Source organism: Tachyglossus aculeatus, chromosome 25 (genome assembly GCF_015852505.1).
Source record: "Tachyglossus aculeatus isolate mTacAcu1 chromosome 25, mTacAcu1.pri, whole genome shotgun sequence".
NCBI lineage: Eukaryota > Metazoa > Chordata > Mammalia > Monotremata > Tachyglossidae > Tachyglossus > Tachyglossus aculeatus.
The window spans coordinates 689,070-977,427 of NC_052090.1; the positions used below are offsets into that span (position 1 = coordinate 689,070).

Below are 288,358 nucleotides of genomic sequence, written 5' to 3' on the forward strand. Positions count from 1 at the left end.
CTGTCTGGGTGTGCAGTTAAGAAGTTTAGGGGACTTATTTCTGCGTATTAATTTTCCTGTTCTGTGCTAACTCCACTACCTTGCACGTTGTTAGATGCTGCTGGGCAAGTATAGCAGCTCAATTACCTAATTAAGTTATTTTCAATTCCAAAAGAATTGGTCTGCAGAAAGTTTTTTTTAGAGGGGCTGAAAATGCATAAATTGTATGTGAATGGCATTCAATAGGGCAGCAATGAGAGCGAAGCCAAACAATTAACTGCACTGTCTATCTTCTTCCATTTTGCCATGAAGCCAAATTTTGTGACTCGAATTTACAAACACAGTGACAGCGCTCAGGGCTGGTTTAAATAAACTCCAGGTCCTAAGGGGAATAAGGAAAAGAGCTAGATTATAGAATCTGATGTTAAGGGGTAAGCTTCCTCAGGTTAATGTAATAAATTAGCTCCTATAAATCAATCAACCTCATTTATTGTTTATTGTGTGCCAGAGCACTGTACTAAGTGCCTGGGAGAGTACAATATAACAGAGCTGGTAGACATGATCCCTGTCCACAAGGAACTAACAATCTAGAGAGCTCCTACAGGAATCTCAGAAGAGCAATCTATACCAGAAAACTCTTTAAGGTATTCATAGGATCCCCAAATAAAAACTGCAAACCACGCACCCAAACATAGCTTTGAGATTGAACACCTCAAAGTCCAGACTCCATCAGCAGCCCAGTGTGAAATTCATTCTTAAAAGAAACACATCAGTTCCAAGATTTCTCAAAGACTTTCTTCCCCATTCCTCTAGGAAGCCAAGTCTCAGTAAAGTACTGAGTGCCAAGAACCCAAATCTGGCAACAGTTGAGCAGAGTCTATTCGGCCAGCTTGCCTTTCTGTAGACTTGAAGCTCCGGCCTGCTTCCTAACCCCTTGTCACTTTGACTCTAAACCGCATCTGTCTTCATCTCATTTTCTTCCTCCTTCCCTCCTAGTCCTGTGAAGAGTTGCTCAGCCCCTGGGAGACTCTGGGGAGAAGGCAGGTGACATCCCCTCCGAGAAGGGGTGGTGAAACCCTTCCTTGGGCAGAATGGGGCAAAAATTCCCTGGTCCGAACAGCACAGGATGGGTGGTCTGAGCAGCGCCCTTGAGTTGGCCCTACTGGATTCCCAAGTCCCCTGCCCTCGGTGGGGGGGACTGGATCCTTGGCCTCCTTGGGACAAGACCCCTCCTGCCCCATCCAGAGAAGCATCTCCACCCGGGCTGCCTGGCACTGATGCCCACAACCTTCTGTGGCTTTCAGGTGGGCAGCTAGGGTACTCTTCCCAGTAATGGTCCCGGCCATAATGCCCCATAAATACCACTGATTGATTGAGAGAGCCCCCGACTGGGCCCATGGCTCCTGCCCCCTAGAACTAGAGAAAGATAGCACTAAGAAACAAGTCAACATCACTGCAGAAAACAAAGGAAAAATCAAACCTAGAATAGGATTTAAGATTGTTTTTACTTACTGGTCACTTTCATTTCCTCACCCCTCTCTCCCACTAATTCTGTTCTTCAAACAAATCAAATGAAAAAAAAGAACTGCAGCATAAAATCAGAAAGATCCTTCTATTTTTTTTTTCAAAATCCAATGCATTTCTTACTGTTCATTAGTGTGCTAGAAAATACATTTTGTTTAACAGGGAGCATGAGTCAGATTTTCTACACTAATTAGTCTCAAAGAGGCTACTCTAACCAGGACTTCTGAAAATTTTGGGCATGAATTTTGAAGTTAACATCTCGAGTTTCAAAATAACTAATTGAAATGGGGAAGCAGCCTGGTCTAGTGGAAAGATCACGGGCCTGGGAGAGGACCTGGGTTCTAATCCAGCTCTGCTACTTGTTGCTGTGTGACCGTGGGCAAGTCACTTAACTGCCTCACTCTCCTCAGCTGCAAAAATGGGGATTGCAATACCTGTTTCTCCTTCTTATACTGGGAGCCCCATGTATCCGCCTGATACATGGGGTTCGAATCTATCCCACCTCTTAGAACAGTGCTTGACATGTAGTAAGAAGCTATTCAAAAGACTATTAAAATCTTTGTAATTGCCATATTTATTTACAGGCAGCTGCAGGCAAAAAAAAAATATGTTGGAATTATTTTCCATGAAAAATGGTTCAAGTCATTATAAGGAGATGTGGTAAGACCTAAAAAGCAATAGTTTCAAATAAAAAAAAACTGTATGTAAACTTATTTTTGGTTGGCATTTGCTTTCTCACTTTGGGAACTAATTGCTTATTTCCCCAGCTGTGGCTAAGTTGATAACTGTATTTAGCAGAGGGCTTTTAGGCTCAGCGGGAAGACTGAAAGCATCACCTTCATTCCCGATAAGTAGGAACCCCTGCCTGAACTCCAATTCTAACAGTGGAGGAGTAGTCTAGGTTAGTGCAATCCAGAGCTGGGTGATTCGGTCCCAACATAAGCTTGGAAATTACCTTTGTCAGAGGCTGCAATTTAAACAGATGCACTTATGGTAACAGGGACACAACTTCTGAGAGATCTGTTCAGACTAGTATTACATAATCTATTTTCCCCCCACTTTAAGGATAAAATGCATTCTAAAGGCATAATTTTCTCCCAAGGCTGGTGGATACTTTCACTTCTCTTGAAAGTGAACAAGGTAGGGGGTGAGGGGCAGACAGAGAGCCCTTTAAGACAAGTTTTCCTTTCCCTTACTATCCTGGTTCTCTTATTATCCAAGGTGAGTTTGGACCTAGCATTGACAGAAGCCCAAATTATACATTTCTGATTTCTCCCTCCACCTCCATTAAAGGTTACATTTCAGAAATACAGGAAGAAGCCAAATTGTTAAAAGGCAGCTTTATTTAGAAAAGCCTCACCCAACTCTGGCAATACGAGTCAAGAGAAGAATACGTCACGTCTGATTATAAAAGTGTCTCAGTACAAATAAAAAAAGAGAGAGATGAGTTTTAACTCAAGTAGGAGCAAACATTCATTTCTAAGAGAAATGTAGCGGTGTCAGATTGACGTCCAGTGTAGGGAACTTCATACCCCTCTCGCCGGGGTATCTGCGGCTTGGATCCTTCGCCAACGGTTTTGCAGACCTCTACTTGGATCGCTGGCACATCTTCTCTTTCTTTCTTGCGCTTCAGCCTACAACACCATGGTAGTTAGAGCACAAAGCAACTCAGACTGGAGCCCATCAAGCTCTGCTGTATGGACCTCGTGCACACCCCGATACAGCTCCTATCATATACCTACAAACCCATAAATCACTACCGCCAAGTTTAGAATTTGTACAAGTTAAAGGGCCTTGTAAACTAACGTCCTGTGAATGGTAATAATGATGGTATTTGTCAAGCACTCTTCTAAGGTAATCAGTTGGACGCAGTTCCTGTCCCACATAGGGCTCACAGTCTTAATCTCCATTTTACAGATGGGGTAATGGAGGCCCAGAGAAATTAAGTGACTTGCCCATGGTAACAGAGCAGACAAAGTGGCAGAACTGAGATTAGAACCCGAGTCCTTCTGAATCCCAGGCCCGTGCTCTATCCACTAGGCCATGCTGCTTCCCATTCCCATTGTTGGGAATTTCTTGTAATACCAAGAAATGCCTGACCCTCATTAAGTGGTGCTCTCCAGCCCAAACCATCTATTCCTCCTGTCCTTGAAGATGGTCGAAAGCATCTAGAGAGCTCACCCCAGGGAAAAAGACACACACTAAGCAGGACCACCCACTAGATCTCCCCCAGATGGACACTTAAGAGGTGCGACGGGGAACCAGACCAGACTCTCAGACACAACTGGGCTCCAGCACCTATAAAACAAAACTACTTTAACCCCCCTGTCAAAGGAAATTTGGGTCTCTTCTCAGCACTTAAGAGCTTTGCACAGGTCCTCCCATAGCCTCTGGCTGACAGGCTTGGGGCTGAGCTAACTCCAACACCAATTATTTCTTCATTTTGTCAGCACCATAGAGCAACCTTATCAGAAGCCATCATCCCTTGGCATTTTCCTTTAGGAGTTATTGTAACGTATTTTTAGAAATGGTTCTACCATTCCCAGGCAGAGCCAGCATTTCCCAGGAAAGGCAAACGTATATTTGAGCTCTCCTGGCCTAAATAACAGCAGGAGGGAGAAGGCCCGGGCCATTCCAGCACCAACCTGACCTGACTCTCAAACTGGGATGGGTGAGGTTAAGTCCTGCCGTGTCTCAGTTATACCAGTCCTTGGACCAAAACCTACTGGTAGGTGACTACTGGAAATACTTTCAGAACTGGGAGCCTGAAGCTACCAGGAGCCAAGGGCAGCTGCCATCTGCCAAAATCAGCAATATTTATTAAGGGTCTAATGTTGTGTGCAGAGGGCTAGGCTAAGTACTTGAGAGAGTAACAGAATTGGCAGGCACAATTCCTGTATTCAGGGAGATTACAATCTAATGAGGAAGGTAAACAAAAAGTGTTCTCCAAAGAGTTAAAGCCAGCAGAAAAATAGGTATAAAGAACAGATGAAACAGCTGAGTAACTGAATGTACAAACAGTGAACTTACAAATATACACATGCACTGATAGGGTTAGAGCCCACAGGTGCCTAGGGTGGGTATTATGAACTAATCAGGGATAGCTTGCTGGAGGAGGTGGGCTGTTAGGAGGGTTTTAGAGATGGGGAAAACTGTGACCTGCTGGATTTGGGAGGTTGGTGGATAAGGAGTCTCAGGCTGGGGAAACAACATGACCTAAGGGGTAAGAGGCAGGACAGCCCAGAGTTGGGTGAGCAGCTGGTGAAGATGCAGCTCTGATATATAGGCTAAAGAGAAGCAGCATGGCTTTGTAGAAAGAGCACTGGCTTGGGAGTTAGAGGACACGGGTTCTAATCTTGACTCTGCCACCTGTCTGCTGTGTGACCTTGGGCAAGCCACTTAACTTCTCTGTGCCTCAGTTACCTCATCTGTAAAATGGGGATTAAAACTGTGAGCCCCACATAGGACAACCTGATTAGCTTGTATCTACCCCATCACTTAGAACAGTGCTTGGCACATAGTAAGTGCTTAACAAATACCATCATTATTATTATTATTATTAAAGAGCTGGCAGAGAACTCTGAGGCTAATGGTTAGTAGAGACATGAGGTCCCGTTGCAGGGTTCTGCGGAGTGGAAGGATGTGTGCTGAACAGCTCTGCAAGATGATCCAAGCATTAGCATGCAGTATTGACTGAAGTGGGGAGAGCCTAGCGGGGCAGTGGATGCAGTCGTCTAATTGTGATATGAACAGGGTTTGGTCTGAGTTGGTAGCTATTTGAGGAGATGGGGGAGGATCTGGGAGATGTTATTGTGTTATTTGTTAAGCATTTACCATGTGCCCAGCACTGTAATGAACACTAGGGTAGACACAGGACAGTCTCGTCAGATACACGAGGTTCATTCTAATTAGGAGGAAGAACAGGTGCTGAATCTTCATCAGAGCAAACAGGCATGGAGAATTGAGCAAGGTCATACAGCTTGAAGCAGTATGGTGTAGTGGCTACAGCACAGGCTTGAGAGCCAGTAAGTCATGGGTTCTAATCCTGACTGTCACTTGGGCAAGTCACTTCACTTCTATGGGCCTCAGTTACTTCACCTGTAAAATGGGGATTGAGACTTTGAGCCCTGTGTGGGAAAGGGACCGTGCCCAACACAATTTGCTTGTATTCACCCCAGCTCCTAGTAGAGTGTTCTGGCACACAGTAAGTGTTTAAATATGATGATAATAATAATAATAATAATTATTATTATATAGCAGGAAAGTGAAACAGAGGAGTAGCATAGCCTAATGGAAAGAGCACAGGCCTGTCAGAGGACCTGGACTCTAATCTTGGTTACACCACTTGTCTGCTGTGTGACCTTGGGCAAGTCATTTCACTTTCCTGTGCTTTAGTTTCCTCACCTGCAAAATGGGGATTCAACAATCTGTGCTCCCTTCAACTTGGGACCTTTCCCACGTGGGAAAACCATGTGGGACCTGATTACCTTGTTTACCTGATTACCCCAGCACTTGACACACAGTAAGCACTTAAATACCACAATTATTATTAAATGGCAGAACATGTTCCCTGACTCCTAGATCCGTGCTCTTTCCACTTTGAAACAGTATTTCTAGGGAGGAAGAATGAGCAAGATTCAGCAGTTAACTGGATGTGAGGGCTCAAAGACAGCCTTCAGGGACAGGGAGGATGACTGGCCTTAGTCAATTGTATTTATTCAGTGCTTAGAACACTGTACTAAGCATTTGGAAGAGTACAATAAAACACATACATTCCCTGCCCACAACAAGCTTACAGTTTAGAGGGGGAGACAGACATTAATATAAATACATAAGTTACAGATACGTACATAGGACCTGAGGGGCTGGGATGGGGGTTAAACAAAGGAAGCACGTCAGGGCGATGCAGAAGCGAGTGGGAAAAGAGAAAAGGAGGACTTAGTCAGAGAAGGCCTCTGAGAGGAGATGTGCCTTCAATAAGGCTTTGAAGGTGGGGAGAGTAATTGTCTGTCAGATGAGGAGGGAAGGTGTTCCAGGCTAGAGGCAGGATGTGGGTGAGAGATTAGCGCAAGATAGGTGAGATTGAGGTATAGTGAGAAAGTTAGCATTATAATATTTATGGTATTTGTTAAGTACTTACTATGTGCCAAGCACTGTTCTAAGCACTGGGGTAGATATGGGGTAATCAGGTTGTCCCCATGTGGGGCTCACACTTTTTAATCCCCATTTTACAGATGAGGTAACTGAGGCCCAGATAAGTTAAGTGACTTGCCCAAGGTCACACAGCAGACAAGTGGTGGAGCTGGGATTGGAACCCATGTCCATTACAGGAGTGAAGTGTGCAGGCCTGGTTGTAGTAGGAGAGTAGCAAGGTGAGGTAGGAGGGGGCAAGGTGACCTTGTGCTATAAAGCCAATTCATTCAACCGTATTTATTGAGCGCTATGTGCGGAGCATTGTACTAAGCGCTTGGGAAGTACAAGTTGGCAATATATAGAGACGGTCCCTACCCAACAACGGGCTCTCAGTCTAGAAAGAGGAGTTTCTGTTTGATGCAGAGGTGGATGGGCAACCACTGGAGGTTCTTGAGGAGAGGGAAAACATGGATTGATGTTTTCACAGAAAAGTGATCTGGGCAACAGACTGACATATGGACTGGAGTGGGGAAAGTGACAGGAGGCTAGAAAGTCAGAAAGAGGGCCGATGCAATAATCAAGATGGGATAGGGTAAGTGATTGTATTAACTTGGTAGCAGTTTGGATGGATAGAACGGGGTGGATTTTAGCGATGTTGGAACCTACAGGAACCTACAGGATTTACTGATGGATTGAATATGTGGGTTGAATGAGTGAGGAGTCAAGGATGACGCCAGAGAAGCAGCGTGGCTCAGTGCAAAGAGCACGGGCTTCGGAGTCAGAGGTCATGGGTTCTAATCCCGGCTCTGCCCACTTGTCAGCTGTGTGACTTTGGGCAAGCCACTTCATTTCTCTGTGCCTGTTACCTTATCTATAAAATGGGGATTAAGACTGTAAGCCCCATGTGGGACAACCTGATTACCTTGTATCTACCCCAGCACTTAGAACAGTGCTTGGCACATAGTAAGTGCTTAACAAATGCCATCATTATTATTATAATTATAATTATTATTAAGGTTACAGGCTTGTAAGACAGGAAGGATGGTGGTGTCATCTACAGTGATGGGAAAGTGAGGGGGAGGACAGGGTTTCGGTGGGAATTTAAGGAGTTCTGTTTTAGTCATATTACGTCTGAGGTGACGGGAAGACATCCAAGTAAAGATTTTTTGAAGGCAGGAGGAAATGGGACACTGTAGAGAGGGAGAGATCAGAGCTGCAAATGTAGATTTGGGTATCATCTGCATAGAGGTGGTAGCTGAGGTCATGTGACTGAATGAGTTTTCTAAGGGAGAGGGTGTAGAAAGAGAATTAGAAGAGACCCAGAAGCGAAGCTTGAGGATCCCCCAGAGTTAGGGGCTGGGAGGCAGAGGAGGAGCCCACCAAAGAGGCAGAATGAGTGGCTTGAGAAATAAGAGAACCAGGAGAGGCCAGTGTCAGTGAAGCCGAGGTTGGATAGCGTTTCCAGGAGAAGGGGATGGTCGACATTTTACCTCATTTGTTAAATGGGGATTGAGACTGGGAGTCCCGTGTGGGACAGGGACTGCGTCCAACCCTATTTGCTTGTAGTACAGTGCCTGGTACATACAATGCTTAACAAATACCACAATTATTATTATTGTGGGAAAAGAAACTGAGAAACTCAGCTCTGGATATGCTGAGAAAGGTGTTGGGTGGGACATCATTATTTGGATAAGCCTTGGAGGCAGAAGATGTGGGATTACAGAGTAGGTGAGTGGTTGGGGCTGAAGAGTTGGACACTAAAGAAAGAGCTACCAATAATGGAACAGAATCCTTGAAGGCAGTGATCATGTTTCACTTCTCTGTAAACCCAGCTCTGCCACTTGCCATCTGCATGACCTTAGGCAAGTCAACTTCTCTGTGACTGTTTGCTCACCTATAAAATAGGGATTAGATCCTAATTCCTCAACCTGTGAGCCCCAGGTGGACAGCAACTGTGTCTGATGAGATTTTTTTAAAATGGTATCTATTAAGCGCTCACTATTCATTGATTCAATCATATTAATTGAGCGCTTACTGTGTGCAGAGCACTATGCTAAGTGATTGGGAGAGTACATAACAACAACATATTCCCTGCCCACAATGAGCTCACAATCTAGAGGGGGGAAAACAAGACATTAAGATAAATAAATGATGAACCAGACACTGTACTAAGTACTGGGGTAGATACAAGTGCTTAGTACAGTGCTAACTGCTTAGTACAGTGCTCTGCACACAGTAAGCGCTCAATAAATACGATTGATGATGATAGGTTGGGGCTCAGTCAACTCCCATTTTATGGATGAGGTAACTCGTGGGCATGAGCATATCTGTTATATTGTACTCTCTCAGGCACTTAGTACAGTCCTTTGCACAAGTGCTCAGTACAACTGAACGGTCACACAGCAGACAACCGTTGGACCTGGGATTAGCACCCATGTCCTTTGACTCCCAAGCCCAGGCTCTAATCACTAGTGCATGCTCTTTCTCTACTCCAGCACACACAGTGACACACAGCACTTACATCCATATCTATAAATTTTATGTTTTTTATATTAATGCCTGTCTCCCCCTCTACACTGTAAGCTCATTGTGGGCAGGGAATGTGTCTACCAACTCTGTTGTACTCTCCCAAGCGCTTAGTACAGTGCTCTGCACACAGTAAGTGCTCAATAAACACCACTGTTGATAACCCTTAACACCATTATTTCTATTATTGTACTCCCCTAATGCTAACTATAGCAAACATTTGATTTATACCTCTGAAGTCAGGCTCTTCACAGGGTGCTTTGTACAGTGATCTGCAAATAGTAAGCCCTACAGAAACCACCGATTGATTGATTCCCAGAAAAGGAATTTAACCCACATTAAAAAGATCTACTGACTAGGGGCCCGATCAGCTGTGAGGAACAAATATCACTCCCTGGGCTAGCCCAGCAGGACCCCAGAAGTGACGCCCTCTTCCCCACCGGCATCCCACGGGGAGCGAATGGGGGGGAAGGGAGCAGGTCCCCCCAAGGTTGTGAGGTGGGTCTTCCAAATCTGCAGCTGTTGGGTGGGTGGCCGTGGCTGGCGACACGTGGACCAAGACCCCCCTTCTGGTGCAGCTTAGTTTCCAAAGTGTTGTTTTCTCCCTCTAGACTGTGCGCTCGTGGTGGGCAGGGAACGTGTCTACCAACCCTGCAGTACTGTCCTCTCCCAAGCGCTTAGCACAGTGTGTGGCACAAAGGAAGCGCTCTGTAAATACAATTGAGAGATTGTGCTCTTTTTGGGTGAGTCTGGATTGGATTGGCTGGGACGAGCGGGCGGGTGCGTGAGCCCCCTGATGATGATGATGATGATAATAATGGTATTTGTTGAGGACTTATCATGCGTGAGCCTCTGTACTACGTGCTGGAGTGGATAAAAGCAAATCAAGTTGAACACAGTCCCCTGTCCCATGTGGGGCTCACAGTCGAGCCCCATTTTACAGATGAGGTAACCGAGGTCCAGAGAAGTGACGTGACTTGCCCAAGGTCATCCTTGGCGATAAGTGGCGGTGCCGTATTTAGAACTCATGACCTTATGACTCCCAGGCCAGTGTTCTATCCACGACGCTATCCGCTCTGTCTACTAGAGAAGCGATGTGGCCTAGTGGTTAGAGGACGGGGCTGGGAGTCAGAAGATTTTAATTCCGGTTTTGTCACTTGTCTGCTGAGTGACCCTGGGCAAGGCACTTCACTTCTCTGTGCCTCAGTTATCTCATCCGTAAAAATGGGGATGAGGACAGTGAGCCCCATGTGGGACAAGGACTGTGTCCACCCCGATTAGCTTATATCCACCCCAGCGCTTAGAAGAGTGCCTGGCACATGGTAAGTGCTTAACAAATACCGTAATTCATTCATCCAATCGTATTTACTGAGTGCTCACTGTGTGCAGAGCACTGTACTAAGTGCTTGGAAAGTACAATTGGGCAACAGATAGAGACAATTACATCATGTCAGCATGGCTTAGTGGAAAGAGCATGGGCTTGGGAGTCAGAGGTCATGGGTTCTAATCCCAACTCTGCCACTTGTCAGCTGTGTGACCTTGGGCAAGTCACTTAGCTTCCCTGTGCCTCAGTTACCTCATCTGTAAAATGGGGATGAAGACTTTGAGCCCCCCGTGGGACAACCTGATTATCCTGTATATACTCCAGCCGCTTCGAAGAGTGTTGGCACATAGTGCTTAACAGATACCTGATCACCTTGTAATCTCCCCAGCGCTTAGAACAGTGCTTCACACATAGTAAGCACTTAATGAATGCCATTATTATTATTATACCATTATTAGAGAAGCAGCATGGTTTAGCAAAAAGAGCCCGGGCTTGGGAGTCAGAGGTCGTGGGTTCTAATTCCGGCTCTGTCGCATGTCTACTGTGTGACCTTGGGCAAGCCAATTAACTTCTCTGTGCCTCAGTGACCTCATCTGTAAAATGGGGATGAAGACTGTGAGCACCACGTGGGACAACCTGATTCCCTTGTACTTATCCCAGCGCTTCGAGCAGGGCTTGGCACATAGTAAGGGCTTAACAAATACCATTATTATGATGATGATGATTACTATGCCACCCCCGCCGCAGCCCGCTGCTCTCAGCTCCTTACCTGCGCATGCGCTTCTTCCGCCACAGGGCGGGGGAGGGGGAGAAAGACGAGTGAGCCGCGCCCGCGTGACCCACGCCCGGCACGAGGCCGGCGCCCCGTGCCCGACCCTCGCCGCTCCAACCCACCAATCGGGAGCCCCCGAGGGCGGGATCAGTCGCCACCGCCCTATCGGAAGGAAGCACGACCGCCACGAGACACGCCTGTCAGGTGGCCCGGCCGTTGGTGATTCAGCGCATGCGCATCCCGAGGCTGAGAGGCCCAGCCCGAGCCGGAGAAGGGACGCGATTGCGCCTGCGTACTGAGTCCCGCGCCGCCCAGCCTGGGGCCTAGCGCTAACTGCGCAGTGCTTTACCCGACGCTGAGGCGGTCTCTGTTCACGTTCGTTAATACTAATAAAATAATAATAATAATAGCACTTGTTAAGCCCCTACTATGTGCCGCTCTCTGTTCTTTGTCGCTGGGGTAATCAGGTGTCCCAAGTCTTGCTCCCCATTTTTCAGATGAGGGAACTGGGGCACAGAAAAGTCAAGTGACAATAATAAATAATGATGGCATTTGTTAAGTGCTTACTATGAGCCGAGCACTGTTCTAAACGCTGGGGTAGATACAAGATAATCAGGTTGTCCCAAGTGGGGCTCACAGTCTTCATCCCCATTTTTCAGATGAGGGAACTGAGGCACAGAAAAGTCAAGTGATTTAATAATGATGGCATTTGTTAAGCGCTTACTATGTGCTGAGCACTGTTCTAAGAGCTGGGGTAAATACAAGGTAATCAGGTTGTCCCACGTGGGGCTCTCAGTCTTCATCCCCATTTTTCAGATGAGGTAACTGAGGCACAGAGAAGTCAAGTGACTTGCCCAAAGTCACACAACTTATCAGTGGCTGAGCTGGGATTAGACCCACATCCTCCGACTCCCAAGCCCGTGCTCTTCCCACTATGCCACACTGCTTCTCTAGTTCATTGGTGTAAGCAGCTGGCCAGGTTCCCGCAGGGGTTCAATTTGGGAAACGGAGGAGGAAGCCAAGAGCCCTGAGGAGAGGAGCCGCCCAGCGGGCCAGGTGTCCTATTAATAATGATAGTATTTGTTAAGCGCTTACTATGTGCCAAGCACTGTTCTAAGCGCTGACACCAATGTGGCCAGGGCAGTCGACTGCTTGTCGCGCCCTGAGTGGAGATGCCCCACATTCGGTTTGGAGAGTTCCCACCCACGGAACTACTCACAAATAACAGGCTGATGGGGCACAGTTCGGCGGCTTTACTGGGGAAATACAGAATTTTATCAGACCCCAAGAAAATCCCCCATCTACTAAACTGCCTTGGAAAAAGCTGCCACATCATCACTAAATGAGCTACTTATTTCCTTCTCAATTGTACGACATGACTCGATTTATTTTTAGGTAACCCAAAGTTCTAGAAAACAATTCACTCAGCTCACTTTTCCATATCTGATTTATGTACCCTTCAATCTGAGGGGAAGGATGCACGTTTGGGGATGTGTGAAATTAAAATGCATGAACTGTCCCAATTATTGTCTCAATAAAATGGAAAATTTCCAAATGATTAACAGTAAAAGCTGTTGTCAACAGTTAGGTAAAACAGTAACAGGCAGAATTTAGACGACAAGTAATTTCTACCTTATTGTACCACGACTCAATCGGACGTTAACTGTGACGTGATTCTGAGCAAAAGGGTGAAAACACTAAATCGACCAACACATCAGTAATGTATACTGCCAGCAGGCTTGGCTGACCGTGAGGGAATTTTTCTTAGTGCCATCTAATTACCTGCCTCAACACAGATGCTCCAGACATTTTGAGAACAATTTATATTAGATTATGTACAAGAAACAGAAAACAAGAGTTCATCTAATTTACAAAAATGCTTTCAATGGGAAAGCACCATGTTAGACACTGCCAGTGTGTCTTCCTACAGCTGGATTAGTCTTCCTGGTTGGCCCCTTGAACTCTACATTTCTCCTTTGACCCTGTTAAACATGTCTCCAGGTTTCAACTCCAGTGAGGAAAAAAAGACTTCTCTGTCCAGCTTTTCTTTCAAATCTCCAGACAATCCACTTGTATAAAAAAACTAAAGTGCAAACAAATGTGTATTGTACATATCAGACGTCTATAGCCCTTGCGGCTACTGTCCTGGGAGGCCAGTGCATTCAGAGGTGGATGAGCAGGGGACAGGCAGCTTCTTCCCCTCTTGACTTCACTGTTTTCAAACCATCCGAATTATGGGCATCTGCTCAGCAGTTTAAGCCAAGGCCTGTCCAGTGATCCGGGACCATCAGGAAATACTTGTCCATTGCTTCACAAAATCTAGTCCTGTACAGTTCTGGAGAGACTACAGTTGGCATTTTTCCTGAGGTTTTTGAAAATAAATGGGAAAAAAAATACGGTTAGGGCCCTCCACAAACAATTCTCTGAAATGCCATAGATCCCAATGGCACATTCTGAAAAGCCACCACAAAGGCACCATCCATTAGAAAGGCCTTGGTTCAGGTCCATCCACTGATTCTCTCCTGAAGTTATAAACCTCATAACTTTCTGGTCTGAGGTACTGGTTGCTCCCAGAGAGAATCAAAGAAGAAAGACCTTGCACAGAGAGAACATGACACAGAGATGATATTTTGAGGGGAACAGAAACAGAAACAAACTCCCTACCATTGGCTTTAAAGTACTCAATCAGCTCACCCCACCCACCTCACCTCAATAACAGCCCAGCCTCCACACCCCGCTCCTCTAACGCCAGTTTACTCACTGTGGCCCAATCTGGTCTCTCTCGCTGCCGACCCCATTCCCACATCCTCCCCATAGCCTGGAACTCCCTCCCACTGCATATAGGCCAGATCGCTACTCTCTCCACCTTCAGAGCGTTATTGTTAACATCTCCTCCATGAGGTCTTCCCCGATTAAGCCCTCTTTTCCCTGGCTCACTCTCCCTCCTGCTACATCTATGCACTTCACTCTGTGCCCTTTGGATACTTGATATTCACTTATACAATTATGTATAAGTCTTTAAAATATACATTATAAATTACTTATTAATTCATACTAATCATATTATTCTTTCCTTCTAGACTGTAAGCTCGTTATGGGTGGGGATCATGCCCACTAATTCTGCTGAACTGTACTCTCTGAAGTGCTCAGTACAGTGCTCTGCACATAGTAAGCGCTCAATAAATATGATTGATTGACTCACGGAAAGTACAAATACCTGCAGAGAAACAGTGAAAAGGCAAAGAGGAAGCGTACTTCTTGCTTCTGCTCCTGCCCTGAATCTGTCCTGGGGCTGGGCTCCTCACAAGCAGTGATGGCACTTGTGGACAAGGAACAGCTAGCAGCTGTTAAGTGGGTTACAATGTCCTATGAAACTTAAAATTTATCCACTCTTGCAGATTCTTGGGAGCATCCAACACCTAAAAATAACCCAGGTTTGTAATCTGCTTTGTGGCCAGAGATTGAGCAAAAAAATGGATTAAAAAAGAATAAACCTATACCCAAATACTGGAACTCTGAGAACAGCTTCCATACTAGTGCCTTCTAATTATAAGGGCTTTATCAGTGCTGGTAATAATAATAGTAGCAATAATAATTCAAGAAAATCTAAATGTGTAAACAACTCTTGGGCTAAACATTAAAAGGTCATAGTATCGATGACTCTAGTCTCAGGGACTCTAAAATTTAAAACTTGAGAGATGGGTCCATGGGCGAGCCTTGGAACTCAAGGACCAAAAATAAACACATCAACAAAAAAGCCCAGAAGAACTCCCCTGAACTTACTGGTTCAGGAAGCTTAGAAATAGGAGAATTTAGGGAAAGCCATTTATAAAAAAATTAAAAGGAAAGAAAAAGTAGAAACAGACAAGATGCATAATGTATCAAAAGAAAAAACTGATTCACCTTGTCCACCTAAAATTCCTGTTGATTTCACCACCATTTCAAGCTTTTTGTCCCATGTAAATGTTCGAATATAATCTGGTAGAAACAAAAATTGAAAGTAAAGTTATAGCTTTTTTGGATGAAAAGAGGGGAGAAGGAAAAAACAGGAACCAAGAAGCAAAATTACCAGTTTACCTGCCTCATAACTGCATATCCCTTGGGGATAAATTCAGAGAGACATTGCTAGAAAGGATTTTGCCTGATTTAGACAACAACCCTATAGTGTATGTTCTAAGAATAAACATGAGATGTCTTCTTTCCTTCTCTAGGTCAGATAGCACTCCACCTCCATTTGTTCTGATGGCCTCTGTTATATTTGCCACACTACCAATACTTGAAATTTCTGCTAAAATCCTTTTTATTTATGTTCTCAATTTTGGGGTGAAAAGTGCAATAATAATAATAATAATAATAATGGTATTTGTTAAGGGCTTACTCTCCAAAACCGCTACCTTGTTGGTATAATCTCTCTTCATATTCCGACTGGATTACTGCATCAGCATCCTTTCTGATCTCCCATCCTCCTGTCTCTTCCCACTTCAATCTATACTTCACTCTGCTGCCCGGATTATCTTTCTACAGAAACACTCGAGGCATGTCACCCCCCTCCTCAACAATCTCCAGTGGTTGCCTATCAACCTTCACATGAAGCAAAAACTCCTCACTATTGGATTCAAAGCTCTCCATCACCTTGCCCTCTCCCACCTCACCTCTCTTCTCTCCTTCTACAGCCCAGCCCACACACTCCGCTCCTCTGCCGCTAACCTCCTCACTGGGCCTCGTCCTCGCCTGTCCCACATCCTACCTCTGGCCTGGAACGCCCTCGCTCCTCACATCCACCCAACTAGCTCTCTTCCCCGCTTCAAAACCTTAGTGAGAGCTCACCTCCTCCAGGAGGCCTTCCCAGACTGAGCCCCTCTTTTCCTCTGCTCCTTCTCCCCTCCCCATCGCCCCTACTCCCTCCCTCTGCTCTATCCTCTTCCCTGCTCCACAGCCCTTGTGTGTATTTGTACATATTTTATTAAAGATGGTATATATCTATAATTCTATTTATCTATTTTGACGCTATTGATCCCTGTCTACTTGTTTTGTTTTGTTGTCTGTCTCCCCCTTCTAGACTGTGAGCCCGTTGTTGGGTAGGGATTGTCTTTATCTGTTGCCAAATTGTCCTTTGCAAGCGCTTAGTACAGTGCTCTGCACACAGTAAGTGCTCAATAAATACGACTGAATGAATGAATGCACGTGCCAGGCGCAGTTCTAAGCACTGGGGTGGATACAAGCAAATCAGTCTCAATCCTCATTTTACAAATGAGGTAATTGAGGCACAGAGAAGAGAAGTGACTTGCCCAATGTCACACAGCAGACAAATGGCAGTAGGAATTAGACCCCATGACCTGCTGACTCCCAAGCCCATGCATGCTCTATCTACTACGTATGCGGCTTCTCACAGGACTTCATAGGAAACAAATTCCTTCTTGAGCATAACTACCTATGTGAAGACCACTTCTGTAGTAGTTCAAAGTCAAGAAAATGACTACATTTTACCAGTAATGTTCACAAACCAGAGATGCAGCTGACAATAGAAGTGAAGGGGAGCCATTTCTGAAGCTCTATTTTTAGTGTAAAATGAGGGGTGTTGCTTTGTTATGCCCCTACTAGCCTGAGGGAAAGTATTCTCGTTACACAGACTACTGAAACAGTATAAGAAGCAGCTTGGGCTACTGGAAAAAGCACAGGACAGAGTAGAGAGACCTTATTTATGGTACTTGTTAAGCACTTACCATGTGCCAGGTACTAAGTGCTGGGATAGATACAAGCTAATCAGATTGAACACAGTCTTAATCCCCATTTTACAGGCAAGGTAACTGAAGCACAGGGGAGTTGAGACTTTTAGACTGTGAGCCCACTGTTGGGTAGGGACTGTCTCTATGTGATGCCAATTTGTACTTCCCAAGCGCTTAGTACAGTGCTATGCACATAGTAAGCGCTCAATAAATACGATTGATTGATTGATTGATTGATTGAGTGACTTGCCTAATGCCACACAGCAGACAAGTGGCAAAACTGAAATCAGAACTCAGGTCTTCTTATTCCCAGGCCCGTGCTCTTTCCGCTCGGCCACTCTGCTTCCCAGAAACCTGGTTTCTATGTCTAGCTCTGCCACTTGACTGCTGGGTGACCTTGGAAAAATTACTTAGCTTTTTGGTGAATCAGTTTCCTCACCATCTTCAACTGCTGGCTCTCCAATGGCTTCTTCCTCACTGCTTTCAAACATGCCCATGTCTCCCCTATCCTAAAAAAATCCTCCCTAGACCCCATGGCTCCCTCCAGTTATCGCCCCATCTCCCTCCTACCCTTCCTTTCCAAACTCCTTGAGAGAGTTGTCTACACCCGCTGCCTCAAGTTCCTCTCCTCCAATTCTCTCCTTGATCCCCTCCGCTCTGGCTTCCGTCCCCTTCACTTCACAGAAACCACCCTCTCAAAGGTAACCGAGGATCTCCTTCTTGTCAAATCCAACAGCCTCTACTCCATCTTAATCCTCCTCTCAGCGGCCTTTGACACTACGGACCACCCCCTTCTCCTGGAAACGTTGTCCAACCTTGGTTTTACTGACTCTGTCCTCTTCTGCTTCTCCTCTTATCTCTCTGGCCATTCATTCTCAGTCTCCTTTGCAGGTTCCTCCTCTGCCTCCCACCCCCTAACTGTGGGGTCCCTCAAGGTTCAGGTCTGGGTCCCCTTCTATTCTCCATCTACACCCACTCCCTTGGAAAACTCATTCGCTCCCATGGCTTTAACTACCACCTCTATGCAGATGATACACACATCTACATCTCCAGCCTTGATTTCTCTCCCTCTCTTCAGCCTCACATCTTCTCCTGCCTTCAGGACATCTCTACTTCAGTGTCCTCCCATCGTCTCAATCTTTACATGTCCAAAACAGAGCTCCTTATCTTCCCACCCAAATCCTGTGCTTCCCGTGACTTTCCCATCACTGTAGATGGCACCACCATCCTTCCTGTCTCACAAGGCCGTAACCTTGTTGTTATCCTGGACTCCTCTCTCTCATTCAACCTACGTAGTCAATTCTTCACTAAGTCCTGTCAGGCCCACCTTCACAATGTCGCTAAAATCCGTCCTTTCCTCTCCATCCAGATTGCTACCACATTAATACAATCACTCATCCTATCCTACCTGGATTACTGCACCAGCCTCCTTGCTGACCGCCCAGCTTTCTGTCTCTCCCGACTCCAGTCCCTACTTCACTCTGCTGCCAGGATCATTTTTCAATAAAAATATTCAGAACATCACCCCGCTCCTCAAAATTCTCCAGTGGTTGCCCATCCATCTCCATATCAAACAAAAACTCCTCACCATTGGCTTTAAAGCACTCCATCACCTTTCCTCCTCCTATATCCCTTCACTCCTCTCCTACAACCCAGCTCACAGACTTCACTCTTCTGGTGCTAACCTTCTCACTGTGCCTCGATCTCACCTGTCTTGCTGCTGACCCCTAGCCCACATCCTGCCTCTGGCCTGGAACGCCCTCCCTCCTCAAATCTGATAGACAATTACTCTGTTCCACTTCAAAGCCTTACAGAAGGCACATCTCCTCCAAGAAGCTTTCCCAGACTAAGCCCCACTTTTTCTCATCGCCCACTCCCTTCTGCATCACCCTGACTTGCTCCCTTTGCTCTCCCCACCCAACCCCACAACATTTATGTACGTATCTGTAATTTTATTTATTGGAATTGATGTCTGTCTCCCCCACCTCTACACTGTAAGCTCTTTGTGGGCAGGGAATGTCAGTACTTATTGTTGCACTGTACTTTCCCAAGTGCTTAGTACAGTGCTTTGCACACTGTAAGTGCTCAGTAAATACAGTTGAATGACATATGGGTTGTTTTTCTCCCTTAAGACTTGTGAGCCCTATGGAGAACAAGGACTGAGTCTGATGCGACTATCCAGGATTCACCTCAGTGCTGGGCACAGTTAAGCGCTGAGCAAAACTATAATTGTTCTTTTCTTTACTGAATAGATGAGGCTGCAAAATCATGTAGTTACTGGCTAAAGACAAACGTGAATTTAAACATCGAACAGATATTACTTACCAATAATTCCAACCACCAGCTCGTTGTTGGTGTCGTCTCGGCCTACCAACAGAGAGTAATCTATAATAAGGTGGCTAGAGAGGAAGTGGGAGTCACTGTGGATGGAGGCTTTCAGCACAGCCTTACAGTGCGATCGGATGTACAGAGGGTTATCCCGCACCATCTTCAACAGGTTTTCGTCTAGCAGGACCACATCGCAGCTTTCTTTCCCAGTGTCAGTTTTCACATTTCGATTCCTCAGAGAACCCTTCAGGTCAAAAACCTGTCAGAGAGAAAAGTTCTGAGTCACTGGGAGACTCAAAGGTCTGTCTGAGAGATCCTGCAAAATTTGGTGTCAAAAGTAATTAATTGGGTAATTGAAGTTTCTCTGAGGGACTGAACAACACTCACTGCAGTCTGTGAAAAAATTATTTTTCATCCCTTATAAGTCTGTTACCTTTATTATTAAAACTGGGGCTGGCACAAATATAGTCATATTTCAAAATCATGTGCAAATAATAATAATAATGGCACCTGTTAAGCGCTTAGTATGTGCAAAGCACTGTTCTAAGCGCTGGGGGGATACAAGGAGATCAGGTTGTGCCACGTGGGGTTTACAGTCTTAATCCCCATTTTACAGATGAGGTAACTGAGGCTCAGAGAAGTGAAGTGATTTGTCCAAGGTCACACAGCAGACATGTGGGGGAGCTGGGATTCGAACCCCAGACCTCTGACTCCAAAGCCCGTGCTCTTTCCACTGAGCCGCAAATGCTAAACAACAAGGAAATTTCCATGTTACAAAAGAAACACTAGCAAGAAGTAAACAAGAAGACTTGATAAACTAAGCCACTGAGACACTTCTGCCTAATCAGCCTTACCTAGATACCCAAACCTAATAGCAGAACCACATAACCAGCGAAAAGGTTTTAGTGGGAACGTCAGGAACTCTTTCTTTCCTTTCACTTTCCTCTAATAGCCACCACTTTCCCGAGGGTATGGCCAAGCAGGGCACTGCCCCTGGCTCCATGCCCTAGAGGCCCTGAGTTCCCTTAAGCTGCGGGGCCACTTGGTGGGGAAAAGGAGAGCCTTGGATTGGTACGAGGGGAGAGCAGGCGATGATGGAGATACTACACTGTCTGGGAATTCCACCACTTATTTCTTCCTCCCTCTCTCCCTCCCTCCTGTAGCTTGTCCCCGTGGAGGATGGGTGCGTGAAAGGATAGGAGTGCATTTGGAGAAGCAGAATGCCCTTCGATAGAGTCTGTGAATGTCACAAGGCTTTTCCTCAACACAATGTGCTCAGTCCAGTTACTACCACCACCTGGGAAACTGAGAGTGTTCAAAGCCTTGATGGGGAATAATAATTATTGTCAATAATATTAATAACAATAATAATAATTGTGAAATCATCATCATCATCAATCGTATTTATTGAGCGCTTACTGTGTGCAGAGCACTGTACTAAGTGCTTGGGAAGTACAAATTGGCAACATATAGAGACAGTCCCTACCCAACAGTGAAATCTGTTTAGTACTTACTATATGCCAAGCACTGCATTAAGCGCCGGTACAGAAACAAGCAAATCCGGTGGGACACAATCCCTGTCCCAAATGGGGCTCATGGTCTTAATCCCCATTTTACAGATGAGGTAACTGAGACAAAGAGAAGTGAAGTGATTTGCTCAAAGCCACACAGCAGATAAGTGGCGGAACTGGTGAGCCCACTGTTGGGTAGGGACTGTCTCTATATGTTGCCAATTTGTACTTCCCAAGCGCTTAGTACAGTGCTCTGCACATAGTAAGCGCTCAATAAATACGATTGATGATGATGATGATGAGAACCCAGGTCCTTCTAACTCTCAGGCCCGTGCTCTATCCATTAAGCTCATCCTCTAGACTAAACTCGCGGTGAGCAAGGAATGTGTCTGTTTTTTGTTACACTGTACTCTCCCAAGCACTTAGTATGGTGCTCTGCACACAGTAAGCGCTCAATAAATATGACTGAATGAATGAAGGAACTAGGCCACGCTGGAGTGAGAAGGAGGATTCCGAGGGTGTGGAGCACCATTCCCTGGAGACGGAGAGGACCTCCCATTGGGACCAGCCTTGAGGAGAAAGGCTGGGTGCTGTGTGCCCTGGGTGAAGACAGTCAAGGGAAGCCAAATGCAAAGTGTCAATGAGGTGCTCAGAGACTCTTCAGCCGGCAGAAACCTCTCTGGATCAAAGAGGGCTCTGTTTGGGAACTGAACCTGTGTAGGGCAGATCGGGAATAAACTCCTGGGGGTGGGGGGCCCTGCACTGACTCTCAGTCCTCTTGGCTCCCTACTGCTCTGTTTGGTGGGCCCTTCTCATGGCACATTTGCTTCTTTCCAAAACACGAGACTCTCTAGCTGGCAAATAAACCCTACTGCAACCCAGCCGTGACAACCACCTACCGGGTCCGAGTGCTGGGGATCGAATGGCGCTGGCCGAGAGTCCTATCACCCTGACTGCAGGCCCCTGGATGGGACTGTCGTCCCGGGGCCTACCCAGCTGGTCTATCCTATTCTATCCAAGCCTTAAAGGTCACAGGAAGCTTAACATTTCAGTCTGCCATTCCCTGATCTAGAACTCTTAAGCTTCAGGGCGTCTTGGTTTTATTTATTGCCGCCAACTTTTTGTTCACATGCCCTGCACCTGCCCTGAACTCCCTGCTCCTTCAGAGCCGAGCTCTCCAAATCTTCAAAGCCCTTCTGAAATCATAGCTCCTCCCGGAGGCCTTAATTAATCTCTAACACTCCCTCCTTTATAATCCCAGTTGCCATTTCTGCACCATCTAAACACCACAATAACTCCCCGGGGGCACGTTTGCACATATCTTCCGTATAAGATCACTTCCTCCTACCTGCTATTTACTTTAGTGGGTGTCTTCCCTACTAGACTGTAAACTCCTTGAGAGCAACTCTCCTAACTCTATTGTACCATCCCATATGTTCAAAACTTGCTCTGCACACAGTATGTGCTCAATAAGTACTGTTCATTGATTGCTATTGGTGCCTGAATTGCATTCAACTCTACTGTATAGAGTTTGAATGCCGATTGCATTACCAAATTGAAAATATGCTACCTGGGTCATTTTCCTGCCATAAAACAGATTTTCCATGACCAGAAGATCCAGCTTCTTCTCTGTATTGTTCTGAGAGTTCTTATAACCAATTCGGTACACACCAAGAATTTTGGCCAATGCCGTAGGCCTCTGCTCAAGAAAAAAAAACACACACACAAAACAGATCAAGAATGAAAACATTTACAGGGCAGCAAAATCTCATTTTCAACAGATGGGTTCACTGATTGATTTATGGGTTTCTAGGGAAACTGAAATCCAAAATGTGCCTGGCCCACTCCTGACCACCTTATTTTAATTTTTACATTTTAATTACTTGAACTTAACAGTTTCTTCTCACTCCTGGGAACAAGACCAGAGATCAAACTGTTACAAATTTTACCTCCACAAGATCTAGCGAAGTTTTAAATTTTTGTTGACAACCCAAATTGTAATTCCCTTCTAGAAACAAAACACTTTTTCTACCAATTCTTAATGCGTTGAATCTAGTTAATGAGGGAAATGAAGGACATTAAAGAAAAGCAACTTGTAGGAATTCATACAACGCGTCTGTGGCAAAATAGGGAAGAGTGCCCAGTTGCGGTCTTCATGATAGCCAGTTGATGGACTGAGCCACCCTTTTCTCAGTATTCACATGTACTAGTTGGGGCAATTGGCCTCTATCGAAAACTTGGGATGTGAAAATTGAAGTACACAAACTTTGTGTACATACGCAAGTGTGTGTTGGGGTGTGTGCTGCCCCCAAACATGTGTGTGTGCTTTGGAGAAAAGTCTTCAGCCCTTACCTTCTGCTGCACAGCATTTGTTATGTAAGTGAAGTAGTGAGGTGCAAAATCAAGGAACGACTGGACTTCCAGGCGAGGCATTTGCTTCAAAATGAACCGGTCATCTGAAAAGGTGAATTGTCACATGATATAATAGAATGCTTGGCACACAGTAAGCGCTTAAAAAATACCACAGTGATTATTACTGGCAGATGCTCTCACTACACTGATACTGAAGCACTGTAAATCTACAACTCACTTTAAATCAAGAAGGATCTGATCGGTACTTACAGTTAATGATTATCCCCTGAAGACCCAAGAAAAAACTTGTATTGAGCTACTGGGTAGGAATGGAGTGGCTCCAGCCCAGGCCCCGTGGTCCAAACTGCAGGAGTGGGGGTGGGGAAGTGCTGGAGGTAGGGGGTGGGGATGAAGTGAGGAGGCCCTGCTGAAATACCATCCTGAGCAGAGCAGCCCTTTAGGAGGAGGCAGCAATGCCGCATAGTCCGGAAGCCGCGGGAGAAGCATCAGCTCCTGTGCAGCAGTCAAAGGCCAGCATTCCACAGCCCCTTTCCCTAGGAAACCCAACATTCCTACAGAATCCCAAACCAATCTGCCGTGGGTTTATTTCACCGACCTGCCAAACCCACTCAGGAACACGTTCCCGAGACTCAAGGCCCTCACTGGCAAGATGTTCTTCCTTGCCTCCTGCTGTAGTTTAAGTCTTTGCCTTTTGTTTGGGCCCCAGAGGCATTTAAGAGCTGAGCCACCCGGGGTCTGGATACAAACCCTTCCTAGGCTCAGTGGGAGCCTTCAAGTTTTCTCTCCTCCAAAATGAATCATCTCATTTTCTCAGACTTTTCTCACGGGTCTTATTGGTCTTCATGCCGACTGCCTATTTTGAACCTAGATGGATCTCATATGTTAAGTCCAGGAATGGACTTAACATTTTGATACTCACCTTGCCCCCACAGCACTTATGTACCTTTCCTTAAACGGGGTTGTTTCCCCAACTGAAATTTATTTTAACTTCCGTCTCCCTCACTAAACTGTAAGATCCTTGAAGGTAGAAGGCATGTCTACCTGCCATATTGTACTCTTCTAAGGGCTTAGTACAGTGGTCTGCACAGCGTAAGTGTTCCATAAATATCACGGATTGACAGACTCAATACTCTGGTCAGCACCTGACCAGTAGTCCTGCATATCACTGCCCCGTCAGTACATTCAGTTCAGCCTGGGCAAGTGCAGGCTTCAGTGCCTTCTTCAAATGTAGAAAGCTAAACCCATTATAACACACTATATTTTCCAGCGACCTACCCCTCAGCAGCAATCAGTCAGTATTTACTGAGTGTGCTCTGTGTGCAGAGCACCCTGTTAAAACTCATTGCACAGAGAATAATTGAAGACACAGTCTCTACCCTCAAGGAGGTTACAAACCAAAGGAGGAGATAAGCAGACAAAGAATGATTTACATTTAGTGGGAACAGAAGCATAACAAAGATTCAACTGCTAAAACTGAGAGTATGTAAAGAAGAATATATGAATAAATAAGTGAATACACAGACCATGTATGTGCGTGCGTACACGTGTGCATGCACCTGGGGGGCTGGTGGATGGATATGACCTGGGAAGGTGGTTCGGGGAACAAGTTCTGGGTTTTCGGGAGGGCTCTGAAGTAGAGGAGAGCTGTGGTTGGGTTCCTGATTTGAAGGGGGGCAGCTCCAGGTTAGGTGTGAGCAAGATATTGAAGGAGGGCAGGAAAAGCAGCCTGCCTTTCATCAATCGATCAGTGGTATTTATTCAGGACTTACTGTGAGCAGAGCACACAGTAAGTAAGAGCTTGAGAGAATTCAATACAACAGAGATGATAGATACGTTCCCCGTTCACAACAATTCATTGGAGAGACAGAAGCCCAGGGAAAACAGACTGACCTTCCGTCACATAGAAGGCCGCTCCTGACTTGCCTCCACGTGCCTGCCACGGGGAAGAGTGAGCCAGGGACCGGGTAAAATCCTCCTCGCTGCTCCCTAACACCACTTCCCGCATCCTGTGGAACTCCCCAGCGTAGTACAGGCGGCAGTAGAACTTGGCATTAGCATCTGAAAATTCTGGAAGGTAAGGGAAAGACGCATTTTCCTTCAGGAAAAGTGGAGCCACTATTGTTTTTCATTAGGTCTTACTTGGAAGGCAACATTTAAACAGAAATCAGGCCACATTCCCATTCAGTCGGTTTTCCGAGAACTGAAGAACACTGCGTTACAGAAAAGTTGGGCCGAAGTGCCCATGCCTCAACTGACACTGTGTGTTTGAGTAAAACCTCTTCAAGATATCGCTTTGTCCTTCCTTCAGAAAGACTCTCTTTGTTCCAAAAATGCTTCCAATTCTCCTGTAGAGCTCTATTCAAAATACATAATGAAAATACAGGTTCTAGAACTGCCTGGATCTTCCAGGTGATGCGCAAGAAGGAGTAGCTGAAAATCAATCTTGCACACAAACCTCTTCGTTTCAGGGATTTTTACCATCAGCACGAAATTAATCTGAAAATCTCTTCACCTTTGTCTAATATACACCAGTACCATGAGTACGACATTATCTGGCTTCTGCCAGGCTCCTCCCAGAACCAAACAATAAATTGAGCTTGTTTCGAATCTGATCCCAAACCTCTGGTCTAAATCCTACTCCAAAACCCAGAAACTGTGAAGCCACCATGTTTACAAAAACGAATGAACACATCACAAACACTTCTATATTTCACCAAAATATTTGGTGTGAAGCCAGAAACTGTGAATGGGAAGACAGCTTGCAATCTCTCCCATCCAATGAGATTCTAAATGGTTTCATACTTACGGAGCTCTACGTGAGGATTGCCTAGCTGCTTCTTTTGGGTGTCTCCTCCATCTGCCTCCTCTGAAAAATGTACAACATGAGCTTAGGGATGAACAAAAGGAAGACCAGGGAAACTGGTAAAGCCTATGGGCAGTCCTGGGACTTCCCACACGACTGGTTTCTGAGAAATGCACTGTACACTGAAATACCGTCAGCCAAAAATGAACTTTCCTAGATGAACACTGTTTTACGTGGGGGATTGGTTCCTGAGCCAAGATGGGGCACCCTGACCTTACCCTTTGTCTACTCCATTTACTTACCCATGAGTGACAATGTATTTAGACGGAGTCAGAGGGGTTCTGCGCTAGGGTCGCCCACTCTTCCTTAATCAGAAGTAAAATGGACTTGCTAACTGGCTCTGGTGACTGTCTTGACTCTACCTGGAGATCTTCCCAACTCCAACCATGCGCCTTGGCCACCCTCCCTGCCAACAACCCCGTCCCCAAACCTAGAGTCCTCTACACTGTAAGCTTGCTGTGGGCAGGGAACGTGTCTGCCAACTCTATTGTACACTCAAGTACTTAGAACAGTGCTCTGCACATAGCAAGTGCTCAATAAATACCATCGATGATGATGACCTACTTTCACCTTTCCCTCCTCCCCACTCCAATCCGTACCATCGGGCCCCGGGGCTCTAGGTTCCCCAAAGAGGCTGGAATTGGAAAATCAACACCAATGTGTCGAAGACGTAGAACTGGGTACGAATTTAGAAACACTATAGGGGCCGTGCACTCTAACTTGGAACGGTCTTGAACTGAGAACAGTCTGCAGAAAGGTTGCTCTCATGCTCTGAAGCAGTGATTTCTTCCTAACCTCAAAGATCATTTTGTTTAAAAAAATATATATATCCAACTGAAATGATCTGCAAAAGGTTGCAAGTGGATGAGGTGAAAGCAGGAAAGTGCCACTGGGCTGTCAAACCAAATGACCTGCCACAGGGAAGCTCCCAGCTGCTTTATTTACAGTCTAGGATAATGGGAATAAAACCTGATGTGGAGTGGCAGGCTCAGGCATCTCCCTGATTCTTATTTGCTTTCAGTCATGAGCACACAAGCAGCGTGCTTGGGCCACGAGATTTTCTGATGCTCACATTTATCAATTTTCTCTAGCTAAGGCTTGGCCCCTTTGTAGCAGAAGGCTCTGTTGTTTAAGATTATTCCGAAGAGGAGCCTCGAATATCTGGAACTAGAAACTGAATTTTGCCCTGGCCTACTCACCCTGGGGCTCTGTTCCTTGGTGCTCTGGGCCCTCTTTGCCCATTTGTCCCACCTGGTAATAAGCACTATCGGCCCCGCGTAAGGTTTCCTTCTTCTGGGAAGAGAGATCAGGACTCTTCCCTCCCGTGCCGCGGAAGAAGGACAACACTCCTGATGCTTTTTTGGCTACAAATAAATAGCAAATGATTAAGTTCAAGAACGGATTGCTGGATTTTTACCTGGAAAAGTCTCTTAAACCAAGTACATGAGGCTAGATTGCAAGCTGCTTGAGGGCACGGATCGTTCGACCAACTCTATTGTACTGAACTTCCCAATGATAATAGTAATAACTGTGGTATTTTTTAAGTGTTTACTAGGTGCCAAGCACTGTACTAAGCTCTGGGAAAGATACGAGATAATCAAGTCAGGCACAGTTCCTAATCCACATGTGGATCCTACTTTAATAATGATGATGATAATAACAATAATAACATAATAAGCACTATTAATAACATTTGTTATGAGATTATTATGAACCAAGCACTGTACTAAGTCCAGGGATAGATACAAGCTAATTAGGTCAGACACACTCCCTGTCTCAAACAGGACTCACAATCGTGGGGGGAGGGAGAACAGGTATTAAATCTCCATTTTATAGATGAGGAAACTGAAACCGAGAAAAGTTAAGTGACTTGCCTAAGGCCCCACAGCAGACAAGTGGCAGAGTCGGGATTGGAACCTAGGTTCTCTCCCTCCCATGCTCTTTCCATCAGGCCATGCTGCTTCTTGTTAGCATGGTCCTCTGCACACGGCAACCATTCAATAAATACGATTGATAATACTGATGGTATTTGTTAAGCGCTTACTATGTGCCAAGCACTGCTCTAAGCGCTGACTGACTGATGATTTCATATGCTTTACATAGGTAACTCTATGAAATGTTCCATAAGCAAGGTCCAAAAGATTAAGTGTGAATTTGAGTGGGCCTGAGATTCCATCTGTATCCCTTCACAGCTTTCATGCTCTCATGGTACTGCCATTAGAACAACAAAGTGCCCTGTCTATTAGGGACATGGAAACATCACAGCTCCTGGAAGTCTGCAGAGCACAACTATGCAGGGGCAATCAGTGAGTTTGGAGGAGGGATGGAACATGGGGGCAACAGGGTGTTGGGAAATTAAGAGGGAAACCACCCCACAACCGCAATTTCCCAATGGCAACTCCAGCCTGCCTAGCCATTCTGTACCTGGCAGGTTAGATGGGAAGGATGCTAGGTGTTGTGCTTGCAATGCCACTGAATACAAGAAGCAGAACTGCAGTTTCATGGCCTCATCTTTGTATTACTCCCCCCCTTCATATTTGACAGTCCACCCCTCTCCCTGCCTTCAAAACCATCCTAAAATCACATCTCCTCCAAGAGGCCTTCCCAACCTAACCCCTTTATTTCCTCAATCCACGCTCCCCCAGCAATGACTACGCATTTGGCTGCGCACCCTGTAAGCACTGATACTCACCCCAGCCCCAAAGCACTTAAGTACATAGCCTTACACTCTACTACTTCCCAAGTTCCAAATCTCTTTTAATGTCTATCCCCTCCTGGAGACTGCAAACTCCTTATGGGAGGGAACATGTCTATCAACCCTGTTTGTACTGCATGTTCTCAAACACTTAATATAGTGTTCTGAACATGGTAAGTGCTCAATAAATACCACTGACTGATTAACTGATTGACCAATAAAACAATTTTCTCTTTAAAGGATATTAACAACCCAGGTTTCCTGACAATACTATTATTTCCCAGCCAGGAACTGAGACAGGGACATATATGACTTAACCTTACTTGTGTTCTGGGTTTTTCTTTGGTAGGGTCATCATGCTCCATTAATAATTCATGGCCCTATCACCCTTTCCTTTTTTGTTTTTGCCACATCAGTACAAAATAACTTTCACTGAAGAGCTTGCAGTTATGTTTGAAACAAACCATACAATTTTTAGAAAAAAAGAAAAAACTGAGAAATGGAAGCAGTTTAAAATGGTACCACTTTAACAACACCTGTGGGTTCAGACCCTGGGTAAACAAAATCAGTCAATCAGTGGTATTTATCGCATGTTCGCTGTGTACTAGACTCAAGAAATCATTGGGTCCGAAGGTAGGAGTTTCTTCTGTTAGTCCAATGGATGAAGCTGCAGGACAAGGGAGACTCTAGGATGACAGTGACTCAGGAAAGGCTCACGATGCCCTTCTTGCCCTTGCCCTCTCTCCCTCCCTCCCTCCTCCTTCCGCCCCCATCAGAAGCAGGCTGGAAGAAGAGAGTAATCATTTAGCGAAGGAGCAAATTGCCTAAAAATAACGGGGAGGGGGAGGTTATATGTTCCATTCCCCTTATAGCCCACCAGTGGGGCTAAGGGAAACTTGCCTTTCACAAAAAATTCAATGTACCCTCTTTGCAACTGGTACTCAGAGCCTTACTCTATCCATCAAAACTATGTATTAAGCATCTACTATGTGCAGAGCATTGCATAAGTCCTTGAGAAAGCACACTAGACGAAAGGGTCTAATCTCTGTTCTCAGGGAACTTCAAATTCTAAGGAGTGACAGGAGATGGAACTTAGAGGTAACGGCAAGACCTTCAAAAGTAAATAGCTGACTGAATAAAGTATCCCATGTGGATTGAAATATATGTACGTGCTGAGGATGACCTCTGGACTGCCATAACCTGAAATGGGGGAAATTTCTTGGGGAAAGTTTCCTGGAGGGAAACCTAAAGGCCTTTATGAGGGTTTTAAAGTAGGGAAGAGCTCTTGTTTGACTGATTTAAATAGAAGAGCATCCAAGGCAGGAGGAGGGGCGTGAGTGAGGAACTCTTTGTTTCTAGACTATAAGCTTTTTGTGGACAGGGAATGTGTTGGTTATTGTTATAAGGTACTCTCCCAAGTGCTTAGTATAGTGCACACAGTAAGCACTCAAAAATACGATTGAATGAATGAGGAGTTTCGACAGGAATGGAAACAGAGAGATGGACAGTAGCTACAAGGTGTGGCAGCTACAGCCAGGGAAAGCTGTTTCAGTGGAGAAGAAACTTAACAAGCAAGTTGAAACAAAGGGAAAGAAGCTAACAGAGAGTGAGAGATTGAAAATGGTGCAGTAAGGAAATTGGAAAAGTGGGAAGAAGAATTTGTAGAGGTGAGAAGGAATGGGCCCAGGGCAAAGGAGGAAGGGCTGCATATTGACAGCAGGCAGGAGAGGCAGTGAGGAAGAAGAAAGATGATGTGGGAACATGACGGGTTGGGGAGGCAAGACCAGCATTTTGTGGATTTGACATCTGTTACAGTATTTTTATTTTGCCAATAAAGTAGTTGATGAAGCCATGAGGGATTAGAGAGAGGAGAGAAGGGGGATACTGAAGGCTTCAAGAGGGAGTTGATAGGGAGCTGTGGGCGTGGGAGTCAAAGAGGGAGGAAAATCAACGTTGCTGAGCAGAAACTACATTCTAGTGGAACAGAGGGAATTTAAAGTGGTAGAAGTAAGACTTTCTAGATTTCAGATGACAGAGTTCAGCTACATAAGGGCAGGTACATGGGAAACGGCCTATGGGGGTGATCCAAGACTGGGAACTGGTGCTGTAAGGTCAGTGGAAGAAGAGGGAATTGAATTTGGTAGAACGAACGGTACCAAGTGGGTGGATTTTACTGTCACGGTTGTGGATGGATGGTAAGAAGTCCAGGTGGGGCATGGCTGCTTGGGATAGGCAGACAGGGTCGACAGTTTGGGAGTCTCTCGGGGGACGGAGGAGAGATAGGGGGTTGAAGGGTTATGGAATGTATAGCAGGTATGGGGACTACGGTTGGCAAGTGGCAATTCAGGGTTGGAGAGGTGAGGAACAGTGCAGTTTCTGGCAATAAAGGGCATGTCCAAATCCAAATTGGCATGCGGCTGTCTGGGGGCTGGGAGGCAAGGTTAAGAGGTAGGTGGAATTGAGTAGTGGGTAGCAGTGGGCAGATGTGTGTGACAAAGATGTGGATGGGTGAAATCCCTGATGATCACCACTGTAGCTAATGAAAGTGTCTAGGAATAAGGACAGGGGACCCAAAATAGAACCTAGTGAGATCTCATGCATAGAAAGAGACCAAGTTGGAGAGACCAAAGAGGCAGGAGGAGAAGCAAGCTAGTAATATATCTGTTTCTTCACCATTGATCCTATAAGCAGAGGCAGCAAAAAAAAAAAGCATACCACCAGAGATGCTGGACTCAGCAAACAGAAGGCAGAGCTTCTGCTAGTTTAAAAAAAAATCACTGTCCACCCACATGTGATCATTGGTGTGGGTCTGATCAGTTTCTCAAGAAGGAAAACAGAGACTGGAGGAGGTCTAGAGAAGGGAAAACCAAGATGATCAGGTAAATGGAGAAGCTTCGTACCAGGAGAGCCAAGGAGGATACAGACCCTTCATTGTGGAAGGATGCCAGCTGGGAGGAGACATGATGGAAATTTACAAAAGCATGAAAGGTGTGGACAGAGCAAACACAGAACTGTTCTGAAACCTCTTCCCACCCCGACAACTAGGAGGATGTTTCTGCTTTATAGTATTTTATTTCCTAAACTGTTCACATGCAGATCCTTTTTTGGTTTTTGATTACTTTTAATGTTAAACAGTAAATCATTCAACTGTGAAACGGGTGATTAATCCGTTGGGGGAAGGACAGCTGTACACTGTAACTACTTAAAATCTGGTGCTAACATAGGACAGTTTCTTCTTTAACGCTGAAACAGACCCCTGTCCACAAAGGAGGATGACAGCCATTTTAAAGCGATACTCAGGATGATACTCATAAACAAAAATAAAAAACCACGCAGACAGAGAAAGCCTATTCTGCGTTTTTGAGAGTGGTTCAATCCCCACCCGCAACTAAGCCTATCTGATCACCAAACAATTTGCTTATGTTCCTTTTCGGTGAGAAGAATAAAGATTTTTCATTCTTACGTGGCTGTGGTTCACTTTCCCCTGCTCGGCCAGTTTGTCCCCCGTTGGCCTCGGGTAATCTGACTGGACTGCTACTCTTCGGCCTGTTGTCCACAAAACTGAAACAGGGGGAAAAATCTGTTAGGCTTGGCTCAGACAGATATTGCGTGGAGGATCAGTCCCTCTCCGTACCAGCAGTCTGATCCTTGGCCCAGGAACAAGGAAAATGACGGGGGTCAGGGAAAAGTTAATGGTTCACAACTCCTTTCATCTGGAAGCTCTTGAAGGGGACATTGGTCATTTATCTAATATACCTAGGGCTTGTGGTTTCTGGCTAATAGACTAATACCGTTAAGCAGAGAAGCAGCATGTCCTAGTGGAAAGAGCATGGGCCCGGGAGTCAGAGGTTATGGGTTCTAATCCTGGGTCTGCCACCTGTCTGTTGTGTGTCCTTGGGCAAGTCACTTCACTTCTCTGTGCCTCAGTTACTTCATCTGTAACATGGGGATTAAATCCTAGTCCCTCCTACTTAGACTGTCAGCTTCATGTAGGACAATCTGACATATATATTCCAGTGCTTAAAAGAGGGCTTGGCACATAGTAAGCACTCAGCAAGTACCATAATAATAATAATAATAATTATTATTATTATTAGGTTTGTAGGTAAAAACTGATCATCTTAAGGTGAATCCAAATGGTCATTAAAACAATTTCAAAATACATTTTAAAGTGCTGACACGGAGAGTTAAATTACTATTTTACCTCTAGATCTGTTTAGGAAACTGACTTTGGCAAACTAAGGACTCCCGCCTTTATACCCGGGAAATCGGTAAACTCTACAACCAAGTTCTGGATCACTAAACTCTTAGAAAAACACAAGGGTTTGGGGGAAAAGCACCATGGTTTCAGAAAAGTAACGTGGTAAGGGAGCAGTCGTGACCCTTTAAACTGCTGGAGTTTCTTGAAGAGAAAGGGAGTATTTATTTAGATTTTCAAAAGTCCCATGTCAAGGTCCCAACCCAAAGCCTGTTTTTAAAACGAAGTAATCACAGGCATTGCAGGGAGTGTCCTGTCTGCTAGCTAAAAGACGGGAAACAAAGGTGACAAAAGATGACGAGAAATGCCACTACTGAGTTAGAACACTGCTCTACCAAGCCCAGTACCCCGTGTCAACGAGTGGTAACAGAACGCCTGGAGGAATTACGTGATGATTACCCTCCCTGACATCCACCTTAATATTTAGTGATAGGCCAATCACATTCCTAATTTATTCTTTCCACGCCCCTAACCTATTTTAGAACACCTGTCCATGAATTTAACCATACCCCTTTGAACTTACTGATGTTTTCTGTCTGCACAACTTCCTTTCACAACAACAAATTCCGGTATTTACTTCCACTAAGTCAAAAAGTGTTTTCTCTTGTTCATTTTGAACCTGCCATTCTCAAACTTCCGTGGGGCCCCCTCATCCTGAGATCTGGTAAATAACAATTCTGTTTTGGCCGGGTTCTTACCCTTCATGATTTTATAGACTTCAGTTTTGTTCTCCTGAGGCCTGTAATCCCTCCGCAGGACAGAGAAGTGTAACAAGTGGGGCTCCCCAGGGATCTGTGTTGGTGCTGGCTAGAGGAGCATGTAGGGAAATATCCAAGTTTGCTGATGACCCTAAGTTCTTCCGGGTGGGGAAATGTGCAGACGAGGATAAACTCCAGGAGAACCTTAGAAAGCTGAGTGTGTGAGCAAAAGGGAAAGTGAACTTCTGTGTCAGCAAAAGCAAGGTAAGGCACCCAGGGAAAAATCCAAATAACAACTACAATAATAATAATAATGATGGCATTTGTTAAGTGCTTACTATGTGCAAAGCACTGTTCTAAGCGCTGGGGAGGATATAAGGTGATCAGGTTGTCCCATGTGGGGCCCACAGTCTTAATCCCCATTTTCCAGGTGAGGTAACTGAGGCACAGAGAAGTTAAGTGACTTGCCCAAAGTCACACAGCTGACAAGTGGCGGAGCCGGGATTTGAACCCACGACTCCCAAGCCCGGGCTCTTTCCACTGAGCCACAAGACGGAAGACTTGCAGCTATTAATCATGATTTGGAAAAGAGATCTCGGAACCCCTGTTCCCCTGGATGCAGCAGCGGCAGCCTACAAGGCCAATGGAATGCTACTCATCTTCAGGAAGGGCACTGAAGACAAAACAAAACACATGGTTTTGAAATTATATAAACCAAAAAACACATACACTAGGAAATAATGGGTGCAATTCTGTCACTGCACTTCAGAAAGGACCAAAAAAAGAGCTGGAGAACATACAGAGAAGGACAATCATGATGATTGCGGGAGGAAGAGGACCCTGTTCTTGGAGGTTTTTGGAGGACACTCGCGACAGTTCTGCTGTGCATTTAGAAAATCAGACAGAGGGTAGCATTCCAATTTCACAATTCAGTTGACAAAATTTATCCAACAGGTTACAGATTTGCAAATTCATTTAACTCTTCCCAATTCTCCCAATGGCTTTTGGAAAAATGGGAAAATTGTTGATAGAACTCCAGGGTATTATGTTCTCTAAATAGTCACCTGTTTGTTGGAAGCCCTTCTTCAGTGCTGTTCTTCAGAGATGCTTTGGACAACTCATCTAAGGCGTTTCTGTACTCCTTGCAACTTAAAGTGGAGAGAAGTTGAAAAATATTTTACTAATCACAAGTCAATCTAATGAATTCATACACTTTAAAGGCAAACAATATGGACAAAAGGTCCCTTAGAGAGATGGGTACTGTGGATTGATGTGCATTCAAGTTTTCTGTGAGGCAAGTTTTTCAAGGGCACAGACTGAGTTTTCTTCACTAAGTTTTATGAGACCCTCTCTTCCCCCAGCTCAACCTAGTGAGCCCTTAGCCACAAGAGAACCCAGGCAGGATCAAGTTTGAGCATCCTCTACCTGTCCCACTTCCCAATTGTCTCCCTGCTGACTCATCCACCTGTTGTGGCAGGAATTAGAACAAGAGGAAGGGCTTGTGTGCTAATCTATGTTCCTGAGATTTTAGAGTCCCAGAAACACTCTTTCATTTGGCCACACTGGTAGCAGGAAGGTGCGGAGAGTATGACGTAATAATAGCAGAAGCAATAACTGAACCCCCATTCGGTGCCGTGCACTGAACCGGATGATTGGGAAATATCGAACAACAAAGGGAAGCATTCCCTGCCCACAAAGAGCTTACGCTTCCAGAGTGCTGCCGAAGTGGTGGAAGCAGTTCTGATCCCCCTCCTCCTTCAGCCCTCTGGGTTGCCACCACTTTGACCCCTCTGAAGCTTGGACTGGTGCCTAGCGTCCCATGGACCTTACAGGACACAAACTGATGAGGTTACTACCTAAAACGATGTAATTTGTGAGCATAATTTGGTTGAGAATATTTAGTTTTCATCAATATTAATACCATGTGGAGCATGAAGGAGGGGCAAATCAATTTTCCTAAGAAGAAAAGAGCCAAGTGACCAATGAGGGAAGAAGACAACTTGGTATTCCAAAGCTAGACACTTCTGTAAATTAGCATTCTGCAGAACATCCAGAATTACTCTGTTCATAAATTGGGCATTAAAAAAAAAATCCCTAAAATCAATTTCAGCATCAGCATCCACAAACACCCACCTCTCCCATAAAACAGGCAGAGCTTGAAAGAAAAGTGAAAGAGGTCAGGGACAGAGGCAGTTGGCACTGGCTCACTAGGGGCCCATATTCAGTACAACAGGCATGCCGCAGGCAAATACAGCCCAGGATGGTCAGGGAAGAGGAAAAGGCCTGCTGGGGTGGGGGCAAGGAGGTTTCTCTGACAGCTGGTGGCTGAGGAATGGCAGGCTCCAGAACACTGTTGTTCCCAGGCAGCAGCAGCTGCAGTGGCGGCGGGCTGAAAGACCCTGATCTTGCAACAGGTTGGGGGGCTAAAAGTGGGCTGAGGGCAGGCAGACAAGAAGTAAAGGCTTTCAGGTTTCTTGTCTCCTCCTTCCCCTCTCTGGCCCAAATCCCTATAGCTGACTTGCCACTGAGAGGAAGAAAAATGTCGATAGACAGTCCATGCATCCTCGACTTCTGGCAGCGGTCATGCATTCTGCTAATGAACTTATAGACCGTAAGCCCGGTGTGGGCAGGGATTGTCTCTCTTTATTGCTGAATTGTACTTTCCAAGTGCTTAGTACAGTGCTCTGCACATAGTAAGCACTGAATGAATGAACTGCCCGAGGACGGGGGTTTGGACAGGCAGCTGAAGGATAACAAAGGAAAGGGGATTCAGGGTGCAACAGTGTGCATGTCCAAGGCATAGAAATTGGGTCCCTAAGTCATTTTGAATTTGAAAATTGGGCCAATCACCCCAACTTAAAGTCTGACTCTGAAGCTTAGCTTGAGTTCTGTGGATGGTGGGGGCTGGGGAATGGGGGAGGTTAGGCCCCACGAGCCCTTATTCCCATCGGGGGTGGGAGAGGGACCCAGGGGTGGAGCTGAAATGAGGATTTTTATGGGAGTGTAGGAAGAAAGGCACTAGAACTAGGCATTCTTCTCAGCAGTTCACTACTGTGCGTGCAATGGCTCACAATGAATGCTCTTTTCACACCTGAATAGGACACCGATATATAGAAAATAACGAATCAAGTACCTGAGAGCAAAAGCTATGATTGAGCTGGGTTCCTTCTCACAGACTGCAATGGGCACACGTTCATGTTCATACATTAAATAGTGTTTGTCAGGGTCACTGTGGAAAAGAGGAATAGAACATATGTACCAGATGCTTCCTCGACCGCCCACAGGAAGAATCAAGGCCACCCGGTGCTGGGTCCAGCAACTCAACTAGCCATGAATGTTTGTGCTCTGAGAGCTCCCTACTGGGTGACTCTACAAGGGAAACACATTCAGTGCTTCCCGGGGGAGAGTAGGGTCAGGAACCCGATCACACCAGAAACCCGGGAAAAGGCCAACCAACCCTGGGGCTCCCGATACTTACAATGGGAAAGGAATTGGGTTATAGCTGTTCCCTGGCAGCAGATTTGCAAAGATAGCCTTCATGGTTGATTTCTCCTTCACCTGGCTGTCTGTGGATCCCAGCAAGTACCCATCAAAGACATCTAGAATGGAGCAGAGGAGTCCATGGGCATGCAAACAAATGAGCAATACATTTGTACCAAATGTAATTCACCCTCTGGGATTTCCTCTTGGACTAATGAAATAGCCCCTGGAGGAGCAGTCAGCTTCAAAACTGATACAACAGGCCATTTCCCCCGCAGTGAGCTTGCTAAAATTCCTAGGATGGAATATCTCATTCAGAAAATTTAAGGCCCAGTAAAGACTCAACTTTCTTTGTGGAAATAGTAATTTGAGGGTGAGGAAACTGTCTCTGGAAGCAGCATGGCCTAGGAGTCATGAAACCTGGGTTCTAATCCCGGCTCCACCACCTGCCTGCTGGATAACCTTGGGTAAGTCACTTCACTTCTCTGTGGCTCAGTTTCATATCCTGTAAAATAGAGAGTCAATACCTGCTCTCTCTTCCCCATAAGATTTTGGACTCCACATGGGACAAGGACTATGTCCAACCAAGGACTCTCACCAACTCTGAAATCCCTCTCTCTGATCATAACCTTCTCACCTGCCTCCTCACTCACACCCCTCCCCCGTGTAAATCTATATTACTAACTCACAGAGACCTCCGCTCTCTCGACCCCATCCATCTTTCTCAGTGCATCACACCCCACCTTGCCTCCCTTTCCTCTCTACCCAATCTTGATGACCAGATTACTGCTCTCAACTCTACCGTCTCTATTCAACGCAACTCACTCGCTCCCCTTTCCCTTTGCCGCTCTTGTGCCACTAACCCACAGCCTTGGATGAATGCCACCGTCTGCCTCCTTCGCTCTTATGTTCGAGCTGCTGAACGCTGCTGACAAAAGTCAAAACACCAAGCCAATCTTGTTCACTTCAAGTTTATCCTTTTCTGCCTTAACTGTGCCCTCTGCTCTACCAGGCAAAACTACTTCACCTCCCTTATTGACACCCATGCCCATCATCCCCGTCAGCTCTTCCATACATTTAACTCCCTTCTCAGGCCCCCTGTTCCTCCCCGCCCTCCATCCCTCACACCCAACGATCTGGCCTCCTACTTCATTAGTAAAATTAACTCCATCAGGTCTGAGTCCTCAAAGTCACTCCCTCCACCTTCTCCAACCCCACTGCTTTCAACCCCCTCCACTACTCTCCCATCCTTCCCAGGAGCATCTTCAGATGAGATCCCGTCCCTCCTCTCGAGTGCTACTCCATCCACCTGTGCTTCCGACCCCATTCCCTCTCATCTTATGAAATCTCTCGCCCCTTCCCTCCTCCCCTCCTTAACTTCCATCTTCAACCGCTCACTCTCCACTGGTTCCTTCCCCTCTGCCTTCAAACATGCCCACGTCTTCCCCATCCTAAAAAAACCCTCTCTTGACCCCACCTCCCCTTCTAGTTATCACCCTATCTCCCTCCTACCATTCCTTTCCAAACTCCTAGAACGAGTCGTCTACACCCGCTGCCTCAAATTCCTCAACGCCAACTCTCTCTTTGACCCCCTCCAATCTGGCTTCCATCCCCTACAATCTACCAAAACTGCCCTCTCAAAGGTCAACAATGACCTCCTTCATGCCAAATCCAACAGCTTCTACTTTATCCTAATCCTCCTCGACCTCTCAGCTGCCTTCGACGCTGTGAACCACCCCCTTCTCCTCAACATGCTATCCAACCTTGGCTTCACAGACTCCATCCTCTCCTGGTTCTCCTCATCTCTCTGGCCGTTCATTCTCAGTTTCCTTTGCGGGCTCCCCCCACCCCCCATCTCCTTACTGTAGGGGTTCCTCAGGGGTCAGTTCTTGGTCCCTTTCTGTTCTCTATCTACACTCACTCCCTTGGTGAACTCATTCGCTCCCACAACTTCAACTATCATCTCTACGCTGATGACACCCAAATTTACATCTCTGCCCCTGCTCTCTCTCCCTCCCTTCAGGCTCGTGTCTCCTCCTGCCTCCAGGACATCTCCATCTGGATGTCTGCCTGCCATCTAAAACTCAATCTGTCCAAGACTGAACTCCTTATCTTCCCTCCCAAACCCTGCCCTCTCCCCGACTCTGCCGTCACTGTAGACAAGCATTACCATCGTTCCCGTCTCACAAGCCCGTAACCTTGGTGTCATCCTGCTCTTGCGTTCACCCCTCACATCTAATCTGTCACCAAAACCTACCGGTCTCACCACCACAACATCTCCAAGATCCACCCTTTCCTCACCATCCAAACCGCTACCTTGCTGGTTCAATCTCATCTTATCCCGACTGGATTACTACATCAGCCTCCTCTCTGATCTCCCATCCTGCTGTCTCTTCCCACTTCAGTCTACACTTCACGCTGCTGCCGGATCATCTTTGTGCAGAAACGCTCTGGGCTTGTTACTCCCCTCCTCAAAAATCTCCAGTGGCTGCCTGTCAACCTATGCATCAAGCAAAAACTCCTCACTCTCGGCTTCAAGGCTCTCCATCACCTTGCCCCCTCCTACCTCACCTCCCTTCTCTCCTTCTACAGCCCAGCCCACACCCTCCGCTCCTCTGCCGCTAACCTCCTCACTGTACCTCGTTCTCGCCTGTCCCGCCGCCGACCTCCGGCCCACGTCCTCCCCCTGGCCTGGAATGCCCTCCCTCCACACATCTGCCTAGCTAGCTCTCTTCCTCCCTTCAAAGCCCTAATGAGAGCTCACCTCCTCCAAGAGGCCTTTCCAGATTGAGCCCCCTTTTTCCTCTCCTTCTCCCCATCCCACCGCCCTACCTCCTTCCCCTTCCCACAGCACCTGTATATGTGTTTGTACAGATTTATTACTCTATTTTACTTGTACATATTTACTATTCTATTAATTTGTTAATGATGTGCACTTAGCTTTAATTCTATTTGTTCTGACAACTTGACACCTGTCCACAGGTTTTGTTTTGTTGTCTGTCTCCCCCTTTTAGACTGTGAGCCCATTGTTGGGTAAGGACCGTCTCTATATGTTGCCAACTTGTACTTCCCAAGCGCTGAGTACAGGGCTCTACACACAGTAAGTGCTCAATAAATATGACTGACTGAATGAATGAACCTAATAATTTTGCATCTGCCCCAGTGCTTACTGCAGTTCTTGGCACATTACAAATATCATGACAAATATTAATAAATATCACAATTATTATAATTATCATGGCAATGTTGGATTCAGAGTCCCATCAGATACCACAGATTCCATGACCCAGCTCAATGCTACGGATCCCTGAACCGGGGAAGCTCGAGGGAGCGAGAAGAAAAACATGGAGTTCCTTACGGATGCTCTCCAATTTTACCTTCAGAACTGCTGATGTTGTCGGGCTCAGAAGGGCCTCCCACGAGCTGGTCAGATACAACTTCAGGAGGAGTAGGCAGCTGCAGATGCATGGAGCTAGTGGAGCTTTGGCTTGACAAAGTTGATAAGAAGCGATCCTCTGAATGGAAAGAAGAAGTACGTGGGACAAACTGTTGCAAACATCTCTTTCATTTTTATTTAGCCTGTGTCAAAGAAAAGGCCCTAGTATTTCCATCTTCTAAAACAGAACATAGCTTGAAGTAGAGGAACAATACCTAAAATGAGTACCCATTCCGGGAAGAGAATGTCCTGCTTTTGCAAAAATTCCTCATTTAATTGAGGTACAGGACTTTATTACAAAGAGTCAAACAGAGGTAATTTTCTTTCAGCAGAAGATATGGAAGCAAAACAAGGAACTTTTCCTTCTCAATTTTGTTGGGAAGAAGACCACGTTTTCCTTCACAGTCGTTAGGGAGATTATAAATAATTCATTTGTGTTCATTTTGGGCACAGCTGCTCCTCTGCAGGACTGGGCTGGGACAAGACCTTCAGGGGCAAGCTAAGCACCCCCCTCAGGAAAATCATACCCTGAGCGAAGTGATTGACAGAGCTCAAGTCTGAGCTATCGCTAGCTCTGCTTCACCCTCCTTTTCCCTCCTGCCCCTCTTTCAGTTGTCTGTCTCATCCTGTCACTTTTGTTTTTATTTTGTGTATTGCATGTTGGTCCTCATCCCTTATGCTGTTTCCAAGTTTTTCTGTTTCATTGCTGCCTATGTGTCTGTAGCCAGTCTTCCCCATCTCCACACACTCTGCTACCCAACTGTTCTCTGAAATACTTCCTCTTCCAGTGCATATCAACTCAACTTGGAGAGAAATCTCAGCACACCCAAGATTATACATTTTTTGCAAACCCCATCTGAATTACAACTATTCAGTTCTACTAATCATCCTTGAAAATCAAGGTTTTTGAAAATCAGATATAAAAAGTAATATGGGCTCCCAGACAAACCTTTTTCTCCATTTTGAAGTCCTGGGGAAGCATTGCGGGGTGATGCATCCATTGTACTAATCTACAGAAAAAGAGAACACTTGTTTTTGAGGGAGAAACACTGCAACTGATGAATGGGTTTCTACTGTCCACTAAATGTTAGTCTAAAACTTACCCTCTCCGCATAATTTATTGGCAATAATAAGTTTGCTAGTAATAACAATTCCTGGTTTGTTATTTGTTAGTGGGGAGGGTTTCTTCCCCTCCCTCTGCCTAGACCCACCCCGTGGCCAGCCCCTTCAGCCAATCATTGAGAGTGACCACCAAGTCAATCAGAGCACTTGGAGGTGGTGATCCCAGGGGAGAACCTTCTGCTTTATACATATAGGTTAAAGCTCGTTCACAAACACTAACAATACCCATCAAGATCACTGCTCCTGTCCCTGCCTCCTTCACTGTCAGACTCTCTTCCCAGGAATGGGCTCCACCACTTCTCTCTCCAAAGCAGCCTTTGGCCTTGCTTGCCTTGCTTGCTGCAGGCTCCAGCCCCCGATGCCTCCCAGGCTCTTTCTTCCTCCTTCCTCACCTCCGGCTTTTCCAGCCTTCTCTTCTTTTCCCACCACCTCCTCTTCCACCACAGTTGAGTGAAATATGCGCTTTGTGCAGCCTCAGCCTCCCTTCTCCTGAGGCTGAGGAACTCTTTTCCTGTCCTGAGCAAGCTCTGTGCACTTTGGGTTGCATATAAAAGCCACTGCTCTGCCTCTCAGCACCCTCTTCACCTCCAGCCGAGCATAACAACCCTCTCCCATCCCTCCATGGTGGCTGAGGAATGCTCTGCCTGCCCCCGGCATGCACTATATAGGCTGGAACTAATAGAAAAGATGCTACTCTGCTTTCTCAGCGCCTCTTTACCTTTGGAGATGAACAAAACATCTGGCATTTGCAGCTTTATCTCTCAAGGTGTTCTCATCACGGGAACTGGCTTCTCTTCCTGCCAAACAAGGTCCCTCCATACCACCGAGGAGACCCCCATCCCACCCTGCTTTCCACTGCCCTTGCAGGAAAGAGAACTGCAGCATGAGGCCTCTCAGAACCTTGGGCAAACGAGTGGTTAAGTAGCCACTGCTTTGGACTCACAAGGAGAAATTCTGCTCCTATAACCACAGCTCTCCACTGACTTTTATTTTGATTTTGTGCATTGCCTATCTGTCCTAGTCCCACATGCTGTTTTAATGTTTTACTGTTTCATAGTTCCCAGTGTGTCCATTTCCAGTCTGCCCACCAACACTACCACCTATATTCATAAATTGTGAGCTCCTCCAGGACAGAGGCCATAACTAATTCCCACTGGTATATGCCTTTCCAGATCTTACTGCAGTGCTGTGCATCCAGTGAGCACTTTATCACATTGCCTGACGCAAGTCATTTACAAGCAGATGGACTTATGAGAAGCAGCGCGGCTCAGTGGAAAGAGTCCGGGCTTTGGAGTCAGAGGTCATGGGTTCAAATACCAGCTCTGCCAATTGTCAGCTGTGTGATTTTGGGCAAGTCACTTCACTTCTCTGGGCCTCAGTTCCCTCATCTGTAAAATGGGGATTAATACTGTGAGCCCCACGAGGGACAACCTGACCACCTTGTAACCCCCCTCAGCGCTTAGAACAGTGCTTTCTTCTATACTGTGAGCCCGCTGTTGGGTAGGGACTGTCTCTATATGTTGCCAACTAATCAGAGAAGCAGCGTGGCTCAGTGAAAAGAGCACGGGCTTGGGAGTCAGAAGTCATGGGTTCTAATCCTGGCTCCACCACTTGTCTGCTCTGTGACCTTAGGCAAGCCACTTAACTTCTCTGTGCCTCAGTTACCTGATCTGTAAAATGGAGATTAAAGACTGTGACCACCATGTGGGACAACCTGATTACCGAGTATCTCCCCCAGAGCTTAGAACAGTGCTTGGCACATAGTAAGTGCTTAACAAATACCATCATCATTATTATTATCATCATCATCATCATTATCATCAATAATCGTATTTATTGAGCGCTTACTGTGTGCAGAGCACTGTACTAAGCGCTTGGGAAGTACACAAATTGGCAACATATAGAGACAGTCCCTACCCAACAGTGGGCTCACAGTCTGAAAGGGGGAGACAGAGAACAAAACCAAACATAATAACAAAATAAAATAAATAGAATAGATATGTACAAGTAAAATAAATAAATAATACAGTAATAAATATGTACAAACATATATACATATATACAGGTGCTGTGGGGAAGGGAAGGAGGTAAGATGGGGGGATGGAGAGGGGGACGAGGGGGAGAGGAAGGAAGGGGCTCAGTCTGGGAAGGCCTCCTGGAGGAGGTGAGCTCTCAGTAGGGCCTTGAAGGGAGGAAGAGAGCTAGCTTGGCGGGTGGGCAGAGGGAGGGCATTCCAGGCCCGGGGGATGACGTGGGCCGGGGGTCGATGGCGGGACAGGCGAGAACGAGGTACGGTGAGGAGATTGGCGGCAGAGGAGCGGAGGGTGCGGGGTGGGCTGTAGAAGGAGAGAAGGGAGGTGAGGTAGGAGGGGGCGAGGTGATGGAGAGCCTTGAAGCCCAGGGTGAGGAGTTTCAGCCTGATGCGCAGATTGATTGGTAGCCACTGGAGATTTTTGAGGAGGGGAGTAGTATGCCCAGAGCGTTTCTGGACAAAGATAATCCGGGCAGCAGCATGAAGTATGGATTGAAGTGGGGAGAGACACGAGGATGGGAGATCAGAGAGAAGGCTGATGCAGTAGTCCAGATGGGATAGGATGAGAGCTTGAATGAGCAGGGTAGCGGTATGGATGGAGAGGAAAGGGCGGATCTTGGCAATGTTGTGGAGCTGAGACCGGCAGGTTTTGGTAACGGCTTGGATGTGAGGGGTGAATGAGAGAGCGGAGTCGAGGATGACACCAAGGTTACGGGCTTGTGACATGGGAAGGATGGTAGTGCCGTCAACAGAGATGGGAAAGTCAGGGAGAGGGCAGGGTTTGGGAGGGAAGACAAGGAGTTCAGTCTTCGACATGTTGAGCTTTAGGTGGCGGGCAGACATCCAGATGGAGATGTCCTGAAGGCAGGAGGAGATGTGATTAATCACAGAGAGTGACCTCCAAGACCTCCAAGGAGGTGGTGATCCCAGGGGAGAACCTTCTGCTTTATACATATAGCTTAAAGCTCAGTCACAAATACTGCTGGGGACACCTAAACTTTAAGCTCCTTGTGGGTAGGGACAGTGCCTATCCAAACAACTGTACTGTACTCTCCCAGAGTACTATGCAGTCTTCACAGAAAAAGAGCTAAAAAAATACCACTGATTGATTGACTGATTGAAACATCTGTTCTTCACATAAACCTTCACTTTTCCTTCATGTCTCATTCCCTGACCTTTTCCCATGCCTCCCTTTGGGCTTTTCTTGTAAAGTTTTATCTCCTTTTCATTTTCCCAGTGCTATTTTTTATTTCTTGGGAAGGACACCTTCCGGCTGTCAGTGGCTTGATTTTCCCAAACTTAGCCCAAGATGTGTTATCTGGCTCTCGCCCTAGTGATAGCACTTTTGATTCACTCAATAAAAGAGGAACCCCAGTTGATTGACCCAGGAGAAGTTTACATAGAACAAGTGCTATCTGAGCTCTCCTGGTGATCCAGAGAACTGGTGTGGCCTGATGGATCAGGCAGTCAGAGGACCTAGATTCAAATCCTGTATCTGCCACTTGCCTGTTGTGACAACTTGGGCAAGTGACTTAATTTCTTGGAGCCTCAGTTTCCTCATCTGTAAAATGGAGATTCCATACTTGCTTTCCCTCCTACTTCGACTTTGAGCCCCATGTGGGACAAGGACTTTGACTTAGGCTTAGTAGAGTGCTTGGCAAAGCCTAAGTGCTTAACAAATACTATTACTGTTGTTACTGTTATTAAGGAGCTCTCCTGGGGAGTTCTGGCAGACTGGCTTGGTCAGTCACATTTCCATGAAAAGCATCTGTAAATCTGATCAGCAAAAAATAAATCTCTCCAGGCCAGAGCTGTGACTTTGCAAAGCTTCAAGGACGAGACCTGGTTCTTAGTTACCTGAGATTTTGGATGAACCTGCCTTTCTGCTCCCCCAACAGACCAGGCACCAGAGTGTTTTATTGCACTTTAGCTCTTCCATCACTTATTCTGTCAGAGGCCCCAAAGAGGTAAGGCTGAATTCTGTTCTTTCCTTCCTCTGACTTTCTTTTATCAGTTCTCTTTCCATTTGTCTGTTTCTTTGCTGCTTTTGTTTTCCTTTCAGAAGGTCAAATCAAGGGAGAAGGTAAGTCTACCAGCTTCATTGCTCCGTGAGTGTGCCCAGAAGATTTCACCCTTCTCTTCTGAGCATCCCCTGGACCACACTTCACCTCTTCCCAGCACTGTAGCTGGAAGGAGGTGGGAGGAGAGAGAAATGGGGCAGAGAGGGGAAGGAAGGAGGATTAGAGGGAAGGAAAGGGAAAGGTGCCTGCCTGTGTGGATTAGGTTCTCCATGGGCTCCCCACAAATGCTCTGGGCAGTCTTCCTATTCCTAGGGGTCACCCAGCACTAGCAGAAAGAGGATGGCTGGGGTGAGGCTGGCAAGGTCTCCCCCTCCTGTTCTGTCCCTCCCCCCACCCCAATCTTAAAGGCAGTGGGGCTTTTGGTAGAGTGGAAGTAAAGGACTGAAGGTAATGGAACAGAATAGCTAGGCATAGAGGTGCATCCACGTCAGCCCACATGCTTTGCAGGACTGCAGTCAGAGGCAACTCTGCCCTACCCCCTTCCCCTCCTCACAGCACTTGTATATCCTTGTACATATTTATTACTCTATTTTATTTGTACATATTTACTACTCCATATTAATGACGTGTATATAGCTATAATTCTATTTATTCTGACAGTATTAACACCTGTCTACTTGTTTTGTTTTGTTGTCTGTCTTCCCCTTCTAGACTGTGAGCCCGCTGTTGGGTAGGGACCGTCTCTATATGTTGCCGACTTGTACTTCCCAAGAGCTTAGTACAGTGCTCTAATGAATGAATTAATTTCATACGGTTTATCTGTCCGTTCACAGCTGACTAAAAGTAGGCCTCATGGCTTGCAGGCAACCAGAGAATCAGAGAACGTCCCTGACCCCACAAGACCACAAATGGAAAAAATTCAATCCCATCCACTGTAGCCCACTAGAATGTCAGTGAGGGGACCCAAACTGCACCAGCTCCCCAATAGTCCCAAAAGGCAGGGGGCAGGCCATCTGCCTTTGAGAATTAGAAGCTGAAGAGGAATCCACATTCACCCAGGTCCTCCTGGGGCTTCTTGGATCACAGGTTCGTGTTTACTCCAGGAATTAATCTCTGCAAAAAATTATCCCTGACTGTAAGCCCCATGTGGGGGCAGGGACTCTGTCCGATCTGATTACCTTGTATTGACCCAAGGGCTCAGTACAGTGTCTGGTACACAGTAATAGATTAACAAGTACCAAAATAAAAAACCAACAACCCCGATGAATCACCACCCTTCCTGTCTCACAAGCCTGTAACCTTGGCATTATCCTTGACTCCTCTTTCTCATTCAACCTACATGTTCAGTGCATCACTAAATTCTGTCAGTTCAACCTTCACAACTTCGCTAAAATCAGCCCTTTCCTTTCCATCCAAATTGCTACCACGTTAATCTGAGCACTTATCCTATCCCGCCTTGACTACTGTATCAGCCTCCTTGCTGACCTCCCTGTCTTTCCCCACTCCAGTCCGTATTTCACTTTGTTGCCTGGATCATTTTCCTATAAAAATGCTCACTCCGTGTTTCCCAACTCCTCAAGAACCTCCAGTTGTTCCTGACCCCAAGGAGCTAACAATCTAGAATGAATAAGGAGGACAACCACAGAGGAAACGGTCAAAAATCATATATTTTTTGCATAAAACCCGATTTGCTGTAAGCTCCTCAGAGGCAGGGAAAATTACCAACTGTGTGGTACTGTACTCCCCCAAATGCTTAGTACAGTACTCTGCACATTAGTAAACACTCAATAAGTACTACTCATTGATAATCTTAGGAAATTAGGACTCAAATTCTAAAAACATTTTTGCCACCAAGACATAAATGACACAAATAACATGAACATTTCCAAACTTCAGAGAAAAGCTACTTGCACAAACAGCAGACATGCTTACCTTATTCTCCTCCCCTTGTCTTAGTCTTCCAGGGCTGGGAGGTACGGAAGGGCGCTTTCTACCTTTCTCCTGCTGGAAAAGATCCTGCAGCCTAGGTCCAAAGAATTGGAAACAGAATGTTGCTCTCAGCTCATTGACAACAATGTACTGAACCTCTCTATATTGGTCTCTGCTTTCAATGTGTTCCAGCTTTTTCAATTTTTCCTAGTTAAGACTGAGAATTGTCCCCTCTTCCCTTTTCTTCCCCAAGCCCCCTGCTACGCCACCTGATCTTACCGTCAAGGAGAAATGCAGGCAGCGGGAACCTTAAGAAAAAGACACTTTAATTCTTGAGCAATCCAGAAGTAATGAAAACAAGCCCCAAAGAAGAATACCCCTTCAATAAAGAAACAAAAGTTTTAATAAAATTTCTGTCTCTTTCAATTAACTAAGCCAAACCATTAAAAATGCTTCTGAAGTAACGTTAAAGTGGCATTTTTACCTCTGTTTGCTTTGGCTAGCTCCCTGCCAATGGTGATTTAGAATTTAACGGGGAGCGGGAAAGAGGGGGACGGAGGAACATCTTCCAATGGGAATCTGGACAAACCATTTCACTGTGAACACACTCAGGGGCTTTAGCACAAAATCAGAACTGGGCAGGACAAGAGACAGAGAACAGAATTCCTGAGGTTAATTCCTGTTACCTGGAATTCCAGACTTGCAGCATTTCACAGAGACTTTGCTTCTTGGCAATCAGAGACTCAAACACTGACTGTAACTGCTGAGGTGTGTCTAGACAGGAGGTCACCAACCGGGCTTGGATCTTCTCAATCCAGGTCTTGAACTCCCCTTCTTCCATCTGTGAGGAGAATTAACGTCCTCAGCATTTCAGGAAATGATCCAAACTGTAGGTGCTCTGACCAGAGTAAAGAAAACCTACCTCTTTCTGGGCAAATATATCTTCCATCTTCTCCTCTCTCATCTTGCTAAACGTATCAGTTTTCAAAGATGCAAGCCGTTCATCAACAGCAAGGTACACCTGAGAAACTCTGGAGAGTGAAAGAAAACGGAACTAAAGACCACTTAATGTCCATCAGCATATGCCCACAAGGAACGAAATGGCTCTTGGCATATATTAACCCCCAAAGTTTCAGCTAATGAAGGCCCGATTTTGGAACAGTGTTTAGTAAGAGAAAACGCCATGCTGCTGGCTCTTCTAGAGTCTAGTACAACAGCTAAAATGATTGAATGTTTTATATGTACGTGAAACATGTCCATAAAACTTGTCTACATATATAGACATGGCCAAGTCCATGACTGACACCAATAATGAAAGGCAGTAAAGTAGCCACTACATACTGCCCTGGAGGACAGGAAAGCAGACCTGCAGCATTATTTTCCTAGAAAAGACTGATATTATGAAGAGATTGGTTGAAGCCAGGAAGAGGAACTTGAGAAAAGAGGAAGAGTGAACAGTGGAATGAACTTTCTGGTAGAGAGTGATTTGCAATGAGCTATGGCATGCAGTCAACCTGCCCTGCAGGTTCATATAGAAAGCGGGTCACCCGGCATTCCTTCTTGCCCAACTGATGAGAGATTAACTCTTTAAATACACTGCTTCCCACTGCATCTATCAATTTCCTATAACATTCAAGGAAGGTACTATAAGCAGGAGGACAAAAATAAAACACCTTGTAGGTCTGCAGATTAAGCCTCATTTGCGAATGCAAATTTCACAGTAAATTCTGAGAATACAAACAATGCCCCAGCACTGCTCAGGCAGACCTGAAGCACTCTCCATTACTAATTCTCCATTATGAAATGTCCTAAAGGAAAAACATTTTGCTACCAACTACTCATCTGTCTAGTCTATGCTTCAGTAGCTGCAGATGTAGAGGGAAATGGAATTGCGCACATTAGATTAATCAGAATATCTGGAAAAAACAAAATGGTAGTTTCCCCGACCTTCCTTCCTTCCCTCTTCCCCACCCTGTTCTCTTCCCCCACTTCCAGGGAGCTCAAATGCAAGGCATTTTCTGAGTCTGCAATCATAAAGAAGAGCGCCCAGCTCCAGTGATGTTCTCCAAAGCTCTCAGGAAATAGAACCTGGATGAGTTCTCCATTCCAGGGGCTGAAGGAGACCAAAAGGATAAGGAGGGAGATAAGCAACTTACTTCTGGAAGAAGTCTTTAAGGTCTTGAAGAATGGAAACTTTTGATGGAAACTGTCGTCTGATGTATATTTTGGGAAGCGGAACACAAACTTCAAGAAGTCGAATGGGAGAGTAACTGAAAAAGAAAAACATCGTTTGGACAGAGGTTACAATAGCCATCAGTCAGTCAGTCAATGGCATTTATTGAGCGCTTACTGTGGGTACAGCTCTGTACTAAGCACTTGGTAGAGTACAATATAACAGACACTTCCCCTGCCTGCAACGAGCTTACAGTCTAGAGGGGGAGACAAACATTAATATAAATGAATAAAATTAAAGATATGTACATAAGTTCTGTGAGGCTGGGAGGGGGATGAATGAAGTGAGCAAGTCAGGTGACGCAGAAGGGAGTGGAAGAAAAGGAAAAGAGGGCTTAGTCAGAGAAGGTCTCGGAGGAGATGTGCCTTCAATAGGGCTTTGAAGGGGGAGAGTAATTGACGGATGTGAAGCGGGGGGAGTCCCAGGCCCAGGGGCAGGATGTGAAAGAGAGGACAGTGGCAAGACAGATGAGTACAGTAAGTAGGCTGGCATAGAGGCGAAGTGTGTGAGCTGGGTTGTAGAAGGAGAGTAGCAAGGTAAGGTAAGAGGGGCTAGGTGATTGAGTGCTCTAAAGCTGATGGTAAGGAGTTTCTGTTTGAAGTGGAGGTGGATGGGCAACCACTGGACGCTCCAGAGAAGTGTGGAAACAAGGCCTGCCATTTTTGTAGAAAAATGATCCGGGCAGCAGAGTGAAGTATGGACTGGAGTGGGGAGAGACAGGAGGCAGGGAGGTCAGAAAGAGGTTTATACAGTAATCAGGGAAGGATAAGTGCTTGGATTACCACGGTAGCAGTTTGAATGGGGAGAAAAGGGTGTATTTTGGCAATATTACAAAAGTCAAACCAATAAGATTAAGTGATGGATTGAATATGTGGGTTGAATGAAAGAGGGGAGCCAAGGGTAACACCAAGGTTATGGGATTGTGAGACAGGAAGGATGGTGGTGCCATCTATAGTGATGGGAAAGTCAGAGGAAGGATAGAATTTGGATGGGAAGATATGGAGTACTGTTTTGGACATGTTAAGTTTGAGGTGATGAGAGGACATCCAAGATGAGATGTCTTGAAGGCAGGAGGACATGTGAGACTTCAGAGAGGGAGAGAGATCAGGGCTGGAGATGTAGATTTGGGAATCATTCACATAGAGGTGGTAGTTGAAGCCATGGGAACAAATGAGTTTCCCAAGGGAGTGGGTGTAGCTGGGAAATAGAAGGGGACCCACAACTGAACCTTAAGGGACACCCACAGCTAAGGGGTGGGAGGCAGAGGAGGAGCCTGTGAAAGAGACTGAGAACAAGCAACCAGAAAGATAGGAGAACCAGGAGAAGACAATGTCAGTGAAGCCGAGGTTGGATGTTTCCAGGGGAAGGGGACGGTTGAAAGTGTCAAAAAGAGCAGACAGATTGAGGAGGATTAAGACTGAGTAAAGGTGACTGGATTTGGCAAAAAGGATATCATCTGTGACCTCTGAGAGGGCAGTGTCTGTGCAGTGAAGGGGACAGAAGTCAGATTAGAGGGGTCAAGGAGAGAATTGGAGGAGAGGAAGTAGAGATAGTAGGTGTAGAGAACTTGCTTAAGGAGTTTGGAGAGGGATGGCAGGAGGGAGATGGGGCGATAAATGGAGGGAACTGTGGGGTCAAGGGAGGGCTTTTTTTAGGATGGGGAGACATGGGTATGTTTGAAAGCAGTGGGGAGGAAACCACTGGAGAACGAAAAGTTGAAGATGGTGGTTAGGAGGGCAAAAGTGAGGGGGCAAATGTTTTGATAAGGTGTGAAGGAGTTTGGTCGTAAGCGGAGGTGGAGGGAATGGATTTTGAGAGAAGGTAGGAGATCCCTTGAGATGCTGCTGGGAAACATGGAAGAGCTGAAGAAGGGGCAGAATCGGGGAAGGACTGGGGAGGGGCAGGGGAGATTTTAGGGAGAACACACCTTACAGTTTCAATTTTCTCCATAAAAAAAGGTGGTCAGATCACTAGAGGGAATGGATGGGGGGCTCGGGGGGGGGGACAGAGGGCTTGAAATGGGCGTTAAACGTCTGGAACATCTGGTGAGGGCAATGGGCATGGGTTTCAATAATGATGGAGTATGATTTTGCTGGGCAGAGTTACAGCACACAAGGATAAACATGAAGTAGACAAGGTCGGCCTGATATTTAGATTTCTGCCAGCAGCGTTCCGCAGCTCGTGCAAAAGAGTGAAGGAAGCTGCCTAGAGGTGATCCAGGGCTGGGAATTAGTGGTACGAAGTGGACGAAGGGATAGGGGGGCGAGTGAGACCGTATTGAGACCGTCAATTTGTTCATCAAGGGAAGGCAGTTTGGGTATGGAGGCTAAATGGTACTGGATGCCTTGAGAAAATTGGATGGGGTCAAAAGATCTGAGGTCTCTGTGGGGGAACAGCACAGACTTGCGGGATGGAGGTGTGTGAGAGAGAAGGCAGGTGAGGAGGTTGAAGTCAGATAGAAGGCCTATTCATTCTTTTTGAAATAAGATGTCTGCTTTCTTCAGTATGGTCATCCCCACTGAAATGCTATGCTTTTAGTGCTCTTTGGTGATAACACTATTTAATTTGAATGCTGTTATTTTTTAGAGAACTCTCTTCCCTTCAGCATAACGCTGTGAAGCTTCCTTTGGTTTTAAAACCTCTCTTCCTCTCCTCCTCAATCTCTGAAGTATTGACTGACTTAAGAGTGATTACATTCCACTTCAATTTACCATTTGACAATGATAGGCTTGTATAGCCCAGGGGCTGGGACATCTCTATAGCCTACATAATGGCAGATTTCTCATATGCTAGCACAAAGTGCCTTTTGTGGCTGAATATACTGTACTCTTCCAAGCGCTTAGTACAGTGCTTTGCACACAGTAAGTGCTCAATAAATACGACTGAATGAATGAATGAATGAAGTGGAAGACAGAGCTTTGAGAAGGCTTTCTTAGGTACAAGTAAAAAATCAAATTCACAAACTCCTGATTAATGTAGAGGAACATTTATACTGTTACTTGATCATGTACCTATACTGTGCTTTTTAATTACTTTTTAAACATTTATATTGTTTTGGTCAATTTTTAAGACTTTGGGAACCCAATGGTACACTTTACATTACTTCCCATAAGTAGCCGTGAGGCCTAATGGAAGGAGCCAGGTCTAGGAATCAGAGGACCTTAGCTCTAATCCTGGATCTGCCATTTGCTTGCTGTGTGACTTTAGGCAAGTCACAAGTTCTCTGTGCCTCAGTTTCCTCATCTGTAAAATGGGGAGTAAATAGCTGTTACCCCTTCCACTTAGACTGTGAATCCCATCTGGGTCACGGTCTATGTCCGACCTGATGCTCTTCTTTTGACCCCGGCCCTGGGTACAATACTTGACACAAAATAAGCACTTGACAAAGATCACGGTTATTTATTTAGCCCCCTTTCCGCCAATACTCTTCTCACGGAACCAACTAAGAGCACTAACTAGGAATATCTATCTTTTTCATGAATACTACACTTGGTTCAGCTGGTGTCTAGCTAAATTCCATATGACATGATAGAAAACAATGGGTTCATCTCTAGTGAGGATCTAATTTTTAGTTGGAATGTTTCTGTAGAAAAAATTACACGCTACCTGTGAGACAGGTATATCCTTGGTATGATCCTCGACTCATCTCTCTCATACAACTCACATATTCAATCTGTCACCAAATCCTGTTGATTCAACCTTCATTAAATCCACCCTTTCCTCTCTATCCATACTGCTACAACGTTAATTCAAACAATTATCCTATCCTGCCTTGATTTCTGCATCAGTCTCCTTGCTGACTTTCCTGCCTCCTGTCTCTTCCCACTCTAGTCAATAATTTACTCTGCTGCCTGGATCATTTTTCTACAGAAACATTCAGACCATGTTTCCCACGTTTCCACCGCTTAAGAACATCCAGTGGCTACTCATCCACCTCCACATCGAACAGAAACACCTTACCATCGGTGTTAAAGCACTCAATCACCTTGCCCCTTCTACCTCACCTCGCTACTCTCCTACTACAACCGAATCCAGACACTTCGCTCCTCCTATGCCAACCTACTCACTGTACCTCGATCTATCTCGCGGCCGACCTCTTGACCACGTCCTGACTCTGGCCTGGAACTCTCTCCCTCTTCATATCCAACAGATGTTCACTGTCCCCATCTTCAAAGTCCTATTATAGGTCACATCTCCCCCCCCAACTAAGCCCACATTTCCTCCTCTCATTAATTCATTCCTTTCCTACTCCCTTCTGCATCACCCTTGAACTAGGATTTGCACCCTTTATTCAACTCTCCCTAAGCCCCATAGCACTTTTAAACATTTCTACAATTTAATTTATATAAGTGTCTGTCTCCCCTTTAGACAATAAGTAGGCAGGCAAGGTGACTACCAACTCTGTTAAACTGTATTTTCCCAAGTGCTTAGTACAGTGCTCTGCAGGTAGTAAGCGCTAAATGACAATGATGATGGCATCTGCTAAGCACTTACTATGTGCAAAGCACTGTTCTAAGCGCTGGGGAGGATACAAGGTGATCAGGTTCTCCCACGTGGGGCTCACAGTCTTAATCCCCATTTTACAGATGAGGTAACTGAGGCACAGAGAAGTTAAGTGACTTGACCAGGTCACACAGCTGACAATTGGCGGAGATGGGATTTGAACCCATGCCCTCTTACTCCCAAGCCTGTGCTCTTTCCACTGAGCCACACTGCTTCAATAAATATGAATAAATAAATATGACCGATTGATTGATGCTTGCCAAGCCCTGTAGATAACTGGGTCGGACCCAATCAGCCCCACTTGGGGCTCACAGGCTAAGCAGGAGGGAGAACAAGTACTGAATCCCCAGTTTACAAATGAGGAAACTGAAGCACAGAGAAGTTACGTTACTTACCCAACAACACCCAGCAGGCAAGGAGCTGAGCCAGGATTAGAATCCAGGCCCTCTGATTTCCAGGTCTATGCTCTTTCTGCTAGACTATGCTGCTTACCTTGAAGCATGGCCATGAGAAGGAGCATGTCTTGGTGGAAAGAGCAGAGCCTGGGTGTCAGAGGTCCTGAGTTTTAATCCTAGCTCTACCAATTTTTTCAATGGTATTTGTTATGTGCTTACCACGTGTCACGCTGTACTAAGTGCTGGGATAGATACGAGCTAATCAGGTTGTACATTGTCCATGTCCCACATGGGACTCACAATCTGATCCCCGTTTTACATCTTGAGGTATCTGAGACCCACAGGAAGTGAAATGACTTGTCCAAAGTCACACAGCAGCCAACTGCTTGCTGTGTGACTTTGGCCAAGTCGCTTAAGTTCTTGGCCCCTTGATTGCCTCAACTTTCATCATCATCATTATTTAGCAGGGAGAAAATACCTGTTCTCCCTCCTACTTAGATGGTGAGCCCCATGTGGGACAGGGACTGTGTCCGACATGATTGGCTGGTATCTTCCCCAGCGCTTGGAACAGTACTTGAGTCAGAGGTCATGGGTTCAAATCCCATCTCTGCCAATTGTCAGCTGTGTGACCTTGGTCAAGTCACTTAACTTCTCTGTGCCTCAGTTACCTCATCTGTATATTGGGGATTAAAACTGTGAGCCCCACATGGGACAACCCAATCACCGTGTATCCTCCCCAGCGCTTAGAACAGTGCTTTGCACATAGTAAGTGCTTAATAAATGCCATCATCATCATCATTTAGGGGGGAGAAAATACCTGTTCTCCCTCCTACTTAGATGGTGAGCCCCATGTGGGACAGGGACTGTGTCCAACACGATTGGCTGGTATCTACCCCAGCGCTTGGAACAGTGCTTGACACAGAGGAAGCACTTAACGTGTATCATAATTATAACCACAGTGATGAGGCAGCACTTCCAGTTTTACAAAGACAAGTCCAGGGGTACCCAGGCGCGGCTACCAGAATGGTCATTTGGTGGATTCCTGGCCCCCTTTTGGACAGTCTCTGAAAAATGTAAAATTATGGCAGTTTTTCAGAGGGATTTCACAAATCCCAAGGTTCCCGGCCCTCAGGAGAGATGGTTTTGTAGATCACTAAGTTATACAGGTCTTCCTCTTTGCGTACTGACAGAGAGAGGGGAAAAGCAGGGGCTTTACATGTCTTACCTAAAAGAAGCCACCATCTGGTTGTAGGAGAAATACTGGTGGTAGTCATGATGGATGGAGTGACCACATGGCTCAGCATTCGCTCTGCGAGTGTACTGGTGCCCATAGAACCTAAGTTCTAAGTATTTGGCAAATGACATCGTCCAGGAATCACTGGAAAGGGCAACAACCGGGGTCACCTGAAAGTCAACAGAGTGAAATGACCGGATGAGGCAATCTCAGGGGAAGAAGCCATTTGCGGGGGTTTTTAATGAAGCACATACATAAGACATACAGAGTAAAGAACTGGCCGAATTGCCCACTCCTTAAACCACTCGCACTGGTCAATGTTCTACTTTATCACATAAGCCAACACATAGGGATTACAAGGTTTTGCTGGCTATCTGAAAGACACTGAAAAGTCCTAGTGAACTTCTGATCCCCAGATATTATATCTTCTACTGCTTAAATGGAGGAAATACCTTAATTTTAAACCAAAGTCATCGGTACACTTCAGTTACCTAAAATCACTGCTAAGGCAGTGTATCATCCATTGAGTAAAGCAGCATTCAATGATGGTTTAAACACTAGTATTTACGCCTAAAGGATGGTTTATTTTCTAATTGTACTATCCCTGGAATGTCCGCAAGAGAACATCAGTCCGGCCTCCTGACTCCAGACATCCAGCACAGATGGGGAGGGTCAAACATTCTTCTTCTACAGATCTACAGCCTGATTCAGTGTTGTAAGTGTCGGGAGGCTCTGATCAGTCAGCTTCATCCTGCCCGTCCCCTTGAAGAGAGAAGCAGCATGGCTCAGTGGAAAGAGCCCAGGCTTTGGAGTCACAGGTCATGGGTTCAAATCCTGACTCCGCCAATTGTCAGCTGTGTGACTTTGGGCAAGTCACTTAACTTCTCTGTGCCCCAGTTACCTCATCTGTAAAATGGGGACTGAGACTGTGAGCCCCCCCGTGGGACAACCTGATCACCTTGTATCCTCCCCAGTGCTTAGAACAGTGCTTTGCACATAGTAAGCGCTTAATAAATGCCATTAAAAAAAATAAATAAAAGAGAGAGGTGACCCGAGGCAACTTCGGGAAGAGATTGGCCAAGTTGGACTGCTCAGGGCTAAGCCTTTCTTCAGTCCCCCTGCCTCCTCCTGGTCTGAGTGCCCCTGGGGTGGGGTGCCTTGTTCTGGCTGCCTCTCGTGGAGTTGATGCACAGTGTGCTTTTATGGGTTCTATACACCAAAATACCAACAAAGCAAACAGTCTCTGCAAATCACTTACACAATTCAAATACTGCCTGTCTCCTGGGGAGTTCTTGGGTCCCCCAGATGCACTGAATTGGTTTTCCAAGGCTACACAGGCAGACTCAGTTTAGGGCAGCAACCTAAAGCACAAGTGTCCGATGCCCACGGCCTCGACACCATAATTCTTGGCCATTTTTTCAGTTTTCTTTTGCACTGTTTTGACTTACAAAATCAGTCCCTTGTGAATCCCCCTCCATACTTATTTGGAGGGTCAGAAAATAAGCTGCTCAGGTGCGAATCTGTGGTGTAGATAGCAGGGTTTGAAGAGGAAAGCACAGGCCTGCGAGTCAGGGATCTGGGTTCCAGTCCTGGCTTAACCAACAGCTTGCTGTGTGACCTTGGACAAGTCACTTCACATCTCTGTGCCTCAGTTTTCCTTTTCTCCCTATTATTTAGACTGTGAGCCCCATGTGGGACTGGGACTGTATCAGACCTAATTTACTAATCCAACACCAGAACTTAAGACAGTGTTTGACCCATAGTAAGTGCTTAACAAATACCATTTAAAAAAAAAGCACCCAAGGCCCAATCCCCAGTCACCATTCAATAGATCCAAGACCCTGACAACCATCTTGGGGGTGAGCCTCCAGGCAGATACGCACTCATTAACGGTTCTGTCAAAGATAACCCATGAAGCATGGAATCAAAAGCCTCTCTGGTCTACAGAGACTATTTCTATTGTTCCTTCCTCTGCCTATATGCCTGCTAGTTTTACATTAGATTACTTATATTGGTCTGCCTTGATTGGTTCACCCCAAACCATGTCTGTTGCTTTCTAGTATCTTGGCTGCTTGATAAATTTGTTCTTTCATTTCCCAAGGTTAAACCACCTAGTTTAATGGGCAGGTGAGTAATAAAGTCATTCATTTTTCCTTTTGAAAGGATGGGCAGAGCACTTGGTCTTTCCCCACTCCCGGGTACTCTCTTTCATCTTTGATTTTTTAAGAACAGCTAACAGGTCTGAGATAACAGCTACCAATTCCTTTTCATGGGACCAAGGTGATGGTGGCCAATCCACCTGGTCTGGATTGCTGTGATAGTCTTCTTCAATGTCATTCACCTGCAGTTTACTAATAACAAATGATTCCTACTAAAGAATTGGGACTTGAAGCCAAAATGATTCCTACCAAGAATTGGGACTTGAAGCCAAAATACCAGGCAACGATGTATCATCTGTTTTTCCCAGTCAACTTCTCAAAATATGGAAATTCTAAGTTTCAGACTAGTAGTACACAGTACTGAGTAATCGTACATCTGGCAGGATTGGTACTGAAATAGAATTCAGCTAAATGATCAAAATGTAACAAGGTTAGCAAAGCTACATGCCACAGAAATCTGATTCCTCAACATCCTTCTCTTTTTACAATCAGCACCTGTATCCCAGAGCAGTCTCCTGGAGGATTTGGAGAACAGTGAACCTATTAGACTCCGAAGACTCACTGTGGTGCCTACCTCTGTCTCTGGAATCCTGTTTATCTATCATCAGTAAACAAATCCTAATGTCTCCAACTGAATGGTGCTTCTTAACTGTCTGGCTACCCCCTGGGACTAGGCAGGTTTAAAGACCACCAATGGGAAGGTTATTTACAAATGAAAACTTTCCGGGCCATTGACCAGCCTGAAAAGGAAATGAATGAGGAGGCGGGGAAAGAGAGGAGAAAGGAAAGGACACCTGATCCAAAGCCAAAGAGCCAAAGAACTGACTCTGAGACCGAGGGTGGGTGAGGACATAAATGAGGGAGATACAGGGAGTGAGGGGCTTTTGGTCATAAGTTACTGCCCTATCTCCATGGCTCAGTGGAAAGAGCACAGGCTTTGGAGTCAGAGGCTGTGGGTTCAAATCCTGGCTCCGCCACTTGTCAGCTGTGTGACTTTGGGCAAGTCACTTCACTTCTCTGGGACTCAGTTCCCTCATCTGTAAAATGGGGATGAAGACTGTGAGCCCCTTGTGGGACAACCTGATTACCTTGTATCTACCCCAGAGCTTAGAACAGTGCTTTGCACATAGTAAGCGCTTAACAAATACCAACATTATTATTATTCCCAAATCTACATCTCCAGCACTGATCTTTCCCCTTCTCTCAAATCTTGCATTTCCTCCTACCTTCAGGAAATCTCTACTTGGAAGTCCTGCTGACACCTCAAAATTAACGTGTTTACATCTCACCTCTATCCTCCTCGTGACTTTCCCATTATTGTAGACAGCACCACCATTCTCCCTGTCTCACAAGCCAGTGTCCTTGGCGGTATCCTCGATTCATCTCTTTCATTCAATCCACATATTTAATCTGTCACCAACTCCCGTCAGTTCAATCTTCACATCACTAAAATCCACCCTTTGTCTCCATCCATACTGCTACCACGTTAATTTAAGCACTTATCCTAACCCACCTTAATGATTGCATCAGCCTCCTTTCTGACCTCCCTGCCTCCTGTCTCACTTCACTCTAATCCACACTTCACTCTGCTGCCAGATCATTTTTCTTCAAAAATCTTCAGTCCATGTTTCCCCACTATTCAGGAACCTCCAGTGGCTGCCCATCCACCTCTGCATCAAACAGAAACTCCTTACTATCAGCTCTAAAGCACTCAATCACTTTTCCCCCTCCTACCTTTCCTCCCTGATTTCTACTACAATCCAGCCCACAACCTCCGCTCCTCTAAAGTCAACCTACTCACTCTACCTCAACCTTGTCTATCTCACAGAAAACCTCTCTCCCACATCCTGCCTCTGGCCTGGAACTCCCTCCCTCTTCATATCTGACAAATAATCACTCTCCCCACCTCCAAAACCTTAAAAAGTACATCTCCTCCAAAAGGCCTTCCCTGATTAAACCTTCATTTCCTCTTCTCCCACTCCCTTGTGTGTCACCCTTGCACTTGGATGTGCACCCCCTTAATTCGACCCTCCCTCAGTCCTACAGCACTTACATACATATCTATAATTTATTTGCTTATATTAATGCCTGTCTCCCCTTCTAGATTATAAGCTCAATGTGGGAGGGAACGTGCCTACCAACTGTTATATTATACTCTCTTAAGCGCTAAGTATAGTGCTCTGTACACAGTAAATGCTCAATAAATATGCTCGACTGACGGATTAGGAAGAACTGCCATCCATACCCACTTTGGAAGAGGTATGAGGAAGCCGTGTGGAGAGGGAAACACATGGAGAAAAACAGAAAGACCTAGCTGAGACCCAGGGATGGATATATCATCTTGACATGTGTAGGAACCTGGATTCTAGCTCAAGGAGACCTACAGAACCTGGCAGAGTTTTGTGTTTGGGACTGGATTAGACTGTTCTGATCTAGTACAACCTCATTATCTGCTGTGATCTTGCTCAGTACTGGAGAGGTGTTTCCAATTCCACTTACTTTTGGAACTATCATTTTCTTGAGTAATCTTCTGTTTATCTCTTTTCTTATATAGAGGGGAAAGGGTTTGTATCTAGGAAATCCTTCCCAGCACAACTATAGGTGAAAGCTTAGGGCAGGGCCAGACAGCATATCCCTAGCTGATTCCCGGGCCAGGCTTTGACAGAGGGAATGGAGTGGGGATAGAACTTCAAATCACTGAATGGTGGTGGTGATTTACTGGAGACAACTTGGAGTGGTCTAGCTGGAAAACATTCCCACCCTTGTGGGCAGGGAACATCATCTGCCAACTCTGTCGTACCGCATTTTCCGAAGCACTATGTACGGTGCTCTGAGCACAATATTGCGCTCCAAAGGTACCACTGATTGATTGATGGGTAGGTCTGTGGAAGGCTGACATTTCGATACATATGGTTCGAGTAGGGAAAAACTCCTCTCTTCTACTACCTTGGCCCAAGGCAAGGCAGGGCTCTGGGCACTGGGTCTCGGGGGAGGAAATGCCAAGCGTTTGGCCCAGTCCACCACATTTTTCTGATCAGCACAGGCCTGTAGGGGAGCTGAGCCAGCACTCACCCCTGACCGATTGGGCCGGGCAGCAGGGACTATTGCTATGCCAGGGTTCCTCAAGCCTAGCGAGACAGTACAAAATAATACACCAAACCACACGACACATATAAAAGATGTGCTCCAGGGTAAACTGGGGCCCAAAGGTTTCACTGACTTTGTACAAAGCTGGGATTGACCTCGAGTTAATAAAACAGCGCGACAACAGGAGAGCCGCTAAAACGGGACTAGGATAGTTTCGGCTTCAGTACCTGTTTACAGAGCCTGCACCACGAGTAGGTCAGGATCGTGTGTTGATAGCCGGGGACTGGAGACTCCAGCTCCTTGAGGATGATCTGCACACAGCCCTGCCCATGGACAAAGCGGCGGATATGGTGCACCATCGGTGTGTCACAGAACATGCTGGGGCACTGGTAGGACGGCCTGGGAACAACAGGTGAGGCAAGTCTTCAGGTTAGTGATGGGTCGGACCCTTTCATCACTAGCCACACGCTAGCTACGTGGGGCCAATATGGGGCAGTCTGTCCGGGCCCTTCCCTGATAGTCTTAAGCTAATTAGGCCCTTCACAAATTCAATGACTTTAGGATACATTCAGGTATCAGCTTAAAGAAAAAAGGTACACTTACTCAGAGAGATTTCTAGGGGCAAGGACGCCTAAGGGTGGGGGAAAACTATCTTGTACCAGGCTTTCATCAGCAGCCCGCCCCTATAAGAGCCCAGGTCTGGGGTGGAGGAGCGGGCGGTCAGAGGGCCTAGCTTCTAACCCCGGCTCTGCCACCTGCCTGCTGAGTGGCCTTGGGGAACTCACTTGATTTCTCCATGCCTCAGTTTTCTCATCTGTAAACTGGGCATGCAATAGGTACTCTCCCTCCTTAGACTAGGAACCCCGTGCGGGACAGGGACTGTGTCCAACCTGATGATTTTGTATCTAACCCAATGCTTAGTACAGTGCTTGGCACACTTTAAGTGCTTAATAAATACCACAGTTGTTTTTATCATCATCATGGTAGGTCTATAACTTTCTTCTTAGGAGACGTCCAAAGTACACATGAATTAAGCCCACGATAGAAAGTAGGTCCCATCTTTAAATTCTTCTGTCTTTGGACCACAGGTAATAGACATAATCAGAGGCCAAAATATGATCCTCCCAAATGGCACTGATAAAGTTATTCAACCAAATCTCAGGGTTGGGGAGGGTCATGAACAGGTGTTACAGGGTTCAGGATTGACCTTAATATTTCAAACCCAGACTGGTCAAACTTGGGTGCAAAATGTCTTTGTTGCTTAGTGACTTGGATTACCACGCAGGACCTCCCTCTCAGAAAAGACCACCCCCACCGGTCCGAAATCCACGGCTCAAATTGCTGGGATTCAGGACTCCAAATCACAGCATATGTGCAAAAGGAAGGGGGAAAAAGCATCCTCACCTGAAGCAGTACCGTTCCAGAAATATTCCTAGAGTGAGATCATTCTTTCCATAAAATTCCATCGTCACAATCCTAGGTACGAAAAGACCTTGTGTTACCCACATAAAAGAGAAACCACGTACACCACGATCTGACAGCCCCAGCAGTATTCAGAGAGAAGGGACAGGCAGCTCTCCGCAGATCACAACAGGAACCAAGGCGGCCAGTGGAAGCTGAAGGTATCTGTTTCCACCAAGGAGACCTCGTGATCCGGTGTCATGTGTGACCTGCCTCCCAAGGTGCAGTAGCTCACCTGCACTCTGGATTGGATAGTGCAGCACTTCCTGGTCTTGTAATACGGTATTAACATCACTGACCACAGAGCTCTTCACAATCATAACAAAAATGGAAATCTTCCAAATTAACACCTTGATCTCAACCACCTGATTGCTCAAAGTGCAAAATTCCAATTTTTCTCCTGTCCCCTCCCCGACTTTGGAAGTAAACAATCCCAAATGACAATCTTGCTTGCACTCTCCTGTAACTAAAGGAATGCACTTCCTTCCAAGTCACAGAATCCAATTAAAAACGAAATAACTTTGGCGGGGTGGAGGGGGTATGTGGGGTTTGCAGAGGGAGGAGATCCAATATGGTTAGAGACAATCCTTCAGTGAAAGAAAATCTGCAGGTTACCTCCAAATCCTATGACTGACTAGGGGAATCCCACATTCAAGAAGAAAAAAGAACCCAGTAAAATCCAGATTTTGACCAAAATAATGATAAAAAAAGTTGATGTCTTACCAAGGACTGACACAGGCGCTGGGAGCATTGCTGGACTGGGACGAGGAGCTACTGAAAAGCACGCACAGCCTCTGGTGGCTTCTGGGACTCAGACAGTCTACCTGTAAGTAAAGTTGTGAAAGTCTTCAGAAAACATAATAGTAATAATGATGGCATTTATTAAGCACTTACTATGTGCAAAGCACTGTTCTAAGCGCTGGGGTGGTTACAAAACTATCAGATTGTCCCACAGGGGGCTCACAGTCTTAATCCCCATTTTACAGATGGGGTAACTGAGGCAAAGAGAAGTTAAGTGACTTGCCCAGTCACACAGCTGACAACTGGCAGAGCTGGGATTTGAACCCATGACCTTTGACTCTAAAGCCCATGCTCTTTCCACTGAGTCACGCTGCTTCTCACCACTGTACTCCCCCAAGTGCTTAGTACCATTGATCGATTATTCGATTAGCAACCACTTCCCTTTTAAAACTGGTTTCAAACCATTTAAAAATGATTTCAATCACTCATTCCATCAATGACATTGCACTAAGCGCTTGGTAGAGCACAATACAGTTGGTAGACATGATTCCTGCAAACAAGGAGATTAAAATCTAGTGGGGGAGACTGGCAATAAAAAAAAGTTACAGATAGGGGAAGCAAGAAAATAGAGGGACATGTACCTCTGTGCTCTGGGGTAGGGGTGGGCCGAGTAAGGATTGGGCATGAAAGCAAGCACATAAGGGATGTAGAAGGGAGGGAGAATGATAATAAGTATGGTACTTGTTAAGTACTTACTATATGCCAGGCATTGTACTAAGCACTGGGGTGGATATAACCCCTGTCCCACATGGGGCTCACAGTCTTGATTCCCATTTTACAGATGAGGTAACTGAGGCCCAGAGAAGCAAAGTGACTTGCCCAAGGTCACACAACAGACAAGTAGTGGAGTTCGGATTAGAACCCAGGACCTTCTGACTCCAAGACCCATGCTCTAGCCACTAAGTCACGCTTAGTGAAAGAAAGGTCAGACAGTGTTTCCAGGAGAAGAGGGTCGTTCAGTGTCGAAGGCTGATGAAAGGTCTCGGGGGATTCGGATGGAGCAGAAGCCTTTAGTTTTGGCAAGAAAGAGGTCACTGGTGATTTTGGAGAGGGCTGTGTAAATGGAGTGGAGTGGGAAAAAAACAGATTCTCACGGTTCAAGGAGAGAATTAGAGAAGAAAAGGAGGCAGTGGATGAAAACAACTGTTAGGAGGGAGATTCATTCATTCATTGAATCGTATTTATTGAGTGCTTAATGTGTGCAGAGCGCTTGGGAAGTACAAGTTGGCAACATATAGAGATGGTCCCTACCCAACAGTGGGCTCACAGTCTAGAAAGGGGAGACAGAGAACAAAACAAAACATATTAACAAAATAAAATAAATAGAATAAATATGCACAAATAAAATAGAGTACTAAATTCATACAAACATATACATATATACAGTTGCTGTGGGGAGGGGAAGGAGATAAGCTGGGGGGATGGGGAGGGGGAGAGGAAGGAGGGGGATCAGTCTGGGAAGACCTCCTGGAGGAGGTCAGCTCTCAGTAGAGCCTTGAAGGGAGGAAGAGAGCTAGCTTGGCGGATGTGCGGAGGGAGGGCATTCCAGGCCAGGGGGATGACGTGGGTCGGGGGTCGATGGAGGGACAGGCGAGAACGAGGCACGGTGAGGAGATTAGCGGCAGAGGAGCGGAGGGTGCAGGGTGGGCTGTAGAAGGAGAAAAGGGAGGTGAGGTAGGAGGGGGCGAGGTGATGGAGAGCCTTGAAGCCGAGGGTGAGGAGTTTCTGCCTGATGAGCAGATTGATTGGTAGCCACTGGAGATTTTTGAGGAGGGGAGTAACATGCCCAGAGCGTTTCTGGACGAAGACAATCTGGGCAGCGGCGTGAAGTATGGATTGAAGTGGGGAGAGACAGGAGGATGGGAGATCGGAGAGGAGGCTGATACAGTAATCCAGACGGGATAAGATGAGAGCTCAAACAAGGAAGGTAGCAGTTTGGATGGAGAGGAAAGGGCGGACCTTGGCAATGTTGCGGAGGTGAGACCGGCAGGTTTTGGTGATGGCTTGGATGTGAGGGGTGAACGAGAGGGCGGAGTCGAGGATGACACCAAAGTTGTGGGCTTGTGAGATGGGAAGGATGGTAGTGCCGTCAACAGTGATGGCAAAGTCAGGGAGAGGGCAGGGTTTGGGAGATGACTGGAGGGTGCAGTCAGGTCAAGGGAGGGCTGTTTTAAGATAGAAGATACGTGGGGGTATTTCAAAGCAGAGGAGCGGGAGCCAGAGCAGTTGAAGATGCTATGTCAAAAATTATCTTTTGAATCAAGACATAACTACCTACTTCTTTAAGGATAGAAGATGTTGATTAAAGCAGTTAATAAAGTCAACAAGATGAAAGCCCTTTAATGTGGGGAGTGTCTTAGATTAACTTCAGTAACTTTTTCCGAGACAGTCCCTAGCTTACAAAGGTTATCCAAATGATAACTGATGGGGTCGTGTTTGCAGAATCTATAAATGTGAGCCTCAGTGCCCATGGAAAATCATGGGAAAGTATTTTGCTTCTGCTATGAAAAGAAAAAAATATGAAAACTGTTCTGGTGTCACAACAATCTCATCAGTGTAGAAGCACAAATTATTACACCCGTTCCCTGAGTTCTTAGAATTTCTGCCATTTCGGCCATTTTTGCTGGAAAGAAAGGCAGAGTTTCTCCAGTGGTGGACATGTGATCTCATAGCCTATTTCTATCTCCCCCAGGAGAAGCCCATTGGGCCACCCACACCAGCTAAGCATCAGCAGCCTGAGGGACAGTAATAAGTTCCCCTGCATCCATCTGGCTGGGCTACGGTCCATTTATTGGGAAATAGGTAAACTAGCAGGGTGTCCTAAATAATTTTCTTCCCTCCAGGTGTGTGGGGGGGGTCCTAAGTCAACTCAAGGAGAAAGCCCAAAATAACAAGTACTTCAAACTCTGGACAGTGATTATGGATGCCTCAGGAGCCCATACCCCTAAAAGCCATTCTACTAGTAGCAGCAGCTAGCAGTAGGCAGAATGAGGGATAAAGCTTTCCACCTAAACAGCAAAGGCAGAGGAAATTTAAGGGTCAAACCATTTCCCTCAAAGCCAGATCTGGATTCTTGTCCTACTTCTGGTCCTAAGCAATCCACCAATCCATCATGTGATCTCTAGCAAATCCTATTAACCTGCCTCAGTTTCCACACCTGCAAAGTTGGGATTTTGCTTCTGGGTTCCCACGGCTATAAGTAGTACCATACCCATCAAACCTTTCTAAATTACATCTTAGAGACACCAGCAACTCTCCCCGGTTACCTTTAAAAGAGAAATTCTCCAGTGTTGAATCGGCCCTAACACAACCAAAGGGGCACTGCATTGTTGTTTTGTTTTTTTTAACAGTGTACTCTGAGCTCCTTAACTTGGTCTCCCTCAACAGTGACCAGAAATCAATGTAGCATGTGAACAGATGTGTGCCAAGTCAAAGAAGATTAGCTCAGGAGGAAAAATGACCTCAGATTCTCCCACCAAACCAAAGAACGTTCTTTGAGTTACGAGGTCACCAGTCTTCCCCGCTCCGTTGCAAATGTCACTTGCCACTCACCTTGGCTGCCCAGGGTCCCTCATACTGAATCAGCCCTCTCTCCTCATCACCCTCACTTCTGCTCCCAGGCTTTCCTCCAGAGGTTCCCGGTAGGTCCTTTGCCTGAGCAAAAGGGTCGGCATTTCTTTGCTGAATCCTGCCGCCCCTGGCCCGATAATCTGCCAAAAGCCTGCCCAAACTCTGGCAGCCGCTGACATGTCCCGCCAGGCTCGTGCTGACGAGCTCGTGGGAGGGGAGGACTTGGATGGTCCTGGCCTGAATGCTCCCATTGATGCTCTGAAGCCCAGGAAGTTCTCTCAACAACTGCTTCTTCCTTCGGCTCTCCAGATCCTTCAGCTCCTTATTCAGGAGTGGCGACCAGTAGACTTGCTCTGGAAAGTAATCGCGGGTAGGGCAGTGCATGCCCTGCTCGGTTAAGAGGAAGGGCTCTCGAAATGTGATCACCGGAGAGATGCAGAGGATCACATCTTTCAGTTCCTGTCTGAAGGCCAAAGAATAGGTCTTGAGCCTATCTTCTGAAGAGGTGACTTCCTCAGCAACATATATGCCAGTGTCATCCTGCAGGGGATCTCTGAATACTCTCTGGTTGTTCTTGGCGTCCTGAACCTCATCTGGTGGTGGCAAGCTCTCTGACTGCTCCCCGCCCAAATCGTCATCCTCGTCTTCCCCGGGCAACAGCAGCAGTGACTCTGGCACATTTGGAAGGAGTGGAGTGGGTAGTGGGAGCACACCAGCGGCAGTTGTGAGCAACTCTCGGGGTTTCAGAGATAAAGCCTCCTGTGGGCAGCCTTCGGCATTCTCGTTAGTTTGCTCCATCGGGACTCTCGGTTCCGGGAGGCCGCTGTCGTCGGAGGAAGCAGATTCAGATATCACCGGCAGTCTGTCAGAGAGGGGACTGCCGCTGAAGAGAGCTGGCCCAGGCCCGGCTTCTCCGGGCCCTTCGATCAGAGAGTGGAAGGAGCTGTTTTGGGGCGAGGTAGGAGGCATGGCGAACTCATCCATAAGGAAAGAGATTTCCAGTTGAGAGTGGTAAGCCACGCAGATCATGAATATCAGGATTTCTTTCACTCGGGCTAGCTCATAATCCGAGCCTCCTCTTAGCTTTATCGTACAGCCGAGGTGCTGTGGACAGCCTTCGAAAAACATCAGGGTTTTTGTTTGATCTAAGAGTCAGAAGAAAACAAGAAATCAGGCGCATAGGGACCCAAAGGGTGATTCTACCAGCCGAACTCAACCTCTAGGTGGAGAAAGCTGCCTCTCATTACTCGTTTTCAAGAGTTTGGTCAATCAAGACAACAAACACCTCATCGGATAGCTCTGGTGATGAAATCGGAGGAGTTACGTGATGTAATCAGCCGGTGGGAAGCAGGCTCCAGGTCACTCACCATTGGGTAGCTGGAACATCTGCATGGAAAATTTGTGGCAGGTTCCCAGGTGCGGTTTTGTGAGCAACTGATCCATTGACATCACAAGGTCACCTTGGGTCATCCGGCTCACTCGATCTAAAACTTGCTGTACAAAAAATAAAATGGCTACATTACAGAGGGAAGTAGGTCGAAAGCTCACACATGTGGAACCTGTCAAGCAACCCGAAGTTGAATCTTAGGGGGTCCTCCCCTCCATCCAACACAGCTTTTTCATGGGAAAATAAGAGGATCAGAGAGCTATTCCTATCTGGAATATCTAACTGGTGAGTTTTCTCTTACTCATCAGGCTGTGAGCAGAAATCACTTGACCTGTTTTAATTTACTTCAAGTACTGGTCTAGTCAATCTGTCACCTGCCTATATAGTAAGATGAGCGGGATTCATTTGTATGCCCTTCCTGTTTTTGAAATGCATTCGGGCTTCATCCTCTTTGGCTCATGAGCTCCTTCAATTTCCCTCGTGAGCCCCAGAAGAGCCCGACCCAGAATATAAATCAATCGTATTTATATCAATCAATGGCGGTTACTGTGTGCAGAGCCTGTACTAAGTGCCTGAAAGAGTATGATAGAAAAGCACTGGTAGAAACATTCCGGTAACAGCCCAATGCTACTCCCAGGAACCTGTTCTGCAGTTGAGTGCACTCTGGGACAGGGACCGTTACTTGGGAAAAGGTGCGGTTATCATTTCTTGTCCTGCTACCTCCTGGCTCTCTGCTCCCTTTCCTAATGCATCTGTCCAGGTAAGAAACTACCAGAACATCCGTGTCCTCACTCTCTGAGCTACTGAAATAAATATCCAACCTAATTTAAAAAGTAATGCTCACACCTCTGAGCTACTGCCACTTACCGGTTTCACATTAATGACCAGAGTAATTCCATGTTCCAGTAACATGTCCTGAGCAATCCGGGATACTGTCTTCTCAACAAGGACCAAAGTTGGTCGAACATCAACTATCCGCTGCACGTAGTTCTTCAGAAACTCTCTTTCCTAAGCCAAAATCACAATGCTACTGTGATATTCAAAACTTCATAGGTTTCTATACAGTTATGAATTCTTTTTTTTAAAAGAAAACTTTAGGAATAGGGGATTAAAATTCAATTAAAGACATTTTGCCACTGAATCACTTTACTTCAGCAACAGCACTGTACTACTGTACTGTCTATTATGAGAAGCAGCTTGGCTCAGTGGGAAGAGCATGGACTTTGGAGTCAGAGGTCACGGGTTCAAATCCCTGCTCTGCCACTTGTCAGCTGTGTGACTTTGGGCAAGTCACTTAACTTCTCTGTGCCTCAGTTACCTCATCTGTAAATTAGGGATTAAGACTGTGAGCCCCCCATGGGACAACCTGATCACCTTGTAACCCCCCCAGCACTTAGAACAGTGCTTTGCACATTGTAAGTGCTTAATAAATGCCATCATTATTATTATTATTAATAACCAAAGTGCTGTACTAGGCACCTAAAGTATGCAGAATGCCATAATGGGTGGGCTACAGCATACAGAGGGTTATACTGCAGGGCCTACAGTGGAGGATGCCTGCTGTGAGGACAGCAATGTTCTGGGCACTTCTACACATGTACTACACATGTACACATCTACTAGGAACAAAGGAATATACAATAGAAGAACACAAGAACCCTGAAATCCCTAGTACTTATGTATTTACACCCATTCTCAACATTTTGGGGTACTCAATTGTACATTCAATTCTGTATTCTGCTTACTTCTGGGATTTCAAACTACTCCCTATCTGATCCTTGTTCTTTCTACGGCTCCCACTCTTTGCCCACTCTTCCCCAGTGGATTTTAAGCTCCTTTTGGCTAGGGAATGGATCTTTTATTTGTTCTGTACTTTCCCAAGCACATAGTTCAGCCTAAAAAGGGAGACAGGCAAAAAGACAGACAGACACGCGCGCGCACACGCACACACACACACACACACACACACACACACACACACAGGAGAAATGAGAGAAAACGTAGAAACAACCAGTAACAACAAAAGTAATCAGAAATAATTAAGGGGGAAAAAAAGATGTACGAGTAAGCGCTCAGGGTGGCTGATGGAAATACATGACAGGGATGTGGGGGCTAAACAGGGAAGGCTTCCTGGAGAGGTGACTTTTTAGTAAATTTTGAAGGTGAGGAGGGAGGTGTTTGGTGGATTTGAGAGGGGTGGAGCTCCGTGGTGAAGTGCAACATGAGAATGAGGCGCACACTCCCCAAGGACAGCTAGCTACCAATTCAGGTACAGTTTGTGCTGTTAAAGGAAAGGCAGAAGATTTGAGTTCTGTAAAATGCCATTATATTGTGCCAGAGCTGAAACTTGTAGAACTGCCTGTAGCCTACCGCCACTTCTAAAATGGAGGTATACAGGAAAGGGCTGCTTGGCTTGTGACTGGCTAGGAAATGGACACGAGGTGCTGATTAATGGGTATATGAGTCAGGAGCGGGATGAATCAGGCCCTGCCCCTCCCACCAAGACTGAAACATTGGCCACTTCCCACCAGATTCCCTCCGGGCTGGTGGACCAACAGCCGTGGTGGCGGCAGGCTCGGCACTGGCAGATCGAGGAGCTACAAGCATTTAGCAGCTGCCACTGCCTGGTGGTTCCTGCCGTGGGGCATCCCCTCCACAGTCCCACTAGCTGGTCCACACCTGCTATTTACCTAATTCCTCTTTTGGTTTTGTTTGGGACAGCTTTTCTCTGATGAGTTTTCTTATGGTATGATTTTGGCTTTTTTAACTGAATGTTCGACTGAATTAACTCCCAGCAAAGAGATCCTGAACACTGATTACAACCCCTGGACAGTCTCACTCAATAATGATTTAGAAACGGGTGAGGGCATGGCTGGAAGAGAATATTCTGAATGTTGTACCCACTCTCCCTGCCAGCCACTTGCCTGCTATGGGACCTTGGGCAAGCACTTCTCAGTGCTTCCATTTTCTCATCTGTAAAATGGATAATAGCTACTAGTTCTCCTTTCCCCTTAGACTTTGACCTCCAAGTGGCATGGGACAGGGTCCAACCTGATTATCTTGCATCTACTCCAGCACTTAGTTCGGTTCATGGCACACAGTAAGTGCTTAACAAATACAATAACAATAATGATGACGATGATGATGATTATTACCATCATTATTGTCATTACTATTACATGGCCACAGTCCCTGCCCTCAAGTAGGGCAGGGCACGGGACGCAGGGGAGGCAGACACTAAAATAAATTACAGGAACGGGAAGCAATCCCTGTAAAGATATGCGCCAAAGTGCTGTGGGAGGAATGGGGTGGAGTATGAACCTAAGTGTGGATAGATGATGCAGCAAAGTGGGAGGAGGTTGGGGAGAAGAGTAAGATTAGTCAGAAAGGGCTTCCTAGAAGAGCTGAGACTTCAGTAGGGCTTTAGAGATGGGGAGAGGGGAGGTCAACCCGATATGACGAGGGAGGGGATTCCAAATAGGAGGGAGGTGGTGAGCAAGAGGTTAACACGGAAAGAATCAAGAGAGGTGCAGTCTTACCTGGAGGACAATGGGGTCAATGCAAGTAAATTTGGTTTCTTCTCTGTACAGATATTCAATAGAACATTTCAATAGAAGAATTTTGGGATTTTTTATACAAGAATTCATCTAAAAATAAAAAGTTTAAAGTTTTAAAATAAAGCAGACAGTCAACATCTTTTTCTCACGTAACTTAAGAAGTGTGGCCTAGTGGATAAAGCCCGGGAGTCAGAGAACCTGGGTTTTAATCCCAGCTCTACCACTTATCTGCTGTGTGGCCTTGGGCAAATCGCTTCACTTAGCTGTGCCTCAGTTACCACATCTGTAAAATGGGGATTAAGACCGTGAGCCCTATATGGGACAGGGACTGTATCCAACCAGTTTATCTTGTATCTACCCCAGCACTTAGTACAGTGCCTGGCACATAATAAGCGCTTAATACATACAAGTTAAAAAAAAACTCTAACTTCTGCATGTCCTGCATGAAACCCTTTCTGTCATAAAACCTGGCTTAGCACTTACATCTCTACCTTGATCTCTTGAGAAGCAGCATGTCCTAGTGGAAAGAGAACAGGCTTGGAAGTCAGGGGACCTGGGTTCTACTCCTGGCTTGCCAACCGTCTGCTTTGTGACCTTGGGCAAGTCACTTCACTTCTCTGTGCTTCAATTTACTTGTATGCAAAATGAGGATTAAATTCTACTCCCGCCTAGTAAAACAATGAGCCCCAGGTGGGACATAACTTGATTATGTTGTAGCTACCCCAGCGTTTAGTACAATGCTTGGTCAATAGTAAGTGCCTAATAATAATAATAATGGCATTTATTAAGCGCCTACTATGTGCAAAGCACTATTCTAAGTGCTGGATAAGTACCGTAATTATTAACACCCTCACAGCACGGTTGTTCCAAGGACCCTCTTTTACCCTCAAATCTCTCTCCTACCTTGGATGATCAAGGCCACACCAATATCTAGCCACAAACATTGCACAACTATGTCCAACAAAAATTACCCTTTTTTCCAGAAAAAAGCTTTGATTTACAGTTAGATGCCTCTTCACTCTGTTCGAAGTGACTTCATGCCATAGGAAGTCACCTACTCCAATCTCCTGGAAATTGGGCTTAAATGTAAGATTTAAGATTGGAAAACTGTATTCCTGTTGTGGGCAGGGAATGTGTCTGTTATACTGTTATAGTGAACTCTCCCAAGCACTTTGTACAGTGCTCTGCACATGGTAAGTGCTCAATAAATATGGCTGATTAAGATGCCAGGACCTTGAAGATAAGGACTGTTTTCAAGTCCTGGGAAATCATCTTATATATTTAAGATTCTTAAGTCCTCCCCAAATTTAAAAGATGAAATCACTTGCTCCAGAGACAGGCATTAAGTTCATCCTAAAGGTGTTTATTGTCAATGACAAGTTTAAAATCTTCCTTTATATCTGCACCACAATACTGCTATGCCCCAGAGCTCTCTTGGCAAGTCAATTTCCTCTACTTCCAAATTATCCCCCTCGAGACTGTAAGATCCCTGCGGACAGGAAGCATGCCTTCCAACTCTGTTACACTGTACTCTCCCAAGTGCTTATGCAGAGCTCTGCACACAATAAGTGCTCAATGAATGCAGTTGATTGACCCAAGGTACCTTTTTATGTGCAATGTTCTTGGTACAAACAAAGCCATTGACGACCACAGAGTCAAACTTCTTTCCTCCTGGGATCTAGCACAGAGAATTGGAGATGACCATTAAAATGTATTCTTTAAAGTCTCTCTACTGTAGCACAATAAACACACTTACAAATTGTTTCAATGCATTTTGTTAGCATTTCATTTGCCTGGGAAAAATAATGAAAAACTAGTAATAATGACGGCATTTAAGTGCATACTATGTGCAAAGCACTGTTCTAAGTGCTGGTATGTGATTCCATCAAACAACTGAGAAAAATATCATCTTTCGGTCCATAGAAAGCAAGCACCCACTGCCCTCTTCCATTACAATATCAGTGTCAACTACCAGAAGGCGCCTAAGGTCATGGTGTCCGCTAGCACCCCTTCTTTCCTGTTATAGCTCTGCTCTGGTAACACCCAAAAAAGCCGACCGTACCACCCTTCAGTCCTCCTTACTCCAGAATCTGTCAATGGGTTCCATAAGACAAATCTCCTTCATCATCATCACCATCATCCATGGTATTTAATTGAGCACTTACTGTGTGCAGAGTACAATTTCCTTGAGGCCAGGAACTGTGTTCTTTACTCACCAAAATGCTCTGCCAGGGTCTCAGCAATAGCAGGGGCATCCAGTGTGGGTCGAGCTAGAGTGACCTCATTACCAGACCCTCAGCCATAACCCTGGTGGTTGGGATACTCACTTTTTTGATGTGGACAAACTGCCGAATATCCATGTCATCGTCCCTGTTTTTGACATCGGGGCGGACGGTCTGCACCACCTGGCAGACCACGGGCACAATGATGTCTCTCCAGGAGAGGGACAGGGATTCACTGTTGAGCAGCTGCTGAAGCAGAGCCATCAGGTGATTGTGGTTAGCTGAACTGTACAAGTGATAGACGGGGAGGGAAGAAAATCAGAGTTTCTCCATACTTTATTGCTAAAAGGTTAATTGAATTAACCCACTATATTCTTCAGCTCTAAATGCAATGGCTCTTGCAGAAACAACAAAATGAATGTATTGAATCTCCCAAATGAACTCTTCACAGATTTGGAGGGTTTTCTCTCTCTTTTTTTTTAATGGCATGTGTTAAGAGCTTTCTATGTGGCAGACACTGTACTAAGTGCTGGGGCAGATAAGAGGCTAATCAGCTTGAAAACAGTCCATGTCCCCTGTGGGGCTAACCGTCTTCCTCCCCATTTAACAGATGAGGGAACTGAGGCATAGAAAAGTTAAGTGACTTGCCCAAGGTCACACAGTAGAGAAGTGGCAGATCCTGCATTAGAATCCAGGTCCTCTGATTCCCAGGCCCCTGCTCTTTAATAAAAATAATAATAATTTTGGTATTTGTTAAGCGCTTACCATGTGCAAAGCACTGTTCTAAGTGCTGGGGAGGATACAAGGTGATCAGGTTGTCCCTTGTGGGGCTCACAATCATAATCCCCATTTTACAGATGAGGTAACTGAGGCACAGAGAAGTGAAGTGACTTGCCCAAAGTCACACAGCTGACAAGTGGCGGAGGCGAAATCTGAACCCATGACCTCTGACTCCAAAGCCCGGGCTCTTTCCACTGAGCCATGCTGCTTCCCCACTTTGCACTGCGCCACACTGCTACTTGCCACAGGTTCTACTTTTTCGAGCTCAGTGCAGTCTGGGGAAACTACATGAGGGAGGAAGAGTCCTGGACTGAAAATTCTCTCCCAATAGATTCTTCTAAGGGAATCTATTTCCTTACACAGAAATAGTGAGAGGTACCACTGTGGCAGGAAAGAAAAAGGCAAAGAAATAACACAGTTCAAAGAAAGGGAAACATGGTGAACTTTCCAAATTCTTGGAAACGAATTTTGCTTTCATCATTTTAGTAAAAGTGAGACTAAGAGAGGACCAAATGCACAGATCGTCGATAAAGTAGGTAATGGAATAATAATTTTTCAAAGAAGAACAAGATCCTACTTGGACACAGTTGAGACTCACCTAACCACATATAAATCACTTGGTGTGAAAAGCACATTGTTCTAACACTACAGAAAAGACGTCTCCTTCACGCCAATAAGCCAAACAGGAATCCAAAAAGAACGGAGAGCCCAATGAGAAACCTGTGCTATCTTCTGTTTTTTAATTAAAACAACCAAACACATGACCAATGCGTTTTTCTTAACAATGGTTGCACTGCGTAACTAATAAAGAATAAAAGTGACCCTTCAAATCTAAGTGGGACAGAGAACAATGACGAAATAAAACTACCGGTGATCAGTTCATATTTGAGTACCTTTAAATTGTTAAGCCTTGTGCACTTCAGAACATCAAAAAGACCCGGTCCCTTTCACCCCTTGAAAAACTTGAACTCCAATTCAATACCCTCATGACTATGACTTTTCAGACCTTTGGTTTTACTTATCTTAATTATGTTGCAGATTGATCTATAAGGTTAAATCTGTTTAGTTAAAAGTAACTCAAATCAGCTAACATGGTTGATCCTATCTGGGTTCCACGGGGAACGGTGGACAGGGACAGAGGCACTTACAATCCCTAGATGTGGGGCGTCTCCTGGGAATTATGGATGTGAATGAACAGAACTTAAAACCCTCAGCCCCACCCAGTTGCTTATTATACAGTTTACATTGTGAGGCCCTTGAGGGCTAGAAGCTGGTTCTATTTCCCATTCAAACAGTCTTTCCCACCGCTTTGTGGAGGATTTTGCACACAGTAAGCACCTAATGAATTACAAATCCTACTGTACAACTGCATCACGAAATGACCAGCATTTGTCATTCTCAAATGAAGCTGAGCATGAATTTCAGTCATTTCTTTGTAGAATTCAACTTCACTGATTGAGTTGGTATCATGCCATGTCCATTCCTGAAAACAGTTTTGTGTAGGGAGAAGGCCAGCCTATCTTTATTGCCTGTTCTAAGGTCTTCTCTAGCTAGACTGAGCTCCTTTGGGCAGGAAACATGTCTATCAAGACTACTGAATTTTACTCTCATCATCATCATCAACAATCGTATTTATTGAGCGCTTACTGTGTGCAGAGCACTGTACTAAGCGATTGGGAAGTACAAGTTAGCAACATATAGAGACAGTCCCTACTCAACAGTGGGCTCACAGTCTAAAAGTCTCCCAAATACTTAGTGCAGTAGTGCTCTGCACACACTAAGCGCTCAATAAATATGCTTGCTTGGGCCTCATCCCCTAGGGCTGACAAGCAACCACGTCCACTACAGAACAGAAAGGGATTCCCCACGTTTAGAGAGTGAAATGAAATTTCACTTGAGCAACACCAGCTTTAAGCTACATTGTTCTACAAGGAGTTGGCTTGGGTTAGGCTTTACTAATTCATTCATTCACTCATTCATTCAATCATATTTATTGAGCACTTACTGTGTGCAGAGCATCACACTGTGCTAAGCACTTGCGAGAAAATAACAATGAACAGACATTTCCTGCCCACAATGAGCTTAAAGTCTAGAGAGGGGGAGACAGACATTAATACAAACTAATAAATTACAGATGTGTAAATAAGCACTGTGGGGTTGAGAGGGGGGATGAACAAAGGGAGCAAGTTAAGGTGACACAGAAGGAAGTGGGAGAAGAGGAAAGGGGGCCTTAGTCAGGGAAGGCCTCTTGGAGGAGATGTGCCTTCAGTAAGGCTTTGAAGGTGGGGAGAGTAATTGTCTGTCGGATTTAAGGAGGGAGGGCGTTCCAGGCCAAAGGCAGGAAGAGGGCTAGGGCTTTGGCAGCGCGACAGGTGAGACCGACGCAGTGAGAAGGTTAGCGTTAGAGGAGTGAAGTGTGTGGGCTGGGTTGTAGTAAGAGAGTAGTGAGGTGAGGTAGGAGGAGGCAAGGTGATTGCGTGTTCTGAAGCCAATGGTGAGGAGTTTTTGTTTGATCCAGAGGTAGATGGGCAACCCCTGGAGTTTTCTTGAGGAGTGGGGAGACATTTATAGAAAAAAGGTTCCAGACAGCAGGGTGAAGTATGAACCGGAGTGGGGAGAGACAGGAGGCTGATGCAATAATCCAGCTGGGACAGGATGAGTGATTGTATTAACGTGGTAGCAGTTTGGATAGAGAGGAAAGGGTGGATTTTAGCCAGGTTGGAAAGCTGGGACTGACAGGATTTAGTGATGGACTGAATATGTGCACTGAATGAGAGAGTGGAGTCAAGGATAACACCAAGGTTATGGGATTGTGAGATAGGAAGGATAATGGTGCCGTCTACAGTGATGGAATAGTCACGGGGAAGACAGGGTTTGGGTGAGAAGATAAGGAGTTCTGTTTTGAAATTCCCCTTAAGCTGTGGAGGAGAGCTCCATGTCTTAGAGTTGGCTGGACACCAGCCAGGACAGGGAATTCAGAAAATAGGAACTTGCAGAGGGCAGTGACTCACAGTAACCGTTCCATGGCTTGTTTTTCCCCATTCTCCTCTCTCAGCAGCTCCAGGTTGCTGTGATGCCAACCTAGTGGCGTAAAAAGCAGCTCCTTGAACTTCTCTTCGACCCTCCGATTGAAGAGAGACTCTAAAGAAAATCCAAAGCTATGATTTAGCGTGTCGATGCCACACCTCAGGGTACAATGAGACATTTCTGAGAGGTTTTTTTTCTTTAATTTGCATAAATATACACATGAGGATGCTGGTTCATTACTACTCAGGGGCACAAGAGGAGCAACAAAGAGAACAATGGGATTTTTAAGTTGTTCAAGCAACTCCTATTCATAATTAAGGGCTTAGAACTATGCTTTGCACAGAGTGGACCCTCAAGGAGTAATAGCAACTGACTGAAAAAAATGCTGCTGAAGATGAAGTTCACCTAAAAGCGAGCATACGCATGGAACCCTCACATGCACAAACCAGAAAATATACCACTATTTTTACAGAGTACTGAGCCCGGAGGGACTGCTTTCAACACTGTGGACTACACCCTACTGGAAACATTCTCCAACCTCAACTTCACTGGCAATATACTCTCCTGGTTCACGTCCTATCTCTCTGACTGCTCACTTTCAGTCTCCTGTCCTGGCTCCTCCTCTGCCTCCCATCCTCTAACTGTAGGAGTCCCTCAGGGTTCAGTTCTGGGTCCCCTTCTATTCCCCATCTTTACCGATTCCCTTGGAGAACTCATTCACTCCCATGGCTTCGGTTACCATCTCTCTGGGGATGATTCCCTAATTTACATCTCCAATCTCACATTTCCTCCTGCCTGCAGGGTACCACTACTTGGATGTCCGGCTGTTGGCTCAAACTATAGTTGTCCAAACAGAACTCCTAATCTTCCCACCAAAACCCTGTCTTGCCTATCTCTGTAGAGAACACCACCATCCTCCCTGTCTCCCAAGCCTGTAATCTTGGCATCATCCTTGCCTCATCTCTCTCATTCAACCAACATACTCAAACTAATACCAGTCCTGTCAGCTCAACCTTCACAAAATCACTAAAATCGACCCGTTCCTGTCTATCCAAACAGCTACTATGCTGCTGATGGTATTTGTTAAGCGCTTACTATGTGCCAAGCACTGTTCTAAACACTGGGATAGATACAAGGTAATCAGGTTGTCCCACATGGGGCTCACAGATTTAATCCCCATTTTACAGATGAGGTAACTGAGGCACACAGAAGTTAAGTGACTTGACCAAAGTCATTCAGTTGATTAGTGGTGGAACCGGGGATTATAACCCACAACCTCTGACTCCCAAGCCTTTCGACTAAACCGCACTACTTTTCATGTTCTGATCCAAGCACTTCATGATTACTGAATCAGTCTCTTCACTAACCGTTCTGTCTCCTTTTTCTCCCCGTATTTCACTCTACTGCCTGGATCACTTTTCTAAAAAGAGTTCAGCCCAAGTCTCCCCACTTTTCAAAAATCTCCAGTGGTTGCCTATCCACCTCCATATCAAACAAAAATTCCTCAACATTGGCTTTAAAGCACTCCATCACCTTGCCCCCTCCTACCTCACCTCGCTTCTCTCCTTCTACAACCCAGCCCGCATACTTCGCTCCTCTGGTGCAAGCCTTCTCTCTGTGCCTCAATCTTGCCTGTCTCGCCACCGACCCCTGGCCCACATCCTGCCTCTAGCCTGGACTGCCGTCCCTCCTAAAATCAGCCAGACAACTACTCTCCCCAGCTTCAAAGCCTCAGTGAAGGCACACCTCCTCCAAGATGCCTTCCCAGACTAAGCCCCACTTTTCCTGCTCTCCCGCTCCCTTCTGTTTCGCCCTGACTTGCTCCCTTTTCCCTTCCCCCCTCCCCAGCCTCACAGCCTGTCTCCCCCACTCTAGACTGTGAGCTGATTGTGGTCAGGGATTGTCACTGTTTATTGTTGTACCGTACCTTCCCAAGTGCTTAGTACAGTGATCTGCACACAGTAAGCACTTAATATGATTTAATGAAGCAATTTTAAAGCACTCAATCACCTTGTCCCCTCCTATCTCACCTCACTGATTTCCTGCTATAACCCAGCACATTCACTTGGCGCCTCTAACACCAATCTAATCCCTGTACCTCAATCTCATCTAGCTCATCATTGACCCCTCACCCACATCCTCCTGTAATTTATTTATTTTAATATCTGACTCCCTTCTAGACCGTAAGCTCCTTGTGGGCAGGGAGCGTGTCTACCAACTCAGTTATATTATACTCTTCCAAGCACCTACAGTGCTTTGTACACAATAAGTGCTCAATAAAGATTATTGAATGACTGATCTTGGCAGAGACGTGATTGTACGAAGGTTTTAAAAGTTGGGAGAGAGGTGGTCTATTAGATATGAAGGGGGAGGAGGTTTGAGGTATGAGGGAGGATGTGGGCAAAGAGTAGAGAGAGTAGGTTGGCACCTTGTAACCTCCCCAGCACTTAGAACAGTACTTTGCACATAGTAAGCGCTTAATAAATGCCATCATTATTATTATTTGAGGAGCCAAGTGCACGGGCTGGGTTGTAGTAGGAGATCATTGCGACAAGGTAGTTGATTGAGTCCCTTAAAGCTGACAGTAAAAGTTTCTATTTCATATGGAGGTAAATGTCCCGAAGGCAGGAGGAAATGCGGAGGTTCCAGAGAAGTGGGGAATGGGCCCCCTGCATGCCAGGGACAGGGGATGGAGTCAATATGCCCCTGGACTTACTTGAATAGCTGAAGCAACTTAACTGCTTAACTGTCACAAACCCCTACTGTTATCACTTCTACTATTACCAGTAATATTATTATTTTCTATTATTATTATTACTATTATGCCACACCTCAGGGTACAATGAGACATTTCTGAGAGTTTTTTTCTTTAATTTGCATAAATATACACACGAGGACGCTGGTTCATTACTACTCAGGGGCACAAGAGGAACAACAAAGAGAACAATGGGATTTTTAAGTTGCCATTACTATTATTAGCAATAAAGTAAGGCAAGGACAGGGGGATTTACCTTTCAAAAAAGCCAAAGGACAAATAGATACTCGTGAAATAGGTTTAAAAGGCAAATAAATAAACCTAACAGATAATAGCAACAAAAGCTTCTAAAAAGCAACCAGTGGTTAGAAGAGAGGGGAAGAGCCAGAGACCACTTTGGAGAGACCGCAGAGGATTTGTCAGTACGGTGGGCCTGGCACCACTTGAGCAGCGTCTTTTCTGGCTGCAGAATTCCTAGGGCAGATAAATTCCTCCTCTCAGACAGAATATTCACAGCGGATTCTAAAAATCAGGATTCTCCTCTGTGTCAGCAAGGGGAAGAGGAGGGCTTGAGAGAAAACTTACTCACCTGACTCGAGATCAGACAGCAAGGCTCAGCCACTGGTTTCCTTTCAAGTTCAAGGGCTTGGGCTTACCTGCCCCAAAGTCCTTGTGGGATTGGACACTCGGGAGAGAGGTTATGAGTCAGTTGACGGTCTGTCTCTAATATGAGAGAAGGGGAGGCCTGCCAGGCACACACCTCACTGTGCATGGGGAAGGGAGACGAGGAGAGGGCGGCACACCAGCTCTGGGCTACTGTTCTACTTCAGGAAGAGGAAGAGAGGTGGGGAGGGAGGAAAGCCTCAGACCTCGTCACCACTTTCCTCCACTCCCACAGAGTGGCAGCTGGCCCCGGGCCGGCACTCAGCAGGGAGAAGCTCTCCTCTGTGAGCCAAATGTCAACCACAACTGGACCAGATTCAAACACTCAGTATTTGAGGTAGGCCTGAGGTAGGAGATGACAGATCTGGTTAGCCTTAAAATGAACAATGAGAAGCAATCACCTATTGTTAACTAACTGGGATACGTAAGCTGTCACTAAACACATCTCAGGCCTCAAGTTTAGCCCTGTCACTCGGAGTTCTCCAAGCTGTAAAATCAACACCAATGCTGGAAGACCATTTCCATAAATTCAAGGATGGGGATGGGTCTAACTTACCTTGGATGAAGGCATCGCTTATTGAGATCTGTTGTCCTCCGTTGTCAGGGATTAAATACTCTGGATACCAGGAGAAAGCAGAGAAACAAGGAAAGAAAAGACAGTATTACTTTAACTCGCCAAGATAATTATAAGAGAACACACCCACACCACAAAAGTCTTACTCATACCAACTGAGTCATGGCTGGAAAAATTCCTGAAAGCTATTCTGTTTATCACTACACAAAACTACTCTGTTTAACGTGATCTGCCCAAATGTTCCATCATGCTTAGTGTTGTTCATCACTACATGACACTGTCAAAGAAGGAACCATGTCAGGAAAGCCATCTTTCTTGATTTCCTTTGCCAGCATTAATCTCTCTCTGTCACAAATCAGATCTAGTGTTCATGTCCCCCAAAATGTTCAATACTGCTTGTTTTCTACTATTAAACTGCTTTCCTCAGAGAGGGGCTTCTTCTGGGTTCAAGCAGTTAAGTAAATCAGTGTCACTGAAAAGAAAGAATAAACTGATTAAAGAAGACACTATAGGCAAGGGAAGTTTTTCATTAGACTCCCTAAAGGAGTCTAATGAAGTGTTAAAGATGTTAAAAATTAGTCCAAGAAAATTAGAGTATTTCACTATTCAAAGATCTGTGGTAGAGAAACATACATAATAAACAAAATGAAGGTAAACAATGTCAAAAAAACCCCAGACACCAAGAAATCAAAGCTGATTTGTGCTTTCTAAACCTTCTAAGAACTCATGTTCTCACCCTTCCCTCTCTCAATCTGTCATTAACCTCCCTCCTGATTCCTCCTTTTTGTTTGCTCTGCGATCCATCATAATTTGCACTTAATCTGTGCCAAGTATGTATTAGACCTTAGGAGAGTCCAGCAGAGTGTGGAGACACAGTTCTAGCCCTTGAGGAGTTTTTGACCTAGCAGGGAACTCACAGTCAATGCTCTAGTCACCCTATTCTGAAAAAACTCCAACTCCCCCTCCCTGTCTAACCTGAAATGAGCTGCTTCTACTCCTTGTCTCCACTCTCTGAGAACTCTCTCCTTGAACCCCTACGGTGAGGATTTAAGATGAGACCATAAGCAATGCCAATACTGAGCAGGCCAATGGAATATCCATGCCAGTGTATCTCTGACAGTAGGACCAAGATGATTGGAGGAACACTGTGATGGGAGCCCTACTGGACAGCTAACCTAAATGATTAGAGACGCTCAATCTTGCACCCCAACGTGCCTCTACATCCCTAAGTTTCTCCCTACTAATCTTCCTGGCCTACTGATCCATTCACATATTTCCCCAAGTCCCCCTTAAACCTACTGGCATTTTTGGTCTGCATAACTTGCTTACTGTGTGGCCTCCGGCAAGTCACTTAATGTTTCTGTGCCTCAATTTCCTTGTCCTCATCTGGAAAATGGGGATTCAATGTCTGTTCTCTCTTTGTTAGACCCATATGGGACAGGAGCTGTACCTGACCTGATTATATCTACCACAGTGCTTAGTACAGTGCTTGGCACATAACAAATACTATTATAACATCCCAATTATCAAAACTTCTGGGATTCTGGGATAACAAATTCCATCAGCATACTGGACCCTAGTTTACTGTTTCACTTGGGTTGCTTTGAACCTACCCCTTCAGGCTACAAAGGGTGCCTTTCCAACGGGGACTGAATGAATGAATCAGGGGGGAAGGGTGGGAGGGGAGATTTTGTGGGACTTGTCAGTGTGTTTCCTGTTCACCCACTTCGCTCCTCTAGTGCTAACCTTTACACTGTGCCTCGATCTCACTGCCAAGCCTAGCCCACGTCCGGCCTCTGGCCTGGAATGCCCTTCCTCCTCTAATCCGACAAGCAATCCCCCCTGCTTTAAAGCCTTATTGAAGGCACACCTCCTCCAAGAGGCCTTCCCAGACTAAGCCCGACCTTTCCTCATCTCCCACTCCCTAAGACACTCTGACTTGCTCCCTTTGCTCTTCCCCCGCCAGCCCCAAAGCACTTATGTACATATCTATAATTTTATTTATCCCTTTGCTCTTTCCCTACTCCCAGCCCCAAAGCACTTACGTAAATATCTGCAATTTTATTAATCCATCTCCCCACTCTAGATTGTGAGCTCGTTGTGGGCAGGGAATGTCATTGTTGCACTGTACTTTCCCAAGCGCTTAGTACAATGCTCTGCACACAGTAAGTGCTCAACAAACATGATTGAATGAATGAATCCTCTAGACATTAACTATGCCCACGTTCAACCAGCATCTTTCCAGAGTGAAGAAATTTGCTTTAGCCTCTCCTCTTATAGAAGTTTCTCTTTACACCTGACCACCTTGGTTGCCCTTTGCTATACTGTCTCCCATTCTAGTTGGCCTCTCCTAGAATGAGGCAACCAGATCATGCATACGGGATTCTAGGAATAAAATAGGAAAACTACAACCCCCCTTCCTGATGATGCTGGCATTTGGTTGGCCTTTTTGATTATGGCTTCACATTGGACTCATGATTTAAAAGAAAATACTCCAACAGTAATCCCAAGATCTCCTTCCTGAGTTGTGACTGATGTCACTGAGCCCAACATCGTGAGTTACAATTTGGAGATTTTTCTCTAGCCGAACTCCCTTGGACTTGCTTCCACTGAAGGTCTTCTGGCAGTTTTCAGAACACTTAGTATTAATAGAAGCACTTACTCTGTCAGACACTGTTCTAGAGGCACTGGGGTAGATACAAGTTAACTGGGTTGAACACAGGCCCTAACTGACATGGGGCTCAGAATGTAAGCAGGCGTGAATCCCCATTTTACAGAGGAGGAAACTGAGGCAGAGAAGTGACTTGCCCAAGGTTACTTGGGCACAGCCAGGATTAGAATTCAGGTTCTATTGCTCCCAGGTCCAGGCTCTTTCTACTAAACCATACTGTTTCTTGTTTCTCTCTTTGTGCCAAGCTTTCCAAGTATGGACCAGGGCACCGGGGCCTGGAGATATTTCCCTCCCGAAAACAATAAGAAAAAACTGAAAAAAAAACTGAAGCGGTCAGCCTAGTCACTGATCAAGGCCACTCTGAGAACATTCCTACCATGCCCGGACAAGTTTCTAGAGGAGAATTCAGCTGAAAGACATCTCCAAACAAACCTGAAAGAGGCGTTGTCCTGTCCCAGTTTAACTGGTGAAGGTGATGAGACCAAAGCAGGACGTCACCATGTTGTAAGACAGAGCAGCTGTGGCCAATCTCATCACCTGCTTCACGCTAGATCACGGAACATGATGACTTACTTTAAGAATGCACCCAACAAGCAGGGCTGAGCTCTAGGAAACCGACTCTGCCTTCCTCATTAAATAAGGCCATATGAACCCACAGTTTATTCCCACTAACGCGGCATTTGCTTGCCCAGAAAAGCATAGTGTCATCTGCCAATTCTGTGTGTCCCTGTGCACTCCTCTTTCAGATCATTTTTGAAAATGTTAAGTATAACTGTTCCCAGCACACTGCCGGACTGAAATTTATTACTATATTCATTTTACTTGTACAAATTCACTATTCTATTTATTTTGTTAATGATGTGCATCTAGCTTTATTTTTATTTATTCTGATGACACCTGTCCACATGTTTTGTTTTGTTGTCTGTCTCCCCCTTCTAGACTGTGAGCCCGTTGTTGGGTAGGGACCGTCTCTATGTTGCCGACTTGTACTTCCCAAGCGCTTAGTACAGTGCTCTTCACACAGTAAGCGCTCAATCAATATGATTGAATGAATGAATGAACTGGCCCCCCTTCAAATAAGTCCATCAGGTTAGTGAAGCACAATTTCCCTTTACAGAAACTAACAGATTACGTGTTACTAAATTCTCTAGAGAAGCAGTGTTGCCTAATGGAACTAGCGTGGGCTTGGGAGCCAGAGGACTTGAGTTCTAATCCTGGCTCTGCCACTTGGTCATTCAGTCATTCAATCGAATTAATTTAGCGCTTACTTATCATCATCATCATCAATAGTATTTATTGAGCGCTTACTATGTGCAGAGCACTGTACTAAGCACTTGGGAAGTACAAATTGGCAACATATAGAGACAGTCCCTACCCAACAGTGGGCTCACCATCTAAAAGGGGGAGACAGAGAACAAAACCAAACATAATAACAAAATAAAATAAATAGAATAGATATGTACAAGTAAAATAGAGTAATAAATATGTACAAACATACATATATACAGGTGCTGTGGGGAAGGGAAGGAGGTAAGATGGTGGGATGGAGAGGGGGACGAGGGGGAGAGGAAGGAAGGGGCTCAGTTTGGGAAGGCCTCCTGGAGGAGGTGAGCTCTCAGTAGGGCCTTGAAGGGAGGAAGAGAGCTAGCTTGGCGGATGGGCAGAGGGAGGGCATTCCAGGCCCGGGGGATGACGTGGGCCGGGGGTCGATGGCGGGACAGGCGAGAACGAGGTACGGTGAGGAGATTAGCGGTGGAGGAGCGGAGGGTGCGGGCAGGGCTGTAGAAGGAGAGAAGGGAGGTGAGGTAGGAGGGGGCGAGGTGATGGAGAGCCTTGAAGCCGAGGGTGAGGAGTTTCTGCCTGATGCGCAGATTGATTGGTAGCCACTGGAGATTTTTGAGGAGGGGAGTAATATGCCCAGAGCGTTTCTGGACAAAGATAATCCGGGCAGCAGCATGAAGTATGGATTGAAGTGGGGAGAGACACGAGGATGTCTCTGTACTGTACTGATGCACTGTATTGAGCCCTTGGGAGGGTACAATACGACAATAAACGAACACATTACCAGCACATAACAAGCTTACAGCCTACTGGGGGAGACGGACATCAATGCAAATAAATACATTACAGATATGCACTTAAGTGTTGTGGGGCTGGGAAGGGGAAATAAACAAGGGGAGCAAGTCAGAGCGCTGCAGAGGGAGTGGGAGAAGAGGAAGAGGGACTTAGGGAAGGTCTCTTGGAGGAGATGTGCTTTCAATAAGGCTTGGAAGTGGGGGGAAGTAAGCGTCTATCAGATTTGAGGAGGGAGGGCATTCCAGGCCAGAGGAAGGACACGGAAAAGGGGTGGGTGGCCAGATAGACATGATCGAGGTATAGAGAGAAGGTCAGCATTAGAGGAGCGAAGTCTGCATACTGGGTTGTAGTAGAAGAGTAATGAAGAGGTAGAAGGGGGCAAGATTATTGAGTGCTTTGAATCCAATGGTGAGGAGTTTTTGTTTGGTGTGGAAGTGGACAGGCAACCACTGGAGTTTTCTTGGGAAACACGTCTGGAATGTTTTGGTAGAAAAACGATCCCGGCAGCAGAGTGAAGTATGAATTGGATTGGGGAAACTCAGGAGGCTGGGGGGCCAGCAAGGAGGCTGATACATTAAACCAGAAGGGATGGGATGAGTGACTGTATTAACATGGTAGCAATTTGGATGGAGAGGAAAGGGCAGATTTTATTGACATTTTAGTGGGACTGACAGGATTTAGTGATGGTTTGAATACGTGGGTTGAATGAGAGAGAGGAAGTTAAGGATAATGCCAAGGTTACAGGTTTGTGAGACAAGAAGGATGGTGGTGCCATCCACAGTGATGGGAAAATCAGGGGGAGGACAGAGTTTGTCTGCTGCTTGACCTTGGGCAAATCACTTAACTTTTCTGTGCCTCAGTTACCACACCTGTAAAATGGGAATTAAGGTGAGCCCTACAAGGGACAGGGTCTGTGTCCCACCTGATTATCTTGTACCTACTCCAGTGCTTAGTGTACTGGAATATATTAAGCACTTAAATACCATAAAAAAAGTGCTCATGATCCTCAACTTAATATCATCAGTTCGACCAATTTACCAATACAGAAGCAGGGTTCACTGGTTTACAATTCTGAGGATAATGCTGGGGACTCTTTTTCTGCATGGGAGTTATATTAGCAATCCACCAACCTTCCAGGATTAAAGTCCTCTGTAAAGACAGGAAACACACTTTTCAGAGCTAATGATACAATTTCCCCTCCAAGTTCCTTCAGAACTTTTGGGTGCAATGCCAACTAATCTTTGTCATCCATTAATAAAAAAGAGATGGGGCTGGGAGTCAGGAAACCTGGGTTCAAATCCCGGTTCCGCCACTGGCCTACCTTGTCATCCTGGACTAGTCAATTAACCTCCCTGTGACTCAGTTTCTTCATCTGTTAAATGGAGAAAAGATAGAATGAGAGCCCTACGTGGGACAGGGACGGTGGCTGATCTTATAACTTGTACTTACCCCATTCTTTGTGCACAGTAAGCATATAAGTGCCAAAGTTACTAAAAATAAGGCATCTAGTTTATCGATTTGATCTAAAGTCGTTTCCTGGGGGAATCAACACAATCTGATGCAATTTCTGGGTGCTCCAAAATCAATTTGGGCTTATGAATCTCTCTACCACTTCATAAAGAATGCCTTTTCATCCCCAAGGGCACCTTTCACCCCACAATCATCAAATGGCCCCTCTTATTTCCTAATTAGCTTCCTACTTCTGAGGACATATGGTGAACAGATTTGGCATTGCTTGCAAGAAGCTCTTAAAACTTCTCTTTGGGCCCTTTCATTTTCTATTTGCTTCTTGACCCGACACACTTTGTATAGGCTTTCCGGTTCTCGCTCAGGTGAATTTTCCATTTATTAAGGATTGACTTTTTCTCTCAATCAATAAATGGTATCTTTAGGCACTTACTTTGCGCTTGGGAGACTACAACACAACTGAATTGGTAGACATGATCCCTGCCCTCAAGGCACCTACAATTTAGCAGGGGATGAGGATATTACAATAAATTATGGGTAGGAGAAGCAGCAGAGTAAAAGGTTATGTACATAAGTGGCCTCCTACACTGAAAGGTAGCCATGCAGGATTTCTGCTTGGCCATTATTTTTTCCTCCTACATGGATTCCAACCCCTTCAGTTCCCTGAGCCCACCCATTTTATCATGATTATTATTATTATTACTACTGTTGTTGCATTTATTAAGCACTTAATATATGTCACACTGTTCAAAGCACTGGGATAGCTACAGGAAGCAGCATGGCCTAGTGGACAGAACATGGGCCTGGGAAAAAGAGGACCTAGGTTCTAATTCTGGCTCTACTACTTACCTGCTGTGTGACTTTGGGCAAGTCACTTACCTTCTCTGGGCCTCAGTTACTCAGCTATAAAATGAGGGTTGAGATTGTAAGCCCCATGTGGGACAGGGACTGTGTCCAACCTGATTACTTAGTACCTTCTCCAATGCTTAGAACAGTATCTGGCACAGAATAAGCACTTACCAAATACCACAGCTATTATTATTATTAAGCTAATTGGGTTGGACAGGTTCCCTATCCCACATGGGGCTCACAGGCTAAGATTTAGATATTCTAAGTGCTAGGTTTTTGACTAAGAGCAGGAGTCCTCGGTGAGCACTGAAGTTCAATCGTACTTATTGAGCGCTTACTGTGTGCAGAGCACTGTACTAAGCCCTTGAGGGAGTACAACATAGTGCAAACGGTAGACATGTTCTCTGACCATAACGAGCTTATAGTCTAGTTGGGGAGATGAATTACAAGTATGATAACAATAATTATGGTATTTGTTAAGTGCTTACTATGTGCCAAGCACTGTTCCAAGTGCTGGGGTAGATATAAGGTAATCAGGTTGTACCATGTGGGGCTCACACTTTTAATTCCCTTTTTACAGTCAAGGTAACTGAGGCACAGAGAAGTTAAGTGACTTGCCCAAGGTCACACAGCAGACAAGTGGCAGAGTCGGGATTAGAACCCATGTCCTCTGACTCCCAAGCCTGTGCTCTTTCCACTAAGCCATGCTGCTTCTCTATGATATGTACTTAAGTGCTGGAGGCTGAGGAAGAGATAAAATAAAGGGTGAAAGTCCAAGTGCAAGGGCAACACAGAAGGGAGTGGGAGAACACGAAATAAGGGCTTACTAGGAAAAAGTCTCTTGGAGGAGACTTTTGAAGGTGGGGAGAGTGAGTACTTTATTGAGAAAATCTCCCTAAAATCTCCCCTGGCCCTCCCCAGTCCCTCTCCCCTTCGGCCCCTTCTTCAACTCTCCCACCTGTCCCAGCAGAATATCTAAAGCAGACCTTCTGCTTTCTCTTTAAATCCACCCCCTCCACCTACACATCTGACCCCAATTCCTCCACATCTTATAAAACACTTGCACCCTCCCTTACTGTCATCTTCAACTGTTCGCTCTTCAATGTCTTTAAAACATGCCCTTGTCTCCCCTATCCTAAAAAAAACCCTCCCCTGACACCATGGCTCCTTCTAGTTATCGCTCCATCTCCCTCCTGCCATTCCTCTCCAAACTCCTTGAGTGAATTGTCTACATCCACTGTCTCAAGTTCCTCTCTTCCAGTTATCTCTGACCCCCCTCCATTCTGGCTTCTCCACAGAAACCACACTTTCAAACATCACATCTCCTTGCCAAATCCTAATTCTCCATGACTTCTCAACAGCCTTCAACACTGTCTACCACCCCCTTCTCTCATTCATTCAATCATATTATTGAGTGCTTACTGTCTGTAGAGCACTGTACTAAGCCCTTGGAAAGTACGATACTACAATAAAGAGAGACAATCCCTGCCCAAAACAGGCTTATAGCTAGAGGACTGGAAACATTATCCACCCTCAGCTTCACTGACACTGCCTTCTCCTGGTTCTCCTATCTTTCTGTCCACTCATTCTTAATCTCTTTTGTGCACTAGTTTTCTGGCAGCCACCCCCTAACTGTGGGTGTCCCTCAAGGTTCAGTTCTGGGTCCCCTTCTGTTCTCCATCTACACCCACTCCTTTGGAGAACTCACTCCCATGGCTTCAACTACCACCTCTCTGTGGATGATACCCAAATCTATATCTCCAGCCCTGATCTCTCTCCCTCTCTGCAGACTCGCATTTCCTCCTGCCTTCAAGACATCTCTAGTTGGATCTCCCTCCTTCACGTCAAACTTATTATGTCTAAAAGAGAACTTATCTTCCCACCCAAACCCTGTCCACCCCCTGACTTTCCCATCATTGTAGAAAGCACCACCATCCTTTCTGTCTCATAAGCCTGTTATCTTGGCATTATCCTTGACTCCTCTCTCTCATTCAACCAACATATTCAATCCATCACTAAATCCTGTCAGTTCCACTTTGAAAACGTCACTAAAATCCGCCCTTTCCTCTCCATCCAAATTGCTACCATGTTAATACAATCACTCATCCTATCCCTCCTCTATTACTCTGTCCTTGCTGACCTCCCAGCCTCTTGTCTCTCCCCATTCCAGGGAGTGGGTTGTGGGCAGGGAATGTCACTGTTTATTGTTGCATTGTACTTTGCCAAGTGCTTAGTGCAGTGTTCTGCACATAGTAAGTGCTTAACAAATACAAATGAATGAATGAATGAATGAACCCTGCTTCCCGGATCATTTTTCTATAAAAATCTTCAAGACATGGTTTCCCACTCTTCAAGAAACTCGAGTTGTTGCCCATCCATCTCTGCATCAAACAGAAACTCCTCACCATTGGTTTTAAAGCACTCCATCACCTTGATCCCCCCACCTCACCTCGCTACTCTCCTACTACAAATCAGTCGGCACACTTCACTCCTCCAATGCTAACCTTCTCACCGTAACTTGATCTTGTCTATCTTACCGCTGACCCCTCACCCATGTCCTGCCTCTGGCCTGAATGCTCTCCCTCCTCATATCCGACAATTACTCTTCCCCATTTCAAAGCCTTATGGAAGGCATGTCTCCTCCAAGATCCCTTCTAAGACTAACTCTTCCTTTCTTCTTCTCTCCCTCCCTCTGTTTCACTTTTGTATATATCCGTAATTTATATATTTATATAAACGTCTGTAATTTATATATTTATATAAATGTCTGTAATTTATATAGGGGAGCCCTCTAGACTGTAAGCTCGCTGTGGGCAGGGAATGTGTCTCTTATTGCTATACTGTACTCTTGCAAGCGCTTAGTACAGTGCTCTGCACACAGTAAGCTCTCAATAAATACAACTAACTGACTGACTGAGGATAGTGCAAAGGTTACATACAGGTTTGTGAGACAGGGAGGATGCTGGTGCTGCCTACAGTGATGGGAAAGTCACGGGGAGGACTGGATTTGGGTGGGAAGTTAAGGAGTTCTATTCTGGGCATGTTACATTTGAGCTGTAGGCGGAATATCCTGAAGGCAGGAGGAAATGTGAGACTCTAGGAGGCAGAGATCACAGCTGGAGATGTAGAATTGGGAATCATCTGCACAGAGATGAAGACATGGGAGCCAATGAGTTCTCTAAGGGTGTGGGCGTAGATTGAGAATGGAAAGGGACCCAGAACTGAGCCTTGAGGGACTCCCACAGTTTGGGGTGGGAAGCAGAGGAGGCGCCCATGAAAGAGACTGAGAATGAATGGCCAAGAGAATTAGGAGGAGATCCATGAGAGGACAGCATCAGTGAAGCCAAGGTTGGATAATGTTTCCAGGAGAAGGGGGTGGCTGAGAGGGTCCAAGGCAGCGGAGAAGTCAAGGAGGATCAGGATGAAGAAGAGGCTGTTGAATTTGGCAAGAAGGTGATTTTTGATGACCTTTGAAGAGGGCAGTTTCTGTGGAGTGAAGGGGGACAGAAGCCAGGCTGGAGGAGGTCAAGGAGAGAAACTGGAGTGAGAGGGTGTAGACAACTTGCTCAAGGAGTTTGGAGAGGGATGGTAGAAGGGAGATGGGGTGATAACTGGAGGGAGCAAGGGTCAAGGGAAGGGTTTTTTTAGGTTTTGTTTTGTTTTTTAAGTTCAAAGTAATAGTCACAGAATTAAGGTTGATAGATGTAGTCCAAGTTCACACATCCTTCTAAGGAACCTCAGTTTCAAATGTAATTTCACAAGATACAAACTCATCACAAAACACTCTCCATAAAGTTCACCTCCCAACCTTGACATAGGATTGATCTCAATCTCATTCAGTAGTTAACAGGGATCTCCCAGTCTGATAAATAGAAGCCCAGTGAGAACATTAGCCAGCTCTATCTGGCAACCACTTTATCTAAAGGGCCTGTTTTCTCTTCGTGTAAAATGGAGGACGCATGTACAACTTACATAACACAAGATAAGGAGATTAAGTTTATCAAGACATTGCAAATTTTCTAATTCATTCATTCAATCATATTTATCGAGTGCTTACTGTGTGCAAAGCACTGTATTAAGCACTTGGAAAGTACAATGCGATTTAAAAGGCAGTATTTTCAACAAGAATCTTGAGTGGCTAATTGATGCCTTGCAGAAGTACAAATTTTAAACTAGGCTTTAGTTAAGATTTTTTTCATCTATTTTGTCTTTGTGTAGGTACATAATATTCTAATACTTAACTTCTCAACAGGTGGGAGTTCTGGAGAAAAAATATATACACATATAGATATGTACAGATACATACATATACACACACACACCAAGAATTTCAAAGGGACCCAATTTAATTTTACAAAGTTGAAATATTCTCCCCTGGTCATAGTCCCAACTACCACCTCTGCATTCCTGCACCAAATAGGCACTTATGTGCAAATCAACTTAATACCCTACTATTTAAGCACTTACTCATCTACACATCCACTTTACTCCTATCTGTAAATTATTTCATGTCTACCACCTCCCCTCTAGGCTGCAAGCTCCGTAAGGGCAGACGCTATGTCTGCCAGCTCTACTGTACTCTCCCAAGAGCTCTTCCCAAGTACAATGCTCTTCCTCAGTAACTAAAGTGGAGAGTAGTCCCTACTGCCCCACAGAACTGACATCCAAGTTCTGGGCAGTAATATGTTTTTCTTTCAGTGCTCCATCTTTCAGGCAGGAAACTACCTGTGCCCCCTATTCTAAATTAGCATCCCGGCATACAGAATCAACAACTTCAATTACACTGCATTTCTTCCCTTTCCTGGTGCTGGGCTAGGTCCTTGACCAAGCAAGGCCTTTTGGGATGCTGCACTGACTTCACGGCACCAGGAAATCCTGTAGGTTTCTACCTCGGAAGCCCATACTTGCTCACTGCTACTGCTGAAGTCTCCAGAAAGGTCCCTGGCACTCCCAGCTGATGATCAGGCCAGTCACACTTAGCCCTTTGTTTCTTTACTTACACCCCTAACCCACACCTACCAATGATACCCTACTTTAAACCTATGCCTCACTACCACCTCACCACTCCCTTGCCACACCAGTGTCCATCCAGCCTCCGCCACAGTCTCCACAGTTTCCCTCCATAGCCATATCACAGGATACAGAGAAGTAGCATGGCCTAGTGGAAGGAGCATGGGCCTGGAGTTAAAGGACCTGAGTTCTAATCCTAGCTCTGCCAACTGGTTGCTGAATGACCTTGGGTGACTCACTAAACTTCACTGTGCCTCAGTTCTCCTGCTCGCCCTACTTTTTTTACGGTATTTGCTAAGCACTTACAATGTGTCAGATAGTATACTAAGAGCTGGGGTAGATACAAGCAAAAAAGACTGGACTCATTCTCTGTCCCAATGGGGCTCAGAGTCTTAATTCCCATTTTACAGATGAGGCAACTGAGGAACAGGTAAGATAACTAACTTGCCCAGGGTCAAACAGCAGACAAGTGGCAGGGCCAGGATTAGAACCCAGGTCCTTCTGATTCCCAGGCCAGGGCTCTATCCACTAGGCTACAATGCCTCGACTGAGGGAAAGAGACAGTGTCCAACCTAATTAACTTGTATCTACCCCAGCTTTCAGAACAGGGTTTGATGCACAGTAAGTGCTTAACAAATACCATTAAAAACAATAAAAATAAAAAAGAGGGAACTAGCAAGTTTGGAGTTCCAGGAGCCTTGATGCAAGAGAGGAGGGAGCAGGTGGGTAAAGTCTCCTAAAAGCCACAGAGACATGAATTTCCAGGGGAGCGGGGTAGTCAATCAATCAATCAATCAATCGTATTTATTGAGCGCTTACTATGTGCAGAGCACTGTACTAGCGCTTGGGAAGTACAAATTGGCATCACATAGAGACAGTCCCTGCCCAACAGTGGGCTCACAGTCTAAAAGGGGGAGACAGAGAACAGAACCAAACATACCAACAAAATAAAATAAGTAGGATAGAAATGTACAAGTAAAATAAATAAATAAATAAATAAATAGAGTAATAAATATGTACAACCATATATACATATATACAGGTGCTGTGGGGAAGGGAAGGGGGTAAGATGGGGGGATGGAGAGGGGGACGAGGGGGAGAGGAAAGAAGGGGCTCAGTCTGGGAAGGCCTCCTGGAGGAGGTGAGCTCTCAGCAGGGCCTTGAAGGGAGGAAGAGAGCTAGCTTGGCGGATGGGCAGAGGGAGGGCATTCCAGGCCCGGGGGATGACGTGGGCCGGGGGTCGATGGCGGGACAGGCGAGAGCGAGGTACAGTGAGGAGATTAGTGGTGGAGGAGCGGAGGGTGCGGGCTGGGCAGTAGAAGGAGAGAAGGGAGGTGAGGTAGGAGGGGGCGAGGTGATGGAGAGCCTTGAAGCCCAGGGTGAGGAGTTTCTGCCTGATGCGCAGATTGATCGGTAGCCATTGGAGGTTTTTGAGGAGGGGAGTAATATGTCCAGAGCATTTCTGGACAAAAATAATCCGGGCAGCAGCATGAAGTATGGATCGAGCTGAAGTCAGAAAATCCAAAGTCTAATTACAGCTTACACGATCCACAACTGGCAGCGCTAGGGACAGTGCACTAGCACGTCTCTCTGAGACCCCACTAGGAAAGGGAGCAGAAATGTATGAAGTCTGCATCGAGAGGTTTGAAATGGATAATGCAGCTTCCCGGGGGGATTAATTTGCTGTCAGGGAAATGCTTATTCACTGGGAAAATTTGGCTCACCTGTTCCCTGAATTTAGTCATTTCTGAATACATTTAGAAAGTGGAAGAAAACTTGAATCAGGAGTTCGTTTGGGAATTTTTTTTTTGGTTTGTTTATTTGTTTTACTTAATGGGAGTGGAATATCAGTTCTAAACCAGACAGTAGAATATGGCCAGTGGATCCGTATGGGTTTATGGGTAAATAGCGAGGAAATGCTCAACAGCAGGGAGAGGGATTTTTTTTTTAACCAAACTAGCATAACAAAGGATAATTAGCCTGAATGGACATTTCCCAAGTTAAAGACACTACTGTACAGGAAATTTTCAGTCTTGAAAATCTACGCTGCAAATAGAGGAACGGGACAAAGAGCAGAACATAACAACCAGAAGACCATTTCAAAGAAACGCCATGCCGAGGGAAGACTTGCAGGATAAAGGCCCTTTAGGGGCCGCAGGATCCCACCGGACTTCAAGATGCTGAGGGAGAAAACAGACGGAAAGGAACCAACTTAAAACCGAGACAGCAAATCCCCTCTGCCATCCAGGGAGGAGAGGGCGGGGAAGCCGGGGAGGAACTCATGCAATGAAATCCAGGTCATGGTCCAGGCTCTCCATCCTGCATCTGGCCACCTGTGACTGCCTCCTACCTTTCTGGTCGGCAGGGTGAGGGGGTACGTGTGGGTACTTGGAGGGCTTCTTGATATGGAAGTTCACGTTGTCCAGCTCCACGTTCAAGCTGATGGAAGCTGCTGAATCACTGTCCACTGTGGACTGGAAGCTGCTGACTGACGGACGCTTGCTAGGGCTGGCGGAATCTTTTCCCGTTGGGTGGGGGGAGGGGAAGAAATACAGGAAGGAGAGGGGAGTAAAAACGGGGCGCATTAGGGGATTAGAGGGGGGAGGAGAAAAATGGTCTTTAATACACAAGCCCAATGTGCAATAACCAAAATGGACACAGTATTTTCATGGACTCTGAACGGCCTTTTCATCAACGTGAGGAAGCTAAGTGGAGGACTGGTGCGAAAAACAAAGAGGTGGGCTGGATTTTCTGCAAAAAGAAAGTCAGCTACCAACGTGATGAATCAAGCAAGTTGTCAGCAGTGTTATTATTAGCTCAGTTATTTTTAAGCTGCTGAGAATTAGAGACTAGGTGGATACTTCCTAACGCCAACACCCTTCCAAGCATGTAATGAGAAAATACTGGATCTACCGACAGGTCGACGTTACTGAGGAGCGTCTCGATTCCCTTCAATCTCCAAAGAGAACGAAGCCCCCCAACTCTTCTTCCTCAGACGCAAACAGGTCAAAGATGAGACTCACTGGCCAATGAATCCTCCCCTTCTTCGGCCATCTGCTCATTGTCGCTGTCATCAAACTTGATGTCCTTACACCAGGAGGGCTCCGAGTGCCCTTCCACAGAGTTTCCCGAGTCACTGTCCGGAGAAGGGCTGGCAGAAAATTCTGGGCTCTGTAGGAACAGCGTCAGGGCAATTTACTCCCATGACAAACCTTGGGGTCATTTTACAAAGGCTCTGCTGCAAGTGCGCTCTTGCCACAGATTTAAAGAACAAGGATGCTTCCTAAAGCTTTACCAGATCAAGAAAAGGACAGTTTCTTGAGATCACGTCTACCCAAGTCCCAAATCCGTGGCCATCCCGACATGACCACTAATCTCGGACCCAACAGTATACACGTATCCCTTCTTGAGGGGAAGCTGTGCAAAGCTTAGGAACATTACACAAGACAAGAGCAGAAGCAAATGGTCTAATCCCAGCTTTGCCACCTGTCTGCTGTGCGACCTTGGGCAAGTGATTTTACTACTCTGGGCCTCAGTTACCTCACCTGTAAAATGGGGATTGAGACCATGAGCCCCAATTATCAACCCAATTATCTTGTGCTTAGTATAGCACCTGGCATCTAATAAGTGCTTAACAAATACCAATCAATCAATCGTATTTATTGAGAGCTTACTGTGTGCAGAGCACTGTACTAAGCGCTTGGGAAGTACAAGTTGGCAACATATAGAGACAGTTCCTACCCAACAGTGGGCTCACCATCTAAAAGGGGGAGACAGAGAACCAAACATACTAACAAAATAAAATAAACAGAATAGATATGTACAAGTAAAATAAATAGAGTAATAAATATGTACAAACATATATACATATATACAGGTGCTGTGTGGAAGGGAAGGAGGTAAGATGGGGGGGATGGACAGGGGGACGAAGGGGAGAGGAAGGAAGGGGCTCAGTCTGGGAAGGCCTCCTGGAGGAGGTGAGCTCTCAGTAGGGCCTTGAAGGGAGGAAGAGAGCTAGCTCGGCGGATGGGCAGAGGGAGGGCATTCCAGGCCTGAGGGATGACGTGGGCCGGGGGTCGATGGTGGGACAGGCGAGAATGAGGTACGGTGAGGAGATTAGCGGCAGAGGAGCGGAGGGTGCGGGGTGGGCTGTAGAAGGAGAGAAGGGAGGTGAGGTAGGAGGGGGCAAGGTGATGGACAGCCTTGAAGCCCAGGGTGAGGAGTTTCTGCCTGATGTGCAGATTGATTGGTAGCCACTGGAGATTTTTGAGGAGGGGAGTAACATGCCCAGAGCATTTCTGGACAAAGACAATCCGGGCAGCAGCATGAAGTATGGATTGAAGTGGAGAGAGACAAGAGGATGGGAGATCAGAGAGAAGGCTGATGCCTTCCTATCCAGACGGGATAGGATGAGAGCTTGAACGAGCAGGGTAGTGGTATGGATGGAGAGGAAAGGGCGGATCTTGGCAATGTGGTGGAGCTGAGACTGGCAGGTTTTGGTGACGGCTTGGATTCGAGGGGTGAATGAGAGAGCGGAGTCGAGGATGACACCAAGGTTGCGGGCTTGTGAGATGGGAAGGATGGTAGTGCCGTCAACAGAGATGGGAAAGTCAGGGAGAGGGCAGAGTTTGGGAGGGAAGACAAGGAGTTCAGTCTTGGACATGTTGAGTTTTAGGTGGCGGGCAGACATCCAGATGGAGATGTCCTGAAGGCAGGAGGAGATGCGAGCCTGGAGAGAGGGGGAGAGAGCAGAGGCAGAGATGTAGATCTGGGTGTCATCAGCGTAGAGCTGATAGTTGATGCCGTGGGAGCGAATGAGGTCACCAAGGGAGTGCGTGTAGATCGAGAACAGAAAGGGACCAAGCACTGATCCCTGGGGAACCCCCACAGTAAGGGGATGTGAGGGGGAGGAGGAGCCTGCAAAAGAGACTGAGAATGAACGACCACAGGTATTATTATTATCAATACAATCAGAAATAAGACTGTGTGCCTTATGTGGGACAGGGACTGAGTACAACATGATTACCTTATACCTACTCCGGAGCTTAGAACAATGCCTGGCACCTAGCAAGCGCTTAACAAATACCATAATGATTATAACTATTATGCACAGAACTACTGAAACAGAATGAACCACTGCTTTTCGATATGAGGTGGAAGTGGCAGCACTGTGGTTAAGGGGACAGAGCGGAGCTTGTAACCTAAAACGTGTGATCTTTTTGGAACCAAATGGACTCTCAAGGCCAGGCCTCCATGACCTGGGCACGGGGAGGGCACCGCCACTGGCTCTGCACCCAGTGCTTTTTGGGCAGGAAGCAGCTGGTCCACCCTGCCCCTGTGAGCCAGAGGAGATCCCAGGTGGATCCTAGATGGTGACTCTACTGTTTGCCCCCACTTCATCCTCACCAGAGGTCGGGGGAGCTGAAGCTTCTCTTGCCCTCCTCCTCACCCTCTTGCCCCTTCCACGAATGACACCCACGGGAGTGACCCGTCCTCCTTCCTGATGGCACATGGCTCCCTTCCATCCCTCCTCACTCGTGGGCCACCCACCCACTGCCATCATGAGCGAGCAGCGGGCAACAAGGCATCTGGCCAAGCCGGGCAGGAAGGAGACCGCCCATCTCCCACAGGTGCCCAGACAGGGGGCATGGGGAGCCTCTGGGCCAGCCGGCCTGCACACTGACAGTGGTGACTGTAGATAGCAGGCCGAGCTGGGAAGCTCTGGAGGGGGTGAGTTCAGCCAGATGCTGCCCACACTCACTGTGGCCTCACAACTGCTGGAGATTGTGGCTTAGTGGAAAGGCTACGGGCTTGGGAGTCACAGGATGTGGGTTCTAACCCCGGCTCGGACACTTGTCTGCTTGGGCAAGCCATTTAACTTCTCTGGGCCTCAGTTACCTCATCTGTAAAATGGGTATGAAGACTGTGAGCCCCATGTGGGACAACCCGATTACCCTGTATCTACCCCAGTGCTTAGAACAGTGCTTGGTACATAGTTAGCGCTTAACAAATACCATTATTATCATTATTATTATTCAGTCATCTGTCTGGTCCAGAAAAGCGAAGCAGCAGTGGTAGTGCAGGAAGAGGAGGAAGAGGGGCTGAGTGGGACTGTAACAACAGTAGGCATGGTGCTTAGCAACTCTGCCATCCACTCTCCCTGATTTCCAAACCAAAATCACCAGAAATAAGATTGCTTTATCTCTCTTTCTCTCACTATCTCTCCATTCTTCTCCTTTTCCTTTTTATCTTCTCCTTTTCCTTCTACTTCTCTCCCTCTTCCATTCTAAGATTCTTTAAAAAAGCATAAATGTCAGTTCAGTATTAACGTTAAATTATTATTCCTCTCAATACTTCATAAATACACTGCAAGTTTTGCCTAGTGAAAAGAGCACAGACTTGGGAGTCAGAGGATCTGGGTTCTAATCCTGACTGCCACCTTTGGCGAGTCACAACTTCCCTGCGCCTCCATTTCCTTATTTGATAAACGGGAATCCCTTGGATTTTGAGCCTCATACAGGAAAGGGAATGTGCCTGATCCAATTACCTTGTCTCTACTCCAGTGCTTAGTACAGTACAGTAAAGTAAGCATTTAACTAATATCACCATTATTTTTTTACCTCCATGACAGTACGTACTTAAACGGTATGATTGGATCTTTGCACAACAACTTCTCAGAATTTCATTCCATTTGGCTTTTCTGGGCAAAGAAATTGCCAAACCCTGGGTGACAGTATTTCCACTGAGACAGAAAGTTCTTTAACAGTGCGACTCTACAACCTCCCAGGTATCTGGGTTGGACATTCCACATTCTTTAGACTGTGAGCCCACTGTTGGGTAGGGACTGTCTCTATATGATGCCAATTTGTACTTCCCAAGCGCTTAGTACAGTGCTCTGCACACAGTAAGCGCTCAATAAATACGATTGATGATGATGATTCCACACCATATGTGGAACAGTGTTTCAAACATGAGACAGGAGAGAGAGGAGAGAAAGACAGGAAGACAGACACCAGGAACTCTTTAAGAAAACAGGTTACTTTTCTGCAACTTTGTTCTCCAAAAGGTGTGCGGTCTACTCACGGCCTTCATTACATACATCCCTTCTAAGTGTTGCTGTAAAGAGCTTCAGGGGCTGCTCTGCCAGAGAGGGTCCCAAGCCTCTCCCTCTCTCCCTATCCCGGTACTACCAGAGCAGGACAGCCTCACCCCTACATCCCCTCCAAATTTCCACCAAGAATGGGGTCTGAGAGGTAAAACTGTATAGCGCATACAGCTGTGCAGACACAGCCCACACACCAGAAGACATGAGGGATGATGCGCTGATACCACCATACCCCTTTGGAGGATGGAGTACTGGGTGAATAATCTCTGCTTTGCCCAAAGGTAGCTGTACATATCATCAGTTCACAAATCAGGTAGACTGTGAAGCCCACTGACACAGCCAACCTCCCCGTTTCAGAACCTTGCAGCCTTTGAGGGATCCTTCCTTGGTTTCTGCCCCTTCCAATCAGTCTGCTTGTAAATTCTGCTAGTTTTTACACCACGATATTTCCCAGATCTTTCTCAGGCTGCAGTACTGACAACGGCTTTACCCCAGGAGTCTTGGGGGCAGCAGTGGCAGCAGTTGCACCTGAATCATACCTACATTCTAACATGAATTTTCCGACCTAAAAATTGTGCTTTTCGCTAAGCATTCATTCCCATGACTTCGACTACCACCTCTATGAAGATTCCCAAATCTATATGTCTCTCCTCCTCTGTAGTCTCATATTTCTGCCTGCCTTCAGGACATCTCGTCTTGGATGTGCCACCAATATCTACAACATAATATATCAATCAATTAATCAATGGTATTTACTGAGCACTTACTAAGTGCAGCGTACTGTTCTAAGCTCTTGGGAGAATACAATACAATAATGTCCAAAGCAAACTCATCTTCCCACTCAAGCGCTGTCCTCCCTGTGACTTTCCCATCCCTTTGGCACCACCAGCCTCCCTGTCTCACAAGCCCATGACACTGGCCTTATCCTCAAATCATTACTCTCATTCAACCCACATATTCAATGTCACCAAATCCTGTCGATTCTACCTTCACAACATCGATAGGATCTGCCCTTTCCTCTCCATCCAAACTAATACCACGTGGATTCAAGCACTTATCCTATTCCATCTCAACTGCATCTCTCCCTGACTCCGGCCTCCTCCCTCTCCTGTCCACATTTCACCCTGCTAGCTGGATCACTATTCTAAAAACTGTTCAGTCCATGCTTCCCCCCTCCTCAAGAATTTCCAGTGGTTGCCCATCCACCTCTGCATCAAACAGAAACCCCTTACCATTGATTTTAAAGCACTCGCTCCCCTCCTCTCCCCTACCCTACCCTTGCCTACCCCTTCCTATCTTACCTCACTGATTTCCTTACTAAAATCACAACTCCACCAAGATGACTTCCCTGACTGAGCCATTATCTTCTTCTCCCTCCACCTTCTGTGTCACCCTTGTGCTTAGATTTGTACCCTTTATTCACCCCACCTTCAGCCCAGGAGCACTTATGTTCATAATAATAATTTATTTTAATGCCTGTCTCCCAGCCTAGATTAACTCCTTGTGTGCAGGGAACATGACTACCAACTCTATAGTCACTATACTCTCACAAATGCTTAGTACAGTGCTCTGTACCCGGTAAGTGCTCAATAAATATGACTGATTGACCAGTTAAGCTCTTACTATGTTCCAAGACCTCTATGAAGCCCTGTAGATAACAGATGATCAGGTTAGGCTGTCCCTGTTCCATGTGGGGTTCACAGTCTAAGGGGGAGGGAGAACAGGCATTTTACCCCCATTTTTACAGATGAGAATACTGAGGCAAAGAGAAGTGAAATGATTTGCCCAAAATCAATCAGTAGGCTAGTGGCAGAGTTGGGATTAGAACCAAGAAACAGTGTGGCCTAGTGGAAAGAGCACAGGCCTGGGAGAAAGAAGACCTAGGTGCTAATGCTGGCTCTACCACTTGCTTGCTGTGTGACCCTGGACCAGTCACTTGTCTTCTCTGTGTCTCAGTTACCTCATCCGTAAAATTGGGATTAAGACTGTGAACCCCATGTGGAATATGGACTGTGTCTAATGTGATTATCTTGTATCTACCCCAGCGCTTAGTATGGTGCCCGGCAAGTAGTAAGCACTTAAATACCATAATAATTCAAGGGTAAAAAAAGCACAGAGGTGTCCTGACTCCAGGCTTGTGCTTTTCCCACTAGGCAATATTCCTTCACAACTTCACTGCAGGCAATCACAGGTCAGGTCAGGTAAGATCATTCAATGGTGACCAGCTTGGACATCTTAGAAGGGTTTGCTGAGCTTTGGGGGAATAGATGATCTTTCCAGGACAGCCTCTTAACATAAGATCATGGGCAAGATCATTATTGAGAACAGCCCAAGATGAATCCAGCCCAGGATTCAAGGCTCCAACAGTGGTAAAAGGATGCTTGGATGAAATGATGATAGAAATGACTAGGCTCTCATGTCTCCTATTTGCCCTCATTCTGTACCCTTTAAGTACCTGATATTCATCCTGCCTCCAGGTCCTTAGCACTTATGGACACTCCCATTCCTTAAACTCAACCTACGCATCAGGTAAAAACTCCTCACTCTCGGCTTCAAGGCTCTCCATCACCACGCCCCCTCCTACCTCACCTCCCTTCTGTCCTTCTACAGCCCAGCCCGCACCCTCCACTCCTCTGTTGCTCAATTCCTCACTGGGCCTCATTCTCGCCTGTCCCGCTGTCGACCCCCAGCCCACGTCCTCCCCCTGGCCTGGAATGCCCTCCCTCCACACATCGCCAAGCTAGCTCTCTTCCTCCCTTCAAAGCCCTACTGAGAGCTTACCTCCTCCAGGAGGCCTTCTCAGATTGAGCCCCCCTTTTCCTCTCCTCCTCCCCATCCCCACCTCTGCACTACCTCCTTCCCCTCCCCACAGCACCTGTATATATGTTAGTACAGATTTATTACTCTATTTTACTTGTAAATATTTACTATTCTATTTATTTTATTTTGTTAATATGTTCTGTTTTGTTGTCTGTCTCCCCCTTCTAGACTGTGAGCCCATTGTTGGGTAGGGACCGTCTCTATACGTTGCCAACTTGTACTTCCCAAGTGCTTAGTACAGTGCTCTGCATACAGTAAACGCTCAATAAATACGATTGAATGAATGAATGAATGAACTCTCCCATTCCTCTATCTGTAACTTATTTTGATGTCTGTCTCCCTGCCTAGACTGTTGGCTCCTTATGGGCAGGAAATTTGTCTACCAACTCTTCTGGACTATTCCTCTCCCAAGTCCCTAGTACAGGGCTCAGGACACGAAGGCTCAATAAATACCACTGACTGGTAGAACTGTGTGACAGTTGCTCTTCTGGACATCCTACAACTTCCATTTTCAAAATCTCCATAAGGCTAGGACTCCTTCAAACCAGTTACTTGGGAGGATATGTAGGAAGCCTCTTCACTCTCCCATCCATCACTTGAGAAGAAAAGCAGAATGACTTCCAGGATGAGGGAAGCTCTGCCATGCTTCTTTTATCCTATCCCACCTCGATTACTGCAACAGTCTCCTTGGTGACCTCCCCACTTCCTGCCTCTCCCGGCTCCAGACCACACTGCACTCTTCTGCCTGGATCATTTTTATAAAAATATGTTCAGTCCATGTTCCCCTGCTCCTCAAGCATCTCCAGTGGTTGCCCATCTACCTCCACATCAAGCACAAACTCCTTACCATTTGCTTTAAAGCACTCAATCATCTTGCCCCCTCCTACCTTATCTCCCTGATTACTAACTACATCTCTTCGCCTAATCTGGGTCAGCACAAGGGAGGAGTCCCCGCCAGAAGGTTTTCGCTCTCCTAAAGGAAGGAGGATGAGCCCCAGCACAGTTCCCTCCACACTGGAACTCCAAGGCCAGCCACGATGGAGCTAGGCACCCATCCCCCTTTGCGGCACGAGGCTCCCAGACCCCACCGAGCGAGGGGCCCAGCTCCCACAGAGTGAGGCCCCCAGCCCCCATGGAACAGGGTGCCCAGCCCCTGCACCACCTCCTGCTGTTGAATCTTGCAGTTCAGCAGAATTGCCCAGTTCCCTGTGTGAAAGGCCTAGCCAAAGGAGAAACACCCACTGGGGCTTTCATCCTCTACAAAAAAGGAGGACAAGCCATAGCACAAGGCAGGGTTGCTCCCCAGCTTGACACCAGAACCTGCCAGAGACTTGGGAGGAGACCCTAATGACTCTGGAGAAAGGTGTTAAGGGGTTGGGATCAGGGATACAGGGCTCTAGCCCCCAGCAAAACGCTCCAGGTTCTACAGACTTCTGCAAAAGATCTCATAGAATGCAATTTTGTGTGCTGCAGAACAGGCATCCCTGACTTCATATGAATCAGTGATCAGGGAGAGGAGGAGGAAGAAGTGATTCTGCCCCCGGGTCAACAATACAGACTGATATTTAAGGAGACCCTTCTGAAGGTCTCTGGAGGGGCTCGAGCTGCTTTCTTTCCACTTGTGGAACCTTATGAGGGAGGGTCTCCCTGCTCAGCGATTCCCCACCCTGCCTGGGGCAAGTTGGGAGGACAATAAACCTTGTCTCTTGCGGCGGGGGGCGAGAAGTTCCTGGAACTTCTCGCAGCAGCTCTGACAAGACCTACCCCTGCCTTTGAGAGACCCTATAGTCTAGGAGACAACCCCTGGAACTGCCTAGAAGACATTCTGGGGCAACCAAAGAGGAAAAACAACCAAGCAAATCCCCTGCTCCTTGCCACCCTGATCTTCCCACCAATACTGTGAGCCCGTTGTTGGGTAGGGACCTTCCCTATATGTTGCTGACTTGTACTTCCCAAGTGTTTAGTCCAGTGCTCTGCACACAGGAAGCACTCAATAAATATGATTGAATGAATAAATGAATAACAGAGACTCCCGTACCTGCAGTGGTCTGTACAGGGCATACTCATCCCGAAAGATCTGGTCATGATGACTAACACAGTCCAGCCAACGTCCATCTATCATTGCCTGTCCAATGGCTATGGCTTGAGCTCTGACAGAGACAGACAAAAAACAAGATTTTAAAGGACCCACAGTGGAATGATCCCGCAGCCATGAGATAACAGATTTGGGCAAGAGTCTCCTGCGGTCTCGGGAATGGATGATCTCTCAGACCCCTCTGAGGCTCAGGAGGGGAGGGACACATCATGAACGATGAGGTCGGGGGGCTGATTTCCAGTTTGTTTCCCCGGAAGCTCTTTCGGCTTTAAAGGTGGCCCTGGGGCGGTGACCCAACCCCATGACCCAATCCCAGATCCACTGCAGCCTTAATATGACCAGAAACAAATTCAAAGGGAAGGAGAGCTAAATAGGAGAGGGTTGGGGGAAAAAGTGTAATTCCCATTTACCAGGGAAACAAGCAGTCACTCTCAATTATATAGGAATTAATAATGCAGACTAGCATAGGATCTAGATTTTTAGGATTTCACCCAATTCCATTTGATTTTTACTACTGAATCTTTTGACGGGAGGCTAATTGTTTTTAATTCTTTTTCTTATTGCTACATTTTTCTTAATATTTGAACTGCCAAATGGGACTTAAATCAATTTACGAACCAATCCTAACTCTGCCATGGCCACCTAGCACATTTGTGCTTCAAACGGCCCAAATCTCCACTGTGGTCAATGGGATGGACGAGTAGAACTGGAGGGTTTGGGTGTTTCCAAATGTATGCTAGATAGTGTTTTCGGGGGACTCCCTATTTACTTCCCAGTCTTTATAAATTCCTTGGGTACCTCCCCGCATCAGTGTTTACTTCTCTCTTATCTGTCGGGATCTTTCCTGCTCCAATACAGACTACTCCCATCAAAATCAAAATTTGGAAAGTGGAAAGTTCTGGGTTGATCTGGAAGTCTGAGAGCTTAACCTTAAGCAAGGCAGCCTTAACACTGAGGTTGGGGGGCAAAGAGCATGTTCATTTATCCACTTGCAAAATTTGCAAAAGCCTGAGTAATACTCGTGAAGAAACACTTGTCATGCAGATATTGTGATTTGCAGATCATACAGATATGAGCCAAAATACAACTTGACAGTTTTGAATTTTTGAAATACAAAAACATTGCCAGTGGATTACTTTTTTAAAAACTGAAATACCCACAGTCACACTGTCCCTATTTTTCTTGCTGATTCCTGCCTTTTAGCTGTTTCCCTGCTCATTAACACCTCTAATCAGAAGAATGGAATGGAATGGAAAAGAGGTATGAAGCTCTAGGAAAAGGCAGAAAGAAGGCTGAACATATAAAATTTGGGTTATCTAGAGGTTTCATTTCTCCATGCCTTCCTCCCAATAACTGGTTAATCTCACAAAAGGGAGATTCTAAAACTCTCCTTCTTACTAATCAAAATAACTCACCTCAGTGATTTAGTACAGAATCATTCAAATAATGTCATCCACATGACTTCCTAAATTAAGTCATCAACCATTAACATTTTCCATAGCTCAAATGCCAGTTTAAAACTTACACCTTGACGCCAGTCCAAATTTCAACTCCCAAGTGAGTCAATGTCATCACTGTCCCCAACCTCTCAGACTCCCCCTGCCTGGTTCCAGGTGTCTGGCATATTCCTCCTTAACATGAGGAGCCACTTTGCCTTAAACGATTATTTTTGTCCTAGTTACTCTACAAAACCACAAACTACAATTCTCTACAGAACGTACACATCATTTTGAAAAAAGAGAATACCTAGTGGTTATGTGCCCATTTCTGATCAGCCAATTGACCAGTTCCTTTCCCACAATGCAATTGGGATGTGTCCGCAGCCAATAGCGGTGGTCCTGGAACTCCATTCCACTACTATGATGACAGATTTTCTTCCACAAGTCCTTCAGTTGCACAGAATCCTGCAAGGCATTTAAAGATGCTTAGTGCCTAACCTAATTATTAGCTACAGATCATTTTACTTAGAAGACAGGTGGTTTCAATCTTCAAATTATTTCCTATCCTTCTGCTTCTCTTAAAAGAAAGATCAATTTGAAGTGAGGGGAATGGTTACCTTGAATTAGTCAATGCCCAAAAAGATGAATATGTTGAAGTCCCTTCCTTCTAACAGAATTAACTGGAAGGAAATACAAAGGGAAAGTGGACAGGTATCTAGCACAAATGAATTATTATTGTTATTACTATTACTACTAACAATGATATCGATTCTAGTATTATACATGGCATATATTAAGCACTTACTCTGTGTCCATCACTGGGCTAAACCCTGGGGTACACCCAAGGAAGGCAAGTAGAACAATGAATTCCTGGAAAGACAACTTTCTGTCACAGCCAATGCTGCGTAACTGAACACAATTTAAACTAAGAGCCAGAAACCATGAAATCCAAGGATCTCATACACTCTTTAGGCACCATTCTCTGGTCACAGGCTCAAACTGCACCAACCAGGAGACACTGCTAAGGACAAAGAATGAGTGCTGGAAGCTTAAAACGAATTCTTTTATGTCATTTTCAGAGTTTGTTCTGTATGGTGTTTTGCACTGATCCTTGAAGGGCAAAGGCAATGAAAGAATCCCCTCCCGCCACTCTAAACCACAAGAGAGCCACAGAAACACAGTGGGTACCAGAAGAATTTTGCGCTCATCTTCACTGCTCTCGGTTTTCACATATGTGCGACTGGCCTGGGGACTAACAGATGTTTCATACGAGGGGACCATGGGAGACCCAGACCGATCCAGGGACAGGTTAGTTATGCTGGCCGATCTGAAAATTACAGAACACAAAAGTGCAAGTCAATGCCCAATACATTATAATTTCATTAAATATGCATTTTAAAAAATACCTCTCAGTGTAGATTAACAAGAAGGCAATGAAATGATCTTCTGGTCAGATTTGATACTTAATTCCCACGTCGCTCTTGGTTGATACTGGATTTAATAGGTATGTCTCATATACATAGAAAGCAGCTCGTTGACTAGCTCATAGGTGGTTATTCAAAACTGAAACTGGGCTAGCTCAACATCTTAACTTCATATGGGAAAAGAATGAGTGATGAGGTGCAACTGAATAAGAAAAGTGGGGAGGCAGCCGGGTGTGGCCCCACCTCCCTCATCTTCCTCCAGTAAGTCTCCGGAATTCCCTACCCTTCTGCACACAGGGTTCCCAGTCGAGATCCAAGGTTTCCATTTACCATCAAAGGAAGAACACCAATATTCCTCATTTGAAAAACTAATTAAATCAGGGCCCAGTTACAAATTATAAAAGCTTCCTTTTGTGGTTTGTCTATGAATAAAGAGCTATATTTCAAATATTGTTATAAAGGTAACTACATTAAAAAATATGAAAAGTAATTTAAATCAACTGGCCTTCTAGGTTACTCTGATGGGTCAGGGATTCCAGATAATGGTTTTTGGTTTGGTTTTTTATTTTATTTAATTTCCCCAGACATCTGGATTTCTCCACATAGCTATGACTACTACCCATTATTCGTACCAATGCACTTTTGTTTTTATTATTCGGGTAATCGGGTGAAATTGGGTTTTTTGGGGGTGGGGGGGGAGGCGGAGGGCTTGAAATATCATGAAAATGAACACCAAAATATATTTTTAGGCCTCAAAATTCAGGTGATGAGAATAGAATTTGTTTAGTGTTACCGTGCCCAGCACTGTACTAAGGGCTACCGTAGATACAAAATAAAGACACAATCCCTCTCCCACATGGAGCTCACAGTCTAAGGGGGAGAGAGAACAGGTACTGAATCCCCATTTTCCATCTGACGAGACTGAGGCCTAGAGAAGTTAAAGTAGGGAAGTGGCAGAGTAAGAATTAGAACCCAGGTCCTCTACTTCCAACCTCTTTTTACTACACCATGCTGCTTCTCCTCTGTCAGTTTAGACCCTGATACAAAAAGCATCATCAGGAAGGTGAGACCCAACAAGCAATGGGGAAGGCTCGCCGCACTCTAGAACTCCGCCACCCCAGCAGTCGGAAAACAATCGTGGTCGCTGAAATCTAGGAAGAGCATAACAGACCTGCAGAAAGTTCAGAGAAAGACAACCAAGATGATCAGGAGGAAGAAGAGGATGAAAGATTAGAGAATTTCCAGGTCGTCTGAAAAGATTAGCAACCTTCAGGCGAGAAAGGCACAGGTTCAAAGTAGATAGCATCAAAGCCTACAAAATCATGAAGGTGGAGGACAGCCTGAACATGCAACAGTTAGAGAAGCAGCATGGCCTAGTGGACAGAGCATGGGCCCAGGAGCCAGAAGATGTGGGTTCTAATCCTGGCTCTGCAACTTACCTGCTGCGTGACCTTGGGCAAGTCACTTAACTTCTCTGTGCCACAGTTTCCTCATCCGCAAAATGGGGATTCAATACTTGTGCTTCCTCCTATTTAGAACATGAGCCCCATGGGGGACTTTCATTCATTCAATTGTATTTATTGAGCGCTTACTGTGTGCAGAGCACTGAGCACTTGGGAGAGCACAATATAACAAGTGTAGAGAGGGAGACAAACATTAATATAAATAAATTACAAATATGTACATAAGTGCTGTGGGGCTGGGATGGGGGGATGAATGAACGGAGGAAGGGTGACGCAGAAGGGAGAGGGAGAAGAGGAAAGGAGGGCTTAGTCAGGGAAGGCCTGTTGGAAGAGATGTGCCTTTTATAAGGCTTTGAAGGGGAAGAAAGTAAGGATCTGATTATCTTGTATCTACCCCAGGGCTTAGTAGAGTGCCTGGAACATAGAAAGCACTTAACAAATATCATATTTTCCCCCAAACCCACAATAAAGCTTGAGGGTGGTAAGTTCAAAACCAAGCGGAAAAAAGCAACCACAGTCTGGTCCAAGCAGGTGGTTAATGTGTAATTTGTTGGGGTAAATGATGGGAAGTTGTGCAAAAGGGACTGGATAAATTAATGGATGGGCACTGCATCAAGGGCAAGCTATTGATGTGGAGGAGGGAAACGTTAAGCAAGTTAGATTCATTCATTCATTCAATCGTATTGATTGAGCGCTCACTGTGTGCAGAGCACTGTACTAAGTGCTTGGGAAGTACAAGTCGGCAACATATAGAGACAGTCCCTACCCAACAGCGGGCTCACAGTCTAGAAGGGGGAGACAGACAACAAAACAAAACCTGCAGACAGGTGTCAAAATCATCAGAACAAACAGAATTAAAGCTGTATGCACATCATTAACAAAATAAATAGAAGAGTAAATATGTACAAGTAAAATAAATACAGTAATAAAACTGTACAAATATATACAAGTGCTGTGGGGAGGGGAAGGAGGTAGGGCAGGGGGGATGGGGAGGAGGAGAGGAAAAAGGGGGCTCAGTCTGGGAAGGCCTCCTGGAGGAGGTGAGCTCTCAGTAGGGCTTTGAAGGGAGGAAGAGAGCTAGCTTGGCAGATGTGTGGAGGGAGGGCATTCCAGGCCAGGGGAAGGACGGGAGCCGGGGGTCGACGGCGGGACGGGCGAGAACGAGGCACAGTGAGGACGTTAGCGGCAGAGGAGCGGAGGGTGCGGGCTGGGCTGTAGAAGGAGAGAAGGGAGGTGAGGTAGGAGGGGTTGAGGTGTTGGAGAGCCTTGAAGCCGAGAGTGAGGAGTTTTTGCTTGATTCCGTAGGTTGACAGGCAGCCACTGGAGATTTTTGAGGAGGGGAGTAACATGCCCAGAGTGCTTCTGCACAAAGATAATCCGGGCAGCAGAGTGAAGTATAGGATGAAATGGGGAGAGACAGGAGGATGGGAGATCAGAGAGGAGGCTGATGCAGTAATCCAGTCGGGATAGGATGAGAGATTGAACAGCAAGGTAGCGGTTTGGATGGAGAAGAAAGGGCGGATCTTGGCGATGTTGTTGAGGTGAGAACGGCAGGTTTTGGTGATCTTCCCCTAACCATGAAGGAGGGTAACAACCACCCTCTTCCTCCTGGTGTTCTGGGATGGTCCAGACTAGCCATGGTGCTGCACCTGATCTGATGAATCTGAAGGATGAAATGGTGGAATATCCTCAAAGGGAAAAACAAGGGGATACTCACACCACAACCCACTCCAGGAATCCTCTTTATGGAATGAAGAGCAGAGGGAGGAAATGAACAGGGGAACAGAACCGAAAAACAATGTGGGACACCAGAGTAAAAAAAGAGATCAGAAGAGCGAGTTCTACCCATTCAGGGGTCTAGGAAAATATGCCTTATGGGATTATCAAGAATGCAATTTGTTACCCTTCAGTGTTCACAAAACGTGCCCTTTTATGGGGTTAACATCCTAAGTGTTATCTGAATTATAGAACCTTATTTATTTATCTATTTATTCATTTATATTAATGTCTGCCTCCCCCTCTAGACTGTGAGCTCGTTGTGGGGAGGAGTGTGTCTGTTTGTTCTTATACTGTACTCTCCCAAGCGCTTAATACAATGCTTTGCACACAGTAAGCCCTCATTAAATACGATTGAATGAATGAATGACCCTTGATTGAGAGTTTCAAGCGATTGCTTGCATGGCCACGGAACAATCAATCAATCAATGGTATTTCCTGAGCGCTTCTTGTGTGAAGAGCACTGTACTAAGAGCTTGGGACAACACAATACAACAGAGTTGGTAGACACGTTTCCTGCCCAAAACAAGTTAACAAGCACAGCTCTTCTTTCATCTGGTATGCCAAAAGCAACTCAACCAGTTCATCTGTAGTATTTACTGAACCCTTAATAATATGCAGAGCTCTGTACTTCACCCCTGGGAAAGAACAGGAGGAGAAAGGCACAAATCCTGCCCTCGAGGATTTTACTATCCAACAGGGGAGATGGATAAAGAATAATTTACAAAAAAAGAAGTTTTCTACATAGAGTATACAAATCGATGTGTATAATAATGCAGTTAGGGACGGTGAGTGGCAAAGCGCTAAGGTGCCTCCAAGGTGCTGAGATGACACTGGAGAAGAAGTGACCTAGGGAGAAGAAAAATGAACCATGGAAAGCCTCCTTGAGGAGGTGGGTTTGCAGGAGGGTGCTGAAGATGGGGAGAGCTATGGCCTGGCAGAGTTCAAGAGGGAGGGAGTTCCAGGCAGGGGGGAAGGGAGTGAGTCAAAAACAAAGCACAGTGAAGTGAGCTTGTAGAGAATGGAGAATGCAAGCAAGAGTGCAGCAGAAAAAGAGAATGGATGGATGAGAGAGAGGAGATGTTGGCATACCTTAAAGACAATGGTCAGGAGTTTCTGCCTGATGCCGAGGTGAATGGGTAACCATTGGAGGTTTTTAAGAAGTGGAGAGATGGCTATAGGTGACTTTTTAGAAAGATGTTCCAAGCAGCGGCGTGAAGTATACAAAGGAGAGGAGAGAGACTGGAATAAGGGAGACCAGTGAGAAGGCTAGGGCAGTGTTGGGCTGGGCTCAGACAAGCATCTTGATGAGCATGGTAGCCCTTTAGTTGGAGAGGAAAGGATGGGTCCAGAAAATGTTGGGGAAAAAAAATCAAAAGGATTTAGCAATAAACTTCCTAGCTATGAGAGCTAAAAGATAACACAAGGCCCTCCCTGTGGGACTTGGATAGGGAGAGGATGGTGATATTGTCAACTGTGATGTGTTAAGTGAAGTTAAGTGAAGGAGAAGATGAGGAAAGCACTTATTGCTTTCGTATCAGCATCGTATTCTGATACGATGAAGAGCTTGCTGCACGTTCACCAACGCAGGATTGCAAAATCATATTTTCTCCAAAGCAGCTGGATAAGGAGGAAGATGAGGAGGTGTATTTTTTAATGATTTTTAAAATGAATTTTAATGAATTTATCACTAAAAACAAGATGGTTGTTCATCTCCCTCTGCATCAAGCAGCCTCCTTATCACTGGCTTTAAGGTTCTCCACCAGTTTTCTCCACTTGACTCCAACAAGCCTTTCACAACTAATTATTAACACCCCAATTTTTCCCAGCCCTTCAGTCCCTCCTGCATGGATGTATTTATGTTATGTCTCCATCCTCCATCCTCTACACTTGTGTAGCTATGCATGTTCAATATTTCTACATCTGTCTCCCCAGTTGGTGTAAGCTCCTTGTGGAGGGCAGGGAGTCATCCTGAGCTTCTGTTTTATCTCCAAAGTGCTTAATACAATAAATATCCTGCACTCAGTCTACCATTTAAAAAAAACAAAAAAAACAAATGAACGAAAAACTTATTTCCCTTTCTTGGGCATCCATTTTCTTTCTGTGTCCACAATGTCCTGTTGGTAGAAACCTTGCTCAGTAGTAGACTGTTGTAATCCTGACTTTAAATAACTTTTCATTTTAGTCTGTCAAAAAAAAGATGTAAAGTCTTAGCCTAAAAAGATATGCTCACCAATGATTTTTCACCTTTGATAAATTCAAAGGGAAAAATATATTAAAGCCGATTACTAGCCCCTTAAAGGTACTGATGTCAAATCCTGTTTCTGGTTCTTCTAAACCAATTCTCAGGTCCACCCTTCCTAAAACTATAAGGCCCTTCAGCCCATGGGTATCTACCCTCCGTTTCTCACTGTGTGTGGCAGAGGCCGGTTTTCCAGCTGATTGGAGAAAAATGATTTTCAATCCTGAGTCAGTAAGCCTGCAGCTAGCTCTTCATCGTACACTGAAAATTCCCCCACAACTGCATGAGCAAACGGCTCACTGGGCTTCTAATAAGGTATTTGTAAACTGCTTGCTTTTGTAGCTACTCTTTTCAACTTTTTCCTAACTAAACTTCATTCACTCAATTATATTTATTGAGCACTTACTGTGTGCAGAGCACTATACTAAGTGCTTAGAAAGTACAAATCGAAACTTCACATTTCTCCCATGGTTCCCTTTCTTAAAGGTGTCTCTCCCACTAAATTCTAAGCTCCTTGAGGGCAAGGATCATGCCTACTTACTCTACTGTACTCTCCCAGGTGATTAGCATATTGCTGTGCTTGCAGTGCTCTCAATAAATACCACTGATTAACTTATTGATATATTACACTTGGATTCCTTTTTTTCCCTAATAACAACAATGATGGCATTTGTTTAGCGCTTACTACGTGCCAGGCACTGTTCTAAACGCTGCAGTAGATACAAGGTTCTCAGGTGGGACTCATGGTCTTAATCCCCATTTTACAGATGAGGTAACAGCCAGAGAGAAGTTAAGTGACTTGCCCAAAGTCACACAGCTGGTAAGTGGATGAGCTGGGATCTGAACCCATGACATCTGACTCTCAAGCCCGTGCTCTTTCCACTAAGCCACACTGCCTCACATGCTGCTCCCTAGAGAGGATATTAATGAACTTCAGGTGTGAACACTAGTGCATTTTGCTTGTCTCACACATACAGTACTTTGTGTCCGATATCCGGTTCACTTCTCAGAATTAAATACAGCATATTATCTTTCCTTGTGGGCACCAAAACATACTCGCTTTCCTGGCCCAAAGCCTTTACCTCCACTCAATCAATCAATCAATCAATCCTTTTCCAAAAGAGTTATTTGGCCATTGTGAGTGAGGATGAATTCTCCTACTATTACTGCCCACCCTGCTTTTGCTGCTTCACTAAATATTTCCATGTCGCTTTCCTCAGAGCTCTGAAACAGGAAGTTGGGAATTTTTACAGCAAGGGATTCCAAGGTATTCCTCTAGCATGGATAGCGTTGCTTACACTATCCCACTCGGGGCATTCAAATATCATTTGGGCTATTTTTATTTCTGCAGATGAGAATATCAGCCCCAGTTTCCCCATCGGAAATGCCCACAAATATCTTACCATGTATCTCTGTTCTTTTTAACTACAAAAGGGCAAGAATTTGATGAAGAGATTAGCCCTCAGATGGGCCAATGCGTGGCTCAGTAGAAAGAGCACAGGCTTTGGAGTCGGAGGTCATGGGTTTGAATCCCGGCTCTGCCACTTGTTAGCCGTGGGACCTTGGGCAAGCCACTTAACTTCTCTGTGCCTCAGTTACCTCATCTGTAAAATCGGCTTAAGACTGTGAGCGCCACGTGAGACCTGATCACCTTGTATCCCCCCCAGCGCTTAGAACAGTGCTTTGCACATAGTAAGTGCTTAACGAATACCATAATCATCATCAAATGAATACTGAAGCTCAAACTGTGTGAGATGATTAGTGAAATAAAGCCTTGAAGGAGGTCAGTGGTCCCATATCCAAATTGGCAAATTCTACGCGGCTGAGTACCCTGAGCAGGACTGAGCTCCATTTTGCTGTTTCTTGAACAGAGTAGGTAGTTGCCTCAGTGAAAGAATGGCGTTAACATTCATTCATTCAATTATACTTATTAGCTCTTACTGTGTGCAGAGCACTGTACTAAGCACTGGGGAGAGTACAATACAACAATAAAGAGTCACATTCCCTGCCAACAACAAGCTCACAGCCTGGAGTCGGGGAGACAGACATCAATACAAATAAATAAAATTACAGATACGTACACAAGGGCTCTGGGGCTGGGAGGGGGGAAGAGCAAAGGGATAAATAAAAATATAGGTATTTACATAAGTGCTTTGGGACTGGGACGGGGAAAACAAAGGGAGCAAATCAGGGCGACATAGAAGGGAGTGGGAGATGAGGGAAAAGTGGGGCTTTAGTCAGGGAAGGCCTCTTGGTGGAGCTGTGCCTTCAATACCTCTTTGAAACACGGGAGAGTGGTTGTCTGTCGATTAGAGGAGGAAGGGTGTTCCAGAACAGAAGCAGAACATGCTCTAGGGGTTGGAGGTGAGACAGGAGAGATCAAAGCACAGTGAGAAGGTTAGAAATAAAGGAGCAAAGTGTGTGGGCTGGGTTGTAGAAGGAGAGAAACAAGGTGAAATAGATGAAGTGCTTAAAGGACAACGGAGAGGAGTTTTTGTTTGATACAGAGGTGGATGGACAACCACTGGAGTTTTATGAGGAGTGGGGAAACATGTCCTGAAATACTTTTGTACAAAAATGATCCTGGCAGCAGAGTGAAGTATGGACTGGAGTGGGGAAAGACAGGAGGCTGAAGATCAGCAAAGAGACTGATCCAGGCAGGAAACGATTAGTGATTGTATTAACGTGGGAGCAGTATGAATGGAGAGGAAAAGATGGATTTTAGTGATGTTGTGAAGGTGGGTCTGACAGGATTTGGTGATGGATCGAATATGAGGGTTGAATGAGAGGAGTCAAGGATAACACCAAGGTTACTGGCTTAGGAGATAGGAAGGATGGTGGTGCCATCTACAGTGATAGGAAAGTCAGGGGGACGACAAGGAGTGGGTGGAAGGATAAGGAGCACTGTTTTGGACATGTTAAAGTTTTAGGTGACAGGAGGACATCCAAGTAGAGATGTCTTGAAGGCAAAAGGAAATGTGTGACCACAGAGAGGGAGAGAGATCAGGGTTGGAGATGTGTCATCTGCATAGAGGTGGTAGTTGAAGCCATGAGAGCAAATGAGTTCTCCAATGGACTGGGTGTAGGTGGAAAATAGAAGGGAACCCCGAACTGAACTTTGAGGGACCCCCACAGTTAGGAGGTTAGCCCACAAATGAGACTGAAAATGAATGTCCAGCGAGATAAGAGGAGAACCAGGAGAGGACAATGTCAGTGAAGCCAAGGTTGGATAACGTTTCCAGGAGAAGGGGGTGACGGACTGTGTCTCTAAGGCAGCTGAGAGTTTGAGGAGGATTAGGATGGAGTAGAGTAGATTTGGCAAGAAGGAGATCATTGGTGACCTGTGAGAGGGCAGTTTCTTTGGAGTGAAGGGAACAGAAGCCAGATTGGAAGGGGTCAAGGAGAGAATTGGAGGAGAGGAATTTGAGACAGTGGGTGTAAACAACTCGCTCTAGGAGTTTGGAGAGGAATGGTAGGAGGGAGATGGGGCAATAACTGGAGGGAGCTGCGGGGTCAAGGGAGGTTTTTTTTTAAGATGGGGAGGTCTGAGTATGTTTAAAAGCAGTGGGGAAGAAGCCATTGGAGAGTGAACAGTTGAAGATAGCTGTTAGGGAGAGGGTAAGATTTTTGAAAAGGTGCTAAGGAATGGGGTCAGATGTGCAGGTGGAGAGGGTGGATTTTGAGAGGAGGAAGGAGATCTCCTCTAGATATACTGTTGGGCAGGATGGTAGAGTTGAAAAGGGGGCTAGAAGGGGGAGGGACTGAGTAGAGGCAGGGGGGATTTTAGGGAGCTCACACCTGATAGTGTCAATTTTCTTAATATAGTAGGTGACCAGGTCACCGGGGCTAGGGATGGGGGAGATGGGGAGACAAGGGGCCTGAAGAGTGAGTTAGATGTCTGGAACAACTGGCGAGGACAGTGGATATGGGTGTCAATAAGGTTGGAGAAATAATTTTGCCAGGCAGAGGAGAGGGCAGAGTTAAACTATGCAAGGATAAACTTCAGGTGGACAAAGCCAGCCTGCTATTTATATTTCCGCCGGCAACATTGCGGCTAAAGAGCAAAAGAGAAGGAGGAGGACTGTGCAGATCCAGGGCTGCGGGTTAGTGGTATGATATCGACTGAGGGACAGGGCAGCGAGTGAGCTGAGTTCAGTTGAGAGGGTGGTATTGAGAGTATCAATTTGGTCAACAAGTGAAGGTAGTTTGGTTATGGAGGCTAAGTGGGCATGATGAGTTGAGAAAATTGGATGGGGTCAAAATATCGGAGGTCTTTGTGGGTGAATAATACAGATTTATGGAGAGGTGTGTGGGAGAGGAGGCAAGTGAGGAGTTTGCTTTGTACATAGTAAGCGCTTAATAAATGCCATCATTATTATTATTATTATTAGATAGAAGGATTTCAGAGTTGGTGAGGGTAGAGACTGTTCAGTGGTTAGAGGTGATGGGATGGAATGTGTGTCCAAGTTGGTGAGTGGGAGAGGTGGGGTGGAGCAGGAGGTCAGCTGAGTTAAGGAGGGATAGAAGGAAGAATAAATACTAGAAGTATGGTTTAAGTGAAATAGTTTGATTTATTCTTCCACAAAGTGGTAATGTTTAAAAAACTGAATAGAAGAATACAAGAAATGCAATTAGTGGTTCAGGTGAATGGTACATCCAGATGAGTTGGGGCAGCAGGAGGCCTACAGTAACCACATAATGATATCTGTCTGAACACCCATCCCCACCACAATTGACATCACTAACCTTCCACCTAGAAACCTAGTAGGGACCACTTTGTTTTCTTTAGCATATCTGTTCAGCATTTACTATGTGCCAAGCACTGTTCTAAGCACTGGGGTGGATGCACATTATTCAGGCCAGACACAGTTCCTGTCCCCAAAGGGGCTCACCGTCTAAGTAGGAGGAAGAACAGGTAATGAATGCCAATTTTACAGGTGCTGAAGCTGAGGCACAAAGAAGTGAAGTGATTTGTTCAGGGTAAATCTATCTCCACTAGGCCATGTTGCTTCCCTTAATAATAATATTAATAATAATGGTATTTGTTAAACCAAGCACTGTTCTAAGTCCTGGGGTAGATACAGGGTAATCAGGTTGTCCCACGTGGGGCTCAGTCTTAATCCATTTTACAGATGAGGTAACTGAGGCACAGAGAAGTTAAGTGACTTGCCCAAAGTTACACAGTTGACAAGTGGCAGAGCCAGGGTTAGAACCTATGATCTCTGACTTCCAAGCCTGTGCTCTTTCCACTAAGCCACGCTGCTTCTCCCTTGCTTATGAATCTATCCAAACCCTTCTTAAACCTCCTGATACTTTCTGCCTGGACAATTTTTCTTGTGGGAATGAATTTGATCTGCCTACTCCTCACTAGGTGAATTAGTGTTTCCTTTTGTGTGTTTGAACCTACCACCTTCAAGCTGCAATGGGCTGGGCCTCACCTTAATATGAGGGGAGTTGCAGTGCAACAATTCTGTCTTCACCACGTTTCTATTTCACAATTTTGTAGATTTTAATCATTATACTCTCCAATTTATCGTGTGATTACCAGTTCCACTGGTGCTCAAGCTTACAGAGAGGAGGAGGAAGGCCAGGACTGTGGTGCTCTCCCTGAAGGAAATGTAAAGATTTAGCCAAACCCAACAGAGAAGAAGTTTGGGAAGGAAGCAGTGGGACCAGGTTGGGGTAATCAATCCTTGTGTGCTTACTGTGTGCAGAGCAGTGCACTAAGTGCTTCAGAGAGCATAATACAACAGAGTTGGTAAACACATTCCCTGCCCACAAAGAGCTCACTGTCTAGAGGGAGAGACAGACACGAATACAAATAAACAAATTATGGATATGCACATAAGTGCTGTGGGGCTGAGGGAGGAATGAATAAAAGGATCAAATCAGGGCAGTGCAGAAGGGAGTGGAAAGAGAGGAAATGAGGGCTTAGTCAGGGAAGGCCTCTTGGAGGAGATGTGCCTTCAATAAGGCTTTGAAGGTGGGGGAGAATGATATGAACAGGGACAGTGTTTCAGGCCAGAGGCAGGATGTGGGCAAGAGGCTGACAGCAAGTTAGATGAGATCAAGGTACAGTGAGTAGGTTGGCCTTAGAAGAGTGAAGTGTGTGGGTAGGATTATAATATGAGACCAGTGAGGTGAGGTAGGAGGGGACACGGTGATTGAGTGCTTTAAAGCTGATGGTAAGGAGTTTCTGTTTGATGTGGAGGTGAATGGGCAACCACTGGAGTATCTTGAGGAGTAGGGAAATGTGAACTGAATGTTTCTGTAGAAAAATGATCCGGGCAGAAGACTGAAGTATGGAGTAGAGTGGGAAGAGACAAGTAGCAGGGAGTTCAGCAAGGAGGCTGATATACTAATCAAGACTTCTTCTAGACTGTGAGCCTGTTGTTGGGTAGGGACTGTCTCTATATATTGCCAACTTGCACTTCCCAAGAGCTCAGTACAGTGCTCTGCACACAGTAAGTGCTCAATAAATACGATAATGAATAAATGAATGAAAGACGAGGCAGGGTAAGAGCTTATATTCATGTGGTAGCAGTTTGGATGGAGAGGAAAGGGTAGATTTTGGCAATGTTGTGAAGACTAAACTGAAAGGAGTCAGTGATAGACTGAATATATGGGTTGAATGGGAGAGGAGTCAAGGATAATGCTAAGGTTACAGGCTTGCGAGACAAGAAGGATGGTGATGCTGTCTACAGTGATGGGAAAGTCAGTGGGAAGATAGGGTTTGGGTGGGAAGATAAGGAGTTCTGCTTGGACATGTTAAAGTTTGAGGTGACAAGGAAGAGTTTACTTAGGGTAGAGGAGACATGGGCATGTTTGAAGGCAGTGGGGAAGGCCACTGGAGAGCAAACAGTTGAAGATGGCAGTCAAAAAGGGGAACAAGAGAGGAGGGCAAGTGTTTTCATAAGGTGCGAAGGAATGGGGTGAGATACACAGGTGGAGGGGGTGGATTTTGAGAGAACATTGCAGAATTCCTTGGGGTACTGCTGGGAAAGATGGGAGAGTAGAAGAAGGGACAGGAGAAGGGAGGAGCTGGAGACCAGAAGGGGAGATTTTAGGGAGATCACACCTGATAGTTTCAATTTTCTCAATAAAGTAGTTGGCCAGGTCGCTAGGGGCAAGAGATGGGAGAGGCAGGAGGACAGGGGTTTGAGGAGGGAGTTAACTGTCTGGAACAACTTTGGAGGGCATGGGCATGGGTGTCAATAAGGATGGAGAAATAATTTTGCTGGGCAGAGGAGAGGGCAGAGTTAAAGCATGCAAGGATAAGTGGATATCTGGATTTCCACCAGCAGCGCTCTGCGGCTCATGAAAAGGAGCAAAGGAAATGGACTGTGGAAGTGATCCAGGGCTGCGGGTTAGTGGGACTAGATCAACAAAGGGGTAGGGGAGCAAGTGAGTTTAGTTCTGTAGAAGAAGTGGTATTGAGGGCGTTAATATGGTCATCGAGGAAATGTAGTTTGAAATAGTTTGAAATCCTGGCTCCACCACACGTCTGCTGTGTGACCATGGGCAAGTTACTTCACTTCTCTGTACCTCAGTTACCTCATCTGTAAAATGGGGATAAGAGTGTGAGCCACATGGGGGACCGGGACTGTGTCTGACCTGATTACCTTGTATCTACCCCAATGCTTGGCACATAGTAAGGGCTTAACAACTACCATCATCAGTATTATTATTATTATTATTATTATTACGGTAAATGGGGCGTGACAACTTGAGGAAACTGCATGTCGTCTCTGTGGGGGACCAGTACAGATTTGCTGGGAAGAGCAGTGGCAGGTGAAGAAGTTGTAATCAAATAAAATTTTGACGTTAGTAGAGATTACACGGTGACTTGTAATCACCGTAAGGTGGGGCCTTGGGAGGGGAAAACTGTTAGTAGAATCTGGAGTGGGTGATAGAGAAGGACAGTATCGGCTTTGAAGGAAGGGAAAGAAAAGGATGGGGGAGGTGGAATGGTGCGAAAGCAGCATTGGGGAGAGAGAAGGATGCCAACTCCTCCCTCTTTCCCAGGGAGTCCAGGGGAGGGGGTGAAGTTGAGACCTCTACAGAGGGTGGCAGGGGAGACCATATCAGCTGGGGAGAGCCAGGCTTCAGTGATAGGAAGGCGGTAAAGTGACTGGGTTAGGAACAGGATGAGAATAAAGAGAAGAAAATGAGCCTTGGTCATCTTGAGGCAAGAGGTAGCAAGCTGTGAACCTTGGAAAACAGGACACAGGGAGAGGTCATGCTGTGGACCCTGGATGGACAAAGGGAAGGACTGGAGAGGATTCCTGGAGGTTCGGGTTCCAGGGACTAGAGTTCTGGAAAGGCGAGGCTCGTCTCTCTGAAGGAGAGAACAATGTGACCCTGGGAAGTTCAGAGGGTCCTGGCAGGGGGGCAATAGCAGATCAAGACAAAGGTGGCTTGAACTGGATTTGTTTTCACTTGTTACCTTGTCAAGAACTTAAGTATCGTTAAAATCTCAGATACTGGCGTCTGCCTGTGGTGGGGGCTTGGGGAGCAGCTCTGGGAGCCAGGGAGGCAAACGTGTGGGAAGGAGTACTTTGTCCCTGGGCTTCCTGCAGCCAGTCCCAAGAGGGAGGTGGTAGGCAAGCCCCCGATGCCCTCTATGCCTTCAGGGAGACGCCAGGGCTTCAGTCGTAGAGCGATGGCAGCGTTACGAGTGCAGGGTTTTAGGGAGCTGTGAGGATGCCCCCCCAAACCTGTTAGAATAGGAGAACTGAAGGGTTTCAGGACCCAGCAGAGGATGCCTGAGGACCAGGAGCTCCTAAAGTAACCCTGGCAGCTCTCTCTGCCTATATTTGGGGCTGAGAACCCCCGATAACGTTCAACGCTATCTTTAATTTATTTGAATGTTGTTCCTTATGGGCAGGAAGCGGTCCTACTACTATTACTAATAATAGTAATAATAATAATAATAATGGTATTTGTTAAGCGCTTACTAAGTGCCAGGCAGTGCACTAAGCGCTGGGGTAGATAATCAGGTTAAACCCAGTCCCTGACCCACATAGGGCTCACAGTCTTGTAGAAGCAGCGAAGCAGCGTGGCTCAGTGGAAAGAGCCCTGACTTTGGAATCAGAGGTCATGGGTTCAAATCTCGGCTCTGCCAATTGCCAGCTGTGTGACTTTGGGCGAGTCACTTAACTTCTCTGTGCCTCAGTTACCTCATCTGTAAAATGGGGATTAAGACTATGCGCCCCCCATGGGACAATCTGATCACCTTGTAACCTCCCCAGTGCTTAGAACAGTGCTTTGCACATAGTAAGCACTTAATAAATGCTATAATTATTATTATTATTATGGGCTTGGGAGTCAGAAGACCTTGGGTTCCAATCCCGACTGCTGTATGACCATGGACAAGTCACTTCACTTCTCTGTGCCTCCGCTACCTCATCTGTAAAATGGGGATTGAGACTTGGAGCCACAGATTGGACGGGGACTTGCTTGTATCCAACCCAGCACTTAGTACAGTGCCTGACAATATTAAGTGCTTAACAAATACCATTATTGTTATTAATAATAATAATAATCCCCATTTTGCCGATGAGGTAACAGGCACAGAGAAGTTAAGTGACTTACCCAAGGTCATACAGCAGACAAGTGGTGGAATTGGGATTAGAACCCAGGTCCTTCGGACTCCCGGGCCCCATGTTCTATCCACTATGCCTCGCTGCTTCTATATTGTACTCATTCAAGTGCTTAGTACAGTGCTTTGCACACAGTCAGCACTCAATGAATAGCACTGATTCATTGGTCTACATCCTTCTAGGTTAAAGAGTTCTAACGCATTTGCTCTGTCCTCCTAACGAAGCTTCTCCATTCCTCTGATCATCTCAGTTGCCCTTCTCTACTTTCTCCAGCAACTACAATGGAGGAACCAGAACTCCCATATTCCAGGTCAGAAATGTCACCTTTGGATTTCCTCCATAGGCCCTTCCTGATGATACCTGGCATTCTGCCAGTCCTTTGGTCTATAGATTCAAGTTGGACTAAAGATCACAAAGAAGACAGTCAACGATGACTCAGAGATTTCTCTTCTGATTCACGACTGGCAGCTCCATGCCCATCATCATGTAGTTGTAATTTAGTTGATTTTTCCCTGGGTGCACTGCTGGGCACTTGCTCACATCAAAGCTCACGTGCCATTTTTCAACTCTCTACGGTTTTACAGCAGTCTCTCTCCATCTACATGGTATTTCACTACCCAGAAGACCCAACTTTAATGTTTCACTGCCCACTCCTTGTTCCAGATTCTTTTTGAAGATCTTAAACAAAACACTTCTCTGTGTTATTATTATTAATAATAATAATAATAATAACAACAGAAATAATAGTGGTATTTGTTAAGCACTTATTATGTGCCAGGCACTGTACTAAGCACTGGGGTGAATACAAGCAAATCAGGTTGGACACAGTCCCTGTCCCACGTGGGGCTCTCATTCTCAACCCCCTTTTTACAGGAGAGATAACTGAGGCACAGAGAAGTGAAGTGACTTGCCCAAGGTCACACATCAGACAAGTGGCGGAGCCACAATTAGAACCCACGACCTTCTGAATCCCAGGCCTATGCTCCTATCCACTACGCCACGAAAAATGGCCTTTGTTTTCAATCTTTGGACCAGTTTTCTCTTCGTAACAGAATGGTTTCCTTCCAACTCATAATTACACAGTTAAAACTGTGAAGCGGAGGGTGGGGAGAGGATTCAAACTGCCTGAGAAAAATTTAAAAAGAAAAGAAATTGCCTGGCCAAGGTAGAAGAGATTGAATTCTTCTGGGCCGTGCAATCAATAGATTCAAAAATAGCTTTACCTAAAGAACAGGCTCCCTACCCAACACACTACTGAAGCAGTCACTTCAAACTAGCCCGAGCACATGGGATGGACCAACAGTGTCTTACCCTTACTGATTTGAAGAGAAACCTCCAACAACAGATATGCTCTGGGGAGATATCATTTAGAAGGTACCTGTTCCGAGCAGGAGATTTTCCAGCATCCTCTTGAACAGATATAAGCCGTGATGACAGAGTGGTGCCTGAAGAATCTGGGTGAATCAAACTGGAATGAAAAAACAAGAAGGGATGTCAACCATTGAAAGAAAACAAGACCAGTGAAACCAGTGATAAAGGCTTTGTCAAAACTGTTAGGCCTATGAAACAGCATTCCCTTCCCCAGATGTTTCTAGTGTTTTCCGTGGGAACCTGGCAGAGCACCAGTGTGGGTACAGCAGTCCTGCCTCTCAGCTCCCTTCAGGCTCTGGAAGCCAAGTCCTAAAGTACGCCGTTAGCTTTTTCGAATGCCCGTCCCACTGGCCAGAAGCTGAAACAATGACAGGACTCCAGGCCATGACTCACTCTTGTTTTAGGCCTCAGTAGAAAACAGGTGCTTGGGAGCCCACCCAGCCCCAGCCCCAAGGTGTAAATAGGCATTCTAGACCCCGCCTGGCTTTCTCCCCTCTTTACCCTGTGAGAGACAGAGAAGAAGAGCAGCACGGTTTAGTGGAAAGAGTAAAGGTCTGGGGGCACTGTGACAGGCACAGAGCAATTTATTGGGTGGGAATTTGATACTGCATACTGAAGTAGAAGACACAGTCCCCGCCGTCAAGAGGCTTACAATCTAACGGGATTTACAGTCCAATGGGATTGGACAGAGCTTTGTTCTGAACACAAGAGTCAACATGCCTCATGACGACTTCATCACGGCCCTGTGCTTCCGCCTTGCGGACGCCCAGGGAGCCCCCATACTGGTGACGGCCGGCAGAGAGGGACGCTTCAAAGTCTGGGTCTTCGCAGTGGAGTCGGACGCAGGCAAGCAGTCCGCGGCCTGGACCTGTGACCTTGTGGGCAGCTACCACATCTACCAGGCGACCACCTGCTGCTTCAGTGAGGACAGCTCCCTGCTTGCGGTGGCCTTCCAGGAGATCGTCACTCTGTGGGACTCGGACATCTGGGACCTCCGCTGGACCTTCTGCCCCACCCCCACCCCCTGGACTTCATCAGGAGCCTGTGCTTTAGATGACTGAAGTGCTCCAGGTACCTCCTGGGCACCACGAATATGTCCCACCGTCGACCCCCGGCCCACGTCCTTCCCCTGGCCTGGAATGCCCTCCTTCCACACATCTGCCAAGCTAGCTCTCTTTCTCCCTTCAAAGCCCTACTGAGAGCTCACCTCCTCCAAGAGACCTTCCCAGACTGAGCCCCCTTTTTCCTCTCCTCCTCCCCATCCTCCAGCCTTACCTCCTTCCTCTCCCCACAGCACCTGTATATATATTTGTACAGATTTATTACTCTATTTTACTTGTACATATTTACTATTCTATTTATTTTAATGATGTGCATATAGCTTTAATTCTATTTGTTCTGATGATTTTGACACCTGTCCATATGTTTTACTTTGTTGTCTGTCTCCCCCTTCTAGACTGTGAGCCCGTTGTTGGGTAGGGACCGTCTCTATATGTTGCCGACTTGTAATTCCCAAGAGCTTAGTACAGTGCTCTGCACACAGTAAGTGCTCAATAAATATGACTGAATGAATGAATGAATGAACTGTGCCTACCTCTCCACCCAAAACTGACTTTGAGTTCTAAGAATAAAAAGAGTTCGATCTAAGAGCCCTGGAGTTGATGGCTACAGCCATCTCTCATAAAATAAATTATGGCATTTGTTAAGCATTTACTATGTGCCAAGCACTGTTCTAAGCACTGGGGAGGAGAAAAAGAAACCAGGTTGTCCCACGCTCACAGTTTTAATCCCCATTTTACAGATGAGGTAACTGCGGCACAGAGAAGTTAAGTGACCTGCCCAAAATCACACAGCTGGCAAGTGGCGGAGCCGTAATTAGAACCCATGACCTCTGACCCCCAAGCCCGGGCTCTTTCAAATGAGCCACACTGCTTCTCATGGCTGGCCTTATGGCAGGGTTAGGAATCAGACAGTCAACAAGTTTTACTAAGAGCAGAATACTTTAAGGATTAAACATCATCCCTGAAGTTTAAGGCCCAGCAGAAGAGACAAGAGGTATAGCTGACTAATTTGGCAGCTATAGTTATGCATGATAAGATCACAGATTGGGCTGGTAGAGGACAGGAAGAATTCACTGGAGAGAATTCCTGGAGAAAGTGGGCTGTAACCTATGATTTTAAAATTCGGCTAAGAACTCAAGTGTTACATATACCCCAGTGACATTAAATATCCCTGGTATACATGTTTAGTTAAGCAAGTAAGTTTAGTTCAACTGCGCCTACCAGTCGACATAACTTTAGTGTTTTTCCTTAAAAATGGCACAAGTAGCCAAAAACGCTAGAAAAAGCCTGAAAGAAAAATTCACCAAATAATGCCCCTTCCCTAATAATAACCACAGTAGCCTTTAGGAAGCACTTCTTATGTGTCAAACACTGCGCTAATCGCCGGGGTAGGAAGAAGATAATCAGATCAGTCACAGTTCCGGGCCCACTGGGGGCTCACAATCCTTAGTGAAAGTAACCAACCAAATAGCTGCCAGATCAATGGCAGGTTCTACACGAAGGGAAAAAGTTATCACTAGAGCTTCAACAGTGCAGCAATATCACTGCTAGTTGGTGTGGGAGTGGAAGAGGAGTAGCAGAGGCTGCCACAACCTCAAAAGAAGAAAATAAATGTGACATTCCCTGGGAACTTGAGCTCCTAATTTACTGGTACTCAAGTAATCCAAGCTCCTCAGGCAGCCTCCACTGGAAGGAGAAAATGGTTAATTGAAACAAACCTTTCCAGAACTGTCATCATGTAAAACACTGCTCCTCTGTTACTCTCTTGGAGAGAAAACAACAGAAAAAGGAGTGAAACCATGGCGAGTTTGAACAAGGAGTTTAGAGGCCAATATGCTCCTGTCAGATTTGCAGGAGGCTAAATGTCTTCTTGAGCGAAACTGGTGGGCCCGAGGGACCAGTGGAGGAGGGAGGGAGACCAACCAAGGGTCGGAGCAAAAGACTTCCACTCTGTGCTTCTGCCCCCTGAGCCGGCAGATCTGTTTCATCCTATTTTAGAACTGTGCGGAGGGCCTCTGGCCAGAGTGAGATCCAAGAGGGAGAGCGCCCACGACTCACTGTCAAATCTGCCCCCATTTCCACTCCTCCCTACTCTGAGGACAAACCGATCCTTGAGGATTTTTATAAGGAAACAGCCCATCTCCCCACGCCCTCCATCTCAGACACCTGTCCGCTTCTCATCTCACACTGCTTCTCACCCTGCCACTGACATCAGCTGTCCTAGACTCCATCGTCACCCCCACCCTCTCCTCACTGTCACTGCTCCTCTTCCTGCTGCTACGGCTGAAGGAGCTAAAAAGGGTTGGGCTTTCATCAGTCATCATCCTCTGCTTCCTCCTGCTGCCTGAAGGTTTGACTTGAGCCTTACTGACTGCCCTTCTGGGCCCTCAGGGGCCCCCATTTTGGGGGAAGTAGGCTGCTGAGGGAGCAGAGGGGAGTTTGGTCTTGGCCAAGGGCCAGAACCAGGGATGAGATGGATGAGGGAATGGGAAAGGGGAGGCGCAGTCTCGCTCCCTCCTAGTCAGTGGGCTGAGGAGAGTCTTCAGTGGGCCATTCTTCTCCAGGAGGGAGGCTTTGTTCTACCCCTCCTTACTGAAAGCTCTCCAGGCCATTTTTGGAAATATTTGAAGATAAAGGGACTCCAGATAGACTCTCAGTACCTTTGCCACGCCAAGTCATCTTCTAAAAAAATGTTGCGGCTCGCCTTTCTACTCCCAACAGGCGTCCGGGGCTCACCAGGATCAAGCACAGACAGAGAAGATGCAGAATCGGAAAGGGCATTCAAGTCTTCACCAATGGAGTTACTGTCTGTGGAGTGTGCGTAGCTTAAGGCTATTTTCCGGCAATATGTGCAAGCTCGGAGGTCCCCTAGGAGAGAACAGACACAGAAGCATGAGGTTAAATGCATTTTCTAATAGAGTTACTTTACCTTCTCTGTATTTAAAAAATTGTGATGTCTATCCCAACGGTTTTGGCCCTAAAATAGGGGGTCTATTTACTACTAACAATAGTGATGATGATAATAACAATAATGGTATTCGCTAAGTGCCTCCTACATGTCAAGTACTGTTTTAAGCGCTGGCGAAGATACAAGACAGTCAGGTCAGACAGAGCCCCAGTCTCACACAGAGCTCAAACTCGAAGTACAAGGGAGAACAGGTGTTGAATCTCCATTTTATAGATTAGATAACTGAGGCACAGAGAAGTTACATGACTTGCCCAAGGTCAAAGAGCAGGGTCATGGTGGAACTGGGAGTAGAACCCAGGTCCTCTGACTTCCATGCCGTTCTCTTTGCATTACACTACACGCTCCTAATTTATGGTTTCCAAAACTGTTTCTTGGAACAAAGACAAGAAAGGGAAAAAAGAGACCAGTAGGTTTAAGAGGTAATTACCCACTTCAATCAAACAATAGCACTTATTTGGGAACTTACTGTGTGCACAGCACTGTACTATGCTCTTGGGAGAGTACAATGTAACAGAGTTAGTAGACAAGTTCCCTGCCCACAACAAATTTAAAGTTGAGTGGGAGAGACAGACATTAGTATGAATAAATAAATTGCAGATATGTACATAAGATTTGGGAATCATCAGCACAGAGATGGTAGTTGAAACCAGGTGAGCAAAAGAGTTCTCCAAGGGAATGGGTGTAGATGGAGAATGGAAGGAGACACAGAACTGAGACCTGAGGGACTCCCTCGGTTCAGGGGTGGAAGGCAGAGGAGAAGCCCACGAAAGAGACTGAGAATGAATGGACAGAAAGATAAGGAGGAGAACCATGAGAGGACAGCATCAGTGATGCCACGGTTGGGTAATGGTTCCAGGCGACAAAGGTGGTCGACAGCATCAAAGGCAGCTGAGAGGCCAAGAGGGATTAGGTTGGAGTAGAGGCCATAGGATTTGGCAAGAAGTCTCCTTCATTTGTGACCTCTGAGACGGTGGTTTCTGGGAAGTGAAGGAGACAGAAGCCAGATTGGAAGCGGGGGTCAAGGAGAGAATTGGTGTAAAGGAACTTGAGACACCGGTGCAAACATCTTGCTCAAGGAGTTTGGAGGGGAATGGTGGAGGGAGATGGGGCGAAAACTGGAGGGAGCCATGGGGTCAAAGAAGAGATTTTTATTTTTGGACAGAATGAGACATGGGCATGTTTGAAAACAGTGGGGAAAAAGCCACTGGAGAGCGAACAGGTGAGGATGGCAGTTAGGGAGGGAAGAAGGGCAGGGTGGGGGCAAATGTTTTGACAAGGTGCAAATGGATGGAGTCAAATGCACAGGTGGAGGGGGTGAATTTTAAGAGAAAGCAAGAGCTCTCCTTTTGAGATATTGCTGGAAAAGTTCGGAGAGTTGAAGAAGGGGTGGGAGTGGGGAGGGCCTGGTGATGGGCAAAGGAGATTTTAGGAAGATCATGACTGATGGTTTCAATTTTCTCAATCAAGTAAGTGGCCAGGTTATTAGGGGAAAGAGATGGGGGAAGCAGGAGGAAGGGGAGAGTTAAATGTCTGGAACACCCGGTGAAGGCAATGGGCACGGAGGTCAATAAGGATGGGGAAATTATGTTGCTGGGCAGAGAAGACGGCAAAGCTAAAGCAGGCAAGGATGAGCTTGAGATGGACATGGTCGGCCTAATATCTAGATTTCTACCAGCAGCGATCTGGAGCTCAGGCACAGGGATGACGGAAGTGGACTATGGAGATAATCCAGGGCTGCGCATTAGTGGCATGAGATTGATGAAAGGATAGGGAAGTGTGTGAGTTGAGCTCAGTAAAGAAGGTAGTGGACGTCAATGTGGTCATCAAGGGAAGGTAGTTTAGATATGGAGGCTAAATCCAATTGAGAAAATTAGATGGTGTCAAAAGAACGGAGGTCTGTGTGGGCGATGAGGACAGATTTGTGGAGAGAGAATGTGTGGGACAGAAGACAGGTGAGGAGGTTGTGATAGAGGGATTTCATAGTTGTTGAGGGTACAGATTGAAGAGTGACTAGAGATGATAAATTCAAGCATGTGTCCAAGTTGATGAGTGGGTGAGGTGGGAATTAAGGAGTAATAAAAGCGGGCAGCAGAATGGTCGTCAAGAACATCCACGTGTATGATGAAATCCCCGAGCATCATTGTAGGGATGGAGAAAGAAGAAATGTGAGAATGGAATCAAAATGGTTCAAAAAGTTGAAGGTGGGGCCTGGGGGTGGTGGTAGATGATTGTGACTAGGATCTGGAGTGGGTGGTAGAGGTGGATGATATGGGGTTCAAAGGAAGGGAAAGAGAGGGATGGGGGAGGTGGAATGGTGCAAAAGAAGTACTGGGAAGCAAAATGGAAGCCCACTCCTCCCCCTTTCCCAGTGAGGCTGGGGGAGTGGGAGAAGATAATGATGGCATTTTATTAAGCGCTTACTATGTGCAAAGCACTGTGCTAAGCGCTGGGGAGGTTACAAGGTAATCAGGTTGTCCCATGCGGGAGGCTCACAGTCTTAATCCCCATTTTACAGATGAGGTAAAGGAGGCCCAGAGAAGTTAAGTGACTTGCCCAAAGTTACACAGCTGACAACTGGTGGAGCGGGGATTTGAACCCATGACCTCTGACTCCAAAGCCCGGGCTCTTGCCACTGAGATGAGCATCAGGGGAGTCCATGTCATCTCGGAACATTCAATCACATATAGGGACGGTCCCTACCCAATAGCGGGCTCACAGTCTAGAAGGGGGAGACAGACAACAAAACAACACACATTAACAAAATAAAATAAATAGAATAGTAAATATGTACAAGAGTCAAGGGCAGAGACTCAAGTTGATTGTGCAGAAGAAGGCAATGGTAAACCACTTCCTTATTTTTACCAAGAAAACTCTGCCAGAATGACCGCAGATGGAGAGTGGGGTGCTCTGGGAGAGATGCGTCCATGGAGTCGCTATGGGTCAGAAACGACTTGGCATAAGACAAGAATACTTTTCACAGAAGCAGCATGGCCTAGTAGAAAGAGCGAGGCCCAGGGAGTCAGAGAACCTGGGTTCTAATCCCACCCCTTCCAGATGCTTGCTTTGACACCTTGGCCAAGTCACTTAATTACTCTATGCTTTAATTTCCTTAACTGTAAAATGGAGATTCAGTACCTGTTCTCCTTCCCGCTTAGACTATGAGCCCCAGTGTGACTGGGACTGTGTTCAACCTGATTAAATACGCCCCAGTACTTAGACTAGTGCTTGACACATAATAAAGGCTCAACAAATACCACGATGATGATGATGATAATACTACAGTGCTTTTACTTTTCTGAAACACTTTCAGCTCAGTTGTCTCATTTTATCCTCCCAACATCTCTGTGAAACAAGAAGAGGCAGACATTTTTATCCCCGTTTTACAGGTAAGACAAAGAGGTCCAGAGAAGTTAAGTGACTCAGCCAAGGTCGTCCAGCAGGTTAGGGGCAGAACCAGGAAAAGAACCCAGCAAAATGTGCTTTCCACTATGCCACGGGCTTGACTTAGGCCCCAAAGACCAGCCTCCCTGTGTTCTGCCCTCTTACTTTCTGAGGCCCAGTCAGTGCCACCCAGACAGAAACTGAGGCAGAACAAGGCCTGTCCTACATGCCTAATCCATTCGGTACTGACGGCGGTGGTCTGAGAAAGCAGAGACTTGAACCTGCAAAGATTAAATGGGATGGGTACTTTAACTTGTTGCTAAGAAAGAGAATAGAGGACGGGCCTGAGAGTCAGAAGGAAATAGGTTTTAATCCCGCTTCCACCATATGTCTGCTGTGTGATCTTGGGCAAGTCACCTGACTTCTCAGTGCCCCAGTTACCTCATCTGTAAAATGGGGATTAAGAGTGTGAGCCCCATGTAGGACAGGGACTGTGTCTAACCTGCGTCTACCCCAGCACTTGGAACAGTATTTAGCACATTAACAAGTACCATAATTATATTATTTGCCCTCACCTGCTCTGCCCACCAACTTAACCTTTGCCCTGCTTTTGAGTCAATTTTCCTCCCAGTTTCCCTCAGTTTCCATTTTTTTTTATAAAAAAGAGTTTCATGATACTAAGTCCTCTAACAAAACACTCTGAGGTTCTTCAGAGGAAAGTTGCCAGACCAACCTACTGAAAATAATTACCGTGACCCCAAGACAGTTGTCGAAGCCTCAGAGGGTGGCCGCTGCACCCACCAGGGCCTGAAAGGGCCCACTTTGCCACCAGGCTCAGATGAGGGGCTACGGCAGGAGGCCTTGGCTTGGAAAGAGTTCCTGTCGAGTTTCTTGCCTTGTTTTGTCATTCTCAGGAAGGCTGAAGGGGTTTGTTGGTCTGGAATATTAATCTGAACACAAGGGTCCAGTGGCTACTCACCTAATAAAGCCATTTCAATTCTTGCCAAGGCAGGCTTGTAACATGACAATCACGTTTATAGAAAATTAGGCCATTTTCTTGCACAGAGAAGACAGTGAGTTCACGCAATCAGCCCCGAGTCCCCACCGGGTAACAAGTGTCACTTGCAGGAAATAAGAAGACAAAGGGTCATGCCTGTCCGATGACAAAGCTGAAATGAGGCATCTCAGTTAAGGCTCCTGTGGGGACTGGAATTCCACTGGAATTCAAGGTCTCGGCTATGAAACCAGGTCTCAACGTGTCTAGCCGAAAAAAGGAGCTGTGGAAATGATGCTGAAGTGTTGGCTTACCTGTGTAACCCATAAATTTCCCAGGAATTTCCTGGTTGCAGCAACGACTGCAGAAGATCTGTCCACAGAGGCGGCAATGGTGCCTGCGCCGAAAGGTGGTGAACTTTTCACTGCAGTCATAGCACTCTTTACATTGGCTATCGGGCATCCAGTACTGCTTCAAGTCACTGTCCTGCAACAGCAAAGGTCGACTCAAAACCAAAAGAGACCAACTTTCAGGGTGCCTGACAGAGGTGGAGTTAGACAAATGCAGGTGTTTAATTCCTTCCACAAAAACCTCCACGAACTTCACCCTCCCATGGGCAGACAAGAGCAGCTGAAGTGTGGCTGGACATTAGCATTAATAATTCCCAGATTTTTGCAAAGTTCTACCCAGATTTTGGATAGTTTCTTGGGCTAAAAACTGGTATGACAAATGCTAGGCTGGCAACAAATAGAGGCTATTCTGGCTTGAACCCAACTCGCCCCCTCCTACCTCACCTCCCTTCTCTCCTTCTACACCCAGCCCGCACCCTCCGCTCCTCTGCTGCTAACCTCCTCCCTGGGCCTCGTTCCCACTTGTCCCGCCGTCGAACCCCGGCCCACATCCTTCCCCTGGCCTGGAATGCCCTCCCTCCACACATCCGCCAAGCTAGCTCTCTTCCTCCCTTCAAAGCCCTCCTCCAGGAGCCCTTCCCAGATGGAGCCCCCTTTTTCCTCTCCTCCTCCCCATCCCCCCGCCCTACCTTCTTCCCCTCCCCACAGAACTTGTATATATTTGTACAGACTTGTTAGTCTATTTATTTTACTTGTACATGTTTACTTTTATTTTGTTAATGATGTGCACATAGCTATAATTCTATTTGTTCTGACAATTTTGACACCCGTCTTCATGTTTCGTTTTGATGTCTGTCTTCCCCGTCTAGACTGTGAGCCCAATGTTGGGTAGGAACCATCTCTATGTGTTGCCGACTTGTACTTCCCAAGCACTTAGTACAGTGCTCTGCACAGTAAGTGCTCAATAAATACGATTGAATGAATGAATGAACTCACAGTCACAGCCATTATTACCGAAATCCCTAAACTCACCTGCATCTGAGTAGCTGTAGGAAGAAATGATTAATGAAAAAGAAGTGCCCAAGGGCCCACCATGCCAAGCTTTGGTTTGTACTCCATAAATGCCCAAGGGGCAGTTTTGGTTTTGCCTATGGAAAAGCCACAGTGAAAAGGAAAACACAACTGCTTTCACTGACATTCAGCCATTATTCCCTCTTCACTATTGAGATTCAGGGACCCGCCTGAATTTTCAGGGACTTCAGGAACACCACCAGGTTTCGAAGCTTCCACTTTCTTCGGCCTTGCTGAGAACCTTGGACACACATAGGAGACTCAAGTCGGTGTCTATTAGGCTCATTTCCTCTAGAACAAGAATCTCAGCAAGTGCCACGGTACTTGAAAGCTCAGTTAAGGCACAGTCTAGAGAAGAGGCTAATGACAGGGATCCATAAGAATGGGTGGTGAGGGCCAAAGGGTGGATGGACCCCTTTAGTGGATCCCTTCCCTCCCTGGCCCAATGGGGAGGCAGGGGTCAAAGGCAGCAAAGGAGGAAATTCCTGATGAGCAGAACAGGAAAGGAAGAGGGTGGAAGGGGGAAGAGGGAAGAGCGGGGTGGGGGATGAGACAATTGGGGTTACTAATCATTTGTTTAAAAGAAAAAAATATGTAAAAACCACAAGAAAGCAATCGATTGCTCATTTTCTAACTACATCAGGCCATTGAGGCCACATTTGATTAGAGCCCTAAAGCCCCAACACTCACCCTGAGCTGAGTGCTCCCACAATTAACAAGAGGAAAGCCAGGGGCAGGTGGGAGCTTCCGGTCTCTGGGATTCTGTTGATCCCTCCCTCAGCTAGGATGATGGTGAACACCTGTTCTTTCCTCTCCCCAGACAGGTGCCGACATGGGACAGTGGTGGAGCAGACAGCATAAAACAACTCTGCCATTTTCAGCTACTAGTTTTCACACCTACTCCGGATTATTCGTAGTTCTCTATAGACAACCCATTCGAGCCCCAAGCCCATACCTGGCTCTTCCCCTCCATTATTTCCTTCAGGCGTTTCAAGACTGTGCTGAGACTTCGAAGCTGAACTGCTGTCCGAGGATCATGACCTCCAGGAGTAGGTTCCACTTTTCTTCGAGTGTCTAAAAAGAATGGGGCAGGCTTTATTAGTTCTCCATGTGTGCACACGAATGGGTGGGAGAGGTAGACTGTGTTTTGTTGGGTTCTCCCAGTGAAATGTCATGACTCTGCCCAGAAATGTGAGTAGAGGCATGAAGCAGTGTGGCTCAGTGAACAGAGCACTGGCTTGGGAGTGAGAAGGACCTGGGTTCTAATCCCAGAACTGACAAGTGTCTGCTGTGTGACCTAGGGAAGTCACTTCACTTCTCTGTGCCTCAGTTACCTCATTTGTAAAATAGGGATTAAGACTGTGAACCCCACGTACACAGGGACTGTGTCCAACCTGATTACCTTGTATCTACCCCATGTTTTATTCATTCAATCGTATTTACTGAGTGCTTACTGTGTGCAGTAAGCGCTTGGAAAGTACAATTCGGCAACAGATAGAGACAATCCCTACTCAACAACGGGCTCACAGTCTAGAAGTGGGGAGACAGACAATACAAGTACAGAGACATCAATATAAATACATAGAATTATAGGTATACACATATATACCTAAGTGCTACGGGGGGCTGGTAGAACAAAGGCCGTGAGGCAGGGTGATACGGAAGGCTGTGGGAGCTGAAGAAAAGTGGGGCTTAGTCTGGGAAGGCCTCTTGGAGGAGGTGCGCCTTCAGTACGTCTTTGAAGGGTGGGGGGAAGAGTGATTGTCTGGCAGATTTGAGGAGGGATGGGCATTCCAAAACAGAGAAATACGTGGGCCAGGGTTGGGCGGCGAGACGGGCGAGATCGAGGCACAGTGAAAAGGTCAGCACCAGAGGAATGGAGTGTGTGGGCTGGGATGTAGAAGGAGAGAAGGGAAGTGAGGAAGGAGGGGGCAAGGTGATGGAGAGCTTTAAAGCCAACAGTGAGGAGTTTTTGTTTGATACGGAGGTGGATAGGCAACAACTGGAGATTTTTGAGGAGTGGGGTGACATGCCCTGAACGTCTCTGTAGAAAAATAATCCGGGCAGAGAAGTGCAGTATGGACTGAAGTGGGGAGAGAAAGGAGGTTGGGAGGTCAGAAAGGAGGTGATGCAGTAATCTAGGTGGGATAGTATGAGTGTACTAATGTAGCAGCAGTTTGGATGGAGAGAAAGGGCGGATCTTGGCCACGTTGTGAAGGTGAGACCGACAGGATTTGGTGAAAGATTGAGTGCCTGGCACATAGTAAGCGCTTAACAAATACCACAATTATTCTCTAGACTGCAAGCTCATTGTGGGCAGGGAATGTGTCTGTTTATTGTTGTATTGTACTTTCCCAAGAGCTCAGTACAGTGCTCTGCATACAGTAAGCGCTCAGTAAATACGATCGAATGGAAGAGATTCAGATGGCTTGGCACTGACAAGGGGTGGGAAATTGGGTGAAACCCTGCTGGAAGGGGCAAGATGTAGGCTCCCTATGTTGGGTGCCGAACTTCCTGCTAATCTTATTGGACTCTCCCAGGCACTGACAATGCCCCGCACACTGTGGGCGCTCAATAAATACTACATACCATTAACAGGGACGGTGTGTTCTATTTCACTGATCACTCTCATACAGGACACGAAACAGGAAGGCCCTCACACTCACAGTAAGAGCCTCCAGGTAAGAACATCTAATTGGGCACATGCCAGGAGTCTGGATGCCCCCCTTCCACCAGAATCCTTCCCCGCTGACTGGGTTCCCAGGCCACTGTAGGGAAGAATCCAGACTGGGAACGACGCAGGGCCCCTGCTCCAATCTGGGCCTGCCAACACACCCTGGTTGGGTGGATCCAATTCTGGTTGACTCCCGTGCCTCTCTTCACTGTGGATCACTGGCTGGAGTACCCTACGGTAGGACCAATAGGGGAAACTGCCCTAGCTCCCCAAGAGAGCCCCCCACCCCTCCTAGAGAACAGGACTTTAGAGCGCTGCTGCCGCCAAGCGAGGACCTTGGAGTGATGAGGAGCAGCAGGCTCCCGCACCCCAGTCAATTTGACCGTCTGCCCCTACCCTCCCACAGAGGCCAGTCAGATCTTGTCACTCCACTGGAACACCATGCCTGGGGCTGCTCAGAATCCCTTGGGAGGAACAAGAAAGCAGCACCAGGGCGGGGTCTGGGGAGGTTGAGGGAAAGAGAAGATTGAAGGGCAAGAATTGCCACTATTAACACCCTCCAGCAGAACAGGTGGACCCCTCTGTTTTATCCTCTTTCACACCAACCTAAACACTGTGGCTTCTCCACCCAAACCCTCCCCACCCTCGGTGCCATCCTCACCGCTCCTCCCAGCACCACCCCTCATCACCCTCACCCTGAGCCGACCCTAGTCAACTGACTCCCCTCCATCACTTCCTCACCCCTCAAGCCATCACCTCCCCTAGAACGCCCCTCACAGCCTCAACCAAGTGCGGCCTGTGGAACCCCAACTCCATCTTGGGAAAGCTTCTCTTCATCCTTGACCTGTTACTGGCCCAGACCCTACTCTTCTTCGCCATCACCGAAAACTGGCTCTCCCCAGACAACACCGTTTCCCCCGCTGCTCTCTAAAGAGGGGGCCTCATTTTCATTCATTCCCCCAGAATCACTGGAAAGGAGGTGTTGGCTTCCTTCTGGAGCCCCAGTGTCACTTTCACATCATTTCGCCTCCCCATCCCTTTCTTTCCCTTCCATTCAATCCCATATCATGTGCCTCTACCACCCACTTTAGATTCTAATAATGGTCATCTAATAACCATCCAGGTCCCACCTCCAACTTTTTGAACCATTTTGATTCTGGTCTCACATTCCTTCTCTCTCCCTACATTGACCCTAGGGGACTTCACTGGGTACACAGATGTTCCTGATGATCCTTCCGCTGCCCACTATCATTCCTCAACTCCACCAACTTGGACATACACTTAATCTCATCATCTCTAGCAACTGCACAATCTCTGCCCTCACCAACTCTGAAATCCCTCTATCTGACCACAACCTCCTCACCTGCTTTTTCCCCCAACACACCTCCTCCCTTCCTCAAATCCCCTGCCCCCAGACTCACCCATCCCTTGCCCCCAATGACCTGGCCAAAATTGACACTATGAGGAATGATCTCCCTAAATTTTTCCCTGCCCCTCCCTACTCCCTCCCCTCCTGCCCCTTCAACTCTCCCATCATTCCCAGCAGTATCACAAGAGGAGATCTCCTGCCTTCTCTTAAAATCCAACCCCTCCACCTGTGAATCTGCCCCTATTCCTTCACACCTTATGAAAACACTTGCTCACACCCTTCTTCCCTCCTTAACAACCATCTTTAACTGTTAGCTCTCCCATGGCTTCTTCCCCACTGCTTTCAAACATTCCCATGTTTCAGCTATCCTAAAATAACCGTCCCTTGACTCCACGGTTCCCTCCACTTATCACCCCACCTCCCTCCTACCATTCCTTTCCAAACTCCTTGGGCAAATTGTCTACACCACTGTCTCAAGTTCCTCTCCTCCAATTCTCTCCTTGACCCCCTCCAATCTGGCTTCTGTCCCTTTCACTCCACAGAAACCACCCTCTCAAAGGTCACCAATGATCCCCTTCTTCCAAATCCAACAGCCTCTACTCCCTCTTACTTCTCCTCGAACTCTCAACTGCCTTTGACACTGTGGACCAATCCCTTCTCCTGGAAACACTATCCAACCTCAGCTTTACTGACGCTGCCCTCTCCGGGTTCTCCTCACAACTCTCTGGCCACTCATTCTCCGTCTCTTTCGCGGACTCCTCCTCTGCTTCCCACCCCCTAACTGCTGGGGTTGCTCAAGGCTCAGTTCTGGTTCCCCTTCCATTTTCCATCTATTCCCACTCCCTTGGAAAACGCAGTCACTCCCATGGCTACCACCTCTATGAATGATACCCAAACCTACATCTCCAGCCCTGATCTCTCTCTCTGCAGTCTCACATTTCTTCCTGCCTTCAAAACATCTCCACTTGAATGGCCTCCCATCACCTCGACCTTAATATTTCTAACACAGAACTTCTTATGTTCCTACCCAAACCCTGTCCTCCCCCTGACTTTCCCATCACTGCAGACGGAACCACCACCCTTCCTGTCTCACAAGCCCATAACCTGGGCTCCTCTCTCTCATTCAACCCATATATTCAATCCATCACCAAATCCTATCAGTTCGACCTCCAAAACATCACTAAAATTCGTCCAAACTGCTGCCGCATTAGTCCATCACTTAACCTATCCCACCTGGATTACTGTATCAGCCTCCTTTCTGACCTCCCAGCCTCCTGTCTCTTCCCACTCCAATCCATACTTCACTCTGCTGCCCGAATCATTCTTCTACAAAACCGTTCAGACCAGGTTTCCCCACTCCTGAAGAACCTCCAGTGGTTGCCCAACCACCTCAACATCACACAGAAACTCCTCACCGTTGGCTTTAAAGCACTCACTCACCTTGCCCCCTCCTTACTCACCCTGCTACTCTCCTACTGTAGTAGTGTGTACCCAGCCCACACACTTTGCTCCTCTAATCCTAACCTTCTCATTGTACCTCGATCTCATCTATTTTGTTGCCAGCCTTCCAGCCATGTTCTGCCTCTGGCCTGGAATGCCCTCCCTCTTCATATCCGACAGACAATTACTCTCCCCACCTTCAAAGCCTTATTGAAGGCACATCTCCTCCAAGAGGTCTTCCCTCACAAAGCCCTCCTTTTCTCTTCTCTCACTCCCTTCTGCGTCACCCTGACTTGCCCCCTTTGTACTCTCCCTTCCAAGCCCACAGCACTTATGTACATACCTGTAATTTATTTATATTAATGTCTGCCTCCCTCTCTGGACTGTAAACGCATTGTGGGCAGGGAACGTGTCTGTTTATTGTTGCACTGTGCTCTTCCAAGCACTAAGTACAGAGTTCTGCACCCAGTAAATGCTCAATAAATGCAATTGACTGATTGACTGGCCGACTGGCCCCACCCCTCACTAAAGGTTTTCTTGTGAACATCCTTGGGTGTGCATAATCACCCACGACCCCCTCTTGGGTAGATCAGATTCTTGGGGGAGGCGGATTCCAAGCACTCCCTTTTCCAAGCACTCCCTTTTCCAAATGATAAGCAACTGGGTATGTCATTGGGCTTGCTTTTGGAAATTGTTTTAGCAAGGTGTGGAAACACCCACTAGACTGCCTATATTTATACAGGTCATAACAAGGTGGGACTCAGAACTCCTACATATGGCCACCTGTCCACCAGTTTTTGACTGGAGTACGGGGAAGGATTAAAAAGAAAAAAACCATGAGGGACTGCAGGACTAAACTATACTAATAAATCTTGAGTGGCTCAGAAAACACAAGATCACGTGTACTTTCTCTTTAGTACTGCCAGACTCCAGCCTCATTTCTGCTGCCTGGCAAAGAATGTTTTGCACTCATTTCCACTCTTCAGAACCACAAATGAATTCAGATTAACATTATCTCTTTATGGAGAAAGGGGGATAGGGCAGGGAGAGTGAGAAATGGGTCTTTCCACAAACACAGGAATAAAGAGCTATTAACCTTGCTACAGGGGCTTTGAAATTGGCAGTACCAAGGGAAGATCTCTGACAACTCAGGTCTACACCCAGCATTTCCTAAGAACTACTGTGTTAAGAACTATATGGAACAGGGACTGTGTCCAACCTAATTAATCTGTACCTACCCCAGAGCTTAGAACAGTGTGTGACACACAGTAAGCGCTTAACAAATACCATTTAAAAGAAAAAAACCCAAAACCTACCAGCTACAAGGTGAATCTATATCACAGCACCTGCTATTGCCTTGCTAAGACTGTAAGAAAGCATATTTTGGCCTTAAGTTTAAAAAAAGTTTGAGCTTATGTGGGCGTTTTCAGTATTACAATAATAATAATGATGATATTGGTTAAGCGCTTACTATGTGCCAAGCACTGTTCTAAGCACTGGGGTAGATACAAGGTTATCAGGTTGTCCCACGTGAGGCTCAGTCTTAATCCCCATTTTACAGATGAGGTAACTGAGGCATAGGGAAGTGAAGTGACTTGCCCAAACTTACACAGTTGACAAGTGGCTGAGCTGGGATTAGAACCCCTGACCTCTGACTCCCAAGCCCGTGCTCTTTCCACTAAGCCACAAATTTTCTTTCTACAAACTTTGTTTTCTAACATAAAAACCAAGAGCGTGCTCTGTGTCTGAACAGAATTGGTCCTTGTATACCTCCCTGAAAGTTTGTACTGCTCTGTAGAGAATTTACCCAAATACCTGCATTCCTACCAAACTGCCACCACCTCGGGCTCTCTCTCCTGGACTAATTTGGCCTATATTGACAATTGATTTGTTGGCCTTTAACTATGATACAACATACATTTTTTACTTCACGGCCCTTTATGCTTTGGCACATCTTGGAAAGCTACTGTTTAAATTAGAAAATTATGATATTCCTCATCCACTTATTTCCTATATCTGCAAGCTAAAACCAAATACCTGCTCAAAGTACTTTATCACGGTGCAAGTAAAACATACTTCCATACTCTTCCATACTTCAGGACTGAGAACATGCATAAAAAAAGGGAAGACAGTGCTAACACCTTCCTGTCCTCCCCATATCCGCTCACTCCCTTCCCTCTAATAACCCCATCCCAGTTCTGAAATCCAGATATCAAGTTAACTTCATCCATCAAACTCATCCTCACTTGTTATAATTCTGGGATCCTCCGCCCGGCAAAAATATTTCTCCAACTTTATTGACTCTCACGCCCATTGCCCACATCAGCCATTTCAGGCTTTTAACTCCTTCCTCAAACCCCTGCCCCACTGCCGGCCCCATCATCTCCTCCTAATGACCTTACCACCTACTTCATCGAAAAAATTGAAACCATGAGGCTCTGAAAGCTCCCCTGCAATTCTCCAGTCTTGACCCCCCATCCTCCCAGCAGTAGCTCAAGATGAGATCCCCACCTCCTCTAAACAATCTGCTTCACTTGGCACACTATCAAAGTAACTGTCCCTTCTCCTCTTCTCTCCCTGACAGCCATCTTCAACTGTTCACTCTCCAGGGGCTCCTTCCTCTCTGCTTTCAAACATACACATGTACTCCCTATTTGGAAAAAAAAAACCCTCCCTTAACCTCACGATCCCCTCCAGTTATCTCCCCAATCCCTTGTTTAGACTTATTGTCTCCATTTCCTCTCCCCCAATTCTCCCCCTGCAATCTGGTTCCACTGAAACTGCCTTAAACGCAGCGGGCACCTCGCCGGTCGGCGGGCACCGGGCTTGCGCGGGGCGGCGGGGAGGCCAACGAGAATGGGAACGCAAGTGGGCCGAACTCTGGTCTTATTATTATAACAATAATAATAATAGCATTTATTAGGGCGGGGAGGCCAATGAGAGTGGGAACGCAAGTGGGCCGAACTCTGGTCTTATTATAATAATGATAGTAATAATGGCATTTATTAGAGCGGGGAGGCCAACGAGAATGGGAACGCAAGTGGGCTGAACTCTGGTCTAATAATAATAATAATAATAATAATAATAACGGCATTTATTAGGGCGGGGAGGCCAACGTGAATGGGAACGCAAGTGGGCCGAACTCTGGTCTTATTATAATAATAATAGTAATAATGGCATTTATTAGGGCAGGGAGGCCGACGACAATGGGAACGCAAGTGGGCTGAACTCTGGTCTAATAACAATAATAATAATAATAATAATAATAATATTAGTAATAGTGGCATTTATTAGGGCGGGGAGGCCGATGAGAATGGGAACGCAAGTGGGCTGAACTCTGGTCTTATTATAATAATAATAATAATAATAATAATAATAATAATAATGGCATTTATTAGGGCGGGGAGGCCAACGAGAATGGGAACGCAAGTGGACCGAACTCTGGTCTTATCATAATAATGATAATAATAATAATGGCATTTATTAGGGCAGGGAGGCCAGCGAGAATGGGAACGTGTGGTCCAAACTCTGGTCTTATAATAATAACAATAATAATAATGGCATTTATTAGGGCGGGGAGGCCAACGAGAATGGGAACGCAAGTGGGCCGAACTCTGGTGTTATTATAATAATAATAGTAATAATGGCATTTATTAGGGCAGGGAGGCCAACGAGAATGGGAACGCAAGTGGGCCGAACTCTGGTCTTATAATAATAATAATAATAATGGCATTTATTAGGGTGGGGAGGCCAACGAGAATGGGAACGCAAGTGGGCCGAACTCTGGTCTTATTATAATAATAATAGTAATAATGGCATTTATTACGGCGGGGAGGCCAACGAGAATGGGAACGCAAGTGGGCCAAACTCTGGTCTTATAATAATGATAATAATAATAATAATAATAATGGCATTTATTAGGGCGGGGAGGCAAACAAGAAAGGGAACGCAAGTGGGCCGAACTCTGGTCTTATTATAATAATAATAATAACAGTAATAATGGCATTTATTAAGCACTTACTATGTGCTTAGTAATAATAGTAATAATAATGATGGTATTACGCGCTTACTATGTGCAAAGGACTCTTAAGCTTAGTATGTTTAGTATGTTTGGTTTTGTTGTCTGTCTCCCCCTTTTAGACTGTGAGCCCACTGTTGGGTAGGGACCATCTCTATATGTTGCCATCTTGTACTTCCCAAGTGCTTAGTACAGTGCTCTCCACACAGTAAGCGCTCAAAAAATACGACTGATTGATTGATTGATTCTCTAAGGTCACCAATGATCACGTTCTTGCCAAATCCAATGACTTCTACTCCATCCTAATCCTCCTCGATTTCTCACTGCCTTTGAACACTGTGGAACCCTCCCTTCCCCTGCAAGGAAAATATCCCACTTTGGCTTCACTGACACTGTTATTCTCCTAGCTCTCTGCCTGCTCCCTCCCAGTTTCTTTCTCAGGTTCCCCCTAAATCTCACACCCTCTAACTGTGGGAGTTCCGTTAAACTTATTTCTGGGTCCCTTCTATTCTCCACCTATACCCTTGGAGAACTCACTCCCACAGCTTCAACTTCCATCCCTATGCAGATGACTCCCAAATTCATTCGCTCAATTCAGTCGTACTTGTTGAGTGCTTACTGTGTGCACAGCACTGTACTAAGGGCTTGGAAAGTACAATTTGGCAACAAATAGAGACAATCCCTACTCAACAACGGGCTCACAGTCTAGAAGGGGGGAGACAGACAACTAAACAAGTAGACAGGCATCAAGAGCATCAATGTAAATAAATAGAACTAGAGCTATATACACATCATTAATAAACAGAATAATATGTACACATATACACAAGTGCTGTGGGAGGGGAGTGGGGTAGAGCAGAGGGAGGTAATGGGGAGGGGAGGAGGAACAGAGGAAAGGGGTGAGCTCAGTCTGGGAAGGCTGAGCTTTCAGTAGGGCTTTGAAGGGGGGAAGCGTGCTAGTTTGGCGGATGTAAGGAGGGAGGGCATTACAGGCCAGAGGTAGGATGTGGGCCAGGAGTCGACAGTGGGACAGGCAAGAACGAGGAACAGTGAGGAGGTTAGCAGCAGAGGAGCCGAGTGTGAGGGCTGGGCTGTAGAAGGAGAGAAGGGGGGTGAGGTAAGAGGCGGCAGGGTGACGGAGAGCTCTGAAGCAAATAGTGAGTAGCTTTTGCTTGATACGAAGGTTGACAAGCAACCACTGGAGATTTCCGAAGAGGAGGGTGACATGCCCAGAGCGTTTCTGCGGAAAGATAATCCGGGAAGCAGAGTGAAGTATAGAATGAAGTGAGGAGAGACCGGAGGTTGGGAGATCAGAAAGGATGTTGATACAGTAATCCAGTCGGGACATGATGAGTGATTGTGCAAACAAGGTAGCGGTTTGGATGCCAAGGAAAGGCCAGATCTTGGTGATGTGAAGGTGAGACTGGCAGGTTTTGGTGTCGGATTGGATGTGTGCGGTGAATGAGAGAGCGGAGTCAAGGATGACATCAAGGTTGCAGGCTTGGGAAACGGGAAGGATGGTAGTGCCATCCACAGTGATGGGAAAGTCAGCGAGAGGACAGGGTTTGAGAGGGAAGATAAGGAGCTTTGTATTGGACATGTTGAATTTTAGGTGGCAGGAGGACATCCAGGTGGAGATGTCCTGAAGGCAGGAGGAGATGCGAACCTGGAGGGAGGGAGAGAGAACAGGGGACGAAATGTAGATTTGGGTATCATCTGCGTAGCTCAGACCTGATGATGTTAATTTTCCTAATGAAGTAGGTGGCCAGATCGTTGGGGGTGAAGGATGGGGGAGGGGGAGAAACAAGGGGCCTGAGGAGGGAGTTAAATGTCTGGAACAGCTGATGGGGGTGATGGGCATGGGTGTCAATAAGGGATGAGAAATAGTTTGGCCTGGCAGAGGAGAGGGCAGAGTTAAGGCAAGAAAGGATAAATTTAAAGTGAACAAGGTTGGCCTGGTGTTTAGACTTCCGCCAGCATCGTTCAGCAGTTCGAGCATAAGAGCAAAGGAGGTGCACAGTGGCAGTGATCCAGGGCTGTGGGTTTGTGGTGCGAGAGCGACGAAGGGATAAGGGAGTGAGTTGAGTAGGGAGGGTGGAGTTGAGACCATCAATTTGGTCATCAAGAGTGGGTAGAGTGGGTAATAATAATCAATAATTATGGCATTTGTTGAGCGCTTACTACGTGCTAAGCACTGTTCTAAGCGCTGGAGGCAAGGTGGGGTGTGATGCACTGAGAGAGATGGATGGGGTCGAGAGAGCGGTGGTTTCTGTGGGGGAGTACTACAGATTTACAGGGAGGGGGAGAGAGGAGGCAGGTGAGGTGGTTATGGACAGATAGAGATTTCAAGTTGGTGAGGGTGGAGATAGTGCAGTGGTTAGCGGTGATGAGATTGAGGGTGTGACCAAGTTGGTGAGTGGGTGAGGTGGGGTGGAGCAGGAGGTTGGCGGAGTCAAGGAGTGACAGAAGTCAGAGGATTCACCGGATACATCCAAATCTATCTCTCCGGCCCGGATCTCTCCTTCTCTATGGTCTCACATTTCCTCCTGCCTTCAGGACATTTCTACTGGGATGTCCTGATGACATCTCAAACTTAAAATGTCCAAAACAAAAATCTTCATCTTCCGACCCAAACTCTGTCCTCCCCAAGACTTCCCCATGACTGTAGACAATACCACCCTCCTTCCTGCCTCACCAGTCCATAACCTTGTCATTATCCCCGACTCATCTCCCACATAATCCTGTTGGGTCAACCTTCACAATATCTCTAGCATCCATCAGCTCCTTTCCAACCAAACTGCTACCATGCTGCTCCAAACACTTGAAAGCTCATTCATTCATTCATTCAATCTTATTTACTGAGCGCTTACTCTGTGCAGAGCACTGTACTAAGCGCTTGGGAAGTACATGTTGGCAACATATAGCGACGGTCCCTACCCAACAGCAGGCTCACAGTCTAGAAGGGGGAGACAGACAACAAAACATATTAACAAAATAAAATAAATAGAACAGTAAATATGTGCAAGTAAAATACAGTAATAAATATGTATAAACATATATACAGGTGCTGTGGGGCGGGGAAAGAGGTAAGGTGGAGGGGGTGGGGAGGGGGAGAGGAAGGAGAGGGCTCAGTCTGGGAAGGCCTCCTGGAGGAGGTGAGCTCTCAGTAGGGCCTTGAAGGGAGGAAAACAGCTAGTTTGGCGGATGTGCGGTGGGAGGGCATTCCAGGCCAGGGGTGGACGTGGGCTGGGGGGCGACGGCAGGACAGGTGAGAACGAGGCACAGTGAGGAGGTTAGCGGCTGAGGAGCAGAGGGTGCAGGCTGGGCTGTAGAAGGAAAGAAGGGAGGTGAGATAGGAGGGGGCGAGGTGATGGAGAGCCTTGAAGCCGAGAGTGAGGAGTTTTTGCCTGATGCGTAGGTTGATTGGTAGCCACTGGAGAGTTTTGAGGAGGGGAGTAACATGCCCAGAGCGTTTCTGCACAAAGATGATCCAGACAGCAGCGTGAAGTATAGATCGAAGTGGGGAGAGACAGGAGGATGGGAGATCAGAGAGGAGGCTGATGCAGTAATCCAGTCGGGATAGGATGAGAGATTGAACCAGCAGGGTAGCGGTTTGGATGGAGAGGAAAGGGCGGATCTTGGCAATGTTGCGGAGGTGAGACCGGCAGGTTTTGGTGACGGATTGGATGTGAGGGGTGAACGAGAGAGTGGAGTCGAGGATGACACCACGGTTGCGGGCTTGTGAGATGGGAAGGATGGTAGTGCCGTCAACAGTGATGGGAAAGTCAGGTAGGGGGCAGGATTTGGGAGGGAAGATAAGGGGTTCAGTCTTGGACATATTGAGCTTTAGATGGCGGGCAGACATCCAGATGGAGATGTCTTGAAGGCAGGAGGAGACACGAGCCTGAAGGGAGGGAGAGAGAGCAGGGGCAGAGATGGAGATTTGGGTGTCATCAGCATAGAGATGATAGTTGAAGCCGTGGGAGCGAATGAATTCACCAAGGGAGTGAGTGTAGATGGATAACAGAAGGGGACCAAGAACTGACCCTTGAGGAACCCCTACAGTAAGGGGATGGGAGGGGGAGGGGGAGCCCACAAAAGAGACTGAGAATGAACAGCCGGAGAGATAAGAGGAGAACCACGAGAGGACAGAGTCTGTGAAGCCAAGGTTGGATAGCGTGTTGAGGAGAAGGGGCTGGTTCACAGTGTCGAAGGCAGCTGAGAGGTCAAGGAGGATTAGGATAGAGTAGGAGCCGTTGGATTTGGCAAGCATTGGTGACCTTTGAGAGGGCAGTTTTGGTGGAATGTAGGGGATGGAAGCCAGATTGGAGGGGGTCGAGGAGAGAGTTGGCGTTGAGGAATTTGAGGCAGCGTGTGTAGACAACTCATTCAAGGAGTTTGGAAAAGAATGGTAGTAGGGAGATAGGGCGATAACTAGAAGGGGAGATGGGGTCAAGAGTGGGGTTTTTTTAGGATGGGGGAGACGTGGGCATGTTTGAAGGCAGAGGGGAAGGAACCAGTGGAGAGTGAGCGGTTGAAAATAGAATTTAAGGAGGGGAGGAGGGACAGGGCAAGAGATTTCATAAGATGAGAGGGAATGGGGTCAGTATCACAGGTGGCACTTGAGAGGAGGGAGGAGATCTCATCTGAGGATACTGCTGGGAAGGATGGGAGAGTAGCAGAGAGGGTTGAGAGCCAGAGGGTTGGAGAAGGAGGAGGAGTGACTTTGGGGAGCTCAGACTTGATGGATTTAATTTTAATAATGAAGTAGGAGGCCAGATCGTTGGGGGTGAGGGAAGGAGGAGGGGGAGGAACAGGGGGTCTGAGAAGGAAGTTAAATGTACAGAAGAGCTGACGGGGATGATGGGCATGGGTGTCAATAAGGGAAGAGAAATAGCTTTGTCTGGCAGAGCAGAGGGCAGAGTTAAGGCAGGAAAGGATAAACTTGAAGTGAACGAGGTTGGCATGGTGTTTAGACTTTCACCAGCAGCGTTCAGCAGGTCAAGCATAAGTGCAAAGGAGGCGGACAGTGGCAGTGATCCAGGGCTGTGGGTTAGTGGTATGAGAGCGGCGAAGGGAAAGGGGAGCAAGGGAGTCAAGCTGAGTAGAGAGGGTAGAGTTGAGAGCAGTAATTTGATCATCAAGATTGGGTAGAGAGGAAAGGGAGGCGAGGTGGGGTGTGAGGCGCTCAGAAAGATGGATGGGGTTGAGAGAGTGGAGGTCTCTATGAGGTAGTAATACAGATTTACAGGGGAGAGGAGTGTGAGTGAGGAGGCAGGTGAGAGGGTTATGATCAGAGAGAGGGATTTCAGAGTTGGTGAGGGTGGAGATAGTGCAGCGGTAGGAGATGATGAGGTTGAGGATGTGCCCAAGTTGGTAAGTGGGTGAGGTGGGGTGGAGCAGGAGGTTGGCAGCGACAAGGAGAGATAGAAGGCGGGTGGCAGAGGAGTCACCAGGGACATCCATGTGGACGTTGAAGTCTCCGAGGCTCACAGTGGGCATGGAAAAGGAGAGAAGGAAGGTGAGGAAGGGGTCAAAATCGTTAAAGAAGTTGGAGGTGGGGCGGGGGGGGGGCGGGGGGGGGGGGGCGGTAGATGATGGCTACAAGAATCTATTCTGTTGCAGTGTTCTCTCCCAAGCACTTACTACAACGCTCTTCACAAAGTAAACACTCAATAAATACCACTGGGTTATAATAATAATAATGGTGTTTGTTAAGCACTATGTGCCAAGCACTGTTCTAAGCGCTGGGGGAGATACAGTGTAATCAGGTAGTCCCACGTGGGGCTCACAGTCTTCATCCCCATTTTACAGATGAGGTAACTGAGGCATAGTGAAGTTAAGTGACTTGCCCAAAGTCACACAGCTGATAAGTGGCAGAGCGGGGATTAGAACCCAAGACCTCTGACTCCCAAGCCTGTGCTCTTTCCACAGAGCCACGCTGCATCTCGTGGTTATCCTATCCCACCTTCGTTACTGCATCGGCCTCCTTGCTGACCTCACTGCCTCCTGCTTCTCCGGTCCATACTTCATTCTGCTACCCAGATCAGTCTTCTACGAAATCATCCTTTGCACATCTCCTCACTCCTCAAACACCTCTAGCAGTTACCCATCCATCTTCACATCACCATTACCATCATCAGCTTCAATGCACTCAACCAGCAGTTCCCTCATTTCCCTTACTTCACTGATCTCCGACATCCCAACTGGCGCACTGCACTCCTCTAACACCAACCTCAATTTCATCTGTCTCACTGCCGACCCTTGTCCATATCCTCCCTCAGGCCTGGAACTCCCTTCCCCTTCATATCCGACATACCACCACTCTCCCCATTTTCCTAGCCTTACTAAAATCACATCTCCCAAGAGGCCTCCCCTGACTAGGCTCTTACCCTATCTGTCCCCCCTTATGCATTGCAAGGTGTACCCCAAAAAGCACTTTGATATTCACCCACCCACAGCCCCACTGCACTTATGTACATATCCATCGGTAATTTATTTCATTTCTCTCCCTCTGTAGTCTGTCAGCTTCTCGTGGGCAGGGATCGTGTCCAACATCTCTATTGTACTGTACTCTCTTTGCACACAGTAAGTGCTTAATAAATGCTATTATTATCATTATTACCGTACTCTGCACAATATAAGTGCTCAAAAAATACCACTGACTGATTGATTGATGGTGGTTTGCAAGCCGCCGCTCACACCCTGTCATCCCTGCCAGTCCTGTTCCCAAACTCGCACTGGGCACGGTACAGTGCAGTACCCGGATGACCTCCAAAACCTCCGGACCAGCGAGGGGTGGGGCTGGCCATTCGACAGCTGCCCCTACCCAGCAGTTGCCTCAGACCGCACGCCCCTTGGGCAGGGAGACACGGTGCTGCTGCACACGTGCAACCCTGTCCAGCCCCCCGCTCTGGTCCGACCAGGCCCGGCTCTGACTGAATCGGGGCAGTGGTATCCCTGCGACAACTTGGCCTGGCCAGAGCTTTAACAGCAGAAAAAATCGGCTGGAGTGAGCCCCGGCCCCGCGGCCAGATGGGCTTAAGTGCAGGGGGTGGGCCCTGAACTTCTTCCCCCATATGCAGTGGGAGTGGGGGGGGGTGGCCCATCCACAAGTGGGAGGGCGGTAGGTCAGCCTCCACTTCCTTGGGAAGACCCTTCGAGACTCATCGATCCTGACCAACACCCAGCGCTGAGGTTGCTGACCCTCAGGGATTTGCTAGCCTTTATCTATAGCACCTGGCAGAGATTACCTTTCTGAGACCTCATTGTTTTTACTGCAAAAGCAAGTCCAGCTTTTTCTTTAAGTCTCTTTACCCCAGGCAGGGATGAAGATTTTCTCACAGAATTTTGGTGAAATTCCCTGAAATGGTCTTACAGTTTCCAGGGCCACCAAAATCTGAGAAAATCCAACACAGATATGGGCCTTGACTTTCTCCCAATTTAGTGGTGCATCATCTCCTGAAATGGTCTTACAGTTTCCAGGGCCACCAAAATCTGAGAAAATCCAACACAGATATGGGCCTTGACTTTCTCCCAATTTAGTGGTGCATCATCTCCTGAAATGGTCTTACAGTTTCCAGGGCCACCAAAATCTGAGAAAATCCAACACAGATATGGGCCTTGACTTTCTCCCAATTTAGTGGTGCATCATCTAACACCCCCAGAAGATGCTGCAACAGGAGATGCTAGACCGAGGAAAGCCAAAACAGGGTCACCAAAAATTTTATTTAAAAAGAAAAATTAGCAGAGAACAAAAACCTTACAAGCTCAAAATCTGGATCCAATCTTAAAGGTTCTTTCTGCATCTTGACATTCAGATGTTTTGACTACATCTTGCTTTGTAGAAAGCCTGAAAATCAGATGCTTGCCAAAAACTCTGGAGGCGGTGTGGCCTAATGGAAAGAACAAGGACTTCAAGTCAGGACACCTGGTTCTGCCACTAATCTGCTCTCTGACCTTGGGAAACTCACTAACCTCTCTAAGCCTCAGTTTCCTTATCTGTAAAATAGGTATGAGAAACCAGCTTGCCCCACGGCCAAAGGACCACGAGCACCGTGTGGGACACAGACTCTCTGATTTGAATTTCTGCATCTACCCCAAAGCCCAGCACCCAGTTTGGGCATCTAGGAAGGGTTCGATATATACAACTATTATTATTATTGTAATTATTGTTGTTGCAAAGGTTTCAGATAAAAATTCAGGTTCAAAACTGCTAGGAGCAAGGGAATACCCATTCACAGTTTTCCTTTGGAAAAAACTTTGCAAGAAAAAAGCTCCCAGCTGAGTCCTTCTTATAGGGCACTAAGATTTGGGGGACCCCAGGAGTAGATGGTAACCACCACCTCATGCTGACCTACAAAGAAGGGTCATGGCAGTGGCAGCATGGGCATGGTTAAGAATATGAGTGCATGCAGGCCACGTTGGAAATAGAGACTGGGTATACTGGGAACAGGAGGGAAAAATCAATGGCACTGAACCAATGGGGGTGGTCACGGCCCATCCTCAGTAACAGACAGACTCTACGTTCAAGTGTCCTAGTATGGCATAATGATGCCATAAGGAATGTTACACTGGTGGTCAGCATACGGTGATGACATCACTGAAAACGTGGCATGTGTACAGAGAGTAATGTGATGACGCCACACGGGATAGGAGGGGTGGTTCATTTTTTTTCCTGCCTTGGGGCAGTCAGATGTGAGAAGCCAGCCTGAACTAGCGCTTTCCACTTCTAATTCCAGGGTCAGCAGATTGATTCCAAGCATTTTAAAGCCACAGAAGAGGAAATGGTGCCAATTTGTTGCATAAAGGATTGGAATAAAGAATCAACTAAGGTGAAAAGACTCACACGTGTCTGGGGAGATTTTTGAAATAAGTTTGCACCGCTACTTGAAAAATTTGGCTGGGAAAAAAACTATCTTTTGGGCTCCTATATTTTAGCACACTCCATATCAATCAATCAATGGTATTTATGGAGTGCTTACTGTGTGCAGAGCACTGTACTGAGGGTTTGGGAGAGTACGGTACAACAGAGTTGGGAGATTCATTGGCAGATTTAATGATCTACAGGGAAAACTTCTTAAAGAGAAATCAAGTTATGGCCAAAAAGATGATATAGAGATACATGATCTAAACAGGATCTGGATAACTTTACAGGACATTTTACAGATAATTCTGTACTTGAATTTTGACTTTAAAATTACTGATTTGGGTTTAAGTAGTGCCTCACTTACGTTAACCTGATTCTCCTAAAAATGGGCAAGCTCAGCTCTTCTGAAAACCCAACTAAAAGTCAGTCAAGGGACCTTGACCTAGCCTAGATTAAAGTTCAAGGATATACTTGCAAATTTTTTTTTTTGGCTCAGCCAGTTCCCTTGAGTAGCTGTTTTACTTATTCTGGCAGAGATCCAATTGCTTCAAGGGAGCATTTGGTAAAAGATCGACCTTCTGTGCTGTGGTCCTATCCAGGCAGTGGAAGAATCCCCGTTTTGTTGGTTTTACCTAAGATGGCAGAGGACCGTCGCTGCAGCTCTTCATTTAACTGCTTCGTGTACGGCCCATGAGATCTCGCGGTCGGCGTCCTGGCTGGGTGCTGAGGACGGGTCCAACTTGCATTCACAGGCTGCTGGTTTCCCTGTGCACCTTCTGCTCTCTCTGGTGCAGATGAAAGCTTGCCATCATCTGAAAGAGTGAAGCCAACCAAAAGTGGTAGGGCAAGGGGGCCAAGACGTTGAAGGGGAAGGAGAAACCCGGCATGCGACCCTCCAACCTTCCAGCCCAGGAAGCTTCACTTAGGAGGAGAAATCCCTTAAGCACACAAAGGAATGTTCCTGAGGAAAGGCATTTTAAAAAGCCAAGGGACAAAAATGTTCTTTACAGCTCCACGACCCTATCATGTCTCTCCCAGCATTCACTAAATGATAAGACACATAACACTTGCAGACTAAGGAATACAGCTTGGACTGCTTCCAGAAAAAATGCTCTGTGAAATGCAGCCTCAAAGCAAAAAGGATTTTGGAAAAGCCTCTTTTTTCAGCTTCCACTTTTACTTGGTAGTTAGAAGGTCCTCCCAGCTAAACTGGGCATTTCTTTGGAAGGTATTCGCCCACTTAAGATTTAAACCCCTAGGATTTACTGACCAAATGGGTTTGGTCAGTGATAGGCGCCATATTGTCTTCTGACTTGTTAAAATGTAATCCTTTTAAGTAATTGCTGTCACTTAACATGCCTCACCCCCTTCACTGAGCAATGTTTTTTCCTCACAAAGACAGACGAAATACAGATCTAGATTGTAGACTGGCAGCTCCTTGTGGGCGGGGAACCGGTCTACCAACTCTGTTATCTGGTACTCTCCCAAGTGCTGCCCACAGTAAGAGATTACTGGTACAATGTGCTGCCCACAGTAAGAGATTATTTATTTATATTCACGTCTATCTCCCCTTCTAGACCGTAAGCACATTGTGGGCAGGGAACGTGCCTGTTCATTGATATGCTGTATTCTCCCAAGTGCTTAGTACAGTACATAGTAAGCGCTCAATAAATACGATGGAATGATGAAGACGACTGACTGAAATGCTTGAATTTTGAAGTTAAAACACAAAAAGCTGCTCTTCAAGGTTCCAACAGAATTAAAGTAGAAAACGAGAGGCCATGACCATCTTCCTAAATGAATTTCTTTGAAGCTTTAGGCTTTCAACATAAAACCATTCCCCCAGTATAGCCAGCTCCCACATCTCCCTCCTTCGGCAGTCAAGGACCGCCAGATGAGATGGAAACTACAGAACTGCCAGTGGCCTGTCCATGAGGATGCTAGCCCAGCGATCCTCAGTGATCTCCCGAGTCAGGACTGATGCACGGCTCAACTCCCCAGGACATCCCCTACCTTTGCTGAAACGAAAGAGATTTACGAAGGAGCTGTACGCTGATTTAAACGGAGGCTCGTCCTGGTCTGGAGTCAAAGGCTTGAAGTGTGTGAGATGAGAGGGGCTGGCAGGAGAGCTGGGCAGGTCACTGGCAGAGTCCGGTGTTGGTGACGCCTTATCATCTGTGGCCATTTCATGAATCTGGGAGAACAGAAAGAAGAGGGGGGCTACATTCTGGAAACCTGAGAATCACAGAGCAGATAGCATTCAGGGTAGAGGGCAGAGCGGTTTGACAAAAATTCACATTTGTGAAGCCACATTCAAAAAGAAATAAACTCAGCTGCATGGAACATCTTGTCTAATTCTTAAAAGGCAGAGGTCTGGTCAGCCTGTGTTTTGTTTTTATCCCTAGCCCTCTGCTACGAAGGTGAAAAGAAAGCTATTTGTTTCCACTTCCTAGACAGTGCTCCATGTGCAGCAAGCACTTAATAAATTGGATTACTTCTAGTAGGCAGGGAGGGGATGAGAATTAATACCTAATTTGCAACTGGTTATATTTAGAGGATTTGGAGGGAAAGGGCATTTGGCAGTGCCAGTAAAGTTTTTGGCTTCCCAGGTCCTTCAGCATCAAGCAAAGGCACAAAAGCAGAGCTCTTTCCCAGATGACATCATCCCCCTTTGGGAAAGAGGGGAGGAGAGGGGGAAATGTGCGGTCTGAGCTGCCCCTGCTCCACTGTGGCCACGGTCCTGGTTCCTGCTCTGGACCAGAGTTGCCAACCCCCTGCCCGGTGCCAGCCAGGGGCTGCTCTCTGGGGTGTCCAGCCCAGGGGAGCTGCAGGTAAGGTGGCCCTCCCCACTTCTGCAAGCAGCCCCCGGCAGCACCTCCACTCCAGGGCTGGGCTCAGGCTGCCAGCAAAGGCCTGACCTTAGTAGCCTCCCGTATCTTTCTCTCCCTCCCGCTGCTGACCTGTTGCCGGTTTAGCAGTCCTAGGCTGGCCACATATGCACCCTAACACCCACTTGTCGCCCAGCAGCTCTGAGTTCGACACACCCGCTTTAAGACTCCCTCATCGCTGCCTGGTTAAAGCCCCCTCTTTTCAGGCACTTTCTTTTTCTGCTGCTCTCAACCAGGAAATGGTCAAAGCCTGGAAGCCCCACTTAAATCAATGTCTGGAAGTGGGACACAATTCTTGCAAGAAAATCAACAAGGATGTAAAACAACAAGTCAGTTATCAACTTCCTTTTTATTTTTCGGCACACTCAGCCTGCCCTTTCCCCTACCCCTACGTCTCTGGCTTAAAAAATGAGAATTTTCTTAAGAGCTTGCTTTGGTAGGGCCTAGGGGCTTTGGGCTCTAGGGATGTAAATCCGTGAGGCTATCATTGCCGGGGGGCACCAGCCCTACCCAGGCTACGGAAACAAGTAGTTCTACTTCTGTTTCCCAACTCTCCTGGCCCTCCCTCCTCCCCCCCTCCAAAGGCTTTCTGGGCAAGTGGGTCCTGCTTGGTGATTCCCCAAATTCCCACTCTCATTAGCCCAGTCCCTAGCCTCCCCTTTCCAGCAAGCCTGGGCCATCCTCCCTCTAGAGACCCCAATATCGCAATCATGTCTACTCTGGCAGGTCAGTCCTCATTCTCCTCAAAAACAACCAGGAGTGGAGCAGATGACCTACGATTCAAGCCAAAATTGGGAAATCGGGGTTGCTAATTTCTACTTCTAAAAGCACAAGTGTCTCAACGGATGGTTTTACAAAACTGCCTTGCACCACGATCACATTAAACCCAAGACTTTTATTCATTTTTAAATGTTAGCGATTATTGGGTTAAAAAACAACTGGAAAAATTGGGGGGTTTTGGCGCACACTGCAAAGCAAACACCATCAGTATTAATCAGTCCTAGATGCTCTCTATCGCTTCCAGAGTTCTGACAAGACTAGCATCCCTGAGTTGTTTGCAGATTCTGGGGGATGGGGTTGTGGGGAGGGGGACTTACTTCCTTTTCATCAACAAGTTATTTGTTGAGAGCTTCTGTGTGCACAACACTGTACTAAATGCTTGGGAGAGGACAAGAGAGTTAGTAGACCCATTCCCAGTGTTTCTTATCTAGAAGCACTACTCTGATGTCTATCCAATGTGTATCTATACAGAAGCAGTGTGGTTCAGTGGAAAGAGCATGGGCTTTGGAGTCAGGGGTCATGGGTTCAAATCCCAGCTCCGTCACTTGTGTGACTTTGGGCAAGTCACTTAACTTCTCTGTGCCTCAGTTCCCTCACCTGGAAAATGGGGATTAAGACTGTGAGCCCCCCGTGGGACAACCTGATCACCTTGTATCCCCCCAGCGCTTAGAACAGTGCTTTGCACATAGTAAGCACTTAACAAATACCATCATCATCATTATTATCATTATTATTATTATTATTATTATTATTATTATTATTATTATTATCCAAAGGCACCCACTGAGCTCATCCATCACCACCTCCTTTACCATAAGCTTCTTCAAGGACCTTCATCTGCGGAGAGTCACATTTCATAATTACACTATGCTTTGAACTCTGTAAACACTTTGATACACATGTCTGCTCCTCAGCATTCAGGTCCATACCCTCACATTCCTCCATCTGTAATTTATTTTAATGTCTGTCTTCCCTTGTAGACTGTAAGCTCCATGTGGACACGGACTGTCTACCAATCAGTGGTACCAGGCGTTTATGATGTGCAGAGCACTGTACTAAGAGCTTGGGAGAGAACAATACAACAGATTTGTAGACATGTTCCCTGCCCGCAATGTACTACACTTTCCCAAGTGCTTAATACAGTGCTCTGCACACAGTACTCTGTGCCATTGACAAATGGATTGACTGATTCTTACAAACCACAGCTCCACACTGCTTCCCAAGTCAAAGCTAAAGGTGAGTAAGTTGAGGACAGAGAGTGGAATTTCAGAGTTGGTGAGGTTAGAAATCGTAGAGTGACTGGAGATGATGAGGTCGAATGTGGACAGTGACTCAGAGGGCCAAGAAATTGGTCACTAAATAGCAGGAAGAGCACAGGTCTGCAAGTACGACTGCAGTTTCTAGACTGTGAGCCCGCTGCTGGGTAGGGACAGTCTCTATATGTTGCCAACTTGTACTTCCCAAGCGCTTAGTACAGTGATCTGCACACAGTAAGCGCTCAATAAATACGACTGAATTAATGAATGAAAGTATGAGGACCAGGGCTCCGATCCCAGCTGCACCACTGACCTGCTGTGTGACCTTAGGCTAGTGATTTTACTTCTCTGTGCCTCGGTTTCCTTAGGATTAACCACCTGTTCTCCCTCTTACTTAGACTGTGAGCCCCACACAGGAAAGGGTCTCTGATCTAATTGTATTGTACCTATCCGAGCACTTACTACAGTGCTTGGCAAATACCACACGTTTTAGTAAATTAAGGAAACACCATTCCTTCAAGCGATTTAAGAGAGCCCATTGTTGGGTAGGGACCGTCTCTATATGTTGCCCATTTGTACTTCCCAAGTGCTTAGTACAGGGCTCTGCACACAGTAAGCACTCAATAAATACGACTGAATGAATGAACAAAAAGCAAACACTACAAAAATTCAGAATCAAAAGAGGGCATTGTGAATGAAAACAAAAACTGTATTGGTTTCTTCATTTCGTTGAACAGGCTACTGGGGAGCCACTTTAGGATACCAGTGTGAGCTCTATCATTGTTCCCCCAAAAGGGAAAAATTAGCAATTGTTCTACTGAGTAAAGGGGTCATTTAAAATCAATCATTAGTATTTACTGAGCGCTCATTATGTGATCAGCACTGTAAGAAGCACTTGGGAGAGTACAACAGAAATTAGACCAAGGATAAAAAGCTCTCTGGACTTCAGCCAAGGACCTTATCTCTGCACAAGGAAAAATGCTACCAATTCACGGGGAGGAGTTGGCTTCCTTCTTCCCCCCTAGGGCTAAGGGTCACCCCATCCCTCCCTGGCCATCCCTTTTTTACTTCCTTTGAAGCCACCACTCCCGACCCCAGTTACTGGTCACAGCCATTTTCCCCCACACCCGCCCCCAGCCCCCACCTCCAACTTCTTGAACTACTGTGATCCCTTATTCACATTCCTTCTCTCCTGTCTCTACACTGATTCTCAGAGACCTCAATTTCCATAAAGATGTTCCTGTCGACCTTCATGCTGCCAACTCTTCCTCTCCCTCCTCAATTCCAACAGCCTGCTCCACCCCACCTCACCCACCAACTTGGAAACATGTTTGAACTCATCGCTTCTAGTCGCGGTACAATCTCTCATCTCACCAACTCTGAAATTCCACTTTCCGACCACAACCTCTCCTGCCTTGTCTCCCATATACCCTCCCCGCAAAATCTGTCCTGCTCCCCTATGGGGACCTCTGATCTCTTCACCCCCTCCAATTTTCAGACATGCCTCAATCTACACCAACTACCTTCTATTGATGCACTGAACTCAACTCCCTCGCTCCCGTCCTTCTGCTGACGTCACACCACCAACTTGTAGCCCCAGATTACCTCCACAGCACCCTTTCTGTGCCCCTGTACTCAAGCTGCAGAGATCTGCTGGTCGAATCCAGACACCAGGCCAACCTCGTCCATCTCAAATTCATCCTCAGCTGCTTTAATTCAATCCTCATTCCTGCCCAGCAACAATACTTCTCCATTCTTAATGATGCCCACATTCATTATCCACGACGACTGTTTCAGAATTTGACACCCTCTTCAAACCCTATCCTCCCCATCCCCCTCATCTCGTCACCACTGACCTTGCCATTGAAATCATTAGGTGTGATCTACCTAAAATCTCCCCTGCACCTCTTTCATTTGATCATATTTATTGAGCGCTTACTGTGTGCAGAGCACTGTACTAAGCGCTTGCCTCTTCCTCCCTCCACTTCGACTCTCCCATCCTCTCAGCCTAATCTGGGAAGCAGCGTGACCTAGTGCAAACATCACATGCGTGGAAGTCAGAGGGAACTGGATTTTAACCCCAGCTCTGCAAATTCCCCTTTGGATGACTTTGGGCAAGACACTTAACCTCTCCATGCCTCAGTTTCCTCACCTATTTCTCCCTCCCCCTTAGCCTTTCAGTCCCATATGGCAGGGCTTGCGTCTGACCTGGTCATCTTGTATATAACCCAGCATTTAGTGCCTGACACGGTAAGCGTTTAACAAATACAATTATTGTCATTATTATAACCTTAAACTTTATTGCTTCACTCCACCTGTAATTTATTTTAGTGTCTGTCTCCCCAGCTAGACTGCAAACTTCTGTAGACTGTAAGCTCCTTGTACACAGGGAACGTGTCTGCCAACTGCACTGTACGGTCCTTTCCCAAGCACTCAAACACAGTGCTCTGCGCACAGTAACTAGTAAATACCACTGATTAGGAAAGTGGTGTGAGCTAGCAGAAAAAGCACGGGCCTGGACTCTAATATCCCAGCTCTGCCACTTGTCTGCTGTGTGATCTTGGGCAAGCCACTTACTTCTCTGTGCCTCAGTTCCCTCAACTGTAAAATGGGGATTCAATACACGCTGTCCTTCCCACATGTGGGAGAGAGACCCTTTCTACTCTAATTAACTTGTATCTCTACCCCAGCACTTAGAACAGTGCTTAACATATAGTAAGCGCTTCACAAATGCAAAAAAAAAAAAAAACCAAAATACAACGCTGATTGATTGCTTGATTGGTCCTGGAGTACAGGGAACAGATCTATTAACTGCAGTGTACTTTTCTGAGGGCTTTGTCCAGTATTCTGCCCAGAGTCAGTTCTCAAGAAATATTTCTGATTGAAAGATACTCTATTAGGCAGCCTTTAAGCCTATGGGGTTGCTAGAAGAAAAGACCAGGACGAGTTTGAATGCAGTGACTGGAGATCAAAATTATAAGCAGCACCACCTTGCAGATCTTACAAACACCAATCACACTGAAAGAATGCTTATCGAAGCCTACATCTCTGAAGAGAAGAGCCCAGGCCATAAGGAACAGTGAAAGGAGGTCAAGGCTGTAATGAAACAAGGCTTTGCTGATCAAACCAAGGACTTTTATGCATCCCTGAAGATATGTAGTTCCAGATATACTACCACAACACCAGGCTTCATCGCAAGCAAAGAGAGGTGCAGCAACAATTCTAGGATCGGCTAAACATCCAGAGAGAGGAGGGAGAAGGGGGGGGGGGGGGGGCAACCCGGGGGAGTGCGTGAGTGGGCGGGAGGGGACTCAGCATTGCCTAGTGGGAAGAGTACAGGACTTTGGGAATGGGAGTCAGGGGACCCAGGATAATTTGATTATCTTGAATCTACCACAGGATTTAGCAGAGTGCTTTGGCACATAATATGCACTTTATAAATACCATGATAATAATGATGGCATTTGTTAAGCGCTTACTCTGTGCAACACACTGTTCTAAGCGCTGGGGAGCATATAAGGTGATCAGGTTGCCCCATGTGGGGCTCACGATCTTAATCCCCATTTTACAGATGAGGTAACTGAGGCACGGAGAAGTGAAGTGACTTGCCCAGTCACATAGCTGACAAGTGGCGGAGCTGGGATTTGAACCCATGACCTCTGACTCCAAAGCCCGTGCTCTTTCCACTGAGCCACGCTGCTTCTCCAATGATGAGAACAATGATAATAATAAATCCAGAAGAATGCAATCCTCCTCATCTTCAAAGCCCTACTAAAATCATATCTCCTTCGGGAAGCTTTCCCTGATTTCTCATCTCCCCACCCCCAATGCTTCCCTTCCGCACTTGATTCCTCACCCCGCTAATCACTTAGATCTTCAGCCCACCCCAGTCCCCCACAGCACTAACTTTACATATCTTTAAATTCAGTTGCTTCCTCCTGCCTTTATTTTAGTACCCATCTCCCTGGCTAGATTGAAAGCTCAAAAGCAGGGATCCTGTCTGTTAACTCTACTGGTACCCTTCCAAGCATTTAGTACTGTGCTCCGCGTAGAGAAAACACTCAATAAATACAATTGGTTGATTGATTCATTGGGAAAGCGCTGACTGAGCAAACTATAATGAGGTCTCACTGTTCTCTCTGTTTCTGGCAAGATCTAAGCCACAGTCCTCCTACTGACTACTTGAAGAATATTAAACATGTACCCTTCTGGAATTGCAATGAGGCTTCAGACCACAACAGAGGATTAATAATAGTAATAAGAAGTGGTAGTTGTTAAGTACTTATATGCCAAGCACTATACTAAATGTTGGAGTGGATTCAATACATAGACTGGAGTAAGGATGCAGCAACCAAGATCTTCTCTGCACAGATAAAAACGGAAACTACAGGAGCCACATCAAGACCTCAATATGGTGTCTGCAGAATGTACAAACACATCCGATTCTATTATTGGGCTCTGCCAACTACTGAAAAAGTTTGGCTGCCCTGGAAAGTTTATCAAGATCCTAAGATTACTCCATGATGATGTGACTGGCAGGGCCAAACTGGAGAGGGCTTGTCATACCCTCTCCCCATCGCCAACGGAATAAAGCAAGGCGAGGTCCCAACTCCAGTCCCATGCAACTTAGCCTACACAAGCCACTCTCGAGGGTCCCAGAAATCAGGGTGATTCCAATCCTCTGGGAGCCTCTTTCAAGTCTACGGGCTGGAAGTGCCACGGAATCACTCATATGGGAATGCTCCTACCCCAATAACTACAGCCTGGAAAGCGTACACGCACATATTCACAGTGGAAAGAGTACGGGCTTTGGAGTCAGAGGTCATGGGTTCAAATCCCAGCTCCACCAACTGTCAGCTGTGTGACTTTGGGCAAGTAACTTCACTTCTCTGTGCCTCAATTCCCTCATCTGTAAAATGGGGATTAAGACTGTGAGCCCCATGTGGGGCAACTGATCACCTTGTATCCCCCCCCCAGTGCTTAGAACAGTGCTTTGCACATAGTAAGTACTTAATACCATCATCATCAACTTCACACACACACACACACACACACACACACACACACACACACAGAGCCTTGCAGACAACTGAACGGCCTCTCACAACAAACAGCACTGTGGTCTGGGACCCTCAGTCTGGGGAAGATAAAAATTTTGTTACCAGTTGCACCTGGCAAACACTTTGACCACTAATAATAATAATAATTGTGGTATATTAAGCGCTTACTATGTGACAAACACTGTACTAAGCACTGGGGTAAATACAAGTTACTCAGTTCTGACACAGTTCCTGTCCTATATGGGGCTCACAGTGTAAGCATGAGGGAGAACAGGTATTACATACCCATTTTACGGATGAGGAAAATGAGACAGAGAGCAGGAAAGTGACTTGCCCAAAGTCAGGCGGCAGACAAGTGGTGGGGCTGGGATTGGAACCCAGATCCTCTGACTCTCAGGCCTGTGTTTTTTTCAGTAGGCCAAGCTGCTTTCCCTACCATGGGTAGATTTCGGGGACACTGGTTATCTGGGTAGCACACTGTACTATGATTCAAGGAAAGAAAAGGAGGCAAAAAAACAACCCAAGGCAAGCGTACACTTTGATAGGCGGACATCAGAGTGCGGCACCAAAATTCAGTCTACATAGAGGGCGTTCAAGGTGATAATTCCTAACCCACCACGGTACTCATCTATCTAGGACTTAAATATTTATTCATACCCAACTTCAGCACTTGTATATATACAGTATATATACAAGAGTACATCCACTAATTTTGATTCCACACTTCGTAAATATTTACACATCTGTGACCCCCTTTAAGCAGTGTGGCCCAGTGGAAAGAGCATGGGCTTGTGAATCAGAGGACCTGGATTCTACTAATGGCTCCTCCACTTGCCTATGTGACATTGGGTAAGTCACTTAACGTCTCTGTGTCTCAGTTCCCTCAACTGTAAAACAGGGATGAAATATCTGTACTGCCTGTTTAAGGCTATGAGTCCCAAGTGGGACAGGGGCTATACCCAACTTGATTAACTTCTACCACAGCACTCAGAACAACGCTTAACACACAGTAAGCCTTTAAATACCATAAAAAAAACAACCAATGGCATTTACTGAATGCTTACTGTGTGCACAGCAGTATAATAAGCACTTGGGAGATTACAGTACAACAACTGGTAAATATGATCCCCACACTCAAGGAGCTTAGTCTAGTTGGGGAGCTTACAGGGGAGCTTACAATCTACCCCAGCACTTAGTACAGTACTTGGCATATACTAAGCACTTAAATACCACAATCATTGTTATTATTATTGATTCCTTATAGGCAGATAACATCTCAGGCTTCTGCTGTACTTTTCCAAGAGTATGCATTCAGTGGGCACTCAAATAATGATTATTATTATTATTAATCATATTCATCGAGCTCTTACTGTGTGCAAAACACTGCACTAAGCACTGGGGAGAGTACATGGTATTTGTTAAGTGCTTACTATGTACCAGGCACTGTAGTGAGTGCTGGGGTGGATACCAGCAAATCAGGTTGGACACAGTCCCTGTCTCTCATAGGGCTCACAGTTTCAATCCCCAGCTCTACAGATTAGGGAACTGAGGCCCAGGGAAGTGAAGTGACTCGCCCAAGGATGCACAGCAGACAAATGGTGGAGGCAGGATTAGAACCCATGACCTTCTGGCTCCCAGGCCTGTGCTCTCGCCAATAGGCCATGCTGCTTCCCACAAATATCATCATATATTAAATATCATTACTACAACTGCTACTACTAATTGTACTTCACAGCTGTGAGACCTGGACTCTTTCCACCACTGACACCACATTCAACACCTAAAAAAGTTTCACCAAAGCTCCCTACATGCAATACTTAAGTGGAAAAGTAGGATTTGAAATAATGGCATCATGGAACCCAGTCAAACCATCACTAGCAATGCTCACCACATCACACCTTCTCCGGCTGGGACTGAAGAGAATGGGTGACAGCAGAATACCCCAACTGCTGCTCAACGGGGAGCTGAAATGTGGGCACTGTGGAACAGGTGGACAGAAGAAATACTTAAAAGATAATGAAACTCCACCTTAAACAAGGTTGCATGGCAGTGGGTAGTTGGGAAATTAGCAGAACACAGGTCAGTTTGGCAAGTAGCAATCAGAAATGGGGAGCCTTGTCTTAAGAGTTGAGGGTTTGGGGAGACTGTGACACCAAAAGGGAAAAACAAAAACAGTGCCACAGTGCCAGGCTCTGTGGACAGTAAACGCAACAGGGTAGCAAGAACCATCCTCACCATCCAAACTCCAAGCGCTTAGTACAGTGCTCTGCACACAGTAAGCACTCAATATATACTATTGAATGAATGAATACTCACATGCACACCAAGATGTGGTATGGATTGTCAATCATACATCAGTCATATCAACCACATCTACACACACTGACAAATTCTCATCTTAGAGCTGGAAGGCCAGCAAAAATGGCCACCTCCATCTTGGATCACATCCTGAAATACTGTATTAATTTAACTTCCCAGGACACAATAATGCATGAAATCAATACTTTTGGAAAGCACTCCTGCTCACTCCCAATCCATATCCACCAACTTCTTGCTCGCCTCATCTTTCTATATGATTTATCTGTTTTGGGACAGAGCCCACTGTTGGGCAGGGACTGCCTCTATATGTTGCCAACTTGTACTTCCCAAGCGCTTAGTACAGTGCTCTGCACACAGTAAGCACTCAATAAATACGATTGATTGATTGATTGATTGATCGGAGCCAGGTTTTGTCTGGATCCCTATCCCACCCCACTTCGAACCCCGGGATGAAGACCAAACCTACAGATGCCCTTTGGAGAGCAAAGGATCCTATCTGATTACGTTTTGGGTGTCTACTGGGGAGGGTGAAAGGAAGTTCCCACAACTGAATCTGAAGCCTTGGTGAATGCATCTTTTCAGCAATGGGGGAGGCTTCTAGGCTTCTTCCATTCCTGAAAGGAAGGAAGGGGGAAGTGGAGAGAGAGGAGGGGAGTTGGAAGGAAAGGGAGATGGGGGGGGGCAGAGAAGCGGAAAGGAGGAAGGGAGAATAATAATAATGATGGCATTTATTAAGCACTTACTATGTGCAAAGTAGTGTTTGAGGAGGCACGGGGAGAGAAGGGAGGAAAGGGACGTGAGGATGGGGGAGGAAGAGAAGAGGAGGGGTGGGGAAAGGAGAAGAGAGTGAAAGAGGGAAGGTAGAAGAGGGGAGAGAGAGAGAGAGGAGGGGAGGAAGAAATGAAAGAGGAAAGGAAGTAGTGAGAAGGGAGAAGGGAAGGAAAGGAAGGAAGAGATGAAGGAGGGGAGAGATCAGAGAAGGCAAGAGGGAAGGCTAGCTAGTCAAAGAAGGAAGGACTCTTGTCAAGCAAGGCCCAGGAGTTTAAGGTGCATTTCACCCAAGCCCCCCAGGATGGGTCCCCAGAGAAGCCTGAGAGCTGAGGGACGGGGAGGAGGGAGACAAGAAGATGGAGTCTTCTAGACCGTAAGCCCGCTGCTGGGTAGGGACCGTCTCTATGTGTTGCCAACTTGTACTTCCCAAGCGCTTAGTACAGTGCTCTGCACACAGTAAGTGCTCAATAAATACAACTGAATGAATGAATGAATGGAGAAGGGCGGGGGGGGGGCGGGAAAGGCTGGGGGGGGAGCACCCGGCGTCTCTAGGAGGAGCCTGGGATCCTGTGGGGAGTCTGGGAAACCCGGGAAGGACTGGGGGAAAAGCCTGGGAAACCCGGGAGGGGCTGGGGGAAAGCCTAGGGGGCCCGGGAGGGGCTGGGGAAAAGCCTGGAAAGGCCCAAGAGAGGCTGGGGGATGCCCTGGGGGCAAGCCTGGGGGGCCCAGGAGCGGCTAGGGAAAGCCTGGGGGCCCGGAAGGGAGACTGGGGGGGGGGGGGAACTGGGGGGCCCAGGAGGAGCTGGTGGAGAGCCTGGGCGGCCCAGGAGGGGCTGAGGGAGCAACTGGGGGCCCTGGAGGGGCTCGGGGAGAAGCCGGGGCGCCAGGAGGGACTGCGGGACAGCCTGGGGGACCCAAGAGGGGCTGGGGGAGAGACAGCAAGCCGGGACCCCCGAGAGGGCCTGTTTGGGGGGAGCCTGGGGAGTCCGGGCCGGTGTGCGGGCCAGGTCGGGCGGGCAGGAGGGCGGGCGGGAGGGTCGGTCGGTCGGTGGGGGTGGGGGACCCGGGGGGGGGAGGTTGGGGGGGACGGGACGGGGATCGGGGGGGCGGCCCGGCCCGGCCCGTCTCGGCTCTTACAGGCTGTCTGCGGCTTCCCCCTCCGGGCAGGACGGGCAGGAGCCCCGCCCGCGCCACGTGACCCGGGACGTCACGTGACCGCGCGCTCCGCCCCACAGACGCGACCAATCCAGGCGCCGAGCCGTCCACCGCTCGCTGACACCTCTCCGCCTCAACTGCCTCATCTGGAAAATGGGGCTGCGGTAGTACCTGTTTTCTGGCCCGCTCTGCCTGCGAGTCCGCCGCGGGACCGGGCCTTATGTCCCGACCGATTCATTATCTTGGGGCCTCCCCAGCGCTCAGAACGGTGCTTGTCACAGAGCGAGCACTTGACAAATACCACAATTACCATCATAATTACGGACCTCAGGGGCCTGCCCAGCCACCGCCTCACCATTCCCAAAGTCTGACTGTCACAATGAGTGGACTACTGAGTTCTCTCTCTCTCCATGTACGATATATATATATATATATATATATATATATATATATATATATATATATATATATATGTGTGTGTATACATATGTATATGTACACATGTATACACGTGTGTATGTGTGTGTATATACATATGTATATATATCATACATGGAGAGAGAACTCAGTAGTCCACTCATTGTGACATAATATATATATACATATATATTATCCATGAATGTAGATCTATCCAATAGATAATAATAATAATAATAATGGCGTTTATTAGGCGCTTACTATGTACAAAGCACTGTTCTAAGCGCTAGGGAGGTTAGGAGGCCTTCCCAGACTGAGCCCCTCCTTCCTCTCCCTCTCCTCTCCCTCCCCCCGCAATACCTCCTTCCCCTCCCCACAGCACCTGTATATATGTATATATGTTTGTATGTATTTATTACTCTATTTATTTATTTTATTTGTACATATCCTGTTTATTTTATTTTGTTACCATGTTTTGTTTTGTTCTCTGTCTCCCCCTTCTAGACTGCAAGCCCACTGTTGGGTAGGGACCGTCTCTATATGTTGCCAACTTGTACTTCCCAAGCGCTTAGTACAGTGCTTGGCACACAGTAAGTACTCAATAAATACGATTGAATGAATGAATGATCAGGTTGTCCCACGGGGGGCTCACAGTCTTAATCCCCATTTTCCAGATGAGGGAATTGAGGCACAGAGAAGTTAAGTGACTGGCCCAAAGTCACGCAGCAGACAAGTGGCAGAGGTGGGATTAGAACCCATGACCTCTGACTCCCAAGCCTGGGCTCTTTCCTCCGAGAGGAGTCCAGCACTGATAAGAGGAAGAGAGATCCCCAATCAATCAATCATGCATATTGACTGCTTACTGTGTGTGTGCAAAACACTGTACTAAGCACTTGGGAAAGTTCAATAAAAGAGTAATAATGGTGGTGTTTGTTAAGCACTTACTAGGCGTCGAACACTGTTCTAAGTGCTAGGGTTGAAACAAGCTAATTGGATTGGACACAGTCCCTGTCCCACATAGGGCTCAAAGTCTTAATCCCCATTTTGTAGATAAGATAACGGAGGTGTAGAGAAATTAAGTGACTTGCCCGAGGTCACACAGCACACATGTGGCAGAGTCAGGATTAGAACCCACAAGCAGAATTGGATGGTATAGAGGCTAACAGTGCTTGGCACATAGTAAGCGCTTAACAAATGCCATCCTTAGGTGTGGAGCTAGGGAAGCCTCTGAGCCACCTCTACCCGCAATGGGCACATGCTGAAGGGGGTATGGAAAGGATTCAGGGGAAAAGGGAAGAGGGGGGATCCAAACTGGAGAAACTAGGGCAAAGATTGGAGAAAGGCTGTGGGTGGATGTCATGGCTTAAAAGCCTAAAGGATATGCCTAGGAGGGGAGAGAAACTTGAACCTGGTTCTTGCATTTGCTTTTGAGAAACAGTGTGGCCTCGAAGTAACTAAGAGCACGGTCTTGGGAGTCAGAGGACCTGGGTTCTCATTCCAGCTCTGCCACTTGTTTGCTATGTGACCTTCATTAATAATAACAATAGTAATAATAATCATGATAATAATAATTGCCAGCAAGTGCCTCAGTTCCCTCATCTGCAAAATGGGGATGCAATACTTGTTCTCTGTCCTATTTCTTAAAGGTATTTTGTAAGCGCTTACTATGTACCAGGCACTGTACTAAGCACTGGGTTAGATACCAGCTAGGATAGATACAAGCTAATCAGGTTGGACAATAAATCGATTGTATTTATTGAGTGCTTACTGTGTACAGAGCATTGTACTAAGTGCTTGGGTGAGTACAATATAACAATATAAAAGAGTTAGTAGATACATTCCCTGCCCACAACAAGCTGACCCAAGTCCTATGGCCCTCCCTGTGGGTCCGAGGTCACTGACCCAGGAAGGGCCCGGTGACCATCCCGGCTGGTTTTGAGGTGACACAGCTGTTGACCAAGGTCTCAGGGCTCACCTCCAAGGTCCCAGGGTGCTGAACCATATCCCAGGACTCTCCCCAAAGGTGCCGGGTTTCCAAAACAGGTCTCAGGGCCTCCCCAGACATGCTATGGTGCTGATCCAGATCCTGCAGTTCAACTTACAGGTGCCATGGGCTGAATCAGGTCCCAGAAGCGTCCACTTTGCCCAGTTGGTTCCAGGACCCTCTCTGCGAGTTCTGTCGTGCCAACCCAGGTGTCAGGGCTCTTCCCACCTTTCTTGAGATGCTGGCAGAGCTCACAGGCACTCATTTGTGCTGATGTGCTGACCCAAATCCCAGGCCCCTGCTCCGATGGGCCAGCAACCATCCCGAGTCCCAGGGCCCTACCCAAAGGTGCCGGGGTGTGTCCGAGGTCCTGGGGATGCAGATGCCAAGATGCCATCCCTGACCTGATGCCTCTCTCCACAGGTTCTGCCATGCAGACCCAGGGATGTGGACTTTCGCCCTCAGTGCCAGGGTGCTGAACCAACATTATCTTGGCATTACCCTTGATTTCTCTCTCTCATTCAACCCACATAGTCAATTCATCATTAAATCCTGACAGTTCAACCTTCATAACACCGCTAAAATCCACCCTTTCCTCTCCGTCCAAACTGCTACCATGTGAATACAATCACTAATCTGATCCCACCTGGAATATTCTATCAGCCTCCTTGCCGACCTCCCAGCCTCCTATCTCTTTCCACTCCAATCCAAGCTTCATTCTGCTTCCCAGATCATTTTTCTACAAAAATGTTCAGACCATGTTTCCCCACTCCCCAACAACCTCCAGTGGTAGCCCAACCACCTCCACATCAAACAGAAACTCCTCACCATTGGCTTTAAAGCACTCAATTACTCCCCCCCGCCCCTCCCCCCGCCTTATCTCACGTCGCTACTCTTCTACTATAACCCAACCCACACATTTCACTCTTCTAATGTTAACCCTCCCGCTGTACCTCGAACTCATGTATCTTGCCGCCAACCTCACGCTCACACCCTACCTCCTATCTGACAGACAATTACTTTCACCCCCTTCAAAGCCTTATGGAAGGCGCATCTCCTCCAAGAGCCCTTCCCTGACTAAGCCCTCCTTTCCTCTTTTCCCCACTCCCTTCTGCATCGCCCTGACTTACTCCCTTTATTCTTCCCTCCTTGTAGCCCCACAGCACTTACGTACATATCTTAATTTATTTATACTAATTTCTGTCTCCCCCTCTAGACTGTGAGCTCACTGTGGGCAGGGGATGTGTGTGATTATTGTTATGCTGTACTTTCCCAAGCATTTAGAAGAGTGCTCTGCACATGGTAAGTGCTCAATAAATATAATCGACTGAGTGACCGACCAACTAAATCAGGCAGGTCCCAGTAGCCTCTCCATGGGTCCGAGTGCCCTTTCTGTAGTCATCAATGTGAAAAAATAGGCCCAAGGTTTTCACTCAGTCGTCTTTATTGAGAGCTTTCTGTATGCTGGGCATTGTTCTAAGTGCTTGGGAAAGCACAACATAACAATATAACAGACAAATTCCCTGCCCACGGTGAGCTTACAGTCTGGGGAGAGACAGACATTAATATAAACGAATGAATTATGGATATGTACATGAGTGTTGTGGGACCTGAGCGGGCGGTGCGTAAAGGGAGCAAACCTGGGCAACCCAGAAGGGAGTGGGAGAAAAGGGAAGGAGGGCTGAGTGAAGGCTTTTGGAGGAGGCTTTGAAGCTGGGAAGAGTAACTGTCCGTTGAAATATGAAGAGGGAGGGATATTCCAGGCCAGAGGCAGGACACGGATACGTGGTCGATGGTGAGGTAGATGAGGTTGAGGAACAGGTTGACATTGGAGAAGCCAAGTTTACAGTCTGGGTTGTAGTAGGAGTAGCGAGGTGAGGTAAGAGGGGACAAGGTCTCACATGCTACAGTTGGCAGAGGCTGTGGGACACCGTGAGGGGCAGGAAGGGGTTCACTAGGAGTGAGCTGGTGGGGGCTGGTGATGGGAAGGGGCATAAGGGGTGGGGCCGGGACAGGGCAACAGAGTTCTGAGCTCGTTGTGGGCAGGGAATGTGTTTGATGTTATATTGTACTCTTCCAAGCACTTAGTACAGTATTTTGCATCTAGTAAGCACTCAATAAATACAATTAATAGTAATAAAGGGGTGGGGGCAGCACTCGTTGTGGGGAGGGGTTGGAATGAGAGAGCTGAGGGGTCAGGTGTGGGAGGACTAGAGGGCGGGACTGAGGGCATAAAGTGAGGGGAAGAGGGCTAGGAGGTTTGAGAAAGAATGTCCGGAGCTGCAGCAGCTGACCTCTAGAACCCAATGACTAATGCATGTTCCTTTAGTAGGTGAGGACTCAGCAGCTCCCAGCTGTGGGGAGGACAGGGCTTGGACGGGGAGATGAGCAATTCTCTTTTGCACGTGTCAAGTTGGAGGTGTCAGCCAGGAATCCAGGAGGAGATGCTCTGAAGACAGTAGAAAGCGTGAAATTGCAGAGAAGGACAGAGGTCAGGGATGGAGAGGTAGATCCGGGAATCATCCCCTTTAAGATGGTTGTTGAAGCCGTGGGAGTGAATGAGTTTTCCAAGGCAGAAGGTTTAAATAGAGAGTAGAAGGGGATCCGCAATTGAGCCTTGAGAGACTCCCACAGTTAGGGGGTTGGGGTCCCTGGAAGAGCCCGTGAAAGAGATGGAAAAGGTAGATGACAAGGTTTTGGTCAGGTAGAGGAATTTCAGAATTGGTGAGGGCGGAGATTATACAGAGACTAGAGAATGATGAGATAAAGTGTTTGTGCTCGTCGGTGAGTGGATGAGGTGAGGTGGAGTTGGATGAGAGAAAGCTGACGGCAAAAGGGTCGTCAGAAACATCCCCATGGATACTGAAGTCCCCAAGGATCACTGGAGGGAAGGAGAAAGAGAGTTGGAATGTGAGAAAGGGATCAAGATAGTTCAGCTTAATTTGGAGGAGGGGCCTGGGGGAGGGAGATGGTAGATAATCGTGACTAGTAACTGGGGTGCTTGGTAGAGGCAGATGATATGGGCTTCAGAGGCAGGGGAAGAGAAGGTTGGGGGAGGTGGGATGATGGGAAAGCAACACTGGGAAGGAAGAAGGTAGTCAACTCATCTCCGTGAATCTTGGGGAGTGGGAGAAGATGAGGCCCCATCTGGAGAGAGAAGCAGAAAAGACAGTGTCATTTGGGGAAAGCAGTGATGGTGAGGAGGAGCAGCGTGTGGATCAGGAACAGGTCAAGAGTGAAGGGAAACTTCCTCACTATGTCATACTGTACTCTCCCCAAGTACTCAGCATACCATAAGTGTTCAATAAATACCATTGATTGATTGATAGAACTGTGATAGTGACAAGTCACTGGTAGACTACGTGGTGGAAAGAAAATGGATATTAGCATTAGATATTAGAGTCTACTGATTCAGAGGTGAGATCCCAAATGCATTCTGGATAAAGGTTCGAATTTCAAGTTTCATATAATACTGAAACACAGTAACAGATGGTAGAGAAACTGATAATCGAATTGCATTGTACACCTAACCTGGGGTTCAGTTTTCTCTGAGGCCATTAACAATACTACTAATAATAATAACAACAATAATGGCACTTGTTAAGCTCTTACTATATGTCAACCACTGTTCTAAGCACTAGGGTAGATACAAGTTAATTTGGTTGGACACAGTCCCATCCCCACATGGGGATCACAGTATCAATCCCCATTTTACAGATGAGGGAACTGAGGCCCAGAGAAGTTAAGTAACTTGCCCAAGGTCACACAGCAGATATGGGGCAGAGCCGGAATTAGAACTCAGGTCCTTTCGACTCCCAGGCCCATGCTCTAACCAGTTGACCACACTGCTTCTCTAGCATGCTAGGGAGGCAAATTGTGAGGAAGACTTGAAGAGATGTTCACCTTTTGTCTTTACTACCTTCATGTGGAGATGGGTTCAAAGCGGAAATACTCTGAATTCCAAAAACAAGGTTTTCTCATTTTAATCTAGTGTGATACATTTCTAGCACATCTAGGTGGAAGAATCATGTGTTGGGCAACTGTGTCCGTCATATCCAAACAACTACAATTCTTTGCCAGATGCTTATCCCAGTTGCTCTGGGTAGCCTTACATATTTTTTATACTTTGCATATTGTGCAACGAACTGCACCACCAGAGACAGCTTTTTGAAACGTCACGGAGTTTGAAACTTCTCTCTTAATTCAGAGGGGAGACAGCAAATGCACTCTGAATAAAAGTTCAAATTTCAAGTTTTATATAATACCAAAACGCAGTGACAGTTGATATGTGGATTGATCATTGAATTGCATTGTACCACCTAACCTGGGGATCAGGTTTCATCCAAACCATTAGCTTTCTACCTTTCTAAGGAGTTGTGAGGAACATCTGAAGAGATGTTCCACTCTTATCTTTATTGCCTTCATGCAGAAAAATCAATCAATCAATCGTATTTATTGAGCGCTTACGGTGTGCAGAGCACTGTACTAAGCACTTGGGAAGTACAAGTTGGCAACATATAGAGATGGTCCCTACCCAACAGTGGGCTCACAGTCTAGAAAAAGAATTCAAAGCCATAACAGTTCTTGAAGTTACAAATAAAAAGTTTTTCTCATTTGACTCTATATTAATACATTTACAGGACACCTAGGTGGAAGAATAATGTGTTGAGCAAATTTGTCTATCATATCTGAACTTCTATAAATCTTTCCTAGAGGCTTATCACTGTAACTTTGTGTAACATTACTGGTGCTCCGTATGCTTCGTTTACTGGGAAGCAACATAGTATAGCGGATAGAGCACAGGCCTGAGAGTCAGAAGGTCATGAGTTCTACTCCCAGCTCTGCCACTTGTCTGCTGTGTGACCTTGGGCAAATCACTTTACTTCTCTGGGCCTCAGTTCTTTCCAAGAGACTTACAATCACAACTTTGTGTAGCCTTACGTATTCTGTATACTTTGCCTAATATGTGGCCAAATGCATCAGTCCCCACATCCGACCTGGCTTTCTGGCAAGTCACACCATTTGAAACATCTCCTCATCCAGAGGTGAGATCCCAAATGCACTCTGGATAAAAGTTCAGATTTCAAGTTTCATGTAATATCAAAACAAAGCGGCAGATGGTATGTACAATAATCATAAAATTGTGAGGTAAACCTAATCTGGGATTCCGTTTTCACCAGCGCCATATGCCTTCTAACATTCTAAGGAAGTGAGTTGTGAGGAAGATTTCAAGTGATGATCATCATCTAACTTTAGTGCTTTTGTATGGAGAAGAGTTCTAGCCATAAAGCTGTTTGGATACCAAGCAGAAGGTTTTATCCTTTTACTCTTTGTTAATACATTTCCAACACACCTAGGTGGAAGAATAATGTGTCAAATCTCTTAGTCCATTGTGTCAAACCTCTACAGTTATTTCAAGAGGCTTATCTCTAAAACTTTGTGTAGCCTTACATATTCTATATACTTAGTTTATTGTGCAGCTAAGTGCTTGAATCCCAGCACCAGGGACCGCTTTCTGGAAAGTCATGCCATCAGAAGTCAACTTAACTCCTGATTCAGAGGTGAGAGCCCAAATTCACTCTAGATACGGGTTAAGTTTCATATAATACCGAAACACATGACAGACAATATGTACACTCATCATAGAATTGCAATGTATACCTAACCTGGAAACCAGTATTCATCTGGGCCATTAGCCTTCTAGCTTGCTAAGGAAGTGAGTTGTGAAGAAGATATCAAGATATGTTTACCATCTATCTCTACTGTTTTTGTGTGGAGAAGAGTTCAAAGCTGTAATTTTTGTTTGGATTCCAAACACAAGGTTTTCTAGTTTTACTCTGTGCTAATACATTTCCAACACACCTAGGTGGAAGAATAACATGCTGAGCAACTGTGTACATCATAATTATACCTCTACAGTGCTTTCCAAGAGGCTTATTTCCACAACTTTACATAGACTTACAAAGTCTGTATACTTCATTTATTGTGCAGCCAAGTGCTTGAATCCCAGTCCAAAGAACATTTTCTGGCAAGTCACCCCATTTGAAACTTATCTCCTGATTTAGATTTAGATTTGATTTAGATTTATTACTCTATTTTATTTGTACATATTTATTCTATTTATTTTACTTTGTTAATATGTTTTGTTTTGTTGTCTGTCTCCCTCTTCTAGACTGTGAGCCCGCTGTTGGGTAGGGACCGTCTCTATATGTTGCCAACTTGGACTTCCCAAGCGCTTAGTACAGTGCTCTGCACACAGTAAGTGCTCAATAAATATGATTGAATGAGTGAAATGAATGAATTTGAGGTCCCACGTAAAGTCTTGATAATGGCTCAGATTTCAAGTTCTATGATATGAACACAGATCATCAAATTGCACTGCACACACAAACTGGGGTTCAGGGTTCACCGAGGCTTTTAGTTTTCTAGCTTGCTAAGGAAATGAGTTGTGAGGAAGATCTGAAGAGATGTTCACTTTCTATCTCTATTGTCTTTATATGGAGAAGAGTTCAAAGCCGTAACTGTTGTTTGGATTCCAAGCCAAAGGTTTTCTTATTTCAATCAATCAATCAATCAATCAATCAATCACTCAATCGTATTTAGTGAGAGTTTACTGGGTGTGTCACAAGCCCCCTGGCTAATACGAACCAGGACTTTCCTGGAGCCGGGTAGCCTCAGTGATACATAGAGAGTCACACCACACCGCCAACCACCAATATTACTGTGGAAAGTGGTTTTTCTTAGTTTTACCAACGTGCAAGGGTGTAACACATGCACACTCTCACTCACTCCACTAAGGATCCAGTAACAGTCTGCTGGTTAAGGGAGCCTGTTCGGTGGAACAGTTTCGGTTTCGGTTTCCTTCTCGCCCCCCAATGTCGCTTTCGCACTATCCCTCCTCCCCCTTCCCTTTCCTTCCCCTCCTTTGAAGCCCACATTATTCGCCTCTACCACCCCCTCCAGATTCTTGTAGCCGTCATCTACCGCCCTCCGGGCCCCACTTCCAACTTCTTTAACGACTTTGACCCCTTCCTCACATTCCTTCTCTCCTTCTCCATGCCCACTCTGATCCTTGGAGACTTCAATATCCACATGGATATCCCTAACGACTCCTCTGCCGCCCGCCTTCTATCTCTCCTTGACGCTGCCAACCTCTTCCTCCACCCCACCTCACCCACTCACCAACTTGGTCATACCCTCGACCTCATCATCTCCTACCGCTGCACTGTGTCCACCCTCACCAACTCTGTGATCCCTCTCTCTGATCATAATCTTCTCACCTGCCTCCTCACTCACACTCCTTTCCCCTGTAAATCCGTATTACTCCCTCACAGAGATCTCCGCTCTCTGGACCCCACCCATCTTTCAGAACGCCTCACACCCCACCTCGCCGCCCTCTCCTCTCTACCCAGTCTTGATGATCAGATTACTGCTCTCAACTCTACCCTTTCTACTCAGCTAGACTCGCTCGCTCCCCTTTCCCTTCGCCGCTCTCGCACCACTAACCCACAGCCCTGGATCACTGCCACTGTCCGCCTCCTTCGCTCTTATGCTCGAGCTGCCGAACGTTGCTGGCGAAAGTCTAAACACCATGCCAACCTCGTTCACTTCAAGTTTATCCTTTCCTGCCTTAACTCAGCCCTCTCTTCTGCCAGACAAAACTATTTCTCCTCCCTTATTGACACCCATGCCCATCACCCCCGCCAGCTCTTCCGTACATTCAACTCCCTTCTCAGGCCCCCGGTTCCTCCCCCTCCTCCTTCCCTCACCCCCAACGATCTGGCCTCCTACTTCATTAACAAAATTAAATCCATCAGGTCCGACCTCCCCAAAGTCTCTTCCCCCCTTTCTCCAACCCCCCGGCTCTCAACACTGTCTGCTACTCTCCCATCCTTCCCAGCGGTATCCTCAGAGGAACTCTCCTCCCTCCTCTCAAGTGCTACTCCGGCCACCTGTGCTTCTGACCCCATTCCCTCTCATCTTATGAAATCTCTCGCTCCATCCCTTCTCCCCTCCTTAACTTCCATCTTCAACCGCTCACTCTCCACTGGTTCCTTCCCCTCTGCCTTCAAACATGCCCATGTCTCTCCCATCCTAAAAAAACCCTCTCTTGACCCCACCTCACCTTCTAGTTATCGTCCCATATCCCTCCTACCATTCCTTTCCAAACTCCTTGAACGAGTTGTCTACACGCGCTGCCTAGAATTCCTCAACAACAACTCTCTCCTCGACCCCCTCCAGTCTGGCTTCCGTCCCCTTCATTCCACGGAAACTGCGCTCTCAAAGGTCACCAATGACCTCCTGCTTGCCAAATCCAACGGCTCATACTCTGTCCTAATCCTCCTCGACCTCTCAGCTGCCTTTGACACTGTGGACCACCCCCTTCTCCTCAACACGTTATCTGACCTTGGCTTCACAGACTCCGTCCTCTCCTGGTTCTCCTCTTATCTCTCCGGTCGTTCTTTCTCAGTCTCTTTTGCAGGCTCCTCCTCCCCCTCCCATCCTCTTACTGTGGGAGTTCCCCAAGGTTCAGTGCTTGGTCCCCTTCTGTTCTCAATCTACACTCACTCCCTTGGTGACCTCATTCGCTCCCACGGCTTCAACTATCACCTCTACGCTGATGACACCCAGATCTACATCTCTGCCCCTGCTCTCTCCCCCTCCCTCCAGGCTCGCATCTCCTCCTGCCTTCAGGACATCTCCATCTGGATGTCCGCCCGCCACCTAAAGCTCAACATGTCGAAGACTGAGCTCCTTGTCTTCCCTCCCAAACCTTGTCCTCTCCCTGACTTTCCCATCTCTGTTGACGGCACTACCATCCTTCCCGTCTCACAAGCCCGCAACCTTGGTGTCATCCTCGACTCCGCTCTCTCATTCACCCCTCACATCCAAGCCGTCACCAAAACCTGCCGGTCTCAGCTCCGCAACATTGCCAAGATCCGCCCTTTCCTCTCCATCCAAACCGCTACCCTGCTAATTCAAGCTCTCATCCTATCCCGTCTGGACTACTGCACTAGCCTTCTCTCTGATCTCCCATCCTCGTGTCTCTCTCCACTTCAATCCATACTTCATGCTGCTGCCCGGATTATCTTTGTCCAGAAACGCTCTGGACATATCACTCCCCTCCTCAAAAACCTCCAATGGCTACCGATCAATCTGCGCATCAGGCAGAAACTCCTCACCCTGGGCTTCAAGGCTCTCCATCACCTCGCCCCCTCCTACCTCACCTCCCTTCTCTCCTTCTACTGCCCAGCCCACACCCTCCGCTCCTCCACCACTAATCTCCTCACTGTACCTCGCTCTCGCCTGTCCCGCCATCGACCCCCGGCCCACGTCATCCCCCGGGCCTGGAATGCCCTCCCTCTGCCCATCCGCCAAGCTAGCTCTCTTCCTCCCTTCAAGGCCCTGCTGAGAGCTCACCTCCTCCAGGAGGCCTTCCCAGATTGAGCCCCTTCTTTCCTCTCCCCCTCGTCCCCCTCTCCATCCCCCCGCCTTACCGCCTTCCCCTCCCCACAGCACCTGTATATATGTATATATGGTTGTACATATTTATTACTCTGTTTATTTATTTATTTATTTATTTTACTTGTACATTTCTATCCTACTTATTTTATTTTGTTGGTATGTTTGCTTCTGTTCTCTGTCTCCCCCTTTTAGACTGTGAGCCCACTATTGGGTAGGGACTGTCTCTATGTGATGCCAATTTGTACTTCCCAAGCGCTTAGTACAGTGCTCTGCACATAGTAAGCGCTCAATAAATACGATTGATTGATTGATTGATTGATTGATTGGAAAGATGGGAGAAATTCCTGGCAACACAGCCCACTGACGCTTCAAGCCTCCTCCAAACCGCTTTCCACCCACTGCTTCCTCTCTGCTTCCTAGTGTCACGTCCCTCTCAAATTCTTCTCCTTGAATGAGGCTTCCTCTCTGCTTCTTCTAAGTACTGCTTGCTGCTTCTCTTGCTTTCAAGTGCTACTGCCTCTAAGTGCTTCCGTTTCCTCTTGATTCAAAATGACCATCTTTTATCTGCCTTAGGTGTTGCAGCTGTGGCGCTATGTGGCAGTCATTGATTGGTCCAGGTCTGTTACTGGGTAGAGCAGGGAGAGAAGGCCATATAATAATAATAATAATAATAATAATAATAATAATAATAATAGCAGTTGTTAAGCACTTACTATGTGCAAAGCACTGTTCTAAGCACTGGGGAGGTTACAAGGTGATCAGGTTGTCCCACGGGGGGCTCACAGGTTTAATCCCCATTTTACAGATGAGGTAATCAAGGCACAGAGAAGTTAAGTGACCTGCCCAAAGTCACACAGCTGACAGTTGGCGGAGCTGGGATTTGAACCCATGACCTCTGACTCCAAAGCCCATGCTCTTTTCACTGAGCCATGCTCTCTGTCCATGCTTTACCCCACGGGCTGGCAACCACCTGTCCTCAAGTAGAGCACATCTGTGCCTTCGCTAGTCTCTTCCTTGTTATTATTCACGGATCACAGTCACTAGTAAGGCAGCTTGTTGTGGGATCACCAGAATGTGCAGAACACTGTACTAAGCTCTTGGGGGAGAACAATATAACAGAGTTGGTAGACACATTTCCTGCCCATAATGAGCTCACAGTCGAGAGGGGGAGCCAGACATTAATATAAATAAATAAAGTATGAATATGTACATAAGTGCTGTGGGGCAGAGATGGGTGAATAAAGGTGACACAAATCAGGGTGATGCAGAAGGGAGTAGGAAAAGAGGAAATGAAGGCATAGGCAGGGAAGGCCTCTTGGAGAAGATGTGCTTTCAAAAAGACTTTGAAGGTGGAGAGAGTAATTGCCGCTATGGTGTGAATAGAAAGGGCATTCCAGGCCAGAGGCAGGACATGGGTGAGAGATCAGCAGTGAGATAGATGAAATCAAGGTACAGTGAGTAGGTGAGTATGAGTAGGTTGGCATTAGAGAAGCAGCGTGGCTCAGTGGAAAGAGCACGGGCTTTGGAATCAGAGGTCATGGGTTCAAATCCTGGCTCCTCCAACTGTCAGCTCTGTGACTTTGGGCAAGTCACAACTTCTCTGTGCCTCAGTTACCTCATCTGTAAAATGGGGATTAAGACTGTGAGCCCCATGTGGGACAACCTGATCACCTTATAACCTCCCCAGCGCTTAGAACAGTGCTATGCACATATTAAGCACTTAATAAATGCCATTATTATTATTAGAAGAAGAGTGAAGTGTGGGCTGTATTGTAACAGGAGAGCAATGAGGTGAGGTGATTGAGTGCTTTAAAGCCGTTGGTAAGGAGTTTCTGTTTGATGTGGAGTTGAATGGGCAGCCACTGGAGATTCTTGTGGAGTGGGGGATGCTTTTGTAGAAAAACGATTGGGGCAGCAGAGAGAAATATTGACTGGAGTGGGGAAAGACAGGAGGCAGGGAGATCAGCAAAGAAAATGACACAGTAATCATGGTAGGTTAGTATAAATTCTTGGAATAACATTGCAGCAGTTTGGATGGAGAGGAAAGGAAGGATTTTAGCAATGTTGTGAAGGTTGAAATGATAGGATTTAGTGATAGAATGAATATGTGGGTTGCATGAGAGAGATGAGTCGAACATAACACCCAGGTTACGGGCTTGTGAGACATGAACAATGGTGGTGTCGCCTACAGTGACAGGAAAATTATGGGGAGGACAGGGCTTGGATAAGGAGTTCTGTTTTGGACATGATAAGTTTAAGATGTTGGTGGGATATCCAAGTAGGGATGTTTTGAAGGCAGGAAGAGATGCAAGACTGCAGAGATGGAGGAAGAATAGGGTTGGAGATATAGATTGGGGAATTGTCTGTATAGAGGTGGTAGTTGAAACCATGGGAGCAAGTGGACAAGAGGAGACACAGAACCGAATCTTGAGGGATTCCCACAATAGAGTATAGGTGGCATTGGAGGAGCCCATGGACAAGATTGAGAATGAGCAGCCAGAGAGGTAGGAGGAGAATCAGAAGACAGTGTCAGTGAAGGTGAGGTTAGATCATGTTTCCAGGGGAAGGGGGTGGTTGATAATGTTGAAGACAGTTGAGAGGTCGAGGAGGGTTAGGATGGAGTAGAGGCCATTGGATTTAGCAAGGAGATCATTTGTGACCTTTGAGAAGGTGTTAATACATTTCCAGCACACCTAGATGAAACAATGATGTGTTGAGCAACTTTGTCCATTGTATCTTAGCCTCAACAAATCTTTCCAAGAAACTTATCTCAGTAATATTGTATAGCCTTACATAATCTGTATACTTTCTGATTGTGTGGCCAAGTGCCAGAGTCCCATCACCTCAGACAGTTTTCTGGCAAATCACACCATTTGAAGTTTATCTCCTGATTCAGAGGTGAGATTCCCAAATGCACGCTCGCTAAAGATTTCAAATTTCAAGTTTCATAAAATACTGAGACCCAGTGACCAATGACATATACACTGATCCAAAAATTGCACTGTACACCTAACGTGGTATTCAGTTTTCATCCAGGCCATTGGCTTTCTAGCAAGCTCAGGTAGTGAGTTATGAAAACAATTTAAAGAGATGTCCACCTATCTTTATTGCTTTCATTTGGAGAAGAATTCAAATCCATAAGATTTGTTTGGCTTGCTAGCAAAAGGTTTTCTTGTTTTACTCTTTGTTAATTATACATTTCCAGCACACCTTAGTGGAAGAATAATGTGTTGACCAACTTCAACCATCATAGCTAAACAAATCTTTCCAAAATGCTTATCCCAGTAGCTTTTTGTAGCCTTACGAATTCCACATACTTTACCAAATGCATGAGTCCCATCATCACAGATGACATTTTGGCAAATCACACCATTTGAAGTTTATCTCCTGATTCAGAGGTGAGATTCCCAAATGCACGCTGGCTTAAGATTTCAAATTTCAAGTTTCATAAAATACTGAGACCCAGTGACCAATGACATATACACTGATCCTAAAATTGCACTGTATACCTAACAGGGTATTCAGTCTTCATCCAGGCCATTGGCTTTCTAGCTAGCTCAGGTAGTGAGTTATGAGAACAATTTAAAGAGATGTCCACCTATCTTTATTGCTTTCATTTGGAGAAGAATTCAAATCCATTAGATTGGTTTGGCTTGCTAGCAAAAGGTTTTCTTGTTTTACTCTTTGTTAATTACATTTCCAGCACCCCTTGGGTGGAAGAATAATGTGTTGACCAACTTCATCCATTCTAACTAAACAAATCTTTCCAAAGTGCTTATCCCAGTAACTTTTTGTAGCCTTATGAATTCTGCATACTTTACCAAATGCATGAGTCCCTCATCACAGTTGGCATTCTGGCAAATCGCACCATTTGAAATTTATCTCCTGGCTCAGAGACAGGATCCTAAATGCACTCTAAAGGCTCAAATTTCATGTTTCATAAAATACGGAAACACAATGACAGAAAGTATGCATACTGATCATGGAATTGCATTGTACACCTAACCTGGGCTTCAGGTTTCACCAAGGTCATTAGCTTTCTGTTATGCTAAGGAAGTGAGTTGTGAAGAAGATTTGAAGAGATGTTCACCTTCCATCTCTACTGGCTTAGTATGGTGAAGAGTTCAAAGCCGTAACAATTAATAATAATAATCATGGCATTTGTTAAGCGCTTACTATATGCAAGGCACTATTCTAAGTGCTGGGGAGTATACATGTTGTCCCATGTGGGGCTCATAGTCTTAATCCCCATTTTACAGATGAGGGACCTGAGGCACAGAGAAGTTAAGTGAGTTGCCCAAAGTCACACAGCTGACAAGAGGCAGAGCCGGGATTAGAACCCATGGCCTCTGACTCCCAAGCCCGGGCTCTTTCCACTGAGCCATGCTGCTTCCCCTAATTGTTGGATTCCAAGCAAAAAGTTTTCTTATTTGGCTCTATGTGAATATATTTCCAGCACACTGGAAGAATTATGTTTTGTGTAACTTTGTCCATCACTAAACCCCTAGAATTCTTTCCAAGGGATTAATCACCATAACACTGTTAGCCTTCCATTTACTTTTTTATTGTTTATTGTGCAGCCAAGTGGTTGAGTCCCAGTACCAGAGATTGGTTTCTGGCAAGTCACGCCATTTGAAACTTATCTTCTGATTCAAAGATGAGATCCCAAATGCACTCTGGATAAAGGTTCAGATTTCCAACTTCATATAATACTGAAACACAGTGACATGTGATATGTTCACTGATCATAAAATTGCAGTGTGTACATCTAACTTGGGCTTCGGTTTCACCCCAGTCTTTAGCTTTCTAGTAGGCTAAAAAAGCGAGTTGTGAAGAAGATTTGAAGAGATGTTCACCTTCTATCTTTACTCCCTTTGTATGGTGAAGAGTTCACACCCAAAATAGTTGTTCTAATTCCACATACAAGGCTTTCTTATTTTAGTCTGGTTTAATAGCTTTCCAGCACACCTAGGTAGAGTAATACCATGTGGAGCAGCTTTGTCCATCCTATCTAAGCCTCTACAATTCTTTCCAAGAGGCTTATCTCCAAAACTTTGCATAGCTTTACGTATTCTGCATACTTTGCTCGTTGTGCAGCCAAATGCATGAATCCCATCACCACAGATGGCTTTCTGGCAAGTTGCACCATTTAAAATTTATCTTCTCATTCAGAGGTGAGAGCCAATATGCAGTCTGGCCAAAGGTTCAAATTTCAAGTTTCATATAATACCAAAATACAGTGACAAATGATAAAATAATAATAATAATAATAATAATAATGATGATGGAATTTGTTAAGCATTTACTATGTGCCAAACACTGTTCTAAGCACTGGGGTAGATACAAGGTTATCAAGTTGTCCCACATGGGGCTCACAGTCTTAATCCCCATTTTACTGATGAGGTAACTGAGGCACAGAGAAGTGAAGTGACTAATAATAATTGTAGTATTTGTTAAGCACTTACTATGTGCCAGGCACTGAACTAAGCACTGGGGTCTCTACAAGCAAATCGTATATACAAGCTGGTTATCAAATTGCATCATACCACTTAACCTGGGATTCAGTTTTCAACCCGGGGCCATTATCTTTCTCACCTCCTAAGGAACTGAGTTATGTGGAAGATTTGAAAAGATATTCACCTTCTATCTTTACTGCTTTAGGGTGGAGAAGCGTTCAAAGCCATAACAGTTGTTCAGATTCCAGGCCCCAGAGTTTTCCTCAGAGATGCTGTGGTGCTGACCCAAATCCTAGGTACCAGCCAGTCCTGGGACTCTCCCCATCCATGTCACAGAGATTATCCAAGACCCAATAAGGACCCAAGGATCTTACCATGTATTCTCTGAAGCTGACCCAGTATTCTTTACCCTCCCTATGACTGCTAGGGTAATGACCAAGATCCCGGCATTCCTGTCCCAAATGCTAGGAAAAAGAAGGAGGAAAAGGAGGAGGAGGAGAAGAAGAAAAAGGAAAAGGAGGAGGAGGAAGATAGTTACATGGTTTTGTTGGCTTTGTCTGTTCGAGGGGCTCTGGTCAGCTTCCATTTACGGGCATAAAGAGGAGGACCAGCAAAATGAGGTGGAGCTGGAATTCCTTCATCCATCACAATGGTGGGAGAGAGTGCTCTTTCCCTTTTCCCAACAGGAGTAGCAAATGGGGATAAATGCCAGGAGAGCCTCAGAAAGCAGAGCGAGCAAGCTGAAAAGTGGCACAGAGCTTCAGCATGACCAAGTAAAAAAGCATCCAAGTTGTAACTACATGATTGATGATGGATTTGGAGCTCTCTGATATGACTCAGGAAAAAGATCTCAGAAACCTGGCTAACAAGGTTTTGTTTTTCAATGAAACAACTCCTTTACAAATAATAATTGCGGTATTTGTTAAGTGCTTACTATCTGTCAAGCACTGTACTAATCACTGGGGTAGATTACAAGATAATCAGGCCCCACATGGGGCTCACTGCCTAAGTAGGAGGGAGAACAGGTATTGAATCCCCATTTTGCAGATTCATTCATTCATTCAATCTTATTTATTGAGCGCTTACTGTGTGCAGAGCACTGTACTAATGAGGGAAGTGAGGTGCAAAGAAGTTTAAGGACTTGCCCAAGTTCACAAAGCAGACAAGTGATAGAATGGGATTAGAACCCAGGTCCTCTGAGTCCCAGACACATGCTCTTTCCACTAATAATAATAATAATAGTAATAACAGTGTGTATTTGTTAAGCACTTAATATGTACCAAGCACTGTTCTATGTGCTGGAGAAGTGATACAAAATGATCAGGTCAGATACAGTTCTTGTCCCCACAAGAGGGCTCTCAACTTTGGTAGGAAGGGGAACAGGTATTGAATCCCCATTTTACAGATGAGGGAACTGAGGTCCAGAGAAAAGGAGTGGCTTCCCCAAGGTCACACAGCAGATAAATGGCAGAGCTAAAATTAGAACCCAAGTCCTCTGATGCCCAGACCACTTTTCTTTCCACTAGGCCACACTGCCTCAGATCCTATGGGACCCCCAGGACCCCCACAGTCACTACCTTGGGTGGGGGATGATCTGAACCCCTTATTCCCCTGCCCACTTCAGGACCCACTGATGCTACTTGGAAGGGCAGGATTGGAAGGCAAACTGGTGGGAGGGGATCAATGACCCTCAAATTGCCCCTCCACATCCAGCCAGAGGAGAGGGCAAAGCTCAGTACAAGAGGTTGCAGGGAGATGGGCTTGCTAGGGAGATAGCTGGGATTCTCATCCCTGCTCTGCTAATTGCCAGTTGTGTGACCTTGGACAAGTCACAACTCCTCTGTTGTTGTTGGTTTTATTTGTTATGGGTTTTTTAAAAAAATAATTCTAGTTCTAGGCACTTATTATGTGCCAGGCACAGTACTAAGCACTGGTCTTTCAGATAGAGGGATTTCAGAGTTGGTGAGGGAAGAGATTGTACAGTGACTGGAGATGATGAAATCGATTGTGTCCAAGTTGATGAGTGGGCAAGATGGGATGGAAGAGGAGGTTAGTGAAGTTGAGGCGTGGTAGAAATCAGGCAGTGGAAGGGTCATCAGGAACATCCATGTGGATATTGACTCATGGATCAACGTGGGGATGGAGAAAGAGACCAGAACCATCAGCAGCCTCATCTCACACAAGTCCCACCTATCTTTCTCCCCGGAGCTGGAGTCAGATCCAGGAGTCCCCATCCCACTCCTGCTCCAGCGTGGTCAGACGGTCAGGACAGATGGACAGACACACTGCTTCTAAAAGAATTATTTGACTGCTTACCGTTTGCAGAGCACTTTACTAGGCCCTCGAGGAAATACAATAGACGTATTTCAGCTTTCCTTGGGATTCAGGTGGGCATCCTCCCCTGCGGGAGGGCAGAGGGTTTGGTTTCTGCAAGGTGTGGGATGTAGGTGAGCAATGGCCGGGGAGGGTGAGAGTGGCCTCATTGCCGGGTCGCAGGCAGGAGTGAGGGCGGGCATGTACACAATGCGGAGAACTCGGGCTGCTGTGGAACTGGCATGCCCTTTCTCCTCTCCTTGGAGATCAGCGTCCTGGTTTCAGCCTCCCTTCACCCCCTTGCCCCCCACCCCAGGCATCCTGGAATTGAACGGAACAGAACTTGCCTGACCTCTGGGTGCCTCTTTCCCCTCCGGCTCCCCCATACTTCATCCAGCACTTAGAACAGTGCTTGGCACATAGAAAGCACTTAATACCATCATTATTATAGGCCTTCCCAGATGGAGCCCCCTTTTTAATAATAATAATAATAATGATGGCATTTGTTAAGCGCTTACTATGTGCAAAGCACTGTTCTAAGTGCTGGGGAGGATACAAGGTGATCAAGTTGTCCCAAGTGGGGCTCACAGTCTTCATCCCCATTTTACAGATGAGGGACCTGAGGCACAGAGAAGTGAAGTGACTTGCCCGAAGTCACACAGCTGACAATTGGCAGAGCCAGGATTTGAACCCATGACCTCTGACTCCAAAGCCCAGGCTCTTTTCCACTGAGCCACATTGCTTCTCTTTTTCCTCTCCTCCTCCCCATCCCCCCCCACCTCCTTCCCCTCCCCGCAGCACTTGTATATATTTGTACAGAATTTATTACTCTATTTATTTTACTTGTACATGTTTACTGTTGTATTTATTTTGTTAATGATGTGCATATAGCTATAATTCTATTTGTTCTGATGATTTTGACACCTGTCTAAATGTTTTGTTTTGTTGTCTGTCTACCCCTTCTAGACTGCGAGCCCGTTGTTGTGTAGGGACCAACTCTATATATTGCCTACTTGTACTTTCTGAGCACTTAGTACGGTGCTCTGCACACAGTAAGCGCTCGATAAATACGACTGAATGAATGATTGAATGAATTCAACTTGCACCTTACATCCTCCACTTTTGTGGCACTTAAACACTTAGATACACTCAACCCCTCCCCCAATAACACTTTTGTACATATCTTACATACTCTATTACTTCCTCATACCTGTAATTTGTTTTAGTATCTGTCTTCCCCTTCAGATTGTAAGCTCCTTGAAGGCAGGGATTATGCCTAGTCTTTCAATTGCTTAGTAAAATATGCTCACACGAGGGGCTCAATAAATACTAATGATTGATTGATAACTAGACCGACAAGCACACACTATGCTTATCCATTCAAACAATGGGGCAGCCCAGAAACGTAGGGGGTCAAAGTAAAAAGGAATACTAAAACTGAGTGTTAAAGTCTGTTCTTCCCCTGGAAAGTTCAGAGACAGACTAATGAGTTGTCAATCAATTTCAACACATGTCCGAACTCAGAGTTCACTAGTTGAGTTGTGGTCACCTTGACCACTCTCAGAGTTAACTCCATGTCTGTCCTAACCAGTTGGCCCTCTCCATTTGGGCCAAAGGGTAAGAAGTCTGTCCTCTGTGGGGAGAAGGTATGGTCCATCCTGTTTTCCCAAGCAGAAAGAGAAGCAGCATGGCCTAGTAGATAGAGCATAGGCCTGGGAATCAGAGGACCTGGATTCTAATCCCAGCTCTGTCACTGGTTTGCTGGATGATCTTGGAAAAGTCAGTTAACGTCTCTGTGCCTCAATTACCCCATCAGTAAATGTGGATTAAAGACTATGAGCTCCATGTTGGGTAGGGACCATCTCTATATGTTGCTGACTTGGACTTCCCAAGCACTTAGTACAGTGCTCTGCACACAGTAAGTGCTCAATAAATACAATTGAATGAATGTGGGACATGGACTGTGTCCAACCTGATGATCATATATCTACCCCAACGCCTAAGATCTGATCTTAGTACAGTATCTGTGTCAGATACTGACACAAAGTAAGTCTTAAACAAATGCCATAAAAAAGCAGAAACCCCCTCCCATGTTCATTACTTTCTTGTGTATTCAGTTCTTAATAGAAAACAAAATGATAGCTCAGGTATTGATTTTTGCCTTGGAAGAAGCCTCTGTTCAGATCTCAATTGGGTGTCAGAGGCTCAGTAAGAAATCCCTATGAATTGGTTTGATAGGAGAGCTGGGTTACCTGGAAACACTCCCACACACCACATAGATCAACCCAACAATACTTATCACAGATGAAACACCTAGACCAGAACCTCTTCCAAAACCTGTCTTGGGAACCATTCATACTGAAGATGTCAAACAGTTAACTTCTTGATCATGCCATGCCAAGATGAAGATGATGGTGATGGCGATAGTGGTGTTTGTTAAACTTTTACTATACCCAACCACTCTTTTAAGTAGATGATTAGGTTAGAAACAGTCCCTGTCCCACACAGGGCTCACACCCTTAATTCTCATTTTACAGATGAGGTAACTGAGGCCCAGAGAAGTGAAGTGGCTTGCCCAAGGTCACACAGTAGACACGTGATGGAGCCAGGATTGGGACCCAGATCCTTATGACTCCCAGGCAAGGACTCTATCAACTAAGACATGCTGCTTCTATCGATGTGCCCAAGGCTACAGAGCTGACAAGTAGAGTAGACTTGGACACAACAGATTCTCAGTAAATGCTATTGTCTTAGTGATAAAGTGATAAAGTCCTTGAGGTCAAGGAAAGTGGCTACTGACTCTATTGTCTGGTCCTCTCCCAAGAGCTTTGCACGGTGCCTTGCACATAGTGAGTGCTTAATGAATACCACTGAGTGATTGTTTGCTAAGTTGTAAGCTCCTTGAGGGCAGGCACTGTGTCTTTTGAACCCTCCAAGTTATTCTAATGATGCAGCTGTAAAGGCCAAGATTTGAACTACATAAGGAAGATCACTTTAAGATGCTGGAGAAATATCAGGTGGGCTACCCGGGAGAGACCGACCCTCCAAGCCAAATGCTCGGTTGGATCTCTATGATAGTTCATCACCAGCTTTGCCAGGCTAGACAGTGACAAGAATGTCTGATTTCTACTCTGGATCCAGTGTTGGACTCTCCATTTCTTCCATTCTAACTAGAAAATCCAGTGTCTTGGAAAAGTCCTGGCCTATGGCAGAGGGTTGAGGCTCCAAGAGTCGAGTGCCTCAAGGATCGAGTTCCCAAGGACTGGTGGAGAGAGGAAATTGGCAGAATCAGAATGGACAGAACCTAGAGCCACTCTCTTTCCATGGAATATTGGACAAAGGTGCTGAAGACATTTTTAAACACCCATGGGATGGAGAGCCACCTCTTCTGCTGAATCCTGCCTCTCCTGCCATGAGAGGAAGGAGCTAGCTATGATCATATTTATTGAGTGCTTACTGTGTGCAGAGTACTGTACTAAGCGCTTGGGAGAGCACAATATTACAATATAATAATAATAATATTGGTTTTGTTAAGTGCTAACTGTGTGCCAAACACTGTTCTAAGTGCTGGGGTAGATACAAAGTAATCAGGTGGGGCCTGGGCCTCATGTGGGGCTCTCAGTCTTCATTTCTATTTTACAGTTGAGGTAACTGAGGCACAGAGAAGTTAAGTGACTTGCCCAAGATCACACAGCTGACAAGTGGCAGAGCTGAGATTCAAACCCATGACCTCTGACTCCAAAGCCTGTGTTCTTTCTATTAAACCATGCTGCTTCTCCCTGTCCACAATGAGCTTACAGTCCAGAGGGGAAGATGGACAGTGATACTTCCCAAGCGCTTAGTACAGTGCTCTGCACACAGTAGGCGCTCAATAAATACAATTGATGATGATGATGATGATATAAATAAATAAACTACAGATATGCGCATAAGTGCTGTGGGACTAGGAGGGAGATGAATAAATGGAGCAAGTCAGGGTGATACAAAAGGGAGTTGAAGAAAAGGAAAAGAGGCCTCTTGAGGAGATGTGTCTTCAGTAAGGCTCTGAAGTGGGAGAAGAGTAATTGTCTGCTGGATATGAAGAGGGAGGGCATTGCAGACCAGAAACAGGACATGGTTGAGAAGCCAGCGATGAGATAGATGAAATAGAGGTATAGTGAGAAGGTTAGCATTAGAGGAGCAAAATGTGTGGGCTGGGAGAGCAGACAGGAGAGTAGACAGTTGAAGTAAGAGAGGCAAGGTAAATGAGTGCGTTAAAGCCAATGGTGAGGAGTTTTGTTTGATGCGGAGGTGGATGAGCAACCACTGGAGATTCATGAGGAGAGGGGAAACATAGCCTGAATGTTTTTGTAGAAAAATGATCCTTTCATTCATTCATTCAATTATATTTATTGAGTGCTTACTGTGTGCAGAGCACTGTACTGAACACTTGGGAAAGTACAATAAAGCAATAGAGTGACAATCCCTGCCTACAGTGAGCTCCTAGCCTAGAGGCGGGGAGACAGACATCAATCCAAATGAACAGATGGCAACATAAATCAATTAAACTACAGATATGCACATTAGTGCTGTAGGGCGGGGAGAAGGGGGGAAGAAAGAGCAAAAGGAGTGAGTCAGGGTGACATGAAAGGGAGTGAGAAATGAGGAAAAGTGGGGCTTAGTCTGATAAGGTCTCCTGGAGGATATGTGCCTTCGGTAAGGCTTTGAAGCAGGGGAGAGTGGATGTCTGTTGGATTAGAAAAGGGAGGGTGTTCTAGGCCAGAGGCAGGACGTGAGCTAGGAGTGAGGCGAGATCAAGGCACAGTGAGAAGGTTAGCACTGGAGGAAGGAGCGAGGTGTGCAGGCTGGGATGTAAAAGGAGAGTAGCGAGGTGAGGTAAGAGAGGGGGCAAAGGGATGGACTGCTTTAAAGCCAATGGAGAGGAGTTGCTGTTTGATGTGGAGGTCCTCCGCCGCTAATCTCCTCACTGTGCCTCGGTTCTCGCCTGTCCCGCCATCAACCCCCGGCCCACGTCCTCCCCCAGGCCTGGAATGCCCTCCCTCTGCCCATCTGCCAAGCTAGCTCTCTTCCTCCCTTCAAGGCCCTACTGAGAGCTCATCTCCTCCAGGAGGCCTTCCCAGACTGAGCCCCTTCCTTCCTCTACCCCTCGTCCCCCCTCCATCCCCCCATCTTGCCTTCTTCCCTTCCCCACAGCACCTGTATATATATATATGTTTGTACATATTTATTACTCTATTTATTTATTTATTTATTTATTTATTTTACTTGTACCTATCTATTCTATTTATTTTATTTTGTTAGTATGTTTGGTTTTGTTCTCTGTCTCCCCCTTCTAGACTGTGAGCCCACTGTTGGGTAGGGCCTGTCTCTGTATGTTGCCAGCTTGTACTTCCTAAGTGCTTAGTGCAGTGCTCTGCACACAGTAAGCGCTCAATTAATACGATTGATTGATTGATTGATTGAGGTGGATGGGCAACCACTGGGGATTCTTGAGGAGAGGGGGAAACAAGCCCCAACATTTTTATAGAAAAATGATCCTGGCAGCAGAGTGAAGTATGGGCTGGAGTGGGGAAAGACAGGAAGCTGGGATATCAGCAATGAAGGTGATGCAGTAATCAAGCCTGGACATGATAAGTGATTGTATGAATATGGTAGCAGTATGGATAGAGAGGATAGGACAGATTTTAGCAACCTTGTGAAGGTGGGACAAAAGGATTTGTCGATGGATTGAATATGTGAGTTGAATAAGAGAGAGGAGTCAAGGATAACGCGAAGGTTATGGACTTGTGAGACAGGAAGGATGGCAATGCCGTCTACAGCGGTGGGGAAGTAGGAAGAGGAGAGGGTTTGGGTGGGAAGATAAGAAGTTCTGTTTTAGACATGTTAAGTTTGAGGTGACAGGAGGACATCCAAATAGAGATGACTTGAAGACAGGAAGAAATATGAGACTATAGAGAGGGACAGAGATCAGGGCTGGAGATGTGTAGATTTGGGAATCATCTGCAGAGAGGTGGTAGTTGAAGGATGAATGAGTTGTAGGATGTTGTAGGATGTAGGTAGTTGTAGGATGAATGAGTTCTCCAAGTGAGTGGGTGTAGATGAACAGTTGAAGGGGACCCAGGCCTGAACCTTGAGGGACTCCCACAGTTAGGGGGTGGGAGACAGAGAAACTCGTGAAAGAGATTGAGTGGTCAGAAAGATAGGAGATCCAGGAGAGGTCAGTGTCAGTGAAGTCAAGGTTTAACAATGTTTCCAGGAGAAGGGGATGATCAACAGTGTTGAAGGCAGCAGAGGGGTCGAGGAGGATTAGGAAAGAGTAGAGGCCATTGCCCGTTGTTGGGTACGGACTGTCTCTGTTGCCGAATTGTACTTCCCAAGCGCTTAATATAGTGCTCTGCACACAGTTAGCGCTCAATAAATATGATTGAATGAATGAATGGATGAATCTGGTAAGAAGGAGATCATTAGTGACCTCTGAGAAGTGAAGGGGATGGAAACCAGATTGGGGGGAGGGAGTCAAGGAGAGAATTGGAGGTGAGGAATTTGAGAGAGTGGGTGTAGATAACTCACTCAAGGAATTCGGAGAGAAATGGTAGGAGGGAGACAACTGGAGGGAGCTGTGGAGTCAAGGGAGGTTTTTTTTAGGATAGGAAAGACATGGGAATGTTTGCAAGCAGAGGGGAAGAAGCCATTGAAAAGTGAACAGTTGAAGATGGCAGTTAAGGAGAGAAGAAGGGAGGGGGCAAGTATTTTGACAAAGTGTGAGTGGGATAGGGATGGCTATGCAGGTGGAGGTGGTGGATTTTGAGAGAAGGTAGGAGATCTCCTGTAGAGATACTGCTGGAAAAGGTGGGACAGTTGAAGAAGAGGCAGAAGGCAGGAGGGGTTGGGGAGGAGCAGGGGAGGTTTTAGGGAGATCACACCTGATAGTTTCAATTTTCTCACTAAAGTAGATGAACAGGTCATTGGAACAAGGGATGAGGGAGTCAGAAGGACAGGGATTTGAGGAGGGAGTTAAATGTCTGGAACAACTGGTGAAGGTGATTGGGCATGGCCGCAATTAGGATGGACACACGCCTGAGTGCTTTGGGTGATTATTCAACCCGATATCGGCTTGGCTGGCTCCAGAAATATCAACAAGTACATTGGGATCCAATCTGGCCACCTGTCTTGGGGACTATTACTGCTTTCTCCTTGACCTCCGCCTTCCATCTACCATCTGGGTGGGGAATGGAGGAAAATGAGGAAAACTCGGAGACAGATCGTCCTGTAACACCATTGTCAAACCACTAGGTGTCGCACGACCCAAGCAAGACGCACCTCGGGTTTCTTCCTTGGGATTCATCGCCAAGAGCATCTCTTCCAGGCCCTTCCCAAACCCTGAGGATCCCTGGCATCCCCTTCTGCAGCCTGCGCTTAAAGCTAACACTGTTATAACATTGCAATATTCCCGGCACGCTGCCACTCTTTCAACAGTCTCATAGTCTCAGTGTTACAGTATCTGATAAATATCTTCTAGAAGCAGGCAACGTAGGGAATGCCGGCAGGGTTTTTTTATATGGTATTTGTTAAAATGCTTATGATGTGCCAGCGCTGGGGTGGATACAAGTGAACCAGGTTGGAGCCAGTCACTGTCCCACATAGGGCTCCGAGTCTTAATCCCCATTTGACAGATGAGGCAGCAGAGGCACCGAGAAGTGAAGTGGGTTGCCCAAGGTCACACAGCAGACAAGTGGCAGAGTGAGATTAGAACCCAGGTCCTTCTGACTCCCAGGCCTGCACTCTTCAAGCGTGGATTTGCTGTGGAAAAAAAAATCTGTTATTAACAGCAAAAAAGACTCAAATACTCAGCACCCCCACCAGAGTCATGGTGAATTAGTGCTACACTGGGCTCTGTGGATTCTCCATAGCTTTGGAGAAACTTTCTTCCCTCTGGGCCCTCCATTCAGCAATAAATCCGAGTGTTTGCCCTTTACTGGAAAATGGGGTAAGAAAGTCAGAGAATGCAAGTCTGGAGTTTGCAACTTTGTGGTAGCTCATTGAAGGCATTGGGTTAGGTGTGGGAGGGGGACAGTCTAGGAGAGTTGAAAGGGGAAGCTAATCTAGTCATCTGGCAAGAAGTCAGATTAGAGGGGTTCAAGGAAAGACCCCCAGTTACCGCCCCATCTCCCTCCTACCATACCTCCGGGCGTGAGTTGTCTACAGCTGCTTTCTCAGGTTCCTCTCCTCCAGTTCTTTCCTTGACCCACTCCAGTCTGGTTTCTGTCCCCTTCACTCCACAGAAACTGCCCTCTCAGAGGTCACTGACTGACTCCTTCTTGCCATATCCAGTGGTCACTACTCCATCCTAATCCTCCTCGATCTCTCAGCTGCCTTCAACACTGACCACCCCCTTCTCTTGGAAACACAGTTCAACCTTGACTTCACTGACACTGACATCTCCTGTACCTCCTCCTATCTCTCTGGCCACTCCGTCTCAGTCTCTTTCATGAGTTCCTCTGTCTCCCACCCCCTAACTGAGGGAGTCCCTTAAGGTTCAGATCTGTGCCCCCTTCTATTTCCCATCTACACCCATTCCTTGAGGGAACTCATTCACTCCCATGGCTTCAACTACCACCTCTGTGCAGATGATTCCCAAATCTACATCTCCAGCCCTGATCTCTCTCCCTTCTCTCTAGTCTCACATCTCTTCCTGCCTTCAAGACATCTCTACTTGGATGTCCTCCAATCACCTCAAACTTAACATGTCTAAAACAGAACTCCTTATCTTCCCATCCAAACCCTGCCCTTCCCTGACTCTCTCATCACTGTAGATGGCACCACCAGCCTTTCTGTCTCACAAGCCCGAAACCTTGGTGTCATCCTTGACTCCCATCTCTCATTCAACCCACACGTTCAATCTATTAGTAAATCTTGTAGGTTCAACCTTCACAACATCGCTAAAATCTGCCCTTTCCTCTCCATCTAAGCTGCTACCACGTTAATACAATCACTTATTCTACCCAGACTTGATTACTGCATCATCCTCATTGCTGACCTCCCAGCTTCCTGTCTTTCCCCCACTCTGGTCCATACTTCACTCTGCTGCCAGGATCATTTTTCTAAAACGTTAGACTTCATTTTCCCTCTCCTCAAGAATCTCCAGTAGTTGCCCATCCACCTTCACATCAAACAAAAATTCTTCTCCATTGGCTTTAAAGCACTCCAACACCTTGCCCCCACCTACCTCACCTCTCTTATCTCCTTCTACAACCTAGCCCGCACACTTTGCTCCTCTAGTGCTAATCTTCTCACTGTACCGGGATCTCATCTATCTCGCCTCCGACCCCCCACTCACACCCTGCCTCTGGCCTGGAACACTCCCTCCTCAAATCTGACAGACAATTGCTCTGCAACTTGTCAAAGCCTTACTGAAGGCACATCTTCTCCTAGAGGACTTACCTAACTAAGCCCTCTTTTCCTTTTTTTCAACTCTCTTCTGCATTGCCCTGACTGACTGAGAATTGGAGGAGAGGAACTTGAGAGAGCGGGTATAGACAGCTCTCTCAAGGAATTCATTCAATCATTCAATCATATTTTTTGAGCACTTACTGTGTGCAGAGCACTGTACTAAGTGCTTGGGAGAGTATAAAATAACAATAAACAGACACACTCCCTGCCCACAACAAGCTTAGAGTCTAGAGGAAACTGTAGACTGTTTCTGTCCCCTTCACTCCACAGAAACTGTCCTCTCAAAGGTCATTTATGATCTCCTTGTTGCCCAATACAATGGCCTCTACTCCATCCTAATTCTCCTCAATCTCTCAGCTGCCTTCAACACTATTGACCGCCCCCTTCTCCTGGGGGTGAAGGAGGGGAGAATGCCTTCCCAGCGAGGAATTGAACCCTGTTCTCCTGTGTGACAGGCAGGGATACTCACCAGTGTACTAATGAGGAGATTCGGAAAGCAATGATAGGGCCGCGATGAGGAGATAACTGGAGGGAGTTGTGGGGTCAAGGGAAAGTGTTTTTAAATAGGGGAGTCATGGGAATGTTTGAAAGCTGTGGGGAAGAAACCAAAGATGGTGGTTAGGGAGTGAAGAAGGAAGGGGGCAAGTGTTCTGATAAGACAAAAAGAGATGGGGTTGAATGCACAGTTGGAGGGGGTGGATTTTGAGAGAAGGCAATCAATCTCCTTTAGAGATACTGCTGGAAAAGATGGGAGAGTGAAAGGGCAGGTGGGAGGAGGGACTGGAGAGGAGCAGGGGAGATTTTAAGGAGATCACATTTTATGGTTTCAATTTTCTCAATAAAGAACATGGCATTAGGGGAAAGGGATGGGGGAGTGGGGGCACATGGGGATTTAAGGAGGGAGTTAAACATCTGGAACAACTGGCGAGGCAATGGAAATGGGATTGAATAAGAATGGAGAAATGATTTTGCCAGGCAGAGGAGAGAGCAGAGTTAAACCAGGCAAGGAAGAATTTAAAATGAACAAGGTCGGCTTGATACCCGGATTTCCGTCAGCAGCGCTCTGCGACTCAAGCACAGGATTCATATAAATAAATAAATAAATTACTGATTGCGTACGTAAGTGCTGTGGAGCTGAGGGAGGGGTGAATATAGGGTGCAAATCCAAGTGTATGGGTGAGGCAGAAAGAAGTGGAAGAAGAAGAAATGAGGACTTAGTCAAGGAAGGTCTCTTATAGGAAGTGTGTTTTTAATAAGGCTTTGAAGGTGGCGAGAGTGATTGATTGTCTGTTGGATGTGAAGAGTTTCCCATCAAACTGTCCCATCTCATGCTGTGCTGATACCTTGGGAAGTGTAAAGGTAGCCCTCTGGGGAACTGTCTGCCAGTGTGCTAGCCCTGTCAGTGGTCCTTCTGGTTTCAGTTGGCTTTATAGTTGCACATTTCCATATGCATTTCCCTACAGTTGCACAAAGCAGAGGTCGAAGGGGTCACTCCTGAAACAGAGGTCCTGGCAGATGGTAAGCAATTTTGCTGCAATGCCCCACTGCACTTTCAAAGAGCCAGGCATCGATTTTGGAGGCACAGAAATAAATCAGACTGTTTACTAGCAGCCGCCATTGCTGGCATGACTGTTTCCATGGCAACCCGGCCTGCGCAAGAATCCCAATTCCCTTTTTATTTCATAAATTTCAACTCTCACTAGGGAGTCGCTTCAGACCCCTGCCGCAACCCCACTCCCCTCACAAGTGCCTAAGCGTGCATTGGCTGGTTAATGTCTGCCTCCAGAGAAAAGGACAGTACGACTCCCAGCTTCTTTTTATTTCCCCCTTGGAGCCAGGAGACTGTAGTCGATGGGATATGGTGGGATTAACTGAGGACCCAATTTGTCTCTGATGCAAGCCTCCACTGCAAACCCCGGACACAGGTTGCCAGAGGAACTGTCAGACTGTGGAAGCTGGCTTTTCGTCCCAGAAATGATTGACTTATGAATAAAGGAAAAGGGATAGATCGTAGGGAATGAGTCAGTAGAAAAAAGGCATATTTATTCTTGCTATGCCTCTGGAGGGGTGGAGGGAGGGAGAGGATTAGAGGGAGAGTGATGGAGCATTTTGTTTTTTTAATGATTTTTCTTTCATCAGACAATTGACAGAAAAGAGGACTCAGTGACACATACACACTGACTCACCCTGAAGACACACCCACCCACTCAACCACCCTCAACCTCCCGCATACACACACAAACACATTAGGCACTCACTGAATTTCACCCACAAAAGCTCATGCGAGCACACACACACACACACACACACACACACACACACACACACACACACACACACACACACACACAAACGCGCACACACAAACACATTTTCTGAGAGCCTGAGCCAACATCCTGGTGTTGAAAGCTCTGTAGCAGTCTCTAGAGCAGGAAGGAGCAGAAACTGTTTATGTTTCTGTTGCTGCTGAGTCCCTCATGTTTGTGTATCCACCAGAATCCAGGAAAAAATGGACCAATAAATTAATTAATCCATGGTATTTATTAAGCACTTGCTGTGTGCAGAGTACTACATTAAGTGCTTGGGAGAGTACAATATAACATGTTCCCTGCCCACAATGAGTTTGCAGCCTAGAGGAGGAGATAGGCCTCAAAATGGATAATAATAATCATGGTATTTGTTAAGCACTTACTATGTGCCAAGCACTGTTCTAAGCGCTGGGGTAGATACAAGGTAAAAAGGTTGTCCCATGTGGGGCTCACTATCTTAATCCTCATTTTACAGATGAGGTAACTGAGGCACAGAGAAGTTAAGTGGTTTGCTCAAGGTCACACAGCAGACAAGTGGTGGAGCTGGGATTAGAACCCACGTCCTCCGAATCCCAAGCCCAGGCTCCTGCCACTAAGCCACGCTGCTTCTCTACGTACGTACGTGCTGTGGGGCTGAGGGTGGGATGAATAAAAGGTACAAATCCAAGTGTAAGGGCCATGCAGAAGGGCGAGGGAGTAGGGGAAATGAGAGCTTAGTCAAAGAAGGCCTCTTGGAGGAGGAGATATGATCTTGGAGAACCAAGAGCCACAGGAGTACAGGAGAACAAACCGCTCCATAATCCTACTGTCGCCCTCCTCCTTACCCCTTCTGAATGTTGGACATGGAAGGCGGATTAGTTTGGGCTGTTTCTTCCTGCTACTGTAAACTCTTATCCAAACACTTATCCTATCCTGTCTTGATTACTGCGTCAGTCTCCTTGCTGGCCTCCCTGCCTCCTGCTGCCCAGATCATTTTTCTACAAAAAAGTTCAGGCCATGTTTCCGCACTCTTCAAGAATTTACAGTGACTTCCCATCCACTTCCATGTCAAACCAGAAACTCCTTACCATCAGCTTTAAAACACTCTATCCCCTTGCCCCCTCCTACCTCATCTCACTATACCCCAGCCTGAACAATTTAGTCCTTTAATGTTAATCTTCTCACTGTACCTCCATCTCATCTATTTCACTGCCAATCTCTCATCCGTGTCCTGCCTCTGGCCTGCAATGCCCTCCCTCCTTCATATCCAACAGGCAATTACTCTCCCCTTCAAAGCCTTATTGAAGGCAACTCTCCTCCAAGATGCCTTCCGTGACTAAGCCCTCTTTTCCTTTTCTTCCACTCCCTTCTGTGTCATCCTGACTTGATCTCTTTATTCAGCCCCACAGTGCTTATGTTCGTATCTGTAATTTTATTTATTTGTATTAATGTCTGCCTCCCCCTCTAGACAGTAAGCTTGTTGTAGGCAGGCAATGTGGCTGCTATATTGCTATATTGTACTCTCCCAAGCGCTTAGTACCTGTTCTGTACACAGTACGTGCTCAATAAATATGATTGACTGGCTGACTAACTGTCTCTCTCCACCTGGCTCCAGGCAGAGGCACAAACCTTGGGGACCTAGGGTGGAGAATTCCTACTCTCAACAGCCTCTGCAGAGGCACAGACTCTGGGCCAAGGGCGGCGCTGACTGGTTGGGAATCTTACTTTCTCTGGATGCTCCTGATTCAGAAGAAGCTTACCCAAAGCAGATCAGAGGCCAGATCTGGGAAGGATGACACCTCAAATTTGTACAGTGCTTTCACTTTCCCAAAGTGCTTTCGTACCAGCGATCTCATCCCAATGTCCCATGAGGCAGGGATTATTAGCCCCCTTTTCAGAGGAGGAAACTGAGGCACAAGAAAAGGTTAGGTTACTTGTCCAAGGTCACATGAACAGGTTTAAGGCAGAGACAAAGGCCAGATCAATCTGACTCCCAGAGCTGTTGTTTCATTTAGGCCACATTGCTAGGAGGAAAGAAGAAAAGTCCCAACACAACTGCTTCTGCCACCAGTACTGTCTCTGGGCTTAGGTCAGCATTACCTCATGGCATGCAGGGAGCATGTAGAGTGTTGCATCATCTTATATCCCATCCATCCAATGCATGCACTGGACCCTCCAGACTGACTCAGTGTCATGGGACCTGGGCTCCATTTTAATTTCTAACGCCCTCTAGAGATTGGAAGATGAGAGCCTCCTTCAGCGTGATGGGGAGTGTACAGTGGTGGCCGAAACTGTGGGTCCGTGTTGGACAGGGACTTTGTCAATCAATCAATCAATCAATCGTATTTATTGAGCGCTTACTATGTGCAGAGCACTGTACTAAGCGCTTGGGAAGTACAAATTGGCATCACATAGAGACAGTCCCTACCCGATAGTGGGCTCACAGTCTAAAAGGGGGAGACAGAGAACAGAACCAAACATACCAACAAAATAAAATAAGTAGGATAGAAATGTACAAGTAAAATAAATAAATAAATAAATAAACAGAGTAATAAATATGTACAACCATATATACATATATACAGGTGCTGTGGGGAGGGGAAGGCGGTAAGGCGGGGGGATGGAGAGGGGGACGAGGGGGAGAGGAAAGAAGGGGCTCAATCTGGGAAGGCCTCCTGGAGGAGGTGAGCTCTCAGCAGGGCCTTGAAGGGAGGAAGAGAGCTAGCTTGGCGGATGGGCAGAGGGAGGGCATTCCAGGCCCGGGGGATGACGTGGGCCGGGGGTCGATGGCGGGACAGGCGAGAGCGAGGTACAGTGAGGAGATTAGTGGTGGAGGAGCGGAGGGTGCGGGCTGGGCAGTAGAAGGAGAGAAGGGAGGTGAGGTAGGAGGGGGCGAGGTGATGGAGAGCCTTGAAGCCCAGGGTGAGGAGTTTCTGCCTGATGCGCAGATTGATCGGTAGCCATTGGAGGTTTTTGAGGAGGGGAGTGATATGTCCAGAGCGTTTCTGGACAAAGATAATCCGGGCAGCAGCATGAAGTATGGATTGAAGTGGAGAGAGACACGAGGATGGGAGATCAGAGAGAAGGCTAGTGCAGTAGTCCAGACGGGATAGGATGAGAGCTTGAATTAGCAGGGTAGCGGTTTGGATGGAGAGGAAAGGGCGGATCTTGGCAATGTTGCGGAGCTGAGACCGGCAGGTTTTGGTGACGGCTTGGATGTGAGGGGTGAATGAGAGAGCGGAGTCGAGGATGACACCAAGGTTGCGGGCTTGTGAGACGGGAAGGATGGTAGTGCCGTCAACAGAGATGGGAAAGTCAGGGAGAGGATATCATGTCGGATATCATGTCGGATATCATGTCTACGGATAACCTACGCATCAGGCAGAAACTCCTCACCCTCGGCTTCAAGGCTCTCCATCACCTCGCCCCCTCCTATCTCACCTCCCTTCTCTCCTTCTACAGCCCAGCCCACACCCTCCGCTCCTCTGCCGCTAATCTCCTCACCGTGCCTACTTCTCGCCTGTCCCGCCGTCGACCCCCGGCCCACATCATCCCTCTGGCCTGGAATACCCTCCCTCTGCCCATCCGCCAAGCTAGCTCTCTTCCTCCCTTCAAAGGCCCTACTGAGAGCTCACCTCCTCCAGGAGGCCTTCCCAGGCTGAGCCCCCTTCTTCCTCTCCCCCTCCTTCCCCTCTCCATCCCTCCCACCTTACCTCCTTCCCTTCCCCACAGCACCTGTATATATGTATGTATGTTTGTATGTATTTATTACTCTATTTATTTATTTATTTTACTTGTACATATCTATTCTATTTGTTTTATTTTGTTAATATGTTTTGTTATGTTCTCTATCTCCCCCTTCTAGACTGTGAGCCCACTGTTGGGTAGGGACCATCTCTATATGTTGCCAACTTGTACTTCCCAAGCCCTTAGTACAGTGCTCTGCACACAGTAAGTGCTCAATAAATACGATTGATTGATTGATTGATTGATTGATGTCTCTAGAGTTTACCACTGAGAAAGAATGATAGATTGAAGATCCATCTGCACTGACCAACGATCCTTAGAGCCCCTCATAGCACAGACGTTCTCACCACAGGGTGAGCCTTTGTAGTTTTCAAATTTGTTTCTTCAGCTCCAGATCATCCCTCAGTCTCTGCTCAAGCACGCTGATGATCAAACTCCAAATTGGACTGTTTGCTGCTTCTGCCGCTTTTTGCACAGTCCGCTGCTCTAACTCTGAGTGTGAGGTTGTGTGACAGGGCCCTTGTGATGTGTTCTGCTACCCTTTGTGGGCATCCCCTCATCCCATTGCTCAAGTGACTGCTGTCTGTCTATGAAACTTCCCTATCCCTGAAGCTCTCAACCTGGCCGTCATCTTTGACTTCTTTTTGGCTTCTAAACCTCAAATTCAGTCTGCCACTGAGTCCTGACAGTTTTTCCTCCACAACCTCGCTCAGATTCGCATCTTCCTCTTCACCCAAATGGGTACCACAGTGGTTCCAGCCCTCTCCACTTTCCGTTTAGGCGGCTACATCAGCCTCTCCTCAAACCTCCAGCCTCAAACCTCTTGCCACCTCCAGTGTTTGTCCAGATGACAGCTGCTCATCATCTGAGAACACCAATTGGAGCACTATGTGATAAGCATTGTACTAAGAGCTGGGGTTGATACAAGATAATCAGGTTGGACACAATCCCTGCCCCACTTGAGGTGGTTACCTTCTAAAGGGGAGGGAGAACTGGTATTTCTGAGGCACAGAGACTTACCCAAGGCCACACAGCAGGCAAGTGGCAGAGCCAGGACTAGGACACAAATCTCCGACTCTTGCCACTAGGGCAAGCTGATCAAAATCTCCCAGTGACCCATTGCTTCCCACAGAAAATAGAGTCTGGACTGTGGGGCTAGTTTGAGGTCTCAACTCTCAGTTACCTGTGACACTATCTACCATCATCAACCATGACCCAAGACCAGCCATAATGGAGGGCTGCGGCATATTTATTCATTCAATCGAATTTATTGAGCCCTTATTTTGTTCAGAGCACTGAAATAAGCATTTGGGAAGTACAATACAGCAATACAGAGACAACGGGCTTGCAATCTAGAGGAGAGAAGACAGGCATCAAAACAAGTAAACAGGTATCAATATAAATAAATACTATTATAGATATATACATATATACATAAGTGCTGTGGGGCAGGGAGAGGGGGCGAAGAGCAAAGGGAATGAGCTGAGATGACAAAGAAGGGAGGAAGAGCTGAGGAAAAGGGGGCTTAGTCTGGGAAGGCCTCTTGGAGGAGGTGCACTTTCAGTAGGGCTTTGAAGCGGGGGAAGAGTAATTGTTTGGTGGATTTGAGGAAGGAGGGCGTTCCAGGCCAGAGGTAGGACATGGGCCAGGGGTTGACGGCAAGACAGGCGAGATCGAGGCACAGTGAGAAGGTTAGCACCAGAGGAGTGGAGTGTATGGGCTGAGAGGTAGAAGGAGAGAAGGGAGGTGAGGTAAAAAGGGGCAAGGAGATGGAGAGGTTTAAAGCCATAGTGAGGAGTTTTTGTTTGATATGGGGGTTGATAGACAACTACTGGAGATTTTGGGGGAGGGGGATGACATGCCCAGAACATTTCTGCAGAAAGATAATCTGGGTAGCAGAGTGAAGTATGGATTGAAGTAGGGAGAGGCAGGAGATTTGGAGGTCAGAAAGGAGACTGATGCAGTAATCCAGTCAGGTTGGGGCGAGTGATTGTACTAATGTGGTAGCGGTTTGGATGGAGAGGAAAGGGCAGATCTCGGCCTTGTTTTCTGCCCTCCTTAGTTATGATTTCTCCCTTTCAGTTCTCCATAACACATCCGCTTGGCTAGCCTAGTGGCATCCATTCTCCTCCCATGTCCCAGCCGGCATGGCTTCCATGCTAGTGAGATGATTGCATTCCAAGACTTTAGTGTTGACAATCCTGTTCTGCCATTTGATGTTCAGCTTGGTTTGCTAATAATGCTGGTGCTCCAGAAGCTGGTTGGGTCCACCGAAGATTAAATGAGAGAAGCTTGATTTTAATTGCTCGAGGGCAGGTGTAGACAGATTATTTTAGGACTTATGGTAGTCATGGTGGTTCTACATGGGACTGAGTTGTCAGACTCATTGCATCTGTGAAGATTTTGAGCACCAGGAAGAATAACTTTGTTGGCTGGTCAGGACCAGACCTGGAAGCAGGGATCGAGGGATGGTCTGGTCCCTAGGTGATCCCTATATATATATATATAGTAAAGACTCCAACTCTCCCCAGACAACAAGGTGGAAGAGAAAGTTGAGGCCCTAGGAGCCAGACTCCTGGTCAATTATGGTAGGAGCCTTGCCTTCATCTTCCTGGCCCAGGCTGATGGCTTCTTTCCTAGGGCTAGAGGCAAGTCCATGATGTCCTAAACTCTGGAGTTGGAGAGGGAGGACGAAGGGTAAGGACCAGAGCCAGTCTGCAGTTGGATGGACCTGAGTTGAAAGGAAAAAGCTGTAATTGGGTAGGAAGGAGAAGCCAAGGAGCAGAAAGGGAAGGAGAGAAGCAGGCAGGGAGTGTGTAGAATCTGGGCATCACTCATGGATCTGGGGAACCCTGGCCTGTTCCACTGACAGGTTCCAAGGCCCATGTCCATTTCTTACCAACACTTGCATTTCCATCTTGACAGTGGTATGCAATACAATCATGGATTGGATGTAGCAGCTTGCTTATCTCAGCCAAGTTTGGGGATTCATACCCAGAACCTTTCATCTCAAATTTGTACAGTTGTTTATTGCTGATGTCACTTAGTACAGTGCTCTGCACACAGTAAGCACTCAATAAATATCATTGAATGAATGAATGACTGAAAAGTGAAAATTGTGGTATTTGGGGAGTGCTTTCCTGTGTGCCAAGCATTGAACTAGGTGCTGGGGGAAGATACAAGGTAATTCATTCATTCATTCAATCGTATTTATTGAGTGCTTACTGTGTGCAGAGCACTGCACTAAGTGCTTGGGAAGTACAAGTTGGCAACATATAATTGTAATCAATTACAAGATATGAGATAATCCTAATAAACTGACCAAACATTATCGAATGCTTGGCACAGCATCTGCCCAAGTTAATACACCTGTTTGTAGCAGAAATAATAGTAATAATAATAACAATAGTATTTGTTAAGTGCTTGCTTTGTGTCAGGCACTGTTCTAAACACTGGGGTAGATACAAGGTAATAGGTTTGGACAAAGTCCCTGTTCCACATAGGGCTCACAGTCTTAATCCCCATTTTACAGATGAGGGAACTGAGAAGCTAAGTGACATGCTCAAGGTCACACAGCAGACACGTGGCAGAGCCAGGATTAGAACCCATGACCTTCTGACTCCGAAGCCTGTGCTCTATCCACTATGCCATGGTATTGATACGTCCAAACAGCTCTTTCTGCCCCAGTGATGGACTTGTACATATCTATTCTATTTATTTTATTTTGTTAATATGTTTCGTTGTGTTCTCAGTCTCCCCCTTCTAGACTGTGAGCCCGCTGTTGTGTAGGAACCATCTCTATATGTTGCCAACTTGGACTTCTCAAGCGCTTAGTACAGTGTTCTGCACATAGTAAGCGCTCAATAAATACTATTGAATGAATGAATGAATTTGTTCTACTTTAAGGAAGGTTTCTTCTGCACTGGCTTACGGCATTCCTGAATGAGAAAAGCCTTCCCTAGATCCCTGGGCACCCTCCAGCTATCACCCCATCTCCCAGATCCCATTCTGGCTCACTTCCTTGGATGAGTTGACAGACCCACGGCCCTCACTTCCCCTACACTAGCTCCCTTCTAGATGCTGCATTATGGTTTTCATCCCTTCCCCCTGCCAAGGCCATGCTTACCAAGGTCTCCGATGATATCTAGACTGTAATCTTGTTGTGGACAGGGAAAGTGTTTACCAACTGTACTGTACTCTCCCAAGTTCTAAGGACAGTGCTCTGCACACAATGTATTCAATAATATCACTGATGGATTGATCCCCTTCTTAACCTCTTTGACACCTTCAATAATCCTCTTTGAAGTGCTATCCTCCCTTGGTTTCAACCACACACTGCTCTACTGGACCTCTTCCCATCTCTCAGAGCACTCTTCCTCTGCTTCGTTCGCTGGCTCCCCTTACTTCATTAATCCCTTAACTGTGGCTGTTCCATCCGGTTGTGTTTCAGGACGCTTTTTCTCCTCCCTTTACACTCACTCTCTTGAGAGCTCACCTACCCACCTGTTTCAACTATTACCTCCATGATGATGACTCCCAAATCTAGTGCCCTAATCCTTTCCACTCTTCTTCCAATAACTCTCTTGGCCACTCAGGACCGCTCCTGGAAGAAAGGATCGAGGGACAGCCTGGTCCCTAGATGATCTCTGAGATTCCTCTGAGGACACAATAATCGTGGTATTTGTTAAACACTTACAAGGTGTCAAGCACTGTTCTAAGAACTGAGGTCTTGTCTTATGCCATCAAGTCATTTCTGACTCATAGCGACAACACAGACACATAGACACATCTTTTTTGACTTGTAGCAGATTGCCTTCCACTCGCTAGCCACTGCCCAAGCTAGGAATGGGATGGCTATGCCTCTGCTTGACTCTCCCTCCCGTAGCCAAGACTGGTAGAGTACTGGAAACTCTCCAGGTGCGACCCTGAGAAGGGAAATTTAATCAGGGCGAACACAGTCCCTGTCCTACATGGGGCTCAGAATCCAAGTAGAAGGGAGAACGGGTATAGAATCCCTTTTGTGCAAATGAGGGAACAAGTAAGTTTTGTTGTTGTTGTTGTTTTTTATGGCATTTGTTTAACACTTACTCTGTGTCAGACACTGCACTAAGCAGTGGGATAGATACAAGATAATCAAGTTGGAGGCAGTCCCTGACCCACACAGGGCTCACAGTCTTAATCCTCATTTTACAGATGAGGTAACTGAGGCACAGAGAAGTTAAGTGACTTTCCCAAGGTCACACAGCAGACCAGAGGTGGAGCTGGGATTATAACCCAGGTCCTCTGATTCCCAGGCCTGTGTTCTTTCCACTATGGCATGCTGCTTCCCTTTCCCATCATAGTTGAGAACACTATCATCCTTCTTGCCCAGAGACCTTGGCATCACCTTGATTCTCACTGGCTTCCAGCCTCTCATTGTCTCTAAGCCCTGGCATCATTTCCTCTCTAATATTTCCCAGATCTGCCCCTTTCTCTTCACACAAACAGCCACCATCCTGGTTTTAGCTCACTTCATCATCTGCTCAGATGAGTAACTCAGCCCTCTCCCTAGCCTCCTTACCACCTACCTCTCTCCAAGTCACTTAACTTCTCTGTGCCTCAGTGCCCTCATCTACGAAACGGGGATTCGATACTTGTTCTCCCTCCTATTTACCCTGTGAGCCCCACGTGGGGCTCGATTATCTTATATCTAGCCCACTGCTTGGCACAGAGTAAGTGCCTAACAAGCACAATTATTATTATTTATTATTATTAATGCAATTAATATGACATTTTCAGGCTCACAGGGGTGCTAAATTTACTCTTCCAATGGATATCTCCAGAGGCAGAGAACCATCCCAAGCGCTTAGTACAATGCTCTGCACACAGTAAGCGCTCAATAAATACGATTGAATGAATGGAGGACTATCCTTAGCTGGAACCCAGCTGATGTCATAATGTCTTCTGGCACCAAGGATTCTTCTCCCAAGAAAGCCCCTGCAGTGCAGGCAGAAGCTGAGGCTGGGAGAGGTTGATTTGCTCTAGGATGATAGAGGCTGTTGCAATAGATGCAGCAGCTGGAAGAAAATGATGTTTCTCCCACACGATGCAGGTGAGGATTCTGGGCAGGCTGGATAAACATGCCCAGTTATCACCAGTCTGGGAGACAGAAACATATATTACCGGTCAATCACCTACTTTGGAGGCAGAGACTCACAGAGCCAGTCAGTCAATCAATCAATCAGACAATTAATTGCATTTACTGGGAGTCTCCTCAATGCAGTACTAAACAGTTTTTTTAATGGCATTTATTAAGCACTTACTATGTGCAAAGCACTGTTCTAAGCGCTGGGGAGAGTAAAAAAAAAAAAAAGACCTGCATTACCCACTTGGATTTGAACCCTTTTATTCACCCCTCCCTCAGCCCCACATCACTTATGTACATATCCATAATTAATTTATTTATATTAATGCCTGTCTCCCCCTCTAGACTAACGCTCCTTGTGGCAGGGAACATTTCTACCAACTGTTATATTGTATTCTCCTGGGCAATCAGGACAGTGTTATGCACACAATAAGTACTCAATAAATGCCACTGATTGATTGATCTACCTTGAATTCATGGAGTTTACAATCCAGTATTGGAGACAGACACGAAGGAAATGATTGATGGGTGGAAAAAAAGAAAGGGAAAATGGGAATGGGAATGAGTAATTGTTCAAATAGTAGAGTTTATAAATTGCTACGTACAAAAGTGCTCCTGGTGGCTGTGAATGCATTCCCAAGCACTTAGTACAGTGCTCTGCACACAGTAAGCGCTCAATAAATACGACTGAATGAGTAAATGCCGAATGACTTTATGTGCTGTGGTTTTGAGATAAGCTCCAGCTACTAGTGGTCAGGAATGTGTGAAGATCTGTGCATACAATTGAATAGCCTGAGACAATGTTTCTACATTCATTGGCATACTGGGAAGCAGCAAGGCCTAGTGGAAAAAGCACAGAAGCCAGAGGACAGAGATTCTAATCCTGATTCTGACATTTGCCAGCTGTGTGACTTTGGGCAAGTCACTTAACATCTCTGGGCCTCAATTCCCTCATCTGTAAAATGAGGATTCAGCACCCTCCCACTGATGATGTGTGCCCCATATAGGACTTGGTAATAATAATAATAATGGCATTTTTAAGCGCTTACTATGTGCACAGCTCTGTTCTAAACGCTGGGCAGGTTACAAGGTGATCAGGTTGTCACACGGGGGGCTCACAGTCTTAATCCCCATTTTACAGATAAGGTAACTGAGGCACAGAGAAGTTAAGTGACTTGCCAAAGTCACACAGCTGACAATTGGTGGAGCTGGGATTTAAATCTCTGACCTCTGACTCCAAAGCCAGTGCTCTTTCCTCTGAGCCACGCTGCTTCTCCACTTGATGATCTTGTTTCTACCCCAGAGCTTTGTACAATGCTTGACACATATTAAGTACTTAACAAATACTATTATTATTATTATTTTAGGGCGGCCAGAGAGTTGGGAAATACCAATATTAATTAGAAAAGGATACGTGATGCAAATTCCAGTAAAGGACAAAAAAAAATCACTGAAGAAACTCACCTAACATTTTGAAGCATTGGAAACAAAACACTGATGTCATAATGTCATAATGTAAGATCACAGTTGTGTCTCACCTAATGTCAAAATGCAAAAGAAGAAACCGAAGAAATCATTAATTGGGGGGAATTTGATCTAGATGTTTTGCAAAAGCCAGAGCCATGCAGCTTGGTGCCCAGTGTTTACCTGGTTCCCCTAAGGGCTTAGGAGTCGGAGGTCGTGGGTTCTAATCCTGACTCTGGCACTTGTCAGCTGTGTGACTTTGGGCAAATCACTTAACTTCTCTGTGCATCAGTTACTTCATCTGTAAAATGGAGATTAAGACCATGAGCTCCACGTGGGGCAACCTGATTACCTTATATCTCCCCCAGCGCTTAGAAGAGTGCTTGGCACATAGCGCTTAACAAATGCCATTATTGTTATTATTATAATTATTATTTTAATGAAGCTGTTGCCGCTCGAAGCAGCCTGGCTCAGAGCCTCACCACCCAGTCGGAAGCCATACTGGGACAATGGTGAGCACTGGGGGCACTGCTTCCATTGGGAACCAAGGTCTTTGGTCTGGAGCAGGATGGAGCATAGGGTTGCTGTTTTCTCTATAAGTTATAACTGTGTAATTTAGGATTTTACCAGTTAATCTATCAATCAGTGGTATTGACTGAGCATTTACTGGCCTAAGCCCTTGGGAGAGTACAATACAACAGAGTTGGCAGACATGGTCCTTGCCCTTGTGGAGTTTACAGTCTAGAGAGGAGCTTATTAGATGAAAAGGGCACAGGATTAGGAATCAGGATTCCTGGGTTTTAATCCTGGCACCACCACTTGCTTGCTGTATGACCTTAGACCGGTCACTTAACTTCTCTGTGCCTCAGTTTCCTCATCTGTAAAATGGGGATAAAATAAATACCTGTTCTCCCTCTCCTTTAGACTGTGGGACTGAGACTGTCTGCTCTGGCTATCTTGTATCTACCCCATGCTTAGTACTATGTGCTTGGTACATAGTAAGCATTTAGTAAAATACACTGATACAGTGCTCTGCACACAGTAAGCGCTCAATAAATACGATTGAATGAATGAATGATTATTATTATTATTATGTTTCTTTTCTCATTGTTCAAGATGGCTGCCTAACTCCACTTAACCTGTGAGTCTTTTGAGACACAGGGACTGTGTTTTACTGTGTTGCATTCACTGCATTGTGCTGTGTTGGGCTGCATTTACTGCATTGTAGCAGAGTACCTCCCACGAAGGAAGCATTCAATAAATACCCAAATAATAATTACCTCTACGATGCCTGAGATTGGTCATGCACTAACTCCAAGACCTTATTCTTCCCCTCAGTCTTCAAGCTGGGATCTGGATCAGTATTCGTGGCCTTTCTTTGGGGTCCCGAGGCTGGCTGGCTAGCAACTCACCCCTGCTGCCTGAGAATATCTGGTCATCCACCTCCCCTCCTGGTAGCAACTGAATGTTTGGGGAGACCGGCAAAGCCTGAGCCAGGACTCTGCTTCCTGTTCTCAGTCTGGAAAAACAAATCACCAGAGCACCACAAGGGCTGGGCTGTGGAGGAGGGAGAGAAGAATGAAAGAGCATCATCCAAAAAGGATTGCGGCTGACTCACAGAGGAAGATAAAGAACACACAAATCCACCTTAAATCAAGTGATAAGATAGGACATGTGGGAGGCGGTGTGGGAGGTGAAATACACTGAGAAATCTCGAGGCCCTGGTTGCCAGGGAGACCGGGGACCCCCAGCGACAGACCCAGCCAACACAGGATTCTCAGCAACTGAGATCGGCAGTGGTCAGAACCCTGTGCGGGTGATCACATCTCAGAGCGGGGATTTGGGAGTGGTTCTTGGAAACGGCGGTTCTTTGGCTGAGGGTGGGGTGGGGGGACAGGGTAGCCAGCGCAGGGGAAAAGACAGAATTGTCAAGCCTTGGAACATGATGTGTTGCATTCCACTGCCCTGAAATTGAAGATTGAAGGTGGGGAGGGGCAAAATACCTCTTTTCCCAGGACCACCTTCAGACTTTTGCTTCCCTGTGAGGTGGGTCAAAATGGCCACCCGTCCCATTCCGTCCTTTGCAATTGCATCACACCGTGAGGGCACATAATGCGACATACCGATGTTATATGCCCTATTTTGCCAAAGCCTCTCCCTGCTGTTTCCCTGCATCCTTGTCACTGCCTCTGCCTGCTTCCCCAGTGGCCACACTGAGCCTATGACCATCACTTGCCTGAGTCTGTCGGCCATCTGGTCTTTGAGACCCCAACTTTTTTTTTTTTAAAGGCATTTATTAAGCGCTTACTATGTGCAAAGCACTGTTCTAAGCGCTAGGGGAGGTTACAAGGAGATCAGGTTGTCCCTCGGGGAGCTCACAGTCTTAATCCCAATTTTACAGATGAGGGAACTGAGGCACAGAGAAGTTAAGTGACTTGCCCAAAGTCACACAGCTGACAATTGGCAGAGCTGGGATTCGAACCTATGACCCTGACTCCAAAGCCCGTGCTCTTTCCACTGAGTCACGCTGCTTCTCTACCAATAGAATAACTTATGCTCTGCTAATAGATCACTTCAGTCCTGCTGCCATCCTAGTTCTCTAAGATGGGCAGCAGCGGGGCCACTTTGGGGAAAAGACTCATTATTGTCTTTGAGCAATGCTGGGTGGAAGTCATTTTGGAAAGCTCTTGCTGCATGGTGATCAAATAAAATTAATAATAATAATAATAGTTTTGCCATTCATTAAGCACTTACTACATGCCAAGCACCGAGTAGTTACAGGAACATCAGGTCAGACACAGTCCCTGCCCCACATGGGGCTCACAGTCTAAATGGGAGGAAGAGCAGGTATTCAACCCTCATATTACAGGTGAGGAAACTGAGGCATGGAGAAGTTCAGTGACTTGCCCAAGATCCCACAACAGGAAAAAAATACAACTGATTGGTTGATTGAAGGATTAAAACCCGGGTCCTCTGACTCCCAGATGTGTACTCTAACCACTTGACCACACCACTTCCGAGGCATCGACTCACTTCGCTTACCAACTGAAGCCCACGTGGCTTCTTCCCCACCTGTAACCACGCATATGATGATGATGGTATTTGTTAAGCGCTTACTGTGTGCAAAGCTCTCCGGTAGTCTTTACCCACAACAGCCAGCCCACTGGCAGCTGGAAAAATGGCTAACTTGCCAACCACACAGACCAGTGAATCACAGTAGAGCCCTTTGAGATATACAACAGAATTCCAAAAAGTCACATAGGGTGTCTAAGGCAAACAGATGATGGACTCCTCCTGTGTTCCAGGTTTCTCTGGCTGTACTCTCTCTCTGTGCTACTCACTAGCCCTGTCTGTCAGCCTGACCCCTAATTTTGTCGATGTCTGTGCAGCCTTGAGGGTGGGAAGGGGAGGTCTCTGTGCCCCTTGTCCCAGGAATGGGTTCCGGTCTGGGATTTTGCCTAGGTGGCAACATATTGTGTGTCTGTCCTCGTATGTTCCTGGGGGTGGAGTAGAGGCCATGGGCATGTTGGTGTGTGTGTATGGGTTTTCTTTTGTGTGTGTATGTACCAGCACCTATTTGAGTATTTACATCCTTGTTAACTGAGAGCATCTATTTTTTTCTGAGTATCTTTAGGTGCCATTCTGTGTCAGTTTATGTGTATACGGAGGCATGTTTGTGACTGCATGTATGCGTCCTTTAAGGGGAGGGCTGAAAAAAGTTGTCAGGTTTGAGGAACCCAGAATGACATGGTAAAGCTTCCACAAAAGTGGGGCTAGAAAAGCAGGATAAGCAGAAAGCTAGAAATCCAAGGATGAGCTGAGACAGAAGCAGAGACAGACAGTGACAGTGAGTCAGACAAAGGTTGTGAGGGAGCCTGAGAAAGGAACAGGGACCACAGAAGAGGGTGGAGGGGGAGTAAGGGCAACACAATACACAAACACCTACAAGTAAAGCATACAGACACATGGGGAGGTACACCTATGTACTCCCACATGGAACCAAAGAGGCCCAAACAAAAACTTGCTGCTACCAGGCAGACTGTTGCTGCTGCAGCTGCCCAAATCCCGTTTGAGGGGTGCAGCCTGCACCACCTACATACAGAGCACTGGCTAGTGAGCCCTCCTGGCTGGAGAAAGTGGTGCAGGGCACAGGTGCCTTCCAACTGGCCACCCGGGGCCTTTCTGGGCCTCCCTGGACCTCTCTGGGCCTCGCTGGACCTTGCTGGACTAGGGATGAGAGCTTCTGCTCAGCTAGATGATTCTGTCTACACCTAAACTAGTGAGGGAAGGCCTCTTGGAGGAGATGTGTTAGCAATAAGGCTTTGAAGGTGGGGAGAGTGATTGTCTGTCAAATGTGAAGAGAGAAGGCATTCCAGGCCAGAGGTAGGATGTAGGCGAGAGGTTGGCAGTGAGTTAAACTAGATAGAGGTACAGTGAATAGGTTGGCATATGAAGAGTTAAATGTGCGGGCTAGGTTGAAGTAGGAGAGCAGTAGTAGAGGAGGCAAGGTGATTGACTGCTTTAAAGCAATTGGTATGGAGTTTCTATTTGATTTGGATGTGGATGGATGACCACTAGAGTTTCTTGAGGACTGGGGAATCATGGACCAAACGTTTTTGCAGAGCGTAATAATAATGATAATAATGATGGCATTTGTTAAGCGCTTACTGTGTGCAACACACTGTTCTAAGCACTGGGGGGGATACAAGGTGATCAGGTTGTCCCACGTGGGGCTCACGGTCTTAATCCCGATTTTACAGATGAGGTAACTGAGGCTCAGAGAAGTGAAGTGACTTGCCCAAGGTCACACAGCAGACATGTGGCGGAGCTGGGATTAGAACCCGTGACCTGTGGCTCCCAAGCCCGTGCTCTTTCCACTGAGCCACGCTGCTTCTCTGCACACAGTGAGTGCTCAAGAAATACATTTGAATTAAATGATTTGGACAGCAGAGTGACATATGGACTGGAGTGGGGAGAGACAGGCGGCAGGGAGGTCAGCAAGGAGGTTGATACAGTAATCAAGGTGGGACAGCATAAGTACTTGGATTATGATTAGCCCAGGAGGGCTGATCTCTCAGACCCAGCAGGGAAAGCCTCGACTCTCCCTTCCCCTCCCCTTTGGGACCAAGCCCAGTGTCTGGAGACAAAGGCCAGGGGTTCGTGAGCGGCTGGGAGACTCCGAGGCTGCAGGGCCACTCAACGTGCTGGCTGCACCCACCTGACTCGGTACCTCCGATGGGAGGTGGAGAAGGGAGCGAGGAGCCCCTGATCCTTCCTCTAGCCCAACAACCCCAAAGTCAGCAGATATGCAAGGCCCACTCTGTTTCTGCCCAATGCCCACTAATGCCCAGCTACAGGCGCAGCTCCAGAAGTATACCTTTAGAGACAGGCACAGTCACGGAGATGCACAGCCAGAGACACGCCTAGCAACTGAGCTGCAATGTCACAAAGATAATAATAATAATTGAGGTATTTGTTAAGTGCTTACTATGTGCCAGACACTGTTCTAAGCACCTGGGTAGGACACAGTACCTGTCCCACATAGGACTCACAGTCTTAATTCCCATTTTACAGATGAAGGAACTGAGGGCCAGAGAAGTTAAGGTCGCACAGACAACAGTGGCAGAGCCTGGATTAGAATCCATGACCTTCTGACTCCCAGCCCCAGAGAGACAAGTATTGCACTTTCCCAAGTGCTCAGTACCGTGTTCTGCACACAGTACGTGTTCAATAAATATGATCGAATGCACATACCTAGTCTCAGAGATGCACCACCAGTAGACACAGAGAGGCTTTGTCAGAAACATGCCCAGTCAGAGACATGCCCAGTCACAGAGATGCACAGTCAGAGAGACCATAGTGAGAGGTATTACCTGCCACAGAGATTCCAGGTCACAGAGATGCACAGTCAAAGACATAGACAGTCAGAGACTTGCTAGTGACAGTCTGGCCCAGCCACAGGCTGTCCCATTCTTTTGACATGTTGGACCATGAAATCAAGTGAGGCATTGGCCTGGATTAGCCAATGGTCTAGTGGAAAGAGTACAGGCCTGAGAGTCAGAGGACTTGGGTTCTAATCTCAGCTCTGTCACCTGTGTGCTGTGTGACCTTGGACAAATCATTTAACTTCTTGTGCCCCAGTTACCTCATCTATAAACTGGGGATTAAGACTGTGTCCAACCCGCTTATCTTGTAGCTGGTACAGTGCTTGGGACATGGTAACTGTTTAACAAATGCCATAAAAAGAAGACTTTCCTCCCCAGTTTCACCCAGTGCCCACTTCAGGCTCTGATCCTTGAGTGAAGACCCTAAGCATTCTGCAAGATCCTTTTTCATAACCAGACTTGGGTCTCAGCCCTCTGTCACCATTCCTAGCTAAGAGTTCCCACTTCCCTTAACCGGAGGCGACGGTATAACCTGTCCTAACTACGGCTAACCTCGAGTGCCCAGCAACTCTCTGGCCTTTCTTTTTTTCCTCTACCCTGCCTCACCTTCGCCATCTTCCTTGCACCCCTCTCCATCACCTCCTCCCCAGGTTGTCACAGGAGTTGAACCTGTCCCGACTGTACTCACCCAGTGAATATTATCTTTGCCTAGCTTTTCTTTCCTTTTCTGGTTCATCTCCTAGCCTCAAAGTAACCCTAGTAATAACTCTTGTATTTCTTAAGCTCTTATTATATGCCAAGCCCTGTGATAAGCGCTGGGGAAGATCAGAACATTGTCTGCTCCTGAGTTGATCGGTGAGTTTTGAAACTCAAAACTCTATTTGAGTTTCAATCTCTTGTTTTCATCCCCCAAATAACCTAATGGTGGCCCCCTGTCCTCCAATATCATCCCCTCATCTTTAATTTCTTGTATTCTGAAGGCTGAAGCAACAGCTGGATACATAGTAGTAGCAGAGGCAGCAGCAGGAGTAGTAATAGTATTTATTGAGAGCTTGCTGTGTGCAGAGCGCTGTACTGGGAGAAAATAAAGCGTGGGTAATTAGACACGGTCCCTGTCCCTCAGAGGGCTCACAGTCTAAAAGTATAAGTGGAGAGAAGGGATTGTAATCTCCCTCTAGACTGTAAGCTCTTTGTGAGCAGGGAATATGTGTACCAGCTCTGTTGTAATATACTCTCCCTAGTGCTCTGCTTACAAGTGCTAAGTAAATACCACTGATTGATTGATTGACTGGAGATAGGCACATTAAGGACTGATGAAACAACAAAACACCACACAGAGAAGAAAAATGCACAAAATAAAGACAAAATCAGCAGTGTTCAGTGGTAGAGGAGCAGAATTTCAGGCTCTTTGTTTCTGAGTCAAAGGCACTTCCAAAGCCACAGTAACCACTATAGCAGCGGTCAGTCTTCCTGGGATTTGGGGAGGGCCTCACCCCATGGGTGTCCTTCCATTTCCCACCAGGATGGTAGAAGACAGATCAGGGTGGCGGTTCCTCAGTGGCACAGTTCCCAGGAGATGCAGCACGGCTGTCTGTCTGATGGTGGGGATGCCAAGACTGCGTGACAGAGCCAAAGCGGGAAGTGCGTGGAAGACAACAGTAGGAGTTTGGGGCATCAGGGAGGTCCCTGAAACGTCCAGGGCAGGTGGTGCTGGAAGCCACACCAATTTCAAAAGTCACTGGACAGATAGTATTTATTGAGAGCCCTGTGGGCTTCATGCACCATACTAAATGCTTGGGATAGGGAAGACAAGGAAGTTTACTACTTTGTTCTCCCCCGGGGGCCCATTTCCACCAACCTGTAACACTGCCCAACAATTTACGGTCACAGTCCCTTTTATCACTTCCCTCAGTACAAATCCTCCACTCCCCACTCCCCACACCAAAATCCATCATTCACACACCGGAGCAGACCTTTCATTTTCCGTGAAAATATTTTTTCCTTTCCTTGATTCAGGGCTTGAAATCCCAACCCAGTTATTTCTTGCAGTTTGTCAGCCCCTTCCTCTTTTTCCAGCCTGCAGTAGCTGCAGCGAGGCCACTCTAGGAGCTCTGGAGGTGGGTGATTGTTATTATTAATAGCAATAGTAATTGTGATTTTTGTTGAGTGCTTCCTATCTGGCAAGCACTGTGCTAAGTGCCGGGGTAGATACAAGATAATCAAGTAACACAGTGAGGTCTAAGTAGGAAGGAGAATAGGTATTGAATCCCCATTCTACAGATTAGGGCACTGAGGACCAGAGAAGTTAAGTGACTTGTCCAAGTTCACACAGCAGGCAAGTGGCAGAGCCAGGAATACAACCCAGGTCCTCGACTCACTGCCCTGTGCTTTTTCCATTAGGCCACACTTTTCTCACCCCACTCATCCTGTGTCTCCCACGAACTCTGATTCCAGCACCACTACTGAGTCCTACGCCAGTCTGCACCTGTACCGTCTTATTTGGCAAGCCATCACTGGTGCCACAGTATGTGACTCGTGTCTCTAGAAGAAATGGCCTTGCCCTAAATGCCAGATCTCTTTTTGTATAAATGTCCCTGATGTGAGCTGCCATCTTCCTTCCCAGTGGCACATTCCAGGGGTGGGCGTGGGGCGGTGGGGGGAGACATGATGGCCCAGTATCCAGTCAAATGGCTTCCAGTGGAACCAGCCCACTTCCACCGATGGCCATCCCGAGACCCAACTTTGGATACACTGATCTCCGTCGGCCCCCCTCAAAAACTCGCCACTTCATCGAAGTCTGGCAGACTCAAGCAATCAATCGATGGCATTTATCGAGCACTTATTGTGTGCAGAGCACTGTACTAAATGCTTAACTAAGATGCTTGAGTATGAACTTAGTCAAAACCTCCAGCCAAATCTGCCACAGCAAGGACAAACAGTAGATGCTGAACATAGAGGCATCTCTCTGCCCGTGTAAAACTCCTTCCCCCAGTCTCTGTGTCCCTGTTCAAGCTTCCACCCCCACAGAAGGGCGATCCTGCTAAAATGAGTCTGTGCCAGCCTCCTGCTTCAGAGTGAAGCATACTCTTAAGCAATTTGTAAGCTTCTCACTAGATTGTAAACTCCACTGTAAACTCCTCTCTAGATTGTAAGCACTTTGAAGGCATCCATCAGGTCTACAAACCCTGTTGAATTCTATTCTCCCGGGTGGTCAGTACAGTGCTCTGCATGCAGTAAGTTCTCAGCAAATACGACTGATTGATCAATTCCATAGTACTCTCCTCATTCCGTCCTTTTACTAATCTAAGACACACATGGAACTTATAACAATAGCTCCAGCTCCAGGCCACAATTCCCCTCCTCTTTTGTCTGGACAGGCAGTTATGTTCCTTCTCCAGGTCCACCAATTTATTAATAATAATGATAATAATAATAATTTTGGTATTTGTTAATGTTTATTTTGTGACAAGCCCTGTGCTAAGCACTGAGATAGATGCAATATAATCAGATCAGACATGATCCCACATGGAGCTCACAATATAAAGGGGAAGGAGAATAGGTACTGACTCCCCATTTTGCAGATGAAGGAACTCAGGCATGAAAAAGTTAAGTGACCTACTCAAGGTCACACAAAGAGAGTAAATAGCACAGGCCGGATTAGAACGTAGGCCTTCATTGTCCAAGTTGTGTCTACCCCATTACTTAGTGCAGTATCGGAATTATTATTATAATGTATCCACATATGCCACATATCACCATCCATGGTGATTTAGTTGACTCTGGAGGCAATGATATTAAGAGGTCCCTGCATCTTTCACATTGCATATAGTCCTTGCCAGGAACAGTTCTAGAGCTTTGTAGAAAACGTGCAGATCCGTGGACTTCCTGACTTGCCATCTCATGGAACGTTCCGAAGCTTTCTCCCCGCAAGATGTTTCCAGCAGAAATCACTCACTGAAAGCAAACCATTTCATTAGATCTGTCACGGGGCTTCATCAGCACTCTTCTCTCAGAGAAACACACACCACCTTCATTTGGCTGCTTTACTCGACAAATTTAAAATAATTGAACTTCAGAAAAGATGAATTATAGCGATTGGGATTTATCTGATTAAGCCGCTAGCAGAGCAGGCATGCTTCTAAGTAAATTCAGAGTAATATTGTTCCCTCTCTGTCCAGAGCTTTGCTCTCGGATGACAGTGCAGAAATCACTGTGCTGACATTTCTCTGCAAGAAGAAATGTTCCAGGAGAATGTTTTGAGACTGACTTACCTGCCCTTCAAAGTAATCCAGTTTACAATTTTTCCTTAGTGTTCTTAGCCACATGTTTATGCTCACTTTAAAATATGCATGTAAAATGTCATGTGCATGCAGTGTGTTTGTACGTATACCCATCAATTATATATTAAAATAAGTATTTATATTAGCGTCTGTGTCCTCCCTCTAGAAGCTACTTGTGGGCAGGGAACATGCCTACCCACTCTGCTGTATTATATCCTCCCAACTGCTCAGCACAGTACTCTGCACCCAGGAAGAGCTCAATAAATACTAGTGATAATGATATCCTCTTTCGAAGATGATGATTATGATGACATTATTGATGTTTTGCAATATTTCTTCACTTTTCTATATGCTGAGGAAGAGCTTATGCAAATATTTGAGGATTTAATGTAGTGCTAATGAGTCAGAATACCGGGGTTCTAATCCTGGCTCCACCACTTGCCTGTTGGTTGACCTCTGTGCCATAGTTACCTCATTTGTAAAATGGGGATTGGCTGGGAGCCTCATATGGGGCATGGATTGTGTCCAATCTGATTAGCCTGTATCCACCCTGGTGCTTAGTACAGTGCCTGGCACAAAGTAAGGGCCTAAAAAATACCATTAAAAAAAACAAACATTGGATGGGCCCCCACTGCAGAAGGCCCCAGGAGGGAACAGAGGTGGCCGGGCCTCTGGCAATTTCACTTAATAATGCAGTGATTTCATCCTGATTTACTGATGCTACTTGCTGTTGGATCCCTGCTCTTCCTTCTGCTCTATTTGTAAATAATTTTTGCCTGCTAATCTTCTCCATTAAATTCTAAGTCCCTCTAGTGGCTTCCCGTGCACTCTGCCAAATACTTAGTACAGTGCTGTGCACACTGGAGGAGCTCAATAAAGACCACTAATGAACTGATCGATGTATGTTTCCACATGACAACAGTAGATTGCTGGGAGATCGCTTCGGCAGACTGATCAGCTTGCAGGCCAGCCATGGGGAGAAGGGTTGCTCTCTTTGAGCAGAGTCTGCACAAAGATTGGGGGACCAAGAGGAGGATTTCATAACGGCAATACTTGCAGTCAACCCAAAACACATCAGAGTGGCCAGGGACGGTGTTTTCTTGCACACAGTGTGGAATGGACTGTACCTTGATCTTTTCAGCCAACCCTCATGTGGACAACCAGGAAACGTGTCTAAATTGATTTCCTTGCATCTCTCCCTCGCACTGGGGTCCGGTCCATTTAAGCACCTGATAAATACAAGGACCAGTCTGCCCTAACTCAAGGTAAGCAGGAGCTCAAGGTTGTTATCTTGGTAGGGGCAGACGCAGCCAAAATTATAAGGGGTTCCCCCTTTGTTGACCTCCCCACCACAAAATTTTGTCTTTAGGGGCAAAGCATTAGCAGGGTTGGTTCAGGACTGATGACAGCTGTTTAGCAAAGGGCAGCTGCCTCAGGGCGTATCGTTCCAGGGGAAGGTGGCAGGGATGGAGTTGGAAAGCACCCTCCTTCTCTTGGAGTCACAAGCCAAAAGTGTGTTAACGGCGTCCTGGAAGGGGAATGCCATGGCTCTGGAACAAGGTTGGGTGGGTTTTGGTCCCCTCAGAGAAATGCTCCACGTTCAGGGTTCGAGCAAGCTCAGACTTCCTTCTGGAGGACCCCATTTCGCTTCGCTGTATATCCAGTATAATTCACCCAGCGTCATCTGTTTTGGGGTAGTCACTCCAGGAAAGAGTGACTTTTTTTACCTATCTCAGGGCAGCCAATGTCAGAAGCCAGCCCAGGTTGGTGGGAGCACCCCAAACTACCCCAGGCCCTTTCCCAGTGCTGGGTCCTTTCCCAGTTAGCCCCCTCCCCATCAGTGATGCCAACCCTATGGGGACAGAGGAATAGGTGCCCACCCCCAGGATCCCAGCTTTAAGGGCAAAACCACCGTTTGTCCCTCAGCATTGGACTGGACCCCCAGACTTGCTCACTCCATGTCCCTATCCAGTCTGCAGAGCTTTCTAGAGGGATAGAAAAGACCCCAGATCCACCCCCAGCATCGAGCCCATTCCATGTACTCCAATTCACTTTACCTTCCTCTGCTTCTCTCTCTTCCCTTTCACTCTCTTGCTTTGGCTTCCTCCTTCTACCCTTCTCTACTGTCTTCTTTTCCCTTCTCTTTCCCCTCTTCTATCAACCTCTCTTCCTTTCTTTCTCTCTCCTTCCCTCATCTCTTTCACCCCTTCTCCACCTCTCTTCCCCTATCTTTCCTCTCTTCTGACTCATGTTCTCTTTCCCCCTCTTCCTATATCTAGTTTTTTCTGCCTTCTCCAGCCCCTTCACACACAGGTGGGGAGTCTAGAGCGAGATACACTTAGGAGGTGAGTGGGGAAGCAGCACTCTTGCGCTGGGTCAGGAGAGTGGGAGAAGTAGGAAGGGAATAGCTGATGGGGAGCTTGGAGTCAACGATCGGGAGAAATGGGATCCATCGTCCTAACCCTGCCCTTGACAACGACTCCTGCCCCAGGCCCTGTCTCTATATCATCATCATCAATCGTATTTATTGAGCGCTTACTGTGTGCAGAGCACTGTACTAAGCGCTTGGGAAGTACAAGTTGGCAACATATAGAGACGGTCCCTACCCAACAGTGGGCTCACAGTCTCATATGTTGCCAACTTGTACTTCCCAAGCGCTTAGTACAGTGCTCTGCACACAGTAAGTGCTCAATAAATATGATTGATGATGATGATGAGGCCCTGCCCCTGCTCTTGTCCCTGTCCCAGCCCCTTTTTAAAATGGTAGTTGTTCAGTGGTTACTAAGTGCGAGGCACTTGTGATAAGCACCGGAGTAGATGAAAACTGGCCAGGTTGGACCCAGTCCCGGTCCCATACGGGGCTCGCAGTCTTAATCCCCACCTTAGGGGTGAGGTTACGGAGGCACAGAGAAGGTAAGCGGCTTGTCCAAGGTCACACAGCAGACAAGAGAAGCCAGGTCTTGTGAGTGCCAGTGCCCCGCTCTTGCCCCGGGGCCGGACTGCCCTTGCCAGCTGGCTGGCCCTGCCGCCGGCCCCGCCCCGGTTTTCCCGGCTGCTTTTAGGGCGGGCGGGAGGCTGGCCCTCGGCTCGGGGGGGCGGGCCGGGCCGGGCCGGGACTGTGCGGCGGGCCGGGCTGGGGGCGGGGCCGGCTCTGCCCTGCCCTGCCGAGCGGGCACAGCGGTTGTCTCAGCAGCAGCATCCGCAGCATCCGCAGCATCCTCATCCCCGCTCCGGTCCCGGTCCCGGTCCCCGTCTGCCTCCTCGCCCCCGGGGGCTCGGCGCGGCAGCGCTCAGGTAAGGCCCGCCCGAATCCGAGGGTTGCGAGGCCCGCGCTGAGCCCCCCGGCTCGCCCCCCGTCCCCCAAACGATCGCGGCCCAAGCCGGGCTGCGGGGCGTCTTGGGTCCCCGGGCCGGGAGCTCCTGGGTCCGACGGGGCGCCGGCCCTGCCCACCCCACCGGCCCGGGAGCCCCGGCCCGCAGCGGGGAGGCTCGGCCGGCCGGCCCGGGCTCCGGAGGGACAGCTCGGGGCCCCGACCCGCCGCCGCCGCCGCCGCCGCCGCCGCCCCACTGGCCTCAACCGACGGTCCGGGGCTGGAGCCACCGACAACGGGGGGGAAGGACGGACGGGCGGGGGGCGGGGGGGGACCTCTGCAGCCGCAGTGAGACGGCGGAGAACAAAGCTTTGCCTGCAAACGGCCCGGCTCCTGCGACGTTGCAGCCCTGCCCGGGGCCGCAGCCCGCCCCCCGGGCAGACAGAGCCGAGCCGGCTGCCTCCGGGAGGGCCTCCGGAAGGGAGGACCAAGGCCCGCAACCACTGCAGAGGCTTCTGCAGAGCAAGAAGCAGCCTCCAAGGAGGGGGAATGAGCCGGGCCGGGGCTGGACGGGAGCGCCGCTGCCAGACAGCCGTCCTTCTCTTTCCCCCGGCAGCCGGTCGCGCAGAGACCCAGTGCTCCTCACGGGCTGGCAGGGTTTGGCCTTTTCTCTCATATTTCTTTTCCGCGATCTTGAAAATTTGCCCCTGACACACACCTGGGCAGTCCCGCAGACGCGCCCCCCTTCCCCCCCCCCCCCCAATTTTGGCTTCAAAAGCGTTTCAGAGGATCAAGGGGTGGGGGCGGAAGAAAACCAGACCTCTGTGGGACAATTTTGGCGTTTTGCACATTTTCCTGGGGCCCGAGGATCTCGCCGGACTGGGCGAAACGTCCCGCTGTCGTTGACGATCGATTCTGTGGAAAATGAGAAAGAATCGGGAGGTCGGCTATGAAAAGATCCACCAGAGATCGCATTCATTAAAAGAACAAAGGGCCTGCGTACATCTCAATAAGGTGTAATTTTTCCACAGAGGTTACGAGGCCGATCTAGTAATGTTTAGTGCTGATGGTGGTAAAGGTGTTTGTTAAGTGCTTACTCTGTGCCAAGCGCTGGGGGAGATACAAGATCATCAGGTCGGGCACAGCCCCTTTCCCACACCGGGCACCACCATCTAAGGGAAAGGGAGAACTGGCATTGATTCCGATTTTATGGATGAGGAGACAGGCACAGAAAGTTAAATGACTTGCCCAAGGTCATGCAGACAGCCAGGAGCAGAGCCAGGGTTAGAACCCAGATCCTCTGATTCCTAGGTCCATTCTCTTTCCGCTAAGTTCCTTGAATTCATTCTAACTTAATTATAGAGGAAGACATGAGACCCAATCCACTGGGTCCTAAGTGCAAACTGGAACACGATGTCTACATAGTTGTCCTTTGTGTTCAAAGAAGACAACACTGATAGTGAATTTCACCTGAAAAGGTCAATGCTTTGTCTTACGCCGTGTACGGCGTGGAGTCGTCTCCGACCCACAGCGATGCCATGGACACACCTCTCCCAGAACACCCCACCTCCATCTGCAATAGTTCTGGTAGCATATCCACATATTTTCTTGCTAAAAATATGGACGTGCATTACCATTGCCTTCTTCCATGCAGTAAATTTGAGTCTCCAACTCTGACTCTCTGCCGTGCCGCTGTTGCCCAGCACAGGTGAGTTTTGACTTGTAGGAGATGGGCTTCCACTCGCTAGCCACTTCCCAAGCTAGGAACGGAATGGGTAGGCCTCCGCTTGACTCTCCCTCCCATTGCCGAGACTGGTAGGGTACTGGAAACTCTCCAGGTGCTATTCCGAGAGGGGAGAAATGGTCAATACGGGACCCATAAAAGGTTGTTCCTTTTGGTGTTGTGCTGACGTGTCGGTAGCACATGGCCTCTTTGTCTCTTTTACCAGATGAAGCTTTTGCACAAAGAGAGCTACTCCTTTCTGGATGGCAGTGCGCCATGCAAGTCTGTCCTCAGCAGTTGACTCCCAGTTTTCACCTGGGATGCAGCGTTACCTGAGGCTTTGTTTTATTGGGTCCTTTAAGTGCTTTCTCTGCCCTCCTTGTTTTTCGTTTCCCAGTTTCAGCACTCCGTACAGCAGGCGGGTGGGTATGCTGCTGTATTTATCCTCCTTACCTGTCCACCCAGTTCAGATGAGCTCATCTTCCATGCCTGGTGACTGATTACATTCCAGAGCTTCATCAGGTCTCACAGGTGTAGAGGAGGTTGGACGGAGCTACAGCCCTGTAGACCTTCAGTTTGGTCTAGAACCGTGCTGCCCCCAATCAGTCAATCAATCGATCGATAGTATTTATTGAATGTGTACGAGGTGCAGAACACTGAGCGCTTGGGAAAGTATAATACTGCAGAATTAGCAGACACGTTCCCTACTCAGAGGGAGCTTACTCTGCTCTTCCAGACTCTGACAGTCTCCCAAAGGAGACGGCAGTAATTTCCCTCCCCAAATTATGAACCTATTACAATTGTTCTGATGGGAAAAAATGGCTCTTTGGGTATATAATTTATGGTATCTGGATGCCCAAGTTATTCCAGGGAGATATGAGTTCATTATTTCTCTTTCAATTCCATCTCCAGAGCTTTAATGAAAAATTCTTTTTAAAGAGGTTAGTGGCAAGATAGGCAAGAGAGCCACCAAGAGTAAGTAGGCATCAGAGGTGTGAAGTGTGTGGGATGGGTTCAGAGAGGTCAATGTGTTTGAGTGCTTTAAAGCCTATGGTGAGATGAGTTTCTGTTAAATGCGAAGGTGGATGAGCAAGCACCGGAGTTTCTTGTGGAGTGGGGATATATGGACTGAACGGTTTTGTGGAAATATGATCCAGGCAGCAGAGTGAAGTAGGGACTGGAGTGGGGAGAGAGAGGAGGCAGGGAGGCAAGCGAGGAGGCAGATGCAGTAGTCAAGGCCGAATAGGATATGTGCTTGGGTTAACATGGTAGCAGTGCAGATGGAGAGGAAAGGGAAGATTTTAGTGATGCTATGAAGGTTGAACTGACAGGATTTGGTGACAGATTGAATACAGTGCTTTGCACTTAGTAAGTGCTTAATAAATACCATCAAAAAAAAGAGAGATAACTCAATAATGCCAAGGTTATGGGCGTGAGAGGCAGGAGGTTGGCGGTACTGTCTACAGTGATGGGAAAGTCAGGAGGACAGGGTTTGAATGAGAAGATAAGGAGTTCTTTTTGGAGCTGTTAAGTTTGCGGTGTCAGCAGGACATCTGATTAGGGATGTCCTGAAGGCAGGAGGAAATGCAAGACTATAGAGAAGGAGGGTGATCAGGGCTGGAGATGTAGACCAGGGCCTCATCTGCATAGCAATGGTATTTGAAGCCATGGGAGCGAATGAGTTCTCCATTCACCTTGTCAGTGGGTGGGAGACAGAGGAGGAGCCTGCAGAACAGACTGAGAATGAGCAGCCAGAGAGATAGGAGGAGAACCAGGAGAGAAGAGCGTCAGTGAAGGGTAGCTTGGATAATGTTTCTAGGAGACGGGGTGGTTGACAGTGTCAGTGGCAGCTGAGAGGGCAAGGAGGATTAGGATGGAGTAGAGGCCGTTGGATTTGGCAAGAAGGAGATCATTGGTGACCTTGGAGAAGGCAGTTTCTGTGGAGTGGAGGGGGCAGAAACCAAATTGGAGGGGGATCGAGGAGAGAATTGGAGGAGAGGAAGTGGAGACAGCGGTCGTAGACGACTCGCTCAAGGAGTTTGGAGAGGAATGGTGGGGCAGTAACTGGAGGGAGCCATGGGGTCAAGGCTGGGTTTTTTTTTAGGATAGGGGAGAAATGAGCTTGTTTGATAGCAGTGGGGAAGAAGCCATTGGAGAGTGAACAGGTGAAGATGGCAGTCAGGGAGGGAAGAAAGTAGCGGGTAAGTACTCTGTTAAGGTATGAAGGGGTGGGGTCGGAGGTACAGGTGGAGGTACAGGTGGAGGTGGTGGATTTCGAGAAGAGGCGGGAGATCTCTTGAGATACTGCTAGGAAGGATGGGAGAGTTCATTCATTCCTTCAGTCGTATTTATCGAGCACTTACTTTGTACAGAGCACTGTACTAACCACTTGGCAAAGTACAGTACAACTATAAACAGTGACAGTCCCTGCCCACAATGAGCTTACAGTCTAGAGTTGAAGAAAAGGCAGGAGGATGCAGCCAAAATTCCACCTCACAGCATATTAGCGGCTATATCAGAATGAAGGTGCAGTTGTTGTTGTTGCTGCTGCTGCCTCTGCTGCTGCTGGTCACGGCTCAGCAGGATTTCTAGCTCGCAGGATGAGGACAGCCAACGCCTGCAGCAGCAGACCCAATAGCCACAGCGGCCTCTCCAGTCTGCAGTAGGATGCCTCTGGCTTCCTCGTTGAGAGCACACTGGCTGTCCTGGCTTGGGTGTGTGCATGTCCCTGGGGTCTAAGGGATGCCCTAAAGGATACTCCTTGAGCCAAGCGAGCAGAATCTGTTTTGTTTTCCTTCCTTTCCCCCATGTAGTGTTCCTGTGCCTTCCTTGAATTCTCTCTATCTAAGGCCTTGTAGAGATGATAATTCTCAAGTTCACAGCTGCTCAACGGTGGACCAGCTGCTCAACGGTGGGCTGAAATTCTAATACGACTTAGGCGGGACCGGGTTTTATTGGAAGCCGTGGGGGTTGCCGAACCCCCACTGCCTTTTCTGTGGGAGGAGGCAGTTCTTCTCTGGGAGGGATGACCGCCACAGCCGGACTTTTTAACGAGACCAGGTGTGAAGTTTGGCACAGACTTTTTGACAGAGTAATCGGCTCATGTTTCTGTGACCGTGCTGTGGCAGGGAGACTAGAGACCTTCCAGCAAGACTCGGCCATTAAGGGCTCTCATTTGTTCCAGTGAGCAAATGTAGGCTTAACTCCAGCCGTATCCCTTGGGCCGCAGAATCTTTGTCCCCCGAGGAGCTCACCTCGCTCCCCAGAGCCCCTCTTCAGGCATCCTGCTGCTGCCACCCTGCAAAGAGCATCAGCGAGAGCATGCCGTTCCATTGGATGGGTACGGTGATTAATGCTTCAGGATCCAGATGGCAATTCCCTTACTCGAGCGATCCAGGAAGAAGCAGATCGATTATGCTGCTCCCAGTGAGGGATTTCAAATCCTTAGGTTCTCAATTTTAAGTGGGTTGAGGGACCACTTCTCTAACCCCTGTCAGAGAGTGTTTGGGGTTTACTGGGATAATGGGATAGAAGTTTCAAAGGCAGAATGAGGCTGGTGACCCCATTATTCCCCTCACCTCTCTTTATGTACCCTGTCCTCTGTTCCTTGCCCATCATGGTTTTCCTTGTGTGCTCCTGGAAGGCAGTGAGTGCATGTCTTCCTTCTGTCATACTCGCCTAATCACTTAATACTTACCCTCTGTACAGGGTAAAGACTCAATAAGTACCACTGATTAATTGATTCTTTAGGATTGATTTTCTAAACCAAAGTTTTGCAGCTGCTTTTCCTCTCTGAGTTAAGGATTGAAAGCTCACTCGGTCTCATGAGCTGCTTGCCATTTAATTGCAAGTAACCGAATTGATCAATCAGTTTATTTCTCTTCTTTGGCATATGGCTACAATGGACATTTTGGCTCATAATTTACTACTGCAGAGTTCATTCTGGATACGAAAGCATCATATTTTTTAAAAAACCCATCCTCTTTCATATGGGGAAGGCCTGGCTAAATTCATACCAAAAACAGATGCATTTTTTGTTTAGGCTTCAATGTGTGAAAAATTAAAGTTGTGTACAATTTCTCAATGACCACTATAGAAGGTTTCCATAGAAAATTCCAGCTTTGATGTCCAAGCAGTCAGTGGTATTTATTTAATGCCTACTGAGAGAGAAGCAGTGAGGCCTCATGGAAAGAATATTGGCCTCGGTTTAAATCCTAGCTTTGCCACTTGTCTTCTGTGTGACCTTGGGCAAGTCACTTAAATTCTTGGTACCTCAGTTTCCTACTCTGTAGCAATATCTGTTCTCCTTACATTGGGAGGCCCGTTTGGAACAGGGTTTGTATCTGACCTATTTAGTTTGTATTTACGCCTGTGCTTAGTACAGCATTTGGCACATAGTAAGTGCTTAACAAATTCCGCAATTATTATTATTATTATTATTTTTTTTTAGCAAAGGACTATACTAAATTCTTGGGAAACTGCAACAGAAACAAAACACATGCTCCCTTCCCACAAGGACCTTGCAGTCTAATGAGAAACAAAGGCAGACATGCATTCTTTAGTTAGAGGGAGAGAGAAAAAAGCAAGCATACAATCAGGTAGTAGCGAGGGTACGTTCAGGGTGCAATACCTGAATGTACAATTGAATGTACACTTGATTATACATTTCTACATCAGTACTGAGCATGGGTGTAAATATTTAAATGCTTAGCAAGGGTTGAGTGAGTTGAAAAGTTGGTGATTAAATGGGGGAGGCTCCATGGAGAAGGTGGAACTCTGGGAGAGTTTTGAAGATAGGGAGAGGCGTTGGCTGGAAGATTTGAAAGTCATGTTGATGGGATAGCTGAAGCCAAACGAGTGGATCAGTTCCTCAGGAGAGTGACTGCAAAGCCCAGAGAGCTGGGGATCTAGGACGTAGTCTAGCGGGCCAGACTGGCTTCAGACAGTAAGGTAGTTTCTAGGAAGCTGCAGCTGTTCTACGGCTTCATCATCATCATCATCATCAATCATATTTATTGAGCGCTTACTATGTGCAGAGCACTGTACGGGCGTGGAAGTCAGAAGGTCATGGGTTCTAATCCGGGCTCTGCCACGTGTCTGCTGTGTGACCTTGGGCAAATCACTTCACTTCTCTGAGCCTCAGTTACCTCATCTGTAAAATGGGGTTTAAGAGTTATGAGCCCTATGTGCGACAGGGGCAGTGTCCAACCTGATTACCTTGTATCTTAGAACAGTGTTTGGCACATAGGAAGTGCTTAACAAGTACCATAGTTATTATTATTATTATCATTACTAAGTGGTATGAGGCTGGGTACAGATCCAAGTGTATTCCACCCCTCTTCAGGCAGTAGAATGCTTGGGAGCTGGCCCAGCTCACAGCTAGGGGATGAGAGGTGAAAGGGTCAAGTCAGCGTGCAAAATACAAGGACTTGTCAGAGGGGAAGGAGGAGACCCAAGTGAGTGCCATGTTGCCATGTGAGTGCCAAGGGCTGATAGCAAGTCAAGGAGAAGGGTACAGTTGGCATTGTCAGAGGTGGCCAAGAGGTCAAGGAATGTTTAATCAAGGAGAGGAGCCCATTGAGGTTGGCTAGGAGGTGATCTTTGGTGACCTTGGAGACTCTGGTGTAAGTGGCATTAGAGTCCGGAGCCTGATCGGAGAGGGTCTAGAAGAGAGTTAAGAGAAAGGAAGTGAAGACAGTAGGTGTATACGATCGTTTCAAGTGATCTGGGCAGGAATGGGAGCAGGGAGAAGGGATGATAGGTGGAGGGAGCTAAGGGATCCAGAGGAGGCTTTGTTAGACTAGGTGATGCGTGAGTGTGTTTGAAGGCAAGGGAGAAGGAGTCACTGGAGAGAGAGAGAGGGGATGAATATAGCAGCAAGGGGAAGGAGGACAGTGAGACTAGGGATTTTTAATAGGTGAGACGGGATGGGGTCAGATGGAGAATGTTGATTTTGAGCGCCTCTGGATATCCCCATGAGAGGCAGTAGGGAAGGAAGAGGAAGAGGGAAGGGCAGTAGAGTGGGGAGGAGGTAATGGAGGAACTTCTGGCCTGGAACTCCCTTCCTCCATGCCTTATGTTGATATTTTTACCAACAGAGCAATTTGTGAGGTCGAGTCTAGAAAGGGAGGTTGTTGGGCAAAAAGGGCTTCAGCAGGGAGTTGGAAGTTGGGAATAATTGGTGGGGGCAATGGAGGGCCAAGGAGAAGGCATAGAATTGATGCTGAGCAGACTAGAGTGAATGTAATAATAATGTGGTATTTCTTAAACACTTACTATGTACTGAGCACTATACAAAGTGCTTGAGAAGCAGCGTGGCTCGGTGGAAAAGAGCCCGGGCTCTGGAGTCAGAGGTCATGGGTTCCAATCCCGGCTCTGTCACTTGTCAGCTGTGTGACTTTGGGTAAGTCACTTAACTTCTCTGGGCCTTAGTTACCTCATCTGTAAAATGGGGATTAAGACTGTGAGTCCCCCATGGGACAACCTGATCACCTTGTAACCTTCCCAGCGCTTAGAACAGTGCATTGCGCATAGTAAGCGCTTAATAAATGCCATCATTATTATTAAGTGTTGGGATAGATACAAGATAATCAGTTCAGACACAGTCCCTATTCCATACGGGTCTCAGCCTAAATGGGGAGAGAACAGATACTGAATTCCCATCAATAAATCAGTGATATTTATTGATCATTTACTGTTTGTGGAGTACTGTACTTAGTGCTTGGAACAGTCCAATATAGCAGAGTTGGTAGACCCATTTTACAAGAAACTGAGGCATGGAGAAGTCCAGCGACTTGCTCAGGGTCACCCAGCAGGTGGTGCTGGGTTCTCGGATTCCCAGGTCTGTGAATGAATGGATGATGGAATGAGAATGAATGAATGACTAAGACCCCCAGTGTTTCCACTGGTCCCCACTACTTTTTGAAGTGGCAGAAGCTGGCTTGGTTCTATACCTTGACTAAAAGTGCTCAGTTATAAGATTTTGGGAGCAGAGAAAGAAAACTTTGGGAGTACAGAGCTGAGGTTGGTCTTACAACAGCAATTGTGGGGCAGAATCAAGGAAGTTAAGTTTAGAGAACAGGGTAGTACGAGGCCATGGGACTTAAGCATCAGGGAGGTGGGGTTGGTAGAGACTATAAGAAGTATGTCGTGATAGCCTGAGTGGAATGGCTCCAGGTTTCAAGATCAGGGTGGAGGGTGAGAGATTGTGGGAAAGCGGCAGTTTAAAAGGTTGTGGCCAGCCAGTAATGAATGGAAGGTCGGCGCTGGTGAGGTGAGCGATGGAGCAGTTTCTGGGGATAATGAGATCTACTTTATTTCCATGCAGGTTTGTGCCGAGGTGGGGATGAGCAAGATCTCAGCCGCAGTGCTCAGGAACAGCGTATGGGAGTGGAGGGCCAAAGGTCCGAGTCTTCCTCGACGTAGACTTTGAGGTCTCCAAGGATCGCAGTGGGAGGAGGGAGGGAGGGCCTGCCAGAGAGAAAACTCAGAACTGCAGAGGTGGAAACAGGGCAGACGATGCTATGACCAGTAGCTGCAGTAGGTGGGATCGGAATGAAGTGAAATTGAGGGCCAGATGTTCTGGAGAAAATTGCCTCGTTCTGTTATCCATATACTGCTCCCTAAAAATGTGGTAAATGGGGGAAGGAACTGACCCGCTATCTAGGGGTGTCGACTTAGTTGTTGGAGAAAAACTGATTGAATTCAGTTTTTGAAGCAGCAAGACCCAGTGGAAAGAACACAAGCATGGGAGTCAGAGGATAACCCGATATTGCACCAGAGGGTGAGACGGTTCCTGAATTGTATTTTTCATGGTATTTATTTGTTAAGCATTTACTATTCTTACTTAGACTGTGAACCCCATATGGGACAGGGACTGTGTCCAACCTGATTAACTTGTATTTCCCCCGGTATTTAGAACAGTGCTTGGCACATAGTAAGTGCTTAGCAAATATTATTATTACATCTCTAATATGTGCCAGGATTGTACTAGGCCTGGGGTAGATACAAAGCTAATCAAGTTGCACACAGTCCTTGATTCACATGGGACTCACAGTCATAATCCCCGTTTTACAGATGAGGTAACTGAGGCACAAGAGAAATTAAGTGGCTTGCTCTAGGTCCCACAGAGGACAAGTGGTGGAACTGGGATTAGAACCCAGGGTCCTCAGGAAGCAGCGTGGCTCAGTGGAAAGAGTCTTTGGAGTCATCGGTTCAAATCCCGGCTCCGCCACTTGTCAGCTGTGTGACTTTGGGCAAGTCACCTAACTTCTCTGTGCCTCAGTTACCTCATCTGTAAAATGAGGATTAAGACTGTGAGCTCCACGTGGAACAACCTGATCACCTTGTAAACTCCCCAGTGCTTAGAACAGTCCTTTGCACATAGTAAGTGCTCAATAAATGTCATCATCATCATCATCATCCTCCAACTCACTGGCCTGTTCTCTTCCCACTGGGTTGCACTGCTTCTCAGTTAGAATTCACCTTGGTTCTAATTCTGGCTCTGTCACTTTGCTCCAGGGTGACCTCAGGCAAGTCACTTGACTGCTCTGTGCCTCAGTTCCCTCATCTGAAAATGGGGATGAATTACCCATTCTCTCTCCCTCCCTTTTCGACTGTGGGACAGATACTGTGTCAGATCTGATTGTATTGTACCTACCCTGCTGCTTAACAAATATGTTCATTACTGAATCTCTCCAGGTCCATATGCATTTTCCTTTCTGTTTATTGCTATATGCCATTGTTGGTCCCATGTAACGAGACCGTTAGCCAGGTACTTTCCCAGCTTAAATTTGGCCACTCAGGCCTGGGTTGAGCTGGGAGGCAAGACACTGAGGTTGACCTTAGTTTGGTTTGATCACATCTTAAAAATGTGTCTCCAAGGATGGAGGCAGCACCCTGAAGAACAAGATGGATCAGAACCCGCCTTTGCACTATCCTTGGCATCGGGTTTTCTGATTATGTTCAGTGACCAAATGTCCACTCTGAACCTGGCAAGTTCATGTATGCAGATGCCATCTTTCTTCCTGTGGGACTTCTTGCATCCTCTTCTGGTGGCCATGACACAGTAGTTCTCCTGAATTTGGTACACCATCAGTGGTATTTATTGAATTCTTTCCATGTGCAGAGTAGTCCACTTGGGAGAGTACAGTCCAACAGAGTTGGTAGACATGTTCCTTGCCCACAATGAGCATTCAATCTAGAGAGAGCCAGGCAGTAATATAAAGAAATCATTTATAATATATCATTTATAGATATACAGACAGTTTCCTATTAATATACATGCAGAGCTCCATGAAATCTCCTGGTGTCTAATGATGGTGATTTAAAAAGGGTATTTCTGAATGTCTGTGAGTTAAGTGGTTTATAAAATTTGAACTCTTGGTAATGCTGAATTAAAATGGAATTAAGGATAATGGCAGCTATATATGTTTTCATAGATTCAATGGACCAGTTAAAGGTAAAACGAGTCCTCACCTGCGATTTCAGTGACCTAAGACTTTGAGCTCAAGAAACAGTTTTTTTTAATGGGGTTTGTTAAGAGCTTATTATATGTCAGGCACTATACTAAGCGCTGGTGTAGCTATAAGATAATCAGGTTAGACCTAGTTGATCACATTATTCGGTTTCTGCAAAATGTTCCGGTTTACCATGCACCCAAATTTACAAAGATGATATTTGTTCCCAATTGATTCCTTTCAACTCTCTCTTCCTGAAGCAAAAAGTCTCTGCAGCAGGTCCTGCCTCCTCCTCTCCGGGTCCAGGAACATGGTGATTTCCAGGGAGGACGGTCATTCTATCTCCACAACATCTTCAGAACTCACTCCTTCCTCTCCATCCAAATGGCTATGACACTGGTCCAAGCCCTTGTCATAGCCCAACTCAAGTGCCTCGTCTGTCTCCTTGCTGATCCCCCTGCCTCCAGTCTCTCCCCTCTCCAGATCACATTTCACTCTGCTGCCCAGGTCAGTTTCCTAAATAATGTTTTACACGTGCCTCCTCACTCCTCAAAAATTTTCAGTGGTTGCCCGTTCCTCTCCACATCAAACAGAAACTCCTAATCATTGGCTCTGAGACACTCTCATTTCACTTTTTATCTTTGCTCCTCTCCCACTACACCGCAGTTCACTCCTCTCAAGTCTCCTCACTGGGCCTCATCCTCATGTCTCTTGCCAACGATCCCTTGCTCAAACCTGCCCTTCTTCCTGCTACTCCCTCCCCGTTCCCATTTGGCAGTCCACTGTTCTCCCCACGTTAAAGTCACTTCTAAAAATCACATCCCCTTCCAGAGGCCTTCCCTGATTAATCTTTCATGTCCCCACACTATATCCCCTCCATCTGCTACTTCAGTCTTTCTGCTACCAAGTACTTAGGGATCCACAAAATCCCCTGCCATAGGACTTGTGTTCATTTCTTTATTCTCTAATGCTCCCCCTACCTATAATTTCTTTAATTTCTTCTTTCTTCCTCATTAGATTGTAAGGTCCTTGAGAGCAGGAATCACGTCTACTAACTCTACTGTTCTCTCCCAAGGACAATGCTCTGCACAAATAAATGCTATTGATGGATTGTTTTTTATGGGATTTATTAAGCGCTTACTATATGCAGATACCATACTAAGTGCTGGGGTAGATACAAGCTAATCAGGTTGGACGCAGTCCATGGTCCCCATGGGGCTCACAGTCTTAATCCCCATTTTGCAGATGAGGTAACTGAGGCACAGAGAAGTTAAATGACATGCCTAAGCAGAAGAAGCAGTGGTCTATTGGTTAGTGCACAGATCTGGAAGGCGGAAGGACCTGGGTTTTAATCCTGGCTCTGCCATTTGTCTGCTGTGTGCCCTTGGGCAAGTCGCTGAACTTCTCTGTGCCTCAGTTACCTCATCTGTAAAATGAACATAATATTGTGAACCCCAAGTGGGACATGGACTGTGTCCAACCTGATTAGATTGTATCTACCCCAGTGCTTCGGACAGTTCCTGGCACATCATAAGCACTTAAAAATTACCATTGAAGAAAAAAAAAGTCACCCGGACGACAAGTGGGGGAGCCCGGATTAGAACCCTGATTGATTGATCACTTCCCTCTGGGAGCTTGCAATTTCATGGCATTGATTGTGAGCAACGTAGGAGACCCATTTCGCCTGACATTTGAAGGAGAGATGTTTACTGAAATATTCCCAGCTCTCCTAAAATGTGAGGGTTGCAGTCTAGTAAAACTCTGCCCTAAGGAAGACCTGGTCACAGGACTCTCATGCATATACATACGCATATACACTTACAAACCCAAATAAGCCACTTTTTCCAAGCTCAGGGAAGCAGTAGAGGGGGCCGAGTCCAAACAGGCTTCATTGTTCCCTGATTTCCCAACAACGCGTAAGCCAAAATTCAGAGAGAAAACAGTCATTCTGGCAGAAACAGGTGTACTAAGATCAATTTTGTCTATGACCAGTGGGCATTCCTTGTGTTTTTCCAGTGCTGATACTTTGGAGGCATGCTTTCAACATGCTAAGAGATCTCAAAAGGAAAAGCAGACCCTATTGATAAATACATAAATTGCAGTCATTGTGTGGACATGAAGCCACAGACTTACTCCCTTTGAAGGTGAACATATGTATCTGCGAGCCTCCACTGCAGACATGGGATGAGGCCACTCCAGTCTTCAGGGCGCCCACACCCAGAGCAATCGGAGGTCTTGTTAAATGTCAAATGTGTGCCCCAAGGAAGGGGCGACTCAACACAGATTTTTTTTTTTCCTAAAGAGAAGCAGCAGCATGACCTAGTGGAAAAAGCACGGGCCCGGGAGTCTGAGCTAATCCTAGGTCTTTCAATTGCTTTCTGGGATCAAGTGATTTAACTTCTCTGTGCCTCAGTTTCCTCAACTGTAAAATGGGGATTAAATACTATTCCCTCTTCTTTATACTGTGAGCCCCATGTGGGACAGGGACTGTGCCCAACCTGATAAAACTTGTGTCTAACCCCAGTCTTAGAAAAGTGCTTGACACATAGAAAATGCTTAACAAGTACTATAAAAGAAAAAAAATCTTCTTTAAAGCTCTTTGAGAAGACAATTTAGGCTGCATTACTTTGGCCATCTTGATATATGTGCATAGATGAGTGAGAGTGGAAAAGGGCACGGGCTTTGGAGTCAGAGGTCATGGGTTCAAACCCCGGCTCTGCCAATTGTCAGCTGTGTGACTTTGGGCAAGTCACTTAACTTCTCTGTGCCTCAGTTACCTCATCTGTAAAATGGGGACTATGACGGTGAGCCCCATGTGGGACAACCTGATCACCTTGTAACCTCCCCAGTGCTTAGAACAGTGCTTTGCACATAGTAAGTGCTTAATAAATGCCATCATTATTATTATCTTCCGGTGAACTGCAAGGCCTACCCATCTCCTTTTGGATTCGTTTAAAGCTGGCACTGCATCTAAAATGCCTTTCTCTGCTTCCTAGCATCTGCTGCTGTAGGGCCATTTTGTCTTCCTCTGTGGATGATGTCCACCGTCTAGAAAGAAATATTTTTGCTGGGATAATTAATAGGCATGTTCTGTTGTGTTGATAACACATCTCGAATGACACCCAAGAGAGAGGGCCTCAGAATAAACACAGTATTTTGAGCATGAATTTGATAGATTGAATCTCTGGAATTTTTCCAGGCTCTCTGTTGCTGCTGTGAATTTCTGTTATGTAGAATATAATGTGGCTTCAGAGTTCATGAACTTTGTTTATTTCTCAAATACTGGGTCATTTGGGATGGATGAAAAACATTTATATATTACTGAGGATTGTCCAGTCGTGGGGATTTTCCAAATCTGTTTCTTAAGGGTGTCTCTCTTTTATAGGTGGTGTTGTCTGGAGCTATGTGTGAGTTGAGGAAAGGGGATGGAGAGATGGAGAGAGAAGGAAATTATGAAATAGAAGGACAAACAGAGAGGGGGAGGAGAAGAGAGAAATAATAATAATAATAATTTTGGTATTTGTTAAGCGCTTACTATGTGCCAAGCACTGTTATAAGCTCTGCGGGGAGATATAAGGTGATCAGGTTGTCCCACACGGGGCTCACAGTCTTAATCCCCATAGATAGAGACTGACAGACAGAAAGAGGAAGCATAGAAAGCAGTCACGGTTATTGACAACCACATACAGACACACACACCTTATCACCAGCAGGATGTTATTCTGAGGGACAGGGGCTGGCAGCAGCAGAAGAGAGCACTGCAGCTCGGTCCAGTATCTGCAGGTAGCCAAAGCGATGATCAGTGTGGTCCACATTTCCTCTTTTGGTGATGGTGGTGACATTTGTTTTAGCCCTTTCTATGTGTCAGGCTCTGTTCTAGGCTCTGAGGTAGAGACAACTAAATCATGTTGGATTCAATCCCTGTCCCACATGTGGCTCACAGTCCCAAGTAATCTAAAGGTAGTGTTTATGTGGTGCCCACCGAGTGCAGTCCAGTGATCTAAGAGCTTGGAAGAGTACAATGGAAGCAAAATCTTACATTTCCTGTCTACAAGGAGCTAACAGTCTAGTGAAGGAGTCTGACAGACAATGATTGACAATGACTATGAATGGGAGCAGGAGGAAGAACAAAGATAAAGTACATGGTGGTAATACAGCTATGTAAAGGATGAAGCAACAGAACGCATGGCTAAAGTTACAATTGACTAACCTCCCCCCAGCGCCCCCCGCCCGGCCCAGTCCTTGGGGCAGGCGCTGTGGCTACTAGCCGCGAGGTGAGGTGGGTCAGGGTGGCTTCCTGTCCTGGCCACCTGTCCTCAGCTGCAGCCTATCCTGATGGAGGTGGGAGAGAGGTACAGTTATCCTCACAGCACATACGTATATATCTGTAATTTATTTTGTATTCATTTGTTTATATTAATGTTTGTTTCCCCCTCTAGATGGTGAGCTAGCTGTGGGCAGGGAATGTGTCAGTTTGTTGTTGTATTATGCTCTCCCAAGTGCTTGGTACAGTGCTTTGCACCCAATAAGTGCTTAATAAATACGATTGAATGAATAAAGGGAGGGAGCAATTTCCAGTGGTTGCCTATCAGCCTTCGTAACAAACAAAAACTCCTCACTATTGGCTTCAAAACTCTCCATCACCCTGCCCCCTCCTACCTCACCTCCCTTCTCTCCTTCCACAGCCCAGCCCACACATTCCGCTCCTCTGCCGCTAACCTCCTCAATGTGCCTTGGTCTCGCCTGTCCCGCCGTTGACTCCTGGCCCACGTCCTTCCTCTAGCCTGGAATGCCCTCCCTCCTCACATCCGCCAAACTAGAACACTTCCCCACTTCAAAGCCTTACTGAAAGCTCACCTCCTCCAGGAGGCCTTCCCAGACTGAGCCCCCCTTTTCCTCTGTTCCTCCTCCTCTCCCCATCACCCCTACTCCCTCCCTCTGCTCTACCCCCCTCCCTGTCCCACAGCACTTGTGTATATATGTACATATTTATTATTCTTTTTATTTTATTAATGGTGTGTATATATCTATAATTCTATTTATATTGATGCTACTGATGCCTGTCTGTTTTGTTGTCTGTCTCCCCCCTTCTAGACTGTGACTCCGTTGTTGGGTAGGGATTGTCTCTGCTGCCAAATTGTACTTTCCAAGCGTTTAGTACAGTGCTCTGCATACAGTAAGCACTCAATAAATACGATTGAATAAATGAATGAATGAAACAAGTCTTTAAATATATTCAACAAGCATGACCAGATGGGGTAAGAAATAGGCTGGAAAAGGGGAAGGACTCATAGACGTGAGGGGAGAGGGATAAATAGGAGCTGACTTCTTGAGCTGGTCCATAAGTGTCTTACTTGTCATCAGATTGAAAGGCATTGTGTACATCTATAATTCTATTTATATTGATGCTATTGATGTCTGTTACTTGTTTTGATGTCTGTTTCTCCCCTTCTAGACTGTGAGTCCATCATGGGCAGGGATTGTCTCTCTCTGTTGCTGAATTGTACTTTCCAAGTGCTCAGTACAGTGCTGTGCACACAGTAAGCAGTAAATAAATGTGACTTAATGAATGAATGAAAGGCAGGGTCACAAACAATCCTGGAACGTAGATTCCTAGCACGGACACACTACTCACCATGCCACTGCACTAAGTGATATGTGTGAGCAGAACGCAGAAAATAACAGTAGGACATCCAAACATCTGCTGAGTGGAAAGCTGAAATTGAGAGGCTTAAAGCATTTGGGCCAGAGGAGCAAATTTTTTTGCTCAGGTTCAGGCTCAGGTTTGTGTGTGTGTGCACAGTGAGATCAGGGCTGAAGATTTCAATCACATCTGTGAATTTAATCAATTATTTTACATTATTTATTTGTTTTTAGTATTCATTGATGGACCAAGGGATCTCACAGTCTATAAGGGAGAGTTTACTGGGGAGGACAGACCCAGAAACAATCAATCAATTAATTGTATTTATCGAGCACTTACTGTGTGCAGAGCACTGTGCTAAGAGCTTTGTAAGGAGAGTACAATACAACAGCTTCTAAGGAGTAAGTACACCAAAGTCTCAGTCGACATTGCTTCCCAGCTGAGAACCCGCAATCACTGTTGTAGATAGACCCTTCTGCTCAGGGCACACTGCATTAAGATTGGCGGTGGGGCGGGGGTGGGGGGAGAGACTCTTTCCAAGACAAAACTTGATATGAATCATGGTGTCTAGGGACAAAAGTAAAAAAATGGCACCAGGCACTGTGAACAACAAACATGACAAGGCAGTAAGGCTCAGGTTTTTGTGTGTGTGCACAGTGAGATCAGGGCTGAGGATTTCAATCACATCTGTGAATTTAATTGATTATTTTACATTATTTATTTATTTTTAGTATTCACTGATGGACCAAGGGACCTCACAATCTATAAGGGAGAGATTACTGGGGAGGACAGACCCAGAAACAATCAATCAATTAATTGTATTTATGAAGCACTTACTGTGTGCAGAGCACTGTGCTAAGAGCTCTGTAAGGAGAGTACAATACAGCAGCTTTGGTAGATGCATATCCTTAACACAGTGAGGAAGGCCATAACATCAGATAAATCAAGAACTGCCACAGTAGCAGCGTGTCCTCACTCAAACAGTTGCTACTGGTTTTCTGCCATTCCAAGCTTCCATCCACCCATTGGCCAAGGGCTACTCCCCAGTGACGGTTGTCTAGTGGAGCTGAGTAACTCATCTGACCCAGTGAAAGAGAAGTCCAGGGATTTGTCGCATTGGCTCCAGATTTAGTGAAATAAACAAAATAAAAAAAACCTGAACAATAAACTGTTTTAATTTTTCAACATTTCTTTACTTTTATATAATAAGCATGCTTCAAGGACATTGTTTCTCCTGAGAAGCAGCATGATCTAGAGGAAAAAAGATTGGGAATCAGGAGATCTCTCTGCTAATCCCAGCTTTGCCACTTGCCTGCTCTGTGACCTAGAGTGAGTCACCTAACTTCTCTGTGCCTCAGTTTCCTGACCTTTAAGTTGGGAATACCTGTTTCCCTTTCCTCTTAGACTGGGACTAGGTCTGATCTGATTGCATTTTATATACCCCAGGGCTAAGCACAATTTTTGGCGTACAGTGAGCACTTATCAAATACTACAATTCTTATTTTTAATACTTACTGTGAGCAGAAAGACAAGGAAAAAGCAACAGAGTTTCAACAGTAAAAGAAAAGAAAGAAACAGGGAGACAAGGAAACAAAAATGGACAAACTCAAAGAGACTCAAGGGAATATGGGAACAAAGAACCATAACAATGACAAACTGCGAAGTGGGTTGACCAGCATCCAGGACACAGATACACTGTCATCAACCAAGCAACCGAAAGAGATGCTATGGGAGAGACTTATAAGTCCAGCATCTCTGTCTAACCTGGACAGAGAACCTCAGCCAGTTCAACCATGAACAGCAAACGTGTGACTTCATCCTAGATCTGGTAGTTGATCCGGTCATTACATATGTCTGCTGGTATCAACTACCCACCCGCTAAACAAGGGTCATCAGTAATGCAGATTTAATCATCCTCTTCTGTACAATGATTTGTCCCAGTACTCAGAGTTCTGGACACTGCTGTGTAGGCTGTTCCAGAGTTAACACTTTAAATGCTTAGCAGGATACATTATATAATCATTATGATTATAATCATACTTGCAGAATAATGTGCGGAGCACTATTTCCAGCACACTCTTTCATCAGAGATCTCATTCATTTTACAGTATCCCCATTTTACAAAGGAGGAACTGAGTTCCAGCGAGGGTAAGCCATTTGCCCAAAGTCACACAGGAAGCTAGATGTCGAGGACGGTCTACAGCACAGGTCTCCTGGCTCACAGCCTCCTGCTCTTCCTTAGGCAGCTTCCAACTTCTGCAGCTGCTAATGTTATAAACAGACTTATTTTCAGATACTTAACCCAGAAATTGTGTATGTAAAATAAGATACTTTCCAACTTTTTCCCTATCTTGGGAAAATATATTGATGGGGGGACAGGGTGCGGGGGAGGATGAAAGGCTTCTGGGGGGAAAACATTTTAGGGAGAGGGCATTCAGAGGAGACCAAGTCCTAGAAGAGAGACAGATCACTGATGCTTCTAAGTCTCCTGTCACACAGGGGATTGTGCTGTACATACCACACAGTCAGAAAAACTCAGTTGTGTAATACCCAACTTTTGCAAGGCCACACAAATGCACACAAATCATCTTTTACCGCTCCACAGTGAAGTGCCTCTCAACAGGGTTATGTGACTGGACAAATGTACCCTGATTCCCTAGCAACAATGTAGCCAAAATGAATAGTGAAGACCCACATTAAGGCAGAACTGAGTATATTTGAAACCAGTAAGATTCACAGACACCCCCACATTCACAAAAACACGCATGCACAGTTCCACCCCCACATTCACAAAACACGCATGCACAGTTTCCTGTAGTCTAGAGCAAAGGTTTTTTTTTCATCCTGAACCTTTCCATTCTCCCTAGCCCTGCTGAAGCCCGGGATTTTCAATAACTTATTATTATTGTTGCAAGACCCTTACACGTTGTCTTTATGAATGACAACACCTTTAGGGCAGGGATTGTTTCTAACTCTTTCTTGTACTCTCCAAGGGCATAGTAATGTGCTCTGTACTGACTAAGCACTCAATAAATGCCATTGACTTGCTTGTTTGCTTGCTTGATTGAAGTATTCAATGGTGAAAAGGAGAAAGTTTGATGATGGTTGGAGCCTCAACTAGTGTATCTGCATAAGCAATTTTGACTAGATCTTTTGAAAGTTTTCTGACCAGTTAGGAAGTGATCAGTAAAGCTGTTCCGCAGCTCATGTGGTTTAGACAGAATGAAAAGAACTTCCAAAGTTTGGAGAAGGGCCAGCACTAAAATCGAGCTGAGCCATCCTTGTTAGGAAGAAAGTGTTAAACTTCTCTTCAAGGTGACTACAAATTGGCCTCCTTGAGTTAGGGTGATCAGTCACTGAGTATCGTATGGGTACTGTGGATACTCTGAGTATCTTATGAGTATCCTAGCCTATGAATCCTATGACTGTTGTCATTTTATCTCCATTTCTCTGAAACTTCTTGCTCCTTTCCAGTTTCCCACTGCTCTTCAGGTGCTGGAAGAGTTTTTCCTTGTCATGCATTTCCATACAAAGGAAGAAAGGTATTTGAACTTTCTGCGGGACTTGGGTGCTCCTTGTAGTTTTTGGTGGATTGATAAATATCCCATGGAGGGAAATTTGTAACATAGGTGGCTGTGAGCTCTTATGCTTCCTCCTGCTTATCTGCTGTTCCTTTGGTAAATACTGAGAAGCAACCACGTTGCCATTCTGCTTTCTCCCCTACAATTACATAATGCTGACTAGAGGAATTAGTCTGGTAGGGAAGACCAGTGTGGGTGGAACTAGCATTTATTAACTGAACCAAGGGGAATATGAAGTCGTATTTGTGAGCTTCTGGACTAGAAATGATTAAAACAGAACAGCAAAAGGACTGTTATTTGGATCCTGAATTGTGAGAATTCATGAAAAGTTATATTTAATTCTGAGCCCTGGCCTAATGAGATGCCAGTGCCTAAAATGCTATTCAGAACAAGATATAAACAGAGTCCCTGATCGTAGGGCTTACTGAGAGAAATTTTGGCATTTATCACTTTTATCTTCTTTATGTTGAATAGTCAACCAGTCCCATTGACTTTTGAATATGATCTAGTGATCCAACAAAGAGGGTATTATATTACCTAGAATTCAAGATTCTGAAAGCAAGTAATAATGATATACTGTTTAGAAGTTTATTAATACACAAACGAGAGTCCCATAACTTGAACATTTTGATGGAAAATACATTTTAAAGCATTTCTTTTGAGTAGTTTGAAGTTTGGGATGCATGATGTTATCTGCTGTATATTACGTGAGCGAAATCCTAACCTAGGTTGTGGCCAATCAATCTGACTCCCTGTGAGCATTGCTCCAATGTGGGTGAACTGGCTGCTTTCCAGCGCCCATTGTTGAGTGTGGGTTGTGAGGTGGCACAGCTGACATGGCTTCAGAGGCTGAAGGCATCTTTGACTGTGGCACTTGTCTTACAGCTATCCAGTTGGTGGTCCTAAGACAGAGCTTTGTGGAACTTTCTTTTGATATAAAATTTGATGTCTTAGTACCATATATGATATGATCTGGTGGCCTTCTAGAGGACATCTCTAGAGAGTAAGTTCCTTGTGAACAGGGAATGTTTCTACTAACTCTGTTGAATTGGAGTCTCCCAAATGCATAGTAGAGTGCTCTCCACACAGTAAGCATTCAATAAATAATAATTGTGGTATTTAAGCGTTCACTGTGTGCCAGGCACTGGACTAAGCACTGGGGTGGATACAAACAAATCCAGGTTTGTATCCACAGTCACTGTCCCGCATGGGACTCACAGTTTTATTCCCCATTTTACAGATGAGGGAACTGAAGCACAGAGAATTGAGGTGACTTACCCAAGACCACACAGCAGACAAGTGGCAGTTCTGGAGAACCCATGACCTTCTGACTCCCAAGCCTGATAGGGGACTGTCGAAGTAGCATAATTTGGTGACAGCATTTGGTTCTGATTAAAACCTTTGCATTTATGCAGGTGCTGAGGAAAAGGTTACGCAGGGGAGCTTCACTTTTGACTTTTTTATAGTATTTGTTAAGTGCTTACTATGTGCCAGGCACTGTACTAAGCTCTACAAGTTAATCCGGTTGGACACAGTGCATGTCCCACATTGGGCTCACAGTCCTGATCCCCATTTTGCAGACATGGTAACTGGAGCACAGGGAAGTTAAGTGACTTGTCCAAGGTCACACAGCAGGCAATTTGTGGAGCTGGGATTAGAACTCAGGCCTGTGCTCAATCCACTAGGCCATGCTGTTTCCCATGCTGCTTAATCAACAAGGCTGTCATGGACAAGCCTAGGGATCTTGACAAAATTTTCAGGATAGCCAAATTTCCTAAATAATTTGTCAGAGCCCAAATTTATTGGTAATGTCAGATGTTTTCATAGGATCAAGAAAAATAGTATAGAAGTCATGTTGCTCTCTGCACCTCTACCACACCATACAAAGAAAGTTTAGTCTTTCAGTATTCCTAATAATAATGGTGTTTATTAAGTGCGTACTGTGTGCCAAGTTCTGTTCTAGGCACTGGGGTAGATGCAAGGCAATCAGATTGGACACAGTCCCTGTCCCAGGTAGCACTCACAGTCTCCGTTCTCATTTTAGAGAGAAAGTAACTGAGGCACAGGGAAGTGAAATGACTTGCCCAAGGTCACACAGCAGATACATGGCAGAGCCGGGATTAGAACCTATGACCTTCTGATTCCCAGGCTCTTGCTCCATCCATTACGCCACTCTGCTTCAACCTTCCTGAGCTTACTTTTCCATCCAAGTAGTGCAATGCCAATGGTTTTCTTAAGTATTCTATTCAGAAGGATTCTAGCATGGATCTAACTGGCAGTGGAAAGCAGTGAGATACTCTTAGTAGTCCCTCAGACAACTCTTATTTTTTTTTCTGAAGATGGTGATTATGGCGGCATCTTTGACTTCTTGTGACATGTCCTCCAGGGGCTTTCTGAAGTTTATTTATATTCATTATGGTATTTGTTTAATGCTTACTTGGTGTCAAACTCTGTTCTAAGTGCTGGGGAAGATTCAAATCAACTGGAGTGGACACAGTCCCTGTTCCACATGGGGCTCACAGCCTAAGTAGGTGGGAGAACAAGTATCAGATCCTCATTTTACAGTTGAGGAAACTGAGACCCAGAGAAATTAAGTGACTTTCCCAGGGTCATACAACAGGCAACTAGCAGAGTGGGATTAAAACCTAGATCCTTTTACTCCCAGGCAGGAATGCCATCAGATCTAGACTCTTTGCTGTTCTCATAGTTTTGATTGTTGTAGTGACTTTCTCGAGGTTTGGTGGGAAAGACACCGTGATGCCACATTTTAGATGGTTTCCTATGCTTTGAAAGGCTTTATTCCTGTAAGAGTATAAACTCCTTGTAGGCAGGAATTTTGTCTTGTGTGTTTGATTTACAACTTCCACCTGATGTTTGGTACAACTTCCACTTGAAGGAGGAGAAGCAGTATAGCCTCGTAGAAAGAGCACAGTCCGGGGATTCAGAGGACCTGGGTTCTAATCCCAGCTTCGCCACATGTCTGCTCTGTGACCTTGGGCAAGTTACTTTACTTCTCTGGTCCTCCGTGACCTCTTCTGTAAGCTCCATGTGGGACAGGGACTGTGTCCAATCTGATTATCTCAGTGCTTAGAACTGTGCTTGACACATAATAAGCCCTTGACAAATATTATTATTATTGTTATTATTATTTTATTCTAATCCCACTTTGCCAGGTGTGTGTTGTGTGATCTTGGGCTAGTCACTTAACTCTCTGGGTCTCAGTTTCCTCTTCTGTATAATGGGTATTCAGTACCTGTTCTCCCTCTGATTTAGACTGTGAGCTCCATGTGGGACAGGGACTGATTGTGACCTGATTAACTTGCCCTAGTGTTTAGAACAGTGCTTGACACATAGTCGGCTCTTAATAAAAACAACAACAATAATAATAATGATAACAGTAATAATAATCGCCCTCTCCCCGCAAATCGATGAATAAGTGGTTGCAGGGGGCTGGGTGATTGGGCCATGGAGAGATTTAGGTGATGGGTAGGAAGTTGGCTACTGTAGACTGAGGCCTCTCATAGGACAGTGACTTGGCATATGGAGTTGCCTCCTCTGACAAGTGGAGGAGGAAGCATCTGATAGTCAGGTGATCAGTCCTTGCTCAGGAAAACCACTCCTTTACTTGGCACCCCTGTGTCCCTCAAGCTGTGGAACAGGATCTGACAGTTTGGAGCTCTTGGAAGAACTAGCAGGACCAGGGAGATGTGGGCAGACACAACCCCACCCACAGGCGCTCACCTTGAGTCACTGACACAGATTCTCTCCAGCAGGCCCCCACACAGACCCAAGACACTCCTCTTTCCCCCAATCATTCACATTCACTTCTTCCGTGTTTTCTACCTCCCCCGACCCCCCCAGGATGGGACACGGTGGCGAACAAAGGGAGTGGGGCAGAGTTGGGAGCCGGCCCATCCCTCCACCGATCCCAGGGATCTTGAACTGTCCTCTTGGCCACATTCTTGTGTTTCCTAGATCTCTTGATTGGGAAGTGATGGCCACTGTACCTCCATCTTATCTATCTCACTGCTGGCTCCTTGCCCACGTCCTGCCCCTGGCCTGGAACTTCCTCCCACTTACTATCTAATAAACCACCACCTCTCACCACCTCCAAAACCTTCTGAAAATCACATCATCTTCAAGAAGTTATTCCCTGACTAAGCCCTCATTTCCCCTATTCGCCCTTCCCTCTCTTTTAACTATTTACTTGGAGCTGTACCCCTTAAATACTTGATATTCACCTCACCCTCAGCCCCTACAGCACTTAAATCCATACCTCTATACTCTGCCATTTCCCTTATCTGTAATTTATTTTAATGTTTGTTTCCCCCTTTATAGCGTAAGCTTCTTGTGAGCAGGGTTCGTGTCTACCAACTCTACTGTACTCTCTCAAATGCTTAGTACAGTGCTCCACACAGAGTAAGTGTTCAATAAATACCATTGATTGATTTATTGATTGGCAACTGTAATGAATGAGTGGTATTAATGGACAGAGGGTTGAATGATGGGTTGAATGATGGGCCATGGGCTACTATACTTGGAACTCAGTTCCCAGGGTGAAAGAATAATAATAATAGTATTTGTTAAGTGCTTACTATGTGTCAGGCACTATTCTAAGCACTGGCGTAGGTACACGCTAATCGGGTTGGACACAGCCCCTGTCCCCTATGGGGTTCACACTCTTTTCCCCCATTTTACAGATGAGGGAACTGAGGCACAGAAAAGTGAAATGACTTGCCCAAAACCACACAACATACAAGTGGCAGAGCTGCGATTAGAACCCATGACCTCTGGCTTCTAGCCTGTGCTCTATCCACTATGCCATGCTACTTCCTTGCTGTGGTAGAATCATTGCTGTTGTAGGACAGACTTGGCACCCTTCACTCCACTGAGATTTCTCTCCCCAAGGTCACTGATGACCTCCTTCTTACCAAATGTATTAGCCTCTACTCCATCCTAATCCTTCTTGACCTCCCTGGCTGCCTGCGACACTGAGGACCATCTCTTTTTCCTGGAAACACTACCTAACCTTGGTTTCACTGATCCATTTCTCTTCTGGTTCCCCCACTTACCTCTTTGCTTGCTTTTTCCTTAGACTTTTTCCACAGGCTCTTTCTCTGCTTCTCACTCCCTAAATTTGCGTGGCTCTCAAGGCTCTGTTCTGGGTCCCCTTCTCTTCTCAGTTTATACTTTTACACAATTTACAAAACCCTGGAACAAAGCCAATCTCCTAGCTTTGAAGTGAGACTCACTTCAAAACAGCTTTGCTGCATTCATTCAGAGGACAGGACAGGTGAGGCTATTGGAAGACAGTAGAGTGAGAATGATGATGATGATGATGATGGATTTGACCAACAGGAATGGAGGATGAGCCCCAGTCTTTGAGGAATTGATTATAGACCTGTATATTATAAACTCCTTGAGATCAAGGATCATATCTGCCAACTCTGTTGTATTTTACTTTCCTAGGCATTTATTCCAGTGCTCTGCACGCAGTAAGCACTCAATAAATATCATTGTTTGATTGATCGACTATGCTAGTGATTTGCACAGCACCAACCATACTCTCTTCCCTAGTAATCAAATGTCTACTCTCTGATGACTTAAATTGGGGAATCAAAAACCAGTTGGTCAGATGAAATGTTTTAGGGTGTGGTAGTGTGGCTTAGTGGATAAAGCACAGGCCTGGGATTCAGAAGGACCTGGGTTCTAATCCTAACTCTGCCACATGTCTGCTGTGTGACCTTGGGCAAGTTTACTTCATCTGTAAAATGGAGATTAAGACTGTGAGCCCCATATGGGACAGGGACTGTGTCCAACCTGAATGATTTGTATCTACCCCCTTGCTTAGAACAGTGCTTGGCACATAGTAAGTGCTTAACAAGTACCATAATCACTAATCTTAAAACAGATCTTAGACAGTCCTCCATCTCAGCTGAAAACTGGAGGACAGCTAAGGTACCCAGGACCATCGTGGCATATGATGATCAAGAAGTAGGCGATCAATAAATACTGTTGATTGTAAATGGATTTTCATTCACTTTGTGCTCATAGGTGTTCTTGTTGTTTTTTGCATCTATGTAAATATGTACACAGTATCTGTTCAGTATCTGTTTTACCTTTTCACATTTATCGTTGAAAACTCACTGAATGGTGCTTTCAGAAGCAGATGTGACTGATTCATAAAAGTGCTGAGCAGTTAGTTGAATACTTAATGATTGATTTAGAAAGAGTTGCCTTGAAATCCATGAGGTTGACTTTCCTCAGCTACTGTCTGCCTTGCTCACCGCATAAGCTCAGGAATGGGTGGTTTGCTCTTACCATGGGGTGGAAGTCAGGTGGGGGCAGCTGGGACTGTAGATTCCAGGGTGGAATACGGTCGGTTTGGGCTAGGGCCTCACTTCTGCTGAACGTCCATCAGGTCATTCCAGCTTCCTGGGCCTCAGACCCTGACCTCTCTGATAAAATGCTAGCAGGGATGAGGACACGTCCTGACAGACAACAATATAGGCATCAAATTAATCTCTCAGGTTATCACTGTGGAGAGTGGCCAAAGTAGATTTCCCACTGCAGACATCATTTCCTCTCAATTTGTTCACTAAAATCAAATAATATTGAGCACCAGGGGAGAGCATGTTGCTGGGTTTTGTGCTTCAATGAATTAACAGAAGCAAAGGCACAGTTGTTGCTTTTCAAGAAATAAAGTAATGTAATAAGGTATTACATTACAAAATCCTCCAAAATATAGCTTTACTCACTGATATCCCAAGTGGATATTCACTTGGGCTATTTTACTACTTCTATGGTGGCTGCCGAGGGAAATAAGCCCCTTAATTTATCTTTTTAGAATAATAAAGCACTAATACAAACAGTCTCCCCAGTTCCTGTTAATGGCCAGTTGCTTTCAAATTACCACCCCATAACATAAGGGGACCCTCTCATTCCCCAAGCTAAACAGGGACTGGGGGTGGAGAGGGGAGAAGAGGAGGGATGAGAGAATCCCAAAGGGAAAGGGTTAACCCCAGTGCCTTTCAAAGAGGAGGCCAGCTGTTGGCAAGCTAGAATTAAAATGCAAATTGCCCTGAAGAGAATTAATTAGGGCAGATCCTCTCAGACACAATGGCCAGTGGGAAACTGACTGAGGAGGTTTTTGGTTTTTGGGCCCAAATCCTGACTCAGATGAAGGGCTTGGGAGGGATGGACAAAGGCCGCAGATTGTCCGAGTCGGGGCAGGGCAGTGACCTGGCTCAGGGATGAACGGACAGATGGACAGAGCTGCTTCAGTTAAGCAGCACTGTAGTCCCGAACTGCATGTCCCAGGCAGGCCTGGGGAGATTTGCGATTTGGTTTCATGTGGTTTTTGTGGATCACCACAGAGGGCTACTCCAGAGAGAAAGGCTTTCTGAACAGCACACATGGGGGTGGAGAGGGAGTGGATTGGGCTGGTTGCAGAGAAAATTTGTATTGACTTTGGCTATGGGTCCATTCAAGCTTCTGGGGCAAAGAGGAGGTACAAAGAAAGAGATCTCATTGAATGAATGAGTCCATGAGAGATGTAAATGCATCTCACTGCCCAGGGACCTAGTGGGTTGGTGTGGCTGCAGATCTCACCAACCCATTAGTTCCCTGAGCAGTGAGATGCATTTACTTCTCTCATGGACTCATTCATTCAATTGTATTTATTGAGCGCTTTCTGTGTACAGAGCTCTGTTCTAAGCGCTTGGAAAGTACAAGTCGGCAACATATAGAGACGGTCCTTACCCAACAATGGGCTCACAGTCTAGAAGGGGGAGACAGGCAACAAAACCCCTGTTTGTTAGCAGGTTTATTCATCCACTTATGATTATCCTTCATCTCTCACTCTCGCATTCTCCCAGAGGTGGGCTGTTCATAAGTTTATGCCTCCTGTCCCCTCTAGATTGTAAACTCCTTGTGGGCAGAGAATGTCTATCAACTCTGTTGTATTGTGCTTAATACAGTGTTCTGCCCATGGTAAGAGCTCAGTAAATACCGTTAATTGATTCATTATCATATTGATTGCCCATGCCACTATAAATTCCTCAAGGGCAGGTATGCACTTTATATTTTCTGTCTGTTTGCCAGACAGCTAGTGCAATGCTCAGGAGATCAAGGTTCTAATCCTCCATTCACTGTGTGCAGAGCTCTGTACTAAGCATTTGGGAAGTACAAGTTGGCAACAGACAGACACATCCCCTGCCCACAATGAGCTTGCAGTCTAGAGGGAGAGACAGTAATATAAATAATTACATTACAGATATATACCTATGTGCTGTGGGGATGGGTGGGAGGATGAATGAAGGGTGACTGTAAGGTCATTGTGAGCAGGAAAGGTGTCTATTGTTGTATGTACTCTCCCAAATGTTTAGTACAGTACTCTGCACACAGTAAGTGCTCAATAAATATGATTAAATGAATAATCCTGCTGCTATTCCAATCTGGTGTGCCGCTCTAGACAAATCATCCAGCTGCTTGGTTTTCTCCTCTGCATCCCAGGCAGACCAATCCGTTTCTTATTCACCTAGGCGCCGGGGAGCCAAAGAGATTTTAAGTTACTAATTTGGCAGAGCAGGAGGCCTTAGAGGATGAGCGTTCCTCCCTGAATTCCCAGGGTTTTAGGTTCCACCTGGAGCCTCAGGCTGGCCTCTCCTGGACTCAGGGGACAGGAAAGGGGATCCGCGATGAAGGTGAATTGGCCGAGATGACCTGGTCATGGTCCTCAGCCCCAGTGGGAACCTGGGGGCTGTAACCCTTCTGCAAACAATATTGGGCCTTTGTGGCTGGACTTCTGGAAGTCCCATTGCCTTCCTGGGCGGGAGTGAGGCCTGCCTGCCTGAACTTGCTGTCTTTTCCATGCCTCCCTCAACAGAGGCAGGAGAGGATTTTCCCTGCCCACCATTAAAACATTTGCCCCTCTGACTGCGAAAGAGTTGATTGGTTTGGGTGCTGGGAAGAGATTCATTCATTCATTCAATCGTATTTATGGAGCGCTTACTGTGTGCAGAGCACTGTACTAAGCTCTTGGGAAGTACAAGTCGGCAACATATAGAGACGGCCCCTACCCAACAACGGGCTCACAGTCTAGAAGGGGAAGACAGACAACAGTAGGTAAAAACCTGAAATATCTAGTATTTATTAAGTAGTTTTTTATTTATTATTATTATTTATTAAGCACTGTATTAAGTACTGGGAAAGAATACACAGTTGAGATTTAAACACAAGTCCGCTGCACTCAGGGGGCTACAGTCTGAGGCAGTAAATTGAGGAGAGGGGCTGGAGACAGACATGTCTGTAGTGGTGAAATGATGAAACACTAAAGCAGCATGAAAGGCAAGGGCAAATACACAAAATAAAAACAAAAATCAGTAGGGTGCTGTGGCTAGAGGAGCAAAACTTCAGGCTCCTTGTGGCTCAAAGTCCAAGACACTCCCGTAGTTACAGCACGGGCTGCAGCAGCGGCCCGTCTTCTGGGGGTTTTGTGGAGGCCTCATGCTGCGGGCACTGTTCTCATTCCCGCCGAGGTAGGAGAAGGCAGGGCTGGAGGGAGGCTTCTCGATGGTGCAGAGGAGAGCCGGTCCCGCTTCCCGGGGAGACAGTTTTACTGTCACACAGCATGCTGAGAGCAGGGACCCTCTGCGGCTGGAGAGAAGGCGGGTCTGAAGACACACATGAAGGGGAGGCAAGGTGGTAATTACTGGTTGGCTTGCAAAGCTGCGGTGGCAAGGATCTCTTGCCTCAGATTTTTGTCTTTATTACCTCTTTATTTGAGTTTTCATTTTTCTTTCTATCATTCAGATCTTTTCTCTGATGGTTTTACCTGTTGTACATTTGGCAATTACACCTATTCCTCTCTCTCTCAGTAGACTGGAAACTCCTCTAAGGACAGAGAGGGTGTCTTTCATGCTGTTGCATGTTCCTCAAGCATCCATTACAGCACTCTGCACATTGTAGTTCTCAGTACCTAGCTTTGTGCACAGAAGGCATCTGTTACAGCAATATGCGTACAGTGGGTGGCCTTTTCAGTGCTCTCCCAGGGAAAGCAGGTAATAAATGCATCTAATAATGGTGGTGGTGATTATGATGAAGCTTGTTGTGGGCAGAGAATTCATTCATTCAGTCAGTCATATTTATTGAGCGCTTACTGTGTGCGGAGCACTGTACTAAGCACTTGGGAAGTACAAGTTGGCAACATATAGAGACGGTCCCTACCCAACAACGGGCTCACAGTCTAGAAGGGGGAGACAGACAACAAAACAAAACATGTGGACAGGTTTCAAGTCATCAAAATAAATAGAAAGAAAGCTAGATGCACATCATTAACAAAATAAAGAGAATAGTTAATATGTACAAGTAAAATAAATAGAGGAATCTGTACAAACATACATATAGGTGCTGTGGGGAGAGGAAGGAGGTAGGGCAGGGGGCTGGGGAGGAGGAGAGGAAAAAGGGGGCTCAGTCTGAGAAGGCCTCTTGGAGGAGGTGAGCTCTCAGTAGGGCTTTGAAGGGAGGAAGAGAGCTAGCTTGGTGGATGTGTGGAGGGAGGGCATTCCAGGCCAGGGGGAGGACGTGGGCCGGGGGTCGACGGTGGGACAGGCGAGAACGAGGTACAGTGAGGAGGTTAGCGGCAGAGGAGTGGAGGGTGTGGGCTGGGCTGTAGAAGGAGAGAAGGGAGGTGAGGTGGGAGGGGGTGAGGTGATGGAGAGCCTTGAAGCCGAGAGTGAGGAGTTTTTCTTTGGTGCATAGGTTGACAGGCAGCCACTGGAGATTTTTGAGGAGGGGAGTAACATGCCCATAGTGTTCCTGCACAAAGATGATTCAGACAGCAGGGTGAAGTATAGACTGAAGTGGGGGGAGACAGGAGGATGGGAGATCAGAGAGGAGGCTGATTCAGTAAACCAGTCAGGATAGGGTGAGAGATTGAACCAGCAATGTAGTGGTTTGGATGGAGAGGAAAGGGCGGATCTTGGAGATGTTATGGAGGTGAGACCGGCAGGTTTTGGTGACAGATTGGCTGTGAGGGGTGAATGAGAGAGCGGAGTCGAGGATGACACCATGGTTGTGGGCTTGTGAGACGGGAAGGATGGTAGTGCCGTCAACAGTGACGGGAAAGTCAGGGAGAAGGCAGGGTTTGGGATGGAAGATATGTTTCTGCCAACTCTGTTGGTCTCTCCCAAGTACTTAGTACAGTGCTCTGCACATAGTAAGCACTCAATAAATACTACTGATGATGAAGAGGTGACACCCATCCTCCATGAGATTAAGTATCCTATCTTTCTTACTGGGTGACCCAGTGATAAAGTGAATCATGCAAATCAAGGGTTTCTAAAGCAATTTGATTGCCTCAGTTTGGCTACCCTGGCCCAGCAAGCATAGTAATGGTACTTTTTTAACTCCTTCTGGGTGCAGTGCACTGTTCTAAGTGGGAATGGTGGCTGGGTGCAGACCAGATTACCTTTCTGAATTGCTTCAGGACCAGCTGACTCTTTGATTTGATAAACCTCCCAGGAAGAGCATCCAAATTCTGAAAGAATCCTGGCTGCCAGTCCTAACCCACTAAGGGAAGATGAAACATTGGCTACGAAGGGCATTAGACTGCGTATCTACATGTACTGTGTACTAGGTGTGCGTGACATGTTTCTACTGAAAAACCAGGACCAAGGGTAGAGCTTTCAAGGGAAAGGATCAAAATATGCTACTCCCTAACCATTGGAATTACAGTCCGTCAGCCCTCGAGTTTCCAAAGTCCTCCAAAGATGTTCACACCCATTTCCTAGGCACTCCCTTTGGCCAGACAGATTGCCACCACGCTGTCCCCCTTTCCCTTCAGTGCTTCAGCCTCCATCCTTGCCCCTGCAGTCCCCTTCCAAGGTCAGTATATCCCTCCCCACCTCCTCTTGCCCCCCTGCTCTGCCCTGTCCTGCCCCTTGTCCCAGCAAGCTGCCCCAGACCAATGCCATTCATTGCCCTTTCCTGGAGAAAGCAGGGTCTCATCAGGTTCTTGCTCTCCTACTGCTCTGTAAGCTTGTCATGGGCAGGGAATGCGTCTTTCAACTCTTTTGTAGTCTCCCAAGCACTTATTACAGTGTTCTGCACACTATAGGAACTCAATAAATACCACTGATTGATTTATTCTACTGACCACATGGCCCTGTGCAGTTTGCTCTGTTTCTCTGGCCCTGCTTCTGGGCCTGAGAAACGCGGTCAGTGATACTGTTAAGTGCCTCACAGAGATAGTGTTCAGCAGGCATGAGTATTTTAGGGAAGGCCATTTTAAAAGTCTATCAATGGTATTTACTGAGTTCTTCCTGTGTGCAGAGCATTATGCTAAGTATTTCGTGACCAGGCTACAACACCACAAGGAAGCCTCGTTAATTAATTCATTCATTCAATCATATTTATTGAGCACTTACTGTGTGCAGAGCACTGTACTAAGCGCTTGGGAAGTACAAGTTGGCAACATATAAGAGACGGTCCCTACCCAACAATGGGCTCACAGTCTAGACTGACCAGCTCCGGATTCAAACCCCTATCTTCTCCCTTACACATTCATTCATTTATTCATTCATATTTATTGAGCAATTACTGTGTGCACAGCACTGTACTAAGCGCTTGGAAAGTACAATTCGGCAACAGAGACAATCCCTCCCCCAAAACGGGCTCACAGTCTAGAAGGGGGTGACAGACAGCAAAACAACACTTCCTTTTTGATGCGGTTAGGCTGTAAGCTTGTTGTGGGCAGAGAATATGTCTACTAACTCTGTTATACTGTACTCTCCCAAGTGCTTAATACAGTGCTGTGCACACAGTAAGTGCTCAATAAATATGACTGAGTGATTGACTAATGCCAAAGGCACTCAGGCATTATTCTAAAGCATGAAGGATTTGATCATCTTTGTGGGTAACAAAGCTGCAAGCCCAGAAAATATACAGACACAACAGGGAAGGAGTTGTGGGTGAAAATGGACATTCGCTAAGCCTCCAGGGGCCCTTCAGCAGCTTACAAAGACAAAGATAAGGACACTGATTCAGACACCAGGAAATTAAGCATACATTTAACAAACCACACGCTTACACCCACAAGGCTCAATAAATGTGATTGACCGACTGACTCTGTCCTGCACAATATTCTATAGTCTGAGCCGGCTGAGGGCCTCATTATCCTCAGACAGCTCTTCGTCCCAGGCTATATTTGATGAATTACTTATCCATTCTCTTTTCATACTATGTTACACCAATTTGCACTCTTTCTTTCTTCTCAGTCTAACCTATTCACTGTGCCTTGTTGTCTTCTCCCCCAACTGCTTACCTCTTAGTAATCCTCTTCCTCCCCCAACCCCTTCACATACGGCAGACCGCTACTTTCCCCAACTTTGAAGGCCTTCTGAAACCACATCTCCTCCTGGAGGACTTCCCTGATGATTCATTTCTCATCGTTCCACTTAATACTCCCAACTTCCACTGCAGACCTTCTGTGCCATCTAAATGACCCACAATACCTTTAGCACTCTTGTATATTTCTTAAGAACTCTATTCTATCCCCAATCTGTAATCTTTCTATATGCGTGTCCCCCTGCTAAACTGTAAAGTCCTTGAGGGAATTAATCCTATTTTCTAACTTTTTTGAACCTTCCCAAGCCCCTTGTATAATGCTCTACACAGTAGGTGCTCAATAAATGCTTTTGAAGCAGCACGGCCTAGTGAATACAGCACGGGCTTGGGCGTCAGAAGGACCTGGGTTCTCATCCCGGCTTCACCACTTGTCTGCTGAATGACTTTGGGCAAGTCACGTCTCTTCTCTGTGCCTCAGTTACCTCATCTGTAAAATGGGGATTAAGACTGTGACCCCCATGTGGGACGTGTATTTTGTCTAAACTGATTAGCTTATGTCTACCCCAGCATTTAGAACAGTGCTTGGCACATAGCAAGAGCTTAACAAATGCCAACTTTTTTTTTTATTGATTGATTTTCTGGGTTACCCTGATGCAGGCCTCAAAATAGAGGTAGGCCTTGTATGGGACCAACAAATCATCAAAACAAAGATCTAGCTTTATGTTCTCACAATGTGGAAGGGCATATTGGTCATTTATTTATTTTATTTGTACATATTTATTCTATTCATTTTATTTTGTTAATATGTTTTGTTTTGTTCTCTGTCTCCCCCTTCTAGACTGTGAGCCCACTGTTGGGTAGGGACCGTCTCTATATGTTGCCAACTTGTACTTCCCAAGCGCTTACTACAGTGCTCTGAACACAGTAAGCGCTCAATAAATATGAATGAATGAATGAATGAATGTAACAATCCTTTCAGCCACACTTGAATGCAGGACTTCCCATTGTCGTCACTGAGTCTTGAAGTTTTGAGCTCACACTGATGTACCTCAGTTCTTTGCCAAACCATTATAAAATGTGGCATGCTTACTATAAATAGAAAGTGATAGTGAATCGGTCAATTGGTGGTATTTACTGAGTGCTTACTATGCACAGAGCACTGTATTAAGTGCTTGGGAGAGTACATTACCATAGAGTTAGCAGACATGTTCCCTGCCCACAATGAGTTTATTGAATCATCCGCCTTGAATTTAAAAAAAAAATTAAATTTGCAGCTGCAGTGTTTGGGTACTTGACAGTAAAAAGTCACATTGAAATCTTACTTTAGGCTTGTGGTGGTGATTTCCAAGGTAAAAAGCAGCCTCGTAATCATCATCCAGAGTGTAGTTTCGGCATTTTAACCTTCCCAAACCCCTAAAGCTATGTTGTGCAGGTTTTTCTGTGCAGATGTTGCAACATAGATGAGAGGTGTAGCCAAAACTGGTGGGTGGGGATGAAAAAAAAACCAAACATAGGTGTTCCTCTCTTTTACAAGCCTCACTTTTAGTCCTGCGAACAAATCTCATTACTACCAAAAATTCATTTGCGGGCACCCGAGGTTTCCATTAGGACATTGGGGGGTCTTCTGTTACATTCTAGGACCGTGTCGTCTCATCGGCTCTGATCAAGAGAATTGTGTTTTACCAACAGGCTCAAGCAAGGGGACACCAAGCCGAAGCAAAGTCAAATCATTCGGCCTCCCACGCTTTCCATGAAAATGATTCATAGTAATGCTCTTTGGATACTCTGTTCTTGAGTATTCAACAAGTAAATTAAGCAGTTCTTCTCTTTCTTGTTTTTTAATTGAAACCATGTATCATTTTAAAAGGTCAGGACTCCAGAAACATAGATTGCTGATGACGGTTCATCTGTGAAGAAACCATTGAGTTCTTCCTGTATCTTCTGTGAAGAAAATGGAGCCTAAACTGAGAATACGTCATTGGGTTCTGAATGGGTTTGGGGAGGGGGGTCAGGAGGAGGTTCTCCTTGAGCTTAATTGTGCTGTCCAGGACTCAGGGAAAGTCTGAGGCTAAAGATGAAGTTTTCATACCACCTCTCCCCATCCCGCCCACCCTACCTCCTTCCCCTCCCCACAGCACCCGTATATATGTTTGCACAGATTTATTACTCTATATTAGTTGTATGTATTTACTATTCTATTTATTTTATTTTGTTAATATATTTTGTTTTGTTGTCTGTCTCCCCCTTCTAGACTGTGAGCCCGTTTTTGGGTAGGGACTGTCTCTATGTGTTGCCAGTTTGTACTTCCCAAGCACACAGTAAGCGCTCAATAAATATGATTGATTGAATGAATGAATGAATCTCTCAGCTTTCCTGGTGGAGCAGACCTGAGGCTTTGGGGAAGGAAGCTTTATCTTGGATGCCCCAATGGCCACATTTGGCACCACCATGGAGTCAGTTTCTGTGAAAGGCTATGGGTTGAGTTTCTAACTAGGCAGTGTCAGGAATGCTGTATGCAATCCAAATGAAAAAGTGGAAATGACCTCGCTGCCAACCTTCACTGCTTCCCACTTGGGTTTTGTTTTTCATTGGCATCCACACCCACCCTGCTTGAGCCAAAGGAAACCCGCTTGCCGTTCCCAGGGAGAGTGCAGTGGGCGTGAATAGGGTGTCCCAGTTGACGTCTCCTTCTCCACCCAAGTTGGAATGCTTTACGCCCTGGTGTGTCTCTGAGGGTGTGAGCGGACCGCTTGCACTGGCGAGCCAATTAAGGAAAATGAACCAGGCTGCTCACCCACACTGCCATTCTGGATCAAGTCAGTCACTTCCTCGGCTCTCGATGCCTGTGGCTGTCTCATTACGGCTGATTGCTCCAAACTGGCGGCACTGGTTTGTGACTCTCAGCAAGTGGCACTTAACTTCTCGCTACTTCCCAGGAGTGGAGCCGAGTTTTGCCCCACCTGGATGATGCTCTGATTTCCCTGCCACAGATGAAAGAGAAGAGTGGGCTGTAGCCTTCCTGAATGCGGGAACACCTAACTCACAGTTAGCGTGTTCTTTTCCGCAAATCATGTTTGTTTTAAGGAACCCATGGTGATGAATTAAGGTTTCCCAAGGGAATAATAATAATAATAATGATAATGATGGCGTTTGTTAAGCGCTTACTATTTGCAAAGCACTGTTCTAGGCTCTGGGGAGGATACAAGGTGATCAGGTTGTCCCACGTGGGGCTCACAGTCTTAATCCCCATTTTACAGATGAGGGAACCAAGGCATAGAGAAGTTAAGTGGCTTGCCTAAAATCACACAGCTGACAAGCAAATATTATTATTATTGCAATAATAATAATGATGAAAAGTTAAGCACTTACAAGTATCAACCCTTTTCTAAGCGCTGGTGTAGATACAAACAAATCAGATTGGACAAAGTCCATGTCCTACGTGGAGTTCATGGTCTTAATCCCCATTTTACAGGTGAGGTAACTGAGGCCCAGAGAAGTGAAGTGACATACTTGAGGTCACACAGCAGACAAGTGCCAGAGCTGGGATTAGAAACCAGGTCCTTCTGACTCCCCACAACCGTGCTTTATCCACTGGGCCATGCTGCTTCTTGAAATAGGACCCAAACAGTGGAAGAGGAAAAGCTGCTGGAGTTTGGACAACTTCATTTTAAAATCAAGCAATCAATTAATCAGTGGTATTTATTGGGCACTAACTATTTACAGAGCACTGGGAGAGTGCAAATAAGAGAATTAATTGGCACGTTCCTTGCCCATAACGAGCTTACAGTCCAGAGATGAGTTTACAGTCAAGAAGGGAGTCACTCTTCCCCCTTTGCATGAGACTTCTCCTTCCTGGACTTTTCTTTTTTTTTTTTACTTTGAGTTCAAATATCCATTAAGAACTTGTGGAAGGTGTACTGTTACCACTTACCCACTCTGGTAGCAGGACTGTCCTGCTGGGTAGCTCGTACTGAAGGGACCACTCACCAGGATCGTGGCTTACTACAAATTCTCTTACTACAAATTGCCCCCTGGCCCCACATACACCTCCCTATATCACCTATTAGACACACACCTTATCATCATCATCATCAATGGTACTTATTGAGCACTTACTGTGTGCAGAACACTGTATTAAGCACTTGGGAGAATACAACACAATTGAGTTGGTAGACCCGTTCCCTGCCCGCAGTGAGCTTACAGTCTAGATGGGGAGACAGACAGTACTATAAATACCCTGGCACTTGGCACATGTCTGGTCCATAGCAAGCCTACAACACAAGCAGGTATAATCAAGTCAGACAAATTGTCTACCTCAGTCAATTAAATGGGAAAAATAAGCATCTCTTTCCAAACAAACACAGAGAAAGCGAATAATAGACTTCGGCCTACCCTGTGTTGTAATGAGGGAACACAACTCACAATTAGCATGTTCTTTCCCTCAAAACAAACCCCTGAGCATGGTTATACAAAAGCTACTAATGAAAATTCTGCTCTTCGAACAAAGTGTCAGGACGCAGTCCCCAACTACCACAAATTTTACAGTCGCGTTTCCTTTGCAGCAAAGGCTTGTACCTTTTATACCAAGGAAATCCAAACTCCCAAATGCTTCCCAGGATCCACTCCTTAGTTCCCAGTCCATCGTAGAGTCCTTCAGCAGGAGCAAGGTCCTCCTTTCTTTTGTAGGAACACACCGGACCACGTTTTTTTTTCTTAATGGCATCTGTTGAACAATAAGCACTTTATTCATTCATTAAATCATATTTATTGAGCGCTTACTGTGTGCAGAGCACTGTACTAAGCGCTTGAGTACTGTACTAAGCGCTTACTATGTGCCAGGCACTGTACTAAGTGCTGAGGTAGATACAAGCTAAGCAGGTTGAACACAGTGTCCAACATCCCATGTGGGGCTCACAATGTTAATCTCCATTTTACCTATGAGGTAACTGAGGCACAGAGAAGTGACTTGCCCAAGGTTATACTGTTGAGAAGTGGTGGAGCCGGCATTAGAACCCAACTCCTTCTAATAATAATAATTGTGTTATTTGTTAGGCACTCACTATGGGTCAGGCACTGTGCTAAGCACTGGGGTAGATACAAGCTGTAGCTTGTATCTTGTATCTACTCAGGAAGGACACAGTCCCTGTCCCCCACAAAGTCTTAATCCCCATTTTTCAGGTGAGATAACTGAGGCACAGAGAAATTAAGTAACTCGCCCAAGGTTACACAACAGAGGAGGAGCAGAGCCGGAATTAGGACCTAGGTCTTTGTGACTCCCAGAAAATGGATGTTTTCTATCCATTAGGCCATCATTCATTCATTCATTCATTCATTCATTCAATCGTGTTTTTTGAGCGCTTACTGTGTGCAGAGCACTGTACTAAGCGCTTGGGAAGTACAAGTCGGCAACATATGGAGATGGCCCCTACCCAACAACGGGCTCAGGGTCTAGAAGGGGGAGACAGACAACAAAGCAAAACATGTAGACAGGTGTCAAAATCGTCAGAACAAAGAGAATTAAAGCTATGTGCACATTATTAATGAAATAAATAGAATGGTAAATATGTACAAGTAAAATAGAGTAATAAATCTGTACAAATATATACACAAGTGCTGTGGGGAGGGGAAGGAGGTAGTGCAGGGGGGATGGGGAGAAGGAGAGGAAAAAGGGGGATCAATCTGGGAAGGCCTCCTGGAGGAGGTGAGCTCTTAGTAGGGCTTTGAAGGGAGGGAGAGAACTAGCTTGGCAGATGTGTGGAGGGAGGACATTCCAGGCCAGAGGAAGGACGTGGGCCGGGGGTCGACGGTGGGACAGGCGAGAACGAGGTACAATGAGGACGTTAGCGGCAGAGCACCGGAGGGTGTGGGCTGGGCTGTAGATGGAGAGAAGAGAGGTGAGGTAGGAGGGAGAGAGGTGATGGAGAGCCTTGAAGCTGAGAGTGAGGAGTTTTTGCTTGATTCGTAGGTTGACAGGCAGCCACTGGAGATTTTTGAGAAGGGGAGTAACGTGCCCAGAGCATTTCTGCACAAGGATAATCCAGGCAGCAGAGTCAAGTATAGATTGAATTGGGGAGAGACAGGAGGATGGAGATCAGAGAGGAGGCTGACGCAGTAATCCAGTCGGGATAGGATGAGAGATTTAACCAGCAAGGTAGTGGTTTGGATGGAGAGGAAAGGGCGGATCTTGGCAATGCTTTGGAGGTAAGACTGGCAGGTTTTGGTGATGGATTGGATGTGAGGGGTGAACGAGAGAGCGGAGTCGAGGATGACACCAAGGTTGCGGGCTTGTGAGACGGGAAGGATGGTAGTGTCCTTTACAATGAGAGGGCAGGGTTTGGGAGGGAAGATAATAAGATAAGGCCTTGCTGTGTTCCTCCTGCTACTGGACCCTGTGCCTGGGGCAGCACTGTGCTTGGCCCCTGCCTTCGGTCCTCACGTCCAGCCAGGTATCTTGTTGCTGGCACGCCATATGCCCAGTGGCCCCGTGGACCACTGTCCACAGGAACCACACGGTCCCCAAAGAGATGGCTAAAAAGCAGACAGACAGAGAGATAAATTGAAAGTCAGGGTTACCTTCAATCTTCATAATCAAGAGTTAATTAAAACCCCACCTCCCCCAGGCAGCTTCCCCAGATGAAGTTCCTGTCATTCCACTCTCTCCAGGAAACTTATGCTCCTTGCATGGTTTAATGCTTCTGTCATTTGTTTGTTATGTTTATTTATGTGTTTGTTTACTTCTTGTCCTACAAGAATTGGATCTTTGTTACTCCCAAGGAGCCAACTCCAGTTCTCTGCCCAGACAGAATGCTCAGTTAATACTGTTGACTGCCTTTCACGCACCATCGCTGATTTCACTAGATAATTGGCTGCACAAGAGTAAAGCTTAATTAGTGGAGCTGGGAGGATAAGGTTCCTGTCAGCAGTTTTCGACTAGCCTACCCTGCCCTCCCTCTTCCTCCCACTTACCTCCGCCTGGCTTCATCCAGTATTTCACGCCCTGTCCCTTGCTTCCAAATCCAAGAGGAGTAATCTCCTCTTGTGATTACTTTTAAGTAACAAACAATCTTCCTGCTCTGACGTTACCTCCTGGTGTCTGACCTAAATGTCTGATGCTCCTGCTCCAGCCCACTGTTTATCCTCCCCATCTAGACTGAAAGCTCCTTGAGGGAAGATGCCGTATAGTCTTCCCCTATTGTAATCTCCCGAGTGTTTTGTACAGTGCTCTGTGCACATTAAGAGCACAGTAAATACCACTGGTTGATTAAAGGATTGAGGAAGGAACCATCAACCAGGACTTTCAAAGAACACTAGCAAATCAGTTCTTTGGACCAGCAGGGAATGGCTTAGTTCTGGAAAGCGAGAACTGTTCATTTAATTATTATTAATAATATCAACAGTGACATAATAGTAATAGTAATATATAATATCTATTATTGTTATTATTAGGAATTTGTTAAGCACTTATTTTGTGCCAAACATTGTACTAAGCACTGAGGTAGTTACAAAATATTCAACCTGGACACAGAGTCTCTGTTCCACGTGGAGCCTACAATCTAAGTATGATGGCGAACAGGATTGAATCCTCTGTTTACAGTTGGGGAAACTGAGATTCAGAGAAGTGAAGTGACTTGCCCATGGTCATACAGCCGACACATGACAGAGCTGGGATTAGAATGTAACTTCTCCGATTCCCGGGCCCATAGTCTTTCCACTGAGCCAAGCTGCTTAAGGAGCAGACTGCTCCCCAGGTAAGTATTTCCACTCTTTAGACACCCTCTCCTGTTTCAGACCTACCCTGTCCCTCTCCAGACTTCTGAAAGATCCCCTCCTCAGGAGCCCCAAAAAGGACTTGTGGGTAGGGCCTCGGGGGGTGACCTTAGAGTGCAGAGGGGCTTGTGCGAAGCAAGTACAACCTTTAAGCAGAGCCTGGAGAACAACGATCAGAGTTGAGAGAGGGGACTGGAAGCCACTGAGGTTCAGGGAGGAAAGATGAGAACCAGCAGAACCAAGGGCAGAGCCTGTAGTCAGGTTGAGGGGCAGGCCAGGAGACAGCTGGGAACTATGCTTCCCCGTTGTCAGGTTTCAAGTAGTCTGGAGTAAAGGCACAGAGACAGTGTTCCTCCCGGGCCTCCACCTGACGGTGCTGGTGGTATAAGACTCAGGTTCTTCTTGTGGCCCTCTTGACCCTCATGATGCCTCAGAAATTGTTCTTTTGGGTGGTTGTGGGTGCCTTCACGGCCAGATTTTCAAACATTTGGAGGAGAGGTCAGGGTGACCAGGATGGTAAACGTGCTGATGTTTTTCACTTAACAGTAATGACAATTAATTGTGGTGTGTGTTAAGTGCTTACTATGTGCCAAGCGCTGTACTAGAAGCTGGGATGGGTGCGATGCATGCAGACACACTTCCTCTCCCACATGGTGCTCATGATCTAAGTAGGAGGGAGAACATTTGACAGGAAACTGAGACGTTGAGAAGTTAATGGACTTGCCCAAGGTCACATGACAGGCCAATGATGGAATGGGGATTAGAACCCAGGTCTCTCGACTCCCAGTTGTGCTCGTACCATTAGACCGTGCTTGGTAATGGGGGTCTTGATCTCACTTCCGTTGCTGTTTCCCCTGACCAGTGTTAACACAGTTGAGCAGTGAGGGAGAGAGAGCTATTTCCGGTGCCCTGCGTTCCCATGTTTGGCATCACCTCCCAGCGTCAGGAGGCTCACCTCACAGCCTTGATGTTAGGTGAAACCTGCAGATACAGTCTAGCTCATCGCTTTGCCTTCCATAGAGGTGTCCCCAGCCCATTCTGCAGAGAGCCAGGGAGGGCAGGACTCCAAATATAGCCTTTACCACTTCTCAGAGTCAGAAGAGTCTCTCTTCTTCGTAATTCAAGTCCCACTTCGCAAGCGAAACCAGGACCAGGCCATTTAGCATCTAGGGCCTGTCAGATTGCACTCTTCCCCACTGGCCCTGAAGAACGTCTTCAGAATGGGTATCCTTGCAGCTAGATGGAACCTGGAACTGGTTGTCCATGGGTTTGGAGATGTAGATTTGGGAATAATCATCCACATAGTGATGGTTGTTGAAGCCATGAGAGCGACTGAGTTCTCCGAGGGAGTGGGTGTAGATGGAGAATAGAAAAAGACCCAGAACTGAGCCTTGGGGGACTCCCACATTTAGTGGCTGGGAGGCAGAGGAGGAGCCTGTGAAAGGGACTGAGGATGAGCCACCAGAGAGGTAGGAGAATCAGGTGAGAACAGTGCCAAGGTTAGATAATATTTCCAGGAGAAGGGTCTTGTCAGAGGTGACAAAGGCAGCTCAGAGGCTGAGGAAGATTAAGCTGGAATAGAAGCCATTGAATTTGACAAGGAGAGCATTGGTAACCTCGGAGAAGGCACTTTCTTTGGAGTAAAGAGGGCGGAAGCCAGATTGTAGGTGATCAAAGAGAGAATCAACCAATCAGTTATATTTATTGAGTGATTACTGTGTGCAGAACACTGTACTAAGCATCTGGGAGAGTACAGTATAACAGAGTTGGTAGACATGTTCCCTGCCCACAACAAGCTTACAGTCTAGAGGGGGAGACAGATGTTAATGTTAATAAATATACTATGGATTTGTATATAAGTGCTGCAGGACTGAGGGAGGGGTGAATAAAGGGTGCAAGTCCAAGTACAAGGAGGATGCCAAAGGAAATGAGGAAATGAGGACTTATCCTGGGAAGGCCTCTTGGAGGAGACGTCCCTTCAGTAAGGGTTTAAGGTGGGTAGAATGATTGCCAAATGAGGGCCTATCCTGGGAAGGCCTCTTGGCGGAGATGTCCCTTCAGTAAGGGTTTGAAGGTGGGAGAATGATTGCCTATCAAATATGAAGAGGGAGGGTGTTCCAGGCTAGAGGCAGGATGTTCGTGAGAGGTTGGTAGCAAGAAATTATCCTATTTATTTTATTTTGTTGGTATGTTTGGTTCTGTTCTCTGTCTCCCCCTTTTAGACTGTGAGCCCACTGTTGGGTAGGGACTGTCTCTATGTGTTGCCAACTTGTACTTCCCAAGCGCTTAGTACAGTGCTCTGCACATAGTAAGCGCTCAATAAATACGATTGATTGATTGATTGATTGATTGATTGAGAAAGAATTGGAAGAGAGAAAGTGAAGATGGTGGGTATAGACAACTCCCTCTAGGAGTTTGGAGAGGAATGGTAGGAGAGAAATCAGGTGACAACTGGTGGGATTTTTCTCTGTAGCCCTGGCCTTCCACCTTATATCCTTAAATAAACCTAGCTTTCACCTTATATCCTTCAGTAAACCTGGCATTATGCCTTATATTCTCTAGGTCTTTTGGGGTTGTGACTCTAGCCATCCCCCTCTTGAATCCAACCCGGAGGTCCTGTTACCTCCTGGAACACCCCTACACTTTTTATTCTCTTAAATCATTCCCTATAATAATAATAATAATAATAATAATGACATTTGTTAAGCACTTACTATGTGCAAAGCACTGTTCTAAGTGCTCTGGAGGATACAAGGTGATCAGATTGTCCCACGTGGGGCTCACAGTCTTAATCCCCACTTTACAGATGAGGGAACTGAAGCACAGAGAAGTGAAGTGACTTGCCCAAAGTCACACAGCTGACAAGTGGTGTAGCCTTACTGTCCTCTCCTGCTGTTTGCTTTGTTCAAGGCAGTAGTGGTAGAACATTACACATGGGAGGCCCAAAAGCAAATGCAGGAGTCAGTTGCAAGGGTGACTCCCCTCCTGGCACATCCTAAAAGCCATGCCTTCCACCCCAGCCTTCTTCCAGCGTCCGGCCTAGTTACACCAACTCATGTTCCCTGTTCCCTATGTCTGCTTCCCATAACCTCATTTTCTTCTAACCTGAGCCAGTTGCTGAGAGGTGTGGCTCAGAGCTTCTCAAACCTCTGTAGTCTAGGTGGTTTTCTGACTCATTTGTCAGAGACTTTTATTGGTCAGTGCCTGGCTTTGAGATCAAGACTTTGAGTGGAATGAATATGATTCTCAATTCTTGAGAGGCCAGTCCTGGATCCAGTACTCCCCTCCTTGTAAATAAGACTGTATCTTATGATCAGTTATCCAAATCTGCGGGTGTCTGCCCTCACATGTACCACATCCCAATCCCTAACTGGCCATTCATGTCTGAGGGCCTGGGCCTCCAGCAGTGAGCTCCGTACCCTCAGTGGGATGGATATGGGCAGGCTTTTCCAGTGATATTTATTGAGTGCTTACTGTGTTCAGAGCACTGCACGAAGCACTTGGGAGAATACAATACACCAGAGTTGGTAAATGTGTTCCCTGCCCATAAGAAGCTTACAGTCTAGAGGGGAAGACAGACTACAATAATTTAGTTCAGCACTTTCAGCAGGACAGTCCTAAATTGTGTTTCCAGGAGTGGAAACTATGCGTAATCCCGTGCTTGCTTCCCCTCTGATCAGCAATATGTACTATGAGAGAGCTGGTTGGAGTTAGGGGACCATGGGCCCAAAGATTCCTGAACACCCCTGGTAGCAGCAGAGGGTACAGCAGCTGTGCCATCATCTGCTTTTATGCCCATAATGAATGTGACATCCACTATTCACTATCAGTCAATCAGCAGTATTTATTGAGCCCATACTGTGTACAGAGCACTGCACTAAGCACTTGGGAGTACAACACAGTAGAATTGGTAGACACAATCCCTGTCTTCAGGGAGCTACAGTGTGGCTCACAATGCAGAGTGTATCACTTTATTGTTAAAGAGTGATCCCCTTCCTGCTGTGAAGGCACACAGTTCTTCATAGTGGATACTCTCACTCTGCTCGGGGGTGGCCCTTGTAGGCCCAAGACAGGACTCTCAGAAACCCTGAGAAAGGAGAGAAGAGGAGGAGGAGAGGGAAGTGAGACAAAGAGATGCCAGAAAGAGGGAGGAGAGCAGGGAAAGCGGAAGGGAGCTTGCAGAGAGGAAAGGAGAGGACCCTCGAGAGAGACAGTGGCAAGGACTGAGGGCTTGCAGGGATGCTGGGCCACTTCCTCTTTCCCCCTCAAGCCCAGCCTGCTCTGGGTAGAGAGGGAGGCAGTGCCAGTGTGGCCTGCATCGCTGTCTCATTGGCTGAGTAGGGCCACATCTCTGGTGGGCTGATTACAGGTCACCTCTCTTTTGTTTCCTTCCCAAATGCCCAGTACAGTGCAGTGTACCAAGTGGGTGGTCAATCAATACCCCCACTACTCCTACTACTGCTACATTCAGAAGTCAAGTAGTTTCTCTGTTACTTCTGAGAGTCACTCTAAAGACTGGTGGTTCTTTGTTCTCAGCTGATGCAGCTCTGGCAGGGTCCTCCCAGTCATCACAGCCCAGCTGGGCCATTGGCCTTGACCTCGGGAAAGAAATCCAGATATCATCGCTCACCATAGCCTCAGATCTTTTGTCCGATGTGTGGCGTAAATGTCCTGCAAAAAGCCGAGCGTCATCGTGAAGATTTCAGAGGGTCTGAATGGGCCCCCCAAACCCAAAGGGGAGACTTTCATTCAGTCGTATTTGTTAAGCGCTTACTCTGTGCAGCGTACCGTAGTAAGCACTTGGGAGAGTATAATACAGCATTAAACAGATTGTGGAATGTACTTTATCACAGTGGAACAATGTAGGAAGATGGTCCTGGGGAAGGGAATGAGATGGTCTTTCTCTTCCTTGATACTTTTGGATTTTTCTCCAAAGATAGGAGAGCAGAAATCCCACTTTTATACCCTGAAAGATGCTTGGATCCCCCATGTGGCAGTATTGTTAGCAAACTGAAGTTTTTCATATCTCCATTCCAGCATAAGTGTTTTCTGGTGTCATTTGGCAAGGGTGGTGGGTAAAAACTTTACCATGTATTATGGGGATTTACGAATTACTTGCTCATTCTAGGGGAACGGCCTTGGCCATAAGAGATGACACTTCTTTTCCGGAGCCATCTCCCGTTTTCCCCTCTCTTCTCAGGATTGTCTATTTATCCTCCCTCTAAAAAGACCAAAACATTTCTGAGTTTCCTGTTTCATGACCTTCCTGATCCTTAAACATCTATCTTGGTCCTTATGCCTTGGGCTAGGGAACTATCTGGGACTCTCTCTGGACCTTTGGCTCTAGATACCAGGTTTCCTTGTACAGCACTTACCTAAGGACCTACTCTGTGCAGAGAGGGCACTGAGCTGTGCACCTACTGTGGGCATAGAGCCTGTCTGGAATCAATCAATCAATCAATTGTATTTATTGAGTGCTTACTGTGTGCAGAGCACTGTACTAAGCACTTGGGAAGTACAAGTTGGAATCCTGTTGTACACTGATCCTATGTTGCACTGATTGCCTAACTTGGGCAGAGCACTGTCATGAGGGCCTACTGTATGCAGAGCACTGTACTAAGTGCTTACTGTTTGCAAATTACTGTATAGAGTGTCTATTACATGAAGAGCAGTTGAGTGCCTAATATGTACAGATAACTAAACTGGGCACTACCATGGCAGATTGTCCTTTTTTTTGAATGGTACTGGTGAAGCGCTTACTATGTGTCAAACACTGTTTTAAATTCTGGAGAAGAACAGGTTAATTCAATTGGACACAATCCAATGTCCCTTTTGGGGCTCACAGCCTAAGTAGGAGGGAGAACAGGCATTCCCATTTTGCAGTTGAGGAAACTGAGATAATAATAATATTAATGGCATTTATTAAGCACTTATATGTGCAAAGCACTGGGGAGTTTACCAGGTGATCAGGTGGGGCTCACAGTCTTAGTCCCCTTTTACAGATGAGGTAACTGAAGCACGGAGAAGTTAAGTGACTTGCCCAAAGTCACACAGCTGACAAGCGATGGAATCGGGATTTGAACCCATGACCTCTGACTCCAAAGCCCGTGCTCTTTCCACTGAGCCATGCTGCTTCCCAAGAAGTTAAATAATTTTCCCAATCAATCAATCAATCAATCGTATTTATTGAGCGCTTACTATGTGCAGAGCACTGTACTAAGCACTTGGGAATCAATCAATCAATCAATCGTATTTATTGAGCGCTTACTATGTGCAGAGCACTGTACTAAGCGCTTGGGAAGTACAAATTGGCATCACATAGAGACAGTCCCTACCCAACAGTGGGCTCACAGTCTAAAAGGGGGAGACAGAGAACAAAACCAAACATACTAACAAAACAAAATGTCGTGCGGCAAGCAAATGGCAGAACTCCTTCTGACTCTCAGGGCCATGTTCTCTCCATTAGGCCACACTTCTCTTTTCGATGCCTAGGACATGGTGAAATAATTGAAAGTCACGGTCACTGTGCTGACAGGCTAAACTGTGGAAACCTCATCCTGACAGCTTGTCTGATCCTGAAAGAGTCGTGAACTGGAGACGCTCTCTTTTCCTAAATTGAGCCAGGATGTTTCAGAGTGGAAAGGAAGCTGCCCAATTTTTTCCTAGATCCAATTAGCTCAAAGCTCAACATTTATTTTCCTCCATGGATCCTCTGTTCCCCATTGTGGGGAGACCTCTGATTTAGGAGAATCAGCCTCAGAACCTTCTTGATCTGGAGAAGGGGGCAGGTATTTATTAATTATATTTGTCAAATGCTTACTATGTGCCGGGAACTGTACCAAGCGCTAGGATAGATACAAACTAATCTGGTTGGGCACAGTCCATGTCCCACATGGGCTCACAGTCTTAATCCCCATTTAATAGATGAGGTAAGTGAAGCACGGAGAAATGAAGAGGTGTGTTCAAGATCACACGACAAGTGGAGGAGCCAGAATTAGAATCCAGGTCCTTCTGATTCCCAGGTCCTTGCTCTAGACATTGTCATGTTGTGTTCCTCTGCCCCAGGAGCCCTCTGGCTGAACTGTACTTTCCAAGTGCTTAGTACAGTGCTCTGCACACAGTAAGCACTCAATAAATACGATTGAATGAATCTCTCAGGTCCAGGGCCTGAGGGAGATGCTTGCATAGTCTTCTTTACTGTTATCAGAGGGATGCCACTTTAAGAGGAGGAGAGTGCCTGCAGGAGGTAAGGAGTGCAGAGAGAGAGAGAATTGTTCCTCACACTCAAAAACCACACTGATGGTGAAATTCACTCATAATTGTTCATGTGGCTGAAAAGGCCAATGCAAGAGCCTTGTATTGTACTTCCCAAGTGCTTAGTACAGTGCTCTGCACACAGTAAGCACTCAATAAATACGAGTGATGATGATGATGATGAAGAGCCACAGTCTTGGGCACATTGGGCCCACAGGAAGGCTTTCCTTGAATTGTTTAACGTTTGTGGCACCTGGAGTTGTTTTCCCTTTTGCCTCCTTGTCTCACTTTCCTTCTGAAGATTTGGCTAGAAGCGCCACTCCCTTCTTGATGGCAGTGCAGCAGTTGATTCCCAGTTTTCAGCAGGGATATAGAATTGTCTGAGGCTTGATTTTGCCATATCCTTATAACACTTCCTCTGCCCACTTTCTGAAATTCAGCCAGCCCATTCAGCAGCTGTTTGGATACCCTGTCATTACTTATTTTCCTCACAGGTCCCACCCAGTGGGACTGTGTTAAGGTGAGCTTAGTTTCAATGCCAGGAGACTGGCTGTGGCCCAGAGCTTCAGTGTTTGTGATCTTGTCTTGCCATTTGATACTGAGTCTTGTCCATAAGTGATGGGACTGCCCAAGGAAAAGTCTTCCCATTGCTCTCATTCTTCACCTATCAATTTATTGTCATTTGCAAAGCCATCAAATCCATCTGCTTTCCCTCTAGTTCTTCCTCACGCTCTCTTGCTTAGTGCCTGGGAGGTTGGGGAAGGGGAGGGGCAAAGGAGTTGGGGGAGCCCCAGGCATCCCCTGGGAGAGGAATGAAACTATTATTTTTTATTTTAATGGCATTTGTTAAGCACTTACTATATGCCAGGCACTCTAGTAAACTCTGGGGTAGATATAAGCTAATTAAGTTGGACAGTCCATGTCCAACATAGGGCTCCCAGTCTTAATCCCCATTTTTATAGATGAGGTAATTGAGGCAAAGTGAAGTGAAGTGACTTGCCCAAGGTCACACATAAGACAAGTGGTGGAGCTGAGTCTTTTCAACTTCTAGGCCCTTACTCTATCTACTAGGCCATGCTGTTTCATTCATTCATTGAATTGTATTTATTGAGCGCTTGCTGTGTGCAGAGCACTGTACTAAGTGCTTGGAAAGTACAATTCAGCAACAGTGCTGCTGTTTGTAGGCTCTACAGTTTCTCCTCAGTTTTCTTAGAACTCTACCCCAGCACCTAGAAAAGTGCTCGTACATAGTAAGCGCTTAACAAATACCATAATTGTTATTATTATTTTTATTATTATTAAAGCTAGTGGGGACTTTTGGTCTGAGGCAGGAATGGATGTGTGGTCTGTGAGTGGGTGTCAGTTCAGGTAACAAGAATAATGATAATAATTGTGTTTATTTTTGCCAAGCACTGACTAAGTTCTAAGCACTGGGGTAGTTACAGTACAATAAAATCAGGCACAATCCCTGTCCCACATAGGCCTCACAAGCCAAGAGAGGAGGGAGAACAGGTATTTTGCCCTCATTTCACAAATGAGAAAACTGAGGCACAGAGAAGTTAACTGACTTGCCTGAGATCACATAGCAGACAAGAGGAAGAGCCAGGATTAGAACCCAGGTCTCATGATTTTTTTTTAATGGTATTTGTTAAGCACTTACTATGTGCCAGCACTGTAGTAAGCACTGAGGTAGATAGGGGCTAATCAAGTTGGACACATTCCATGTGTCTTCTAGACTGTGAGCCTACTGTTGGGTAGGGACTGTCTCCATATGTTGCCAACTTGTACTTCCCAAGCGCTTAGTACAGTGCTCTGCACACAGTAAGCACTCAATAAATATGATTGATTGATTGATTGATGTCCCACATGGGTGTCTTAATTTCCATTTTTACAAATGAGGTAACTGAGGCATGGAGAAGTTAAGTGACTTTCCCTAGGTCACACAGCATACAATGGCATAGCTAGAATTATAGGCCAGATCCTAGTGACTTCTAGGCCTGTGGAATTTCCAGACCTGTGCTTTTTCCACTAGGCCACACTGCTTCTCCTGGGCTCAGGGTGGATATGATGATGGGCTTCAGGTGGACCAATTTGAAGGGGTTGGAAAAGTGTCCGATGGTCAGCCCCAGACTTGGAATGTTTCACCCATTGCTGGCTGCAAGAAGAATCCCACATCAGCCACAGCAAGCGTGTTCATGGTTTAAAGCAGGCATGTCAACGCAGACTTCTAGGGTACAGCAGATATGTCACTTGTGACCATTGGGCACTTGGTAGTCTCCTCAGTTGGAGATTGGAGGCTTTTTGGCTCTGCGTAAAGGTTTGATAAATCAATCAATACTATTTGTTACCCCCGGCAGAGCACTGTACAGTAGAGTTAGTAGATATCATCTCTGCCCTCGAGGAGCTTACAATATTTTGAGGGAGATAGACATTGAAATAAATTACAGGTAATAATAATAATAATAATGATGGTATTTGTTAGGTGCTTACTGTATGCCAAGCACTGTTCTAAACACTTGGGAGAGTTACAAGGGAATCAGGTTGTCCCAGGTGGGGCTCACAGTCTTAATCCCTATTTTACAGATGAGGTAACTGAGGCACGGAGAAGTGAAGTGACTTGCCCAAAGTCACACAGCTGACAAATGGTGGAGCCGGGATTAGAATCCATGACCTCTGACTCCCAAGCCTGGGCTGTTTCTACTAGGCCACACTGGTTCTGGTAGAAGAAGCAACCAGGAGTAAGGCTATGTATTTGAGTGCTGTCGGGGCGTGGAAGGGAAGTGCTTAGGGAATGAGGACACGAGTCCATAGGAGATGCAGTATTGAAGGGAAGGGAATTTCTGTTTCCAAAAACACCTTCCAAATTTGGCCAAGTCAATAGAGCATCCCATTGTCTCTGATCTCCTGTTACCCTGCCGTCTAGCAAATGTATTTGGGTCAGGTACCCATGAATAATTTAGGGTGTTAGTGGGGCTCTGCTTACATTACTGACTGGCTGATTTGGCGAGAGGACGCGTGTCCTCCGCTTTGTGGGGGGGGACTCGCCTCATGTCCCTTACCTCAGGAGAGCCCTGTCTCATTTCAGGCCACCATAGTGATGACTGGAGTGGCAGATCAATCAAAGCCAGGGCAGCTGCCTGGGCCCTGGGCTGGTGGGGGAGTGAGAGGGTGGGGTGGGGGAGGAGGAGGACAGTGGAACAAGGGCCTGGACCCCCACAAACTGGGGGCTCTAGGTTGCCAGCAGCGATGCTTCCCCCAGTGTCCCCTCCTCAGTCCAGGCTCAGCCTAACAGCCCTGATGGAGAAAGTGGGGCCTGTCCATGGGGATTTGGCTGGCCTGTTCCAGGCCTTGGCCAGGGTGGTAAACGTCCGTTCCAGGCTCAGTGCTGCTCTAGCACTTGGCTCTAAAGGCAAACACCTGGTGAGATTAGGGAAATCAGCCTTTCATTCCACTCTAGGACCCAAGTCACTTCTCTCCCTCCCTGAAGGGCCAACATGTCTTTTCCAAGTCCGAAGTTGCTGGATCATGGGAGGGTTTCTCTCTCTCTTTCTCTCTTTCTGTCTCTCATCACTCTCTCTCCCCTCTTCTCTCTCTGTCCCCTTTCTCCTTTCTTTCTCTCTCATCTCTTTCTCTCCTCCCTCTCCTCTCTCCTCTCTTTCTCTCCTCTCTCTCATCTCTAAATCAGTCATATTTATTGAGCATTTACTGTGTGCAGAGCTGTAATGAGTGCAATATAGCAGAGTTCATAGACAAGTTTCTTGCCCACAGGGAGCTTACATTCTGAGGGGGGGGAGACAGACATTAAAATAAATTATGGATATATACATAAATGCTGTGGGGCTAAGGGTGGGGTGAATAAAGGGTGCAAATCCAAGTGCAAGGGTGACATAGAAGGGGTTAAGAGTAGGGTAAATGAGGACTTAGTTGGGGAAGGCCTCTTGGAGGAGGTGTGATTTTAATAAGACTTTGAAAGTGGAGAGAGTGATGGTCTGTCTAATAAGGATGGGGAGGGAATTCCAGGATAGAGGCAGGATGTGGATGAGGAGCTGGCAGTGAGACAGATGAGTAGTGCTTTGGACCCATCTTGCCCGTTCGCCACTTGACAGTCGTGCCCAAAATACCCAGTCTTTGTGACTTTGGATAACTCAAGTTGCCGAAGGGATTAGGATGAGCAGTGGATGAACAGTGCTTGCCTAAGGTTGAGTGGTGGGAGATCAGGGTGGAAGAAACCTGCAGTTCTCACTCTCCAGGAACACCACTGGCTGAGACTGAAGAATCATGTGTCATAGGGAAGCAGCTTGGCCTAGTGGAAAGAGAATGGATTTAGGAGTCAGAGGTACTGAGTTTTAATCCCTGCTCTGCCACTCGTCTGCCGTGTGACCTAGGACAAGTCTCTATGCCTCAGTTCCTCCTCATTTATAGAATGGAGATGTTTTCCTGTTCTCCTTCTTACTTAGACTGTAAGCTCCATGTGGGACCTGGTTATCTTTTATCTACCTCAGCGCTTAGTACAGTGCTTGGCACATAGTAAGTGTTTAATAAATACCCCAATTATTATAGCAGCCCCACGTAACACTTCCACCCTCTGGCTAGTACTACTGTGAGCCCTACGTGGGACAACCTGATCTTCTTTTATCCTCCCCAGCTCTTAGAACAGTGCTTTGCACATAGTAAGCACTTAACAAATGCTATCATTAATATTATTATTATTATTACTAATTGGGCAAGACCAGAGTGTGAAAACTGGTGGCTAGTGAGAGGCAATAGCAGGAATAGTATTAATTAGATGCTTCTTCTCTTCCTTACTGCTAATTCTGTTGTATTGTACTCTCCCAAGTGCTTAGTACAGTGTTCAATCAATCAATCAATCAATCAATCGTATTTATTGAGTGCTTACTGTGTGCACAGCACTGTACTAAGTGCTTGGGAAGTACAAGTTGGCAACATCTAGAGACAGTCCCTACCCAACAGTGGGCTCACAGTCTAGAAGGGGGAGACAGAGAACAAAACCAAACATATTAATAAAATAAATAGAATAGATATGTACAAGTAAAGTAAATAAATAAATAGAGTAATAAATACGTACAAACATATGTACATATATACAGGTGCTGTGGGGAAGGGAAGGAGGTGTTGTACAATAGAGTAATAAATATGTACAAACATATCTACATATATACAGGTGCTGTGGGGAAGGGAAGTGTTAATCAATCAATCAATCAATCAGTCGTATTTATTGAGCACTTGCTGTGTGCAGAGCACTGTACTAAGTGCTTGGGAAGTACAAGTTGGCAACATCTAGAGACAGTCCCTACCCAACAGTGGGCTTACAGTCTAGAAGGGGGAGACAAAGAAGAAAACCAAACATATTAACAAAATAAAATAAATAGAATAGATGTGTACAAGTTAAGTAAATAAATAAATAAATAGAGTAATAAATACATACAAACATATGTACATATATACAGGTGCTGTGGGGAAGGGAAGGAGGTGTTGTACAATAGAGTAATAAATATGTACAAACATATATACATATATACAGGTGCTGTGGGGAAGGGAAGTGTTAAGCGCTTACTATGTGCCAAGCACTGTTCTAAGCACTGGTGGGGGGGGATGTAAGGTGATCAAGGTTGTCCCACGTGGGGCTCACACCAACATAAGTGAAGCTTCACATACGTGGAAACACAACTTCACATCAATAAGTATGATTGTCTGGTTACTGCCACCTTTAAACATCCACTCTCCGGTGAGTCCTTTCTTTCTGCTTTCAAACATGCCCATGGATCTCCTATCCTTAAAATCCTTCCCTTGACCCCACTGTCCTTTCCAGCTATCACCCCATGTCCCTCCTCTCATCCCCATCCAAACTCCTTTAATGAGTTGTTTACTCCTGATGGTTTTGCTTACTCTCCTCCAACTCCCTTCTTGACCACCTGCGATCCGGCTTCCACCCCCACCATTAAAACTGCTCTCCCCAAAGTCACCAGTGGACTCTACTCCATCCTAATTCTCCTTGACCTCTTAGATGCCATTGGCCCAATGGACCAGGCCGTATCAAACCATAGTTTCACTGACACTGTCATCCTATGTCCTCCTCTAATCTCTCTGACTGCTCCTTCTTGGTCCCTTTAGCAGGCTCCTTCGCTGCCTCCCACCCCATAACTGTGGGGTTCCTCAAATTCTGGGTCCCCTTCTATTCTCCATTTACACCCGCTCCATTGAAGAACTCATTCACTCCCACAGCTTAAACTATGCCGATGACTCTCAAATCTACGTCTCTGGCCCCAACTTCTCCTCCTTCTCTTCAATCTTCCATTTCCCCTTGCCTTCAGGACATCTCTACCTGGAACTCAACATGTTCGGAACAGAACTCCTCATCTTCCCACCCATACCCTCTCCTTCCTCCACCTTTCCAATCACTGTAGACAACATCACCATCCTCCCTGTCTCACAAGCCTGCAACCTTTACTCCTTTCTCTTTCAACCTGCATATTTATTCAGCCACAAATTTTGTCTAGCTCCACAGCACCACCAAAATTAACTCCTCTCTCTCCAACCAAACTGCTATCACACCAGTTCATGCACTTGACATGTCCTTTCTCAGCTACTTCATCAGCCTCCTCACTGACTGCCCTTCCCCTCTCCGGTCCACACTTCACTCTTCTGCCCAGATCATTTTCTAAAAATCACTCTTTGCAACTCAAGTGCCTCCGATGGTTATCCATCCATCGCCACATGAAGCAGAATCTCCTCTACATCATATTCAAGGCACTCAATCATTTCTCTTCCTCTTCCTATCCTCACTCCTCTCCCACTACATCCCAGCCCCTACACTTCGCTCAGCATGGCTTATTGGATAGAGCACGGGGCTGGCATGGTCCTGGCTTCTAATACTGGGTTTGACACTTGTCTGCTGTGTGACCTTGGGCAAGTCACTTAGCTTCTCTGTGCCTCAGTTACCTCATTTGTAAAATGGAGATTAAGAGCGGGAACCCCAAGTGGGACAGGGACCATGTCCATCCTGATTAACCTGTATCTACTCCAGTACTTAGAACAGTGCTTGGCACATAGTAAGTGCTTAACGAATACCACAATTATAATTATTATTACTTACCATCCCTCACTCTTGTCTATTCCACTGCTGACCCTTTGCGTTTACCCTCCCTCCTGACTGGAACTAAATGAATCAATCAGTCAATCAGTGATCAATTGAGCACTTACTATGCGCAGAGCACTGTATGTAGTGCTTGGGAGAGTACAATATAACAGAGTTGGCAGCATGGTCTGTGCCCACAGAGAGCTTTCTGTCTAGCTCACATAACTGAAAGACAAGCACTTTCCCTGTATTCTAAGCCAAACAAAATCATATCTCCTTCAGGAAGTCTCTTTGCCTGTCTGTCTCCTCCAAGGGGCCTTCCCAAACCAAGCCCCTCTGCATCACCCTGACTTGCTGCCTTTGATCTTCCTCCTCCCAGCCCCAAAACACTTAAGTACATATCTGTAATTTTACCATTTGTGTTGATGTCTCTCCCCCTCATTCTAGTCTGTGAGCTTGTTGTGAGAAGGGAATGTCACTATTTATTATTGTACTTTCCAAAGCACTTAGTACAGTACTCTGCTCACAGTAAGTGATCAATAAATGAATGAATTTGACACAGAGTAAGGACAACAGGGATTAAATATCTGTTCTCCCTCCTACTTAAACTGTGAGCCCCATGTGGGGCAAGGGCTGTGTCCAACCTGATTAACGTGCATCTACCACCGAGCTTAATAATGTGCTTAACACAAGGTAAGTGCTTAGCAAATACAAGAATAAGTAATAATAAGTAATAATAATAACATTCCAGTCCTTAGAACAGTGTTTGACACATTGTAAGTAGTACTATGTAATAGTAATTAGAAGCAGCATGGCCTATTGCAAAGAGCATTGGCCTACGAGTTAGAGGACTTGTGTTACAATCTCGGCTCTGCCACTTGTCTGCTGTATGACCTTGGGAAAGTCACTTAACCTTTTTGCCTCAATTTCCTCAACTGCAAAATGGGAATTCAGTACCTGTTCTCCATCCCACTTAGTCTGTGAACCCCATGAGGAACAGGGACTGTGTTCAACCTGATTAACCTACATCTACTTCAGCTCTTTGAACAGTTCTTGACACATAGAAAGTGCTTAACTAATAAAATAATGATAATAATAATAATGTTCTCTGGTTCTGATTCAGACTTCTGCCTCTATGCCTGCCTATGGTGACATTTGACCCTTAGAGTAAGGACAGTGGGGATTGAATAGCTGTTTTCCCTTCTATTTAAACTGAGCCTCATGCGGGACAGGGATCATGTCTGACTAGATTAACTTATATCTACCCGAGTGTTTAGAACAATGCTTGGAATATAGTAAGTGCTGAACAAATATAATAATAATAATACTAATAATAATGATAAAACCTCAGTTGTGTTGTCTGGGATAGAGCGCCCATCACTGGAAGATTCATGCCGACTTCCACAGGTGGTTGGTTACATGGTGGTGATTTCTGCAGCGAGATGCCCACCTTTCATCATCCTCAGTGCCTACCCGTGCATGGGGAGGATGATGGTAGGGAGGCTGAGGGGAAGCAGTGGGCGTGGAGCTGACCGTAACTTTGTTCAGGGCTCTTCCTGGGGTGGATGTAGTCTTTTGGGAAAAATAACAAATCTGTCTCGATTATGATCCAGTGGCTACAGGACCACCCTGGGTTTGATGTGCCATGATAAACTTATAGGAAGGAGCCTGATCCCAACGAGGTTCCATGTAATGCCCTGGCTATTTCTGGCTGGTTTCTAAAGTTGGGCAGCTGGAAGTGGGTGCTGTCTGGAGGAGTCAGTCAGTCAGTCAGTCATATTTATTGAGTGCTTAATGTGTCCAGACCACTGTATTAAGCACTTAGGAAAGTACAATTTAACAATAAACAGACACATTCTCTGCCCACAATGCGCTTACAGCCTACCCACCAGAGAGGTCTCAGAACGAGATTGGTTGCCATTGCTTAGACATTCTACCGCACAAGCCAAGTTGGTAACATGCTAACAGCCCATGACTGCATTCCCCTGCTTCTCAAATGGACCCAGTGATCCCTGACTTGTTAAGGGTGAGTGAGGAGGTTTGTCCCAGTGCAGTTCAGGCTAGCAGAAACTGGGAGTGTTTTCTGGGGGAAATCCAGTGTGTTTGTCATAAGACTAGGTGCCCACCCCAACCCGTGGCCTGAGCTGCTGGACTTAGGAGGAGCAGGGCTAATTGGAGGGACACAGGCCTCAGTATCTCCTGTTGTGCCTCCCCAACCATGCTGGACATCCCATCCCACCAAGGATAAGTCCAAATGGGGGATGGTAGGGGATGGGGAGAGCAGCTAAGGGGAGAATCACTTGGATTTGCTCCCTTTATTCCCCCCTTCCTCATCCCCACAGCATTAATGTACATGTCTGTAATTTATTTCTACTAACGTCTATCACCCCCTCTAGATTGCAAGCTCGTTGTGGGCAGGGGAGTGTTTACAAATTCTGTTATATTGTACTGTCCCAAGGCTTAGAACAGTGTTCAGCACGCAGTAAGAGCTCAATAAATACGATGGATTAATGGAAAAATCTCCCTTGAGAGACTCCACACTGCCACCTTCTGGTGAATAGCAGCAACTCTACTGAGTACTGTGGTTCTTATTCACTCATTCATTCAATCCTATTTATTGAGCGCTTACTGTGTGCAGAGCACTGTACTAAGCGCTTGGGAAGTACAAGTTCTTAGCATTGAGTGCTTCAATCCACAGGGCTTTCTTTCAGTCATTCATTCAATCCTATTTATTGAGCTTGCTGTGTGCAGAGCGCTTGGGAAGTACAAATCGGCAATATATAGAGGCGGTCCCTACCCAACAGTGGGCTCACAGTCTAGAAGGGGGGAGATAGATAAAGGACTGTGGCCCCAGGCTTCACATTCTCCAACTGGTCATCACACTGGTTGGGCATGAGGATCGATCATCAGGGTCGACCAGCAGGGCAGAGGGACAGGGCTGGAACATAAAAGCGGGGAATGCAAAGATAAGGAAGACGAATGGGCTATTTCCCAGGATGCCGGGGGTGGAGATAGCAGGATGGGTCCTGATGTCAAGATGTGTCAGTGGTGGTGGGGGGAGATGACTCTACTAAAAATACCCAACTCTCACCTACTGAAGCTATGCTCACAGCCACACAGCTCTACTGTGTAGGATTTGTGAGGATAATGTAGGACTTAAAGATGTATTCTTTCCTGCTTCAAGTAGGCCCCCTCCTTTGCCCAACAATACTACTTCTCCTTCATAATTCACTCCCATACACAGTGCCCCCATGAGCTGTTCCAGACATTTAACTCCCTTCTTAAACCTGCTATCCCCCTGTCCCCACCATCTCTTTCCCTAGCCAAATACTTCATTAACAAAATTGAAAAATCCTCTTCAATTCCTCCTCCTCCTTCTCTTCCCTCTTTGACCCTCTTGCCTCTGCTATAAGTCTCCCTCCTATACCTGTGCTTCTGACCCCACCCCCTTCACACCTTACTAAAACTCTCATTCCCTACCATTTTTCCTCCTTGACTGCCATCTTCAACCGTTCACTTTCCCGTGACATCTTCCCCACTGCTTTCAAACATGCTTACGTATCCTCTATCTTTAAAAAAACCCTCCCTTGACCCCACAGCTCCTTCCTGTTATCATCCCAACTTCCTCCTACTATTCCTTTCCAAACCTCTTGAGAAAGTTGTTTACACCCACTGACTCCATTTCCTCTCCTCCAATTCTCTTGTTGATTCCTTCCAATCTGTTTTCCTCCCCCTCATCCATGGAAACATCCTTCTTTAAGATAACCAGTGATCTTCTTCTCGACAAATCTGACAGCCCCTAGTCTACACCAATCCTCCTAGACTTCTCATCTGCCTTCGATCACCCCTTCTCCTTGAAACTTTATCCAGCCTTTTCTTCATGGACACTGTCCTCTCTTAGTACTCCTGTCTCTGACCGCTCCTTCTCACTCCTTCTCCTTCTCACTTCATGCTCCTCCTCTGCCTCCCACCCTCTGACAGTGGGGGTCCCTCAATGCTCAGTTCCAGGTCATCTGCTATTTTCCATCTACCCTCATTCCCTAGGAGAATTCATTCGCTCCTATGGCTTCGACCAGGATTTCCAAGTGGATGATTTCCAAATCTACAGCTCCAGCCTTTACCTCTCTCATTCTCTGCAATCCTGCATTTCCTCCTGGCTTCAGGACATCTTTAACTGGGATGTCCCGACGACATCGCAAACTAAACATGTCCAAAACTGAGCTCCTTATCTTCCCACTCAACCCTGTTCTCTCCTGCCTTTCCTGTCACTGTAGAAAAGACCACTATCTTCCCTATCTCACAAGCCCGTAGCCTTGAGGATATTCTCGACTCATATCTTTCGTTCCTCTCACATATTCAGTCTGTCACCAAATCTTGCCAGTTCAAACATTGCTAAAATCTACCCTTTCCTCTCCATCCAAACTACTATCTGGTTGATCCAAGCACTTATCCTATCCTGCCTTGACCACTGCATCTCCCTCCTTGCTGACCTCCTTGACTCCTTTCTCTGCCCACTGCAGTCCATACTTCACTCTACTGCCCGAGTCTTTTTCCTCATAAAAATTCAGTCTACATCTGTCTATTCCTCAAGAACCTCCGATGGCTGCCCATCTACCTCCACAGCAAACAGAAACTCCTTATTAATGGCTTTAAAACACTCAGTCAGCTTGCTCCCTCCTATGCTACCTCACTTATCTCCTCCTACAGCTCAGAGCGCACACTATGCTCCTCTAGCGCCAGCTTCTCACTGTGCTCTGAGCCCATCTATCTCCCCGCGATCCCTTTCCCCCATCCTCTCCCTAGCCTGGAACTCCCCCATTCTCCCCCGATCCCTGCTACATACCCCAGACTCCCACTCACCCCACCTTCAAAGCATTATTAAGGTCACATCTCCTCCAGGAGGCCTTCCCTGACTAAACCCTTTTTCCATGGTTCCCTCTCCCTTCTGTATCTTCTGTGCATTTGAATCTGCGATTTTTGGTTATTTGATATTCATCCCACTCTCAACCCTACAGAACCTATGAACATATCTTTAAATTATATATTATAAATTATTGATTTATATCATGTCTGCCTCCCCCTCTAGACTATAAACTCACTGTGGGCAGGGAATGTGTCTGCCAACTCTGTTGTACTCTCCCAAGCACTTAGTACTCTCTGTACATAGTAAGCGTTCAGTCCCAGTGCCACAGGACTTACACACATATCTGTAAATTATTTATTTATATTAATGTCTGTCTCCCCCTCTTGACTGTAAGTTTGTTGCGGGCAGGGAAAGTGTCTGTTATATTGTTATCAATCAATCAATCGTATTTATTGAGCGCTTACTGTGTGCAGAGCACTGTATTAAGCGCTTGGGAAGTCCAAGTTGGCAACATATAGAGACAGTCCCTACCCAACAGTGGGCTCACAGTCTAAAAGGGGGAGACAGAGAACAAAACCAAACATACTAACAAAATAAAATAAATAGAATAGATATGTACAAGTAAAATAAATAAATAAATAGAGTAATAAATATGTACAAACATATATACATATATACAGGTGCTGTGGGGAAGGGAAGGAGGTAAGATGGGGGGGATGGAGAGGGGGACGAGGGGGAGAGGAAGGAAGGGGCTCAGTCTGGGAAGGCCTCCTGGAGGAGGTGAGCTCTTAGTAGGGCCTTGAAGGGAGGAAGAGAGCTAGCTTGGCGGATGGGCAGAGGGAGGGCATTCCAGGCCCGGGGGATGACGTGGGCCGGGGGTCGATGGTGGGACAGGCGAGAACGAGGCAGGGTGAGGAGATTAGCAGCAGAGGAGCGGAGGGTGCGGGGTGGGCTCTAGAAGGAGAGAAGGGAGATGAGGTAAGAGGGGGCGAGGTGATGGAGAGCCTTGAAGCCCAGGGTGAGGAGTTTCTGCCTGATGCGCAGATTGATTGGTAGCCACTGGAGATTTTTGAGGAGGGGAGTAACATGCCCAGAGCATTTCTGGACAAAGACAATCCGGGCAGCAGCATGAAGTATGGATTGAAGTGGGGAGAGACACGAGGATGGGAGATCAGAGAGAAGGCTGATGCAGTAAGAGAAGGATGTTATATTCTGTTCTCCCAAGCACTTAGTCCCCTCTCAGGATCACACCTGGAGAGTTTCCAGAACTCTTCCAGTTTCAGCTACAGGAGGGAGATTCAAGCAGAGACATACCAATTCTATTACTAGCTTGGGCAGTGGCTAGGGCAATCTCCCACAAGTCAAAACTCACCCATGCTGGGCAGTGGTGGCATGGGAGAAAGTCGAGGGAGGAGTCTCAAGCTGACTGTGTGGAAGAGGCATTGGTAAACCACTTCCATACTTTTTACCAAGAAAACTCTATGGATACACTACCAGAACAATTTCAGATGGAGGTGGGGTGTTGTGGGAGAGATATATCTACAGAGTCACCGTAAGTCCGAGACGACTCGACAGTATAAAACAAGTGCTTAGTACAGTGCTCTGCATACAGTAAGTGCACAGTAACTGAATGATTACATGAATGCATGAATAAATAATGTTGATGATGATGATGAAAGATGCCTAAGCAAATGCTCTATGCTTAGTACAGTGCTCTACACATAGTAAGCACTCAATAAATGCCATTGATTGATTGAATAGATCATTGATTGATTGAATAGATTCAATTCCCAATCAATTTAATGGGAAACCACACCAGCTTGCTGGCCGAAAAAATGATCACTGTTTACAGCGAAGCCCTGTTTCAAAGGCTGTGATGGAGCTGGTGGGCGGTTGGGGGAATCCTGCAGTAGGCTGAGCATGGTAATTGGGACAGGGGCTGCTCTGAAGAAACCGATTCCAGAGCAAATTTAAATAGCCACCAATGGTATAAGTGTAAACACTTCAGCACAGTGAAGGACATTCTTCATTTGCATCAAGGGGGAATGGACCATCTCACCTCATCTTAGGTGAGCAGCCTCACCTGATTGCAGGGATAAAATCCCACAGCCAGTAGCCCAATCTTGGAAAATGAAGGACAGCTTGATACGATCATGGTCCGAGCTTGTGTATATTGCGCTGAAATAACTATTCTTAGGAGCCTGAAATGTTTAGGATGCAAAAATACTCTTAAGTGAGGTGTGCTGATGTGGTTCCATTTTAAGCTACCTGAAATCCCTAGGTTCAGGTTGGGTGATTCCACCTAAGACTCCCTTCCCCTCTGTCACGTGTGCTCTGTGGTTCCTGCCTCCATGGAAGTTACTGATGACCACAGATTCCCCCTGAGGTCACAAGATTCATGTCCAGATGCAGGAAATGGCCACACGTTCTGGGTCCCTACGCACGAGCCTGCTTTGGCCCTCAAACAATTACCGTTAGGCACAGTTCCAGATAGTGCCCTTCCCGTAGATCATTGACTATTGAGGATGGCTCCTTGGGGCCCAGGAGGGCGGGCAGGACCCCTTCTGCCTGTTGGGTGGGTGGACGGATCCACACAAGGCAGCCACCGTTCCTTTGGCGGTGGGGTGCAGGCTGCTCTAAGGGCACCTGAAGGTTTCAGGTCTTCCTAGGAAGTCTCTCCACCCATGGACAAGGTGGACTGGCAGTAAGGTGGGGAAGGTGGCGCAGAGCTTTCAGCACAGTGAGCAGCAGCTGTCCATCAGTCAGATTTGCAGAATAGCAGGAAGGCCACAGGAGGACATTACCTCAAAGTAAATCGCCTGTCTGCCCATCAGTACAGATACAGCTTCTGACTCCTTCTATGCTGACTGGGTCATAGAGGACTGAGCTTGAATCTTCCAGATTTTACATACCATTCAGGTTGTGAAGGAGATAGGGATTCAGTTAATGTTTTCACCCTAAGGCAGAAGGTTTCCTTGTGCCATTATTTGATCCTAACAGTACTGTGGTTTTCCATCCACTTACATTTGTAATATTTGACTTTACTTAGGACCATGCATTCTGAATCACTGAATTATCTGCACTTCTCTAATTTGCAAATTGAACGGGTTGCCTGTATTCTTAGGTATTCTTTATAAGATAGGGCTTAAACTAGTATGTGTCTAATAAATATGATTACTACTAGTTTGCAAAAGGGATGGAATGCACTGAGCTCTTCAAACGGTATAACGTGTCCTCTCATTCCCGGCAAGAGACATTTGCGTTGGTGTGCAATCAGCAGTAGTCACTGTGTCCCAGTGGATGATTCAGGACATTTAAGTATGGAGAACTAAGGAGAGGATTTATCGTCCCTTTCAGGTTTGGGTATATATTGATATAGATCAGTCAAGTCAGTGAATCCGTGGTATTTACTGATTGTGCACGTAAGATAGCCCAATAGAAATGGAGATAGAAGATGGCCACAGGGCA

The 288,358-nt window shown here is 46.3% G+C and overlaps 1 protein-coding gene and 2 non-coding genes across 7 annotated transcripts; all 3 read right to left on the minus strand.

Moving 5' to 3' along the window:
• Positions 1–12,612: 12,612 nt before the first annotated feature.
• PIKFYVE (phosphoinositide kinase, FYVE-type zinc finger containing) lies at positions 12,613–165,695 on the minus strand. 5 transcript variants are annotated; one of them, XM_038766412.1, is made up of 43 exons: positions 165,616–165,695; positions 155,757–155,937; positions 154,376–154,555; positions 136,329–136,447; positions 134,267–134,438; positions 129,270–129,477; positions 125,556–125,645; positions 108,859–108,997; positions 107,978–108,135; positions 106,175–106,286; positions 97,235–97,382; positions 96,562–96,729; positions 82,121–82,180; positions 78,131–78,260; positions 74,445–74,625; positions 73,721–73,795; positions 72,100–72,207; positions 69,428–69,568; positions 68,541–68,667; positions 67,156–68,318; positions 63,526–63,626; positions 62,746–62,817; positions 61,569–61,740; positions 56,087–56,265; positions 49,887–50,000; positions 48,653–48,761; positions 48,417–48,571; positions 47,734–47,824; positions 41,576–41,636; positions 40,568–40,705; positions 37,189–37,309; positions 36,844–36,939; positions 34,775–34,858; positions 32,218–32,315; positions 27,259–27,423; positions 26,003–26,062; positions 25,087–25,263; positions 23,176–23,279; positions 22,394–22,522; positions 19,436–19,571; positions 19,310–19,351; positions 15,162–15,236; positions 12,613–13,620 (listed from the first exon to the last, which is right to left on the minus strand). In XM_038766412.1, exons 2-43 carry the CDS (start codon positions 155,926–155,928, stop codon positions 13,505–13,507), a joined length of 6,246 nt encoding a protein of 2,081 aa, XP_038622340.1. In that variant the 5' UTR covers positions 155,929–155,937; positions 165,616–165,695; the 3' UTR covers positions 12,613–13,504. The 5 variants fall into 5 exon arrangements, with proteins under 5 accessions (XP_038622340.1, XP_038622339.1, XP_038622342.1 ...); XM_038766411.1 differs by having other exon boundaries at positions 19,310–19,571; XM_038766414.1 differs by lacking the exon at positions 96,562–96,729 and having other exon boundaries at positions 19,310–19,571.
• Positions 165,696–207,889: 42,194 nt separating this feature from the next.
• On the minus strand, positions 207,890–208,027 carry LOC119945628. Its single transcript, XR_005456288.1, has one exon. It is a non-coding gene; the product is annotated as a small nucleolar RNA SNORA7 (small nucleolar RNA).
• Positions 208,028–225,874: 17,847 nt separating this feature from the next.
• LOC119945608 lies at positions 225,875–226,012 on the minus strand. The gene has a single exon (XR_005456270.1). It is a non-coding gene; the product is annotated as a small nucleolar RNA SNORA7 (small nucleolar RNA).
• Positions 226,013–288,358: the final 62,346 nt, after the last annotated feature.

What these genes read in the sequence shown, in the direction of transcription:
- PIKFYVE (XM_038766411.1), bottom strand. Translation starts at nt 155,928, where the DNA reads ATGGCCACAGATGATAAGGCGTCACCAACACCGGACTCTGCCAGTGAC. An exon ending in CTTAAAGACTTCTTCCAGAA is followed by an intron (nt 48,762 to 49,886) that starts GTAAGTTGCTTA and finishes TTCACTCTCCAG; the next exon opens with AGTTTCTCAGGTGTACCTTG. An exon ending in AGGAATTTTAGGTGGACAAG is followed by an intron (nt 13,621 to 15,161) that starts GTGAATCAGTTT and finishes CAAAAACCTCAG; the next exon opens with GAAAAATGCCAACTGTAGTC.